Source organism: Haemorhous mexicanus, chromosome 11, assembly GCF_027477595.1.
Source record: "Haemorhous mexicanus isolate bHaeMex1 chromosome 11, bHaeMex1.pri, whole genome shotgun sequence".
Classification (NCBI taxonomy): Eukaryota; Metazoa; Chordata; class Aves; order Passeriformes; family Fringillidae; genus Haemorhous; species Haemorhous mexicanus.
This window is the reverse complement of record NC_082351.1, coordinates 17,529,579-17,816,061: the sequence shown is the minus strand read 5'-3', so window position 1 is coordinate 17,816,061 and position 286,483 is coordinate 17,529,579. Positions and strand designations below refer to the sequence as shown.

Sequence of the window (286,483 nt, the reverse complement as noted above, 5' to 3'; positions counted from 1 at the left end):
TTACAGTGCATCTATGTCAAGTGCTGGTATGGTCTCAGCATTTCTAATATTTTTAGGGAAATAAAGTAATAGAAAACCTAGGCAGTATGTGTATGAAAGGGGAAAAGGAAATGGGTTCATCAAAAGCATTTTACATTACAAGTCTGAAGGATGACTCCTTCAAAACAGTGGTTTCCTGAAGGCCATAAATCTTTCGGCTTTGGCAGCCTGTCTTAATTGTTCCTAGCTCTGAGCTGTTCTTTCAAAATGTGTGCTCTTAATGACATTCAGTTGTGATTGTTAGCTCCCAAAGAGAGAGGTGTGCACTTGTGTTAGCAGCCTGTGCTCAGCAGAGATGGCCACAGGTGTTACTTTGGTGGTAGCCACAATTCACAAACCCACAGTCCACCCAAGCAAGCTGTGCTTATGCACTGTGATACCAGAAGTTGGGTGTGTACTGGAGATAGTTCATGGGTCAGTTTCCAGAGGTGGTCTTCAAAAGAAATTAGATGATCTGGAAGTATGCCCTTCCCATCAGAACTGTGACTGTTGCAAAAATCCCAACAACTTGTGTAGAAGTTTCTGTGCTTTGCACAGGAAGAGCACTGCAGGGAGATTTTTTGATGGTTCAACTAGAGAGCAGCAAAACTTGTGCTACAAAAGGCCCTCGGGAGCAGGACTGCAGGGCAATGTTTGTACCACAACAGGCAGCATAGTTGTCCCAAAAATGTGTGAAAGTATTTCAGGAATTGCACAATTTCTCAGTTGTAAGGAAAAAGTTATTGCCCTGCCTGCTTGGGCTCTCCTCTCCTGCAATTATGGTGCCAATGGTGTGTGTGGAGGGGTAGCTCTTTCCTTCTCTTTTAAAGTGATTGTTTTGTCCTGTGGGTAGGGTAGCAGCTGAACATCTCACCAAGGCTGTGGACAGGAGGTTCCATCCCTTGGGTGATATTCTTCCCTGTGCTGTTCTTCTGCTCCTGCAGCTGTCTGCTCTGCCCAGGCAGAAGGCCTGGAAGTGCCACTTGGATCATGTCAACTTCCCCTTGTTCATGCACTTCCATCCTTTCAGGCTCTTTTGAGAGAGAGCAATCTGCTGTCCTATTTTTCAATGTGTGAGAAATGCTGAAATCAGGTATAGGTTCTGTAATGCACAATTCAAGTTTGTTATAGTGTAACAGTTAAAGCAACAGGCTTGGCAGGGAGTTAAAGGAAAATTAAAATGAACAGAACCAAATAAAGATATTTCACTATTCCAACTTTAGGCTGCAAACTACATATAGTTTACAAATACAACTATATGAGGTGAGAGAAGAATGCTCATCAGCACAGCTGGTGATTAATTATCAGTTAGGAGTGTTATAATTTCCACAGTAGTACCAGGGACAGTATTTCACTAGAGTGGAAATAAATCTCCTGGCAGAACAATGGTTTTGTTTCTTGTTTTCTGCAGTAGAAATGAAATTGAACAAATGGCTTAATACACACTGAACAAGCATATTTCAAGTTCAGACATTTGTACAGCTATCACATGTAATTATTGCTTATGGTATTGACTGTTTTGAAAGTCTTTTAGTGAGAGTTAACAGTCCTCTAGTACTGACCTACTTAAAATCTTTGGTTTAGATTCTGCTGCCATGCAGCAGCTGGTGTGCCATCTGAAATTCTACCTGTTTTCTTCACAGACCCTATAGACTAATGGCAGAAAGGTCCCTAATTCTCAATTACATTGGCACTGCTTCTCGTGGTTTAAAGAGAAAGGGGTGAGGAAGGCAGGGTATTTGGTGCTCTGAGCCTGTCTTCCTTTATCATTGAAAGCAGGGGAGCTTGAGTCCCCACCCCCTTGGGACTTCATTAATACTTCTCCCAGGTGAACTTAGCCCCACACAAAAGGGTTCTTTGTATTTTGTCTAACCAGCTCTTTGTTCAGGCAGATATCCAGGGCAGTAGGGGAAAAGTCAATATTCTCTATTGAATCAGTGGCTTTTCCCTGCTATGTTTCAAAAGAGCATTTCAGAGACAAATTGGTTATAATTGGCCATAGAAGTAAATTCACAGGTGTATGTGTGTGTGTATATGTCTGACAACAAGGAAAAAATACACTATTTACATTGAAAATTTTTCCTTGAAGAGGAAAACTAGACATTAGGGTCATTGTTTCATTTTAAAAAAATGAACAAAAAAAAAAACAAACTCCCAAAGCACACCACAAAAAGCCTGAAGGGCTCTGTTGAGATGGATATAGGCCTTGCACAGCTGAGCAGTTGCAATTTTTATTTACAGTACATGGTAAGATGAAAATAGCCAGAAGTTGGCCTCATGCCCCTTGACCTGACACCAGCATTTTTGCCATGTGCATGTAGCTATGGATGAAGGGAGAAGTGCAGGACTCTCCTAATCCAGGCTCATTTTCCAGAGGATAGACATTAATGGTGTGTTTGGGAGCATCTGTACCTGTGAGTGCTGCTGGCAGAATTCACTGCTTGTTCTGCAGGATGCCTGGGACTGCCCACAGCAGCTCTGTGTGCAGCAGGAGGTTTCCTGCTCCCCAGAACCACTGTGTGGAGGTTGTGTTTAAAGCCTCAAGTGGCTCAATTCTGTTCATCTTTCTTCTTGCTGATAATTAATGTCCTGAAGAGCCTTGCTTTGGTAATAACTTCTGGGGAGAGACTGAAAACAGGCAGCTTTAATATGAGCTTTTCTTAAGGCTTGGAGGCACAGGTACTCTACCACACAAAGCTGTCTGATGCCATTGTGTCTCCTGTCACCATGGGATCTGAGCATCTCTGGGTTCAGTAGAGTTGTTCTCCCAATACAGAAGGTAGAGATGGGGCCCCTGTCATCATTCTAAAAGTGTGGCATTCCAGCATGGGAGTTGCATCCAGTTTCACCAAAATATTTCAATGCCTATTCAAGGACAAAAAAATATGTTTTGGGCTGGAAAAGATCTTGAAGATTATCTTAAAGATTATTAAAGGGATCTAAGATTATCTTATCAGTCTCAACTTCCTTGCAGTGGACAGGGACATCTTCCACTGGAGCAGGTCTCTCAAAATCCTGCACAGCTTGGCCTTGGGCACTTCCAGGGATGGGATCCACAGCTTCTGGGGCAAGCTGTATGACAGGCTGTCGTTGTCTACAAGGCAATCTGTAGGACAGTGAATACAGCAGTTTAATTATGAGACTAGCATCCTAACTGCCAGACCAGATTTCTTTCTCTAAGCCAATTCATAAGTGGTTGTTTCACTATATGAATGTTACAGTGAGGTTCTTCTTCCTCAGTACAGAATCATTTCTAAGTAGATTTGTTTTCCCCTAGTAAACTTGTGTCATCTGAAGTCATGAAAGTAGAAGGAAGAAAAAACTGGAAATGCAAGGCTAATTTTAATTTCTGAGTTTGAATAGACTGAGCTCCTCCTGGGAAGCCCCTCTACACTTGAGGATGGGAAACTTTTAAAATATTTTTTCCTTCCCCCCACGGAGAGAACGTGCAACAACTTTCACAGACATCCATCACACTTTCCTGTGCTCATCCAGCACTGAACTGAGACTCATCAGTGGCATGTCCTTTTCTAAAGAAAGGAGGAAAAATAAATTTTAAAAAGACCCAAACAAATTGCTTTTACATCATCTCACCAGAATGTAAACTAAAGTGAATCTTTGATGTTACATGCACAGATGTTGTAGCTGACATGTCTCATGGCAGGCACCAAGCAAGAAGTGACAGAATGGCAGGAAGTTGAGGAGACCACAAACATCCAACGCTACAGGGATGGCCTGGAGCAGCAACCTACACAAACACAACAGTCTCACTTCATTGTTAATTGAAGCAGGGCTTTCCAGGGCACAACAGAAAGTTGGTGGTGTACTTGGGATTCTGATTTCAGCTATGGTTGTTGACACTAAAGAAAGATTTGGGAACAGAACTCAATGTGTGGGTACCTGCCAAAAGAGAGATGCATTTATTGTAGACTGTCTGCATGCAATAAGTTGTGATATCTGGATGCTTGTTAAAGAGTTAACATATGACAGCTGTGTGCCCATGGATTAAACCATATTTTATCAGCTAGACAGATACTCCTATTTCATACATTATTATGCTTCCATTCTTGGAGTATCAGAGAGCAGGGAGGATGTCTTCCTCTTGTCACACAAATAAGCTTTTGCAACAATTATTTTAAAGGATATTTAAACTTAGTCACACACTTCTGACTCCACATATTTTTGCTCAGTCTTAACATGGAGTTTAAATCAGTTTAGTTAGAAATAAGCATTCATATTTCAGGTCTGGGATTTAAAAGTGCAGTGTTATAGAATCAACTGTATTATAAAGGGGTCACAGTAGGAAACTACATAGAAATTTAAAGGGTAGTATTGCATGAGAAATAAAAGAAACTGTGAATGTCTGTGTGGAGTAAAATGCACCAAAAAGAGCTAACAAACCAACAATACCCAACACCATTCCTATATGGGCTAGTAAAGCTTGGATTTTCTCTTGCTACAAAATGACTGCATGTGTTTGCGCAGTCATCCCATGAAAATGTTTCACCTTCATGTTGTTCATTTAATTCCCCTTTTGAATTCTGAATGGCTTTGGGAGCAGCAATTTGTACCATGTTAGCAGCAGTGTTCCATCCTCTGAGTGGCTTCTGGGGGCAATGCTTGAGCTTACCAGCTTAAAATTCCCTTTTTGCACTCACTGATGCAGCAAACACCACTGGAAAAGCCTGGCTGGAGCAAATTCATTTCAAATCCAATAATAATGCTCACAGGTGATTTTTTTTTTTTTTTCTCCTGTTCTTCTCTCCATTGCCTCTTTGCTTCCCTGTGTGCTGCTGTGATGAGATGCATAAAGAAAATCCAGTTTTGGACACATGCAAGGAGAAGTTGTTCTATTTGATATAAGTAGTAGGGTTCTATTGAGAGCATCCATAACACTTCTGTCATTGTCCTGATTCTGCTCCTTTAGCTTTTGATGGGTTTGGTGTTGACAATGGATTGTTCTGATGTCTCTGGACATTTTATTTAAAGTTCAAGATGGTAGGAGAATGCCCAATGTATTTGGATCTAAATATTACGAAAATGTGTATAAAAAGATCTCTGCAATCTGTCACGAAATGTAGCACAATAGCTGTTAAATGTTACCAGTTTATCACCAATATTAGTATCCCTGTGTGAGAGAATATGTTTTATATCTGTACTGCTGGGAGTGTTCCCAGTGGGGAGTTGGAAGGGACGTGCTTGGGACAATGCACTGTTTCTAATCAGCTATGCAAGTGTTGGTGAATGGCAGCAGATTTATCATCTGAAATTATTCTCTTCAAGTAGTTTTTATTGTAATACCAGGAAACTCGTCTCTTTTTTAAAGTGATTTATTGAAATCATCTGGCTATACTCTACCTAATAAAACGTAGTCTACGGCTGCTGGACTTCCTGCAGGAAAGAAGAATTAATCAGATATGCACAGATGCTATAAAGAGGAATGGAAGTTCTATCAGTTGCTGTAGCATAATGGAAAATATGTAGGACCCAGGCTCAGTGGGTGTAAGAGGGTTAATCACAGGGCAGGTCACTGGAGCCATATCCATTTTCCCCAGATGAAGATGCTGCGTTAGTGTTGCAGTTGCTCCTGTGCTCAGGGAAAACCAAACAGGAGCACTGGTAAAAATATTTTAGGAGTTATTTTGCTTCCCTTTCAGTCAGCAAAAGCAATGTTTTGGAGCTGCTCTGGGTGGAAACCATTCCACGTGAGACTTGAACACGAACAGCCCATTGTCTGCTGTTTGCACAGGGCCTCCTGCAGAGAAACACTTGGTCATCAATGGGCTCATCAGCCATGTGCAGGTTGAGCCATCTGTGATGGTGGTGAGAGCTCTCTTTCTAGAGTCACTCAAATAATTTAGGTCTTTATTAGGAAAAAACCTTGCTTCTTGTTTGCTCTGCATATGCTGTTGCAGTTGTCTTGTACTGTAATATTTAACAGCTCACAAATCATGCACTAAGTGATGTGGCTGATACAGACCCTGTGTGCTTATCCAAGGGCAAATCTCTGCTCTTTTGGTTTTAGAGAGGGTTTTTTTTTCCTCTGAAATCTATTCCAGTGCCTCTTGCAGAAAAGAGATCTGGTTAAAAATGCTTTCATTTTCCCTAAGAGATCTTATTTTCAATTAATAAGTAGGAAAGTCAGTAAAATAAATTTGTAAATGTTTTTATGCAGATTATTTCTTTCTTTACCCCCTGAAGAGAGCTGGGGGAAAACTAATTGTTTTTCCAAGACCCAGCAAGTTAATTTTAAAAAATGTGGGTTTGATCTATCTGAACATTCTCCTCTCCCTGTTACCTGGAGGATCAAGTGAAAATTCTTGTAAGAAGGAAAGAAATCAACAAGACCAAGATGATGAAGACTGTGAGACCATGAGGAGACCAGGCTGCAAGGCAGACTGATAGGGGAAAATGTAGTGTCTGGCAGCAAGATAACAGGACTTGTGGTGTCTGTGGCTAGATTGGTTTTGATGAATGACCAGCTTAGTTTTCTTGCCTCTGTGACTCACTTCTTAGTTATCTGAGAAGCCTGAGGTCCCAGGTAAACTGAGCTTGCTATTTTACACTCAACAGTTTTCTCTCTCCCACTGTGAATTCATGGCTGGAAAGAGCTTCAATTGACCAGGCTAAAATTTTGGTTTGCAAGACTTGTTTCTTGTCAAAAATATATTTTTCTTGGTTGAAAGAAAATAATTTCCAGAAGTCTTTTGGAGAAAAAAGAAATGTTTCTCACCATGCACTGTTTGGAAAATGATTGATATTTTATGTCCTAATTCTGCACTAGAATCCTTATGTCAGTCCTTTTTTCATGGATTGGGAATACATGAATTCTGGAGACAACCTTGTAGGTTTCATGATGCAGTTGGCACTTGTAGCATGTAGGATTATGCAGGATTTGAGCTGCTAAGTGGCTGATCTGGGAAGTGGCATGGCAGAAGAGGAGAGCTGATCCCTCAGGCAGGAGAGATATCCTTTCATATCTCTATTTATTGAAGGTGGGTCTGATTTTAAACATGCAGAAATCTAGTGAGCCCTCAGGATGAGGATGTGAAATTACTTGTAGCTGAGCCTTTTCTTTCCCCAGTTTTTGTTCATGAGTTCCAGCTCCCACATTGTTTTTTGCCTGAAAAACTCCTGTTATACTACTGCAAAGCTCAGTGTGGGTGGCTTCAGAAAGCAATGGTCCCAAGTCAGACAGGGATGTGGGGAAGCAGTAGCAGTAAATCTCTGAGTTCCTAGATATAATTGCTATCCTTGCTGTTATTTTAAGGGTTGGTGAATAACAAAAATCCAATGAAAATGTGTCACACAACCAAGGAATATCCTGCAACATGCTTTCAACCATTGAATCCAATACTTGAAAACTGTTGGTGTTTTCACTGTTTCTCTTGGGAATTATAGATCAAAGTGTTCTCCACTGGAATACCTTGAATAAGCTGGTGAATAGAACTGCTCTGAGGAGGCAGCCACCATCCTTGGGGTGAGCTGCCCTGCAGAGTGGTGGAGCTGCTGCCTGGGGCACAATGACCAGAAGGTGCCTTCATGGGCTGGCCTCCATGCAGCTGGATCTGCTCCAGTCCCCTCCTCCCCTCCAAGGGAGAGGGCACTTTCAGGGGATGCCATGGATGTGGCAGGATCAGCTGGCAGTGAACAGATCCTGTCCCCCTGCTGCCCTGGGAACCTGTGTGACACAAAAGTGGTGAAGAATCACCTTTGCTTCCTTTGCTGAGTTTTGCACCACCCTGACCTTCACCTCTGCCCCAGCTTTACTCCATGAGCTTGTTTTGTTCTCTTTGACATTTTCCCAAGTATATTTTAATTGATTCTGCCACCTTGTCTTCTTCAGTCTCCTGGCTACTGTTCATCTATTCTTCATGTACAAACACAAATAAACAGTGGAAAAGTGGTACAACTCCAGGTCAGAGCTCAGTTAATGCCTTCACTTCATCTTCAAAGGCTTCAGCTGTCTGGACAAGGAGCTGCTAGTCATGCTTACCTTGAGAAGCCTTTGGCACCAAGGCAAGCTTTTTTGTCTTCTGGCCAGGATTCTAGGTTTTCACCCTTGGGTTCAAAGGCAGGGATGTTACCTCCAGAGCCACTCACCATTTGGAAATTATTTAAAGTGAATAATTTTCCCTCTGTGCAAGATCTTTGTTGCTAGAATGAAATAATCAACTTTGGGTTTCTTCTATCTTCCAAGAAGAGGGGAGCTGTCTGGGTGTCATATGCACATTTGGTGGGAGGCCATCCTCTTTGTTGTTTCAAAGGGGTAATTGCAATCATAGCTTATAAATCATTGGGGAGGTATAGGACTGTCCCCTCCTAATGCAGCTTTTTGCATATGAGTGATGATTATTTGCTGATGATGGTGTAGCTGTATCTGGTCTGAACTTCCCATTTGGATTTCATATTGCTCTGATCCTGGATTTCCCCCTCTGAGGCTGCCAGGGAAGCATGTGTGAGCTGACCCCTAGCAGAGGCCCTGCAATTGTTGCTTCTTACTCCTTAATCCCATTCCCAAACTGTGGTGTTGTTAAGGCAACGTTTACCACCTGAACTGCCTCAGCAGGACAGAGGACAGCTGTGCTGGAGTGAAATTTATCCTGGGGAAGGATATTTCAGTTGGTTTGTTTAAGTGACAGTGACATTGTGAGCGGAGTAGCGAGGTTGTAGCCAAAATACAGTGGCTTAAAAGGTGTATTAATAGACCCATAATTACTAATGATACTTTAAGAATTAGACACACTATCACTCAAGTTTGAACTTGAGATATGGGAGCAAGCTGGCAGAGATTGGTTCTTGTTGTGAAATATCTGCAATTGTTAGAGCACCATAAAAGAGGAGGACTGCAATGCTAAATGATGGTTGCTTACACAAAGGAGGTAGCACTAAGGGAAAAGCTGAAGTTTTGTTTGCAATACTTCCTCCCTTTACAAACAGAGGAAGCAGTGGCTTTGGAGTTAAAAAGCTCAGTGCAACAACAATGCTACCTACACTTTTGGCTGGGAAAATAATTTATTGCTCAATGTGAAATCTGCAGAGAATGCAACCTTGAGCCAGGTCTTGTTAAACTCACCAGCTCCAGGACTGGGGAAGTTCTCCCTCTGGCTCTGGGTTGCCACTGAGTAGTTCCCACCTCTGCCCATTAGGCTCACGCTCCCATCCCATGTTCCCAATCTGCTTGGCAATGAAGGTCTCTTTGGCTAAAATTGTTCTGAATTTCACTGCATAATTTTAAAAAGGATGAAAGAAATCCTGGAGGGTATTGGTTAGAATACCCACCTGGAAGTGGTGATACTGGGGTCCAGGCCAGTAGAAATTACATGGTATTGTTTAAAAGCAGAATAAATATGTAGTTTAGGCTGTAGGTTAGATCCCATTGTGATATCAAGGTAACCAAGTACTTTGGTACATTTATGTATCTAAATAATGTTTATCTATCTAAATCTGGTATGGTCCTAGTGAGATTCTTCCAAAGGATCCAGGACACTTGAAACACCAGCTGTATACGGGCATTTTTAGATATTTTTCCTTACCTTTTCACATCTGTATTTTTCTTAAAGTTATGTGTAATTCAGGAAGGAAACATTTCCATGGGGAGAGGTAGTACATTCAACCTTACCTATATTAAAAAAAAAAAAACAACAACAACAAAAAAAACCTGCTCCAGTGCAGAAAATTTTTGCATGTTTCTAGATGTCAGGAAGAGAGTAGGGGATATACAGCCTAAAAAACACCTTCATTTGTTAGGTGTATGTTACAGTGAGAATGCCATGTTCAAACAATTCTGGTAGTTTTGTTGCACATCCGGCTATCCTGGCTCTTCAGAAATTGTTGCAAATTGGAGTGAGCTGGTATTTATCCTCCAAGGATCCCTCAGAGCTCCAAGGAGCACTAGAACAGGCCCTGCTGGCTCATATACAGCCCGTGCCTCTCACCATGATGCCGTGAGCTTTGCTGTTGTTATGGTACATCTCAACAGTCAGTAAGTACTGCAAACAGAAGACAGATAAATCTTTCCTTAAAATACATACCAAGCATGAGAGAAATGGAGCTGGACAAGAAATTTGTAAGCTGTTATTGTAACTTTTCATATTCACCGAGTTAGAGGATAGGAAAAAAGGAAAGGTGTGTTGGGGTACATTAAGATCATGGTTATGGTGTAACCATAGCTCATCAACTAATTCTGATCTATCAAGTAATGTTGCTCTTCACAAAGTCACACTCTTTTTACTCTTTTTCTGTCTCCAGTTTTGTCACTTAACCAAGGGGGGATCCTTGCTTTTGTGCCCTGTACACCTCCTGCCAATGGCCCAGCTCTGCTACCACAGCCTTCTGGGTTGGGGTGAAGGTTTCTCTAAAGATGGGCTCCCACACAGTCAGACATGGGTACCTCATCTCCTACTCCCCTGGCTTGGGGTGGTATTCTTGTAGCTGGATTAGAAAATTCACCAGTGTACCTAATGATGCCTATAAGAGAGCTTTTGGGACACACTACATCTTTCAAAATTGGTTTATTTTCACCTGTAACTGAAAGGGAACCATGTTCCTCACAAAAAAGCAGAGCAAAACAAAATCCCACTTAACCTCCTAGGAAAGATTTAGCTCCTTGACTTTAGGCAGAAAAAAGGAAAGTTTTATATAAATACATCCTGAAGTTCACTCAAATTTGTTTACCATTAAAACTTATCTCTAAGCTTGCAATTGCAGAATTTGATGTTGTAAACATGGTAGAGCCACACAGCACATACTTAAAAGCAATTTACAGTACTGAGAATCTAATAAAGGTAGCTGACAAGATAATTGCCAAATTATAGGAATGCACTGCCACCACTCGCACACAAATGCTCTTTAATTATTTTTTGGCATCTGAGGAAAGAAAGAGGAATGCTGAGTTAACAGGCAACATGTAATCCATCTGTGTTTGTTCTGGTGCATCCTGGATTTGTGGAAGACACCAAAATGAGATGTTGTCTGGGGTACAATGACCTTTGTGTGCAGGAGAAAAATTGCCACTTGCTAGACCAACAGTGTAAAACAAGAGAGTTGCTTGTCTTTGGATTATGACCTGGTCACCTAAAGCATGTGGGAAAAATGTGTTCAGATAAAGGCTACAAAATTGTTAACACTTTGAATTACATTTAGATTACAGAGCTTTATACAGCTAGCAGTCTCTGTGTTATTGAAAACCTTATCAGCTGCCATTCAGTGAATGCACTCACTAATAAAGTGCTTCGTGGAATTTGTGCATGTGTTTGTGCCTGGTATTTGTCCAGCCACATCTTGGGGATTTCCTTCTCAGGCATGCATCTGATCCTAATCCCAGCCAACAATAGCTATTTTATTCCATTATAGTCTATCACACAGTAATTAAAGAAATTATTTCCACGCTATTGTTGCTATTGTCTGTGCATACATCACAGACGAAAATAGGAAAAATATTTATTGTTAAGACAGTCATCTGTGGCATTATTCAGCCACTTGTCTATGATTTCTTGATCCATTTAGCAAATGACATCAAATTACAATGATATGGAACTCTCTAATAGCATCATTGTCCGATTTCATTCTTTCAGTTTTCTTTTAATTAAGTCAGGAGTCTATTCTATGAGGGGTAAATGATCTTCATTTATACTACCCCGTTCAAAGCTTGCTGCTTCAGATAGTAGAAACAAAAGGCCTAATGAAAACTGACATAAACTAGAATAGGAAATCTTGGTCAGGCATTTCTTATGGATAAGACAGATAAACAGATCATTCTTCTTGTGAAATAAAGCTCACTGGCAGCACAGAATACCAGGATTATGTGAGCATACACCTCTTGCTGATTGTGTCCAGCATCCCCAAATTACTCTGTGGAAGCAAATGTGAAACCCTGATTTGGAGGTTTGGTTCTGCAGAAGCCCTGGATGGGCTGGGGGGCAGGATTCAGCATTGTCACTCTGGTGTGCTGGGGAAGGAAATGCAGCAACAGCAGTGGGAAGGCGTGGAGAGGAGCCTGGAGGAGAGGGAGTTAATGTTGTGACTGTGCCATGGCCTCACCCAGAGCACGTTTTCCTTATCTGTGAGGAAAGGCTGAGAGCCTGAGTACACGGGGCTGGAGATACCTGGCACAGCCTTGTTGGATATTTTCTCATACCAGACACAACCAAGTTCTCGGGGAGAATAAAAGAGGGAACCCTCTCCAATAGGTGCACAGAGCAGGGAAGTGATGACAGGAAAGAGATATCAGCTCACTGAGAGCTGGTTGAGAATCCTTTCCTTTCAGAATCCAAAAGTTTGGACTCTTTCATGGCCCAAATCTGTTAGTCTAGATTTCCGAATGGAATCTTCCAAGAAAAATAAAGGCTTGTCCTGAGGTGTCATTGGAAAGCCCTGATTTTGTCTTGTAGGGATGGAAATATGCTTGGAAAAAAATTTGGGTGGGGATTATTGCTCAATACCAGTCAAAAGGCTGCACCTCTTTTTTTTTTGATTCCCCACCTTCAGGGTTTCTTGTTTGTTTGTTTTTTTTTTTTCCCCTCTTTCAGAACTTCTTGTTTTTTCCAGCAGTGAAAAGAAATTGCTTCTTGAGTCACCAGGGTCATGCTCTTTAGACACATGAAGCATTTGAGATGGACAAAAAGAATGGTAGGATTTCATGTGGTTGCAATACCTGGAAGAAAACTAACACCTGATCAGAGGATTTGTGTTCAGCACCCCAGCAGCTGGTAACTCCTGGAGCCAGCATAGCCTTAAAACATGTCTGCTACTAACCTGCTTTCCCTGGGACCAGCTCCCAGCAGCAGCCCTCACTGGGCATGCAGATCCACTGCTTTTGGCTACCTGAGTGCAGATATTCCTACCCCACAGAAATTGTCTGACTTGGTGTGGGTACAACAGCACTGGAGTGAAAGAGCTGGATCAGCTTAGAGTGCTCAGGGGACAAGGCACCCTCAGCCTTGTCCCAGGTGAGGTTAGCACAACCAAGAGATGCCATACTAGGAAGCTCTCAATGACAATGTAATTGTTTTGGCTAGAAATATTTCTTTTTGAAGCTTTGGATCTTCCAAGCAGGTCTTGTATTTGTTGTCTGAGTCAGGGCTGTGGTTACAGCTGTGGACATCACATCTGTTCTCCTTGGTTACTCATGCTCAGCCGTGTCTCTGATCTGACCTCCCTGGTTCAAGCGCATGGTGCAGTTGCAAGCTAACTGGCTACCAAGGTGCTGCTCCTGGATAGGAATTTTGAGAGCAGCTTCCTACTCAGTTTTGCTGTTTCTTACTCAAATCCAATTTTCACAGCCAGTGTTGGCATAAATGGGAAATCTTCCTCCACGTGTTTGTCGAAATCAGAGCAAAGCCTACAGCTCTCAAAGCAGCATACATCTTTTGGGGGGATGGTGAAGGGATATTTTTAAAAATCTAAAAAAAAAATCTGATTTTCAAAACCCAAAAATCTCCAGCACATAATATCTCATCCTTACATTAACTTTTTGTGCTCAAAAATGCATGTCTGAGGTGTATAATACTGGTTTTCCAACAGTATTGACCCTTTAGGGTACTTAACCATGTGCCTTCCATGGGCACCAGTACATAATGAATAACACAACTGCAGAAGCTTTACCAGAACATGGGTGCTGAAGTGGTCTTGTCTTCTGTGATCAATCTGGCAGGTTCATCAGACTGACATGTATGTGGTTGATGAGGAAAGCTAAAAGCATGTTATCACCCTTATAAAGAACTCAATCCTATTCGTTTTCTTTATTTCTCTGTATTTTTAGTCAATCAAAAACTGGGGAAGACAAACATTCTCAGTGTGCAGAAATCTGAGGAGTGGGAACATAGAAAAAAAAATCTTCGTTTACTTTAAAGATCTTTTCTTTCTCCCCACACAGGATTTCTACTTTCAGAAATCCTCCAAGTCTATTTTCATTCATACTTTGAATAATCTATACTTGTACCCAAATTTTGTTTGATTTTTTTTCTCTCTTTTCAAATAAGAAATAGGGTAAAATCAACAGAGTATGTTGGCACACAGGAGTTTTGTCTGTCACTAGTTTTAAACAACTTTCCAATTATAAATTATTTCTCATTATATTTTTCTTATCTAATGGCATCTGTGAATTAGGATTCACCTGTGTGCAATTAAGAATGTAAAAACAGTTTAATAAGACCTAAATAGGTGCTTAAAACCAAGGGTGTAAGCAAAGGTTTCTCTCAGATGTAGACAACTGGAAGTTCATGCTGCTGCTGTTTTCTGAAGGGTCTTGTCTGAGTCACTTTATTCCAGCACTGCTGTGGTCCTGAGGTCTGTAGAGTCCCTTGTGCACGTAAAGTTAACCTTGGATAAGTGGTTGTGGCATCTGGGCTTGGGTTTTGAGAATACATTTTGTAAATGTAAATATTGTCTCTCATCAGTATGCGCCAATATTTGCTTACATTGTTGTTTGTGTGAATTTCCTAGCAGAGAGATTTGCTAACAAATTATAGCTGGAGAACAGCAAAACTGAAGCCAACTCGTCTCCAGGATAGGAAAATAAAAGTACACAAGGTACTACAGACAGCAGCCACTCAGCTTTCAGTGACAGCATTTGCATTTCAACACATTTGTGATTAAAAACCCATCACAGGGGCACAGTAAGAGCTGGGCAAGGGTCTCTCCTTGTCTTCAAGAAAAGAGCAAGGATGAAGATTCCCTTACTCTCAACATTTATTTTTCTACTTACCATTCATGATACTTTCAGTAGTTGCACTGCTAGCAGGCAGTGCAATAACTGATAAAAGCTGTTTCTTAACTATTTCTGTTTTGCTGTAACTAATTGACATAAATGTTTATGCTGTAGTTATCAGTAAAATATATTTTTCTGTAAGTACCAATAACAAACCAATCCTTTAATTATGATATAGAACAGCTGGTGGCATTCACAGAAACATTTCCTTTTTACAGATAACTCAGAGAACAGGGAACAGTGCTATTTTCACTTGGACCCTTTCAAAGAAACAGGAAAATAGGAAGGGAGTTTTAATATTGTATTCTACATGAACATTAACTCCCACATTGTTTTCTGTCCAAGATTATAAACAATGTTCATTTGAGAGGCTTTAGATTTATTCCTATTTTAAATACTGTAGGGAGTGATTAAAGATACTGAGCATTAATCTTGTGAGGATACATCAGAGGCACTTCCAGCTTGTGCCTTGCAAGCTAAACCCTGTGCAAGCACCAAAGTCTGTAACCTTTCTGCTGCTCTCAGATCATCTGGTAAAATTTTCATCAAATACTCAGTCCTTTTTGATGTCTGCCTATGTGATACTTGTCCAGAGCTGGAGAGACAGATTGGTGCTGGATAACTACTGTTTGGACCCAAAAGGCATTTAATATCTGTTACAATCCCTAGAAACTGCTCAGGGATTCTTTACCAGCAGTTAATGAATGTGCTTTAGTGATGAAAACAAAATAAAGTCATACTGAGCTCAGCTCTTCCTAATGGTTTGTAAATCCTAAATACAAGATGGATTCTGCTCTTAACTTTATCCAGCAGTTTATAAGTTGATATGAGAATGAGGATGATAGGAAGATATGGCTTAAGGTCAGCTGTTGTCTCATGGTTTTTGAGAACCAGCAGACTCAAATTCAAAGCATCTGTTGCAAAACTAAATGAATTCTAGTTGAAATTTATTTCTACAAAAGTTGTCCGTTGGGACATTCCTACAGTAAGTTGAATATTTATTTCTGCTGTGAGACATAATTGCATCTGCTGTGTGTTTTTGATTTCTGAACGTCTGGGGGCAAAATCTCAGTTGCTCTAAATGGGTAAAGCTGTTCTCCCTGCTTTTGTTATGGAAAATTCTGCTTGAGATACCAAGCTGTGGGAAAGTTGTTTTGTTTTGGATTTTTTTGTAAGGAGAGGACTTTGAATAGGTTCATTTTTTGGTGGGTTTTGGGTCTTCTTTCCTTGTGGAGATAGGGTCAAGCTACAAGTAGAGTACTTGCAGAAATGTTGTTCTCCTGTGCCTGGTAAAAAGCCTAATCTAAATAGTTTCCTAAATTAAAAAAAAAATTGCCTGTTCTAGTAAAAGTTATTGTTTTGCTCAAGTTTTTATTTCCTATGAGCACAATAACATACCATTAACAACCTAAATATTTTCATTCAAAATGGTGCCTAGTTGGGAGTATGGTTCTCATAGTTGGGAGTATGAAAAGTCATCCTTTCATCCTTCATTGTGGGCCAGGTTCCAAGGCTGAACTGACATCTACTATGGGGAGGAACATAAACTCTTCCTCTGGCTGGTTTCCAGTGACAGAGATTTGGGGCTTGGGAGGTCTTTTGAGGGCTTTTTGGAGTTTTGTGTTGTTGGATTTGTGGGTTTGTTGGTTGGTTGGTTTTTTTAGTGAGAAAATATTATATTTTTAACATCTCTAGCTTTGATGTGTTTTTAAACAAATTCCACAGCAAGGATTTTTTGCTCAGTAATCATTTTGCCCTTGTGAAAGTTTTATATATGATCTCCCAAAACATCTCCCCAGAGCTTCTCCAGAGTCATTTATTGCATGTTGAAGGTTTTTATGGAAAGAGGGGCATGCAGGCAGAGTAGGTACACATCCCTTTACATACCCCATTGCTGATGTCCCATGCTCTGTGGATCTCAATGTGAGACTCATGAGATACCTTTGTAATGTCATCATTTTAGTAGAGGGGTTTGGGAGTCTTTTTCAGGGTTTTCAGCTGTTGTTTCTTAGCTCTTTGTCTAGCTACTTTGTGCATGAAATAATTCATGTGGTTTGGAAATCTATTCAGGAGAAGGCTCTAAGTTCAATTTTTAAACTGTTTAGTTTGTGTATGAGAAATTTTTTCCCACTAGCTTTACTTTGGACTATTAGGCATAGCTGTATCTGGGCCAAGATTTTTCATGAAGCATCAAGAATTTACTGAGCACATATGTTCATTCTGTTTTTCCCCCTTGAGACTACCTTTCTCCTGCAATCCAGCCTGGAAAAGAAACTCACCACTGAAACAGCCTTGACACTTTGCAGGATACTTCCTATCCTTCATGTACTTCTCCTCTTGGGTTTTTCAGGAAACCACTGGGGCAGCACACAAAACTGCAAATAAAATGCAAGTTTACAGTTATACACTCATGGATAAAAATCACAATTTAAACAAATAAGTGTAAATATTGGACATGTGGCAGAAGACAGAATGGATTAGCACTTAAGTTGATATGCAGAATTTTTTCCTCATTTGTTAGAGGTGATATCATGTGATAGTCTGTGCTTTAGGAGCTTCAAAAGAAATTTCTAATCACAGAGGGTCAAAACTGGTAGCAGGGTGCTCAAACCTCTTGCTTTGAGCTGTTGACCTGATTCATGTTGATTTTTAATTTTTTTTTAACCAGACAAACTCAACAAGTTTCAACTTTCAGCAGAAAATGGGTGACCCAGGAAGAATAGTCCTCAGCTCCCTGATTTTTATGACTACATCCTCCAAAATCTTGTCCTTTCCTACTAAGTTTCCCAGGAAATGCAGCCCTGCAACAGACCCAGTTTTATTATTTACACTATTTAAGATTGCCCAGCTTGAAGCAGATTTTCCAGCGAGGGTGAAGGGCTCCAGCTGCTTGGGTCTTTTAAGCAGCCTTAAACTTGACAACCAAAAATCATGTAAGCAATTTACATATCACACCTGAAACTCTGGGCAGTTGTTTAGTTATATTCAATAACTAAAGATTCTCACCAGATTCTTGTTTCTGTTGAAGCTGTGCATGCCTACAGCAGAGGGACAGAAATTCTGCTAATAGTCCTGCATAACCATTCTTCTGGGTGCTCACACCGTGGGGTTTGCACAGCTCTTGGTTGTCATCTCCTTTCTCTTTCCTAAGTAAAAGCTGTGCAAGTTTTTCTGCCTGTTTTATGCTAGTGATAGCAGAAAGGAGGTTGCTGGAGAATGTGGACGTGAAGCAAAAGTTTTCATGGGTTTGAGTTTTATCTTAGTTGGCTAGAGTGAACTAGAGTTGGTAGAAGTGAACTTCACCTTTAAAATATCACTTTTTCTGTAGATGTTGTCTGTATTCTCTTTGCCCTTCATCTCCAGGGGTTCTGTGTTTTGGTTCCCAGTCACTGAGTGTGACTGGCCAAGGACTGAGAAGGACAGGTCAGACTCACCACAGCAGTTTTCCCTTCTCCTCTGACTGATTGCCAGGCAGGACACAGATGTTTTCAGGTTCTCCTACTTGTTGATATCAGGACATCAGTTTGTAGTTTATTGCCTGAGGCAAATTCTCCTCATGTGCATGATTGCAAATGCTACATAAACATTATGTATGATAGAATGTAAGAATGTGATAGATGAAGTAGAATAAGTAACTGCACTTTGCTGAGTTCATATTTGGTATTCAGCTTGCAGCAAGAATAAGAAATTGAATTGTTTAGCCCTCTATTTTTTGAGGACTATCACTAACAGTGATAAAAATGACAAGATGACAAGACCACATGTGCACTTAAGGCAGAAAAAATAAAAGCATGGGATAATTCAATCTGTAGATTTAATTTTCATGCTCTTGCAGTCTCTAAGGACATACATGACTGACAACTTTAATAACAAAAATCTGGATCTGAGGGTCTTCCTCCACTGACCCAGAAAACCTTTGCCAAGTCATGATGGCTGCCTGATGCACAGCTTGAGTGTCAGCTGAAGAAAGAGAAACACCTGGGATTCCCGAGCTGAAAAAGACATTCCAAAAGGAAATACAAGATGAAGTGGAAGAAGGTCACAGGCAAAGACTGGAGTAGCTAAAGCTAATGGTATGGACATTGCTGGGGATGAGACTGCTCCTGCTTCATGGATTATAGGGATGTCCAGCCTTGGTTGTTTCACTGGCAGCACTATGCTGCTGGGATATTACTAGTTTGAGAGTGGATCTTCTCTAAATGTCCATCATGGGGCAATGCCCTGGGCAATGGGCAGTTCTCTTCCTCTGAAAGAACCATCAGCTACACCTGGGTGTGAGAGAGCTGAAGGATGCACCAGGGAGCAGAGAGCTGCAAGGAGAGGCTCTGCTACCAACTGGGAATGCCACAGAGCTCATCTGCAGATGTGAGCTCCCATTTAATGTGATTTCCAGCAAATCTTTAATCGAGCTCATGACCAGCCTTCTTGTGTCACTTTTATCTGGATCTCTCTCGTCTCACCCCATAAAAAGTGGCTTTTATGAAGATGTGGAGTAGCCTACTGCACAAATGACACATCACCTCCTGAAATCTAATAGAGCTGTCATCCTCGTGCTGCTGTGGTATCTGTTAAAGCCATCAGCTGAACATCTGTCCCTCTCTATTTTATACATTACAAACCACTTTGCCAACTGCCTCCACCCAGCTAGGTTGCCGGAAACACTGCATTTTAAATGCTTTTAGAGTGGGAGGAAAGAGGGAGTGTTTTTTTCATTTTTCAGTCAGCTGCATCTGATAAAAGAACACTTTGTAGTGCTGGGTAACCCCAAACATTTAAAAGCTGGCTTGCAAGCCATGCTGCAGTATTATAAAAAGGACTGGAGCTCTTCAAAACTCATTCGATTGGAATCACACTGGACCCAAATTTGGCAAGAAAACCACCTAATTTCAGTGCTGAAATCTGTAACAAACTGGAAGTAATTCTCCATTAGCATGGAGTTCATATAAATCAAGGCTTCTGCTTCCAAAACTGAATTACCCACAACAGCACAAGCTATTGTTGCTTTTAGGAGCAGACATCCAAACCCAAGCATGTCCAGTTCCAGGTGTTCAGTGCTGTAATAGGGGCCAAGATTTTTTGAGATATTTGAATAAGTTAAACAACATGTTGAGCTTTCCTGAAAAAAATGGTCTCCTTTTGGACGGGATTTTAACCCTTAAAAAAAATCTGTTTTCTTCTGATTCTGAATATTTTTAGAAATATTCTAGATTTCTATAGAAATATTCTAATTTTCTGGCAGGATCTTTGTATTTAGCTTGATGATGCCCGCAGGAAAGAGCTGCAAAGAGCTCATGAGCCTGGACCAGAAGGCTGGAGAAAGCAGTGATGAAACAGAGGGTGCAGGAGCAGACTGCAGGGCATGGCCAGAGGAGCTTCCTTGGCAAGTCCCTCTTCCCACACACAGTTGGGCAACACAATTTCATCACATGCACCTCAAACAGAATTTGATCTCCTTGTAAAGAGTGAGGAGCTGAGCAGATTGCTATTAAAATCAAGCAGATTTCATAGAATTAACTGTAGGGTGGCAAACATGAAATAGCCAACTGCTATTTCTTTTTTACCCTTGTTTTAATGCTTTTTTTGCCTAAACAGCAGCAGGTGTTCTGGGCTGCCCTGTCAGCGTTTCCATATGGGTCAGAAACTAAATCAGCTACCAAATATGGTTGCAGAGTAATTAATTACTCCTGTAGTACTTCTCTCTCTTTGCTGATATTGCGTTTATTTTCATTTTGGGCTGTGTGGCAGTTCCCAAGGCAGTGTCTGACTTTGTTTGCAACTCGGTGTAGTGAAAAGAACATAATTTGCTATCCCTAATTCTAAATGTTGCTATTGTGTTGTGGGTTTTTTTTTTTTTACCTGACACTCTTTTGCTTAGACAATGCTGGGGAGTCAAACCTTATATAAAGATGCTGTAGGTTTAATGCATTGTGATTGGGATTGATATGGAACATAGTGTATTTGAGAGTTCATCTTGAGGGAAAAGTTACAGTACAGCCAATTTATTAGCTGTGATGCTTCTTAATATCTTGAGAAGCTCACCCTGTTGCACCTGCCAAGAAAGGCTGTCTCCTGGAACAGCTCAGGCAGTTTATCTCAATAGATACTTGGATACAGCATAAAGGACACTTGCTGGCTGTGTACCTGCATTTAAAATGGGTTAAGACTAAACTGTGTGTGTCTGCAGCCTGAGTATGTGCTACTGATAAACTCACAATCAAAGAAGTGAAACCCTTTTGAAGATCAAAGGAACTGTTATGTGTATCTGATTACAAGAAATGGTCTACAAGGTCTCGTAGCAGCAAATACAATCAGTGACACAAACAGGAGTGGTTGGGATGGAGACATGGGGATTTAGGACTCTCTTCTCTGGTCTTGGGCACTCTGACCCAGTGTTAGGAGCAAAACACACATTGTTGCTGCCACATACTTCCAGTTTCTCCTACAAGCTGAGTTTTCAGTCGACTGAAGAGACCTGGGAGGAGCAGTGAAACTGTCAGATGTATTTGGTCATGGAAAGATACCCTGACTTTTAGACACAAAGGAAAGCTGTACTTTCTCCCCTGCTTCTCCTTTTCCATATCAGACATGTCCAAGAATGAGGGGAAAAAAATTACACTTAACTATGACATGTCTCATCCCTACATTTTCCAGTGTTATGAATTCTTGTTGCATGGTTTAGCCTTCATTCTAGTCCTAACATACTTTCTAGTGTAGTAATAATATTATAACCATAACCTGCCTGTCTCCTGAGGTTTGAGGGATGGGGGGAATTTTTGTAGACTCAGGGCACACAGCTCAAGGAGTCCCTGAGACTAAAGTAGCCATGTGCCAAGATCAGTGCTGATGGGGTGTGGAGGAGTTTGATTAATATGCTGAAACTTAAGCTGTATCTGCCAGAGGCTGGTACTAAAATTAAAAAAAATAAATAAATTCTAGCAAGATAGATGTTTGAGAAATGCTGTAGATGCCTCACATTGTAAGGGGCACAGATATTATTTTGTTGGTAGATGTCAAGAAGCACATGAGAGAGGATAAATGGGATGTCTGCAGACAGGGATTTCCACCAAAGCCACCTCAGTGGCAGCCCCAGAGCAGGTTTTCCAGTCTGAAGCAGATCACGTGCACTGTCACTAATCCTTCCCTTCCATCTTCCATTCCAGGCAAAATCATCTGTGCCTGGCAGCACTTGCTGGAGTTGTGGTGTAAAGGGGTCTGTACAGGGATTCCCAGTACACTTTATACCCAGATCACTTTAGACCCAGTCTCATCTAGGGTATAAAGTGATCATGCTCTCTTCCTCTCACCTCCTCCCTCTTCCATACATCCCAGCAATGGATTTCCCAGAGCAATTCTGTCCCATAAATAAGGCATGGTGTCACTCTTGTTTGTCTGTCACTGTTGTTTCTGCCTGAAAATCTGAAGAGGAAGGAAAGAAATATTTCAGTGTAAGTGATTTCTAAATGAAGACTTTTAGAACAAGCGAGTCAAAAGTGTATGTTGAGAAGGAGGGAGGTTCAGTAAGGCACTATATGTTGGAAATTCCAGCTGCTGTTTGTAAGAAATGCTGCATAGAGTCATAGCACAGCCCAGGTTGAAAAGAATCTTGAAAGATCATCTGGTTCAACCTTGTCATGAAGAAAAAAAGGTGATGAAGAAAATGTCCTGGTCTTGCTATTTCCAGGCATGTTGAATTGTGCCTTGCTTTTGCCAAGGTCAGATGGTGTCACTCTGATAAAGCAGAGTGGGAAATGAGGCTGGTAGGCCACTTCTATTAGTTTTCACATGCTCTATGTAACCAAAAACTGAAGCACAATCTGTTGGCACAAGACTGTCTGTGTATCTTTAGTTCAGTCAAAGAACCTTTTTGAATACTTGACATTTTTGTCTCAACCATGGTTTACATCTGAAGTAATTTGAAGGTTTATTTTGATTAGAATCTGAATAGTCATTTTTGATTAGCAGTCTGCATAGATCAGAAATGATACTGCAAATCTGAAGCCCTGCTGATTGCCAAAGGTAACACATTCTCAGTGCTTACTCAGGTTTTTGGTGCTGAACTTTTTTGAAGTTGAGCTGAACCATGGAATATTTGTTTGCTTTGCAACTGTTGTCTAGCCATCTGCTTTAGGTTTTCCTTGATTTCAAAAATGGTTGGATTGTTTTGGCTTTTTGTTTTTTATTAAAGATGTTGGATGCATTAATCCTCTGAATAATCAAAACGCCCTCAAGATTAATTACAGATATGGGTCAGCTATTTGTTGCATTCTACCCATATGAAACAGGTGTTTGGGTTGGCAAGTCATCCAGGGGCAAAGGAAGGGCTTTGTAGAGTTGGGGTTTTTTTCCTTTGAGTTTATGGTGAAACTGAGCTTTACACATTCTCCAGGAGTTAATTACTTTAAATGTCATGTTTGCAAACAATCCTTTACTGGAACAGTTTCATAGAATCACAGAAACTGAGGTTGGAAAAAAAATGTGCAGGTCATTTAGACCAATCCCTACACAAAGCAAGACCGTCTGCCTTTGTCTTTATCATAGCCATCCATGAGGTAGCTGGAGAAAGCTATTAGATGCACCTATCCTCAGCTTGTTCCTTGGCTGAAAAAATGCCATTCTTGGTTTGTCCTGTGCTGCAGTCCTTGCCTGCTGGGTTACAGCATTTTTGTTCTTTCTTGACTGAGCTACTTCCTATGGGAATACAGAGCAATCTCTTCCCCTCACTGGTGTCTCCACACGTAGGCTGAAAGGTTGGACTGGGTTAGAGAAGAGTGCAGGCAAGGTCTGGGGAGATGAAATGGGCAGGCAGTAAATTCCCAGCTGAGACAGGCACCTGTGGCTGGCAGCTTTCAGTGGGAGGTGGTGAGCTCACGGTGCTTTCCTGGGGGGAATTCTCCAGTAGCATACTTTGGTATTGGAATCCAGGTTTGTTTTCCTTAGATCTATTTGGCAAACGAAAAGTGCTTCCAGCAGCCAACAGCACTTCAAATTTGATCCAGCAGGGAGCCCTCTCATCAGGTAGAAGGGATTCAAACTGCTGAGGTTAAGCTCAAATGCTGGAGTCCCAGCTCAGCACCCCACCCATTAGAGCTTGCTCGCCATATGCTGACAGATGACTGTCTTTTCCTCAACAACTAAACTCTTGTTTAGCTTTATTTCAAATGTTTACTTTTCTGCTGGGATTTCAATAAAAGCCCCTTGTCCTGCAGCAGCAGCAGCAAGTCATCCAGGACAAGAATGGGGTCTGTAAAACTGTCCTGGTTTTGTGCTTGTAAAGCTCTTTGAGAAAGACTACACTACCCATCCTGTGTTTTGCTTTTGGAAGGAAGTTAAACATACATTATTTAAGTTATTTGTGTTATTGTTAGATCATGGGGACAAAGGGGCTGATTGGTAACAAGCATAAAACAGTTGAAATTTATGCCCTTATGATTCTTTTTTCTAAAAAACTAAACAAAACAAACTCCCAAAACAGGAAAGGAAGAGGTGGGGGAAGTGAGGATCAGTTATGTTTTGAGTTGCTTTGGTTTATGCGTTGTATTCTTTGTTTTTGAGCTCCTGTTAGCCTACTGCATCTCAGGCTATCTCTGGTCCCCAGAAATAAGGCCACTTACTCAGTTTCTCTAACAGAAGAGTTGTCTTAGAAAATTAAATTCTGCAGCTAGACCACTGGTGTGTTTGTCCACTGAAGAGAAGTGCTTCCAGCACAATTCTGTGCACTTGCCTCTGTTTCCTGGTGGCTCTCCCCTCTGTTACTGCACAGTGATCAACGCCCTGTCACAGAACAAATGCTACAGCAGCACTGGACAGGAGCAGAAAATGTATTTTAAATGTCTCTTTGCCTTTTCTGTTTCCAGCTTTAAATGGTGCTGAGTAGTGGAAAAAATCAAGCCTTAAGGTTAGAGCAGGCACAGCTCTTGAGCCTGCAGTACCTTTGGGTGTGCTCAGTGTTGATTGTGCAGCTCCCACAGCCTGCAGCCCCAGTGCTGGATTCAGCCCTCCTCCCAACTTCTGGAGAGGAGGGAGCCAAACCTGCCAGTCCTTCTCCCCTACTGGTGCTGACTAAATCATGTGAGAGGGATTAAGGAGAGCAGTGAAGCATTTTAACCCTGCTCTCTCCACGAGAGCACTGGGGAACCAGAGTGTTCTCTAACAACTGGGCATGTGCATCAAAGGGGCTCGGACATGAGAGGGGGAGAGAGGTGGAGTTTGACAAAGAGCCCCTAATCCAGTTAGCTCTTGATGCTGCTGACAGGGCCACAACATGGAACTAAGGAGTGTTTGCTCCAGGATTTCCTCCCTCTGGACGCTGAGCACCAAGGATCTTTTGGGTTTCAGGAAGGCAGCAGTGCCATAGCAGATTTGTGTGATGCTTCCACAGGCGTTCCCACTCCTCCCTGGAGCTTTCTGAAATCACTCTGCCTTTTGATAGTGGCCCAGCTCCCCAGTTCAGTGCCTCCTCTTTGTGCAGGCCCCATGGAGTCCAGGCTGGAGGGAGATAATACTTCCTGAAGTGCTCATTTATCCCAGCGGGAGAGAGGCGGCTCGCAGCATCCACACGGGTTATTAAGCTGCCCTGAAAAGAAAGAGCAAACTGCAGAGTTGTATTAGTTTATGTATTATCAGCATTTGTAAGGTACCTGTTGCCCTAGTAACGAGGAACAATGTATATAGGTTCAACCAGGCAAAATCACCCTCTGGTCAGGGAAATAAAAAATTCATGGCCTTTCCTCTGGAGCCACTCCTCCAGGGCTTGGGGAGGAGGGCTTAGGAGACAGAAGAAACTGAGCTGGTTGTTATGATCATACAATCCCAGTTTCTGTTCATTCACTGCTCCTGGGAACCCTGCAGAGCTGCTAACAAGCTGTGTGTACATTGAGAGCACGTAGGGATATGCTTGGAGGCAGGGGGGACAGAGGGGTGGGCAGGTTCACATAATTTGAAGCCTGCACAGTGCCTGCCAGTGCAGGGGGCTTGGGGATATCTGGAGCTGTCCTTTCCATGTCCCTCCTGCTCTCATCTCCAAGGGACTGGCTGGGGAACTCGCCAGTGGGGCTTCTCCTGACCCCATTACCCTGGGACTAGGCTGTCTTGGCATGAGGGGCGTGACAGGCTCTGCTGTTTGTGAGAAAAGTGCATGTGCTGCCCTGTCCTCACTTCTCAAAGCTTAGTGTTTAATCATTAAATGGGAATCACAGCATTGCCAAACTTGAAAAGCTACCACAGGCCCCACAATAGCAGTTACTCTTCTAATGAGGGCTGGATGGGTGAATGAACATGGTGCAGTTGCTGTTTGTGTCATGGGATGGTCTGAAGACCATCATGCTGGGCACTGGGAGATCAACCTGGCACTGTGCCCCACTGATTGCCCCATCTCTGGAGCAGGGACCCTGGCTGAGTACATGGTCCTCTGGAGTTTCAGATGCTTAGCACTTGGTATTTTCCTTACACAAAAATAGATTGCTCTGTATAAACAGTATAACAAGATCAACATTGTGCTCAGTATGACAACCAAGAAAAATACTGCAAGGATACCTTAAAGGCTGAGATGGGTTCAGAAGACAATGCTGACTTTGTGTCAATGTCAGGGGGAGAGTCCTTGCTCAGGTCCTGGCAGTTGTAGGAGATAAAACAGCACTTTCCATTGCATGTGGGTCAGCTAGTATGGACTTGTTCCTAGCATTGATTCTGTATGCTGGCTAATGACAATACAGTTATTGTTCTTACACCTGTTTGCAAAGGGGAGTGAATTGATGACAGAATTTTAGTGCCTCTCCATGAGGCAAATGGGTCAGGTTTCTTTATTTTTGTCACTTAGTGCAGTACATCTAGTCTTTCAAATCTGAGCTGCAACCCAAGATGTATATAGGCAATTCAGACCCTTGTTTTATCATCTTCTAGAAGACAATAAAGTAAGTCATTAAAATCTCCACCTGAGTGAAATAAGAGGTGAGATTCTGATAGCTGTAAACTAGGCAGCCAGCTAAGGGGAATCCAATTATTTGTGGCACTGCAGGATTTTGCTGCATGATCACATCACAACTGGTAGCCAGCAGCACTTACTTCACTTTGGCTTGATTCTTGTCACAACTGCTACACAAACAGTAAAAATTCATCACCTGTTACTGTTCCGTGCTCCTATCAATCTCTCTTTGTTGCATCACAAGAGATTTGTCTTCATTCTCTATCAGCCACCACAGTGATTGCCTCACAGTGACTTTGACTATAATTTTAATTGTCTATAGATCCTGCACTGATCTTTCTGACACTGAAAGATTTAAGAGTGGAGTTAAGCTCCAGAATCGATGTTAACAAGTCTTTACTTGGGACCCTTATTTAATAAACTCTCATAGCCTCTAGGGGTGATTTACCAAACTGACCTTCACTGACTGTCTATAAAAGCAGAAAATCAGTAAATACATTTCTTCAGGAAGTAATGGATGCTTCCTTATTGGGAATCACCATGGCACCTGAGCCACGGCCACAGCTTTTCCTGCCCCAAAGCATTACTGCTCTCACTTTTGAGTAGATAATTTATTGCCCTGCAAAGGGTGGAATAAACCCAAACATCTTGTTCAATGTACATTAAGATGTTGTAGCAGAGGTAAAAGTAGCTGATTACTTGCAGTGCAGAGCCTTTTCCTGTGTCTAGCAGAACTGACAGTGTCATTTTAAATGGTCCAAGTTATAGGAGTTGTAAAGGATATGGTATGGAACAGCCAGGCTTTGATGAAGACATGGCTGGATAACCTAACAGGCATTCCTTGGCTTAACAACCCTGCAACAAAGTGCAATGAGTTGTGTGGCTTTGAGTTCAATATGAAGGTTTCTGCTTTAAAAATTCAAGGGGGACAAAAGCAATTGCATTGGGATTCTGTTCTGGCAGACAACGTGCGGCAGGGACCGTACCCCCAGTGAAAATGCCATGGAGACAATGTGTCTGCTCCTACCCATCACATTGCTTTCCATGCCAGTGCCTGGCTTCAGTCCATACACAAAACCCAGGCTGCTGGCTGCAGTGGTATTTGCAAAGGTGAAATCACGCAACTGTTACTGAAGCCTGCTCGTTCCTGATCGGAAAAGTCGATAAACATTTTACAGATGATGGGTTTGGGCAGCGGGTCTGAAGTGACTCTGCTCTGCCTCCTTTTGCCCTCTGGTTTGACTGCTTTAGATGCTGTGTGTACTTCACAGTAAATGGGTATTAAAGGTTTATTAAGCAATACAAGTCTGTTAAGAGGTGCTATCCACAAATCAGTATAAAATATTCCAGGCTATTGTAAGGCCCTATTACAAGAAAATGGAAGGATTTTGCATCAGTTGATTAACCAGTTAGGAAACTGTGCCTCTCATTAAACTTTCATATGACATATTAAATGTACAGTTGTAAATGAAAGGTGACTAGGCCATTTATTGCAAAACAAATGGATTGATATGATTAAAAGGGGGCTGTGCTTTTGTGTGGGGATACTGTCAAGAGGAATAGGAAGAGCACTCACAAAAATGAGAATGCCACGATGTGCTTTTACTTCAAAACAGAGTCCTGAATCTGCCCTGTTAGAAAAATCTATCACTGAGACTTGAGCGAAGTATTATCTAACCATCTGAGACACAGCCCTATAATTCATGGGTCATTGACACAGTAGAGAAGATCAGTTCTGGCTATTGTAGCAGCAGAGGGACTCTTAATCCATGGATTATTAACGTGGAAAATTGAAGGGGCTGTTACAGGCTTGTGGTTTATTAGACTATTGTGGATTTAGGGAGCTTTAATTTGAAGATTATGGACACAATGGAGTGCAACAGATCCCTTGACAATGTCAGTGGCAAGGCTTTTGTACAGGAGAAAGCTTCTGCCTGAATTCTGTCCTTCCCCATCCCACAGGATACTGCTTAGGAAAACACTTATGGGGCTGCAGTCACCTTTGAAGCTCATTTGATCAAAGTAACTCAGAAACACACTTCTCTGAAGATAATGTTCCCTCAGCTCTCCAATCTGGAAATTATTTTGTTCTAGCAAGGCTTTTATTGCCAGCACTTGATTTTCATCCCCTATTGCTGTTTTGTCTTGCAAAAATTTGATGCTACATTGTGTTTGTGTGACATCATTAGGTCCATGGGATGCTTGGCAGGACAAGTGAGCTGAATGTGTTACATTTTGGAGAAAGACTAAGGAATGAAACCTTGGAGCTTTACTAGCAACAGCTTTGTGAAATACCCTCCTGCCTCTGATCACCATCTCAAAAGCCTGGGTGAGCTTATCTCTGCTCCCCATCCACCTTGAAGGACTAATAGAGATGTGAGGAGTTTGTGGGTACAGAAAGGCACAATGAGGCTTGAACATAACCATAGTTCCAAAGACAACCAGCCTGCTCTGACAGCACACCAGGGAGAGTTTCTTCCCTGCCCAAGAATGTTGTATGTTTTCCTTTCACCCTTCTCTGTTCCAGAAGAAGGGAAGGAAAATGAAAATGGTTACAGAAAACACTGTGGGAAGGGTTGGGGTTGAGGGAGACTCAGAGCTGGCCCTGGGGTAAGCTCTGTAACTGCAGTGGTTCCACTGCACAGTGTGGAACTGGAAACCTTCCTTCTCCATGCTCTGATTTATGTTTGCAGTACAAGAGGAGGAGCTGTGAGCAGGCCAGCACAGACTGGCTGGTTGGATCAAGATTCTTGGCATGTCCTCTGTGCCCGTGCTCAGCTCGAGGTGTCTGAGCCTCACAGGTTGCTTTGCATCACTTCCATGGCTGTCTGCAGCTGGGGAGGGACTGGGGAGAGCAGGGAGGAAAGCCAGAACACCATCTGTGTGGGCATTGTTTGGTTTGTTGTGCTCTTGTCCAGGTAAAGCACAATTTGTTCATGGATCTTCTTGCTGCTGGAAGCTGAGGAAGCCAAAGCATGAATGGGATCAAAAGGAGCTGCACAAGCCCATGGTTGGTGGCTCATGAATGGCTTTTGAATGATGTCTTAGACACAACATGGACACCAAGATTTCTAGCAGTAGGGAGGACAACAGGAAGAACAGCCGTGCTTGCCCTCTTGTCCAGGTAATTTTCCAAAGTTGGATACTTCCTCCTTCTTCTATTAGATTTCATTGTAGGGCCAGACAAAACCTTAAAGGCTTTCCCAGCAGGGGAAGGAAGAAGGCAGCAGCACAAGATAAACTACAGTGTGTGTGAATTGGGGAATGGGAAGCAAAAAGGAGGCAGGGAGTTCTGTCAGGCCAAGACAGGTGAAATGAATGCTCCAGTTGGCCCTAAATCAGTAAGACAGAGTCACTGTCAGTATGTGACAGAGAATGCATGTGCAGGACTTCAGAAGGCAACTCAAGAACTTCTAGGAACAGCCCTGGGCACAGGGACAGTCCCCACCCTCTGATGCTCCAGTGTGTACCCAAAGGCTTGGTATACACACAAAATCTCTGCAGTCATGCAGAGACTTGATTAAATTGTAAAATTGGTTGAGTGATTATTTTAATTGAAAAATACATATTTACTTGAAATAAACTCCTGTTTTTCAACTATGCTTATGTTACACAGATAGTTTGGTTTATATTTGAATAGAAAATGTTTAATATTCAGCCTGGGAATAGTTATTTAGTACAAATAACTATTTCTTCAATATTAATTTCCACTTCAAGTATTTACATTTTCTTGCTTTCCCTCCTTGCCCTCTTCCATTCCTCTCCCTATCAAAATTTACTTATATTTCCCAAGGAATATATGTGGTTTAGAGTAATGCAAAACAAATGATGGATTGAGTGTATTTGCAATGCCCTTTGAAAACTCTCCCAGTGTTCAAATGCTGCTCAGTTTTATTCCTCTAAGTGTTCTGCAGCTTACTGCTGCAACATGTCATCTACACAGCCAGGAAGTTGTACAAGATACACAAGATTCAAGCCAACAGGATAAAATCCAAGTGATCTTTTAGCTAGCCTTTGAAATGAGTAGAATTTTGTGACCCAGAACTCCAGAAATTAATATTATCTGAGCAGTCAAACACAGATGGTCCACATGAAGTTTTCTGTATAACTTCTAATTTGACATGTGAAACATTTATTATAATTTTTTTAAAATATACTGTGATTTTGAGCCCTATGCTATTTAATAGAGCACATATTGTTGCAAAGGAAAAAAGACCTGAGAAGTCTTTGGTTCAGGAACATTACAGGTTTAAGCAGCTTTTAGAATTTGTGTAGCCAAAGATGCCTGATTTTTTACAAGCACTCCATGAAATGGGTGCACACCTTTCAATGCTGAAGTGCTGGACACCTGCAAGGAGCTCTGAAAATTCAGTTGCTCTGACACACTAAACTCTCAAATAGTGGGAAATTTTCCTCTGATTTCAGCAGATGTCTCCCACAAGTACACAAGAAAATGTTTGTCTTTATATTATCAGCAGTTTTTATGTTACAAAATAGCCAAAGGTCAGAATTTCATTTTCTCTCGGGCATGGCGCTGAATGAACAATAGCTGAGTAACTGTATTTGGATTCAGTCACTGATTGCACTCCCTCAAGATATTCTCACAATCACTTATTCTTCCATTTCTGCCCAGTAAAGTGGCTGGAGTTTGGTAAATAGCTGGAGTCAAAGGGGTGTGGGAGGTAAAAACACAGCTGAGGTAGGTGAGAGGTTCTGCTGGTGAGAATATGAAGGAAGGAAAGACACTGAGTTTCCAGAGCATCGGGCATCACCCTCCCTGTGAGAGCATTGGGAAACAATGCATATTTTGGTCTTTTGGTTGCTAATGTTCAGAGCAGAATTACATCCTAATTTCAAGTGTTTTGCTAGCAGATGAAGCTTTTCTGCAGCCTAGGAAACAGAATGGTCGTGTTTGACAGTCATGTTCAGAGGGGATACCTGGGGCTGCTGTGAAACACTCCATGCTGTATGTGGTGAATAGGAGCTCCCACTGCCATTTGGAACACTGTGACTTGCCCCCAAGGGTGCAGGGGAATAACACTGTCTGGGCAACAATGTGGAATTACTCCTACTCAGGTTACTGCTCTCTTCTGTCTGGTGGCCTTCCTGTACAGCAAGGTCATGTGGGGAGCCATGAGAAGGCTGCTGACACTGACTCAGAGCAAGCCTGGCCACTTCTCCTCCTCAGCTTTGCCAAGATAACCATCTCTGCTGGGAAGAGCCAAGGTGGGGATCTCTTTCTTTACTTGATCAAAGCAAACCAATTACCTCCTTTTAGAGCTTTATATATTAGCATCACATAACATCTCTTTTCACTTAACTAGTTCAGCCATTCATTATCCATTCAAATGGAACCTGGCAGAGCTTCCTGTCTTCAAGTTTTTTGGATCAGTAGTTATATCTGTCATTGGTCCAGAAAACATCAGCTTTCATCTGACCTCTCCCTCGCATGGAGCTTTTCCTTTCAAACCAAAATTTTTGTTTAAATATTTAAACATTTATTTATTTAAGTAGCAAACCCATGCATCCTCTACTCTTGTCAAATTTCACTAGACTGCATTTCTCTGGCTTTGCTTGTTGTCTTATGGCTCAACAGATAATGTATTAATGACCTGTACAAAGCCCCAGCAGGACATATCCTAGGGAGAAAATGGACAATGTCTGGATTTCTCAGTAGTCCTTCATTTGGAAATGTTACTCAGAAAGATGTTATGACTCTGATGAAACAAATTCAGCTGCTCCTTTGCAGATACTACATTCACAGGGAAGGATCTTCCACCTTCATTTGCCTTGATTCAAAAGTTGCTGGTGTTTCCTACACGAACACTAAGCTCTGTTTATTAGTCCAATAAATGGCTGTCACTGAATGCTCCAACCAATCCTCCCAGCAATTACCATCAGCAGGGTTCCCATGCTGTGCATCAGTGACGGTTCGTGAACTTGCTTCACTAACTTCCCATGAGTTAACACAGCTGAAGCAGACAAGTCAAACTACAATCACTTGGTTTTGTTGGGGGATTTGGAAGCCTGGTTTCCTAAAGAGATTTCCACCATTACACCGTAAGTCTCTACACCTGAATATGTTGTTAAGTTCCTTCCAAATTTGACAGACAGCTAGGTATGTCAGCAACAGCAAGATAAGCCACTGAGGAGAGATTAAATCCATGCCACTCAGTCAGGAACAAAAGTTGATCTGTAATCTCAAGTAAATCTCCAAATCCCTCAGACTACTCACAGAAAAAGTATTCCTGCTATAGGAGATGTTCTGACTTGGGGTTTGTGAATTACTACTCAGAGACTGGCCCAGCCCTGAACAAGGCAGCCAAAGGCAACAAGGCTTTGCAGCTTCTGTTGCTCACAGATTGGCTTCTTGTGAAACTCCTTCCTAATTTCACTGTCAGAGATGCGTGTCAACCTTTGGGCTTTTGTTTTAAATACACAAAGGTGGTTTTTTTTCCATTAAATATTGTGCAAGTGTGCTGAGAGCTGCATTTCCAGTACTTCAGTAATAATTCTTGATCATGGATGGGAAACTGACCCTGAGGGCAGGGAGCACAGAAAGCTTTATTGCATTAGAGAGGATGGCAACCTGAGAATATCTCTGTGTGGGACCACAGCTTGTAGAAAATAAAAATATAAATGTACCAGATGTATATAATGTGGTGCAATGACTCCACAATCCCAGAACTCTGCCTGGGACATTGACATTTGGACCAGAGTGGTCCTGTGATGAATGCTGACAGAACAGTGAGCTCCTGACAGGTCTCAGGTCTGTTGTGTGGTGGGGGCTGGTTTTCAGCTCTGTGTGTTTAGTAGACCCTCATGACCAACTGCACACCCTGTCACTGCTGAGGAAAGGTGTTGGAGCTGAGCCCTGCTCTCATGTGTGAAGCTTTCCTCTCCTCCAAATCTGCAGCAGCATTTCCTGCTCAGTGGAAAGGAAGGAGAGCAGTGATGCTGTCTAGGCTCTGGGTAGCATTGCCCATGTGAGGACAGTGGTTCTGATGATAAATATTTCATAGGTCATTCATGTCTGATCAAGGTGAGCAGCAATACCTTAAACTTTTCATATTCCTTCATCTATCTTCTTTTTCAATGACTTGTTTGCTGGAGTGCCTCACTCTCCTGATCCTTCCTGGTGAGGAAGGAAATCACTTCTTTTAACATTTTCTAAATAGGAAGAGGCAAGACACAGAAAACTTCATCTGTTGAAGCAAATTAGGTGAGAGAGAGGCACACAGAGCAATTCTTAAAATTCCCCATAGATGATCAGCTCCCCTGAGCATCAGGTATTAAGGAAATTCCTATAAGTTTTCTATTTACATCTCTGCTAACCTAAATCCCTCTGAATGTCTGGTACCAACTCATCTACTCATGGTTACAGAAGGAATTTGATGTATACAAGAAACTAATCCTTTCCCAATAACAAAACCAGTGTTTAGCTGCTGTCCCATCTCACATGCTGCATTCTGGAGAGCTTGCCAGCTTGAACTGGACCCTTTATTTATGGAGGGAAACTCTCAAACTGCTTTGCATCAGGAACAATTTATATCTAGAAGCGTATATGTATAAATATGCATAGTGTGTGTATGCATATGTGTGTGTACAAAATACATTTACAGTACTAAGAAAATAAGAAATGAGAGGTTCTGAGATTCCAAATTCTCATCCAAGGGAGAATTACACCTGTTGCCAGTGGCTTTTGAAAACTTTTGTGAAAAGTGTGAGTGCTACATTGCACTACATTCCTCACAAAACTCAAGGATGGTGAATGAACACTAGTAAATTCTGAGTAGCTTTTTTCTTTTTTAACTTAATTTTCCCAGTAAACTCCCTCTTACCAGAAGTTCAGCTGGGAATGCTTACTTAAATTTATTTTGCTTAAAACAGGAACTGAGATTTAAAAACATTATTAATAAACAGTTTATTTTTTACTGTGAGGCATCCAACATAAGTCATAAATTATTGTCCACTTAATTAAAGGCACTCACCTTTCCAGCTGTTGCTCTAATCAGCTCAATCTAAAGCAAATAAATTCAGTGCTTTGCCAGTTCTGTCAGGGACTTTGGTGCAGGCACAAAAAGTGTCAGGGTTCCTTTCCTCACCACTCCAGGTGTTACTGGGCCCTCTTGGAGCTGATTTTCAGAGGCCCTGAGACATCCTTGAACTTCTGGGAACTCTGACTCTTCATCAGCAGATTGTCTAAGATGTGGATTTACATGCCTGGCCAACAGAGTGAGCTCACCTCGTCTTTATTTTTTTTCTTATTTTCCTTGAATCCAAGAGTGGACCTGTGAGAAATTAAAGTAACTTTGTTTATGGCCACAGCTATCCTGGAAGAGCAAGTCTGCCATTGATGTAGCCAGCAACTTGCTCAATGACCCTTCAAGCTAACCCACATACAAGATCATTTTCTATGAAATGGAGAGGGATGCTTCAGGCAGCTGGTTGGAGAGAGGAGTATGTCTGTGACTGCTATCCACAGCAAAAAAAAATTTCGCATTTTCAGTCTTTTCTACAGCTGACTCTCTGTAAACTCCTGAGTTCAGGAGTAACCAGATGAGTCCACAGAAAACAATTCTACTGAGAGCTATGAAATACAAATAGAAAGATATCGCCCTGACCCCAGAAATCACCCATGAAGTTTGTTAGAGAGGCTTCAGGAGAAATGAGATGGGAAATAGAAGATACATACAGGTTGCTGGAAATGTCTGGGTCGGTAAACTCACCACACTTTTGGAGGAACCTGCAAAAGAGGGGACTGTGTGTTAACCTTTGTTTATAGAGGTGTCAAAGGTGTGCATTCCTCTTCCCTGCATCTCGCCCTTAATTGACTTCTGGTCCCAGTCCTGGTATGCTCCAATGGCCTCTGATGTGATTCACAGAGGGGTGAGAGAGAGCCTGGGATGCTTGCAAATAGGAGAAACCAAAACACGGCAATAATTACAGGTAGGTAGGTATTATTCTGAAATCACACAGAATTTCACCAGCCAACTCTCTCTGTCATCTACTCTGTCAGGCCCCAGAAAACTGCCTTGATCCTCAGTTGTTTGTGTGGGAGGGCAGACAGAAAAGAGATTAAATGCTCCTTTTGCAATGTCTTTTCAAGCATCAAAGCCATCTCTGCTGACCAAGTAACTGCACTTTAGTGACTATATCATCTGCCCAGTGACATTACCACTGGTTTGCTGTTAGATAACATTTCTCAGAAATTTAATCTATTTTTCTGAGTAACTGAAGCAAAACATACAAACAGGGAAATTTTGCAAGGCCAGAGTTTGTTTTTACTTATGACATCCTTTAAAACAAAGGTTAACCTTCTGTTCAGAGAATTCCTTGTAGGGCTAAGGTTCAAAATTGAAATAGAAGCCCAGCAGAAGTGTGTAGCAGAAGATGCGACTGGGAATTGTGTAGCAAGTTGGAGACTATGAAAAATCTGAATTCTTAAGAGAATATATGAGGGCTGGGGTGCTGCTATTTTGGGTTAGTATCTCACTTCATTAATTTTTATGTTACTTACTATTGCAGTTGAATGGTTTGCAGTTGATTTTTTTATTAAAAAAAAACTCAACTTTTTAGGTTGGAGAGAGATAGAAGAGAATTATGAATGCAGCCTGGGTTTGGGATTTTTTCCCCTTAGCAGCTCTGTCCAGAGTCTGTTCCCATGAAGCAGGACCATTAACTAAAGCCTGAGCATGTTGGAGCAGGGGCATTCTCTGCAGAATGGCCCCTTCATACACTGCAGCAAAACTGGAGCTGTTGCCACTTGAGTGCTTCAGGTCCTGTGTTTGTGGATTTAACTTCATTTTCTGCTACAGGCCTCCTGGTATGTAAGAGAGCAAATTCAAGCTTGTCGCTGTGTTCAGTGAGGCAGCAAACTTGTGGGGGGAAATTCCCCTCCTGTAGTTCATGGTGTTCTTCTAAACTATTTATAAATAGGTCTGCTGCAGCCAGTGTTTGCATTTGGAGAGCTTCACTGTTCTCATTTTCAAGGCTTCTCTCAGCTCTGAAAGTAAAGGTCAGGTTGACTCCCCTTATTTGAAATAGAGAGGAAGAAAGTTAACCCTGTAAGCAGGTGGCTCTAATGCAGTAATTCTCAGGAAAACGAGTACATCTTCCCCTCCTTTTGGCTCCATTTTAATTTCTCTGCCCTCTTCATTAGCTGATGATAGTTCTAACCTCCTGCATCCTTTTAAAGAGATCCCCCTGCAAATCATCATCTGGGATTCATGAAATGCAGAGATCTGGTAAGCAGCACAAATCACACACTTCTGGCCCACACTTGCCAGAAGCCCTGGATAAGTTTTCAGCTGAGTTTATGCTTCACCTCTCTCCACTCTACAGAACAATAACATATGGGCCCATTTTCCCCAAAAAAGCTTGCACCAAAACACAACAATCCACTTCATGGAGGATTATTTTTTGCTGATTGAGAGGTGTTTGGAGATGACGGGCATCTGATCTCATCTTAAATCTTAAATTGCTGTAAATCCTGTATTGGTTTACTTTTTACTTCAACCAAATAATATATTATTCTGCCTCAGAGTTAACACTTTCCAAGCTTGCCTCAGCTGAGTGTTGCACACCAAAGGCATTATTATCTGCCATCACTGCACAAGGCACTGCACAGAGCCACCAGTTCATGTGTGACACAGCTAAAACACCAAACAGGATTACGTGGCTCATAAGGTAGGAACTACATGCATGCAATAACCATTTTGCTTCTGTATGGGCCCCTGAAGGGCAGGTAAAATACTGAAACAGCCTGAGATGCTGTGTTGTGTGGATGGGCAAAGCATGTGGTCTCATCATCTTCCAGATGTTGCTATCCAAAGGCTGCAGTAAAAAGGGTGTCAGTGGATATTTGCTTCAGTGAGACCTCAGTGGAGGTCACAGCCTGTGTCTGAATGATGAAAACAAGAATGAGGGTGTGAAAAAATTTACTTCTGAAATGCAAAACACTTATTTTTATTTCTTTCATGTTAATATTCAAGAGCACCTTACCCTCCTTTATCTCAGGATCTGTCTTAGCAGTCTCCTTCAGGATAGATTATCTTTGACTCAAGTGGTACATTTATTTTGGGATGGATTGCTTATAAATAGAGTTTTCTAGGTGTTCTGACTGCAGGGAATGTAATTGGTAGGCAGGTACATTATGAACCTAACCAAAGAAGACTTACAAAACTAAATATTGTTTTATTGCCTATTTAAGACTTTGAAATGAAATGTTTGTATAAAAGAAGGTGCATTATCCCAAGACAGTGGTTTTATTTGTATTATTACTTACTAGAGTGTTACAAACACCCAAGAGGCCTCTGTAAACTTTCTGACTGAGCTGTGAATTGAGCCAAGGTGAATGTCATGGTTTGACACTGGCCAAACGCCAGGCACTCACGAGAGTCATTTGCTTACCTCCTTCTGCTACAGCTGGGCAGAGGAGAGGGGGGAAAAAAAAGAATTAATGAAGGGTTCATGAGATAAGGACTGGGAGAAAAAACACTCTAGGGGCAAAACAAGTTTAAATTGAAAGGTATAGAGTAAATTTATTATTAACAGAGTCAGAGGAGGATAATGAGAAGTAAAATAAGTCCATAAAACACCTTTTTCCCCCCAGCCGCTCCCTCCTTCGCAGCGACAGCACAGGAAGACAGGGCATGGGAGTTTTGGTCAGTTTGTCACTCAATATCTTTTTCTGTTCATTCAGGGAGAGGAGCCTTTTTTTCTGCTATGTTGTGAGTCCCTCCCACAGACAAACAGTCTTCCCAAAACTGCTCTGGTGTGGCTTACTCGTCCCCGGGGTGCAGTCCTTGAAGGATGGGCTGCTCTAGTTTGGAAGCAAGGACCCTCTCCCTATCTCTGGCAGCAGGGGTCCTCTCTCTATTCGGATCTCACACTGGATCACAGATTCCTCTGGCATCCACCCACTCTGATATGAGCAAATTGCCCACAGGCTGGGAGTGGATCTCTGCATCCCCCCTGGACTTTATGCATTCCAAGGTGCAGTTTGTTTAACCATGCTCCTCACCAGGGCAGCCAGGCAGGCAGAGCTCACCCTGAGCTGCACTGAGATGGCAGTGGCCTTGGCAGTGCATTGCGTGCACCGCCCCTGCAGCGGCGCTTCGCCTCTCCGGGGGAAAACTGCCCATGTCATGTTTTGATTTTCTTCTTAAATGTTATCACAGAGGTGCTACCAGCCTCTCTAACTGGGCCAGCAGCATGACCATCTTCAGAGCCATCAGAGATGGGCTCTGTTGGACATGGTGGAAGGTTCCAGCAGCTTCTCACAGAACCTACACCTGTGGTCCTCTCCCGCTACCAAAAAATCAGGCAGTGCCAAATCAACACAGTGAATTCCTCCCAGTGAGACCCAATCACCGGGTAAAGATGTTCCTCTCAAGGAGGTGTCCAAGTCAAAATGGCTAGAAGGTATTCTGATCAATAACAGAGCTACTCTTTATGCATTTTTATGGATGTGTGAGGTTTTCACCCACTAGTAACATGTACAGTATAATTTCTTTTAGCACAGAAGCACTAAATAATTAATTAATTACCACTATTCTCCTTGGGCATGTTCAGCTGCTGCTTGTTGTGAACATCCCATAGGCTCTGAGGGATGGTTTCTGGGCAGGCAGGGGCTGTTACCCTGGCAAGCAACTGTTCACCCACGGTTTAGAAATCTAACTTTCTTTGCTGGTATGTGAAAAATTGCATGGCATTCTTGTCACAAAATTCCTTTTCTAGTTTTCCCGTGCTTTGTGCTTTCACAATTCTCTTTGGCACAGCAATTATTATTGTACCAGCTGCAATGCTTGCAAAAAGTAATCGTAATGAAACCCTGGTAGGCATCTTGTGAAATGCCAATGCTGGTGAGTATGGGCCCTAGCAGAGCTTTTATTATAGATTTTGCTAATTCATTTGGGTTTGCATGTGAAGGCTTTGATGTCATTTATCTCACATGCTATATCTAAGTGAATTACCATAATTATTTGCCTATGAACCGTAATTTTTATCTAGAAAAGTGTAGTTTGTGGCCGGTGTTTTAAGATGAGCTTCTACTCAGTGTGTTCTTTGAATGACACAGTTGAATGACACAGGTTTTGGTTTTGTACATCACTGAAAAAAAACAAACTTATAAAACAGTGTTAATGAGAACTAGCTCTGCATTTCAACAACTGTTTTATTTATATCTTTATCTTTATAAATATATAATTATAATATAGGTTTACATATCTATTTATTCACAGAGACCTTAAAAATTGAATTTGCTTTTGTATTTCTTCCATTTATATTCATAAAATATCATACACTAATTCCTATACCCATTACATATGATTTGTCATCCTTACTTCCTCAGGCAATTTTCAACTTTAAGCCATTGCTAATCCATGACCTTAGTGCTTTTGTCTCCAGGTCTGAACTATCTAAGTATTATGGAACTAGGATTGAAATTAACTACTCTTGACTTTATTGTACAATAATAGTCAGCTGATTAGCTTTTCCATTTCCACTAACTTGAATAATAGAGCAAATTTAATTACTTTAATTTTTTAAAAAATATTAATTATTTAATTTTTTTTCCAATGTGGGAAGGCCATTTATGAAATATTTCTAAAGGGAAAGTGGAAATGAAAGAAAATAGCAATGGTCTGTGTTTCTGGGTGTCCAGAATTGCTGCCACTCACACAGAAAGACAACAGAAGCAGGAATGTACCCTGCATTCTGCAGTGCCCACTGCAATGGCAACTGAATAAAATCTGCTGTGACAAAAAAGAAAAAACAAAAAGCACTTTGGTCCCAGAGCTGAAATGGAAAAGCAGCAACTGTTAAAAGGAACTTTTGCAGTGTGTCTCCTCAAACTCTGTCTCCTTCCATGAGACTCAAAAGCAGAACACCTGTAGAATGTCAGGTTTCCTTTAGGATGCAGGAGAGCAGTATTGCATGGCATGGCCATGTCTCCAACAGGCTGGGCAGTTTGCTGCTGCTCCTGTTCCAGCCAAGCTGACTGATTCTCACTTGAAATGCTATCTCTAAGCTGTTTTTGTTCACTTGCTTACTTTCCTGAAAGGTTATAATCAAAAGGCCATACCTCAGGAATAATTTGGCTCCCTTGTATGATACTGGTTTCCAAGTGGTAAATAAGGGGTCACATTTTCCAAAGAGAGTGCTGCCCCACCATCAGTGCTGTGAGAAATCTGCTTCACAGCTCCATGGCTGAATTTAGGGGGAAGCATTGCTGACAAGCTGAGTCAGTGGCCCAAATTCTTCTCCCTTTATCCATATAACCACATGAAAATTGTTTCTCCTATCCACAGAATGTGCATGAATAATTTGCTTGGCATGGGACTGGAGCTAACTAGCACAATAAATGCTTTTGTAAGCTCCATATGTCTCTTGCCTTGGAGCTTTTCAGATGACACAAAACCCTGGTACTGTGACTAAAATGAGAAAAGCCTGGGCAATGACTTCAGAAGCAATTGGGAGTGACCTAAAGCTCATAAAGGACTCTTGGCTTCAATGATATTGACTCAGGTCCATCAGACTTGCAAGTTACATCCAGACCTTATTGAGATCCTGGAATGACCCCTGCAGTCTGCAAAGATGGGTTTTTAAACCCTGCAAGGGGGTCCAAATTTCCAAACTTCAGAAACACCAGACTCTTTAACTGTACTTTTTGAAATAAGTTCAAGAAACGAGTGCACACACATTGCCTATCCCTCTCCTTCTCTTTGCACTCGATATTTCTGGTGTAGAAGAGCTCAGTAGCGGAAGTGTAAACCTTCTGTTTACATCTATAAACAAGATAAGGTACAAATTGCTGCAATACAAACTTCCTTGCTCTGGCCCTCCGCTGACCTCAGCTATAAATGACAAGGACCCCTCTTTCTCACAGTTGCAGGAGTCTCCAGTCTCTAGGGCAAAGTTTAAACCAGCAAATGTGCTTACAAAATCTGTGTGAATTTTTCTGACTGCTGTGCTGGTCACATGCAGGGCCAGGGGCTCATGCCTGTGACATGAGGGACAGCTGCAGCTGGACCTACATTTGAAGGGTGCCCCAGACACCTCTAGCTGCAGGGTGAGCCTGGTGCATTTGCACCCATTTCCTGAAGCCAAGCAGCAAGCTACAAGCACTTTTGCTGAAGGACTTGGATAGAGAAGGCCATGCTTGTACCACATTTTAGACCTACAGGAAACATCCGTGTCACTGTATCTCATGCTTCAAATCTTCTCCTGGAAGCTGGGTCAAATAAATTGGTTGCAAAATATCAAAAATAATGCCAAGTAAACACAAGAATAATTAGATTTAAAAGCTACTCATGCATTGTCTTATTTTTATAGATTTCAATGGGTGCAGAAAGAAGAGCTGCCAATAACACAAAAGCTGCTTTAGGCACGGGAACCAAATTCCTTGGTGACCAGGACAGATGACACATGGCCTGAGGGAACAACACAAGAAGAGGGCTGGGGTGTGAGAAAAATCTTATGGAGTGGGGCAGAAAAGGGAACTTCTGCACCTGACAGCTATAACTATATCTCCTCACCCTGAAAGATGTCACAGCCACTGGCAGTCACACACACACACACACACACATCATTGAGACTACGGTGGGTATTCCTAGTTGCAATTGTTAATTTGGGATTTCCACAGCCATGTCTGTCTGGGTGGTGGAAGTGGAAACTAAACCATCATGTATGGTACAGACATCAGACTGCAGAGCAGTGCAAGGCTGAGCTTTTGAACACCAGCACTGCATTTCCACAAGGGAGAGAGTTACATCGATGTTTGTGTGTCCCCAGGCAGGACTTGTGTCCCTCTCCTCCTGGAGCAGCTCTGCAGAGGAGCACAAGAACATCACCTCTGGCATGGGTCACCCAACTTCAGATCTGTGGAAGATGGGCTGGTGCTCAGGCAAGGCCCTGCAAGCTTTCCTTGTTCCTGCCCTGTCACCACGGAATGCTCACCATTGATGTGCCCTGGAGAGAGTGTGAAATGGCTCGAAGAGGGTCAGGTCAGTAGCTCTTCTGTGTTTAAGCAATGCAGAAACTCCTCTTTTCCTTGTGCTGTGCAGTGGATTGCAGGAGAGTGACTTGGGGATATCTGCAAGAGAGAAGGGCCACGGGGATGGTTCTTGGTTACTGCTGTTAATGACACTGCAGAGAGGTGGTGACAGTGGATCCCTCACAATGCTTTCAGCAGAAGCATGTCAGCTTCTGAAAAGTGCCAGCTCCTGACCCAGAGCCCTATTTTCTATGCATAATGGTATCCAAAAAAAATTCATGCAATTAGATACTGCTGCCCTAAACCACATGGTTTTATATATGTATAACCAGGGCTACAAAGTTCCATTTTCACTGTTCAGAGGAGTTAACTGATGCACAGAATCAAACAGGTTAACATGTTTGTTTTAATGTGCCCAGTTCTACTCGTGGTTGGGGGAAGTTGCTCTTTTGGCTCTCCATGTGTTTCACAAGCTATGACGGGTCTAGGAGTCTCAGCCATGGGTGAGAATCTCCCCGTCCTGTTGTTGAAGGAACACAAACATCCAATTTGTTGTAGATGAAATAGCTCAGATTTGGACAATTCTCTGTTTTGACTATGGGCTTAGTGCTACAAAGAACCCTGTGCTGGAACCTCCTATGAAAACAGCAGAGAGAAAGAATGCTGCTGGTGTGTATGAGATTTCTCCTCCCTTCAACAAATGCTACTCTTAGCTGGCAGCCTGGTGTGGAGTAATGCATTAACTGAGTGTGATAAGGCAGGGGAATGCTGATACTGGCCCCATTTTCAGCCCTGTGTTTGCTCTGCCATTAGACAATGGGGTCTTGGTCCCCTAGGAGGCCATGACATGTCAAAACAACGTCAGTTAAGTCAACAAATATCCTTGTGTTACAGTCATTTCCAAATCGTGCTTTGTGCTTTTAAAAATTCTGAATGGAAAGGTTAGGGATATTTAAGAAGTAAGATGATAAAATGTAGGGAGACAACATGGAAACAACTGGCTTACAAACATGAGCCTGATTCCTATCACCAGCATTTGTTAATGTTATTTATGTTGTAATGCATGTGAGAAAGTTGAAAGATCTGAAAAACACCACAGGTATATCTCAGCCTCCATGTGTTGTAGGGTAGGAAATTACCCCCTAAGCAGAGCTGCCACACCTCCAGACATACAAGGTATGCTGCCCACATGCACATCTCCTCAGGTCTACCAGGCACCTGCAGGTGATGAGGAGCTCCAGCAGGGCCATAGTTCTCAGGAAGATCCAAATCCTTTAGATAATTTTGGGTAACACTTCTGGCTGAGGAAAGAAATGTCATGCCCTCGCACTGGGTATATGGGAGCTCAGTTCCTGGGGTCATTGAATTCAGATATTATGGGTAATAGTGCTATAATCCTTACTGCCAAATGATCACACCTGGATTTAGAAGCAAGTTGCATATATTGAGCAACACTGAGATTACTGACAGGCTGCTTATTCCTACTGGCATTCTTATGGCTCCTGTCCCAGCTTATCCCTCCTTGCATGAAAAAAACAAAGTAAGGCTCAGTTTAAAAGTCTTGGGAATTTTGAGGGCTGTTCTTGTGTGCTGAGAGTTGACAAAATTAGCTGCTTAATTCATTGGCTGAAAACAGATTAAAAGTAACACCTAATTGTGCTATGAATAATTAATCAGTGAAAGAAAGTGCTGCAGGATTGTATTTGGGATGAAAACTGCACAACAGTAGTCTCACAAGTCAATTTGCTACCTATAAAGGAAGAGATTTCTGTCGGCTGTCCTCTCTTCAGGAAAAAAAAAAACAACTCCTCTTAACACTGTCTGCATTTGGAAACAGCCTACATTTTAGGTAATTAAAACTGATGTTCCTGACAAACATTTGCCTCCAAAGAAATGGTCTATTGTAAACGTAAACTCTCAAGATCCTTCCAGGCACACCAGCAGACTGTCTCCTAAAAATTCTTCCCAAGCCATCTGGTGCCTTATCTTTGTAGCCAAGCCATACAATAACTTTAAAAGAGGATTGTTGCTTGCAGGGTTTAGTCTCAGGACTACAGATTCTCTTGGAAGTATCCCAGTTCGCTCTGAACCCATTAGACAGGCAGCTCTAGTTGTGTGAATTCTCCACTACTCTTAATCAAGACCCAAAATGTGCAGCTGTGGTTCTCTGGGGAGATCCTCTCTTCCTGTGGTTTGCAAAGGGAATGAAGGAGTTACAGGGAAAAGCTGGAGGTTTCCAAACAGGGATTTACACTCCATTAATTCTCTCTCCAGCATCCCAGCCAGAGTGGCATGACATGAATGTGGTTAAGAAGGCTGCAGCCAATTCACATCATTCTTGTAGCTCTCCTCGCACCTGTGAGGGGAAAGGATGGATTCCAGGTTTGCTCCTAGACAACCTTTGCCATCAAAAAAAGAAAAAAAGGTATTTTGTGAGTGAGAAGACATGAAGGCATAGAGCAGAGGTGGATGTTGGAAACAGCTGGGAAGAAAAAGACAATTTTATTTCAGCTTTGCAGATCACCCAAAATTTGCTCTCCCTGCATCCTGCTACTTTTGTGCCTGCTTTTTAACATCTCACCTAAACTCCATCTTCTAAGAAACTGAATTCTTAGTGTTAAGGTACCTGGCAGCAAAGCAGTAGTTCAGGCACAAACCAGAGTGAGGGATCCTGTGTTAGGTGTGCCCAGCTGCTCAGGCAGCGACAGCCATCGTGAGAAACAGTGCAGGGTGTGCGGCTGAAAATAGAATTTGCTCACCACTCCTTCATCCAGGGCAAACACAGCATAGTTGGGGAGAGACCAAATCCCTTTCTGGATTTTTGTCCTGTGTTTATATGCTGAATCTTCGCCACTAAGCATTTCTAGTCTGTTTCTTACCAATGCTGCTTTCAGAGGAACGGAGGAAACTGGGTGCAAGGGTATAGGAGCACCTGTAAGAAGAGAGCTGTTCCCTCAACATATCCTGCAAGTTGGGGACTGCTCACTTAAATCTGAAGCATTACATTTAGGCAGAATCTCTTAATCATTTAGCATGGGAGGAGGGGTCAATGGCTGTGGTCTGTTGCACATTCTGGCTGTGGTAATGATGTGGTACCAGCAGTGCTACAAAGTGATGGGCTGCCATTAGATTATCTTCTCCCTCCCAGTGCCCATCTGTTCTGGGAACCCTCGGCTACCTGAGAAGAATTTTAAAACACCCTAGTTTTGGTACTGCAACTTAGCAAGCACAGACAATTTTCTAAGTTAAAAAAGAAATGCTTTTTTCAAGCTGTTGCATCTTGGTAAAGAAATAGTGGATGTTATATATGCTTGTCAGGTGGATATTAATGAGCAAGATGTGATGCTGTAAAATAGCTCCTGGAAACAACAGAGATTCTGCACTTCTCCGAGTCAGTGGAAGTTTAGATGATGAGTTTTGACAGGCACTGGATTAGGCCTAAAACATTCCCAGCTTTTTGGCCATTGACAATTTTTTTGACAGTTTTATAACCGGTAGAGACTTCCTACCACAATACAAATATGACAACACTGTAAAGACTTCCCCCAGGGAGACGTCTTTGCTTTTAGCTGGGTACCTTGCTACACCCCAAGGGAAATCAAACAGTGTAGGGAAAAAGAACTTGATATCTGTAATGTTGCTTAACTTTTTCCCTGCTCTACTGGATATTTGTATTTTGTTATCTCTGGAGACAATCTACTATTTGGGAAAAGAATGAAAACAACCCTCCTAAAATAGAGTTTTACAGTTTAATGATCCCTGCACTGAAATATTACATTATACACTTAGACTGCATACAAGATGGAGAGGGAGGATAGAACTACCATGAGGTCAGAGCTCCATGACCCCATGTTCTTTGCCAAATCAATCATCTCAGTCATCTTTTCATAAGGTGATGGTGACAGCTCACAGAGCTGTTATGATAATTTGTTTATATAACAAAAGTTCATGGCTCGAGGGATAAAGCTTTTTGTACCTGTATAATTTCCAACATTTCCAGGTTGCCTTTTGGTGTGGGATTACAGAACATCTGCTCTATTTAGTCATCCTAGTATTACTGTTAATGTTTTGGCAAAGGCACCTGAAACATAGCATAGATGCATAAGTACATAATATCAAAAGTCATGAAGAGCGTATTCAGGTCCTGTTTCATTTATAGCATGTGACATTGCAAACACAAAAGATAAACTAATATAATGTTAAGCTTTATGTGGCTTAATTTGCACAAAAATGGGAAGATTCAGAATTAAGTGTTTCTTAGCTACTTTAGGACCTCTCCCAGGTTTACCTGTAGTAAAAAGGGAGATGGCATCTATAACTGCTTATTAGGCCAAAGGAATTGCCAGCCTGCAATGAGACACAGAAACTGGGCTACCCTGAGCACTTGGCAGATAAGAGGTGTTAGGAAAAGGAGCAGTGTGTGAACAGTCAGCAGCAATGCTGGGAGCAGGGGAGGGGCAAGCTGGAATCAGCAGTTTCAAGTGGAGAGCCTCAAGGGATCATTATGTCCATCCGTGCTGACCTGAAGATGAAAATCCCACACATTTGCAGTGTCTACGTGGGCTTTGCTGTTCCTCCCACCCAGTCCCTAGTTCCTGCTCATGTATCTGTTTTCCAGGGTCAAAGTTGTTTCTGAGGCAAGCTGAAGGCCAGTTTCCTTGCATGTGAGTGAAGCAGTAGAACAGACTTGTCTGCGTTCGCTCCTTCACCTTCTGTTCCCAAATGGTGATTCCCTACCAGGCAAAGAGCAGGGATGATATCTGCAAGGACAAGGCTACACTGCATTTCCACTGTGCCCCACCTTGAACCTGTGTGCAGAGCAATGGATGGCTCCCAGAGAACACAGCTCCTGCTGCAATGCACTGGCTGGGAAGATGTTTGAGTTGCACAGTTTGACTCAGGACCAAAATGAAGGATGTTTGGGCATTATTGCCCTGGGTAACCTTGAATTAGTCATCTCAATGTGCACATCTCAGTGTTCAGGGGAATGGGATGGCACTGATGGCTCTGCATCATCCTGGCACCTCATGTCGCATCTCCCTCAGCCAATGGCCCTAAAATGGGGACCAGGATATGGGCCCACAGAGGGCAAGTTGTGACAGCAGTGATAGCAGTGTTGTGCTGGTATTGCTGGGAATGGCAGGGAGCACTTCCCAGCCTCCTATGGGCTGGAGGAGCAAACTCCTAAACAACCCAGTGATTCAGACCTTGATGGCAGCAGCCCACTACACGGGGTAAGAAGAGAACCCCAGGGAGGAAACAGGAGCTTAAAGGACTACAGTAGATGAATGTATTTAAATCCTTTTAACGAGGACCAAAAAGAGTTGGCTTGGCACCGATAAGTTTGAATATTAAGTACACAACACGAACTTGCAAGCTTCGGTCCCTCTTAACTAATGTGAAAGGCTTGCAAAACTCAAAAATCCAGCTTTGACAAAACTGCTGAAAATGCTTTTAAAGAGAAGCCTCTATAAGAACTTCCAAAACAAAGAGAAAGGCAGCCCAGAGTGGTATCCTTGTTACCAGCATCAGCAGCTGAATGAGAGAGGCAGGAGAGGGTGGTTAGCAATTTGAAGGGAATGAAATCTTTCACTTTCTGACCACACAGATTAGACAGAAGAAGAGTTGGCTGTTTTCAGATATCGTGTAGCATTGAGGAGCAACCATCAAAGGGAAAGCTGTCTCCCTTGTGGGGTAATCACTGGGCAAGCAAGAGGATGCAGCAGATAAAGGAAGATGATGCTTACCCAGAGAGGCTGAGCCACAAAGAACAAAGATTAGTACAGCCTCACCTATAGTGAAAATGAAATGGTAACAAGGGGGAAAAGCAGTGCAAAAGCCTCAGGAAATCTGGGTTCCTCAAGTGTATTCTTGCAGCAGTGTGCACTGCCTTAAATTTCTTACTGAAATTTTGCTGCTGTGATCAAGTTTTGATTTTGTAATTTATAGAAGAGGCATTTGCAGCTCAAGTTCTGCAGTATTTACATAGGCAAAATTCCCAGTGTTTTAAGGGGATTTTTCCATGGGTAGGTATGGGCTCTTAAGTCTCACTTTTGACTGGGTGAGGACTTGGAATCCACATAATTACCATACCGTAAATATTAATAGATCCTTCCTAATAGGAAAGTTATTTGAATTTAAGATTGCAGCTTAGTTTCTCTAAGCTCCACATAATTTATTTACTTAAAGTACAGCTTTCATTCTGCACTTACTAATCGCCAGCTGTAAAGATTCAAAATGCCACACAACATACAACTTGTGCATATTGATGGAAATGGCTCTGGAAGTCATGCCATGCTGCATGGAATGCATAAATGTATGTTTAGAGACATTGCAAAGCCAGGATTTGGTCCTGGGAAGCTTCAGACTGCTCCCAACTCTGCCCCATAATGGAGTCCCATGAGTTGGATCCCCTCTTCTGAATGACAGAGTTGTGTTTCTTGCCTTCCTTCAGGTTGGTGGTTTCAGATCAGTGGGTGATCTGTGAGGATGCTCCACAAAACAACCTTGTTCCATTCAGCTCAGTGCCAAAAAGGAAAGGGTCCTACCCAACCAAGTCACAGGTATGTGCTGTCACTTCTCAGCCTCTACCAGATCCTGAGCTCCATCAAACCTCACCCCAGAGCCAAATTAGTTTTCTACTGGTCACCTCGCAAAAACTAAGGAGGAAAAAACTCCAAAGCTCTGATAGGTCTTCCTATGACTGTGAGCTGAACAGAAGCAAGGCAGCTCTCACTAGCACCTGACGTGGCATGGGGGATGCTGAGTCTGAGAGTGGTGGGATGAGAGATGTTTGTGAAATGGGGACATCCCAGGGCACTCTGCAGCCCAGATAAACCAGACCTGTTTCCCAACACTGTGCTGATCACAGGACTGAAGGCTGCACCCCTCTTTCCCAGACACTGACAGGACTAGCTCCACGTAAGCCTCCTCCCCTCCCCTCTGACTCAGCCCTAATGCTATGCTCAGCTTTTCACCTCCCCTTCCTCAGGCAACTCGGTTCACTTTTCCTCACTGCCCTTTGCTGATCAGCTGCTCAGTATTGCTCCACACACCCAAACGGCAGCACAGAATCCCCCTGGCACTCCTGGGAAATGTCTCCAGACCCACCTGAGTTTGGCATACAGCCTACCCTTCCTTCTCCTGCCATGATTTCTGGAGCATTATCCCAAGTTCAAGCAAGCTGTGTGTATCTCTCTCTGTGAAGAATGAAAGCTTTGGGGTACATATGGACATTGTAGGAAGTTGGTCAGGGCTCAGTGTGCTCTGCAAGCACTGCATCTCAGGGAGATATGGGTGAGTTATCTCTCAGTAAGTATCCGAGATTTTAATTAAACCTGGTTTATAAGCGTGGGCACAATGCCATGCAGGCAGGTTATGTTCCATTACACCCTGCCCTAAGGATGTGCTGACTTGGTCTCCACAATCCTGGAGATTCCTGCACTGTCGAGGCTCTGCTTCCCAGCCCTGCAACCCTGGCCAGCCAGTAGCAGGGTTGAAGATGCATGGCTTTGCAGGTGATGCTTTATTTACTCTGACTTTTACATTCATCGTACAAAATTAATAATTGACTCCTAATAGTTGAGGTTTGTAGCACTTCACCAGTTGTTTTGAAGAGTCAGGAGGTACCATTTTGCCCAGAAGTGGATTCTGAATTGATTTTTATTTTAAAACTTTCCCTTTCTGCTGCAAATACCAACATTTCTGTGCCTTGTCCCAAAGCTGAGCGAAGAATGCAAAGAACTTTGACATTTTCTATGGAAGTGCAAACTGAACTTCCAAACTTCTATTATGCCTTGCCTTACAGGTTTTAAAGGTTTAAAAACCTTTTAAACCAAGGCTGGGGGTTTTGATTTGAGGAAGGGGTAGAAGACAACGCTTAACTACATTTAGCTCTAAAGGATGTCTTAAATTTTTACAGAGACCTTTCAAACTGTAAAACAAAACAAAATAAACTCAGATTTGGATATAATCTTCCTTTTCCCTCAGGGTGCCTGAAAAGTGCACAACACAAATCTCATCCTGAACAAAAGTTGCTTGAATAGCCTCTTATCTGAGAAATGCATAAGAAAACAACTGCTATAAGAAGTGCCACACAAGGGATTCTTCAACTGCTGGTCCACTTCTTCAAGCTGCCTTGGGAAAAAAAAAAAGGGTAAAACGTTAATTACGTAAGAAAACGCAGCTCTCCTCCCAGTGAGTGACAAAGGGACCCATCCCCACCAGGTCCAGAGCTGCCAGTGCCGCTCTGCCTGGGCTACTTCGGGATTTTAAAGCCTTTTGGATGGAGCGGGCGGGGAGCGGGCGCCGATCCCGGGTGTACGAAGCCGCGGCTCGGACTCCCCCCGCCCGCTCCAGCGATGGTTTTCTTGACCAAAACCTGCGACTTCGGCTTTCATGTGTCATTGAAGGGGGGGAGTAGAGGAGGGCGGGCTTCATCTATGGAGCACGCCCCTTTTTAAACTGAGAGTCCCGGCAGCTCTCCTCCACCAGCCCGACGGGGGGAGAGGCGGAAAGCGAGGGAGAGCAGGCGGGCGGGCGGGCGGCTCCCCCGTCCCGGCCCGTCGGTCCCGACCCCGGCCCGTCCGCCCCCGCGCACCATGCGCGGCCCCCGGCGCCCCGCGCGCCGCCGGCCCGCCCGCCCCTAAAGCCGCCCGGCTCCTGCGCCTTCCCGCGGCAGCGCTCCGGGGGCCGGGAGGGGGGCCACAAGAAAGGAGAAGAGAAAAAAAGAATTAAAAGAGGGAAAGGGAGGAAAAAGGAGAAGAAGAAGCGGAGGCGGGGAAAGCTGCTCCTCCGAGGACAGCGCGCAGCACCATGCAGCTGGCGCCGCTGGCGCTGGCACTCACCACGCTCTTCATCGACGGCTTGAGGACGGCAGCGAGGAGGCAGAAGCTGCACCCCAGGCAAGGTAAGGGGATGCTCGGGGAGGGGCAAGGGGAGTGCTGGGCTGCCGCCCCCGGGGCCGCGGGGCTCGGCCACTCACTCAGCGTCTGTCCCCTCGCAGCCCAGCTGCTGGAGAAGCTCAGCGAGTACGAGATCGTGACTCCTACCCGAGTGAATGAGTTCGGTGAGCCCTTCCCCACCGATGTCCACTTCAGGCGGCGCCGGCGGAGCACCAGTGCTGCCCCCGACGCCTGGACGGCGGCCGCCGCCGACTCCCCGAAGGCACACTACAGGCTGTCCGCCTTCGGGCAGCAGTTCCTCTTCAACCTGACGGCCAGCTCGGCCTTCATCGCCCCGCTCTTTACCGTCAGCCTCCTGGGAGAGCCCGCCGCAGACCAACGGCGCCTCTACGCCGAGGCGGCCGACGCCGATGTGAAGCACTGCTTCTACCGGGGACACGTCAACGCCCGCCCTCGGCTCACCGCCGTTATCAGCCTCTGCTCCGGGATGGTGAGACCCCCGCCCCGCTGAGGGCCAAGGGCGGAAGCGCGGAGGAGGAGGAGGAGCGGGGCGAGGGAGGGTGGGCAGGCAGAGCGATGGCGCCCGCCCCTTCCCGTGACGGCGGCCGGCGGCTCCGGCCCACCGCGGCCGGGGGCTGCTTCCACGCCGCTCTTCATCGGTTGGGTTCCGGGGTGCGCCGCTCCTGCTCCGCGGATTTTGGGGAGAAAATGCCACCCACCGACACCCGGAGGGGTGGTCTGTGGGCCAGACCGGAACACGGACCCCGCCTGCCGCCGGGGTGCCGATGAGGGGTGGCTGCGGGCTTACCACCAGCGTTGGCCCCGGAGCCACCCAGCGCCCGGGACCAGGAGCATGTCCCGGTCCCTGTTACTCTAGCTGGGTGCCCTTCGTTGCACGGATGTTAGCACCGGGTTGCGCAGAAGCTCGTAAAAGGACCGACTCTTCTGTCTGTCCTGGTGCCTTTCAGTCCCACGGGGTCTGAAAGGCAATCCCGGGGGCTCCCCGGAGGTTTCTGCTGGCTTCATTCAGTCCCGGGGTTCCTCTGGGTGCCTGTGTTCACCTAGGCTTGGGCACATGTGTATGTGGCTTCCCTCCCAGGTACCGACCATGGATACCAGTATGGAATGGCTGCAGAATGTTTTGTCTTGGATTTTTTTTTTTTTATTTACCCACCAAATATGTGCATTCATAGTTGTATGCAGCTAGGAGCATTGATGTCTTCTCATAAGCAGGGATTTCACTAGCTTGACACCTGGTCCTTATATGTGGGTTTAAAGCCTGTCGCAGGGGAACATGCTGTGTGAAACCAGTACACGATGGGGTTGTACTGGGGCCTCCAGCACACCGCAGCACCATCACCCTTTTGGGCAGGACTGGCTTGGTGAATGTCACTGGCATAAGGACAGGGTCTGGCAGACATGCCTCTCTCATGCTCCCTGACCGGGGGGGTGGTAATTAGCCCTCTGTAAGCACCGGTGGGATGGCTGTACAGCCCAGGGTGGGTGCAAGCACTGTGACTGAAGCTGGAGCTCCAGCCACTGCCTTCACTAGGGTTTACCACAGAACTAGGCACACCTCCCTTGTTAACTGCTTGCTTTGTGGGGTAACGCTGCTAGGTGGTGCTTGTCATCGTGCACAGCTGACCTCTTGTTCCTCTCTCTGGACCCTCTCAGCTAGGCACATTCAAGTCTGACGATGGGGACTATTTTGTAGAGCCACTCCTATCGCTTGAGGAGCAGGAGTATGAAGAAGAGCACAATAAACCTCATCTTGTCTACCGACACCGGACACCTCCAACCAACTCTTCAGGGGACTGGCAGACTTGCAGTACTCCAGGTACTCATTTTCTTACTGCCTTGGATGACTTGATACTTGGAAGTGCAATTTGCAGTTAAAAGGCAGTAGGTTTGTGGGGGAAAAAAGGGATGTGGAGTTGAGGGACCCCTCTAGGATTGGTGCTGTGAGTGCTAGGACTGGGCTCATGGTGGTAACGCTGTCCTGGAGAGATGTGGTGCACCCAGAGGTGCTTTCTAGGAATTGGTTATAAGGAAGCTGTGGTCAGAAAAGTTTCCCTTTGACTCCTGCGGTAAGGCTGGCAAGAGAGATTTTGATCTGTCTTGCCTTAAGTATCCTGTGAGCCCTGAAACTTGTTTTCTTTTCTATCCTACATGTTATTCCCAACTATCCTAATCTGATATACTCTCTGTCTGATACTCTGTCCTTTAAATGACATCTTTCTGTCTTAGTCTTTCTGTGCTCCTGGTCTTCTTGCCCAAATCTGGCTGTGAGTTGCCACGTCTTACTTCTTTCTAGTGGAAATGAGGAGGTCCTAACACCAACTCTGACAGGTCTTCCTTTAGTAATCACTTTTCCATGGTTCATTTTCAAAGGCTTATTTTTTTCCTCATGGCCCTTCCTCCACCAGCACCATTCCCTGACCTCCTCACTCCCTCTTTCTAGTCCTTGCACATATGAAAGACCACAGACCTTTTTCTCCCCCCCTTCATGTTCCTTGATGAGCAATAGCCTTGCTCCTACTGTCCCTATTATTTACAGTGGCCTCCTGCTGGTCTCTGCTTTCCTGACTTCCTAATCTTCACAACTAATCCTCCCCTTTGGCAGCAAATACCTCAATTTTCTCTGAAGAAACTTATTCCTTCGGTCTCCTGTTTCACCTGCTGTTTTACCCTTGTCCTTTGGCCTGCAGCTAGATCTACAGAAACTTTAAAACCTTAACAGAGTAGACCTTGACTGAGTTCCCTTGTGGGCTGCAAGCTGCTCATATGCTGCAAAGTAGGTGAAGTTGCACAGGAAGTAAAGGTACCACTGGAGAAGTATGGTGCCCAAATTAACTGCAATTAGCACACATTACTTGTTTGGCACACATGACTGTGGATCGTGGCTGTGCTGTTGAGCTGTCAGTCTGTTCAGCTTGCACTGATCATGCTGAGTCCAAAGATGCTCTGATACTCTGTGACCAGCCAGAGCAACATGTGTTTCTTCTAGAAGACAAGTGAATTCACGTCCACATGCAAACGTATGTGCCAGGGGTACAGTGGCACCTCTCACAAGGCTGTCATTGTTTGTTCTTCCAAGGGTTGCTGCTGGAATATGCCATTCTGGTTTCTCTCTTCCAGCTGTTTCTGCTCCCTTCTTTGAGATCAGATGCAGGAGACTCAGAACAGTTGGAAAGAAACACGGAATCTGGCACATTGCATCAGTAACCCTTGGAGGAACGGAGCAGCAGATCACAAGACTCATTGAATCAAAGGTAGCTGGGAGGGCTCTGAATTTTGCTTGGGAACTTGACTCTGTGCTGCTGTAACAGACTGCTGTATTTCACCCCACTGTATCATAGTTCCCATTTAGAATATTACTCTTCTGTATTGTAATTCACAAGAATAATACTCCATCTGTGATTTTACCAATGCGCTGTATATTTATTCCTCCTTTGTTCCAATATGCTTTGCTTCTTACTTGTCTTTGTTTTCTTGCTCTTCTCAGTTGGTTCATGTAGTGGAGGGAGGAGTTCTCACCTCTCAAACATATGCTGAAGTGTTCCAGATAGGCATGAGAGTCTTGTCTTCCTGTCCTCTTTCCCTCCATCTCTCTCTCTTTACTGTCTCTTCTTCTTGTCGTCGTCCAAGCTTTTGAAAGGGAATGATGCTATGGCCATATGTGTATGGTCAACAAGTCTTGGTTATTTCATTTAAGGAGCAAGTTCAGAGCAGCTTGGGCAATGCTGAACGTTTGGCATCCTACCTGAGGTAACATCTGGTGAGAGAAGGTGTCTCACATGTCTTTGTAGCAGAGGTGAATGTGCAAAATCTAGCAGCACTCACTGTTTTAGACAAGGTGTATCTCTCACTCCTGCCAGAGAAGAATGGTTTTGTGAGAGTTTGGGAGTTAGTCATAATTGTAGGCTGTTGTGTGAATCCAGTCTTTTGTCAGAAGAATGTGTGAAACGGTGCATTTGCTTTGCAGGCTTCTGGCAGGGGTGGAAATTTTCTTGAAGAGGAAATTCATGGGAGGGAAATCTAAGGTACTCCCCCTGAGGTGAGAAAGGGACCCTATGTTGCCAGGCAGTGGTGCTATTAAGAATGACTTTCTGATAGTCATCTTCCTGGAAATGATTAATAGTCAACATACTGGTGTGCCCTTGCCATAATGATGTAATTTTAGACTTCTTGAGGTATTCAGGAAAGTTTCCCTTGTGAATTGACTAACAGATTGAGTAAAAGCTTTCATTTGCAGCAGTCTCCCTGGTTGTACTTTTAGTTTTCAGCATCCTGAGGTCAGCTTAGAAAACCAGGTATTTGCTTTTGTTAAGTTTTAATTAGCAGTTTCTGATAACAGTTTTAGGTGCTCTGACATAAAAGATGCTCTACAGGTGTTTTGGAAAAAGATCCTTTTCCTCTGAATGCTGGTGGATATCAAATGGAAGCTGTGCTCTGCAAATGAACTTTCATTGCACAGCACTGGGGTCTCTGGCAATGCATTTCAGCTGTCTGGCATACAGCTCAACTGCTGCAAGAAAAACTTTGGACAGAGTTTTCCTTGGGGTAACAGGTTAATGTAGTTTCAGTCATAGGAAATGGTGCATTTTCCTCTCCTTCTTTTCTTTAAGTTAGTGCCGTGAATCAGTTTGTCATCTGGCCGGGGATCTGGCAGAATAATTAGTTGTGTTTTACTGAATAGCCCTGACAGGATGAGGGCTTGGCCAGGCAGACAGAATGATGTCACTTAGGTGCAGCACCACTACCACCCATGGCTTCAGGATAGCAAGCTCTTCCAACCCAATTATTAAATATCCGCTTTTTTGAGGTGGAGGAGGAAGAGAAAAGAGATTGCGATCCTAAAAAAAGAAAAGGGGAAGTGGCTCATTGCAAGGCTGGAGAGCGCTGCTTTCCTGCACCCCATGGAGGAACGATTTGACTCCAGTGATAAAAGCACGGAACCGCATCCTGCAGCCGTGTGCCAGCTGCCTTCATGAGGCAGCACCTCCCCGAGCCCCCATCCAGTGGGACCTTCTGCCAGGAGCAGACCCGTGAGCCCTTTCCATGTGAAACCGTCAAGGTTTGGTCTTACAGAGAGATGTCCAGCTCCAGATGCCAGGACGACACTGCCTTTGGTCATCACTTAAATAAACCACTTCAGGCACCTCTTGCTCTGGGTCTTAAGTCCATTTCTGCTGCTTCTCCTTTCTATCATATTTCCCATGTTTTTTGTCAGTGATGTGTATATGTATGTATTTCTATGTATATTTTGGTTGTTGAGTTTTCTGGAGCTCTTCTCTTCCAGTTTTGTTGGGGTCTGTGATAGCTTTAGCCTTCTACTGAGCCTTAGCAATCATTCTGCCTTTTGGCCACCTCTTGTTCTGACACAGATGTGGCCTCCACCTGCCTGATTTCACTGAGCCACAATTCCCCTGTGTCCGTGAGTATAAAATTGCAAGTATTGTGCCCTTTCATCACCCCACTTCTGTTGCCTGCCCAGCTCTTGCTCCAAACTTAGCAAATTCTGTGCAGCTTTTGCTGTGACCCTGATGCAGAACTCCTGACTAAACTTTTTGGGGCAGCTCCTTCTTTGTACCCATGATGTCTTAAGTTTTAGCTTTCATAATTTTTAGATTCCATACTGCCTTAGTATGTGATTCTGAACTTCATATAAAGTGTTAGTAAGTTCTCTTCACAGGGTAGTTAGATAAAACAATCCTTTTCCAGCTTGAGAACCAAGGACAGCTATTATAGCCTCAGGCCCAAAAAGCATAAATAACAGCGAATTGAAGAGAGCAAACTGAGAGGATGGGACATCACAACCTGAAGCTGTAATTGGACAATTAACTCCAATATGGAAATGGACCAAAAAATTATAAAAGTGTGAAGACTCATGACCGGTTGTCCATCTTGGGTGTAGCCATGGCCTGGCTCTTATACTGCCCAAGGTGTATCCTTTAAAGGCCTTTTAATAAATACCCACTTTATTCCTTTAACATTGTCTAGTCTATGTTCCAGGTTAGCCTCTTTAGGCATCACCCACTGCCTTCATTTGGCTGATGAACCCTTCCAATTTCCATGCTAGCTTCATTAGTTAAATATCTCTCTATTCTTGCCTCATTCCTCATAATTCTTTTATATTCAAGACCTGTCTGGGGCTGAGATGAATAAACCAAGGCTTGAATGTATAGTGAGTGCGAGCTGCTCCCTCCCTTGCTGCTGTGCCCATCCTGAGGCTGCTGTTGGACCTGGGCTCTGGGGCTGTATGTGAGGATCTTGCACAAAGTCCTTGCTCCTTAATGAGAGCATTTACAGCAGGAATATCCACCACGGGCAAAACTCATCATGCAGAAGCAGCAATAACACTCTGATGGTGCCAAACTAGTAGGAAGATGATTAGAGCTGTTCCTGTTTCTGGAGGGGAGCCAAGGGGCTGTAGCCAGCAAAGAGGCCTTCCAGCAGTTCATGCTGAGGTGGTGAGGTTTTGGAAACAGCCTCAGATGAGTGCAGGACAGAGCAGGTCTTACCTGTGCAGTGCTGACTGTGCCCCCACCCGCTGCTGGCAGGGGTGGGAAAGCCCAGTGACTCACCTGCTGAGGCTGCTTTCCAAAATCCACCAAGTATTATCAGCACAGATGGCTATGGGACACAACCTGCAGGCTTAGCATATCCCAGCACCTGCCAGAAATGGATACAAAAGGGTTTCAAATTTGCTGGTATTTTGGGTGTTACAACAGTTTGACTACTGGAGAGTACATGTGTGGCCAGGGACAGCAGCTCCACAAAGGGAAGGCCCATGTGGTCCAGGTGAGGAGGAGAGAAGCTCTGCGTGTAAGCTGTGCTGAGAAGGGTCCTGTAAAAAGCAGAGGAGGAGCCAGCAGCATGAACCAAGTCTTGCTGCTGAGCTAGCGTGACACAGGCATACTCAGTAATGTGTCACTGATTTTTCAGTTGCATTAACGAGTCATTTGTAATGGATTACCCTTTCATAGTAACTGCAACAACCTTTCCCACTGAACTTGACACTGGGGAACCACCAGAGCAGAGGAATGCTGCCCTGTGTCTTGAGCAAGCAGATGCCTGTTGCTGCCAGCTCAATAATTGTGATCTTATTTCTGCATGATAATTAGTACCAGCCTGCTCTCCTAATGCCAGCCAGCTGCACGGGAAGTCACTGGTGAACCAATGGCACAAGCAGGAGATGGTTCTGTCACCATATTCCCATGTGCTTGGAAGGGGTGGTCAGGTTGGGGTTGCCAGAATGGGAGTTTGTTAGTGTGGTATCAGTGCCATGACCAGGGAGAAGACCTGGGGAAGGATGTGTTAGGTCTCTGGTACTGTGGCTAAAGCCTGACTTTGTAGTGTGGTCTTTTATTGGTGCAGGAAGGGGATGAGCTTTTGTTCCTGCTCCAGCTGTGGTTCAAGGTGTGTTTGCAGTGTTAAAATTGGCAATAGAGTGGAATGAGGCCAGTGATGGAAAATTTTCAGCTCCTTCTCCAGACCCTTTGTATGTGTTATGTTGTTACTTTATAGCAGTTCTGAGGCAGAAGCTTTGAATTCCTTTTCCGCAGAACTCAGTGTTTGTACTCTTGTGAGTGGTCTGTGGTGAAATCCCAGATCCTTTGCACTTGGATTGTTGGTCTAGAGCCCTTTAGTATTTTTGCTGTTTCTTTTGGACTCTGTCTTGCTTCCAACTGTGTCCCCTCTTTTTTGTTTTCAACTCATTCATCCAGCAGAATTCTGCATTCTAGGTGTCTGGTTTCCAGGCAGGTCTTCAGGCAAATTCTGTACTGCTGAGTGTCACGTAAACTCAGGGTTGCAGGAGATCTGCAGGGAGATTTTCTTAAGCCTTTACTTCCAGGTTGAGCAATCCTTGAGCTCTTTCAAGAGTCTGTTTAAGCTGTCAGCTTTGCTCTTGGCCTCAGGGTAAAACACTGACTTTGTTCTTTTCCTCAGAAAAGTTTCTTATCTTAAAGAAGTGGATTGTAATTTTTAGTCAGATAGTAATTAATACAGATTTCCTTCCCTCCCAGAATAAAGAAGAGAATTACATCACGACTCCCATATGCTAATGTAATTAATTCTATTTCTGCCTCCCTGTTGAGGTAACAGCACAGTAAGAGCCAGCTGGTATTTGGTCAGATGGGCCTGGGAGGTCAAGCACAAGCTTTTGCCATGCTGAGCTGGGGAAGGGCTCAGTCTGTAATATTTGAGGTATCGTGTGATGTTGACAAGTGACATAAGGTAATAGACTGACTTCAGTTAAAAAACATTGATCACAGTCAATGATACAGATCCCATAATTATTTTTGGCTTAAGATTCCTCAATGTGAGTTATAAGTAAAGTACATGCATTTTGTTGTTACTCTTAGCATTGAAAATGTATCGAGCATCCTTCTGGTGCCCTAAAGGTATAAGACTTAAGATTGTGACTAAACAAATTGTTGATTGGTTATTGTTCTGCAATTTAAACATGGTAAGTGGACAGAGTTAAGTTATTCTCCTGGAATCAAAATGGACATACTTTTACCTCATCTGTGGGGACATCCACTGAAGGAGGACAGGTGGGAGAAGCAGGAGTGAATCACTTGGGTGCTTTCTGTCTTTTCCCTATGGCATATATTACTGAAAATAAACAGGCTGACAATTCTGTGACTTCTTTTCCCATATGCCTGTAATGTCATTATCAACATCCCTGTGGCCAATTGCTGAACAATTTCTTTTTTTTTTTCTAATGGGATATTTTGTCTTATCTTTTACTGACTGTCAGTACAAAGTTGTGGTGGCCTCAGTGTTGTTCTTGTTGGCATGGTACCTCATAGGTGTCACTAGACACTAGTGTGGGACACAGGTTGATGTACTTGTGACTGTTGTGCATTGGAAGTTGCCTGAATAGCATGTGTGGGAGTTCTGTAAGATGATCTTCAATCATTTTCTGCCACATGTTCAGCTCATGTGTTAGTATCTCCTTTCTTAAAGAGGAAATTTATTGTTTTGTTCACTAATCTACTTTCTGTCTACTGTGCAAAATTGATAGCTTTCACGTACAACTTTTTACCTTAGGCATAAAAATAATCTTTTAGGCTGGAATGCATTCTGATATTCATCACCTGGAAAGAAAACATCTAGAGCATGTGTGGTCTTTAGTGTTAGCATGGTATAAACCAGACAATGTTTTATTACTAAGGGAAGCTGATTATTGCTCACTGCAAGTCCATGGTTCTCAGCATTCTGGTTCAAGCAGTGAGAAGAAAGGCAGAGTCACCCCGACAGACATCAGGGTTCAGCATCACCTTGAGCTTTGCACCTCCAAGTCTCTATAGTCACAGACACAGGATACAGTGAGTGAATTGGGGTGAAACAGTTGGTTTTTGCATCAGTGATGCTTCATGCCAGTCTGAACTGCTCATGGCTTTATAGCTTTGCTTTCTGGCCTTAATATTTTCACATATTGCAAACACAAATTCCAAGCTCTGGGCTTGACACATGGGGCTGATTTCAGTAGGAGGAGCTCCTGGACATGGACCTGGCTATTGCAGCAGCTCTGGTTCAGTTAAGGAGCTATCCAGAGGGAAGGCAGGATTAATCCTGCTCATAGGACTGATCATCTCAGTGTGGTACAGAGCAAGGCAGTGGCTGGTCCCCCATTATGTTTCAATCCCTGGCTGTTGTCCAAGCAGAGTGTGAAGCTGCTGGCAGAGAAGATGTTTTCAGCTCTGAGTTATGCTGACCACAACAGCACCCCACAGTAACAGAGGTGAGAATTTGGCCTCATGCAAATCCACCTGAGATACATTTGTAGGTGTATAGAAAGACAGAGATACAAAACATCTTGATAAAGAATTAGGACAGACCCAGGGCTAGAAAAGTTATTTGATTTGGCTTCTTACCTGTTTGTGTCCTAAAGAGGAGCCAGTTTCCATTCCATTTCTTGGCAAGAAGAGCCTAAAAATGTGGTTCAGTTTCAGCCAGTCTGATCTCTGCATGAAGGCAAATCCATTTTGCCTCTCTCTGTTTCCCAGGTGATGGCAGTCCCTGGGGTGGCTGCTGTTGTAGCAGCTACAGGCAGCAAATCCAGCCAGGCAGCTGGATCTGGGGCTTGTACTGGAGTTTTTGCCCAGGGTTTGCTGCTGTGGAGTTAAGGGAGACAGGTCACACACTGGCTGACTGTGTGAGGGAAGCTCAGCTGAATTTTGGTCTGTTTTATGGAGGTGTGCAATAATTTATTATCTGTGCAACTGGATCAGAGCAGGGCTAGAAGTGATGTGGGCCAACTGCTGCATGGCAAATTGTGTTAAAATCCTAGGTCACACATTCAGAAAGCTTGTGATAATTAGTCAGTTGGAAAGGATCATACTTTTTTTCTAGCAGGGAGATGTTGTTAGCTCAAGAAAGAGAATTTTTCTTGTTCCCTTCTCTTGCTCTCTCTCTGTGTTACATTTTTTTTTTTCGCTGCTATGTGCAGCTCTTATGAACTTGGAGCTGAACTGGAATTGCTTGAATTGTTACATGTCTTACTTAATTGTGCAAATTGCTTTCTATTCCAAGGACTAGTTAATGTAGAAATGGAAAGGATTAGGACTGTTGGAATAAGTGATCATTCCATCTTTTAATATTTGGTTTAGTATATCAATAGTTACTATGTCAAAAGCAGATCTTGACTCTGCCCTGCCATCCTTTCATGCAGGCAAAGTACTCACACAGGGCCTGAGTCTTCCCTGCCCTCTTTCTTGTGATAGATCCAAAGTACATTAACCAGCAGGAAACATCCATAAATCAGCTGAATGGGTTCTGGGCTGAGGCTTCTTGCCCAGGCAAAAATAAATGGCATTAGTGAAAAGATGCCATCAGGATTCTTTCACAGGATTTGGTCTCCTTTTAAGTCCCACATTACAAAGAAGAAACCAAACAGAAAAAAAAAAAATGAAGATAAACTGGCAGGTCTGTATAAAGACAGTGAAAACAGCACAGATTGTCTTAGTAAAATATGCAGTAAAATGGATGTTCTAGCCTTTACCTGCCTCTCAAATGAATATGAACTGTTGAGTGCATGGGCTCACCTGATACTTGAATTATTGAACTGTAGTTTGCATGGTTTTAAAGGGTTTGTCTGCTCACTGGAGTTTGGTTTTTCTACAAAGTAAAAGAAAAATGTTTTGTTTCTTAAACCCATCCAGTTACTACCATGTGTAAGTAGATGTGTTTCAGGTCATTGCAAAGATTCGGAGCTTGCCAATAAAGCCTTTTTTTTTTTTCTGATTTCTGTTACTATGTTAACACAATAGGGAAAAAAGAGGGAAAATAACATGGGGAAATATCACACCCTTTTCTGATGTTATGTGTGGCAGTAGGAAGCTGGTGCTGCAAAATCAGAGTTTTGTGTAATGTGAGAGAGTTTCCCTTCTGCCTGATGGAGCAGGAGCACGTTGCACCATTCAATGAGAGCACTGCTGTTGTGGCCATTGTAATGGAGCAGGATATCAACAGAATCAGGCACACAGAGTTCCTGGCAGTGCCTGTGTGCAGCTCCCATTAACATGGTCAGGATTTTACAGATGGGTTGAGAGCAGTGCACAGCCATTAGCATTTCATTTTTTACAGGTGAGTGCACACTATCTACATGCAAGAAAGATTGGTGAAGATAACAGTTCACTACTGCCAAAGTCCAGGAGTGGCTTTCCATGCAGTGCATCCCCATCACTGGTGCCTGGTTTTCCAGTAACCAGGCTGACAAACACCCAATATGTGACCTGTCCAAATAGCACACTGCAAGTGTTGGAGTGGCTTTGTGAGTGGAAATAATTCAGTTGTTTTGGAAGTGATGATGTGTCTGACTTAATTTGTGTGCTGAATGGGGAAAGACCACTGATACTGTATCAACACTTGGCAGCATTAGATTAATGATTGGATTTGATGATCTTAAGTATCTTTTCCAACCTAAATGATTCTGTGACTCTGTGCCAAATCTGTGCACAAAAAGGAAAGTTATTTTTCCTCTGTGCTGGGCATACCTGGCTTTCTTGGGCTCTGATTCCCCTGCATGATCAGGGGCAGGTCGGGGCTCTCAGAACAAGATGTGGAATTTTATGTTGTACTCTCTGGGTGGTTTGTGGGGTTTTTTTTTAGCGTGTGACACCAGCTGCAGGATTTCAGTGCAAGCCCAGTGAATATCAAGTTCTTTTTTACACCTGTGTGATACGTGTCTTTAAAGACAGGTGTCTTTGCAATTCCCTCTTTTTTTGCCATCTAACTTCCCTCTGACTGGATGGTTGGAGGAGAAGGTACCTGAGCCTCATGGTCCCACGTGGGGCCCTACAGAGCTCTGCCTTCACTCTGCAGCCTTGTCTTCAGCCTCGCTTGAGCCCTGTTGAGCATCTCCCCATCCTTAACACATTTTTCCTTGGGCACCTGCTCCTTTTGGAAGTTAGTTATTTAAAAGGAAAATTTGAGTGGCAGTCTGAGGGTGCGGAGAGGAGAGGAGAGGAACTGGCTGAAGGGCTGGGGATAGCACTTTCTCCTTAGTCTGGTCCTCTCCTCACCTTTAAGTTATTTGTATGCATAGTTGGCTCCCCAAGCTGATTGGCACTGAATGAGTCGGGATAATGTCATGGTTGCCCACGAAGCAGTGCCAGCATGAGAGCATAACCTTGCCAACACAAGGGCATTGATTAGAGCAGAGGAACTAGGGCAATCCAATTATAACCACAAATGCCATTGGCTTTCTCAAATTCTTACTCAAATAACTGCAGACTCTCTGCTGTATTAAGGTGGTCTGGACTATATCAAGAAAGGGGAATTTAGAGGACTTAGGTAGTACAGAATAGGCAGGATTTAATTCTTAACTGCTCTATTGCCTATTTACACATAGGGCAAAAGGATGGTATTTTTCAGATAGGTAGAAGCTGACTGATCCCCTTTGCCCACCTTGATACTCCAGAACATGTTTCCTTTTTTGGAAATTATTACAAATATTCCTAAAAGGAAACTATACAGGAAAAATAACTAAGAAGTTTCCTATCATTTCAATCTTGTTTTAGCATAGAACGTTCCTTTGTTCTGTAATATTATGCTTCCTCTAACCTTCTCAATGGGTCAGATAAGGAAATGTGATATTTTTCACCACCATGACGAAATTAAACTAAAGCTACAAAGAGCATGAGGGTTGTAGCCTGGAGTCGTAGATGAGTAGTTCAGATCTGGCTTTATATTAAATGCAGAAGTGAACAGTCTTTCGTGGATGAATCACATTCAATTAGCTGCTTCCTATGATGAACTGATTAAAAATTAAGTGGCATCAAATAAGCTTGATTTTGCTCTTACATTTAAATAATGCTATAATTACATACTAATCAGATGGTAAATCTTAATTGTACACGTTCCATATGTTTTATATGCCTGTTCTCCCTCTTCACTTTGTCGTCTTTGTATCAGCATGGAGTATATTTTCAGGCTGCTTTTATGTTTGGCCTAATTGAATATCAAAAGCAGTATATGTGAAACTTCCTGAATTCTATTCTTTCGCCAGTGGCAGCTGTGCTATTAGATGACCTTTACCATTCCTGTAGCACAGAATAATAAAGGGAGGGGGGGAGCTGAAGCCCAGCCGTGTTATTGTTAGAGACAGAAATAAATCATATATAATTGCTTTGCTGTGAAGGCCAAATCCTGCCGTCCTTCATGCCTGAGTTAGAAATACAGGATTTGGACCTTTGTTTCCTGTGGTTTCCTGGCCACCTTGGACGTGCCCAGAATCCTCACACTGCTGCTGCAGTGGCTAATTACCATTGCAGGGCTCCATTCCTCCTGCACAGACCAGGAGCTGGCTGTGCTGCAGGGAATGTCCACTTCTAAATGCTACTGGCTTCCCCAAGATGGCTTTAAAAATGAAGCCTTAGATGTTGGATTACATGGTGGGCTTCCACATAGTGCTTCTGTTTCAGTTCCCTGCTTGTTTGGAGCAAGCCCACACAACTTTGTTGAGGTAATAGGTATTTTGACTTAGCATACACGTGGTATTAATTTTATTCACTCCAGAATGTACTGTATGTTTTTTCTGCCTTTTAACCATAGATCATGACCACAGTCACAAAAAGAACAAACGGAAACACTGGAGAAGGCAATGGGCAGAGAGCAGCATATTGTCTGACGTGGAGATGTTGAAACACAGCCTGGAAGTGAATTCTTTTTCTGGGGACAGCAACAAGACGGGGACCATTGGTGAAAAGAAGAGTCACAAGCGAACGAAGCGGTTCTTGTCCTACCCACGTTTTGTGGAGGTGATGGTGGTGGCTGACAGCAGGATGGTCGCCTACCACGGAGCCAACCTACAGCACTATGTCTTAACCCTGATGTCAATAGTGAGTGTTCAACCAGGGCGAGTAGATTCACCCACAAATCGTTTTTTAGCCGTCACAGAGCCCCTCTCTGCTGCATTCATATGCAGCGCCATCGGTTTGCCTTCCCTAGGCCTGGAGATAATGCTGGGGTTACATCAAAAATAGTAAAACATGGCTGGAAAATGCTGGTTGGAGTCTGCTTTCCCAGATCCATTAGGCTTCCTGATCCTTCTCACACCTCTCTCTTCCAGCTTTCTTGAACATCAGACACCATGAGCAATATCACTAGTTGTTTAATCCACATGCTGTACTCTTCTTTTTATTTAAGCCCGTGTGAAATAACAGCTGAGTTAAAAAGGTACTTTGGGCACTGTGCCTTCCAGGGGACCGATGCTGGTAGGTTGTGCAGTTGCCTGACTTCCCTTGCTGTTGCAAGGAGAAGAAGCCTGTTGTTACTTTGATCCTTAGCATAGTTCTCAAGTTGACTTTCCAGGCTGAGAACAAGCACCTTAGGAGCTGCAGGATGCAGTAGTGCTGTTTCCAGACAGGCAGTTCTCTAGATGCAGAGTGACTGGCAGGGAGTATCCAACATACTTGTGTCTCTGGAGGGATATTCATCCTGTTTGAGAGTAGAAGTGCACTGAATATGTGGTCTGAAACTACCCATGTCAAAATCAGACACTTGGAAGAATAAGTTGATTTTGACAGTCTTGTTTGGTGGTCTATGTGTCTCAGAGCAGAATGATCCTTTAATTTGGTGAAATGTGTGCTAAAGCAAAAGGAAATGTTGGGTTTCTCTGATACCAGCTGGTTTTTCTCATTCTAAAATAGTGCTTCTGCCAGGAGGTCTCTCCAAGTAGCATCAGAGCACTGAGCAGAGCAGAAGACCAGCCCAGGAGAAAAACAGTTGCAAAATGGAAAATGTATGTGTTGTTTTAATTGTTTATTTCCCTGAATGTTAACAGTAATTCCAAATATTGTTTTTTGAAACAGGTGGCTTCTATCTACAAAGACCCAAGCATTGGAAATTTAATTAATATTGTTATTGTGAAATTGGTTGTGATACATAATGAGCAGGTAATGGAAATTATTTTCTTCACCTTCTGCTTGACAATGGCATTTGTAGTGAGCATTGTCATGAATAATTAAAATACCTTCTTTCTGTGTGTTGCTTACCAGGATGGCCCTGCAATATCTTACAATGCCCAGACAACATTAAAAAATTTCTGCCAATGGCAGCAGTCCCAAAACCACCCAGAAGGAAGTCACCTTCGGCATGATACAGCCGTGCTTGTTACCAGGTGTGGTGAATGTTCTCATGAAAACTGTAGCCACTTGTGTGTCGGGGCTGTGAGCATGTAATATATGGGAAATGTTCAGGTTCTGATGTGTGTGCAATGGTATTTGCAGTTGTGGGAGCATGTGTCCACTATAACAAGAGATGATTTTGAGAGGTTCAAGGCTGTCTAAGGTCTGCCCATGGGTTTAGCATAAGATGAAAAACTCTGACTGTGGTGGGGAGTTAGTTTGGACTCTGGGTGATGTGGCAAACCAGCATGAGAAGGTCCATTGAAGGACCAAGTGTTGTTTCTGCTGTTGTTACTTTGCTTGTACCTTAACTCACTGCTGCATTGAGAATTAATGTGTCAGGTCTGTTCTGCTTTCAGACAGGATATTTGTAGAGCGCACGACAAATGTGATACTCTGGGTAAGGAAAACCTTTTCTTTATCACTTTTTTTGTAGTGACAATATTAGTTGCCTGTTTTGAACTGTGAGTGACATTTCTTTTTCTATCATAAACCTCTGTGTTCTCTCCTAGGTCTGGCAGAGCTGGGCACAGTCTGTGACCCATACAGGAGCTGTTCAATTAGTGAAGATAATGGACTGAGCACTGCTTTCACAATAGCACATGAACTTGGCCATGTGTATGTTCTATGTAAATACATTTACATTTAAATAGCCCAATATTTATTCTAACTAGGGCTTGCCAGCCAGGCTGGGAACTGGTACTGCTGAGCCTAATTATTTGAGGGGAGATAATATACTTGGCTAGAAGATGCACCACTGAAATAGATGAAACTGTGGGGAGCTCCGGAGCCTACCTGAAAGCAGCCAAACCAGCAGGGCCGTGTTTTGGGGAGGATAAATGACAGAGTACCACAAGCAGCACCTAAGGAATGGCATCTTGACCAAGCTGTTGGAACTAGCCAGGGTTTTGGGCAGAGGTCCTTGGGGAGGACCAGGACAAAGGATGCTGGCACATTTGAACTGTCTTTTGGGACTGAAGTCTTCTCTGAGAGCAGATCCTCAGCCTGCCACAGCTTGTCCCACAACTCTGTGTGGTGCTGGTGAAGGCAGTGCAGCAGCTGTGTGTGAAGGAGGAACTTACTCAGGGCATCTGGGAGCTGATGAGGTGTATAAGTGAGCTTGACTCAGCTCTTGAACTGTTTCGTCATGGAAAATCTTGTGCTGCTAGACATCCCCAGAAGAGATGCTGCCATTCACCTCTTCCAGCAGAAATTTCTTTCAAACGATTTTTGCTTTTTCTCTCTACTGAGACTTTTTCTCACTAAGCAGTCATGAGAAAAATCACCTTAGATCACATAGTCCTTTACCCCTGGCTACAACATTTGGCAGCTGATTCAGTCCCAAACCATCACACGCCTGCTTTGCAGTGGAGGTCTGTAGGTGTGGGATGGATGAGTACTTGGGAACAGATCTCTCATTGTTCTAAACTCTTGTTTTTCTTCATGGAGAGCTGGCTGAGACAGTCTATTTTTAACCACAGTAGTATTTGTTTAAATAAGACTTCCTGTCAAAACGTCCCCAAAGTTTTGGTGTTCCCCACACCTAACCTGTGCCTAATTCCTTTGCTAATGCTGCCTCAGAGCTGCTGGGGGGGTTAGCAGTGTTCCCAAGCAGGCAATGCCTCTGTGCTCTTTTTTTCAGAGAGCAGAGTGAAAAGATGGTTTATTGGAGGTAATCTTAATGGAATACAAACTCCCCAGCCTTGGAACACAGGATCACACCAGGTCACTTCCCCTTCCCCACTTCAAACAGCGCAGCGCTTTAAGCCGCTCTGTCTCCATTAGTGAATTTACTACATTCTTCAAGGTGTCATGTGCTGCAAACTTCATGTTGGTTTCTGCTGATACCAATGCTTGCTGGCATTTTGTAAACCTGCCACATAAAGTATAGGAGCCAAGTCTACCCCTGGTGCAACCCTGCTTAGGCAGCAGTGTGGCCCAGAGTATTCAACTATTAGAAAATAGTTTGCATCCAACAGGGGTTTCCTGTGTGCATGAGGGTCTGCAGTCAGTGGGCTCATGTCAATCATCTCCTTCAGAATTCCCTGAGATCAACTCCTGGATCTGTGGTCATTTCCAGAGTATTTGCCATTTTTATGAAGGAAGGGTCAGACTCCAGCCTGTCTGCAGGATAGCAGCCGTCAGCTGAAAAGGAAACTGCAGCTGGGTTTACATCTTACTCCAGGCTCCCTGGAGGACTTGTCTGGCTAAATATATGCAGTCATGGAGTGGAGAGCTTAGCAGGGTGCTGCACAGCTTTTCCCAGATGAGTGCTAAAAACCCTGTTCGTTAACACTTCTAAATTTATTATGAATATGTGTGTATTAATACTTTTATTCTGTAATATCTGTCAGCAGCATGTTTAGGGAAATTTTTGGGTTTGCTTGCATTTAGTTCACACTGTTGCCCTTGCTATGCTAAAGACTTGATGTTTGCCTCTTAACTGACTCTACTTTTTGCTGCTCTTTTCCACTTAGATTTAACATGCCACATGATGACAATCACAAGTGCAAGGAAGATGGAGGTAAAAACCAGCAGCATGTCATGGCACCAACACTGAACTTCTACACCAATCCCTGGATGTGGTCAAAGTGCAGTAGGAAATACATCACTGAATTTCTGGAGTAAGGCCTTGCATATGCATGTATTGGGCTGTTTTCACATGTCCATGTGTCCCATGGAGTTCTTCAGTTAATTTGGAGCCCTAGTGTGCAGTGTTTGGAGGAAATCAGAGGGATTTGTGTGTGCACGCACCCTTTACCTAGAGCAGGAATGCACCCCTGGCATCCAGTCCCTGCCAGTTCAGCCTCATGATAAGCTGGCAAGGACCAGCCTCTCAATGGGGAAGAATAAGTCTTCCCCCATGGATATTGCTTTTAAGGAATGTGTGTTCTCCTCAAACCTGAAGAATGACTTTTCCAAGCTTTGTGGCCCAGATACGGAGCTGTGTTTTAGAAGGCAGATTGAATCTGCCTTTCTGCTCCACAGGTCAAGATAAAGCCCTGGCACTAATCCGTGTGGGAACACCGTTCCAGGAGCCCACGGGTCAGTTTGATGAACAGTGGTTTGCCCATTTTGCTGTCATGCCTTCCCGTGTGTTGTGGTGTGGAACAGAATGAGAGCCATGATGGTGTTCTGGCAAATCCAGGAGCTCAGTCCCTTGGGCAGTTCTGCTAATCAGTGATTTTTTTTTTTCTGAATTCTTTTAAAAATGCTCCAGTGCTTGCTCAGCAACTAAATGCACACTCAGAAATGCTTTTGCCATTGTAGCTGACTGTGGTGTGGTGGATGGTTGCTGTCACAGCACAAGGGTGATAGTGTATGGGTAACACACCCTCCTGTGCTTGAGTTTGAAATAGCTCTTGTAGTGCTTGTTAAATATGGCAAGCGTGGTGTGCAACTGCCCTAAGGCTAATTCAGGCAAACACAAGTGGTTTCTGGTCTCCCACCTCCTGTTTAACACCAGTATTCTGATTTGTGTTGTAGCACTGGTTATGGGGAATGTTTGCTTGATGAACCTTCATCAAGAACTTACACATTGCCTCAGCAGCTCCCAGGGCTGATTTATGACGTCAACAAACAATGTGAGTTAATTTTTGGACCCGGATCCCAAGTGTGCCCCTATATGGTAAGTGAAATTTCACACCTTATTTTTCCTGGTTTTGCCAGAGCAAAATAAGGTCTCCTGGGGTTGGATGAATGGAGACTCACAATCCATCAACTTACTGTCAAGCTTGTGAGTTAATGATAAATCCTGGGGGGATAATTTCATAAAGGATCATCTCTCTGGTAAGGCATGTGGTACATATTTAATGCTTTGATCTCTGCAATCACTTAAGCAGATGCAGTGTCGGCGACTTTGGTGTATCAACGTCGATGGTGCTCACAAGGGATGTCGAACCCAACACACACCTTGGGCTGATGGGACAGAATGTGAGCCTGGAAAGGTCTGTAATACCTGGTGGTTTGTGCCTCATGGCTCTATTTCCTTGGGCTGAGGATGAGCATATCAGTCAGAATCATCCTACCCTAATGCCAGTTGTGTGGGGCACTGCTCTGACTGCAGTGCTGGAAGCCCAAAGCAGCTCGATGAGGTTTCAGCATGGTGGTGCTTGGGACATCTCCAGCCCAGATACCATGATTAAAGTCAATTGCTTGGGATAACATTGTTTAAAGCAGGTATTCCTGGAGTGCTTATCTTTCTGAATTAATGCCCTTGAGTGAACTTTTGAGCAAAACTTTTGCAAAGCTTCCCTAAGCTTTTGTTAGAAATTGCCTGTGTGATGTGAGCAATTAGTAATTCTGTGTAACATAAACTTGTCAGCGGGCTTTTCATCTTGACAGCTTCAGAGTAAAATATAGAATTGGTTGACATTTTATGTATGGAACATTTTTGGCAGTAATTCATAGAAACTTCCCATTTCCATGTGCAATGTTAATTTCCAGCTAGCATTGTGGTTTCTAGGATAAGTGTTTAATTTTTAGTTATTCGTATTTGTAGAAAAATAGTTGAGAGCATTTTTCTTTTATTGTGATACTGAAGCTTTTGAATAAAAATGCTAACTGGTTCTTACTATTTGTGTCTGAACAAAAGTATTCTCCATCTGTGTCTAGTAAAAATAGTGTGATGTTATTTTACATGGTATAGCTTAAAAGTTTGCTTTTCTGGCTCTCAAGATCAACATTAATAATAATAATGTTTTCTTTAGAAAGAGTCGAAGTTTTAAATCACAGTCTCTCAAAGGTATTTTAATGAAAATTCTGGATGCTATTTTAAATATAGTTTTCCATACAGGCTGTGGAACTCTTTGGAAATTTATCTTTTGATGTATGTGTCTGAAAACTCAATTGTTCAATGACACTTGACTGATTTCCTTCAGGACAATGAGCATCATGTATCAATTTGCCTTCCTTTCTTAGGGAAAAGGGCAATTGCAGATTTGTTTTAATGGTTGAGAAAGTGCATTAGAGATGTAATTGGAATGTCTAATGTTTTTCTGTAAAATCCCCTTTTGAGCGTAAGTATCTGTGGAGTCCCTGTGACTTCAGACCTTGTGCCCTCAACTTCTCTGTTGGTGAGCTTGGGATCTGCTCAGTGCTGAAAGATCAGCAATAACTTTGAAATTTTCTTGAAATTCCAAAAATCTGGGCTGCAGCAAACCTGCACTTACCCTTGGATATGACCAGAGTGATGTGCAAACAGCAGCAGCTGAGCAGATCAGCACCCCCTCAGAGCCACCCCGTGTCATGCAGTGTCCAGCTGCATGGCTTTTAATAAAGACTGTGTGAACAAAAACATATCAGGCCACAAATTCAGACAACCTGACAAGTTTAGACCAACTGGATAAGTGTGATCTGAATGTCTCAGTTGAGAGCAGATGGGCTCTTAAGAAAAGTTAATGCAGCCCACTCGTGTTCGGGCATTTAAATGTGTTCTCACAAAAGGGCTTTATGGAGTAATTTTGCTGTCTGTGTATTCATCTGATTCAAGCTTAAAGTTTGGATCAACATAAACTCTGTCCTGCTTGGTATTTACTTGGATTTGTGAAGTGCTGAGGTGCGAGTCTGAAGTGCTTTTCCTTGGAATAAATTGCTATTTTGGTACTCTACTGTGGCCAGAAGCCCTGTCAAACTGCTACTTGCTGACTAATGCCTCAAGTCTGCATGTTTAAAGCCTGTGCTGTATGGGTTGGCAGATGGAGAAAATACCATACCATTTTTTATGGAGATATCTTTGGAAATAAAAGAGCCTGAATAGCTAAAAAAAGATCTAGCTAAAACTACTGGGATGTAGATTTAACTGGGCTCTAAATTTACTCTCAAATCAAGGACATTAAAAAACATGGGAGTATTAACTTACGCATATTTTGCATGTGAGGACACTGAATCTGATACTGCTAAATCAAGCCATAGGCCCAGCCCAGAGTCTGGCTTTGCTGGATGATGGTTTTACCATGTTCCACAGAACCAGCTCATTATTGGGTGGAGATAAATCTCTGAAAGAAGATAAAGGGGGTTGTAAATTTGGGCCACTCTCAGTTGTGGTTTTCAGGGCTGTTTAAAGAATGGTAACAGTGGAGCAGATGAACAGTAATGATTGGTGTCTGCTGCCCTGTGGCAGCAGGAAGTGTGTCTGTCATGCATGCATGGAGCTGCACAGCCTCTTCTGCCCCCTGCTACTCCATTCAGCCAGCCCAAGGATGGCAGCTGGATTTGGGGTATTATCTGGAACTCTAGTGGCAAGACAAAGGAAAGGAAAGTCTGCTGTAATGTCTTCCATTCCTGCCAGTGCTTTCCAGCTCCACTGTGTGTCTAAGATATTTTGAATTTGCTCCAGACAATCTGCCTTTTATTCTCTTCATTCTGTGAGCTGTAAGCTTATAGGAAAGAGAACCCTGGCAGGCTTTTTAGTCTTTCTGCTGTATCTCAACATAGAAATTATTTTTAAAATATGAAAGGCATAAAGGTTGCACAGCCAGACTGTTCACAGTGTGGTTCCAAGAAGCACCATTGTGTTTTCATAAGATAATCTTGCAGTTTATTTAAAACAGCTGCTCTTTTCCCCTGCTTTGCTTTACCATCAACTCCAACTCCCCCAAATTTTTAATAAAATCAATGGATGTAGATGACTTCCTGGTTAATACTCAACCATGAGATGGGAGACATATAGGTCATGTCACGGTCTGTAAGCTGTGTTCATTCACTAGTTAGCTATTCAGTCATCTTCCCTGGGTCAGTGGTGCCAGGCATGACTCTAGTTAGATATTTAGCTGTGAGCATCAACATTGCTGCAAGAAGTTCTCCGCTGGGACAGCACTGTTGGATTGGTGTCATGTATTTCTGTTGTTTAATGATGGCTGTCAGACCTCTTTGGACCTGTAAGGGACCCCAAGCTTCAGGTTTTCAACCTCTAAAATGCCAGGAAGAGTTGTGCATTGTAATTTGTCCTGCAGCAAAGAAACAGGCATTTCAGCTGATTTTATTGCTGTTCTTTACTGTAGCAGATGGGTTTTAGTCAGTTTTATCTGGGGAGTCAGATCTTCAGATAAAAGCAAATCTGGGGCATTTTGCAGCCTAGAGACCATGCTTGTCTCTGAGCAAACACCACGTGCAGGACTCAAATTAGTTCTGGTTCATGGTTTGCAGGACAGCTGAGTTCTTCAGCTGTCCTGCAAACCATGTCCATGGGCAAATGCACCTGAGATCAGCTTTCTTCATCAGCAAAGCTATGTAACAAGTCAGCCTTCATGGGCAAAAGGTGTCCCATGTGCTGCAGAGCTGGTGTCCCGTGGGATGCACAGCCCCATGACAGCTTGATCCTGTTCTGTTTTCCTAGATAGCTTTATCCAAGGTGGTTTAGAAGGGTGTCTAAAGGAGCAGGATGATCATGTTGTGCTATTAGTGGAATGGCTGGAAAAACACAGTGCATCAGCAAATTTAACCCTGTTCCTGTAAAGATCATCAGATCTGAACAGCACCTGGTGCACAGAAATCCTGCAAGGGAAAATTTTTGTGATGCTCTCTACCTGTATTCTATAGTCTGTAGCCTCTTCTAATCTGTGAGTGTTTGGGCTGCCCATAATTACAAAGATTTAGGCATCTGCATGTCTCTGGGTTTAAAGCAACTGTACCAAGCACTGTTCACTGAGAGGGGACATTTTTCCATCTATTCTGGTGAGGCCAGAAGGTGACTCTTCCCTCACTTCTGCAGAAGTCTGTGTAGTCCATGTAGTAAACATACCCCAATGGATACAATTTATACCATGAAAATAGGGATAGGGGCTTGCCAAGTTAACTTAATCCAGTTTTCCAAACAAAAGAAAACGAGTCATAGCTGGAAAACAGAAGTGTAGACCAAGTCTTGGCAAGTCCCATGTTATGTCTGAGTGTAAAAAAAAAAAAAAAAAAAACACTTGGGCTTGAGGAAATAATTTTTTTTTTTAATTTGCCTTTTGGATTTGGAAGTTTTCTGCTTTGGGTAACTGTTTGGAGGTTTGAGTTTTCCCTGGTGTTTCTCCTCATTGCCTGTCTCCTCCCCTGACAGGGCTCTCCATGCAGAGTTTCTGCAGCTCTGCAGGAAATCAGATAGAGCAGCTTTTTGAAAAGCCAGTGCTGCGAGCTTGCTGTGCTGCTTAGCACCAATAAACAGGGAATATTTAGTGGTTGCTGTTGTCTTTAGTCTTCATCCCATAAATCATTCCACGGACTCAGCACCTTGCTTTCACTTTGCCATTTAAGGGTATGGAGAAAGAAAAATATGGGGGTGACAGACAAAAGTAAAAGCAGTTCAGTTTTATTTGATTGCAAAATCATTGTGTGTGGCTGAGAAATAAGTGAGGCTGAGTCTTGTTGCCCAGGCTGGTCACTGTGGGTCGCTCATAATGCAAAGCAGCACAGTCCCACCTTTGCCATGTCTCTCCTTCACGTGCAGCACTGCAGGTTTGGGATGTGTGTGCCCAAGGAGCGGGAGGTGCCGGTGACAGACGGAGCCTGGGGCACCTGGAGCCCCTTCGGGACCTGCTCGAGGACCTGCGGCGGCGGCATAAAGACGGCGATTCGAGAGTGCAACAGGCCCGAGTGAGTGCACACAGGGGAGATGGGGAAAGGCAGTTTGGGCTGCCCAAATGGAATCAACTTTGGCTGTCCCCAGTCCTTGTGAGTGCTGTGGATGGGTGGCTCTGTCCTGGGGATGGGTGGCTTTGCCCAGCGTGGGTGAGGCAGGATCTGGTCATTGGTGTGTGGGTGAAGTGCTCTAAAAAGGGATCCATTCAACAATGAGGGATAAAGAGCTGATAGCTCCATGGGTTTATTGCCTTCTGTTTTCCTGTGGAGAGGCACAGCTGGGGTCCCACTTCCAGAGGTGTTTTTCTTTCTCCAAAGCTGTGATTCGGAAAGGAGGGAGAAAGGAAGGAGCCTTCCTTTTTCACCATTTTACCCCTGCTTCAGTTGCTTTTGCAGCTGTTCCTAGAGGCCTTTATAATAAAGTTTTCTACCGTTTTATTCCTGCTCTGTCTGGTTTTGCAGCTTTTGGCTGCTTTTGCAGCTAATCCTTTATACAGTTACATTTCAGCTGGTGCAGACTAGCCAAACCTCAGCAGAAATCTGTGCCCCATTAAAAAGTGGTACTCAAGAATGTTTGCTACCAGCCTGGAATGCAAAATCCTGCACCATTTGAAATGGCAGGGAATTTTGCTGTGGGCTTCAAGGACACAAATATGTAGCTGGTGCAATAGTAACAGCTTGAGCAGCTGGTATGAAAGCAGCCTGTTTACGTAAATAGTGAATTGTGCTGGTTTCTGTTTAAATGCCTTCTTACAGAAGAAGGGAGGCTTTCTGGGCTCTTATTTGGGACTGAGATACAGGGAGAAGAGGGTCTGTGGGGCTGGTTGCACTGAGGGGTCTTAAAAAGATTCCCGTTTCTCATCACTGGTGTTGGATGGTTTATTACCAAGGAAATTGCCACTAGAGATGTGCCAGTGATAGTTTCATCACTGCTAATGGGAGAAGGGAGAGATTGTGCCTATGACATTCGTGCTGTGGTAACAGGAGAGGCTGCCCAGCACAGCTGGGCAAGTGTCAGAAGTTGACGCTGAGAAAGTAGGACACCAGCATGTTAATTAAAACAATGCTAAGAAAAACACAAGTGCAGAGAGCTCTTCTCTGGCTGTGCTGAGTCAGCATACTCCATATGGTGTTCCATAGCCATGGAAAGCAAAAACAAAGCATCTTTGCTGCTCTGCTGCTGAAACTTTGGATGCTGTCAGTGAGATGTATTCCTGTCTTCTGAGAGGCATCTATTCAGACTGATAGTTTTTTGTGATAGAAAATCTCCTTTTATCTTAAAGGCTAGCCAAGGGATTTGAAATTCCATCTTCCCTGATTGCTTGTGGTTTGTATCCTGGTGCTTCAGCAGGTGTATTGATGTGGCTGGGATTTGCAAAATCACCTAAACACACTCGGCACCAAGCTGCCTGAGAAATCCTTATGGTTGATAGTGGTTATTTTCCAGGCCCCCTTTCCTGAGCCTTGTGCTGGCACTGGCCTCTCTTTTCCAGCCCCTCACAAGGTCTCTGGGAGGAGTAGCCTGTCCTGGCGCCATCCACAGAGCTTTCCGCTGATTGCTGGTCTGTGCCTGTAATTTGACACCATAGTGTGAGCTCCCACCACCTGTGGGAGCCCCTATTATCATGGGGCTGCTAATACGATGCAAATGGATGAGACCCTACTGGATACTCTCTTGCCTTTTCCCCTTCTCAAAGTACTTCCAAAACAGTCAGTTTCTCCTCTGTTGTAGAAGGCAGCAAACTCGACCAAGATAGCTCTAGTGAGGTCTGAAATAATTCTCAATACATTTTTTATATTCAAAGTTGGTTTAGCTTTTTCAAGTTTTTTCTGTGCATGAGAATCTGGAGTGGGATCTTTCATCCAGTAAAAAATTGTGTTAAATCTGAGGTGTTAAAAATTACATCCATTCCCTCCATGCTGCAGAAAGTAAAGCTGCAGCTCCTGCCTCTCTTGGTAGAGTACTCTGACACCTACATGATGGGAAGCCTGCAGGGATGCAGGGAGAGCTGTAAGCCTCTGGAATGGCAACAGACTGTTTTGACATACCCTGAAGGAATGTGTTTGCTAACCAGACCAGACCCTTCCCATTGAGATTGCCCACGTAGGAATTTGAGCCTGGCTGGTGGACAAAGCCCATGGCTGTGGTGCATCATCGGAGGGGCTGTGGTGCAAGCCCTGGTTTTCAAATAAAGTGTTGCAGAATTATGGGAAAGGGCATTACTTGATAACATGTCAGTACCAGAAGCCCTTTTTTCAGGAATGGCTTTTTGGATGGGGGAGTGTTATCTCTGGATGTGAGTCAGATCACATTTGCATTTTAGTCCATCACAGAGGTATCCACCTGTGCTTAACTGACATGACGTGTAAACAAATGTATAGATAACTGTGCTAGTCACCAAGTAATTCCCAGTCCTAGGACTTCATGGAATGTAGGAAAGGATATCTCAAACTGACCTGTGCACATTGGAGCTTCACAGATTTTTCTGCAGTCACACATGAGCACATCCTCAAAATGCTCAAGGTGATGGATTAAGCATCGTGTATTTCAGACCTGTTGGGGTGGGAATGGGGATGAGAGCCCATCATTCCCTGGGCCTGAGAGTTTCTGGGCTGCTGGGAGGAGTGCAGTGGGTCTGGGGTGTGTGCAGGAGCCTGTCTGGGGAATGGTACTGGATTGAAAGTGGGTCCATGCCAGCTGTTAATTGGTCAAATAGATGACTCCAAGAGAAGGGAAATGAAAGCAAAACAAGGTTTCTATGCATGTACTGCTTTCCTTTCTGTCTCTGTGGTACAGTGTTGATGATCCATAAAAATATTACACAGAACGAAGTATGGTGTATTTCTTCATTACACTGAAAGTTGATGTTATATGAGGGTGACTTTTTTTTCAGGGTCAAGTCTTTCTGTCCCTCAGACTCTATGAGAAGCAATGCTGGTTACAAACACTCTGAAACTGTCAGGGGAGTTTGGAGCTGGCTTTAAGCGTCAGAAGTGTGAGTGTGCTTCTGCCCCCAGCATTGTCTGCAAGGAGATTTCCTGCCAGGGTTACAAAGTTTGCAAGGAGATGGCAAGTTAGCATCTTTCAGTTTGTGGTGTGTCTGTGTGTCAGTGTTATCTCAATCTCAGGAGTCATGTCTAGGGAAGAGAAAACTAAATAGTAGCTTGAGATTTTGGATTTTATCAGACATACCTTTAAAAAAAAAAAGCTCCTGCATGTTCATGCTCTCCTTAACTAAATAGTTGAGAGTTTCATTTTAGTTAGATTGATTTATATTGGAAGCAATGTGGTTGCCATAAAAATGTTGTAATTGCAGTTTTTTTAAAAATAAATGTCCTCTTAAAGGTTTGTATAACTCAGAGGCTTTGTCAAACTGCAGCAGTCCTGCAGAGGTACAAATGCTTTTGAAGTGAAAATGGTGAATCCTGTTTAATTCCCCCATGAATGACTCTCACTCACCCAGGTCTGGAGTGTGCTGCTGCCATGATAAAGAAGTTTCCCTGTGTGCTGTGTAGTAAGGTGGTTGAGATGTCCCTTTGTAGCTAGAGGTGGCTTATGTGCCTGCATGGGAATAGTCCATGGGATGGGCTCTGGTTTTGGGAAACCCCCAGCAATTGCCATTGTGCCTGCAAGGCAAGGAGGAGTTTGGGCTGTATCTGCAGGAGCTGCTGTGCTGGGATAGCCCTGGAGCTGTCCCAGGTGTAATCAAGTAAGTTCTTTGAAGTTGTTTGTCACAAGGTGGACAACAGACTAAATCAGTAAAAACCAGGTTTAGACTTACCCCTCCACTAGGAACTGTAAAGGTGTAAAATCAGTCTGTAATCAGGAATCTGCAATGGCCACTGTGCAGTTGCTTGGACTTTTTATCCCTGGTACTTGCTTAATTGTAAACACCAGAAATCTTTGTAAGTGACAGGCATTTCACTTCCAGATGGCATCTGAGAACTGCCTTCAGAGCAGGTAGAGCTGGTGTTGTGAGCTATTGCTCAGAGCTGTGCCTGAGGAAAAATCATACCCTGTGGTATTTAGGGTAGGACTAGAGGGGTCTGCTCCATGGCAGTGAGGATCTCAGTGACTGGAGGATGCTGGCAGGAAAAATCCCATGTGTGCAACTGGTGGTGCTCAACATCTCCCCTGAAGCTGCTCAATGACACACCTCCTTCTGCCAAACCTGTGAGCATCCCTAGTGTGGTGCTGATGGGGTGGTGGGAAGTCTGCCTGCCTTTCCTGGTTTTTGCAAGCAATCTTTTGGCAAGGGTAAGCTGTTCTGTGCTTCTGTCTCTTATTTGTTTCACAGGAACTTTGCTACTTGCGTCACAAAGAATTTTCAAGTGTAAGAGTGAAGAATTATTACTTGTGGGAGAAATGGCACTCCTGGTCTTCCTGAGTGGTGGAGGTGCAGAGATGCTAAAAAATTCTGTTCAGCTGCAGGAACTTGTTGACTCACTGTGTGTAGAGACCATTGTGCAGGTGCAGGGGGGTGCTATCTCTTTTGTTAGAGGGGCTGGCTGCATGCAATGTAGAGATCTCGAGCACCTCTGTTCTGAGGACAGGGGTGGCTCCCATTTATCACTCATTCATCTGCATCTTGAGGGTTCTCCAAGTGTGCAAAGCTTGTGTGTGTTCCTTCCCAACTGAGCTCCAAGGGAAGGAGCATTCTGCCAGCATCCCTGGGGCATTGATGGGCACCTGGTCCCCAGGCAAGGCAGAGCTGATCCTGAAGAACAGCCTGGAAGACAGGAATTGTGAATGCACAGTTAGTTGTTGGAGCCTGGCAAAGTCACTCTTCTGATTGCACTTCTTGCTACTGCAGGCACTCATTTTTCAGGGGGTAGGTAGAAGATGTAGGTTTGGTGGTTATTTTGATGTGCAGGTCTTTCTTGCAGCGCTGCTGGCAGCAGATGGAATAGGAGAGACTCTTTCAGTCCCTGGAGTGATGTTCTCTGGCAAAGGTTTCATCTACATATGAGAAAAATAGTTTTATGACTACAGCCCTGAATCTGAGAGTCAGGGAAGTTTAAAATGAAAGCTTCTAGGCTTATCCACTGGGTTTTATGTGGCTTGGATGGGATTTCTCTTCCCTGTTTATACCAGTGTCATCCTGTATAAAATGGGGGTAAGTTATTTATTGGGTGTCTTTGGTGCTTTCTGGAATATATGGAGGTAAAGTTGTTTCGAAGTGCTCAGCATTACCATTTTTAACATTTGAGGCTAGAAATCCTGAAGGACTAAGTGCTGCCTGACCTTTCAGCCTCTGAAGGGAAGGAAGCCTTTTCTCCTGTAATGTTTAGTTATTTGCAACCCACTAGATCAGAGGCAAATTGTCAGCCACAAAATCCATAGGACTGATGGGCTTGTAAGGAGACATGGGCCTTAGTTGTATCCCTCAATGTGAAAATAAATCCTCAGGTGGGGAAGATGATGTTGCTCTTCCTTTCTGGTTTCTCTCACTACCCTGGCATCCATCAGAAAGCAAATACTCTCTTTTTCATCCCTTTTTATTGCATATGTGGGATTTTTTTTGTTAGACACCAGCATAACATTTCCTGCTTGTCAACCTGGGATATTAATTAAAGATTTGCAGAAAGACAGCCCACAAAATGCTGCTGCAAATCCTGACTGTACTCAACCAGTTGCAGAATTGCAATTCCACCTCATTTTCAGCCCGGTGTTGTCTCTGCAGACCCAAAAATGGTGGGAAATACTGCGTGGGTCGTCGCATGAAGTTCAAATCCTGCAACACGGAGCCGTGCTCGAAGCTGAAGAAGGATTTCCGGGATGAGCAGTGTGCCGACTTTGATGGGAAGCACTTCAACATCAACGGGCTGCCCACGAACGTGCGCTGGGTTCCCAAATACAGCGGCAGTAAGTGGCTGGGGGGATGCAGATCCTGCCTCCTGGATTGCTGCCTGGGGTGAGGGTGTTCAGATAACGTGCTCCTGGTGTCCCTCCTCCCCCGCAGTCCTGATGAAGGATCGGTGCAAGCTCTTCTGCCGGGTGGCGGGGAACACAGCCTACTACCAGCTGCGGGACCGCGTCATCGACGGGACGCCCTGCGGCCCCGACACCAACGACATCTGCGTGCAGGGCCTCTGCCGGGTAATCCTTGTCCCTCCCCTTCACCAAAGGGGGAGGGCAGTTTTCTAGGGCAGGCTGGTGCTTCTGCACCATGCTCCAGGCAGTTGGTGGCGTGTCCTCTTCACTCAGAGGATGCCAGCAGCATCTGCAGGCTCTGTCAGCCCCAGATGGTCTGAAACTTGTGCCAGCCTCCAGATTTGCCGAAGAGCCACACATGGAATCACAGGATCATTTAGGTTGGAAAAGACCTTTGAGTTCAAGTCCAGCCATTAACCCAGCAGTGCTAAGTCCACCACTAAACCACGTCCCCAAGTGCTATATCTACATGTCCTCTAATACTACCAGGGAGCGTGACTCCCACCACTGCCCTGAGCAGCCTGTTCCAGTGTTTGACAACCTTTTTGGTGAAGAATTATTTCCTAATATCAAATCTAAACCTTCCCCGTTGAACGTGAGGCTGTTTTCTCTTGTCCTGTTGCTTGTTACGTGTGAAAAGAGCCTGACCCCCACCTGGCTACAACTTCCTTTCAGGTAGTTGTAGAGAGTGAGAAAGTCCCTCCTGAACCTCTTTCTCTCCAGGCTGAGCTCCTCAGCCACTCCTCATCTTAGTCTAGACCATTTACCAGCTCTTCTTGGAACACACACAAGTGGAATGTGTTTGCACATCTGCCCTAAGTTACTGAGGGCTGTGGAATCTCAGCCTAAATCCCAGTGTTGCTTCCTTCTGTGTTTTGCCCCAGTTCCTCCTGATCAGGCCCCAGAGCCCTACATTTCCGCTCACAATTGTTATTCACACTTTTGTCTATGGGAACAATTGATGCAAGAATTTTTTTCCAGTGAAAGTATTACCTGGTGCAAATAGTTGTTCTGATTCTTGCTTTGTAAAAAAGCCTTTTGTTGTAAAACCTTGTAGGATGGCCACACTGTAAATCAGTGGAAAAATGTGGGGAAGCAGACCAGTTTATCTCGCAGCAGCCTTTTGCATACACAGCTTTTGTGTGCCTTAATTAGGAGATTTGTCAATGCTGTTCTAGTCTGTATTTGCTCAATCTGTTTTTTTCAATTTTTCTCTTAAAGCAAGCTGGATGTGATCATGTGCTGAATTCAAAAGCAAGAAGAGATAAATGTGGTGTTTGTGGTGGGGATAATTCTTCATGCAAAACTGTTGCAGGCACATTTAACACGGTGCATTATGGTAAGAATCTGTTGCTAAAAACTTTATAGTGAAAAAATGTGGGTCTATAAAAGCCATTATGACACTTGATCTACAAAAACACCGACGTAAAACACAAAATCCTTCTAGCTATAGTATATTCCATTTTATAACTATTTATGCTATCCCTAAATGAAAAGTATCAGCTTGTGTAATGTGAGGCAACTTAGCTCATTTCCCTTCCCCTGTAGAAAACAAATCAAATGCCTGTGTACTAGCCTTGACTTTCTGTTCAATTTTGCCTAGGTTATAACGTTGTGGTTCGCATCCCAGCCGGTGCCACTAATATTGATGTGCGTCAGCACAGTTACTCAGGGAAACCAGAGGATGACAACTACCTGGGTGAGTTGTACTCCTTATGTCACTCCAGAAATCTGCTTGGCTGTCTGGTTGTGCTGATGTATCTACTGGCAGGTCTCCACTAGGGAGGTTGAAGAATTAATTTAAGGGAGATGTTTTCATGGTGAGAATTTTTCTATGTCTGCCAAACAATCAGCCTTATCTTCTTCCTTTTTTTTTTTGTTCATGCCATCCTAGTTGCAAAGTTTGGAAGAATTATAAGAAATATTCCCTTAGGGTGTGTCTAGGGCTGTGAAGGACTGTTGAGCCTGGGTGGTAGCTGAGGGACAAAGCTGGGAACCAAACAAGATTCTGAGCTCTGCTGGAGTCTCCTCACTGCAACTTTATCTCTGCTGTCACCATGCTTTGGCTGGTGCCATGTCCTGAAAGATGTTTGTGTAAACACATACAAAGAGAAATCATTTTCTATTCTTCTGAGAGTAATAATTCTGATTTCATTTAGTGAGGCCCTCTTATCCCTGCCTGATAGTGATATGTAACTATAAAGAAATACCCTGCACCAAAGATACTGGTTTGATTTAAACCTAACAGTAACTTGGCCTTTGGCTGTTGGAAATTCATAATCACTGTTCTCTCTAATCTGTGGCTGTTTCTTTAGATGAAAATGCTTGTGGTGCTTTGTTAGATCACTATGCTACAATGCACATATATGCTGTTAGCATGGCCATGAGTGTCCTTTCCACCATGATCACTCACCCCATAGATAGTTCTGTTTGGCTTCAGTAGCAGAGATAATACAAATGAACATCATGATTGATGTTACACTTCCCAGATGAAGGCTGATTTTGCCATTAAGTCCTGTCAGAGTCTCTGGTCCTCCTCTTTTGCACACCCTGTGCCTTGCACCACCAGATGTGTTCCAGTAGCACAGGGTCCTGTAATTACATCTTTGAATAGGGCACTTAATCTTGTTCTCTCTCACCAAATTCCTGTAACTAGGTGTGTTAATAAGGGGAGTTGGCTGGTGGCCCCTAGCTCATCAAAGGTATAGAGACTCATTTGAGAAACAAGTGCCAGAGACTTCCATGCACCAAAGGGAGGCAATGACAGCCTTGGCTGTTGCTCTGAAATGCCATCCAGATGGCTGGACCCTTCATTGAGGCAAAAAGTTGAGGTGGTGCAGCATGAATGCACATCAGCACCAAAAAAAAAAACATTACTGAGGTCTCAGAGTTTTCTGTCTTGGAGGAGGGAGCCAAATTTTATTTTTCCTCTTTCCTGGGAAAAACAATCCTCCCTATGTTATGCCTATTCAAAATGGTTCACCCCAGAAGGAGCCCCAAACTTCTCAGCTCTTCTTGGAGGGCCTTTAATCTTCTTGGGAAACAATGAAGTCAAATCTTCTTTAATGTTGCTTTAATATTGCTGGGAAAGCATCTCTTCACATTAGGCCTGACTGGAAGCAAATGAGAAGTGTGCATGTGTCCACTTACTTTGCAGCTCACTGAGTGTGAAATCTTGGGCCCTCAGTTACTGTGAACCTTGTAGTTGCTTAACAATTTAGGAGGAATTTGATGTTGTCATCAAGTCCAAGATGTACCTACTGTTATAGGAGATATAGTAAAAGAGAAGTAATCCTTTAATGAGTTTTACTACTGCCTAATAACATTAAAACCTCCAAAGTGTGAAACTTGGTTGAGTGTAGCCTCTGCTTTGTGAGGTTTTCTCCATCTATGTCTTTTAGCTACTAAGCAGTGTTTTGCTTCATTATCTCTCCTCATTCGATAGAAAAACCTTCCCTTTGGTGTTTGGGTGTTTAGATTTTTCAGTACGGGGGCTTTTTAGTAACATAGCTGTGATGGGTGAAATGGTGGGGAAACTAACTTAGGAAATTAGCTACATAATCGCATTAGTGTGAAGTTGTGCAGCAGACTGCTGTTTTCAGGAAACTGTTCCTTTTATAAAGCATTTAGGCTTTAAGCCTCCAGTGCTCTCACATACCTTAAGATTTGGAATAATAAAAAGTATGGGGGGAGGAGGGAGAGGGAGACAAAGGGGGAGATACTGACCAAACTCCCTGTAATTATATACTAGAAAATTATGTTTAGGTAATTAGGGTGAATACATTTACCCTAAGAACCTGGAAGAGTTTGGACAGGATTATTTCTGTGGTATATGTGGGGATACAGCCTATGTGTGCTCCTTGCAGCAGCCAGCCCAGAATGCCCTTTGGATACCTCTGCATTGGGTTATGGATGAACCGTTTAGCAACAGCTTGAGGAGTTCAGCCTTCATTTTTAGGAGGCTTTCCAGTGGAAAAAGGAGAAGGCAGAATGTCTGCAAGAGCTCTGCTGCTCACTTTACATACTTTCTTTTGAGAGTGCCAGTGGGTTTTTCCCCCCCACCCCCCCAGAGAAAGGAGCACTGAGAGCACATGACCCACGTTGTTATGTATGTATGAGTTAATTCTGCCTCTTTAGTTATTGTTTTTTGCACCTATGCAGCCTTATCTAACAGTCAAGGAGACTTTATATTAAATGGAGACTTTGTCGTCAGTATGTTTAAAAGGGAAATCAAAGTTGGGAATGCTGTGATCGAATACAGTGGCTCCGATAATACTGTTGAAAGGATTAATTCTACAGATCGGATTGAGCAAGAAATAACACTTCAGGTGAAGTATATGTTGTGTGTATGGACAAGTCTGCCCAGCATTGTTGGACTGAAAACAGTGGGCAGTGATATCTGTTGGTTTACTCTGCTTCATTTTTCTTCCTCTCAGGTTTTATCAGTGGGCAATTTGTACAATCCTGACGTTCGTTACACATTCAATATCCCTATTGAGGACAAACCTCAGCAGTTTTACTGGAATGAGCACGGCCCATGGCAGCCCTGCAGTAAGCTCTGCCAAGGTGGGTGCATGGGAAGGGTAGTTTTGTCCTGGATTCCTTTGGGGTCTGGGCAGTACATCAAACAGATCCCTCTCTGTTTGATTTCTTTGAGATTCTCACCCTGTGGGTACGATTGTTTCCCTGGTTTGCAGTGGAGGATAACATCCTACAAGGTGCCTCTGGGTTTCAGAGCAGGGCACCTTACAGCCCCTCCCAGCCAGGTGAGCCTCACAACCTGGTTTGCAGGTGAGGAAGCTGAAGCACAGGAAAGGTCATGAGGCATTTCCTAAGGCTGCAGAATGCACCAGTGTCTGGTTTTGGGTCTGAAATCCCATCATTGCCAGTGCCCACCCTGCTAAAAAGTCACTCAGAGCCCATGCTTATGGGGGTGCTGCAGCTCTCTGCCTGTGTCCATCCCATCTGCGGTAAACCCCTTCTGCTGCACTTAGTCTTAAACCCCCTCCCTGTTCCTGACAGAGGTAGAAGAGCACACCTAAACATCTCCTAAATATTGCTATAAAAGGTGTAAGAAAAATAACTGAATTGATCACTTTGCTGCATGACTCAAACCAAGTGCTGGTTTTCTCTGCAGGAGAACGAAAAAGGAAGCCTGTGTGTAAGAGAGAGTCAGATCAGCTCACGGTGTCAGACCAGCGATGCGATCGAATTCCCCAGCCTGACCCCAGCACTGAGCCTTGTAACACAGAATGTGAATTAAGGTGCACTGTGCTCAGCCAAGTATATAAATAACATTGTGTACTTATTATTTACTCCTCTTTCCTTTTGCTTCTCACCCTAATTCCCTTTCTCACCAGCCTGTATTAGATTTTGAAAAAGAAAAGAATTGGTAGGTGCCTCTTTGTCAACCAAGAGGGATTGTCATCCACCAATGGTGTTTTGAAAGGCACTTTTCAATGTTTTCACATTTCTCTTGCTGGATTCAATTAGGGCTAACTATAACAAAAATTCTCTAATGTTGAAAAATCTCCCTGTGCAGTACAGGTTCTGAAATTTGCATCTGCCTGGATCAGAAATGCTCAGTGCCATTCTACATACAGCCTGCAGAGAGGGGAAAATATACACTTAAAGCAAAAACGTAGCTAAGACTTGGATTTATCACTGTTTATTTAAAGCAAAGAATAGGCTTAAGTGTAGAATGGGTTCAGGGCTGTCCCCAGACAATTCTTGGCAAGCTGGAATTGATGGAGCACAGTCTAAATCATCACAACCCATTTTCCTTTAGAAAGCAATCTGTTTTCCTTCCTGGGGCTTAAATGTGGTGGCATTAAGCGTCTGCTGGTGAAGCAATTCAGAAGGCCAAGCTTCCCGAGGGGTTTCTCCAGCCCCGTTAAACCGGGGCTGTGCAGGGGCTGTGCGGGGCCGGGTTGTCGCGGTAACAGCTGTTGCCATTGCAACAGGTTGGAAACTTGAGAAGGGCAAAGCAGGAGTCTGAAAAGCATGCAGGGATGTGAGGCTCCCACCAGTCAGGAGCTATTGATTCCAAATCCCCTTGATCTTATTCTTCTCTGGGCTGTGATAGAGTTTGCTCTCTTGGCTTGGGAGCGGGGCTCTGTGCTCCCCGTAGAGGCACAGGCAGCAGCCCGAGGGTCTCCGGGACCCCTAGAGGATGTCACTGCCTCCTCCCCAAGAAGCCATCCCCTGCCAGGTGTGAGGGGCAGTGGGTTTCTGTTGGCTTCAGGGTCTCCAGCACCTCCCTGGATCGGGCCTCACATCCAGCATCTCTTTCCAGAGCTTGGTTCATGTGAAGGAGGGATGTATCTCCAGGTGGGTCCCTGGGGGCCTCCAGCACCATCCTTGTTGTCCATCTCACAGAGGAGGCAGCAGGGTGGAGATCTGTCAAGAGAGAACACCTCTAATCCCTGCTGACACAGCTAGGGCTTGAGTATCTTGTAGCAAGTCATTTGCTTGTCCTTTGGAGAGCTGAAACTGCTTTGTGGGTGTCCTGTATTGTGGAACACCTCTCCAGCCTGTGCAGATCATTTTCTGATGCTGTATTTTCCAGTTTTTAGATGCCAAGGTGGCAAGTGCAGAGGAACATGGGGTGGAAAGCTTTCATAAGCTTTCAGAGCACTGTTCCCTGCTTGGCCATGAACTCCCCTTGCCACCTTGGCTGGTTCCACAGGATTACAGTGTGGCTTTGCTGTCTTTCTTTTGCTTAAGAAAGACCTTCTGACAGTTCCTTCCCTTCAAGCAGCAATGCCAGGCTAATTGTAAGTCCCAAAGCACTGGGAAGTGTTACACAGGGCCAAAATTTCCTGTTCAAGAGCATATATTCCTTATTTCTGTCCCCCACCCTTGAGCACGTTCCCTGCAGAGCCCGGGGCTGACGTTTGCTGTCCCCGGCGCAGGTGGCACATCGCGAGGAAGAGCGAGTGCACGGCGCAGTGCGGGCTGGGCTACCGCACCCTGGAGATCTACTGCTCCAAGTACAGCCGGCTGGAGGGCAAGATAGAGAAGGTGGACGACCGCTTCTGCAACAGCCAGGCCAAGCCCAGCACGAGGGAGAAGTGCACTGGAGACTGTAACGTGGGAGGATGGCGCTACTCGGCCTGGACTGAGGTGAGGGATGCTCTGTGGCACAGCAAATCTGCTCCTTGCACAGGAATACGTTGGGCTGTTTAGGTTGCTAACAGAATATATGTAAAATATGGCCACAGTGGTTCTGTTTTCATTGCTTCCTCTGGAGGACTGAATCAGCCTGGTACTCCTTACCTTCCACTGCAATTAATCTTTTAATCTTCATTACATGAAGCTCTGCTAGCTGCCATCAAAGTTATTACCACTGCCAGGAGCTGGGGAGGACATGATGCCATCATCAGAGGACTTCTGAAATTTGTTTCCTTTACACATCTTAGCTTTTGCATTAACAAGAATATTCCTGAATGCAGGCGCCAAGAGATTGACGAGCCTTGGGTTTTCCAGAGAGGGTGCAGTGAAGGGGGCCTGGTCAGAGGGAGTTAATCTCTCTTAAAATGAGAACAAGCAGCAGCTATTTAGGAGAACTGAAAGGCAACACTTGTAAAAGTAATAATGGGGTTATATTCTGAAATGAATTTGAGAAGCACATTGCCACGACATTTTATTAAGCTTAGCAAGATTAGCTTTTTAAAGGAATACATAAAGTAAAAACCTGTTACTTAAAGTATAAATTGCTGCTCTGGAGGTTTCCTGCAGTCACTCCACAATGGCTGCAAAGAGGGAGGAGGCAATAGCAGTAGAGTGACAGGAAATGTTGACTGAGCATGTATCCCTCACAGTGCTCCAAGAGCTGTGGCGGAGGCACGCGGCGGCGGCGAGCCATGTGTGTGAACACCTACAACGACGTGCTGGACGACAGCAAGTGCAGCCAGCAGGAGAAGCTGACGGTGCAGCGGTGCAGTGACTTCTCGTGCCCACAGTGGAAAACCGGCGACTGGTCCGAGGTGGGTGCTGGTCGCCAGGCTGGACCCACCCTGCTGGTTCTCCACCCTGAGGGGCTGGTGTCTGCAAAGAGGTGTCTCCATCTCTGCTTGTCTGTCATGATTTGTTTGTGCCTCCTGCAGAAGGTGGCAAGCCTGTGCACAGGGAGGCTTCAGACAGGCAGAAAAGTCATTGGCCTTGTTACCACTGGTCAAGTGGCCACTTTCCTCCCTGCAAAGCCACCAGGGGTTAATGTCTCTGCAATCCTGCTGTAATTTCTCCCTGGTTTTTCTGTAGTTCTGCTCAGCATTTGGGAAGAAAAATACCTTCTGCCCTCATTTTCCCTTGAGATTGTCCTCAAGAGCCCTGGCAGCTCTGGCTGTCACTGGAGGGCAGGATTGCACCCTGCTGATGTTTTGCTCAGCCTCTCTCTGCTGTTTATTACTGCTTCCACTGCTGCTGGTGTTTTTTGCAATGCAACAAAATGATCTTGATAGGTTTGTCTCTGCAGCAGGGCTGGGGGTCCTGGAGAGCCATCTTCAAAGGGTGCTCATCATCATTATGGCCAAATTTCTCCTGTTTCTGTGAGTCATGTTCTTTTAGGGCATAATGAAAGCAATTAAATGGGAACAGGGATTGTTTTCTACCAAACGTGTCTTCTGATTCAAGCTGGTGGCAGTCCAAGCCACGCCAGGGCAGTGGAAGAAGTGCTCACACCCTGCAGAAGCCAAGACCCTTAAAATGCACACTCAGAAAGAACAAGTATTTTAGAAACACCCTGTTGTGCACAGCTAAAACCCCACAGGGCAGTGCTGTACCTTTGCCCTGTCTCTCACAGCTGCTGGAATTCAAGAGCCTTTGTGGTCTCACTTTGCCCATGCTGAAGGATTCTAGCCCAGCTGTGCTCTCCATGATCCAGCCCCTGCTCTAGACCAGCTCCTGAGAGCAATCTTCTTGTTGACAAGACACTCCCCTGTCTTCTAGGGCATGTTGATGTTAGCTAAAGAGCTGCACTTCAACACCAGGATTTTTTTAAGCAGTGGTTGCAGTAGATCTCCAGTTTATTTTCTGGTGCCAGGGCAGGTGCTGAGCTAGCAGTGCATCCCCAGCACCACCTGAGCTTGCACGTTTCTCCTCACAGTGCTTGGTCACCTGTGGAAAAGGGCACAAGCACCGCCAGACGTGGTGCCAGTTTGGAGAAGATCGGTTGAACGACAGGTTTTGTGACCCCAAGACGAAGCCGGAGTCGGTGCAGATGTGCCAGCAGCAGGAGTGTGCCTCGTGGCAAGTGGGGCCATGGGGACAGGTACCACACAGCCCCACAGGGCTCTTGGCTGGGGGGACCTTGATAAGGGTGGCTCTGGGGCTGGGCGCTGCCCTTTCATCCAGATTCAGCAGCATAACTGTGTTAATTGATTTGCACACCAAAGCAGCCCTCTGTTTGCTTGGGTTCAGCGGATAGGCAGCAATAACAGTACCTGCTCTTTGTGCTAAATTTAATCTCTGTCATACTGAATTGGCCATGATTTTCAAAAAAAGGGGTTTCCAAGGTTACGCTCCTAAATCCATATTTAGGCACATAAATACATGCCCTAATTTTCACAGAAAAGCTGCTCACGTTGAATAACTTTTGTTGCTTTTAATGTTTTCAGTTTCTGAGTTAGAGAGGGTTTTTTTTCTGTTAAAATACAAGTTACTCATTCCTCCCAGAGTGTTCTGGCATCTGCTTTTTCACAAAGCTGTTAGCTCTTGTCTTAAAAAACAGCAACAAACCCAGACCACTTGTCCCAGTCAGACATATTTCCCATCAGTAAAATTATTCATTAGCTGCTCGTGCTACCATGGGGCTGAACCACCAGTTTTAAAGAAGGATATCATACAGGTTCTACCAGACTCTGATTCTAATGTGTGCAGCAAAGTAAATCATTTCAGTATTCCACCTTCTTTCCCAAAGAAGCAAGTGAAGCGTGCAAGGCACTGGTGGCTGCAGCAAGTTAAAACTTTGACCTAATTTAATGCTGAAATGCATGAAGTGGAGAGAAACCAAAGGGAAACTCTTTCATTTTTGCTGCTCTTGCTACGTGCCTAAACAAAGACTGGGCTAATTAATACTTTCTAACCAAAGCACCTACTCAGATCCAGTGCTCTCTTCTCCCATCTGTCCTCTCCCAGTGCACTGTGACTTGTGGCCAAGGCTACCAGATGAGAGCAGTGAAGTGTGTTGTGGGCACCTACGTGTCAGTGGTGGATGATAATGAGTGTAATGCTGCAACCAGGCCTACAGATACCCAGGTAAATCCTGCTCTCTTGTCTCCATCTCTTCCCATTGTGTGTATAGAGGCTTCCAGGCTACAGGTTCAGGGGACATCTTGCTGCAGCAAAGCTTTGCCCTGAATGCCAGCCCTGTGGAGCAGTACCTTGGGCTGCTCAGGGTTGTTGGAAAGATGCAGCACAGCACCCTGCTTTAGTTGAAATGGGTAGATAAACTGTTCAGGGAGTTCCCATCCAGATCCTCTCCGTGTGGTTCACCTTGTTGAAGCACCAGATTGCCAGAAGGGCAACAGACAACCTATGAGGGTATCAGGACTTTATGGGTGAGGATTAATTACCTTTGCTTATGGTTTATATCCATGGAGCTCTAGTCATGCAATGGGATGTGAGGGTGTTTCAGATGCAGCACTCAAGTTGGACTCTTAAGAGCTCACAAGCTAAAGAAGCTGCAGTGGGTGAATCTGGAATAACAACAAGAGACCTCAAGGTTGAGATGGTATTTACTGGCCTCAGAGGTTCAGGTGTTAACACAGCAGACATCTCCTTTGGCTTGCATGGAGTCAAGGATGCCTGGCTGCAGTCTGGGCTCATGTGGGACTGTTGCTGTTGCCCCTCACCACAAATGATGGTGAGAGGCCATAGTTTCTTGTCTGCTGCATGTGACAATGTAATATTTGTGACTGCTGTAGTTCCAGACATGTCCTCCCTGGCCAGATAAATTGAGAAATGTTGCACACCCTTTGCAAATTTGCTGAAGAGGCTTTCCTTACTGTGTACTTGAAAGCAAGCATGTAAATTCCCATTTCAAACAGAGGACATGTCCAAGGTGTCTGGAGGAGCTGAATAAAACAGAACATTATGTTCTGTCTGTCATCTAGGAGAATTGTAGTGCTCATGCCCTGTGCAGCTTCAGTCTTGCATGAACTCAGAGTTTAACCCAGGCCACAACATTTGGGAAAGAGCTGTTTTTCTCATGTATGGAGACCAGTTGCACTGTACTAAAGGGGTAACAAACCCACCTGTCATCAGCCGTCATTTGGCATGCATGCCTCCAGCATAAGTGAAATCACAGCAAAGCAGAAATCGGGTTTGCCATTTGTCAGAAGCTCCTCTCCCCCTCACCGGGACAATCACTCCTAATTTCCTTTTTGGCAAGGACTACTCAATGGAGTAAAGTCATGGATGTTCATAGTTTCTGGCACCAGACCTCCTGGGAGGTCCAGACAGGACCAGAGCCCTCCTGTGAGGCATTGTACAAAGACTGAGCAGAATGACACATCTGTCCCCAAAACCTCTCATTGCTTGGTGTGTGGTGGAGATCAGCACATGGATATAGGTGGTCTGGTGGGCTGCAGGGAATCAAAGGGCTGCAATCAGCAGCATAACCTTTATTGTGTGAGCTGCAGGTCTCACACTGAAGGAAGGGAGCTTTGAAGGGAGATAAAGTTGCTGTTTTGCAGATGTGTGTTCATGCCAGAATGTTTAATGAACTTTCATCTTTTGCCTCAAAAACATCTGCTTTTAATGCATGGAGATGGCACATGGTTCTGGGGATCCCTATTGTAGAGTTCCTAATAAGTCAAAAGTCCATATAGAGTACTCCATGTGAAGGCCCCAGGAAATGATGCTGAGTTTTGCTGATTCACCAAGGGGGTTCAGGGAGGAAGCTGCCTGCACAACGCCTGCAGGTCACAGAGATTCAATATGTTCCGTGTTCATAATTACATTGAAAAAGAGGTGGTTTAATCAAAACATCTGCAAATTCCTTATATCCTGCTTTTCCCCCATGTATTTCCTGTACAGGACTGTGAAATAGCTGTATGTCCTTCCCATCCAAATAGTCCTGAAGCCAAGAGAGTCATATCAGGCATTCACAGGACACAGTGGAGATTTGGATCCTGGACACCAGTAAGCACACATCACAATATTTTCAGGATTATTTTACAGTAGACAGTGTGATATTTTTAAGTGCATATGCCCAGCTTTTCATTACAAAGTCCTTGCAATGTATGCCAGGCAACATCCTAGTGGAGTGCTCTTTGCTCTTCCCTAGTGCTCCGCAACATGTGGGAAGGGAACCCGGATGAGATACGTCAGCTGCAGGGATGACCAGGGCTCCGTGGCGGATGAGTCAGCTTGTTTCCATCTTCCAAAGCCATCAGCCACAGAAATGTGCACCGTGACACCGTGTGGGCAGTGGAAGGCCTTGGAGTGGAGCTCTGTAAGCATCACGCTGTCTCTTGCAAGAGACCTTATTGCTGGAAATGTGCTTCGTTAATCTGTCACACTTGCCCTTTTATAAGTGAGGTTATTTGGGTTTTCTGCTGTTATTAGCAAGAGCTGGTTCTCAAGACTGGAAATGTGACTGTGTCTTCTTTTCCCACTGTAACGCAGTGCTCGGTGACTTGTGGTCAAGGTAAGGCAACGCGACAAGTGATCTGCGTCAATTACAGTGACCAGCTGGTGGATAGGAGCGAGTGTGACCCAGACGACATCCCTGCCACAGACCAAGAGTGCTCCATGTCTCCTTGTCATCCAAACAGCCATGACTATGGCAGGCCCATCCCCCCTTTCCTTTATCCGGATCATCGCCTCAAGCCACACCCTGGGGGCAGCCCAAACCGAAACCGTGCACATATACCAGGAGGCAACCAGTGGAGGATTGGCCCCTGGGGTGCTGTAAGTGCCATGATTCTCTTATTCCTGGGTTTTGTTGGTTTTGTTTCTTTCCCAAGCTAATCCGTATTTTCTTAAAGTCAGCACAAAGGGGAAAGAGGGAGGGACCTTTCTCCCCACTGTCTGCTCTCTGCTCACACAAGCATTGCAGAAGGGCTCAGGCATCACTTGTCAGCCTCTCATACCTCGTATCTGCAAGGCAGTCTAGGCAGAAAGCTGACAGCATCATTTTCCATGAGGCAAAGGCTGGCCTCTGCTTCTTGGCTGTCTCCTGGGGCATTTACAGCTGTGCAGGGTTGTTGCCAAAGCACAGCAGAGCCTCGATGCCAGTTCCTCTCACAGCAAACAGTATGCAACGCTTTATCATGGAAGTCTCTAAAGGGAATTAAGCACAAATGGGATGTCAGACACTGCAGCAGGGATTACTCACCTGCTTAAAACTAGGCTGGCGTTTACTTTTCTTTGCTTAGTCAGCACCGAAGTTATTGCACTACTATTAGCAATAGCTGGGTTTTGAAGTTTAATAATGCCTGCTAGATGTATTAAACTTCTAGCAGTGCATTCCCACGCTGCAAGGCACTGGGGAGCTGGGAATGCAAGCCTATTCCTGGACTCAATGAAGCTCTGGGCAATTGTGTTTTCCAGTGCTCTAGCACATGTGCAGGGGGGTTCCAGCGGCGAGTCGTGGTGTGCCAGGATGAAAATGGATACACTGCAAATAACTGCGATGAGAAAAGCAAACCCATGGAGCAGAGATCGTGCGAATCTGGCCCCTGCCCTCAGTGGGCCTATGGCAACTGGGGAGAGGTGAGTGCACCATCCATCTGGGCTCCCAGCCCAGAGCAAGACTTTCATTAGCAGGTGGCTGAAAAATGGGAGAAGAGAGGGGTATTGTGGTGACATTTATTAGAAGGATTGGAACTTGAAGGGCAGCCTCTGATAAATGAGTGAAACCAAGCAATTGTTGGGTGGTGTTTTCATTTCCATTTGTCATGGGAAAACTTTCTTTCCAAGCAAAAGTAAGTTTTACAAAAATGAAGATTTTTTTTTTTTTTGTAAGAGAAGCCTAGTTTAACTGAAGGCCTTTTTTGTAATAAAAGCACTGCTTCCTTTTGAAAATTAATCTGAGATGAGCAATTGGAGATGTGAACCTCCACTATCACATTGAGTCAGGCAATATCATGATGGAGCAGCATGAACAGCTTTTGGGGGAGAGAAGCTGAGGCAGCTGAGGCTCACCAGAGGGATTTGGCTGGAGTGGGTTAGTTTGGAACAGAAACTACCATTGGTTTTTTGAGGTGCTAGTGCTTTGGGCAGCAGGTGAGCAGTATTTTTGCTGTCCTGACGGTGATTGCTCTGTCCTCTGCTGACTTGCAGTGCACAAAGCCATGTGGAGCAGGGACAAGGACACGGCTGGTGGTGTGCCAGCGCCCTAATGGAGAAAGGTTTACGGATCTGAGCTGTGAAATCCTTGACAAGCCACCAGACAGAGAGCAGTGCAATGTGCAGGACTGTCCGAGAGATGCTGCCTGGAGTGCTGGTCCTTGGAGCTCGGTACGACCATAAACTCTTTCTCTTTATGAACTATTTTGTAGATATCCCCTAACAACATTTAATTTGCTTCAAACCAAGGTGCTAATGCTTCATGTCTTAAAACTGCACTTACAGAGAATTATTTACAATATATTCAGAATAACACCTGTTCAGGAAGGGCTTACATTAGGGGAGCTCTGGTCCTTTATTTAAAAGGCACTTTCTGCTAAGTAGCAACCTTTGTCCATTTTATTACACTGTGCAAGTGCTGTGCATTATGAATCTTGGTTCTGGCTAAGTTTTTGCATATGGATTTAAACCTGGAATTTAAGCAGTACATTTCCATTGAAGTTAAATTGTTCTGCTCTTTAATGGTAATACTGCACTGGGCACCTACTGGTTTAGCAGTGGTGTGTTCTTTGCCAAAGGCAAGAGAAGTGGGGAGAATGTGCTAAATGGCATCAATTCCCAAGCATGTATAAGTGTGTATAGATGTGTGTGCATGTGGGCACATGCCCACACACAGACCTACATAGAAACATGTGCATTCACACTTGTGCTCTATTTCTGTTCCTGTGTATATAATAAGACTGTGATGTACAGTGCAAAGGCACCTGTAAGCTATTCTCATGCATCTCTCTGGTTCTGGAGAGTGATTGTCTAGCTTGATCTCCAGCTGCTGCTCTATCACTAAGCCAGCAAATGATCAGCCAGGTGTTGGAAGGCTTAAAACCCTGGCAGTTTCCCAATAGCAAAATGGTATTTGGAGCAGAGGTGTCTTACTTTGCTCCTTTGCTGCTGGAGGAGTCTGCTACAGAGATGCTCTTGTGAGGGCAGAGCTGCCCTGAACCACGGGGTTGGGGTGCTATTTTGGGTGCCACACCTTTGCAATTCTCCCTGCCCAGAGCAGCAACCTTTTCTGTGAACCTGCACCAAAGCAAGTGCCACCTGAGGTTCTTCTGGAGCCCTGGAACACCACAGACCTGTCCATTTTGGAGTGGCCTTCAAACAGATGTAAACCTTTATTGTGTATTTTGTTATAAAAGCATTTGAAGACAAATTTTTTTAAAAATCTGATTCAAAAGCACTTTATAGGAAAAGAAAAAAGAGGCCTGTTTTTTAATGTACCGGACTTCCTCAATTGTCATAGTTTGGAAAGTCATCTTGCCAAAACCTGCTCTCCTTCTGTGGGTGCTTTCAGTAACACGGATGCCTTCAGTAACACTCTTCAATATTTTTATCATACCTCAGTGAGTTCTGCAATAGCCATAAAACTGCTGAACTGGTGTCTATCCGGTGCTTCACCAGTACAAGAGACAGTGCTATGAAAAGTTTCATTTGAGGTGCTAATGTACCCCTTGTCCATCAACCTGCCTGGTGCTAAGGAAGAGCAAGGTGAGGTAAGCAGAGGTAGCGATGTGTGTGCTGGCTGCCCTGCAGGATTTGCCAACTGGGAGGTGCCTCCAACTTTGTTTTACCTGTGCTGGACCATTTTCAAGAGCCAAAGATGTGGACAGAGTTGTGTTTCATTCTTTGTGGCTATTGAGGAACAGGCTCCAGGGCTGCACCTTCTTCTCAGTGTTGGAAACACAGGGTGCAGTCCTCTAGTCTGGTGGTTTTCTTTTCACCCAGGAGAAGTTCCCTTGGCTCCACTCTGTTGTATTAGTCTCAGTGGGTTGTCCTTGCTCTCCTGGGAGCAGGTGGGACATCTGGCAGACAGGTGGAGGGCAGGGACACCCTGTCCTGCCTGCAGTGTCTCCTCCCAGCTGGTGCAGGGTCACAGCCCTGGGGAAGGGGCTGCAGGGCTGAGCCCCCATCATTGCCATGAACTGATTTGGTTTTTCAGTCTCGTTTGCCGAGGTGTCCTTGGGCTCTGACATAGGTGACCCAGAGCTGTTTGAAGACTGAGAAGTATCTATGGGGTCCCCAGGGCTTCGTGTCCCTCCAGCAGAACACTCCACGTGTATGTCTACCTCGTGCTACTACTGTAGGTAGTAATGGCCAAATTCTTCTCTTTTAGTGTGGTATCACCTGGATTTGCTTTAGCTCTGTCCTCGGTTGCAAACATCATTCTGTAGCTGTACATACTTCATCTGTTGGGATGGAGTGTCACTACCATATTTTTTTGGTCACTTTTGAAACAAGAGTATAGTATTAGCTGAAACTTTTCAGCAGTATGGATTTATGTATTTATGTAAAAGTGTATTTATTTTTCCAATACTGTTATTTAATTTTATATAAATATTGCATACATTTACAATGTTTAATGTTAATGTTGAACAGTGAAAATTAAAGACAAGTAGAATGTAATCATAAATGGATTTGTATAATGATTTCTTGAGTCTTTTGCTAAATTCAGATCATTTACTTAGTTTTGGTAAATTTTCTGAAACGGTTCTGCAATCTTCCATCTTTTATCCGGCTTTTCTTTTATGTGCTTTGTTCTCCAACAGAAATTGTCATTCTCAATGATTAAGCAAACACAGTTAAAGGTGTATGAATTACAAAGTTTGGATAACTAATTTCTTGCAATCATCTGACTGGCTTAGCATTACTCAAGTTTCAGTGAAATTAGTAGTATAAAATACGTACAAATTAAAGCAGAGAGAGTCTGAAGCACCCAACCCGCAGTCCTCGGGCAAAATTCCACTGGGAGTTTATACAGTAAACAAGTGATCTTTATCTGGCTGGTTAAATCCAGGTTTGGAAGAGCTAATTAAATGGATAAACAGATTGTATGTGTAAATTATAATTTTACAACAAGAGACTGGTGAGATGTCTTGTCATTTTAATGTATGTTCAAAGAGGACTAAGAGGAGGTGACACTTTTATTCCCTTGCTTATTTAAGAACATGTATTTACCCATTGCAGAATTGTACACCCTGTGATAGACCTGACCTTCTTATTAAAACCATGCTTTAGAAAACGTGCACTGACTGTCACCAGAATACAGAGAGTGTTTTTTCTCCTCTGAATGCTTTATGGTATGAATGCAGATCTCCATACACACTCTCGAATCCCGAGAGGAAATCTTGCCATGTTCTCCAGAATGAGGGAGATGTTCACAACGAGAATTATCCATTGCTTCACTTAAAACCCAAGGTTTGGTTTTAATAAATATACCCATATTTATACCACATATATAAAATATATGCATAACCTCCCTTAAAGCCCCTGTCTTGGAGCAGATTTGCTCTGTGCAATAATCTCTGATATTTTGAGTTTGCCTTAATATCCAACTGTATCCTGATGCAATTTAGGAATAATGCTGAATTAACTTGTTGTGGGCCTCTCATTCTTTCCAAGTTAAGAAATGGTCACAGATAAGGTAAAAACAATTCTATCCTACAGCACCCTGCTGGGTGAGTCATTTGGGCTTCACTGCACAGGGCAGTGATCATTCAACTTTAAACTCTGGAAAATGGGTGGGGAGGTTTAGATTTATTTGGGCTTTGTTTGGTTTCTTTTTCCAAAAAAGTATTATAATTTTAAAAGTAATCTGCCTTGTCAGGTACTTGTCAGTCTTGGGTATCTGAAGTTCAAGCTGCTGGTGCAGTGGTTGTGCAGCTCTCATTGCTTCCCAGCTCTGTATCCTGTAGGCAGAGGTGCTGCTATCAGAGTCTTTGAAGGCCTTTTGCTCTAATAAAGAATCAGAAGCTTGCTGTCAAGTAATTAGAACATTACCAGCTAAGTTCCAAACTCTCTTATTGTGGAAGTGAGTTCAGGTTTGGGCTAGGACAGCATTGGTTTCCCTTGGCAGGAAGCTGGTGGCATAGATGGCTTTGCAGGGCTCTTTGGCTGCACACAGGGATATAGCAGCAAAGGAGCTCTGAACTAGGGGGGAAGTGGAAGAATTGCCTGGCCAACATCTGTGTGAGTCAGCTGGCACTCTGGAATTTTAATCTTAAAGTTGGTGTCAGTGGAAACTTTGGGTTATGTGTATTTAATTCTGTCAAAGCCCCAACATGTTGTTTGCAAAATGCCTTCCCCGTGCAGCTGGCTGAAAATAGGCTGCTCAACAGCAATATTCTCTGTGTCATTGTTCTGATAATGTTCATAGCAGGCAGGATGTCAGGTCTTGCTAAGGCAGAAGTGATAGCCAGGGACAGATTTGGTTTCAAGTGTATATAACTCTGCTGTTCCCTTCTTCTCCTCTGCAGAAAATGAATTTGCTGTGACAGCAGCATTGCTGAACTGCTCTTGGGGTTTTGTTTGAAGAGTCTCAGCCTGTTGCTCCTCTGAGGCAGTGGTGATGGATGCTCATGCATCTCTCTCCTCACCTCAGTGCTCACAGCTGGTGGCTCCAAGGCAATCACAGGTGGGCAAAGCCAGTGGTACCCAGCTGCCCAGTAGAGTCACATCATTTTTTTCAACTCTTTTTACCCTAAAATCTCCGATTTTTGTTTTCCTTTCCATTCTTATTTTTTGCCTATTATCACCATCTTTCATTGCTCCTTCTGATTCTACTTAAAAAAGGAGAACTGTACAGGTATACTTTTATAATCAGTTCTCTGTCTCCTCTTTGCTGGTGTTGATGCTCCATTAGCAGGAAAACAACCATGGAAGCCCATCAGCTGCACCCTGCAGGTGAGGGACTACCCTGGGGCACTGTGTGCTTAACACTGAGCCAGCACCTTAGTGATTCCTGGATCAACTCCTCACAGAACTGATTTCCTGCAACTTAAAGCTCAGCTGTTACAATGCACCCTCCCACTTGCAGGCACTCATTGGTCTTTACACCCCCCAGGACCTTTTAGTGTGATGGATAAGTAAAAGGACTGGTCAGCAATGTCCCTTCTGACCTCCCTAATGCAGTGACTAAATGCAGGGGAAGGACCAAGGAAAGGAGCTGCAGAGGGTCTCATCTGCTGTCCTTTAACAACCTCTCCTGTTGCCACTGCCAGCACAGACAGGAGCTGGACCAGTGGTTAGACTCACAAAGGTTATTTTCAGCTATCTTTAAAATCTTCTCCTGCCTTTGCCCCCTTTACAGTGCACCTTCTCCCCAAGTTCCTCAGAGCACTTTCCCACTCAGAGCAGTCTATTTCCTCCCATAGTGCAGTGGCTGTTTGGCTGCATTTGGCATGCCTCTGTGGTTGCCTTTTTACACCTTCCCCCTTACACATTTTCTCAATGAAATAGTCATTGTCTAGGCCTAAACTCAACCAAGAAGTGGTGAGGCTGCTGGCTTCAGACCTTGTGTTATGGGTGGCCCATCCCTGGCTGCAGATCTCCTGCACATCTGCACGGGCCCACACAGGAGAAATAAAGCAATAACTAAAAGGGCAATTGCTGGGAATATGTCTGCCAAAGCACTGGCTCTGAGTACAGGAATGCATTAGACTGCAAGGGACACATTGAAACAGTCACACACTTCCAGGGATGAGCTGTGAAATGCAGCATCTTCAGGCAGATCCCTGAGCTGGAGTTTGGGAGTGTGCCTGCAGTTTTGCCCATTTTCTAGAGTCACACTCTATACTCCACACTGCAATCATTGCTGTTGCTCAGATCCTAGGGATTTAGAAACAAGGATGTATAACAAAGAGGGACATTAGGCACAAAGAGATTTACTGAGCTTCTAACTTTCCCAGTGACTGATTTGGGCAGTTATTAAGAAAAAAATTGTGTAGTCAGTCCTGTTCCAAAGACACTTAAACCTCTGTTCATATTTTAATTTTACTAGCTCACAGGGGAGGTGAGTGAGCCAGCAGCATGGATGAAAATCTGTCTGATGCCCAAGACCATGTACAATATTTATCCCTAGTGTATTAAGCCAAGATTATTCTTTATAAAATGGGGGAGCAAGCAGCAGCCTAGTGCTCCTACAACCCCCCAGTGTGATGCACACCTGTGAAACAGGGCTGACATTTCTTGGAGAGCTCTTTACTTTGTCTTTTACTCCATCCAACACAGAGAAATCCTATTCTGGAACAGAATATCTAAATGGCATTGTAGTACCACTGTTCACTGGAAATATGAAGTGTCAGTTAGCTGAGGCACCTTGCTGCTTCAATTGGTACTCTCCTAGAAGTGCCACAGCATGGAAAATAGGTTTCATCAGCACCTTCCACCTCCCACTGTATTGGTGTCCTTAGGCAGCTCACATATCTCCTAATTTGGGGAAATGCCATCTACTGCCTCCCTCCCTGGAGAGACCTGCAGTGGCTCTGTGGGGCTTTTGTTTGTTGTTCAAGGTAAATAGTGTGGAGCAGGACAGGGACACAGCTTTTAGGAGAGCTTTGTGTGCCCACAGCCCTGCTCATTTCTGTGCCTGGTCAAGTCTTTTGTGGTGTAACAGGGCAGGGAAAAGAGGGGGAGAAGGTGCTGCTTACTGGGTGGATGCTGCAGAAGAGGAGATGCATGGCTTCTGCTGCTGCAGTTACCTCTTTCTTGTCATATATCTTGTGAGGTTTCCCAGCTTGGGGAAATTATTGTATTGACTTTGGCACTCAGGCCTTAAATCTTGCAGGAGTTACAGAGCCCAAGAGCATCCTTTCCTCTGGGCAATTTGTGCTGGAGCAGTGGGCTCCAGACACACCAGCTCTTTCTTCCCCTGCAGCAACAGGGGGAAGACATTAAATTGGACCCTTTTCTCTGATAAATTTTCCTCTTTTTTTTTTTTCCCCTGTTTTTTTTTTTTTTTTTTAATGTGTTATAAGACATCATCTGAGGCCACTCACCAGTCCCTGCAGCTGAGTTTGGTGGTGGGAAGGTGAAGATTTAGTGATTTTTTTAGAAGATTTCTCCCTTTTGCAATAATGACTCTGCTCCAAGCCAAGACCAGAGCCTCTGGAGGATGGAGACCTTGTGGGCACTGCAGAGACAAGGCAGGCCAGCATGGAAGTTCCCACTTGCCCATGCCCAGGGCAATGAGGGCTCCTTGGGAAGACTGGGGCAAAACCTGCTCCTGTTCAGACTTGGGCCTGGGCTACAGCTAGAAGAGGGCTCCTCAGAACACTTCCACAGGGGCTCTGCACAATGCTGACAAACACATTCAGATTATACATTCCAAAATCCCTAATGCTTGTGCCTTTTTTTTTCAATCACCCCATTTCTCTGAGAAGTCCATTTGGATGAAACATTTCTAAAGCCTCTTTCAAAACTGCAGTGCAGTGCTTTGGTGTGTTTTGTTCAGGTCTCTGGTCCATTTGCCCTCCCTTGAATGTAGAGATCCCTCTTCCTTTTAAATGTACAAGAATCACATGTATTTTTTGGCCATGCACCAGCTAAAATCACCATGACCATACACACTCAGCACCCATGTGTCTTAAGTCATGGCTCCTTAGTTTGTGAGGAAAGGAAGGCCAAGCTGGGTGACTCCTGCCCTGCATGTATCCCCACCCAATTTTAGGGATTTCTCACCTTGCCAATGCAGATAGGCACAAGACCCTGATAAAACGCCTTGGTGGGAGAAACAGGGCTTCAGAGCAGCAATAAACATTTCCTAAACATCTCCTGAAGTGCTGCAGCCTTGCTTTCAGCCTGTCCCACTGAAGGCAAGGGAATGACCTGCTGAAATACCTTGCTGTTGTGAAGCTGGTTTGGTTTGGAAGCCACAGAGCCCCTGCTGCTGAACAGCACACAAAGGTTCCAGCATTTTAAGATTCCTGGTAAAAGTTCAGCTGGTGAGGAAGGATCCAGGCTTTCCTTGGTGATGTGTCTGTTGATGTCCTTTGTGCTCAGGGACTTTAGAGGTACAGAAGTCACCGGGATATGGTTTCAGTATCTGACAGCAGCAGTGTTAGTGAGAGTAAGAGGTGATACAGACTAATAGGCTGCTGAAAGGTAGCTATGAGGGTACATTTTGGGGTTTGCTTGTAGTTGGAGCAGTTTGCTGGCATCCAGGAACACAGCCCTCTTGGAAAATGGGTGTAAAGCATGGAGGGCTCTGTTGCTTTTCTGCTTTATTTCATCCAACACGTTTTGTCTCAGATTGTTGGAAAGGGTGGACCAGGGCTTACTTACAGCTGCTGACTTTCCATAAAATCCTTAATGTGGGGCAGTCTAAATCTACAAGGATTGATTTTAATTTCCTCCAAAAAGTTGCTCCTGGCAGAATCTGATAAAGCCATTTCAGTCTAATCCTTCCCAGCCCTGCCCTTTCTGAGCTATCATTCCTATCTTTGGGAATTCATTGGGTGATCACCACAGCTTGCATTCATTGTCTTAAATACCTCCCAAATCGTTGTCGGCTGATGCACGGTGGGTCTGAAAAGTGGTCTGACTGCATTTTCTGCAACTTTTCACTTCTGGGGGAGAGTGTTCCCAGGTTCTTGCTTGGGAGGTGCCCTTCTGCCCTTTGTGGAGCTGCCCCTTCAGTGCACAAAGTTTACAAGGAGCAGTCATTCCATTTCTCCTTGACTGCTCTGTGGTGCCTTTTTCTTGCTGAGATCTGTTCATTTGTGCCCAGGGCTCTTCAGTCCTCTTGGTGCTGGACTGACCTCACTCCCAGAAATTCACCAGAAATTTTGCACAGATTTTGAAGAGATTTTGAACATGTTCTGTGTTTTTTTCTGCTGCCAGCCCTATGCATCAAGTAGCAGCCTTTCTGTTTTAGGGAGGTCTTAATGAACAAGATGTACCCTCATCTCCCAAATGATGAGATCAGGAAATGCAGAAAGGGTTATTTTAAAGCAATTTGCACACACTTGGTAAAACAGAATGATCATCTTGTAAACTCTGAAACAGAAAACAAATTTTTTGTGGAAACAAAAACACAAGCAGAGCAAGGCATTGCAGATGTTTAGCATCGTGTTCTGACCTTTATGGAAACAGTTGATATGGAAATATTTCTGCTGTATTTATTTAAACCTTTTTCCTTGAATTTATTTAAACAAGGCAATATATTTATTTTAAAATATCAGCAGCATGCCAATCTCCAGTTCTTGGCAGGTTAACACTAATCATGCAATAAACATAAAGCCCTTAAATCTGTGCTAAGTGCTTTGATCCTAATGCTCTTAGGAAAGTTCTTTTGTTATTGTTCTCAGTGTAAAGTGCCAGGTGCAACTCTGGTGGGTTTAGGAGATAATAAAGATAATAACAAGGGGAAGGTTTACTAGAGTTTTAGAGTGATGGCTATAGCTGATTTTTCAAAATACTGTTTCTCTATTATTTTATGCACCGCAAAATTTCTGGTGGTTTTTTTACAGGAGCACAACAATTTGTTGTTTTCCCACCCTCCTCCATGCATGGCTGTCCTCCCAGGTTGATCCAGGGGTGCTGTTTGCTGTTGTGCCTCAATCACAGGCTGTAAACAGCCTTTCAGGGCAGCGTTTTCCCACACTTAAGTGGAGGCAGAGGCAAGCTGACCACAGGCGTGCCCAAGTGCATGTGATCCTCCACTCTAGGAAGCTGATTAGTGAAAAAATTCCATACAGTACCTGGCTACACCTTCAGGGCTGGCCCAGAGGTGCTTAAAACCGGTAGAGGCTTTTCTGTTGACTCAGAAAACCTTGGATAAGGTGAGGCTGTTATTCCAGAGAGCCACCATCTGCCCTCAGTACTTGGAAGAATTTTCTAAGGGGGGGGTGTGGGAAAAAAGTTCAAGAAAAAGAGGAATGTGAAGGCAGTGATTTTGCCAAATGTTTTGAGGAAGGCAAGGTCAAAGCTTACCTCATTGTGGTGCTGTTATTGGTAGGTACTATAAGCAAGCAGCATTTGCAGCCATGAAGAATCCTGTTAATGAAATGCAAAGCTTATCCAGGGTCCAAAATAAATGATGAGGCTGATGGTGGTAGTTGGGTGTAGAACTTCCCAGACTCACATGGTGTTGAGATGCAGCCCACTATTAAATTATGCTTTGCATGTGGCTCACATATGCTTAAAATCTCTGTGCCAGATAAAAGTTGAATACCTGAGATGAATTAGATGGCAGTTATTAAGTAGACTCTTTGCAAAGGAATTTTCAGTCTCTGATACTTGGTTAAATTAGATTATTCAACCTTTCTTTTCTGTCAGTGCAAATGAGATCATAACTCAAATGTGCATGAAAGCAAACGGGTGGTTTAGATCTGAAAATGCACAGCTGCCTAAATTTGATTTATATTAAAGGCAGACATAGAAATGATTCATTCCAGCATCTTGGGAATTACATTTAAGTATTAAAAAAATTAAGCAAATTATGCCTCAACCTCTGAGTGCACCGAGGTTTGCACGCAGACTTGTTTGATCATGGGATCACGAGATAAATGTCAGAATCAGGCTCCACGCCAAAGTTAAGCATTTTGTAAGGGAGTAATAACTTTGGAAATAACTAGGACCAAATTGTTTGTGAGATCAAGTATTTATCAACCAGCTTCAGGTCCCCAGAAAGGTGCTTGCATTGTTGCACAATGTGGTTAGTCTTACTTTAGGATAAGTAGTAGCATCCCATGTGCTTTTAAAATTAAGGATGCTCTGGGCTGTATCTGCTCAGGATGTGGGACATGAGAGAGTCCTGATCTAAGCTGTAAATTTACTCTTTAACTTTGGCTGTCACAGTAAAGTGGCATAACCTGCATGAAGACTGTTTACCAAGGAACACTTCAATTTTTGTTTAAGCATCAGTGTTGGTGTTTAGTCCAAAGACAGTAAGTGGATGAAACTAGTAGAGGTTTAGAACTGGGTTTCGTAGGATGTGACATTTCTGTCTTGCTCCTGACTTTCGTTGCCTGGGGAGAGAAGTAGAGAGAATGAAAAAATTAACTTCTGATGAAATCTGAAGGCTTATAAAAATAGGGTGACATTAGCTTGATCTTTCTTCTGTTGATGCTAAAGAAAAGAAGTGAAGTTTAGGGATCTGGGTAACTCATGGAAGTTTTATTTTATTGCAAGGGACAACATTTCTTCTGTTTTTCAGTGCAAAGTCGGATGTTGCTTGTTGGGATTTTTGGCCTATCTTGATCTGGGCTCAGGAAAACTGAGGCAGCTATCCCTGCTCAGCCTCTCAGAGGAACATCATTTATGGCTCTTAAAGCTGTTGATCAACAGGACCTCAGTGATCTTTTGTCAATCTGTAACACTCTTGCAGCAGGAAAACAGCCTTTTTCAGAACATTGTATAAACAAGCTTTTAAGCATCAATATCTGGTTTTTAGAGCTGCATCCATTTCTCTCCACATTGGTCTGAACTTTTCCTTTTAGAAACTGCTCTCTGGCTGATTCTTTGTGGGCTGAATGAGCTGTAAGTAGGGCTGTAATATAAAATATTCACAGGTGTCAATGTATATGCCAATTTCTATTCTAGTGGATCTTCCAGAGCTGCTATATATATAAATTTTTTAGGTTTCAAATGTATTTATAGGCTGGGAAGAGCTTAAGCTGTAATATATTTCTTGGGAAATGTACTGATGGAGTGATTCCAAAATGAAGGTTGAAGCCTCATTTCTGCATGTTTTCTCCATTCTGAAAAGAAAGCAGAACATTTTATATGGAGAGATGGTTAGAACAGTGTGTTTGCCCTCAAGGATTGAACCAGTATGCTTATGGTGTAGCATGTAATGAAGAAATGGAAGCTGAGTCTCTGGATGCATCATGCTGAGTAAGAGGCTTGTTCTACATGAAACTGTCATATTAAATTCGTGTCGTGATTCCAGACCCCTTTGATTCCTAAATCTTTGGAGGAGACTAATCTGAAATCAAAGTGAAGTTGCTTGGGGTTTGCATGCCAGAAGTGGTCACATTTGAAAAAGTTCAGTGAACCTGCAGAGGGAGGTTGAAATTAGTTGCTTCACTACAAAGCTTGCAGCTAACATACCTGCTGGTTTGCTTTTTGCTTTGATTCTCCAGGCTCTGCCTTCTTGCCACCTTCTGAGTTGTTTTCAAAATGCATAAATCCTAAGGATGAACATGTCCTGGTTTCAGTCTGTTTAGTGCAGGAAAAAAGAAAAGTCAGACTACACTGATAAAACAAACACGAGCTTTTGTACCAAGGACAAGAAAATGCCGCACTTTTCTGCCTTGTCCTTTGTGCAGTTATTTCCCTCTGTGAAGGTGCAGAGCACACTTTACCCTCCTGATTTACCAATATTTGACATCCCTTTGCACCAAGGTAAATGGAAATGGTTCCTTTCAAGTTCTTCTAAGTAGATACTGAGGGCTCCTGCCTTGATCCCTGTAAGATGACTCTGCTCCTTTGAAAGGACTGGAGCAATGCCAGGAATCCAGGCTGTTATCCCTGCTGAATGTCAGCTGTTTTCTCTATTTTGATACTGGCTTTTTTTGGGGCTTTGACCAAGAATATCACACGATATTAAGTGCCTGCACTCCCCTCAAGTTTTCTGTAGCCTGCTGGGGACCTGGGGAGGTGCTTTTTGGTCCAGCTAAAAGAAAATGCCCTGGGTAGCCATGGCCCCTGTATGAGTGTGCAAGCTGATCTGTTATTACTTTATATTTACAGTGTTCTGTCTCCTGTGGAAGGGGCCAAAAGCACCGCAGTGTGTTCTGTTTGTCAAAGGAAGGGAGGCATGTAGAAGAAGAGAATTGTAAACACCTTGCTAAGCCCAACGTGCAAAAGAAATGCAGAGGGGGCAGATGTCCGAAGTGGAAAGCAGGAGATTGGGGCCAGGTGAGACATCTTGTGTACCCTTTTGCACCTTTTGGTATTCTTCCTCCATCAAATTGGTTAGAGCCTGGTTTTCCAATCACTTCTGTCCTTATGAATTATTCAGGGTAAAGGTTTGGGCCAGATCCTGGTGTAAAACAGTGCAGCTTCATGGACAGCAGTGGAGCAGCACAGATTTGTACCAGCTGAAAACTAGGCAGCTTGCTTTTGGTGTCTATCTAAAAGCAAATTCATTGTTTTCAAATTCCAAAATTTTAGGGTTTTGCTAGAAACATTATTAGTATATAATATTAAAGAGAATCTACTATTTATTCATGTTTTTAATATAATTTAAATATCATAACTCAAGTAAAATCATCATTAGTTTTGAGAAATAAACTCATTGCTTGATTTTCCCTTGTTAAAAAGTCAGATAGTGATGCATAGAGCAGAGGCTGCTGGAAATGAAAAAGTCTTTTGAGTTATTAAACTTCTTGCTTGCTGAAAGCATACCTTGAATCCTTGCTTTCCTGAGAATAATGTCTTTGTCATCACCTTGAATCTGCTGCATCACATTTTTAACTCTGAACTTTGCTTGTCCCTCTACCTCATTAGCATGCTAATCAGAGGAATTATTGAAAATCCCAGACTAAATGAACTGTTAACTTGTAAAACATCATGTTCCCTTGCATTCTGTCTTCCAAATTTAGGTACAAAACACCCATTCTTGGGGCATTCCAGTTCCCTGGAACCATTCACAGTGCTACAGGCACACATGCAAATGTTAGGACTAGGACAGCATGCTGTTGATTAATGACTACTAATAAAAGGACAATAAACACATTAATAATCTATAATTGTTTTCAGACTTGTATTAGGTTTTTTTTCTCAATCCTTACCTTTGGATTCACAGGATAGGAGTGTTTGCCATTATGTGGGTGAGGGACTTAAGTGCTTGTTCACCATGGAGATTCAGTTACCCAGGTCTGGGCTCCTTACCTGAGGATAGGAGCATCCAGCCTGTGAAATCCACAGCACTGCTCCCATACTGGAAATTAGGTCAATATAATTAGCTTTATTACCTTCAGGACTGAAACCTCAGTTTTATACAGGAGCCAAACTAAAATGAAATGCAAGGCCATTAGACAGACTTGTGGTATCCAATTTGCACCTTATTTAAGTGACTAGTCCTGAAAGCAGTTTTTACTAATAACTGTAAACATAATAATGTAATGGTCTGTCAATTGCATTAAAATACACTAATACTAACTGGTAAAAGTAAGTGGTTCAAAATTCTCAGCTTTCCACTGCATCATGGATATTAATTTTATGCAACTAGAGAAAGAAACCCAAGTTAATAGGAGGATGAGGTGATTTATGTTCTAAGGTAATCTCTCATGACCAGGCAATTAAGGAATATTTGTGTGCTAATGATAAGGCTAAAAACAGGTTTTTCCAGGAGTAGCTTCTCAGCCCACGTTCATGATGCAGGATGTGCTCAGCCAGCCAGCATCTTGCTTGGGGAGAAAGTAAAGGGGTAGAAACACTTATGCTACAATGTCAAATTGGGCTTTTTAAAGCCCTGTCAGATGCTGTGACATGGAGCTCTGAGCCTCACTGGTGCTGGCAGCATTTTTTTTTTTTTTGCCTGTGACAGATGAAGCGTTGGGGCTGTCACAGGTTGGGAGTGCTGGTTCTGGGTCCCTTGTAAGGGGTGTTCAGGGCTTTGCCAGAGGTTTCATGCCTTGGAGCCAAGCTGGATTTAGGTGCTGATCTTCTCCTTAAGAGCATGAAACAGACACAAGTTTGGTGCTCTGAATACACAGTAAATCAGGGTATAAACTGGGCATGAAAACTCCATGTGACTTTCCCTATTACCAGTGCCACTGTTGCAAATAGGAACCATGATCAGTTTCCACTTTGATATTATCCATAAAAACCCCTAACTTTCTGAAGGTGTAATTGTCTCAGAATGTTAATCCCAAAGCTGAGCTGCTGTGTTTTTTCTCCTGAATAAACCAGCAAAAATCTACATGAGAAATGAGGCAAGGTTCTCCCATAAAAGTGCATCCTTGTGTCACTATTTAAGCACAGAACCCGTTGCACATACCTTTAGGTAGGTGTTGGGGGTTTTTGCCTTCTGGAAAAGGAATTACTGAGGAAATGAAGATCAAAAAATACAGGAATGGTTAAAAATCAATCTCAGTTGGACACTGGCTGTGCTGGTGCTCCAGTCCTAGGTTTTTTCCTCTTTGGATGTTTTGTATTCAGAACATGGTTAGTTCTTTTCTAGATTGTTAAGAACCCACTTCCCTGGAGCAAAGCATTTTTGATATATCTCTAAAAAGGCTTTTTCTCCAAGTTTTAAGTGTGTTTATGTCTGCACTGAAATATCAGATTTAATGTGTTTGTTTCTCCTAAGTGGTGTCAATTATGGCCATTTACCTTTCATTTAACAAAAATACCAATATTTATTCTGCTGTCTGGTATTTGCATACTTCAGCTACAGGCTGAAATCCAGCCCTGTTATAAAAACACAGGCAGAGCATCAGGTGGAGTTTCTGGCACAGTCCAGGGACCATCCTCTCCCCAAACCTGGGTGTCACACACAGTGCAGCCCCCCATGAAAAAGCCACGGTGTCACTTGTGCTCTTTTATCCATACCTGGGCTTTTTATGTTGTTGATAAATGCAGCTCAAAAGATATCCTAGAGCATGGTAGGCATCCTGGTGTGTATGTTTCTCCAAGTTTGTTCCTTTATTCAGTTTAAGAGTCCCCTATGGAATGTGTAGGACAAAGAGCACTGTTAATCCCAGGGAAGCAGCAGCACATGGGAAGCATTTGCATCACTAGTGACAGAAATCCCACTGCTGCTTTCAAAAGCTACACAAAAATACTCCCACCCTCCTCCGAATATCTGAAGCCAGACAAATAGTCACAGTCAGCTTTTCTCTGGTTTTCTTGGCTTTATGGGGCATTTGGATAGTAAAGCAAAGAGCATTATGGAGGAATACAGAAGAGGGAATTGCTTCCCCATTAGGAACCACTCAATTCCCTGCCTTAAGAAAGCTCATTTTAGTGGACCTTGCAATAACAGGCTGTGAACTTATTTTCTTAGTTCCTGATACATTAATAAGTAATATTAATTGTTACAAATAACTAATGTTAGTTGGTAATTCAGCTGTGGTTTTAATTCGTACCTTTATTTTTTATGCACTTTCTTCTACAAATGCAAATTCTCTTTACTCCAAATCTGTATAGTATACTTCAAGGTCTAGCCAGGAGGAATCTGTTCCAGGGGAATATTAAGTACTGCTAAAGATGTTAGTGTGCAGTCACAACACTAAGAAATGTTGCGTGAAAGAAAAAATAAGCTGTTAATAATATTGCAATATAGATAATAATTTAAAGATGTCTGAGAAACAGAAAAATTCAGGCATTTGTTGCTGTGCCTTGAAGTTGGGAGAAATGTGCCCACAGTGTAATGAAGGAAATGTGAAATGCAGTTAATTTCAAAAAGACATTTGTTCTCAAAAACTAACTGTATTCCCTGCCTTGGTGCACGTGCATGTTTAGATGCATGCTGAAAGAAATCCCAGCTGTATCACACCTTTCCCTCTCTACAGCCACACACTTTCTTCTACAGAATCCAAGTTTGCTTTTCATTAAAGCCCACTCTGTTTGTGGCATGTGATATATTTTGAACTATTACTTTTTTGAACCAGTGCCTGAGAAACAATACTCAGAGCAAATCTCAGAGCCTGGCCGCCTCCGGCATGTCGGGGTGGTTTAGCAGAGATGCTGTTTTGCAATAAAAACAGATTTTTCATTAAAAATCCTGTCCAGGAAGTCCTGACCCCACTGAAGCCAACGACAAATATTCACACTGGCTTCAGATTCCCAGTTTTCCCCTGCACAATGAAAAGCCTCACTTGGAAGTTTGACAGAGCATCGCTACCTTGTTTTCAAATCCCAAAATTTTAGGTTTTTGCTAGAAACATCCTTAGTATATATTACTAAAGAGAATCTTATAACTAAAGAGAATCTCTAATCATCGCTACCGATGCTGCGGAGCCCAGAGCAGAGACCGAACCCCCTGAACTCAGCACGGTGGCTGTGATGGGGAGCTCCACTCACCTTGTGTCCCTCCCTGCAGTGCTCCGTGTCCTGCGGCCGGGGCGTCCAGCGCCGCTCCGTGCAGTGCCACAGCAGCAGCCCAAAGGAGGCCGAGTGTGACCCGGCCAGCCGGCCGCCTCCGCAGCGGGACTGTCACCTCCCCCCGTGCCCCACGCACCGCTGGGCGGCCGGGGAATGGCAGGCGGTAAGAATGGCAGGGACCCCCCTTCCTTCCTTCCTTCCTTCCTTCCTTCCTTCCTTCCTTCCTTCCTTCCTTCCTTCCTTCCTTCCTTCCTTCCTTCCTTCCTTCCTTGCTCCCGGCTCTGTGCTCTCAGGCGTGCCGTGATGCTGGATGCCAAGACCAGGGAGCGCTGCCGGAGGCTGGGGGTGTTTGGGTTGCAACCTGGGGTTGCAAAACAAAAAAAAAAAACAAAAAGAGGTAGAGGGAAGGTTCATGGTTCTTGCATGCTGGCTGAAAGGGGGAGAAGAGAAATGCCTCTGTAGGGTTAATTTATTGCTTCTGCTGCCTGTGTTTGGCTGGATCCTATGCAAATACTGAGCAGGTCTTGGGTAGGGCGGATTTGGGTCTCTTCCAGGAGACAGAGCCCTGCTGTGCTGCTCCAGCCTGAGCCCAGTGCCTGGAGGAGTTAGGGAGCAGTGGTAATTCCCTCTTCCCCGCCCCATTACCCCAGCTCCATCTGACATCCCTACCCTTTCACTGAGCTCCCAGTCTTTGCTCTTTTATCAAGTGCATGAGATCAAGTCTTCTGTAGGAGATGATGCTTTTTTGTGTGACCAGGATCAGTTCCCATCAAAAACAGCTCCCAAGACTGAAACTGGGGATAAAGCTGCTGCTCCAGTGGTTTAGGGAGTGACTCCAACTCTCCTGCAGTGTGGGCATGAGTGGCCTCAAGGCCGGTGGGTGGTAGGAGGATGAGGTGATTCTGAGCAGGAGGAGCCCTCCCATGCACTGCCAAGAGGGTGCTGTGTCAGCCTTCAAATGCACAGAAGTTTTTGGCAGAGGCAGTTCAGACACAAAAATTATTCTTTTTATTCTGTTTTTTTCCATTTTTAGCCCCTGCATGTGTTACCTCAGCCTGACGGGAACAGGACACACAAGTTTATCTTCATTTCCCCAGTCTCAGCAGTGCTGGGAAGTTGGGTTTATAATCCTGTGTAACCCAGCCACGAGTGCAGGAGGCCAGAGGGGGCTGAGCCCTCTCCCAGCTGCTTCCCAGTACACAGGGAAATGTGATGGGAAGCAGCAGGAGGCAAAGCCAGGCTGGTCACACAGTGGTACCACATGGAAACATCTGAAAAGGAAATGTAGGAACAGCTGAGGGGGCTCCAGCAGCTTCATTGCAGTTTTAGTTTTACAGAGCCCATTAACTTCTTCAGCTAATAAATTTAAAGGCAGCAAAGAGGTCACTAAACAGCATGTTGTGCCAGTCCTTACCTGGTGCTGTAATCAGCCCTGGAAAGAAAGAGCTCCTGCCCCATCCTTTCATAGAATCTTAGAATGAGTAAGTTGGAAAAGACCTCCAAAATCATCAAGTCCAACTTTTAATCAAGTGTTGCCCTCTCTCCTTTATTTTTGCAACGTCTCAAAACAGTTTGGAGAGGCACCTGCCCCCACCCTTCTGAGCCCTTGATAGGATACAAACACTGATGTTTTCTGAAGTTTTCCAGGACTCCCCATTGCACTGGGCAAATTTTGAACATATTGTGGAGATTTGTTTTTCCTCAAGGGAGCTTTACTAAGAGGATGGACTGGAGGTTTCCTCACCCTCATAGTATTCATAAGTAACCATGAACAGGAAAATGCAGGAGCAATGTGAACTTGCCCCTTTGGCTGATTCCAAGCATTTCTTCCAAGCAATTCTTATTTTGTTCTGGTGCACACAGTGAAAAAAAAAGAATAGAACCTCCCCCCCAGCCATAGGCAGTGTCCATGAGGAGGCACAGATTGCACTGATATTCTCTGAGCAGGGAGCAGCAATGAGCCCTAATTGACATGGAAGGCAAGATATAAATAACATCTCAGTGCTGTCTTGTTCTTGATTTCTTATCTTTAAAGGGAATCTCTCAAGAGGGTTTGGGGTTTTTTAATTGTTCCTTTTTGTTGTTGTGCTTGTGTTGTTTAGAAGAAAAAGTGTTGTCTTGACAATGAGAAGGAATATGAAACTTACTGGAAACCATTTACTGCTCTGTTGGTGTATCACCATTAATCACCTGTTCTCAGTGCCCTCACCAGGGAGAAGAAAGTCAATAGAAAGAGCCTTGCTAATGTCAAAATAGAACTCAGACTAGAGTCACAAAGAAAAAGGGAAAATTGGGAGAAAGAAAGTTTTTTTTTCTTTAATATGAGCCTCTGTGGAAGGACAATGCATGGCTCTGGAAGCTGCCATGCAACTCCTGAATCTTTGACATTTGTCTTTTTGGAGGAAATTGAGCCATCCTTGCCTGATTTGAATTGCAGAGTTACCCAAGGCATGTTTCAAGCATTCATGGCATGGGGGGTAAATTTCATCTCAGTGTTAGATTGTTATTTAAAAAAAAAAAAAGGAGAAAAAAAATCAATGCTTCTGCAAAGCAATGCCTTTGAGGTTGTTTTAATTATTATTATTGCTCTTCTAAAACAGTTTTAGAAGTGCTTGAAATGATCCTTAATTTGATCTGCCAGGAAAATAGTTCAGAATTTGGGAAATGAGGCAAAAGAGACAAATATTGTCAAATGCCTGACTGTTTTCAGATTTTGCTATCAATAGCTGTTATAGCCTGGCCCCACTGTTTTGTGTGAGATTTAAATCAGTTTTGAACACGAGAATTCATGCAAAATCTGTCACTGCATTAAAAGGAAAAATAGCCTTTCCATGCTAGCTGAACTGTCTGCTTTCTACATGAATAATGTCTTAGAACTTTGGGGTGGCTGATTGGAATCTCTGCAGTGTTTCTTTTTGACTTAATTTATGATGGTCTCACTGTCTTTGAGCCTCATTTAATATTTCAGTGGGGTTATTTTAATTGCCAGTTACCCTTAAAAATACAAATAACCAAACTTTCAATTTCTGATGATGGCAAAATGCACAGAGCTGGCTCAGGTTTATTTGGCCACACAACTGTTATTTGCAGACAAGCACAAATCAGGCTGGCCTGTGCTTGGGAGTGTCAGTCTTTCATCAGCAAGTAATGATTTAAACAAGGATGGACTTTTGATGGGCTCTTCACTGCCACTGTTAGAAGATGTCTTGATGGCATAGACATGGTTCACCCTCTTAAAGTGAAGCATGAGCCAATGTACTTTGCAAATTTAGTCTGAAATATAAATTAAGGAGATGAAACAAAATCAGGCTTGGTTCTTCCCACTCCTTTCAAGGTGCCTCCTTTGGCTGTGAGGGACCATGGAACGATTCACTCTTTATTGTTGACCCCTTGCTGGGCTGGAAAATGCCAAAGCAGAGAGGAGGGAAGCTTTGAGCATCCTGTGACCCCACTCCCACTGAGCAGGATGGTCAGGGTTCAGGCTGCCCCAAAAGGTGCCTGGAGAGCTGTCAGGGAAGCTCCCTGATGATGGAGCTGTGGTGGTGCCATATTCACACACAATGACCCCCTTTCAGTTTTTACTTATGTAATAGGGAGATAATCAGAGATGGGCAAATATAGCTCACTTTGTTTGCTTTCTGGGGAACTCACACTCCAGCAAATTCCTCCAACCCCTGTAGGATTGCCGTGTTTCAGCACAGACCTAGAAGGAGCTTCCACTCCAAGGACTCAAAGCAAGAGAGTAAATAAGGTTGAAAGCACACAAAGCCCTTGGGGTCTTCTGGCAGACTGCAGATTTTGCAATGTTGACTGTTGCCTAAGAGCTCCTAAGTTATTCCTTTGGAATAAATGCTGTTTTGTGGAGCTGCCTCTCCTTCCCCATCCCTTTCCACTTTGCCCCAGTTTTAAATATTTACACCCAACATGATGTTGTGCTCACTGCTGCTCTCCTGGTTTGCTGCTGCTGCCACAGACTGATCTGATTTTTCAATATTCTCAAATAATTTACAACCCTGGTTCTGACAGCCAATTACAGTAACAGGGCCATGAGAGTGCCTGCATTTTGCAATTAGCTGAACCCACTAATATCTTCCTAATTGTTGGCGAGCCAGGAGAACAGGAGTTGCTTCAGGGAGGCTGGAAATGATGTTTGGAGGGTAAGACTCTAACTAGATTAAACTGGCACAGTGTTCCAAGCCTAGGTAGCTTCAAGTGGTGTTTCTGTACAGATAGGGATGGTCTGATTGGATGTTTTATCCTTTTCCTTAAGGGGAAGACATTTCCTACATGTTCTATAGAATGATTATTTTCATGCATTTTTCTCCTCATTAATCCAGTTAGTTGAAAGTGTTAGAAGTCCATTACAGGCAATCACTAAAAGAAAGTATGGTTTTATCTAGGCAGCTGCTCTTACACTGATTTATTTTGTTTTATGTGTTTTTCTAAGATATTCTCCAAGGACAGCCTCACTCCCAGAAACACAGCCTCATAGTCAGGCTCGTTTTTCCGTGACAAGGAGAGAAAGAACTGAGTCCTTGAAATCTCCAGAAGGACCTGGGGAGCAGTTGTACTTTTCTGGCATGGGTTGCTCTTAATATCAGGAAGGAGCAGTGTTTAAAAGAGAATAAACCTGCAGGGTTGCCTCCACTGTAGTGTTTGTAGAGTTGTGTTTGAGGCCAGGCTGGGTGAAGCTCTGAGCAACCTGCTGTAGTGGAAGGTGTCCCTGCCCATGACAAGGGGTTGGAATGAGATGATCTCTAAGGTCTAAGTCACCAAAACGACTCTATGATGATTCTGTGATTATGTGTCCCCCATGCCAAAGCAGAGAGCTGGGGAAGGAGCTCCCCCCAACACCAACAACAGCCAGAGGTGCAGCAGTGTGAATTTTGCAAGGAGTATGGTTGTGTCATTCTCCAAACAGCTGTATTCACTAGGGGCTGAAATAACGGGGGTTGGCCCTGTCTCCTGGCCCAGCATGCCCAACCCTGCATATTTTTTGATCCTACCACAGCTGGACCATCCCAATACCTGCTACCGTGGTTTCTCCTCTCTCCTGGGGATGTGGGTCAGTACCTCCAGAGGTCAGGAGCAGTTTGTCACAGGCAGCAGCATGTGGCACAGCGGGGTCCTGGTGAAAAATTTTCCCCCAGGTGATAGCAGTGCCAGCTTACAGGGGTTGCTGGGAGGAGGGCTCACTCTGGGTGTGGGTTCATTCCCTGGAGTCCCTCAGGGTTGCCTGAGCTGTTGTTTGTTGCACGCAGTGCACGAAGACGTGCGGGGAGGCGTCGCGGTTCCGCGAGGTGTTCTGTGTGGATGAGAAGGAGCAGCTGCAGAGCAGCGGCCACTGCGAGGCCAGCAAGCGCCCGCCCGAGGTGCAGAGCTGCGCGCTGCCCCCCTGCGAGTACATCTGGATCACGGGAGAGTGGTCAGAGGTGAGGCCTCATCCCCATCCTTGCATCCCTCTCCTCCTCTCAACACTGCCCCTGCTGAGGTATTGCAACCCAAATCAGTCAGCAGTGGCAAGGCAGCGCTCTGGGTTTTAATTCTTATTTTCTGGTTTATTTCGGTGTGCAGTCTCCCTGTTGGATAGAAAGGAGCTGTGCTGTGGGAGACAACCAGGATATTAAAGACTAAAAGCAGCGTGCTCAGGGTTCTAGCTAATATTATCTGGAGGCAATTTTCTTCCAAAGCACAGTGCATTCAGCAGGCACCCTCTTTGGTTTTCTGCTGGTTTATTTCATTTATTTAATTAATTGGTTTTATTCCCATCCACTCCCTGGGGGCTCTGCGGCCCCGTGAGTTGTATGAGGGTCCAGATGTGCATCATGGGGGAGAGGCAAGCCTGGAGGTGACCAGAGGGGCACATCCTTCCTCAGTGCTGTCTTTGCAGGGGCAAGGACCCAGAGTGAGGGAAGGCAGGACATTCACCCTCGCAGCTGGGAGGCAGGGAAAATAGATGAGTTTTCCTTGCAGCGGGCGCCGCGTGCGGGAGGACACAGGCTAATCTCAGCCTGTTTCCTTCTGCAGCCAGTGAAGGATTACTTTCCAGTTGGAGAAACAGCAGAGGGAAATGACAAGGCAGCTGCTGACACAGCACTGATTAAAGAGAAAGAACAAGAAAAGGGAAAAAAGAAAACATGGCAGGACTGAGGGGAAGGAGAGCCAAGCCACCTGAAATAGTGCAAGGAGGGAGAAATGTGGAGACATGAGAATATCTCAGAGCAGCCTGGTCTCCTGAGTGGTTTCTTAAGAGAAATATTGAGGTGCCTGTCAGGCTGGAGCTCTGGCTGCTCCTTGCCCAGGCACCCTCTACCCACCCCCCAATGCGTGGGAGACCACCTGGGAGCACTCAGGCCCATGAAGACAGAGAGGTGAAGAGAGCCTACAGAGCCAGAGTTTGACTCTCCCAGGTCCTACTCAGCCCTTTGATGAGAAAGGCAGAAGTGCTGTTTATCCTCTAATTACAATGAAGAATTTCTCATTCTTCTGGTTGCTGGTTCTTCTGGTTCTCTGCATTCTTCTTGTTCTTCTGGTTCTCTTCTTCTAGTTGCTGACAAGTACCTGCAATTCAGGGTCAACCTTGACCACTTTCTATCTCTCTGTATCCCATGGCAAAAAAAAAATCACCAAGCCAAAACAACTAATAGAGGCATTTCTGAATTCCCATGGATCTTCTGCTCCTTTCTTTGTGCTTGGGAAGAAATAACATGTGGCCGGGAGCCAGCCTGGAGCAGGGAGTCCTGGACTTGTAGCAGCCACTTAAAATATTCATGACTGGCTTAAATAGATACCAGTGATCCCTTGAATCAGTTTCCTGTGCTAAAAGCTGTCAGGCCTGGTTTCCTCCCCTCCCATTTTGGGCAGCCCTCCTGAAGCACGTGGTGCTCACCGGTCCTTGCTGTGCCCGCAGTGCTCCGTCACGTGCGGGAAGGGATACAGGCAGCGCCTGGTGTCCTGCAGTGAGATCTACACTGGGAAGGACCACTACGAGTACGGCTACCAGAACATGGTCAACTGTCCTGGCACACAGCCCCCCAACATCCAGCCCTGCTACCTCGGAGAGTGCCCCATCTCGGCCTCCTGGCGCGTCGGCAACTGGGGAAGCGTAAGTCGGGCAAGCTTCTTTTTTGGCCAAAAAGGCTGGAACAACCTGGGGTTTTATTTTTAGACATAGACTGAAGGTTTGGCAGGGGAATGTTTTAGAGATGCTTAAATTAATGCATGGAACACTCTGGTGCAGCAGCAGGCATGGTGTGTGTGTAGGGCTCCATACTTTAGACTGAACCCCTTTGTATGGGGCAGTCCCAGCAGCTACAAGTAGAGTCATTCATGAAAATTGGGATGTAGCCAACATTTGTGGCCGTGTTGATGGCCATGCTGAGTGCTTAGTCAGAGAGTGGGGTCATTGCAGAAAACAAGGGTTTGAAAGCCAACTGCTAGAAGGATTGGTGGGTCACTGGCAACTGCAGTTGATCCCACTTGGCGACATGTATGAGAAAGACTTGGGAGCCAGCATTAGGCTGAAACACTGGTCATTTGAGCTTTAAAACGATTTTTTTTCTTGTTTTTTTCCTTCCCCTCCTTCTCACAAATGCTGGGACAGGTCAGGGGAAAGAACCTGGCCTTTCTGCTAAAGTTATTTGTGTCGAGCCTCTTCTGGGACCTGAACTACAAGATCAAATTTTAGTTAAGGTGATAACATTTCACTTCTTAGGGCTTCTGACATTCTTTGAAATGTGATGTTTCTCCCATAAACTTGATTTATTAACCCGGCTCAGGCATTTGTAGGAATTTGTCAAACGTTTACAAGGCGATGAGTGTCAGGCCAAGTAAAACGTAGTAGAAGTTGTCACAGTAACTGGCAAAGCCATATGAAACCTAAGTTCCTCCTGCCCCATAGGAAGCTTCAGATCCTCCCTGTGAGTCAGCACAGAGGAGTTATAGCAAAGAGCTCAGCCTCAATTAATTGATATTTTCCCTCAGAATTTAAGTGCAAAATACCCAACTCATTAATCCAACTTCACAGCAAAGAGCACTCATTTCAGAGAGCAAGACCTTTCTCCTCACTTTGGGCTGCTGAATGTCCCAGTGACCACCAAGTGCCATGACCCTTGTCAGCTGTGATTTTGAAAGGGATTTAATGTAAAATGCCATCACCTTTGATGGACAGGGAGAGTCCTACTCAGCGCTTCAGCTAAATTTTATGGAACTGGACTTGATAAAGAGTAAATGCCCAAGCTGTGAATACCATGAGCCATTGAAGACTGTCTTCTTCATGGTATATTCCTTTAGAATAATAATTTCTAAATGGATGAGCAACTTCACTTTCTTTACAGCCTAGCCTGGTAGCTGTAGAAAGAGCTGATTTTCATTTCTAAAGTACTTGAAAGAACAAGTTGTGGATGGAGGAGCAAGGTGCTCCCACCTCCCACAGCCCACAGTAGCTGGATGCTCTGCTGCTTGGTACCTCCAGCAATTTGTGTAATTTCAGCCTTAGGATTGCCCTTAGACTGGATGATTTGAGGATGACCCAGTGTTTGCACAGATGTAGACATTTTCCCAGCCGGTGAGGGGAGAGAAGATTTTGAGGGTCCATTTTTTTGGTGCAATTTGCATGGGAAACAGCAGTCTTCCTAATATGGAAGATAACCAATTTCACTTGAGCACATGGTTCTCTTTAACCAACTGCCTCATCCAGCAAAGTGTGAAAACACCGAGCAAAGTATGGTAGTCTTGAAGTAATCAATGATAATAAGGAAGGGATTAATTATCGAAGGGACTACTCATTTGATTAAAATCGAGCCTGTGTTTGAACACTTGACAGGATTGAAGTCTTTGCTGCTGTCTCTTGATACAAGGGAAACCATCTGTCTCTATTCTTTCTTCTGGAGCCCATAGACCCTTGAGATAAAGCAGGAATCTCTGTCTTGTGTCCCACAGTGCTCTGTCACCTGTGGAGCTGGGGTCATGCACCGCTCAGTGCAGTGTTTGACCAACAACGACCAGGTCAGCAGCTTGTGCCATGTGGACCTGAAACCTGAAGAGAGGAGAACATGCCACAATGTCCATGACTGTAAGTCTGCAGATTTACACCTTCTTTTGCCTTTCTCATGGCTTCAGCATCTTTTCCCATCAAACTCCTAGAGATCTGCAGTATTTCCAAGCATTGGGAGCCATCCAAGTAAACATTAAGACACTTCAGGGAAAGCTGTTAAAAAAGATGTTTTGATGCTTTGGAAGCCTCAGAGTGTTCAAAATAAATTTTGACGTAAGTTGTTCAGTGACTACAAGTATTTCTGTTTTGTTTCAGGTGACCTACCAAGGAGTTGCAAAGATGTTAAAAATCTTGAAGGTGTCACTGAAGATGGTGAATATTTCCTGCAAGTCAAAGGAAAGACATTAAAGGTGCATTTCAGCAACAGAATGATACTTCATGGTTTTTCTGAAGGTTCAAGAGGACCCTGTCTGTGGTCTTCACTTCCACTCTTGGATTTTCTGCCTTTGGTTGTCTCAGTGATGCCTTTGCACATGACACAATGCTGGCTTCTCTCTCTCAGGTGTATTGCTCTGGGATGCAGACTGACAGCCCAAAGGAGTATGTGACCCTTGTAAATGGAGATGCAGAGAATTTTTCAGAGGTGTATGGATACAGGTAAGAAATCCTGTAATCATGAACCTCACAGTGTTTTTGTTTTCCATGGCAATATTTCCTGGTCATGAGTAGAAAGGGTTTTCTTTTGATTTAGATTGCATAACCCGACCGAGTGTCCGTATAACGGGAGCAGACGAGAAGACTGCCAGTGCAGGAAAGATTACACAGCAGCTGGGTTTTCCACCTTCAGCAAAGTAAGGCTGGACCTGAACACTATGCAAATAATAAGTGAGTAAAAACAGGGCCTTGCCATAAAAAAAAATGTTTATTTTACACAAATATAGCTGTAACTACAAGCAAGCAGTAGTACTCTAGTGAGCAATATTCTTGAGCAATATTCTTGAGCAATATTCCTGTTAAAAACTGCTTTTAGGCTTGGTCACCTGTTTGCTGCTTTACACTGGGAGACTGAGTACATCAGAGATGCTCATGTTATTTCTCTGTAAAACAGGAAAATACTAAGGCAATTCCTGTTGTATCTGCTCTGCAGAATGAGTATTTGCATACTCCCAGCAGGCCGGTGCATTTTGTGAAGGATTTTATTTTATTTCATTTGGTTCCTATTTTCAGAATGGACTCAGACACAAAGCCTGACCAAGGAGGAGCTACCCCACTCCCCCACCCCCCTCCACTTTACTCGGAGAGGTGTCAGGAGATCCCAGGGCAGGGGTCTCCACTGGGGTGGGGATGCTATTCCCAGTGGCCAGGGCAGAGAAGTCTCTCAGCAGAGCCAGACCACAGGGAAATAACCTGTGTTGAGGGCTGGGGACATGGATTTGCAACGGAGAAAGAGAATATAGCTGTGCAATAAGAGTAACACACTGTCTCTTTTGTCATTCCTGTGAGCTGGGAGCCCATCCCACCACCAGAGACCCTGTAGCATTCCATGGGGTTATGGTTTCAGTCCCCTGACTCCACTGCTATCAGTTTTCAGCAAGTGTTTTAAAAATACAACACATTGTTGGGAGTTCATTCAGTAAATAGCTAAGTGGTTTTTTAACAAATCAAAATCCTTCCCTGTAAAACAACTCCTTATCTGATAAGTGGGTTTTATCACTTAATTTTCAAGACCTCCCAGTCTATCAATCTGTAAAAAGCAACTAATAATCTGTAAAAGCTTCTAGGTAAAGATCTCAAAGGAACCACCCTCTGGGAATTTGATACCAGCTCCCTTTGAATTTCAAAAGGAGCTGGGCACCTACCTCTGTCAGGCAGGAGCTATCTCACATCCCCATCTAAATGAGTCTCAGTTACTTCAGATCCCTCCAGAGCAAAATACTCCAATTCCCTTTGAAAACCCGACCCCTGGGCTGGGGCAGCCAGGAGAGCAGAGATGTTGTTTGCTTTTGTTTAAAAGAGAGACTCAGAAGGTGCTGCAGCCTCTTTGAAAGTGGGGAATTTTTTGATAGTGAAATAAACTCCAAGTTAAGGGTTTGAGTTTTGTTGTTATTTATACCTTGTTCCTAAATCACCAACAGATTTAAACTGAGCTGTTAATACTGAGTGTAAGTGTCCTGCTGAATTCAGTGCTCATGTGCTGGGAATCACATGTGGGATGAATCAGGATATTTAATATTAAAAAATACAGTAATCATGATATCATAAAAATATAGAAGTCTTGACTTCCTACATTAATGTAGGAAGCCAGCTTTGGTGAATTTAAACATTAGCAAAGAGTATGTTTACATTTATTTTGTCTCTCTCCCTGCATCTTCCTTTCTATGTTATTCATCAACTCTTCTCCACAGCAACTGATTTACAGTTTGCACAGACACATGATGGACGACCTGTTCCTTATGCCACTGCTGGGGACTGCTACAGTGCTGCCAAATGCCCGCAGGTATTTGACAAGAGCATTTAACAGGAATTGGTGCCATTTGTTATGTTCAGGTCCTCTATTAATTACTGCTGATCGCAGCAGCCCAACTTCAGTGAGTGGCACATTCTTCTCTCAGCGATCTGAAACTTTTCCCTTTGTGAAGAGGGAGAAAGTGATGGAGAAAGTTCCCTTTGTGAATGGGAAGAAAGTAGTTTCCATTTTCTGTGTTATCAGGCCAGTGGCTGCCTAAGAGACATTCCCTAAGGCCCCAGTAAAGGAGAAAAGGAAGAAGAAAGAGGCTGTGGGGGAGAACTAGGTTGAAGACAGGGGGATCAGTCCATGACAGGACTTGGTGAAAATGCTGGGCAGGGAGAGCAGCAGACAGTAGATGTTTTTCAGAAGTCTGTAGGAGACAAATAACACTGTGTTAGGGATGGCTTGCTGCATGTTCCCAGCACATCTATTTTTTGTAGGGCTGGGGATGGTAAGTGATCTGTTTGAACAGTCCAAGGTATTGGCTGGGCATTACTGGCAAAGGGCATTAACAGGGAGTCACAACAGCAGGCAGCAGAGGGCAAGCCTCTCCATCTCCTTCCCTCCCTGCTTTCAGAGCTGACACTTTCCTGCACAGCTCAGCAGTTTAGGGATTGACTCCTTACCTTAGGAGTGCTCATAAATGTTAATATCCATCCACCTGACCCAGACAGTTTGCTCCTCACAGAAAATCAGCATTCCCAAGGCAGCAAGGGCAAGGAGTAAAGCTAACAGCCATCTGGTACTGCACGGCCGTGCTGGGCTGTGGGTCAGCCTGGGGATGTGTCCAAAGGATCCCTCCATGGGTCCAGAAATTGGCTGGACTGGAGTCTGCCACAGGGGTGAGGGGAGCTGAGTGTTGGATGCTGGCATAGTCCTTAATTTTCCATCCATCTTTTTCATTTTGAGAAAGGGTGGAATTAAGTGTTTTAAAGAAATGGATGAGTTTTTCCCCTAGTCTGGGGGAAAAAAAAAAAAAAAACAGTGGAAAAAAAAGGAAAACAAGGACAAGTGTGCCCTCTCCAGTTGAGGAGGGAGCAGTGAGAGCAGCTGCAGCACATCCCTGAAATTCCTTCCTATCGGCTGCTGGAGCAGTCAGGCTCTGCAGTTAGCCATGGGAAAGCCAACAATGCCCTCAGCCGGCAGAGAAGAAGCAGTGCAAAACCGGGGTTAAGCAGTGAAAACCTGGGGGGAAAAGGCAGTTCAAAAGCAGTCTGAAAGCCCTCCTCTGCAGCCACCAAGGAGAAGAAATTCCTGTTATGAGCCATGCTGTGATTTGTACAATGATCATGGTCAGAGCAATGGAAAACAAGGAAAACGCTGCTGTCAGGATGCTGTTAGAAAAGTGACACCGTGGCATGCTGGGAGTCTAGAGCATGGCATTTTGGGATAACCAGGTTCTTGTTGTTTTTTAGGGTCGATTCAGCATAGACCTGTACGGGACAGGTCTGTCCCTGATGGGAACAGCCAAGTGGCTCTCACAAGGGAATTACGCCGTGTCGGAAATTCAGAAATCCCCAGTAAGTTGTAACTTTAATTATGGCTATACCTGCTCATCAGAAGTTTCTAATCACCACATTGTCTCTATTGGAAGATATGCCATGAATGACAAACAAAAAACGAACATCTGACATTAAAGTGTTGTATGTAATTGTAGTGGGGCGAGGTCCTCGCGGGTTTAGCTTGATCTGAGTTATTGCAATTAATTAGTGAGCCTGATTAACTGTGAAGCTGAAAGTGCTGAGTGCTGTGGGGCAGACAGATCCTTAATCAGTTGGCTGAGATGTCCACCATGGAGTGTGCATCAGAAGGCAGGGCAGCAGGACAGGGTCAGGGCTGCAGAGCAGAGTTGGACCTGCAGGCAGGGTCTGGTGCTAGGCAAGTGCCCTGAGTAGGAATTGTTCCCAACACATGGCTGAGAAAGCATGGAGGATGTAGACCTTCCTGCTGGTCTGGTCTGGGTTTATCTCCTTGGGAAAGTCTCAAGTCACCAGAGTGCTGCAGAGGCACCATCCCCTGTCACTGCCTGGGGCTCTGCTGGCTGGAGCCTCAGAGTAAGCCAGGCAGCCCTTCACAATCACTCACAGCCAAATTTGTACTTGTACTGCTTAATTTGCCTGTCTGTTAACACCTCCTGCAGTCACTGTGTGCCTTCACTCTGTTGCTTCTGTGTCATATTCTGAAATGGTAGAAACCCAGGATTGCTTTTTTGGCTGTTATTTCATGTGAGTCATCCCAATTGCCCCTGTTAAAACTCTCCAAAGGAGGTCACCATCATTTAACAAACAGCAATTGGCAAAATATCCTCTCCTGCACTGCTTTCAGTCTTCCCCCCTGGCTCTGGGGAGCATGAGTCTCCTCTGTGCTGATGCTCTTAGAGACAATTAATGCTACAGATCTGACCACACTACAGGTGGAAGAGGACCAGCCCTGTATGTCAGTTCAGACAGGTACTTTTCTATCCTCCCCTTCTAAAAGGAGAGAAGTCAACTTTGGGGTTGCAGAAAACATCATGGCTGGCAAAATTAAAACAGTTTTAAGGAACAGGGGTGCTCAAAAATCCTCCATCACCTGGTGGCATCTGTCAAGTGCTGTTCCAAGGGTGTAATTGCCTGCAGGAGCAGAAGAAAGAACGTTGTAGTGAGAAGAGATGATAGCAGCCTGCTGCAGTCACAGATCAATAATGTCAAGGGCAGGGTGGAGCTCGTTTAAAAATAAGTGCTTTGTGCAAGCTTGTTGTGTGCTTAAGTCCAATTTTCTGGTAATTGAGGGTTGAATTCCCCTCAAGGACTGTCTGTCCATTCTAATGACCAAGAGGAGAAAGACTCTGCAGAGGTGAGATAAGGAAGGCCAGATGGAGGTATTAATCTCCTGACTCAAGCCCAGAGTCCAGAGTTGCACCCTGCTTGCTGGGCTCACCTGGAGACCAGGTCAACCTCAGGACCACTCCATATTTACCCCTACTGGCTGTGGGAAGGGGAGGAGTGTTGGCACCTCAGCTAGTGACATCACCTCACCCTATCACTTTCCCTCCTCTCTTGTCTCTGGAGCCACTCCAGGACTTTGCCTTCCAAGTGGATGTTTCCTGGTATTGCCTGCAAATACCCTTTCCATGCCCTTCCCATGCTCAGGCAGAGCTGAGCAGTTGTTACTGACCCAGAGTGGTTTTTTGTTGCATGAGCCAAGTTTTCTACTCTTTTCTGTTATTCACTGTGGGGCAAACTGGAGGAAGCAGATATCCTTGAGATATCCTCCAAATGGCCTTCTCCTTGGGCAGCTTTCAATTTAATAAATCAAAACTGCCCTCTCCTATTTGTGTCCACCATCTGACCTGCTAGCACTACAGAGAATTACATTTGTGTATATTTGAATACAGCAGTGATTTCATAGATTGATTTTGGCATTTGTTTTCTTATACACCCTAAAACCCGTGGCTTGAGTAACCCAGATCTGGCCCTTCTACAGCATGGAATTCCTGAGCTCTTACTGAGCTGTTATTTCTGATTTTGCCTGCAGGATGGTACCAAAGTAGTAGGAAGATGTGGTGGTTACTGTGGGAAGTGCACTCCATCATCTGGAACAGGCCTTGACATTCAGGTGTTATAGCAGTGGTGAGTTCTCAGCTGCTTCTGCATGAAGGAGAATCTCCCCCAAAATGCCCTGAAGGAGCAGATCAGGCCATGCTTGCAAAAAGACATGGAGTGCATTGGTGACAGCCACCCACCCCACACAGCATCGTGGTGGGATCGCCTGCTCCCCCAGTAACCCTTGTGGATACAGCACTGTCACCTGGAAACACCTCCCCACCCTACTGGCATCCACCTTTGCTCTGCTCTTGTGCCAGTTTCTCTAGTGACATGTTCCAGAGGCCGGGGTGACTCTAAATGTGCACCTTGTTTGTGTTTTCCAGGTTCTCTGGGAGCAGCCAATGGAGATGAGAGATGGATGAAGGATAGTGATGCAATACCTCTGCCTTCCACTTTTATATCTGTGTATATGTGTATATAGATTGCATATTCCTAATGTACAGTATAATATTTATGTTTGGGATTATTTATTTTGATTTAATATTTTTGTACGTAAAATCATTATATTAAGGCTGCTTTTACTATTTTTATTTTTTATTGTTAAATCCTGCAGTCAAACCACTGCATTTTGCATACTCTACATTATATGTAGCATTATGACAAGTGATACTTAATTGTCACTGTATTCAGTTGTTTACTTTCAGTCAGTAATTTTCCTTCAGTTATGGGCTGCTTTGGCCCTCCACGGTGCTACACAATCTGCATAGGGGTATTTTTGGCATTTCAATCTGTCTTTATGCAAGGAAATTAGACAAGATGTGCTTAAATTTTTATTTTTAGGGATTAGGCTGACAGCACTCAAGGAAAACATGACAATGAATACTGTGCTAGTTGCATTAGCAATCTTTATCTTTTAGGTATGTTTTGAGTTTCACATGACCTCTGTGGCCAGTGCTGAAAGCACTGGTCTGGTGCTAACATGATATTTATTAATGCTCTGTAGTTTTAAGTTAATCCAGTGCCTTTATCATTGAAGAAGGGGATAAAGCAGAAAAATTGTCAGGCAATTCAAATCAATCAAGATCTACCCCAGGTTTAGGAAAATTCCTGCAGATGGATCTTCAGCTCAACCCCCTTTTTTTTCGGGTTCTGAAGTGAACTCACTTTGAAAAAAAAAATGTATCTTTGTCTCCTAATTGCATGTGCCACTGTGCTTCCTGACTCCATCTGGAAGCAGGGTATTAACTCATCCCAGACAGGCTGATCAGGCCATATGTTTCCCTGGGCTGTGTTCTCAGAAGCGATGTAGTTTCTCACAGACTTTGTTACAAAATCCTAGCATGAAGACAAAAGCATCCCTGTGGTGTTCCCTCCCCATGGGGCTGGTGAGGACTGTGGGGACAGCACGCCCAGGGATGGGGACAGCACGCCCAGCCAAGCCACCCCTTCTCTTGGCCAGGGTACTCCCCTGCAGGCACTTGCAGCATTTCCCCAGCTTCCTACTCACTCCCAGACCATCTGCAAAGGGAGGCTTCGCTGCCTCCTTTCAGCAAGATCACTCTGTACCTACAGATGATTCTGCCCCCCCTTCAAAAGCAAGCTGCTTTACGCCTACTCCTGCGTTGCTTCGGATCTTCCTGGTAAGGCATCTGTGCTCCTTGCCTCTCCTCATTCCCATGTACAGCCAGACATTTGCTGTTGGCTTTTTTTTAATCAAACTGAGGAGCCATGTCCCTTAGGTGTGGTGGCTCCTGCCTGTACATAGCCCTCAGCCTGTGGCACGCCACGCTTTCACAGAGCTTCGTAGCACACTGAACGGGGGCGATGTGACCAGGTTACTGTTGTAGTCTATGACTATGTCCCTTATCTCTTTCTCCACAACTTAGTGATAGGAAGGTGCTGCCCTTTCACCTTTTATGTCAAGGCAGCCAGGAGCACAAAGTACAAGGAAAGGAAGCTTTTCAGCACAAAATTACCAGCAGCTTGGAAAACCAAAGAGGCTTATCTGCTACTCCAGATAACTCTTTTCATTTTGGATGCAAGCAGTTACCAAACACAACCTTGGGATCTTGTGTGAGTCTTTTACAGAGCTCCCCAAAGGATATGTAATCAGTATGTTACAAAAGAGTTGGATCAATGGTGATAAATGATCTGATCCCTGGATTCATAACCTGTGTGTGCCAGGCTGTGTTCAGCCTTTGGAGTGAAACCTGTCAGCCTGACAATCAGGGACTGACACATTCCTGTCAGCTGGGAGACACCTCACAGGCGAGCAGGGCTGTGGTACAGCCCATCAGCTGGAGAACTGGTGAAGGAAAGAAGAAAAAGGGAAAGAGAAAGAGAAAAAAGGGAAAGGGGAAAAGGAGTAATAATGGAATAGTGATTTTCTAATGATAATTGCTTATGTATAAATTCTGTAGGGGAAAAGGGAAAATTGCAGTATGAACTTCAGAAAGAATTTGTGGTGCTTTGCCACTGTAAGTGAAGTGAAATGAAGTGAATGGCTATTTATAAAAAGAAAAACTATTTTGACCTGTACAAATTCATTTCTACCATATAGTTTCAGGGCAGCTATTAACAGAGCTAGCAGAACCTAAAAAAATACAAAATAAACTGTAAGGGAAAAAAATGACAGAGCACCGATCCTGACATTCCTTAATGGTCATCATTAAATAGAGCAGATTTTGAGGATCAGAGACAATAAGACATTTCTTGTTCAGGAAAGAACTCTGGGTTTTGTATATCACTGCCATTATTTTTCTACAAACTGAGGTATTTTTTTGCAAGCACTTTCCTGTACAATGTTTCCTTTCTTTCTGCTTATACTTAAAAGGAAATGAGAATACCTGTATGACATGTCTGTATGGTCTTGCTGCATTTGCCATCATATTTCAATGCCAGTGTCCTACAATAGAGGCAAAATACTTTGTACACAAGGGAATAATACATTTAATGGTAAACATTTTTTTCTGTGCTGGTGTTTATTTCCAAGGTGTGGGTTTGATTGTCCTATGCAAAAGGAATGAGGGATGTGAAGAATGTTGTTTTTATGGAGTCCTGCCCCAAACCTATGTTGAAGTCTGTGGACCAGGGATCACTTTAGAGGATGCCATGACCACCCACTCATGTCCTGCTGGTTGCAGAGGCTGATGCTCCGAAATTTCTGTCCAGAGAGGACTGCTCCAAGGTGCATAATATATACAAGAACATCTCAGAGATGTCCCATGCATTGTTCAGACATGTCTGGTGACTGGCTGGTGCTGCCTTCAATGGACCAGGGACATCCTTTGACATGGCATATAGGGGAGACAAGCATTTTGCAAATGTTTTTGAAGGATGAGCTGGGATAATGGGCCTGGTCCACACCACTTCTAGTTATGGCAAGAAATGTGCAAAAAACAAAAATCAACTTTTCTAAATTGGAAAAGATAGTATCAAATATACAAGAAAATTCAGGCAGGAGAAATTTGGTTTAAAAGGAAGCAAATGTAGGGACTGCCTCCCAGGATGACAATCAAGTGTTGAAGTGCAACCAGTGTTACATCACCACTGCCCCAGATACTGCAGGTAAGAGTGAAGTTGCAATTTCTGTCTTCCCTTATATGTTCCTCATGCTTTGTCTCAGAAAATGCTGCAGATCTCTTAGTGCTGGCAGATCCAGCCTTTTCCAGCTTCTATTTTTTCAAAGGAGAGAGGATTCCTCCCTTGAGCTGTCTGAAACACTGTCAGAAGCAGAAAACAGAACAGGCAGTATTTCAAAAGCCCAATTCTTATTTTAAATGACCAATCTCGTAAAAATGTCTTTCTATCATTTATCCTTAATAAATTATTACAAAGATTTTAAATGTGAGCTGCTGTGGAATTAATACACAGACCCTGAATCATATTTAACCTTCCAGCCCTGTATAATGAAAGGTCATTTCAACACTTTCAGTGCTTAGGTTCTGTGTGCTTAGTGCTGAGGTTCTATGACAATTGCAGCACTCTTCTTCAGTCTCTTTGTGCAGCTTCAGAGACAGAGGTGATTGCTTGGTTACTTTGGCCTTCTTCCCCAATGATGGGCATTTTTCTTCTACAGAAAAATAAAACACATTTTGTTGAAGGCTGCTGGAAAGGCATGTCTCAAGGAATTAGTCCTAAATCAGGACATTTTATTCCTTTCCTTCCTTTCCTCATAGCCACGCTTTGAAAATTGAAGAGTGCAGGAGAAGCCTATTCTGTTGAGTCTTTCCAACACAACTCCTCAAACAGATGATTGAGGGCTGACTCAGAAGAAAGCATTCTGCCAGGGGAAGAGCACTGAGGTGAGACACCTCCCATTACCAGGCAAAGGCACAGGAAATTCAACCCAACCCAGGCATCATTAACAGCTGAAGTGGCTCAGCCCATGCCTTAAGTTCTCCCATCACTTGAACTCTTCAAATGGAGAGCTCTTTCAACCAGGTCGTCGTAAGAGAGTGTTTCAGTTCATCCAGCAGTCACAGCCCTTTGTAGTGTTGGTCAAGTTGTGGGAGGGGATGAGTCCCTCTGCAGAACAGATTCCTGGAGGCAGCTCCTGCTTGCATTGAGCAGGAGGAGGAAGCTGATGACCGAAAGTGGTGCCTGTCAGTCTCACTCCAACATTTTCCAAGTATTTTCGCCTGTGAAGTGATCCAGGCAATTGGAATTGTAGCTTCCCAGAAGCAGATTTAGCTGACAAGTTTCTGACCTCTCTTTGCAATAGCGAGATGAAGAATGCTAAGAAGTTATTTTCAGCCTTCACAGAAGAGTCTGAGTTTCCACTTCAAAGTTGGCTTAATTTTCCAGCTATTTAACATTTGCAAATACAAGGCACAGATTTCAGAAGAAAAAAAAAAAAAGCATAGTATTTTGACCTAACCCAAATGTCTTTTATACTATATTTCCTGGGAGGTTTCTTTTGTTTGTTTGTTCCAATTGAAAAAAAAAATAAAACAAAACAACTGTGAAATTGAAATTTTCCATAAAATTACTTCTGCCCCTCTCTAGTTATAAGTATTGGGTCTGAAGTGTTTGGAGATGTGATCTGTTGACTGTAAGTACAAGAAGATCTGATGTAGGTACTGTTTTAAGCAAAGGGAGGTAGAAATGCATTTCTCCTTTGTGACAGTGATCCAGGTCCTTCAAGGCAGGATATGAAATGCAGAGGCTGAGGCCATGCCCATCAATCTATTTCCACCAGGAAAACCTCAGTTCTGCTGGGAGCAGAATGGTTTCCACATTACATCTCCTCACAGGTTTTGGCACATGCCTGGCTCTAATGATCAGTCTGAGCCGCCAGCAACAAGATCAAGCTGCAGCTAATTAAACATGTGTTGGTAGTCAGTGTCTCCATTTCTGAAGAGACAGTATGAGGAGAAGAGCCAGAAGTCTGGAGTAATCTCTGAATACAAAATCCTTTGTATGTGGGGCAGAGGGTGCAGGGGGAGGCAGGGCTCTGATATTCTCTCTTAAAATCATTACTTGGCTCCATTCATATGCTTATAATTTCTTCATCCTTCTTTAGTCTGCGCCTACATTTCAGACGAGCAATTAAATTAATCAGGTCTTTTCTGCATTGTCCTTTTCTAATCCATCCTCTGACCTTCCTCTTTGAAGCTATTCACAGCTCGCTGCCTGCCTTCCTCAGCTCCACACAGAAAGGAGCACTGACTGTGAAACGCTCTCATTGCCCCTGCTGCCAGCAGCAGGGAAGTGGGAATAGCTCCCTGCAAACTCGCTGGCAAGAACAGACACGTCCAGGTTAGTTGCTGTTACTGGCAATTACAAGTAGCAGTAAATACAGGTGGTGCCTCCAAGCCCCCCCACCAGGTGGGAGCAAGGGCACCGGCAGCAGAGGATGCAAGCAGGTACCAGACGCTGCCAGAGGCTGGAGCTGTGGCCTCATGCATGGCTTGGACTTCCCAGATGAAGTTTCTCAGCTTGGTCCCAGGTGTGAGTAGCCCTTTGGAGCAGGATGCACGTGTGTAGTGGTGGCAGCATGCAGCTCTGCACTTCCCACTGAGGCTGATGCCTTGCCAGAGCTTAGAACAAGCAGGTACAGACTGGTGGCAGCCTTTCCCTGCTTCAGAAAATGCAGCACAGCTGAACTGGCAAACAACTAAGACCTAGAATTTCAAACCACGAGCTGCTGAAAGGAGATGTAGGGCAGCAGTGGCTATGGAGGTTTGTTTCTTGGCAGCATGGAGCAGCACAGCGAGTCTGAGCCTTGTCTGTAGGGGCAGGAGGCAATGGCCTTTCTTACCTGTGCTGGGGCTCAGCTGCTGAAACAGTTTGCTGTCTGTCTCTCCTTCACTGTTCTCCTCCCAGAGTATGCCTAAGCATGCCATGTCTCCTCAAATCCACATGTCTCAGGGGGCCAGTAAACCCAGAACAGTGGTACAGGTGATCTAAGGAAACACCAGCAGATCACTCTGCTGACTCTCACCTGAGCTGCTGCTCCATTCAGGTAGGGCAAATGGAAAGGTGATACCCTTCAGATCCACTTTTTAGAGATATTTCTAAATTCTGCTGACTGAATCGCTTGAAGTGGGGTGTCCTCAAGACATTTCAACAGCTCTTGTCAACACCGACTGCTTCATCCTGCTCTGTGTGGAAAAATGCAGTGGGTGTGCCCTGTGCTGGGGCACAGCTCACCTGGAATAACCCCTGAGAGCTGCCTGCCTGCCCCAGAGAGGCTGTTGCCCAAGATAACCTGAGTGTGTCTTCCTCTTCAGCTTTCCTCCACATTGTGCAAGTGGCATGTGAAGCTTTCCAGGTACGACTGGCATTCAGATTTCACTAATAGCATTTTCCCATCTGATCATTCCCAATGGCTTGGGGCTTTCAAGAACTCAAATGTATGGCAGCATTTAACCTGGGAGAACCAGAAGATTTTGACACCAGGTTTGTCCTGGGCCGTTTGCCTTGGCTAAAGAACTGGTGGCTCCAGCAGGCAAAAACAGCACCAATATAAAACCTGATAACATTGGTGTCTAGAACAGAAACAATTTCTGGCCTCTCAGGGCCACAGACAGTTTTCTGATTTTTCCCTTTGACCAGCTACCTAATTTCTCATGATCTGAGCTACCACCAGCAGCCCGGTTTTGCTAGACATTTCTCTACCCTATTTATAAGCAGGCTTAACCCTGTAAAATGGTAAGTAAAAAGACACTTTTCTTTTTCTCCCAATCAAAAGAGACAATAAAACAGCTTTAAAAACATGAGTCAAAGGACCTTTCCACCTGAAGGGTGGCAAATGAATGATTAATGTGAGGGATTGCAGGACATCTGTGACACTTCCAGTGCTGCAGCAAGGGAAGGGCAGGATGGCTTCACTCCTGCCAGCTCACCTCCTGCCGTGCCTCCTGACACCTGCCTCTCTGCCAGTTACCCTAAATTGGTTTGTTTTCCCTTATCTTCATAAATGGTCCTGAAAAGTCAAAGTAGCATGGCAGAAGTGTGAATTTACAGCATAAAACAAATAATTCTGCTGCACCAAAGAGAGCTCCAGGGAGTGAGGGGGGATAGTAGAAAGTTACTTGTTGCTATAGCACTAGGATGTTGTGTGCAAATTGGCAGAGTCCCACCTGATTGCTTTGTTTAATCTCAAATTGAAAGGCATTAAGCAACCATGTGGACTGGGGCCATCTCCCACCCCTTTGTCAGAGAGGTTGGGGGAGCTGTGCTGAGGGGTTCCTGAGCCTTACAGCAGAGAAATACAGACCTGGGAAAAGCTGAAGCACTGCCATTTCATTTTGGAGAGCAACAGCCTGAAGGATGAGGAGAGGGGCTGGAAAGGAGCAGGAGGGAGGGAAGGGGGCCTGTGAGACTCTGCCATGCTGGCATCAGAGGCCAAGGTCCCTCCAGCACCTCAGCAATGCCCAGCCTGACAGGGGCAGGTCCTTTTTTGAGAGGGTAAGTTTTATGTATCCACTTGGCTCTGCATTTCATAGCAGGTGCTCCTCTCCACAGAGTGGGACTGGGCTCCAAGTTTTTATTGGTGTGGACTCCAACTCCCAAATGCTATTTACAGGGAAATTGAAGACCGCCTTCAAAATTAACAATAGATGGCTATAAATCTTACTCAGTTACTTAGCAACTAACACAATAAAATCCTAAGGTTAAAAGGAGAAGGGTTATTTGGAGATACCTTGGGGAGCACATAATGGCCATTTGCATTCCTGGGTGGGAGGACACAAAAAAAATTCCTGGGATATTTACAAATGAGTGTACTGATGAAAGAAAAAAGGTGCAATTACTCAGTACCCTTTTAATCAAAATACCTCAGAACAGAGAAATCTAACAAAAAAAGTAGTAGTCAAATGGCTGTGATAAAGAGCACTGAGAAAATGTATGATCTGCAGAACTTGTAGAAGGGTTTGTTAACTTGCTAAGCCCACTTTGTTGCCACTTGTGACATTTGAAGTGTGTGTACTGCAAAGTATCCTTGTAAAAAACGTTCAGAGTGAATCTGACCATTACATGCCTGATGGAATATGCCCCAGAAAATCCTACGCAGCGCAAAAAAAATTTAAAACTGAAGTAACACAGCATGATTCATCCCGGCCTGGGTTCCTGTTATGCACAGCACAGATTGAAATTCCATCTCCCCACCTCAAACTGGGGTTTGTGCACAGCCTTTTCTGCCTGCAGTAATTGCAAATCTTGGAGCTGGAATGAGTGAAAACACTGAGAACTCCTAAAAGACCCTCATGGGGGCACATTTACCCAGGAAGAAGGAAGCTTGGTGGAGGAAAGACGCAGCAAATTAGAAGTGTAGTCCCCATCACACTCCTTCAGCAGCCGTGGCACTTAGAGGTATTTTTAAGCCCTCCTTTTGCTGTTTGAAAGGCTTCAGACAATAACTTCCTAATAACAGTCAGACATTTATTACCTTCAGGGTACTGGATGGAGACAGGGTTCATGTTGAGCTGTAATTCACCTGCACAGACTGCTGGCAGGAGGAACCACGAGGGGACAGACTCGGTATGTAACAGCCAAATTCACCTTGACATCAGAGAGGGGAGAAATGGATGGGTCCAGCATAAAAATGAGAGCTGCTTTCTGCCTCACTCCACTGCTTTCTGTTGGTGCTACCCCTGCCTTGGTGCTGATGGTCAGGGCTGGACTGTAAGAGGCACAGGGGTGTCAGAGCTGATGGAGGGATGCTAAGAGCTTCCTGCATGTGAGTATTTTGGAGGTGATTTCCCAACATGAGGCACAGTTTGCAGGATAGAAAAGCCAGGGGCACTTTCCTGGAAAGACTAGCAAATTTTCCTGGCTTCACACACAAAACTGTTTTGTCTGCCAGCTAACTCCCATCCAGAATTGCTGGACCAGAGCTGGAGGCAGACTTTCCATGGTCTTTGGTGGCACAAGTTGTCCCCATATTTCCCATCCCCTGGTTTCAGCTACTGCTGTGGACCTGCAGCTCCTCTTCCCAGGTGGTAAGGACTGCCCACTGGGCTGGGACACAATCACTGCAGCTATTGCACATGCTGGTGTCCCACATGGGATGGAGCCTACCAGGAGAACAGATCCCTAATGACAGCTCTGCCCTGCATCCCGAGCTGCTCTTCTGCACAGATCTATCCCCGCCAGTCCCTGTTCCACCTACCTTGTGACCAAAAGCTAACACAGGAGCTGCATTATACTCTTCCCTGAGCTCTTTGATTTTCATCATAATTATTTCTGTAGTATCAGGTACAACAGAGAGCAGGAAGCAAAGAGCATCCCTGTCATTTCCCTCTCCTTGGCCATCCACAACTTCAAAAGGGAAATGGGTCCAACACACAGCGCATGAATGGAGCAAACTGGGTTTTAAACTGGTTTAGTCATTAGAAGGGCTGGAAGGAGAGTCATCCTTAGGCAGGTTTGATTGAAACAGAAACGGGAGGGGAAGATCACGTATGGAACAATTTAAGTGACAGCAGAAACAATAATTTGTCAGCCAAACTGTCTAGCATGTATTATACATGTGTGTCTGTTTCTGAGCCTATTTGACAGCAGTATCTGACACCCCCCACCTCCAAGCTGAGTCTGCCTCCACTCAAGAGGAAGATCTCCATGTCTATAAAAATAATAATGCAAAATACCCTTTTGAAAGTAGCTCTCGTGGCAGCACAGGTAGGGCTGGAGCTGTGTTGCTGTCCCCTGCCTACCCAGCCATGCCAGGATGGTGCATCATCCCCTTTGCACATGGTGAGAACAAGGGAGTGGGAGTTTATTTCCTGAGAGATCTTTACTCTTGGCAGCTTTTCTGGGGGAGGAAAGAGAAGAGGAGCATTCAGGCCAATGAGATAATGTATCCCCTCCCTTTCCCAAATGCATCCCAGAGATGATGTTCTGGCCTGGCTGTTTCCTTATAGAGAGGGAGCATCTGAGCATCCCTAAAAGAGGATGGGGTCTTCCTGAATAGCCCTTCATTTACCCTGGATGTCTCAGACCAGAGAGAAATTGCTGTTCCCATGAGATATACAGGCGTGCAGGAGTCCCTAAGGACCTGACTTCACTGGGGTCTGTGCTACCTGAACATTTTCATGGCTCTGCGTGGATATGATTTCCCCAGATCCCTCTGCAGGCACAGCAGAGCGGAAGCAGTGAGCACCCCTCACCCTTCTTGTCTGCATCTTCTGCACTCCCAGGCTGAGCCCTCATCTTCCCTCTTCTGAACACACTGATGCAAGCCCTGATGCTCAGAGCCTCCCGTGCCTTTTCCTTGTGTCATCCCCTGTGCCTGCAGTATCTGCTGGCATGAGCCTGGAGGACACAAGCGTGCAGGGTGACAGGGAAGTCTGGTAGCTCCGTGGACAGCTTGGGAGGGGACCAGGCAGCCTTGTTTTAGGTAGCAATTTAGGACTTGCATCTTCATAAGAAGACTGGAGCTGTGATTCAGTACAGCCACACCTCCAAGGAATTTATCCTCCAACTTTGACTTACATTTGCTGTTTTAAACTCATAGCAGATGTCCTCGCCAGCCCTGTTATTGAGGGCGCCCAGCATCTCTTGCAACAGCAGAGCAATTAAAGAGGATTTGCAGGTCACCTTTAAAGCATTTCCCACAGCACGTTGAATCTTGTATAAGTCCTATATCCAATACTGCTTTTATTTCAGCAGTTTTAATTGGAGTTTTAAATATTCTGAACCTTATGCAAGACTCCCAAATTGCTGGAGATTTTTAGGCCCTCTCTTGCATGACACCCACTCCTTGAAATCCCATTGTCCTTCTGCAGAGTTAACAGTAACTCTGATAATGTATTAGACACTGGATACAGGCTGGAGGCTGAGATGTTTCAATATGAGGTCAAACCCCAGTCTGCAACCAGTTGCCCACTGTGTGATGAAATGTATACTTGGAGAGATCACCTCTTCCCTTGAGAATTCATAATATATTCATGCACCACTGTATGAGTTGGAAACTGGGAGAGAAACCAAGAAGGAAAATGACGAGGAAATTTAGCAGAAGGGAGCAATAGAGGGAAGCTTGGAGAGTTTTGGAAAGGTAAAAATAGCAACCACAGAAAAACAGAGCAGGGAGCATTCAATATTTTCTCAGTGCCATGAAGAAAGCCTATGGAAAAGGAAATTTTCTCCATGATAAAAGTCACCATTTGGAGGTTTGTTTTTTTCTTAGGCTAGGTTTCTTTGTTTTGTTTGGGGTTTTGTTTGTTTGGGGTTTTTTTTTATTGTTTTTTGGTTTTTTGGGTTTTTTTAAGGAAGCATAGTATTTATGGCAGGAAAGAGTGAAAATCTCCCCAAAACTTTTTGTCTGAGACTCTTCAAAAGGCCACCTCAGCTACACAGCTCCCAGCCTCATTTCAGCCTCCCAGGGAAGAAGATACAAGAGAAGAATTGACAAAAATGAGAACTGATTAAAGGGAAAAAAGAAATTATCAAAGGGTTACCATTTTAACCAGCTGTGAGGCAGCAAGGCAAGGGAACAAAGAGGCAGGGAAGGAGGGGAAGGAGCTGACAGGATCTGCAAACAACCACAACCCTGGGTGAAGCTGTGAAATGCTAATGACGAAGCCGCTCCAGCCCCACTGGGGAAGATTTTCTGAGGAGCCCTGTGCTCCGCAAAGCGTTTGCTGCTCCTCCTCTCCCCATGGTTCATTTTGCTCTGCCTTGTGCCAGATGTGCTGTTTGCAAACCCCAGGGGCACGGGGTGGGCATTGCTTTTAGTGCACTGTATGTATGACAAGAGTGGGCTGATGCATAGGGAACCCTACGGCTCCCAGCCCCATGGATCCCAAGATCACAGCTCACAGTCCTACGGATCCCAGGCTCACAGCCCTCCTGGCCCCACACGCAGCTCTGGGGGCACCGTGAGCTCCGAGGCGGTAACAGGTGTTTTGTGTCCCACTCCAGCATCTCAGGCTGCAAACATATTTCCTGTGACAGGGCTTTTCCTGCACCCTGCTCGTGTCTGTGGGCTAAACGTGTCGTCCTTGAGGAGAGGATCAGACGCCCGGCAGGAACCCGGGATGATCGCTCCGAGCCTGGACCAGTAAAATGGCCTGCACATCGCAGGTAGTGCGCCCTGCAGAACCCCAGCTCTGCCCTTGGGGACCTCAGCTTCTTTATCGCCACCCAGCTCTGGAGCCCAACGAGGACATCGCGCTGCCCACTGCACACCCGGCCGAGCACGGTGCTCCCGAGGACGGCCAGGGCAGCGAAGGGCCCGGGGAGAGCGGTTAACCCTGAGGGGAGCCACGGCAGCGGGGCGGGGGAGCCGGTCCGTGCCGGGGCGGTGCCTGCCGGGCTGAGGGGCGGGTGAGGGGCGGGAGCGCGGCCGAGGGGCGGCCACCGGGGGGGCGGGACGGGCCCGGACGGGGCGGCCGCTGCTGCCGCGCACTCGGGCTGGGCTGCGCCGGGCTCCGCGCCGGGAGCGCTGCCATGTTCGGCCGCGGCTCCCGCAAGCGGCTCTCCAGCCGCTCGGTGAGTGCCGGGGGGTCCCTCGCCCCTCGTCCCCCCCTCCGCTCCGCTCCCACCTGTGGCTCTGTCCCGCCACCCGCTCCGGCTGCTCCCCGGCGCCCGGCGGGTCCCCGCCGCCCCCATGTGCCGCTTGCTCGGGGTGCGTCCCCGCTCTAGCCCTTCCCCTGCCCTCTCCCAGCCGTGTGGGTGCCTTTCCCCCGGGCGTGCCCCTTTCCTATCCCCCGGGTGCCTGTTCCCGTCGCCCTCGTCCCGCAGCCAGCGCTCACTCTGCTGTTCCTTGCAGCTGACGGCGTCGGGGGAGCCGGAGCGGGGCCAGCCCTGCAACACCTGCGGGGACCAGTGCCCGGGCTTCGCCCTGCACAAGTGGAGGTAAGGCCGGGCGAGAGCCCCGCTTTTCCCCCGGCCCATCGCCGCCGTCCCCCCCACGCTGGGTCCCATCGCGGCTCTCCCTTCGCGGGGCTTTGCGGCGCCCTCCCAGTTCCGTGCGCATCCGGGGTGCAGGTGTGGCTATTTTGGGAGGGCTCGTGTTAGTCCAAAGTGTGTTGCCCACCCACGGTGGGGGTTCTGGGGACACGGGTGGTCCACCCCCACGCAGGTATGCCCGTGGCTGCCGCCGGTGCGGGGCGCAGCAGGATCCAGATGCGGGACTGGGGTAACTGGTTTGGCAATTACCAACTCGCAGCTTCCCCAGTGCGGTCAGGAGCTCGTCCTGCTGCTCCGGGTCATGCCGGGGGCTGAAGCCGCCCTCACCTGTCAGGGACAGCCTGGGTGGGGTGGGGTGGGAAGGGAAAAATGGGGCTGAAGGGGTTCTTGCGGTCTGCACCAAACCGCTGCCTGAAACTCCGGCAAAAACAGTATTTTTGGTTTCTTCTGTTGTCTTTACAAAGATGGTATTTCTGTCTCTTTACAAACTGACAGTGGCGGTGCCTGCTAAGCGCAGCAAGCCCTGGCCTTCTCCTGGGTCAGCCCCTTCTCCCCTCCCCATGTTCTGCTGCCTCAAAATGAGTTCCTGCTGATGTGCGATCTGGGACTTGGTGATATTAAATCTGGGCTGTGGGCCCTGGGAGCTCTACACAGTCTTAGTAGGCCAGGGAGCCCTTGGCGACCTTTTAACCTTATTTTTCAGGGTATACCCTTTTCTCCAGCATCTGCTGTGCTTGGCGTTCCTCCCAGCCTCTGCCCTACTTCTCAGAGCTGTGTCTCACCAGATTAAAGCTTGGATTCAGAGCAAGGATGGGGATTGATGTATTCCTGTTGAGTTGTATCTTAATGTTTAGTCTTGCAAATCATTGTTCCCTTTGGCATTTGCCCCAGGGTGTGGTGGGACGGGTTCCATAGGCTGAGGTCTGCCCTGAGGGATGCACAGCAGCAGGTGGGGCTCACCATGGTCCTCAGGCTGTCCTGGATGTCCTCGTGTCCCTGCAGAGTCTCTTTGTAATACTTAAAAGTGCCAAGGAGAACTTTCAAATGCAGGATAAGAACAAAAGCCATGGTCACTACAGTATTTCTCCCCTGCTCCAAGAACTTTTGAGGTGCTGTGCTTCACATTTCGTTATGTCAGAGAGTACAACTGTACAGTAGCTTTTGAAGAATGAAGTGAATTTTGATAGGATCCCACCAGAGGCCAAATGGCCCAGCAGAAGGGGCACACAGCTGCCTGCGGAGTGTCAGATGAGAGGGATGTTGCAGCTCTTTTCAGATTGTGCCCTCTGCATTGGCACACAGTGCCTCTAGGCCAGATCCTGTCAAACCTCGTGTGCAGGAGCCTCCAGCCTGCCAGGACTACCCATAACCATCTCCTTTGCTGAGGATCCCCAGACATGGGAGAGGATTTTTGCTAAAACTGTGTGGATTTTTCTAGCAGCTTTCTTTTAGGAAAGAAGTGCTTATGTCCCCCAGAGCAGGAGAAGGATAGAGACCCTTTGGGTATGGGTGGGGTCAGCCCTCAGAGGCATTGCAGCCTTTGTGCTCCAGGGTTGCATCCCACTGAGCAGGTTAGACGTTACACCAAGTTTCCTTACACGAGGACTCGATTAGCTGAGAGCCCTCCTGCAGACATTCCCATTTAATTGCCTTGATGTAAGAGTAATTACGCAATTAAACCAAATAAAGCAGTCTATTTGCCAGAACACAATAGGGAGGAAATTCGTTCATTTTTCACTAGCCAGTGGTCTATTAATGCCAGGAATAGGTGAGCAGATAAATTATTCCCAGTAGTTTGTAGGTTGAAAACATGCTGAGGAGCCTGTGCACTCTTTGCAGGAGATGTTGCAGTCACTGATTGGTGGGGCTGCTCACCTGAACATGCAGAATGAGACTGAAAGAAAACAAGGGTTTGCAAGGAGATCCTTACATTAGGGGTATAAATCCAGATCAATTGACCTGTAGAGATTTGTAAGGCTTTTTATAATCCTTTGACCGCAGAGTTTTGCTGATAAATGTAAATGGAGTGTTTTTGCTTCAAAGATGCAGAGTGGTGATAGTGCTTTAGGGAGACAGAATTTATAAACTTGCAGATACTGAAGCCATTGCTGAGGCAGGCATTGTCTATACCCAATTATGCTGGACTGTGTATTTTCAATTTACCTGTGATTTTAGGTGTGAGCTGTGCAGGCACTCCCTCAAGCAAGCAGATTGCTTTGTTGGAGGATAAAGATTCCTGTGTTCCTATGTTGTCTTAACAGCTACTTTTCTCAGAGATGGCTCTGAGCATTTGCTGAATTTATCATTCCTGGAAGCACAGGCATGCTTCCTAAGACAGGGAAACCTCTTGAAAATAAATTATATTCTGCAGAACTGTTTTCAGAATAAGCCTGGTCTCTCTACTGCAGGTGATGTGCAAAAAGAAGATGAAAGGGAATTGTTAAATAATTAAATAACGTTCCTGGTTTTTGAAGTTGGTTTTAGAATCTTCGTAATTTTGCTCTGAAATTATAATCCCACATTCAAGGTAGTGGGTGAATTATCCTGTAGCAGTGTCAGTATATTTAATGCTAATGTGGTGGAAGCAAGGAATTGAAAACACCTCGTTGCAACTGGAGCCTACATCTTGCTCCATCAAAGAGCTCTCTTCTGCATGCCACAGATCTCTGCCTCTCATTGTGAGGCAGAAATTCAATTTATAGTTTTAAATCATTTAGCCTCAAAGAGGAAAAAGTAAGTGGTTTTTCTGAGAAGGTTTGGGGGCAAAGTCTATGAAGACACAGCTATCAAACTATAACCAGTAAAACCCTGAATTTCTCATGGTCTGAGCAGAAAAACGACTTCTTCCTCTTGTCTCATCACTTTCTGCTGTGGTGGGTTGTCAGCAAAGTGCCAAAGGACTGAGTTCATCTGTGTGGGCTCCAGTTTAGAAAATGGAAATGGCGTGTAGGTAACCAAATCCTCATTAATAAAGGTGGCTTTGTGTGGAAAAAGGGAAATCAAATTCAATAAAAATTGAACTCCTTAGGAGCCCGGTTGCTGTTTTCTAATCAGATCTGCATTACATTAAACTGTGTGCCATTCAGCTTGTTAACAAGCTTTGGCATTAAATAAAGCTGTCACTGGAGTTTGGTGAATGAATAGCCATTAGCAGTGTCTTTTGCATAATGTCTTGCAGAGAAAAGCCTTCGAGGGAGGTGGTCCAGGAGCAGGGAAGGGAATTTATAACCTAGTCCCGGTGCAATTAGTGTGAATATGCAAACCTTAAAGGTGACAAATGGTTCGCTTTTGCTGCTGTTAAGCTTACTGTGAAGAACTAATTTCAGATTTACTCTGGGTGAAGTAAAATTACAGCCTTAGTGCCTCAGTTAAAATAGGGATCCTTCGTGTTGGAAGATTGGCGTGTGTTTAGCACATGGAGCCATGGTTTGTTTGCTCCTAGAGAAAGCCAAAATACTCTTGCAGTTCAGCAGACCTTGCTGTTCCCTGCTCCCTACCTTCTCCAAACCCACCAACTAAAAAGATAGAAGCAGGACACCCAGGTCTCAGGATGGTGTTGGAGCTTTGGTGTGAGGAAGGGGGGATGTGCCACCTGGTTTGCAAAGCCTGCAGAGGCAGTGGCATACGGCTGGTTTCTGAGGGAAGGAATTTGGATGCTATGACAGAGAAGACAATTTTAAAAATAGAGTCTGAAAACCTTTGGAGAAGTCTTTGTTGCCATAGTTATTCTTCTGGTTTGCAGAAGAATTTGAAAAGCAGTAATAAACATGACATGAAGACAAAGACTGGTTTGCCAGGGTTTTAGTTTCAGTGTGAGATTATGTCTTACATCTTTTCTTGGAGCATCTTTTTCCTTGCATACGTCACACAATCTTTGTCCCTTGGAATCACATTTTGCTGAGGAAGAGATCTGCTTCTCTTCATGCATTGCTGTCACGCACTGTGCTCTTAATATCAGTGCTGTGTGTTTGTACAGCACACAGTGCCTGGCCCTTGCCTTTCAGGGCAAATTTAAGTGATCTGATGTAGTATTCAGTAATATTCCATATTAACAAATTTTGCTGCATACAGTTGTTTCAAGCATTTGTTTATTTATTTCCATAACTCAGCATCTTGCTGTAATCTACTGCAGTCTGTCCTGCTGAAGTTTGATCTCATCTGGCCTTGTTGGATCAGGGAGCATCTGCAAAGACAATCTTCTCATCTTCTCAGGAGAGAGCTGCCTGGAGATCCCAGGTGATCAGCCCAAAGGGTTGTGATTGACCACTGGATAACTGAAACCTGTGGGCAAGGAAAAGAGACGTGTGTCATGAGACAGTGACCCAAAATGAGGTGGTGGACCAGAAGCCCTGTGCTGTTTGATGTTGTTGGGTAATGATGCACAAGTTGCTTTGCAGCTCCCTTCTCCGCCTTGTTGACTGTAGGCAGGGAGTTGCTCGTCGAAGTGGATATTTGTTTTGTTTTGTTGGTGTGTTTGTTTAGTGCCCAGTGCTCTGGAGATTGCTGTGCATGAGCAGTGAGAAATTCTGTGTGTTTGCAGCCTTTGTCTGCATTCCTAGGGCTCTGATCCTGCCCATGGGAGGTACACCCAGCAGACTCCTGTATATACATCCCTGGGTGCCTTTGGGTCTCCAGTTTGCTGCCTAGTTCCTCATCCAGAGAGCAGAAACAATAATATTTGTAACACAGCACATGAACGAAGAACACTGAATTCTGAAGCATTTGTTTCTACTTCCAAAAAAAAAAAAAAAAGTACAGATTATTGCTTCCATATGTTTTCAGCATTTCTCATAGGTTATGTCTCTTGCACACATACACTCCCAGCTTTTCCCTGGCATGAATAACAGGCTTTGTGCCTCTCTGCTTAAGGATTCAGATATTCTGCACTTCCTTGCATGTTTATTGGAAAGGATTTGGAGATATGAGAATAGCAATGCCTTATCTTGAATAGTCTGATGTTCTTATCACTGCCATGGTGAATTGTGCTAGCCTGGAAGTTTTAGAAAATTCATAATTTTGCAGTTGGGAGCCTACTGAAATGGGCACAATTTCAGCCAGTGAAATTGTGCAGATTCATCCAGTGCAGATCCATCACAACACTCCTGAGGTGAGTCGCCAAGGGACTGCAGAGGGCTAAGGGCTGCTGCTGTCCCTAGGGGACCTGTTCCTGTCCCTAGGGGTGGGCAGGAGTCACATGCTTCCCAAAGATACTGTCACCCTGGCAGAAGGGGTGCAAAAAAAAAAATGAAAGGCTGGTTTTGTTTCCTGATTTTAAAGCCTTTCACAAAGCAGTTGGTATCATTAGCTTGTTTTTAATTTATTTTTTGTGTGCTTATTTGGTCACAGGTTCAGAAAGGAGAAGCCATTCCCTGCCAGGTTCTTCAGTGACAGTCAGTGCCCTTCAGCCCCTGTGCCCAGGGCGGTTTGGTGTGGGTGGCTGTGTGCACTGGAGCTCAGCTCAGGGGATGCTGCACTGTGCTCTTGGCTTGGCATCAGTGACTTCAGCTGTCCTATTTTCTTACACCTGTGAGATTAAACACTTGTGTAAGTGTTTGGAAAATCACGTCTACTTTTTGGGGGGGGGGCTTTTCACCCCCATGGTAGTAGGGAGAGCAGGGGTGATGAGTGATGGCTTGTGCTGCTCCCACTCTTCCAACAGTAGCTCTACTGGGGGCATCCAGGCCATTGGCATGGGGGTTTGTGTGGATTGTGGTGTAGGGATCAGCTTTGCCCTGCCTTGGGGCAATTCTTTTCCTAAATGTTGAGTTCACAGTTACATTTAAGGAACTCCCAACAATTTTTCTGACTTGTGGGCTCCATTTCTTTGTGCCCTGCTGCTGAAACAGCACTTGAAACAGCACTTAAGACAGCCAAGACTGATAAGGTATCCTGTTTGTGTTGGCTGGGAGACACAGTATCCACATTACCAGAGCATTACAGTGTCAGAGGCAGTGTTGTCCCTGGCAAAAAGCCTAAAATAAATTCTTTAATTTTTTGTATGCAATGTACAAAAGAGCAGGTGAGGTATGTATTTGTTTCCGGGCAAGCCCAGGGAGCCTGTTTGATGTCCTTTACAAGCCACTCAGGATTGTATTGCAAGAACTGAAAAGGAGTTTGGACACTTGTTGATTGAATTTCAGCTGAGCACAGAGCCCTGCTCTGCAGCTGCTCTAACTGGAGCTGCTCTGCCTGGCTCCATTGCCACTGAGCTGCTGGCAAAAGCCAGAAAAGCAGAATTTCTCCTAGGGAACAGGCAGTGTGGGTAGATTTTCTGTCTGTTTTGAAGTGGCCATGTGCAATTCTATTTTTATGAATGGTGTGAAAAAACACTTATAAGCTGTTGCGGGATTTGGGCTGATTTTGTGGGGTTTATTCTGTATCTGGTGTGATTGTGAATTACACTGATGATGGATAGCTGTCTGTAGAGCAGACACACTGAATTCTGAGTTTGTGTGATATTTTACTTCTAAACAATTAATTTTAAAATTTGGTCGGGATTTGGTTTATTTTTTTTTTCTTGGCACTATTTCTTTTTTTTTGGAAAATGACTACAACTGCTTCTTGGTATGCAAAGAGTAGAAGTTTACCTGCCTCTGGTATGAGCCAGTGGGGTTTGCCATCCCAAAAGCAGAATTTGGCTGGTGAGTACTTTGCTGGTGCCTCAGCCACGGGGCTGTGCTGCCGGACACTGGCAAAGCACAGCTCCCTCGTGGAGCCTTTCGAGGTGGATTTGCCCAGGTGAGACCCACAAAACCTGGAAGCAGGATGGATGGCTTGCACTGGGATGTCCTAGAAGCAGACAGCTGTTGGTGCTGGAGACTGCGGTCATGGATTTGGGAGCAGTGTAGGCTGTGATTTAGAGGGACGTGGTGAGTGATTTTACCGCCCAGTGCTGCTGGCTGGATGTGTAAGGTCCTGAGCTCCCTGTGCATCCACCCAAGCCTAGGGAAATGGGTTAAATCGCTTGTTGAAGCCTCTGCTGAGCTGGTGAAAGGGACGAGGTGGGAGATGAAGAGTTGCACTGGTCCTATGACATGCAAAGCTGAGCTGTCACCCCCGCTGTCGCCACCCTTATCCCGTTCCCGAGCTGTCCTGCCGGTGCTCCTGGCCGGCCGCTCAGACCCGCGCTGCCCCGGGGATGCGTCCCGCTGGAGCCCGGCGGTGCTGTGCTGCGTGTGGCCTGTGTTGGGCCGGCAGGAAAACTCTTACTGCTTTATTAGAGGGTTTGCAACAGGCCTTTGTCACCAGCGTGGTGTGGCGTGAAAGAAAAAGCTGCCAGCTAGCGCTGTGGTGGGATAAAGGCTGGAAGCCGGCGTCCCCGCTGGAGGGGCCGGGCGCAGCTATTTGGCTGACGCCCACGGAGCACTGCCCTCCTCTTTGTTGCTCTCGGCTGTAGAGAGTCTGTTCAGTGTTTTCAAGAGTTTTTCTTTGGTTTTGTTCTTTTTCTGTTTGCCTTTAAAAAGTCAATCTTCAGTCTTTTAGACTTTTTCAAAGACATTCTCCCCCCCCATCCCCCCCGCCTAGTAATCCATCCTTATTGCACCAGTGAGTCACTCTTCAAATAATGAATTGCGTTTTCATTGTCTGGCTCGTAAGTCTATCACGGAGTTTAAGGATGGCCGATAGCATCAGTTGAGACCTTCGGCAGCTGGCTTTGCAATTTGTGGTGCTCATTTGGCTATTTGCTTTTTTCTCCAATGAATAATCTCCCAGCCATGGTGGTGGAAAGCCGGACCCTTCCTGTGCTTGTAGCATCTCTGCGGTCACTATCTAATGTTGAAGGAATTTGTAATATTAGCAGAATTGTCTGATGTGAGGAAAACTAATTTCAGGGTAAACCTCATGAGCATGGCTGTAAAGAACATTTTTCTCATGCTTGCAGACCCCAGACATGCATCAGTGCAGTCCCACTGGCCAGAACCTTTTTCAGTTCCCCGGTGCTTGGGTCAAGAGGTGTACAGAAAACTCAGGGTGCTCCTGTCTGCTGCTGGAGAGGCTGTTTCTTCCCACATGTGGCTCCTCTCTTCACAGGACCCTGATACCAGGGCTTATCACTTGGAGAGCTCAGTGTGACAATTATTATTCTCACTGTGGAACGAGACACTTTGTACTCAGCCATTGCAGCAAACATTTCATCCCCTATCCATTGCCCTAGTGTGGATGCTGCCGCTGCGGTGATAAAAAACATAATGGCTGCTCTTGCTGATAAGGGGAGTGTGTAAGTGTAATTATTGAAATCCCTATGCAGAGCTCTGTGGATGGATGGAGAGTCCCTCTCCCTCGGAGGGGTTTCTGTTGCTCTGGAGCCTGTTGGGGAGAGCACAAGCCTGCAGCTCCTGGCAGCTGAAGTGGGAGCTGCTCGGACACAGCTGTGAGCAATTAGAAAAGGATGTCTTTTCCCCTCCCTCCACTTTCTTTCCTCCTCTTCTCTTTTAAACCAAGTCACAGGCTTCAGGGAGTCCAGAGGAGAGCTCAAGCAGATCAGGTTTGAGATGCTCCTGGACCAGCTCAAAGGTGGCCACGGCTCAGTGCGTTGGCATTCCAGCGGCAAGGTGCAGGTCTAGGGATCCAGCCCAGCCTTGCAGGAAGCATACTGCAGCCAAGGAGCCAGAGATTATTTAGATCAAGCCAACAAAAAAACATATTTCCATGGCAGCAGTAACCATAGGAAACCTCCTCAGCATGTCTTGGGTGGTTCCTGTTTCCCTGCCTTCATCTGTTTGCTTTGCAAGCGGAGCAGTGGTTGCAAGTGCCCCTGGTGTCACCAGGAGTGGCCGGTGAGCCCTGCTGTCCCCAGGGACTTGGCAGCCACACTAGGGGTTGTGTCACTGCTCCTTGATTTTTCTTTTGCTCTAGTTGGTAAAAAGATGCTTTGAGAGGGTTCTTTAGATGCCATAAAGTCTCAAAGCCACCTCTTTACCTGGTGTCAGCTCACAAATGTGCATTTGATCCTTAAATACCCAAGGCATAAAAGCGAATTGTCTCCCAGGGTCCAATTCTTCTTCTTTTCTATAGCGTCTTAGAAAGATACTTTTATATTCCCTCTGGCTCAGCTAGTGATGCTTGGCCTTCAACCAAGACAGGGAATCTAGGACAAGAATCCCTGAATGCTCTTAGAAGAGCAAGATGAGAAGTTATAAAAAACCACAGCATTTTGTTGGCAGAAAAAAAAGCTGGTAAAATATTTTGTTTAAAAAAATAATCTGGAATATTTTTGATCAGCTTCATGCGGACACATTTACAGGAGGGCGTAAGAGGAGGCTTGTTTTCCTGGGTAGTGCCTCCTCTAGGAAATCCAAGCTGTGAAGTGAATACAAATCCTGGAAATTGAGAGGTTTTGCAGTGAGTCACTGGAAGGGATGAGGAACCAGTTGTTCTGGTGTGATTGTGCTGATGACAACCAGCTCTTTGACCTGCCAGGGACAGGCTGGCTGTGTGGAAGCACCTAGGGGCTTGGGCATCTCAAGCCAGCACCCAAGGGTGCTTGGACCCCCCTGTCCTCCTCCCACCCTCCAAGGGCAGTGTGGAGGTGGCCTCACGGAGCTCTGCAGAGCAGATGGGCCCTGCTTGTGGTGCCAAGGTATTGCACAGAGACAGGTTAAAAAAAGATGTCTCCTTCTGTGGGAGCGTTACACAGAGAGGGAGAAAATACCTTGTGGTGCCAGTAACTGGGATTTTGGTGCTCATGTAGCAGACAGTGCTGCTCTGACCTCTCCAGGCTGTCAGGTGCTTGTCATGGCAGGGTTTGCTCTGTGGAGAAGGACCTGGCTGCTCTTTGACCCATCTGCCTTGGGTGGAGGTGGAGCCCTGCACAGAGATGCTGCTGGGCTCTGTGTCCCCAGTCTTGTCCTGACTCTTTGCAGATAATTTAATCCCTGTTTTTGCAAAACCCCAACTCTATCAAAGTCAGACTTTTGCTTCAAATTACACATTTGAAGAAGTCCCAGCAGGAGGGGGACAAGGCTGATTCCCTTTCTGTTCTCACCTGTCAAATAGTGGGAGCACTCATCACATTGCTGTGGCTGGGTATTTGGTGCTGTAAAGGCCACATGTCTCAAGTGCAGCCCCTATTACCTGCATTTGGGGCCATAAAGGCCACATGTCTAAAGTGCAGCCCCTTTAAATGTCAGATATGAGAAGAACTGGGATGTGAGAAGACAATAAAAGTTAATATTCTAAAGTCAGGTTTGTGCAGATTAGCTTGGATTTTTAATATCAAGTGCATAATTTATTACAAGGTGTAGCAGTTTGAAATACATATATTTGAATATGTTTTAATATTATCTTTCCTTCCAGTAGCAGGAACAATGCTGCTTTACAATAGAAAAATGATTTCACATTGCCACGTGACAGTTTCAGCTTGTACCTCTAATAGATGTGTGATCTGCTGAAGTGTGAAGGCTATCTGATAAATGCCTGAATAATAAGGCTATATTGTTTGTTCTGATCTCCCTTTGTCATTTTCAGGTGTATAAATAAAACATTTTCACATTGGACCCTGTGCAGTTCCAGCCCAGACTTATTTACTTTCTGCTGAGGTAACTTGGAAGAGACATGAATCTTTTAGTCTGACAGGAGAAATCAGGTGGCATCATTATTGCATGTTGTGCTCAAAATGTTCAAATGCAATGTTAATAAATATTTTCCTAAGAAAAGTTATAAGTATTTAAAGAATATTTTTAAACAAAGGAGCATTTGTCTCATGTACAGCAGAGGGCACTCGGCATCGCTGCTGCACTACTCGGTTGCTGCTCCAGCTGCCCGAAGGGGAAAAAAATCCTTGTGCTTAAATTATAGTTTGCAGAAATGAAATACTCTGTGTGTGTTTGCTTATACAGGGGTGTGAGTGTGTATATAAAAAGACACAGGGTGGCGTATATATAAAAATAATCCCAGCACATAATGTGAAACTTAAATATTCGTAGTGGTTGCTGAAGTTAGGTGAAGCACATGTTGTGTTGATTAATGCTCTGCCTGCTGTTATGCTGAGCTTCAGAGGGGACTGAAGTGTGCTGAGAGGAGAAAACGAAGAGGCCCTGCCTAGTGAAGGGTTGCAGTCTTCATCTTCTTGAAGGCACAGAGTCTGGTGACAGCCTAGGATGCTGGGAACTGCCCAGGCAAAGGAAAGACCTTGAAAGATGGATAATATTGGAGGGTGCAGAATTAAGAGCCCTTCTGTCTATAAAAGCAGCAGATCTGGGGGCTTGGGGTTTCTGTGCTGGGATTTGCAGTGCTGAGGTTTCATTCCCAGCAGCACCATATCTTGTGGAGTTGCAAGGCTCTTGTGAAAGTCCCTGAGACTGTTTTCATCCATACTGTAGGAGTCATCTGTGTAAGGAAATTTAAAATACTGAGGTTTGTGCCTGAAGCAGGAAGCAGCCCTAGCCCCAAGGATGTCGTGGAAGGGCTGGATGCTGGCTGGGGTGTTGTTAATTGGAAGATGAAGCACCTGTTTGCTTTGGAGGGACCCCATCCTGGAGGTACAGAGGTGTGTGTTTCATGGTCCAGAGATGATCACAGAGATTGGTGCCATCTCATCTTCTATAATAAGATTTTTTTTCCAACAAAAATTGACTTTTTTCATTTTTGTTCCTTTTAGTTAATTCCTCAGACACTGCCAAGGTACTGCCAAGGTGTGTTAGTAATTTAACTCTTGGTGTACCTTGTGTTTTTCTCCTAAGAGGGAATAAAGAACTCCAAAGCCAAGTCCTTGATCAGCTTTTGGCTGCATTGTAATGCTGTTGAAGTATTCTGGGTGGCTGGATTTTGTGCCATGCTTTGGGTGATGTGTTTCATAGTAAAACCATACGATGCCATGCTGAATTTTCAGATTTTAGTAATTAATTCAAGAGGAATTCAGATTTCCTCCTGTCTCCCCCAATGAGCTGCTTGCATTGGGCTTAATCTAAATCTCTCAAAGCAGGGCTCCTGCAAGAGTCTGGAAGTGTCAGCACTGTTGTATAAAATATGGGCCTGGTAATAAGAATGAGAGGGCATGTGGTTCAAGATAACCAGTTTATGCAAAATACACAGCTGGGTGGATTTTGCTATAGAGAATCTGTGGAGTATAATGATCAGAGAAATATGGAAATGCCAGAGGGGCTTTATTATAATGGGTGCTAATTATGATGAAATGGATTTGGGTGGTAGGGAGTAATCCAAGATTACAATAGTAAGGGTTTTTTTAAAGTAGCTCCTGCTATTTGGGAGGGCAGCAGAGCTCCTTGTTACATGGCTTAAAACAGCCTCTCAGTGGGATTGTCACGAGCAGCGTTCGCCCGTGGCTGGTTATTTCACAAGGGCTTGGTACAGCTCAGACATGACATATGTGAGTAATTTCAAGGATACAAGCTGGCCCACGTGCTGCAAAGCACCTCACTAGGATAAAGATGCTGTTATATCATTGTGCCTGGATAATTACTTTTCTGGAGGTGTCACTGGAGCTGGGCTCTGGGATGGGGTGTTTGATCCCATTATGGTGGTTCCTGGATTGGTTCCTGGTGGTTTTGGGGCTGTGAGAGCAGTGTGGTGCTGCCACCACACCACCTGCCTCTGCTGGTGGGCTGGGAAGTACTGGGAGAACGCTGCTGGGAATGAATTGTTGCAGCTCTGGGACTGGGACCAAAAGCAAGTTGTAACACCATAGCCTGGAGCACAGGATCCTGGTTCTGCCCTTCTGGCTACAGGTTTTTGGGCAGGAGCACATGTGTAGGGCCAGGCACGTATCTGCTTCTGCTGCTTGGCTTTTCCTTTCTTGTAAGGGTTTGCTGGTCTTTTTTCAGTGCTGACCATGCCACAAAGCACTGGACTTAAAACACAGAGTGCATCATGTACTTGTCTCCTTGGGAAGCAGTGGTTGTGAAATGTTTTGCTGTTATTAACAGAGATGTGGCAATGCAGAGCTTGAAAAGCTGCACTCGTGAGTTGTCCAGCCTTGTGCTGGCAAACAGCAAGCCTAATGACTCACCTTAGCCAGTGTCAATAGAAATGAAACTATTTAAATACACAATTAAAATATGTTGTTATGTTAGCATGTGGACCTCCATGCAAGCTTGCTCTCCAACTAGATCAATTAAAGGACCCCCATGGAAGAGATGTAGGAGGCTGGTCAAGAAAAAAATCCCAGTCTTAACTGCTTGTTTGCTGCCAAGTAGATTTTGGTCTGAAGTGAAAGGCATAAAGGCACCTGGGTTTGGGGGATTTATCTCTACTTTGGGACTCCAAAATCTTGTAGGCAGTGAGAAGAAATGGGTTAAAAAGATGCTGCTTGCTTCCTTTCAGGGGATGAAATCCAGCTGTCCTATGTGCTGGCACACAGTGCCCAAGCCCTGGTAGCAGAGAGGGCTGTTAGCCATGGCTACCACATCGTTGTGGTTCAGCTCCACCATCTCCCTCGCCTTTTCCAGATGATCCAGGAGCTTGAGTAGTTCATAAAAGGAGTGAGTAGCCAAATGGACCAATAAAAGGAGTTTGTGGAAAGGCTCAATATATTTTATGAAGAAAGAAATGGATCCTCTAATGCGAGGGTTGTGTCTTGTAAAATTTTGCAGGGCTGCAAGTGCTGTTAAACACTGGCTCCCTGCTCCAGCCGCTCCTTGGAGCACACACAGCAACTGCTGGAACTTTCCTTTTGACCTGAACTCTTCCAAGTTTGGAGTGAAATTCTGACCTTGGGGAAGTCATGTCATGAATTTCCCAGGGACCAAGAAAATGGTCATCAGTGTGAAACCTGTGATAACAGTCTTCGAATAAAATTTATCTGGCCTTTGTGGGATTTTTTTAGGTAAAGTGAAACAGAGCTTTACATCTTCTTAATGCTCTTTGATGGCAACAACAGCAGCTGGAAGGGCAAAATTTGGCCTGACCATGGTTATTGCTGGGAAATGCCTTTGTGTGATCCAGGAAAAGTGAAGCTGTTTGGAAGTGAGCAATGAGTGAGTTTGCAGAGTGGGACGCTCCATGCACACGTGGTGCTTCAGTGATGGTAACCTAAGGAGTGAAATTTCAGCCCAGCACAGGGGGCACACAAAAGGGTGATCAATGATTTAAATCCCATCTCCCCCAAGCTGTTTAAAGGGTTTGAAACTGGCTGTGGCACAGGGAGCTGGGGTGCCCTGCCAGCTCAGGTGGCACCATCTGTAGCTGCAGAGATCTCATCTCACCATGCAACCCTGAATGCTGTAGGATGGGGAGGCAGCAAGTGAGGCACAGCATCACTGGATGTGGCATTGAAAAGATGGGTAGAGAGCTGCAGGAAAGCAGAGAAAAGGATCCTGCTACTGATTTATTGTTTTCTGTGTCTGCAACTTCGATCTTGATGCTAGCCAACCTGTGAGATTTTCAACTAAACCTTTTTAGTATTCTCCTTATGTAGTTTGAATTTATTCCAATGGACTGCAGTGATGTGATGGTGTTCAAGCCAGGCTTGAGTTTCTTAACTGATAAAAATTTGATAACATGTCTTCTGTCTTGGCCCTAAAGAGCAAAGCTTTAGAGCTCAACCAGTCTTACAAGATTCTCTGTCTTTTTGATCTGACAGCTTCTGAGAATGGTTTCTGCTGCGCCCAGACTTCAAAATAGGACAAATTCCGAATTTCCAACCTGTAATTAAAGTTTGGCTTCAAAACCAATGTCTTTGTTTCAAAATGCTGAGCAGAGACAAGTTTTGGGTTGTGTCCCTCTGCAAAATGACCACAGAGATGATGCATGCAGGTGTGTGGCCTTTCACCGAGCCAGAGATGGAGTAACCCCATCTGCAACCTAAGAGAAGAGTCCAGATTTTAAGGAAATAGCATTACATTTCCTAGTCACTGGAAGTCTTTACAGTCAAGGGAGGATTACCTTTGGAGTTGATTTGGTCATTCCCGGTTCTGGAGAACTGGCTTTGCTGAGATTTCCTCGCTGGGAATGCTCAGCTCCCCTTCAGCTTTATGGGAACACAACAGTGTCTCCTCTTGTGGAGAGATGCTCAAGAAAAGGGGCAGTGGGAGTGAATGAAGTTGCCATGCTTTTGGCTCCCAGGCCCCTTCCTGTGAGCCTTCCCAAAGGCAAAGGTTGGGTTTTACTGCTGGAGCTTGGCTGCTGCTCTCACTTTCCCCACAGCCACCTCTTGAGGGGATCGATGGTTGGTTTTGGCAGGAGCTGTTTTATTTTGTGCTTGGAAACACAGTGATCTCAGCTGTGTGCAGGTCTGCGTGAGGCTGGGTATTAGAGCTGCTTTGATGTCTGCACTGATACATCTTAAGGCAGCTCAGGATGATTGTATGCAGTAGCCCTAAGGTGCTTGCACAGAAAAAGGTGCTTTAGAAATGTAAATTCTGTTTGAGGACAGATTTTTCTCTGCTGTTCTCTCTCAATTCAGGATGAGGCGGTAAAAATGTAGCGTTTAATTAAAGTTTGTAAAGGTTTGGAAATGAATTGCCATAAACATAAAAGATGTAATCAAATGTCTGCCTAATCCCCACCTTAAGGGCACATTAAATGCAGATCGAGTATAATATGTTAGAGACCAGGATTGAAAAGCGATGAGGATTTGGGAGTAGATCTTTTTTACCTGAAGCTTATAAATTATTTTACTTCAGGCTTAGGGATTTAGACATCTACGTACAATAGAAAGCCACATAGCAGCCCAATTCTCAGTCAGCACAGCTGGCATCATTCTACTGAGTCATTTCAGCTACAAATCCATCCGGCACAGCCCTGTGACGTGCGTTACAGCACGGTGTCCTGACGGAGTGTGGCATGGGAATCATTCCTCAGTTCATCACTGAGTAGGGGGCTGCTTCTCTGAAGTCAATAGGTAATTAGATAAAAGCACCTAACAGGTTTTCATTGTTGGAAGAGAACAGGATGAAGAAGGGGATGTGGTGTTGCAGTGTCACCTGGGGAGCTGGGCTTGCTTGGCTGCAGAGGTGTCTTCTGCCATCTGTAGCTTCAGTCTGAAATTAAAAAAAAAAAAAAAAATCAACCAGTTTTTATCCTGAAAAACTCAGCAGGAACCAAAGGCTGTTATCTCTCTGAGATACTTTTTTACCTGTGACATATTTTATTTCTCTCTAGAGAAATAAAATCAGGACATGTTGCAACTATCTGGCTCCAATTGCCATTCCCTCTGTATCCGTGGGAGCTAGGTATCCCAAAGATCTGCTCTTTCCCACGGAACTGCTGGACCCTGAGGCTACCCTTGGGCAGTGCCCTATCAGCAGGACCATGCCGTGGTTTTGGTTTGCAGTTAGTGATATTTGGCATTGTTTGGTTTTGGGTAGAAGCCAGGCTGTGTTCTGTGTCCAGCTGTGATTCCTGTTGTGATTTGTATGGAAATCAGGAATATTTCTCTTGATGGAGAAAGACCATGGAGGTGTAACCAAAACCCCATCTATACCCATGTCTTGTGACACTTTGCTGGTGGCAGTAGAGCTTTGCATTCTTTGGGACCAAGGCTAGAGGGTGTGGAATGGAAAGGGCTGCAGGGACTTGGCTGTCATGGATTGTGGTGGCAGTGGTGATGACAACCCTTGGAGGGTTGGTGGTGGTAGGGGATTGCCCTTGATAGTAGGTAGCAGCAAGGAACCAGCAAAGGATTAACTCATCCTCTAAATGACCATGAAGAAGAGAGCCTGGACTAAAGGGAAGGGGCCAAAATACTGGTGGCAGAGCTGAAAGTAGCCTGGTTCAAGGTAAAATCAGTCCCATGTCTTATACTGCAGGGCCCCATGGAAACGGGGAGGGCTTTCTCTTTCTGTTGAATTGGGCTCTATGCCAGGTGAAAGAAAACATTTTCCCAACACCAAATGGAAAAATGCAAGGCAGACATCTTAAATGAACTGTTAAAGGAATAGAGCCGTGAAAAGAATACGTTTGCTGTGCACTGAGGTTATGGATTTAACAGATCTTTTTACTATATGCGACCTTTGCAGTTTGTAAAAAGTGGAATCTGCTGCAGAAACTCAAATTGTACTTAAGGCTGAAGGCAAACCTCAGGTTTCATCACTGTTCCTGGCCTCGTCTTTGCTCAGGAGGAATGGACAGTGTATCTCTGTCCTCCTCAAATCTTGCTGTGATTTTCCTTTCCCCTTTAGCCCTCTCCTTGCTCTTTCTACAGATCATTGGCAGTTTTGCTCATTCTTCAAAATAACCCAGGCTAAAAAGTGTGATCTGCATTTCAGCGATTTTTGATTACACCCACGTCCTATATTTATTGCCGTTTAAATCATCTATGTTAGTTTGAGATGTGTTTCTTTTGAGCAAGGCAAAAAAAACATGACTCTGTTGCTAACTGTTGCTAAGGCAAAGAAGATATTTATTCATCAGGGCACTTCTTCAGTACTGCAAGGATGGTAGCCATGGAGGAGTGGAAAGAAAAGAACGGTTATGTATTTAAGCCCTTTCTGTTATTGTTGTTGGCCTCTTGCCATATCTGCTGATGGTCAGCAGATGTCTTTTTTCTCCCCTCCCAGCATTGTGCATCTTGGATTAGAGGTGCAGTTTGAGTTATGGTGCAGGGCAGCTGGTCTGAGGAGCCTGGTGTGAAACCCAGAAGGTCCCTGGAGTAACCCGCAGGGCTTTGTAGAGTCCATGGTCCCACAGGCATTATGAGGCTCCCATGTTTTGTAGCTCTTTCCCCTCAGTCTCCCCAAAGACACTTTCTACTTCCTGGCTTCAGAATGTCCTTTTAAAAAATCTCATCAAATCAAAGCCACCAAGAGCCAAAAATGATGCACATGGCTGTGTTCCCTCCCTGGGCTGCTGCTGGGGGATGTGCGGCAGTGCTGTTAGCTGGCTCTTGCCAAGGGAAGAGGTTTTCCTTTCAGCTGTCATAGCAACAAGAAAATATTGTTTTGATGGGGATCAAATTAAAAATTAGATTTGTCTTTTTCCTAGTAAGCAAATTGCTCACTCATGAAAAATATAAATCACTTTGATCGGGGTAGATGTCTTTTTAAGCACCTCTGTGGATTTCCAAAGTGAATTCTGCAAACGCCTCATGCCACATTAGGTCTCTGCTGGGTTTGTGTAGAGTGTCCCGTGAATCTGAGCTTTATTTAACATTAGACTTTGGTTGAAAACCTCCTTGGTAAAACCTTCTTGGTGCTTATAACTGGCCAAACCATGTAGGGGAGAAGTGGGGAAACAGGTCTGAAAAGTGTCTGGAAGCAAAAATGAGTGACTCATCAAATGTAACATTTCTATGTTTTCAACTAAAAAACCAGACAAGCAGACATTAGTTTGTTGGTTTACAAGATGCTCTGGCTCTTGGAATGCAGAGGTGAACACAACCTGAGAGTGGAGAGGAGAGTGTGAGTCAGGTAATTGGGAATGTCTGGGACAGTGCTGGGCAGAGAGCAGTGTGATGGTGTTTTGCACATGTTCCCACACCAAAAGTATTTGCAGTTTGAGGACTTTCTAAGCCATGGTGATTTCCAGGTATTAGGTGTCCCTGGATGTCTTTCTGTTCCATAAGTAACCTTATTCCTTTGAGCCCACATGGACTTGTGGCACCACAGCATCACTCACTATGGCTCAGTGCCTCTATGTGGGGGACCACTTGCTGAGGTTGCTCTGAACCCAGGTAACTTCCTTCAGTAAGGTCACACCATCCAGGTGGGGAAGCAGAGGAGGGGGAGGGAAAAACCTTCCCAGGCTGCCCACAGGTCCTTGCCAGCACCAGAGCTGCACTGATGGCCACGTGTCTTCTCAAAGCAGTATGTGGAAGCTCAAGCAAATTATATATTTTCCCCTGTTGGCTCATAGTATAGCAGCAGTTGCAAATTTACTCAGCCTATCTCATTTTCTCATCAGTTTATCTGTAATAAAGATTCCTAATAGATAAGGAAGAAGCTTTGTGGTTGGATGTAAAGCAAAAAAAGGAAAAGGGTTTTCTTGGAAAGCGTTTAAACATCACAGGCATTCTTCTGCAGAAGTGAACAACCCCCTGTCCAATGTTGTGCAAATAATTGGGTTTGTTTTGTTCAAAAGACATCCTGGTAGCTCAGATGCTTAGTGAATGTAACCAGGTTTTTTGACTGCATGAATGACTCTGACCTGACATCTGCAGTAGAATACAATATATTGAGGGCTGCAGAATTCCATGGTGCTTGATTGAAAATGATCTCCCAAACTTTGGTGACAGAGGGAGGCCATGAACTTCCTACACATTACATGGGGTGTACAAAGGCCAGCTGTCTGTGAGAGAGGCTGTCCCTTTGGCCGTGTCCCTTCAGCTGTGCTCGAGACAGGCTCTTGCTCTGGGTTGCCAGAAGCAGGGGAAGAGGGAGAAACCATCCAGAAAATAACCATTTTATACAAGTGACTGGTGGGCTCTGGGACATCTGAGCTCTCCAGGTGCCCAGGCCTTGGTGCAAAAGTGCTGGCTTTGTGTAATGACTGTGCCACACTCTCACACACTCTTGCACACACAGTTACTCACTAACACACAGACACGCTCACACGCATTTTCCTCCTGTATATTTGAAGAAGCAATACTAAATTACATACATAAATGGCAACATCTGTTACGGAAGCCTGGTCCAGGCAAATTACTGCTTTAGAAAGTCGGTGCAGTCCTCATGTGATTCACTTCTGTGCTTGCCAGTCACATCGTACCCACAGCGCTTTTTCCAGCTATGATAGGTGTGTCTTTTTTCTTTTACACCCACATCAAATTCCTAAAATAAGAGGAGTGTAAAAGGGAAAAGTAACTGGAGTTTATTTTCCTCTGGAGTCCATGGGGCTCTGGAAGTTATTATTAGAGGTGAAGTCATCACAGAGGAGGCTGTAGCCCTTGGGGAGGGGTGTGGGCGATGCTGTTCTTGCAGAAAGAGGGGTGGTGGCAGCAGTGGAGTCCTGGGCCAAAGGGACACAGGCACCAGTGGCAAGACTTGAGAAATCCCTGTCTACACTTTGTCCATGTCCATGATTTTGGCTGGATTGGAGACACTGTTCTGCTGTGTGTCCCTCTTCCAGTGTGGTGGCACTGTCAGCAGAGCAGAACTGCCCTGGGTGCTCCAAGCTCTACCACGTCTGCAGCACCATCCAGTCACTGGCATAAAGTGCCCACACCACTACGGTAGCTGGATGGAGCTATTCTTTATTTTTACTTCACATAAAAGAGTCGGATCCTTGTTACCTAGGAAACCAGCAGTCCTAATTATAAGGAGTTTGATTCACTGGATGTAAAATGCTATATTATTCTCCTTTTTCTCTTTAAAAAATAGGAGTTAAAAATGCGTTTCATAAAATGATAACCCCGTACCTAATGTAAGGTTAATCTTGAATGTTTTCTGTATGAGTGGTGTCCTAGAAATATAGAAAATGACAGTTCTGCTGTGTCTGTAGTGGTGAGCCAGGCTGTGATCAGCAATACCATCCTTTGCTGCCCACTGCTTGTGCTGAACCATGGTTGCCTTCAGGCCAGCGCTGAAAACAAATCAAAGTCATTGCATTCTCTGTGATTTTCTTGAGGGAGGCAAGGTTGGGTTTGGTTTGATTTGATTTTGGGGGATTTTTCGTTTGGTTTTGTTTGGTTGGTTTGGGCTGTTTGGTTTTTTGGCTGTTGCATCATGTGCAGCACAGAGAGGAGATAAAGCCAGAGGGCAGAAGTGAAAATATCTCCTGCCGGGAACTCCAGATTGCAGCCAGGCAAAGAGCTCAGCACCGCTTGGTGCAGAAAGGATTAAAGTCTGTGCAGGGCTTATGAATAGCCCCATTGAGCAACTGCTGGACTGGAAGCTAAGCAGTGGCTAAAGTGTTTTGCCAGATCTGCTGGAATTTGCATTTTTCAGACAGCAGTGAAGTAATATTATGGTTTACAGCAAAACAGGATGCGAGTCAATATGTAAATGCTGAATAAAGAATGCTGCGTGTGTGCAGAGTGGCCTTTGCAAGTGGTCTCAGAGTTCATGCTCCCCAACCCTCTGTCCTTTGAGGGTAATAGCTGAAAACTGCAAAAATTAGGGAGCGTTTTCTGCCTTGGCTTTCTGGCTTCCTTTACTTGAAGCATACAGCAAGGGGACCATCCCATGCCGGTCAGAGCATTGGCTGTATTTGGGTCAGGAAGGTTACCAGGAGGGCAGAGATTTGCACATGGACTTTATTATTTTATTCCATTTTTAGAATGTGCTTACTGTGGTTTAAGGCTAGAATTCGTCTTGTAGCACAGATATTTAAATTCTGGCCTGGAACCGTGGCTAAGAGGAGAGCATTTAATACTTGCTAAATCCCTATTTCAAATAAACATGTGAGAGAGCAGCTTTCTGGTTTATTGGTGAAGAAACAAAGCTGATATTTTAGAATGTATCCAATTAAATTCTGCAGAGTGGGCTGTCATGTGAGGATAAATACATTTACAGCCATGTCCCTTCAAGCATGAGAAGTAGGGGCTGATGAAGAGGTGTTTAGCTGTAACTTCATCCATGGTTTTGACAAGGGCTTTTTCCAGCCCTGGATGTGGTCACTGATGAGTTGGGAGCCTGTCTTTCCACCAGGGAATGGCTGGGGCATGTTCTGGTTATATGGCATCATGGAAGGAGTAAGAAGGCTCATTGTGTTCAATTTATGCTTGGAGTTGATGATCTTGAGGGTCTTCTCCAACCTAAATTATTCTGTGCTTCTGTGATTGCCACCCTTGGTTTGGTCTGCATCATATGGATGAGAAACCAATGTGGGAATGGGTTGGTGGGTTACAGCAGCTCAGGGGCTTTGCTGGGGAAGCCTGGACTGCCCTGTGGTCTCTCTCCATGGGCTGCACCCTCTGAGGCTCCTGCATCCCTCTGGCTGGGTGGCACGTCCCGGTCCCTCATTGGGATGCTCCTCCATGGGAGAGAGTGACTGAACAACCTGAGGAGAGGGAGTGCTTTCTACCCAGGGCAGCCCAAGGGTGGTTTGATGTGCTACTGCACTTCACTTTTGTGGGGATGATGAGCACTGCCAGACACTCTTTTAAGACCTAGAGGCATAATTTGGGAGTGGGGAGGCAAGCAGCATTCCCTCTTTGCAGGAGTGGGATGGGTGCCTGCACCATACCTGTGTGCAAATGGGATGAGGGAGCTGGAAAGCCCAAGGATGCTCATTCTGCCAATGATTTTCAGTTAATGGGGTCCTGATATCCATGATTATGTGGCAAATTGTGTGCTTAAAGTTGTATGCATGAATGGTTTATCAAAGGCAGCAGAACTGACTCCCTGTACTCAGTATTAGGTGTGTGTTTCAGTGCCTTGTTGAATTGTAGAGGAAGCAGCTGACCCCAGCCAGGACTTCAGCTGGGCTTTTCTGGACTGAAAGAATTTTTCAGCCTTTTAAATACATCAGGATTTCCACAAGACATCCATCTCTGGTTTTAAAAACCCATCACCATGGTATAGCCTATCAATTTCTGACAGCTGTGACCAGGTAAGAATTACCATGTCTTGAAGTGAATTTATGAAGCCACAAATTACCTTTTACCTACTGAAAATTAATGCAATGCTAGTGATTTTGGACTAACACAAAGGAACCACAGTACTTTTTTCATTTAACAGTCAACTTGTGACTGATATAATTTTTTAATGTACACCTCCCCAAATGTTTGGAATGTATAAATATATATTGCACTTTAAAAAAATTATAAAAACTATTAGGCAAGAATAGCACATTAAAATGTGTTTTACATGTTTTTCTTAGGCTCAGTTGGCCATATGTTAAAATAAACTTCAGCAATGGCAACAATTCTTGTTTGAGATTATGTCTTAATAAAATAGTATGTGGGTGGTAAATACAAGCAGATACATTTCTGCACAGGAACTGGAATTCAGCTATTTTATATGATGCTTATCTAAACTATCCCCACTGAGTAGCTTCCACCTGCATCATCTAGGTTAAGAAATGGTCCTCTTCCCACTGGAACCAGCAGGACCTCTCCAGTGGTATTGGTAGAATGTGCTATTGCAAGGGTGCCCATGGGGTAGATGGAGCTGGGCATCCCCAGGGGCCTGGTGCAGAGCTGCTCCTCTGAGAGCTTCTTAGAGCTCCTGCACCTACTGAAGTCCTTGGTAGATACAGTACTGGGACAGCAGGCAGAAGCTGCAGGGCTTGGTGCCCCAGAGAGGCTGTCACGTGCAGGGGCTGGATGCAGGCACTGGGAGCATACTGTTCTCCAGTATGACATGGAATGGTTGGAATGGGGGCAGGCTGGATAATAATTGCATTTTCACCTGACACTGTAGTAGTGAGGTGCCATGCAGCAGAAAATGAACACTTAAGTCTGCATTAAAGAAAGTGAGCGGTGTCCTGGTGTCACTGTCAGGAATCTAAGGGTCAGGATGGGGACTGGCTCTACCTGGGGTTAGTTTGGAGTCCATGCCATCACCTTCTGTGGTGTACCAGCCCCTCTGGCTCCCACCTCAATGCCAGACCCATCCCTGTGCTGTTTATCTTCACTGCTGATCATTTACTTAACTTTGCATTTATTCAGGATATAACTCTGCAGCCTGTTTTAATTGGTGGGGCTGCAGCATTGTTGTGCTAAACTCAAGACAGATGGTGCTTGATGAGGGACCACACACAGAGACCACAGAAATGGTGCTGGCCAGTCCAGCCAAGCAGGGTCCTCTGTGGATACCGGTGGGTGGGAGCCAGCCCCAAGTCAGGGATGCTTTGCTGAGCTGCCTTAAACACCACATGGGGAGAGGCAAAGGGAAGGGGCCATGCTGGATACAAGGGATACATCACCTCCCCTGCTCACCCACCTCTGTTTGCCCCATGGAATGGAGTTTTTTGTGGAAGAGCAGGAGAGAGTCTGCCAGCTCCATCACCTCGATGGGGAGCTGTCATTTTTGCTGGAAGTGCAATGGCTGAAGTGCTCTCTTCCCCAAGCAGGGAGAGAGGGCAATGCCAAGCAGAGACTTTCTAATGAGGTGATGTAACTGTGGCCAGAGCATTAGCTCAGTGCACCAGTTGCCATGGCATCTGGCACATGTTGGCACAAGGGTTGGGATAGCACTCTGCCCAAATGCTCAGACAGTTTGTCTCATTGCTCGGAGCCCAGGAAGGGGCACAGGGATGATTCTCTGCCAGGAGATCAAAAAACTTGTGCTCTTCTGCAACACCTGCCCCAGGACCCCTCAGGGCATCACACATCAATCCAACCTATGTGGCTATAGTGGTGCTCAGGCAGTCACTGTGTCAGTGTCTCTCTGCACACCCGACAGCTCTTCCTGCTGTTGTTGAGCTGAGGGTGAGGAATGTGTAATCCTGGCTTCGACAAGGTGAGGCTCCTCACAGTGCTCACAGGACTCTCAGAAATTGCTGAGGGAGGAACACTCCTAAGGGCTTATGAGGAGTGGTGAGTGGGCTGAGGGGGCTCAGCCTGGAGAAAAGGTGTCTCAGAGAGGCTCACTCTCTACAATTCCCTGAAAGGATGTAGACAAATGAGGATCAGCCTCTTCTCCCAGGCAGCAATCAAGAGGAAATGGGCCTCAAGCTGCACCAGGAGAGGTTTAGATTGGATATTAGGAAATAATTGTTCACTGAAAGGATTGTCAAGCATTGAACAGGCTGCCCAGGGAAGTGGTTGAGTCATCATCTCTGAAGGTATTTAAAAGCAGAGTAGAAGAGGTACTCAGGGACATGGTTTAGTGGTGGGCTTGGCAGTGCTGGGTTAATGGCTGGACTTGATGATCTTGAAAGTCTTTTCTGACCTAAACAATTCTGCAGTTCTATAAACTTGTTTTCTCCTTGAGATAATGACAAGCACGGTGGGCACATGTTTGTATGGTGCCTGCTTTGCAGCTGGGCTTTTTCCCCAAGGTGTGTGGGTGCCCTTCCTCCTGCCCATGCACCAGCTGTTGGAGATGTAGGGCACAGTGTCCTGAAGAGATGGTCTTGCAGCTGAGAACACATGTTGATGATCTCAGGCTGTGAGAGGCTGTGATTCACCAGAGCCCTCTGATGAGATCAGAGATTTAACCACTTGAATTTCTTGAGACCTCTGAAGCAGGAAGAAGCCACTGGTAAACAGACTCGTCCTCTCTTGTCCAGTCCTGCAGGCAGGCAGTGAAGCTGGTGGACAGTGGTTTTGTGAGCTGCCAGGAGAGCCAATAGAATGTGCTGACCATGTCAAAGTGCAGGGTGGTGCAAAGGCTTTCTCATCTTCCTTATGGAAATTGGTTTGCAAGTAGAAACAGTTCTGCAATTAGAAGTTCATCTCTCTGTGACTTGGTTGTATAAAACACCTTCACACCTTCCTTGGACTAAATGCAAGGTAACAAATGCTGGGATCCTGACAGCTGGATTAAGGGTGATTATCACAGGATTTCAGGAGAATTAACATGACAGTAAAATCAGAAGAAACCCTGGGAAGCAGTAAGAAGTACAACTGGAGAAGACCCATCCTGTCAGTCTGCCAAATGGCTGAGTGCTTGGTGTGGTCCAGTCAAAGCCTGGGAAGGGGGAGTAGATCCAGGGCTGTGGCCCTTGGATCCATCACTGGATGGGAAAGGCAGAATCAGATATCTGTCTTGGGGTGTAACTCCCCCAGTATGAAATAAAATGCAGTCCTGGATTGTTGGTTGTGCTGCAGCCAGGGTGCTGTTATGTGCATTTTTATGAGGCATTTTATCTCAAAGTGCTTTTTCTCTCGAGGACCCTTTAAATTGATTTTCCACACCAACTTATTTTTATAATTGCATCGTGTTTACTGATTCTGGCTCATGAACTTATAACATCTGAATGCTGTAATTGCAAGGCAGCCAGCCTTTCTGGGGGGGCTGCCTTGAATAAATACAGTACAGAGGAACAGATAAAGTCAATTAATTAGCTTGCACCCAGTCTCAGTAACGAAGTGGCTTACAGGGTGTTTATCCAGGGAGTTGCACCTTGCCCTGGGCTCTGCCCAGGGACAAGCAGAGGAGAGGTTACCTTATTTCAGTCAGCTGCAAGCCTGCTGGTGCAAGATGAAAAGCAGCAGAGTGGAGCCAATGTTCAAAGCTGAAGTCTGAAATCTCTAAATAGAAAATTGAAGTAAACAGAATAAGAAAAATAAGCTTTATTGAAATTCTGATAAACAGCTGAAGTAATGAAGATGAAAAGTGAGAGATTTTGTTGTCATTAGTGAAGCAAACTAGGGTTATACAGGATTTTAAATTATTTGACCTGTAGATTTTAATTCTTTTTTTTTTTTTTTATTAAACTCATTTGAGTTGCCTGGTCAGTCATTCAGGGAATACCATTTTACTGGGGGATATTGGTTTTCATCACATCAGCTGCTGATCTGTGGTGCAAATCTCTTCCCATAATATTGTAACTACCATTTCACTCGATTCCTCTGGCAGGGTTCCCTCCAGCTGTGGGGTAAAATCATGACAACAAAGCAAAAAGCTGTCCTGACCTTGCCACAGTGGACATTACACCTCAGAAAAATGTGCCTTTCTAGAACCTCTTGGACTTGCAGAAAATGGGTTTGCACTTAGGGCTGGCTCACGATGCATCAGGAGCCTTCCCTGGCATGGCAAGGTGCTCAGAGCTCCAACAGCTCCCTGGTAGCAAGCTGGGGTTCCCTCTGATTTAGACCCCATCAAACCTTCCCACATTTCTCAGATTTTCTGCCAAAGTGTGGGTGCAGAGTTTCACAGGCCTTGGTTCAGGTGTTGCACTCTGCATCTGTCATTAATAAACAGGATTTACATAAGTAAGAGGGTGGAATATTGCTCACAGCCCTCATCTGGTGTAGAGTAGCTCTCCACTGATAAAATGTTTATGTCAAAGAGGAAAATAATGTTTAAATGAAATGGATAAGCAAATAGCTGGATTTGGCAAACAGATATGAGAAGTGGAGTAGAAATCAAACTGTGTAACAATAGGTAAAATATTGTCAGGATTCAGTGTCCCGGGCAGGCAGGAGGAGCAGGCACGTGGTGACCTGCCCCACAGCAACCCGAGCAGCTTCAGGTGGGAATTTCAACCTATACTGAACATTTCTTTAAAATCACTCAGAAGCAGGAAATTTTTCAACAGCTTTGAGAACAACATGTTGATGGCAACAAAGCAAGGTTTTAATAATGATGAGTGGAGAACAGTGTTATACTCCCAAGATCTGTTGCCCTAACACACAAGTTTGTACTGGCATGCTTTCCTAACAAGATTTATTACCAGCCTTGTTATTATATGGCCTTTCTAAATGATATTTTATTAATTCCAAGTGTTTGTTTGGTGCCTTTGAAATAGAAAAGAGACAAATCTGACAGTTCTGGCAGTTTGACGTATTTATTTAGATCTCTGTACTCTGGTTATCTCTCCCTCCAGCTCCACAATGAGTTTCTTTCCCCTGAATAGGGGTTTATGTACTGCACATGGAAGTATTATAAAAATTAAAACAACTTTACCTTTGTTTTTCTTGCTGTCTGAATTCCAGCCTCATAGTCCATCCCAGCCATCCACAGCTGGGAGAATTTGGGGCGGGGAGGACAAAAGCAAGGTGTGGCCATTCTCATTCAAATTCTTTTCTAAAGGAGAAGGCCCCATTTTGCATCAATAAAATACTTAATGCTTAAAAGATAAATCTTGTTACAAAAGAGGCACAAATTTTAGGAGAGTTGTCATAAAGGCTCCTTGGAAAAATGTAAGCAAGATATATGTGTGCTGTAGATACCCTGTATGTGTAGATTCTTTTTATTCTGTTTTATTTTAAAAGGGAGGTTTTTTTCAATCTCTCTCTGCCAGTGGTGTGGTCCCATCTGGAAACCATTCTTTCAGACCTGCATCCCTCCGCAACAGATCACTATTTTGTTGTTTAATATGAGCCCAGTTCCCCCGGGCATTCAGTATATCCAGGCACTGGATGTATTTCTTATCATCTATATTGCCTCATTAATGCTCCACAAACTGACCCTGTGGCTATGGAGCTGCTTTTGTGTGCCTGGTGTCACCTCCTGCAGCCAAATGAGGGCACGTGCCAGGGAGCCCAGGTCACAAATCTGGGCATGCAGTGTAAAAATACAGATTTACAGGGCTGTTAACCACCACAGCCTAATTAAAGTTGGACTTCCATTTTCTAAACCTCTGACCCAGCACATTGCTGGGTTTTTGGTTTTTTTTTTGTTTTGCTGTGTTTTTTTCTTAAAAAAAAGTAATCAAAATAAGCCTTGGATGAGAAGTCTGAAGGAAGGGTACTTCTGTGATGGCTGCAGGGTCACTGGGTGCTAGCCATGTAGATGTATCTTCGAGGCAACTGGATGGGGATCATGTGCTTAATCTGGGATGCTCACCTGGGGCTCTTTTTTTGGCATCCATGGCATTATGGAGAATTAAATGAACCCCAAACAATTCTCCTTAAGGTGGGAATGACTTTTTTCCAGATGTAATAAAAGTGAGAACTTTTTCTGCTGATGGATAGGAGACCATGGAAAGTTCCCAGTGCAGCTCAATGTGTAAGGGAACCCCACTCCTCCAAAAAGGATTAAAGAGAAGTCAAGTCCATATGGAAGGCCCTGTTGGAACCAGGAGGAGAGGAGAGGAGAGGTGTGCATGGGCTTGACCTTGCTGAAATCCAGCAGGATTTGTTATCTCAGTGAAGCAGCTTTTGAGCCTCTCTCTGTGTTTGCCTGGGAGGAGTGATGTGCACCCAAAGAACCATAGAAACAACAAATAATAACAGCAGCACTAAATGGCTTGCTCTAATCAAAAGCAGACTGTTGTGGTTATATTTGAGCACTGTCATTACAAGAAACTCTGTAATGAGGGTTTTTTTTCATTTTTCATTTGCATCAGATTCCCTGTATTAGCATTAACATCCTTCTGTGGAGCCCAGGGTATTTACAAATTCGATGGTGCTGCTTCAGTCTTGTGGGAAGATTTTCAGTTCTTATTTAAATCACCCAAGACAGTTACACTAGGCAGACTGGAAGCATGAACCATGTGGATAATAGCACATATAAACTTTGCTGTTGATGAGTGGTCTGTAGTTTGGACACCCAAAGTACTGATACATAACATATGTAATATATTTAATATGTCTATTGACTCACTGTGTTGTGGTTGTGATGCCAAATGCCCAGAGCATCTGGGAAGGTAAAGAGGGACCATCCTTCTGCTAACAGCAAGTGAGGCTTTGTTTTCCTCATTGGATTGAACCCCTCTTGTAGGAAACTTTGTATTTTGATGGTTGATAGTTGGGTTTTTCCTAAGATAGTACTCTTATTAATTGAAATGTGAGTTGCCAGAAGTACTATGGTTAATCTTCTCTTTGTAGGGGGAGAAAACTTATCTCAGACTTGTGTTGATGTTCTGTAAGCAGATTCTGCTGTGGCATTAGTTTTGTTTGCAAACAAGAAGCATGTTTATGGTGAAAGGAGTCTATCCCTAATTGCTTGGCATAAAAGTGTGGCTGATGATTCTTAGGGGGTTACACATCCTCACCTCACAGTAACCACAGTGCCTCTGCTTTCTGATGACTTCACCTCCATCTCTGACAGCTACTTGAAAGCAAACAGTCCACCAGCCTCAGCCTCTCACCTCACCAAGGGGTGAGCAGAGTTCATATCTGCTCCTGAGTCAGTTATACCACAGATAACCCCACCTTGCTGGTGCATTGCAGGGATTTGCAAGCCCTAGTACTGCAGAGGTGGTGGCTGAGGGTTTGATGTTAGGTCAGTCAGCACCTAAACTCTGCCCACATCCTCTGAAAAAAGCTGTAAAAAATAAAAAAAGTGTAAAAAATCCCTGGGCTGGCCACTGTCTGCCGAGGGGTTTCCCAGGGGGTTTAGCTGGGGAGAAGGTAGTGGCCTGGAGGAAAGCCTCCTTATTTCTAGGGACAGGTAAAATGAGGTGATCCATATTGATGTGCTGTGGGTTAAAGCCTAGAAGAACCAGGATTACTTTCTTTGGTAGAGATCACAGGACACAGAGGGCATGTGGTGTCCTCCAGTAAAGCACAGCAGTGAATGTTTAAAGGAACATTACAAGTATTTTAAGCACTTCTTACAAGTGTATTTGTCCATTTCCTGATCCTAGTTATATCTGATGGACCTTTGGAAGCAAGGAGACTCAGTGAAACTACACAAGCAGCATGGGGCTGCCTAACAGGAAAGGACAGAGCTGCTCTGAGGTTTCCAGAAACAAAATTGCAGAGCCAGTCCAAGATTCTTTAGTTCCAGTCAAAATTTTGCATCCCAGCCAGTTGAGCACTGTCATTTCCCTGAGAACAGGGCCCCAGTGTGGGGTGTGATGAACAGGGACTTGAGGTATCTCTCAGGGAATGATTCTCCAGCAAACCCCCTTGTGGGAGCAAGGTATGGCCATCTGCATCCTTCTCATGTTTTGGTGGTGCATGACAGCTCTTTTGTATTGCTTTTTCTCCCCTCCCTGTTTTTTAGTCACCAGTCTCCCTTAATTTAATGGGATCATTTCCAGGGATCTGTTTTTGGGCCAGTCCTGATTAATATCTTCATTGATGCTCTGGACGAGGAGATTCAGTCCACCATCAGTAAATTTCCAGATGCCACCAAGCTGGGAGCCTGTGTCAATCTGTTGGAGGGTAGGAGAGCTCTGCAAAGGGACCTGGACAGGCTGGAAGGGGAAGTTTAGGTTAGATGTCAGCACTGAAAGAGTGATTGGGCAATGGAATTGTCTGCCCAAGGAGGTGGTGGAGTCACCATCCCTGGATGTGTTTAAAAAAAGACTGGATGGTTGAGTTGATGAGGGGGTGTTAGGTTAGGTCATAGGTTGGACTTGGTGATCTCAAAGGTCTTTTCCAACCTAGTTAATTTTGTGATTCTGTGACTCCACTTGATAATTTCCAGAAAACAGCTCTTAAAGCAAAATCTCTTCTTGTTTCTGCATTACTGTGTGATCATTCCATCTTGCAAGGTCATCCCTCATCATCTGAGACACGGGGTCAACACCCACAACCAACGTGTCTGTACAATTCAGCACAAGCTTAAACTGGGAATGGAAAGTCTCCTTTTCAGGTCAAGATATTTCTTTAGTTTTCAAGTATCCAGAGAGTTTGCAGCGTTTTGGAATACTTGGATCTTGTGTCAGGTTTCATTCTCTTTGGCATCCAGATGTTAATTATAGATGAACCAAGGAGTGTTGCTGATGAGCCCATTCCCACACATAAATGCATATGAAGAATAAATGAGTATCTTGGCTGGAGCAAGCACACGTTCCTGCTCTGCTTATATGACTCCACATACCTTTGAAATAGATTCAAATCCACGTGTCACCATGTCACCATATGTTCTCAATATAGTGAGCATGTGTGTCTTGGGAGATGGAAATAATAGAATCAAAGTGTAATTCAGAGCCAGTTGTTGTTGGTCCAACTTCATTTATCATCATCATCATCCTTATCAGTTGTGATTCTGACTGTGGGCTGCTGTTGGGCAGATATTGGCTCTTTTGTGGATGGTGTGGTTGGTGTGTTTGGTTGCAGTGCAGCTATTTTGGCACGATAACATGAACTGTGAAATTCCTTTTTCATAATATTGTTTTTCTGCTGTTCCATGTGTATGGCGTCTTGGAAGTAGAATGTAATTTTGCACATGATATTTTACATTGTGGAGAAGTAGTCCAAGAGTATTTGGTATTAACAAGATGTTTTTTAATGGGAAACATCTCTGTAGACACAGACTCAAGTTTTCATAGCTGTCTGTTCAGTAACTATCAGTTGTGTGCTCATTTAAGCAGATGTGTCTCCACCCATTCCCTTCAGTTTGTGTTTATTAGGATGATTTGTTTGCTTGCAAAGCTTGGAGAATTTCAGTCAACCAATTTGCAATAGGAAATAAGCGAATAATAAACTTTGCAGAAGTTGGTGCCTGATCTGTTTCAGGTACAGGGATTGCTAACTGTTTTTTCAGACATGAGCACAGCCGAGGCTGTTACACACAACAATATCCTGCTGCACTTGATTTCTTCCGCTGCCTCTTCCTGCGTGCACAGACGTAGCCAAGGTCCAAGACGCACACGATTACTCACACAATCAATTCCTCTACCCCTGGGGGCAGGTGGTTGGACTGAGGGACCTTGCATGAACCCTTCTTTTCTCATTATTATTTGGTTGAAACATTGACTTTGTATCTTGTGCGCACATAGTTTTGCAGCAGGCTACCAGTTCGATACCATTCCCTGCTCTTTGAAAGATTTGCAAGGTGTTAACCATTCATCAGACATTTACTATTGAATTCTCGGGTTGTTCAAAGATCCCAGCAGCTGTTGGCTTTGAATCTCCCAGATACACATTGCAGAAACCACTCTTTTCCACAGAAATCATTATAGCAGGGAAAATCTTGGCCCCAGCTGCTTTCCAATGCTGTCACTGCCTGGTTTGTGCTTTGGCGCACGTGCATTTCGCCGCCTGCTGATATCTCAAATACTGTTTTGCACACAGGTGGACAGAGGCCTTTTAGAAATGACTCTAGCACTGTTGTATTCATCACAAGACATGAAAATTCAGCCTTTTCCTGTATTGTCCATCATAGTCTTCTGTTGGGTTTTTGAAAGCCAACTCTGCAGTGCACAGTTGGGCTATCAATAAACATGCTTGACACTTTCCTTCAGTGGCTAGAGAATTGTGTTGAATGTCTCTGTAGATTTCACGTGGTTTGATAAACATGCTTAGTCTATCATCCCTCCCTCTCTGTTTCCTGCAGTGATAATTGATTGTAGAAAACTTAATAAATAAATTCAGGCGAATCCATCAAATAACCAGCTTGAAAAACATTGTGCCTTTCTCTCACTTGGCAAACAGATGCCAGATATTAGGGCTGCGAGTCACAAACCTGAGTGAATTTAATGGGGAGGTTCTCGTCATTCCCAGGGCCTTTGCCGAGAGTTGTAAAATAAATTATCCTCATTAATTTTAATATTTCATGAAATCTCACAAAGTGATGGCATTCTGGGCAGATTAATACAAAAGCTATAAAATTCACATGTGCCATATGTTATATGAGCACCAAATGGGATGCCTAGGCATCAATATCCTTTTAAATTTGGCTTCAGCAGTGATTCATGACATTGTCCCTGATGAGAGCTTTGATATTGCAAGTGACATTATTTCAGTGTGCATTTGCTCTGTGCAACTGGTTATTGGACTGGATTTATGAAATCCCACCACGCATGGTGTTTGCTGGCTGTTTCAGCTGCCTTGGTCTGCATGGTGGCACGGTAGGACCAGTGAAGTCTCCTTCACTCTGGGTTAAATAGCTGGGCTCAGTTGGCCAGGTGGGTGTTTTGGTGCAGACCTGTGCTCTTTGACAGCTGCTTCCACACTAATGAGCCAGCTCGGGTTTCTGCATCAAATCCACCCTTACTTTTTGTTTTCCTGCTTGCAGCCTCCCCAGGCTCCTCACATTTAGACAGCCCTGGTTAAAAGCAGGTTGGAGTGTGTCCTCTCTTGGTCCTCCTGACTGTAAAGTTTATTTGGGAAGAAGTAGAATGAGTAGAATGCTCTATTCAGTCAGCATTATCAGGTGCCTTTTGTAAACTTACAATATTAAACACAACTATAGTTTGACTATTGCTCCAGTGTCTGTGCAAATGTCTGTAAAAGCGGTCTGTCAGCTGAGTTTAGGGGGTTTCATAACTATTATTTTTTTATTTCTTCCTTGGAAACCCTGGTAGCATTGAGGCTGGACTGTGCCAGCATAGTCACGGGCAGTGCTTGCTACCTGGCTCTGCATTTTGCCCTGCCTCTCCTCGGATGCTGCATCTGTTCACTTACCTCAGAGCTGTCCATCATTTCTTAGGTCCTAGCCTGTCTCACCCAGACTACTTTTTGGAAGGGGTGGGCTCCATTTTGGCATGCTGGGCTCCCTTGGCATGCCAGGCTCCCCCACAGTGCCTGCATCCTGCAGCAGCAGATCCTGGGTCCCTGTGCCAGTGCCAGCCCCAGAGAGGTGGCCAGTATAACTTACTCCAGCCACTAGCAGCAAAACAATGGTGTGGTTTGGTTGTGTTCACTTGCTGAGAAGTTAAACCTGTCCCTCAACAGAGATTTGAGATCCACCCTTGACAGAGATTTTTTTGATTATAATTGTCTTAATGCACTTTTAACCTGGAGGTTATTCTGCAGCTCACAGAATGGTTTTAAAAATCCTGTCCCATGGGCTTTCCTCTGTGCTGGGGATTAGTGCCATTAACAAGAAGCACAAAACCATGTGGTTTGTTCTTCCTCTGTTTGCTAATATTTAACATAATGGTCTAACGTGCTAAAAATAGCCCATGTTCTTCCTAAGGCACCAATACCATTTATTTCTTAAATAGTCAGTTTTCAGTTTTTCAGGCTGCTGCATTTTCTCTGAAGAAACAAGTTTTCAGAGAAAGAGCTGCAAAATAAAAACCAGATATAGTTACTATGTAGGAAATAGGGGATTAGTTGGCAACATACTTAGGTTTTTGTAGAAATGAGCCATGAGGTGTTAGTCCTTAGCTCGGTGGAAGTGTAGTTGCTGCTAGGCAGTATTTTTGACCCTTTGCATGCTGATTTCATAGCACTGTAGATGCCCAGGGATGGTGTGAGCAGACCCAAGCCCTGGCTGCTGTGTATGTACAAGAGAAAACAGAGCCCAGCACTCTGGGTTGGCACTGTGAGTTTATGCCTGTCTCTTGGATACCTCTTGAGAGAAAAGTCAAAGGTCCCCAAAAGCATCTAATCGAGGCAATCCAGGAGCAATTAAAAACCTGCAGGTGTCTGTGCTGCAGAGTGGGTGTGGGCATTGATGAGGAAAGCATTGAGAAGCAACTGGGAGAAAGGCACCAGGACTGAGGTTCAAAATAGAAAAGATGTTAATGTGGATGAGAGCATTGCCTCCTGCTGAAAACATGCCTGAATCCCAGTGCAGCCCCTTGCTGCCTCCTGGCTCTAGGGGGAGAGGGGATAAGCTTGTGCTGGGAAATGAGTGGGAGCCCCACTGTACTCATTAGCCATCAGAGGGGAATTAGCTGTGTCTGGGATCTCACATCCCTTGGGCATCCTCATTCCCTGAGCATCCTGCTACCCTGGTGTCTTTACTAGGCAGTGGCTACCCTGCGGTGGTTCTCTCCTCTCCAGGCCATCTTTGTCCCTCCCCTTCTTGGTCCAAGACTGGCAGGACAAAGGCAGGGTTAGGCTTTGTGATAGTGCTGCCATATCATTCATTGGTGCTGGGCAGGCAGCTTGCTCACAGGCAGCTCTCTGGAGGGAATAGAGTCATCTGGAAAGCTGAGGCACACATTTTTCCTGTGCTGCATGACAGTGGGGTATCACTTTAAATAGGTTTTCTTGATGTGATTTCCACTGTTCACTATCCCCTTGGGATTTTGGCATGTGTGAGGCAGGCGGGGGAGGTTTCCTAGGAGAGAGACGGTGCAACACTGTGCCTGCTCACCCCTCTGTGCTCTGTGTCCCCAGGGCCATGTCACTGCTGTCTCACTCCTGGCACAGCACTGTGACATCCCTCCCTGGCGTAATCTGCCTGCAGTGCTGGAAACCCCGTGGAGCTGGGAGAGTGTGGAGAGAATAAAAAGATGCAGTTCTAAAAGGGTTATAGGGGTGTCACCGTGCCAAACCCACCAGGACTGAGCAGGAGTTCAGCCCAGACCCCAGCACAGATCCCTGCTGTGGCATGAAGATGTGTTGTGGGGGTGTTGAGAGGAAACTCTCCAGCAAACAATGTGGTTTCAAGAAGAAGGGGAGAAGCCATCCATGGGTCAGGCAGCCCTGGCCACCCCCAGAGCTGCTGGGATTTTTCTTCCTTCCCCCTGTCCAGGGACGCTTGTTTGGGTTTTCTGGTGGTATCGCTGAGCTGGGTCATTCCTAGCTATCAGGACTCTCAGGGGTTAATCTTAGCATTTCTCCACTCTTTCAGCAGAAGGACAGCAAGTCCTTGCTGTGTTTTGTTTTTAATCAGTTGGCCAATTCAAGTAAAGCAATGTCAGAAAAAGCATCTTCCAGTGACAATATGATTAATTCCTTCTTAAGGAAAAATAACAAAAAGAGTTGGGTATTTTCCCCCCATTTTTATTTGCCATTACCTGGAGATGGTCTGACAGTAAAGAACCTATGATTAATTGCACCAAATGAATTATAATAGACACCATTTTTGGCACCGTCTGTATTTCGTATGATTTTGCTGTTATCTCGTTGGCTCCACGCAGAAAAATTATCTCCAAAACCACTGTAAGGAATGTTAACTTCCTTTCCTTATTACAGATTGATCTTTGATATCTGCTTTTCTTCAGGAGCTCTTTTATTCCCACAAGTGATACAAACCTTTTGCTGTTTTCCATATATTACACTTAAGTAGTTCAATACCTTTGGAAGCCCTTATGGGAACATTCAATAAAGACTCAATGATTACTGTATTTTGAAGGTTATATGATATGAGAAATCATATATTGTTTAATAGCTGAATATATCTGTGCTGTTGATTTCATATAAACTAATATTTTTTAATAAGACAGAGAAATAATACCTTCTTTTTGTTGTTTATATCCCCTAGAGTGTGAATATTTTCCCATCTGTGGTTTCCAGTTAAATGGATTTTCAATCTCTCTGAAATTTCTGCCCAAGTCTCAGCAATATTTGCTTAAGAGTAATGAGAGTATTATCCAAATCTCTGTTCAAAGCAACAGTGACCTTACCAGTGGTAAGCAATAATTGGATTATTTTCAGAGCTGTAGTGAAGATTCACTGTAATAACAAGAGAAGAAGCACCAAATGATAACACCACTTGTCTTCAGCACTGTAAGCCACAGCACTTTCCATAGAATAGTTTTAATATCTTAGCATATTATGGATACTGAGTGAGAAAGGCAGATCTGGGGAATAGATGCTGCCTTGCAGTTTGGGGTGATGCATGTGCTTATGGCAGGGGAATTCTTTTATTGTAAAATCCATAAGGTTGGAAAAGACCTCTAAGATCACGAGTCAAACAGTTAACTCAGCACTAAACCTTATCCCAAACAACATCCACATGCCTTTTTGTTTATTATTATTATTATTATTAGTATTGTTATTATTGAAGTACTTTTGTCGGGGTGTGATGCTCTGTATGTGTACCCAGGGCAGTGCTCGCCTGCCTGCAAGGTGAGTTTCAGCAGGTGCTGCCTCACTCTGGTGGTGCATACACAGGCACAGCCCAAAACATCCTCCCTTGGTGGCTGGGACACCTCCATGTCCCGTGTCCCTGCTCACACAGCCTGGCCCTGGGGTGCCGGAGAAGCATTCCCAAGCAAATCCCAGTGGGGTTTCCTAGAAGACAAATTGGAAACCATTTGGGAGAGCAAATCCATCCCCACCCAGTGTGGGGTGAGCCTGATTGCCTCCCTCTCTGCTTTTAATTGTAATGAATTATCTGGCTCAGCACAGCGGGGTGCTGAGACTCTTGGCTGAAACTTGTGTAATTCACGTAAGTGTTTACATAAAAGCCAAGTAAATGTTAAGCTTCCTACAGATTCCAATATACATGAAGCCTTGTTTGTATTCAGTTTGGGAGGCTGGGGAAGCAAAGCAGCCCATATGGCTGTGCACTGGAGCAGGGAATGTGTGTGTCTGTGCATACACATGCACAGGTCTCTTGTGGCACTTCAGAACGGGGTTCAGTGGTGGATGTGGTAGTACTAGTTAATGGGTGACCTTGATGATCTTAGAGGTCTTTTCCAACCTAAATGATTCTGTGAATTGCACATGTTAAAATAAAAATGTTGACCTTTTATTTTCCCCTGGAGTGGGTTTTGTAGTGACTTGTCTGGTTACCCCGCCAAAAAAAAGAATTCTGTATAATTTTGGTTTTTTAAGAGAAGCTCAAGGGCACAGGGGAGTTTTTGCCTCTTGACCACTAAAAAAAGAGACCTGTGCCATCGAAGCTACCAGTGTCCTTTGATGTCCTCCCATGTGCCCCTATCATTCTTCTAATTACTACAAATGAGCCTCCTGCAGCCCAGGCTGCTGTGTAATTCTAACCAAGTCTGCTTGCCAGATGGGATCCTTTCTGGGCAAGACCTTGGCAGTGTCTGTCCCCACACTGTGACAGGAAGCATGTCACACAAGCAGGATGAGATGTTGGTCCTGACCTGTGATGGCACCTGGTTGTGGAGCAGAGCTCCCTCAGCCTGGCTGTGCCCTGATGGGCTGAGAGGGGACCCCTGGCTCTGACACAGGCTCTGCCCTGCAGAGCTTTGACTCTCTTGGCTTCCCCTTGACCTGAGAGGAGCCAAAATTTGTGATGCTGCGTATCAGCCAAGCCCTTGTTATTGTCCTGATGAGGCCAGGTTTGCTTTAAAATAACCAAACCAAACCAGGCTGTTAGAGATTTAGCATTAAGATAATTCCCTGGGCACAGTGCAGCCAGGAGATCTCAATACCTGGATGTAATTTATTTTTAGAAGGCATGTTTAGGTGCATAATGACCTCATTACCGTGCCAGTTGCAGCCCTTCGTGCTTAGGAGTATTTAATTGTTTTCATTCCCTGTGCACAGTCCTTTGAGTGGATAGAGTAGGAGCAGGAGAGAAAGGGAGGTTGTGTGATGGAAAATAACAAAGAATGCTGAGGCAGAAAGTCAAGTGCTTGTCTTGAAGCATCCCTGTAAGATTCCTTCCCTAAAGCATCCCAATATTCAGGGAACTTGCAGTGTTTTGGAGCCCTTTCCTCCAAAGAGGAGAGACAGCTCCTTCCATTCCCTTCTGAGGAGCCACAATTTTTTCCTCTCTTAGGTTTTTCTGCTGAGAAAAAAATGTTTGAAAGGCAACCTGAGCTCCCCTTCATCAAATGCCTGGAAGCTGGGGATTGAGGAGGGAGACTGAGACAGTGTGCACACTGCCCCTTCCTAGCTGCTCCCCAGGGATTTCTGTCATGTCTGCTTGCCAAAATCTCGAGGTATCTCTGCCTTTCCCCTGAGAACCCCCCCAGCAAAAAAGAGTAGCCAGCTGCACCCTTGCTCCCTTCCCCCTCCCAACCACATCTTTTTTCTCTTAAGTTACTAGTCATTATCATCTCTTAGGCAACAAATGGGACAAAATTCCCTGAGAGAAAGAAAAAAAAAAAAGGAAAAATCCTAACCTCCAACACCTTTTCACTGGTCCTGTGCAAGAAAGAATGTATAAAAGCAGGTAAAAGAGAGAGGAAAGGAAGAGGAAAAAATACTTATGTTTCTCTGGCAGCGGTTTCCTAAGGAGCCTTGATTATTCAGCAGCAGTGGAAAAAAAAATACAGAAGATGTAAATAATCTTCAGGATTATGCTAAAGCCAAGCTTCAGTCATTTTCCTGGAAAAAAAAATGCATGAAGTCTGTGCATTTAATAACGATCAACCAGAATTTCTCTAGGGCTTCTTATATTTTCATTAAAAGGATCAGTTGTCTTGAAGAGAAATGGTAATTCTGGTATCTACAAATACCCTTTGGTTGGGAAGCATGTGGTTCAGGTTGGTGAGCTTCTGTGATTGGACTTTTTCTTCCCCTTTTCTTTTCGTGATACTAATGTACATTCACATCCATGGTTGCACACTGATGTGATCAAAAGCAAAGGGTTGGTTTATCATGAAATGGCAAACCAGGGCTGTACTTTGCGGTGCAGGATGTATCAAGATAAAAACAACATGATTTTTAGCTTTCCCTGTGTTTATGTTTGCTGCCAGAGGTACTCAAGTGATTTTTCAATGTGTATACATTACAGTCAGGTTTTCAAAAAAAAAATGATAGTATCTGTTGAAATCTATACAGGATCTTACCCTGCTGGGCTTAATTTTAGACTATTGAGTTTATCGTTCAAGTAGGAAAAAAATGGGTTTGTTGTGTGTATTTAATCAAGTGCAGCAAAAAAGTTTCACAGGCATCGTTCATCTTCACAAGCCAATTTTGATTTCTATTTTGTAGAAAAACCCTACCCCAGTAAAATGAACTCATTTATTGTGCAGATCTGATGGCACCAAGATTACAGCTGCTGGCAGGTATCGGCTGGTTTATGGGGACACTCCCCGTATGGATTTTTGTTTTTATGGGGTTTCAATGTTGAGAACTGTGCATTTAATCACTGCAGAAATGCCGGGAGCCAAGGATTTAGGGAAGCTTGGAAAAAAAGGGAAAGTGCATGGTGTTCCCATTGCAGCTTCCAAAACACGAGATGTGCTGCAGACGCCTGAGGCTGCTGGATTACCAGCAACTGGCTGGGTTTAGGGTGCTTATGCATCCTTAGGCAGCTTTTATCCTTCACATCCCTTTGTCCTCCTGGGAAGCCCCATCTATGGAAGAGGCACTCGTCCCTTTTGTGGTGCAGCCAGGTGTGGTAGAGCAGTTGGCATGGGGTGTGAAGGAGGTCTGTGGTCCTTCTCTCAGCTCCTGAGAGCAGGAGCTCAGCTCCTCTCCGTTCCTCAGGCTCTGGCTGTTTCCATGCAGTGCAATGCACCCAGGTGATGAGGGTAAGGGAGGAATTGTCCTTCATAACTCATGGCAAGGAACCACTTGGGCCAGCAGTGAGTGCATCTTTTCTGAGTGGGGCACAGCCAAGGTTATGCTTCCCAGCAGACAAGGCTGTAGCTGAAGCTTCCTCTGGGGGAACCCTATTGGGTGCACTACAGAACATTTTAGTATTTAATAAAGACTTGAAAAAATGTCATGATTTGTCAGTTTGGTGGCACATGGGTAGTTGAGAAGGTACTTTGGCTGTGGTAGTGGTCACACTTGAAAGCAGCTAGTGAGGTGCCTGGGTGGCATAGCCTGAGCAACGGGCATCCTCATGTGGGCAAATTTTGGGCAGGCATGTATGAAAATCCATGTCCCAGGAGTGGGGTTAGTAAAATACTTGGCTTTGTATCAGATAGCCCTTTGTGTGTAGGAGATGCTCTAATTTATTAGTGCAAGGGCTTGTCAAGGTGGGGCAGTGGGGCTCACATTGCTCAGAAACAAATCCCAGCCATCACTACTCAAACACCTCTCTGGGGTTTGTTTCCAGCAGCCCTTAACTCAAGAAGCAGTTCCTGTCCCTCCAGGTTAAGACATAGGCAAAGAATGGTGGGGAGAGAAAGAAGTTATATGTCCTAAGCTGCAGGAAGGGAGCACTGGTATTTTTCATAATTTGAAGTGCTAAAACCATAATCTTCCCTGAACACCCTGGCTGTCTCATATATCTGTGAGCTGCTACAGCAATATATTCTTCAGGTCCAGATGTGCCAGGGGTGATGGTTTGTGAGCTGTTGTGGCAATAAAAAAAAAAAAAAAAAAACAAAAAAAAACACCCAAACCTAACAAAGCTAACAAACAAATCAAAACAAAAAAAAATCCTGGGAAGGGGGCAGGGAGGGTATGTGATGCCAAGTGGAACAGCTCTGTCTCACCAGTCTCGAAGAGCAATGATGGAACACTGAAGGAGACAGGCTCCATAGCACAGATTAATGTGCAATGTTTGAAAGCAGCCAAGAACATTTTATACACACACGGCAGGGCTGGAAGGAGCTGGGTGGCTCATCTCTGCAGAAACCATTCCTTTCCCTAAGAGAGCATTTAAAAAAAAAATATAAAGGAGAGTACAAAGGTCTCCAGGAGAGCTCAGCTGCTCAGGCAGTTTAATTGGCTGAAAGTAGAGCTTTACAGTTGGGATTATATGAATATTTCTTAATAATGTGTGGTGACACATTGTCAGGAGTTCCAGGGTCAGGACTGCAAAGCTGCACAGTGGTTGCAATGAAAATTCTTGCCTTTTCCTTATGGTTTTTATTACTACAGTCACTCCCAATAGTGTGTATTGAAAGGAAGATGTTGTTAAGTTGGTTTCTTCATTTATTCCTGTGCAACTAGTGAAAAAAGTGGAAAGATGAGAGGAAGAACAACCTGCAGAGCCTGGTAGTGATGCCAGGCTCTGCAGGTAGTGATGCTAACCCATTGTGGGTTAGCTGGTGGATCCACACAGATTTTGACCTGCACACAGGATGTGCAGTGCATCAGTATAAACCTAAGCAAAATGCACCAGAAAGCAAGTAAAAGTGATTTAGCAGTGCTTGAGGTGGCTCAGAAGGACCTGAGACCATTAGTGTTTTTACAAGCATTTTTCAGCTGGCCTTACTGCCTTTTATCTCTGTGGGTCTCCCCTGAGTGACTACCAGCAGGGGTTGGCTGCAGGGAGGAGGTGACTCTCCTGTCCCTGCTCCCAGACATCCAGGGGATGTCTGTGGCCGTTGTTAAGGGTTATTTTGCTTCTTCTGTTTTTTTTCCTTTTTTCCTTCTTTCTCTCACCTTCCCTTCCCTCCCGGTAATTTCAGAGCCCGGTAATTTCAGTTCTGGGATGCCCGCCTCCTTGATCAGCATGTGTAATTGCCACCAACCCTAATGGGATGCACTCAGAAGAACGTTTCTGTAATTTCCCTGCACTCCCACCTGCCCTTGCCCCTCTCCAGGAGTGATTGCCTCCACAGCTTTATAATCAACATCAAAACCACAGAAGAGAGGTTCCTGTGCCTGGAGCCACTGCAGAGCAGTGAGGCTGAAGCCTTCCCCACTCTCTCTAAAGCCTGTGCCTCTCTAAATTAGTGGCACAACAGCGAGCAGCAAGCACACAGCTGATAAAAGTCTCAGCGAGGCGTTTGTGCCTGTAATGATTGTCTTTTATGCATAGATAATTTTGACAGAGTTAGACTTCTGAAGCCCACTGTCATCAGGGTGGAGTGAGCTGACCTGTTAATCATAAGGGGAATTAATGGGAATTACAGCTGCTGGAGCTCCCCTCTCTGCCGGGCTTGGTTCAGGGGTAGCACTGGAGGGGAATTCAGAAACGAAGCAGCGTGTGTTGTCCTTAGAGCTGCACATAAAGTGGCAGCAAGGCCATTCCCTGGGGAGAAGGGAGGTGTGGAGGAGATAAACTCCAGGAGCACAAACACCAGATTAGCAGCCTAATTCTCAGGAGCATGAGCACACATGCATTTTCATTGCATCCACTTGGTAACTAACAGAGACTTTTAATTTAGCCAAGAGGGAGACCAGAGCTGCCGGGATTTGCAACCTTTCTGGTGTCTGTATCCAAAAGACACCCAGGTGGGATGATCCTGCATTATACCTCTCTTGATGGGACTTCTGTTGTGTAAGTTGATTTAGCACCGTTGATGTGAAGTGAGCTGAAATTCAAAGGGTTCCTGCTGATGCTTTACCCCATCTGTGGTCCTGACTATCTGCAGATATTGCCAAACAGTTACTAGATAAACTTCACCAAGCATTTTCTCCAAGTTTTCTTTTTAGGATAACCTGCTTTTAAAATGCCATATATCCATGCAGCCTGCAGAGATTAAAAAAAATGTTTATTTCATCCATGCAGAAGACTCATAAAGTCATTAAATATGCTTTATATTGGTGTTTCTCAAAGGAAGGGCTGATTATCTGGTCTCAAATATCCAAAATGTGGTTGTTGTGTGCCTGAGTGTGTGTACACAAGTGCTCTCTGATGGGTAGTCAGACAGGCTGCTCAGACAGACCACACTTAGGAATTTGTGAAGAATAACACAGCAAGTTGCATTGAAATGCTGTTGTCATTGGGCATTCCAAGTGCATGTGCCAGGGCGTGGAAGAGAGGACAGCAATTAGTCAGTCCTGTTAATAATGAGTATGGTGCTGGGAAAGGAAAAATGATGATAGAATGAGTTGTTCCTTTTGTAACAGTAAAAGGAAGGTAAATGGCATTTGCTCACTTCCATGTGTGTACTTCAGGAGTTTTTAAAGTCTGCTTATCAGTTTGGGTACTAATTGATAGGGAGGAGTGGCAGGTTTTATGCAGAACTAGCAGTAGGCTTGTACTTTGGGAAGTGTGATGAAGTAGTCCTCTTCCAGGGCAGCTGGAAAGAGATGATACCCTGAATGAAGGTGGTGTCCCTGCCCAGCACAGGCACTGGTGGGACCATGGGCACCCCTATGCTGTGCCAGCCAAGGAGGAGTTTCTCTCTGTGGACACAGCCTTTACCTAAAGTTTTACTGTGTGGTAGCCTGTGAAGCTGTGAAAGTCCCCATGCAGAATACATGCTCAGGAAAGGGTGAGCACCTTTCCAAAATACTAAATTATGGGATCTTCAGGATGTCATTCAAGGATTTAAGACCAGGGGGAAAAGTACATTACACTGATCTCTGATGATGCTGTCTCTGGCTCAGCTGAGGCTGGCACCAGGTGGCACAAGGGTGGCTTTAACTCTGTGTTTGTTATGGGGAAGATCAGAAGGTCCCTGTTTGCTGTCCCATGTCTAGTGCTGAGCTGCTCACCTACCACACAACCCAGGTTAAATGACACAGTGGGGAAAACTCAGACTTGCAGGGGAGGGTAGGGAGAATATATTTTGGGTAGTCTGTCAGTCAGCTTGACACTAATTGGTTGCAGTAAGTAATCGTTCTCCATGTAAATTAGGCTCCAATTTCCTCTGTAGTCTGTCTGTTTGCTGTGTGGGCTTCGGTCTCTAATTAGGCTCTCACGTGGCAAACCTGGTTTGTAAGCTGCTTTTGTTCCTGGAGAGCCAGGCTCAGCCCTCCCCGAGGCTGCCAGTGCTCTTCCAGCCCTGCTCCCCAGTGGAATGTTTCTTAGATTAACACTGCCAAGTTCTAAGTTCTTCTTTTAACGTACATTTTGATTACTTCTATATTTAAAGCTTGCAGTGGTGGTGGGGTTAGAATGCAAAGAGGCTTAGTGGACTTGCAATGGGAATACCTCTCCGAAATGCTTCCTCTGTGTTCCTGGAAGCCCTGCTCACTCCTCCATGAATAGACCTCATTGAATCCCCAGCCTGTGCTAGGGCTAGGGCAACTTGCCCACATCTGGATTCTGCTGCCTGTCTGCCGGGACACCTGGAGTGCAGACCACTGGCTCCCCCTTCGCTTGGAGGAGCTGTGTGAGCACATTCAGAGGTCACCCAGATGCCAGCCCACACTCTGGAGCTGCTCCAGGGTTGCACATCTGTAAGTGAGTGCAGCAATGTGCAGTTGCACGAGAGGCTTTTATCCCTGCCTGTTGGTTGGTTGTAAATGAATGCAGGTTTCCAGGTCGCTGCCTGTAGCCCTGTGCTTTCTGACGCCAGAAACACAGAACCAGTGCAGCCAGAGTGTCAATCAGGGTCAAGCCTCTAGCTGTGTGTATAGCAGAGAAAGTCGTGTCTCTACAGTCAATGTCTGCACCAGGCTGAAAAATAAAAGGCAAACTGTATGTTTTGGCTGGCCAGGCTGTTTGCCAGCAGCACTTTATGATTCAGTTACCTTTGTGAAATTCAGTATAACTTCAGGACCCATGTGCTGATGGTTTCTGCAAACCTTGTCCTGCCCCAGATGTGGCTGGAGCGCTGGTAGGCTTTCTTACAAACAGTGCTTTTATTGGCATCCTGATGTTTACCACACTGATTTTTGATCTGGTGATACAGGCTGAGAGTTGCCAGCTTTCTTCAATGCTCTCACACGGCTGTTAGTAAGTAAATAAGAAACTTTTTTTGTGAGTAAGAGGTGAAATAAATTTGAGTGTGGGGGTGGTTTTTTATTGCTTCTCTTTGTTTGACTTATGCATTGGCAAGGTAACTTTGCTTTCATACCGCTAGTCGAAACTGCGAAGGATGTTGTCTCTGCAGAGAGCTACATTTGGGTGAAGGGACAGGATTGGATCAGGGTTTAGGATTTTCACCAATAAGCTAAAGCTGCGGTGGGCGTCGCTCCGGCAGCCGGGGCAGCGCCAGGGCCCTGCCCTCCCCAGATGACCACAGCGGCTGGCAGGGCACAGGCAGGGCTGCCGAGGATGCTCCGGGCTCTGTCCTGCCGCTCCTTGCCTCTGCCCTCACCCGTTCCATGGCGCTGTTCCAGCCTGTGAATGCCTCTTTAGCCGGGGTAAGTAATCGCGCCCGTTTACAGCATCTGAAAGTATAAGAGGCTTTAATGCTCTACCAGTGTTTGCATTAGGACATGGTTTTCTCTTTCAGCTCTGATTCCTGCCTGCCTTTGCGAGCATCGGTTCCCTTTGCAGGCAGAGCCCAGGGGCTGTCGGGGGCCAGGCACAGGAGTAGGGCTGTGCTCTATCCTCTGCTAATATTTGGCTGAATATCTGGACACAGTAAAACTTTTCCTTGATGCAAGACGTGACTTCTGTCGCCAGTCCCTGAGCTGCTCCTGCGTTTTCACTCTCTTTAAAACCCATGAAGAGTAAAACCCCGCGGGAGGCTGCAGCTTATCTTCAGCTCTGAGTTTCCAGACCTGCTGTGTGTCTTCTCAGCTGTTGCAAGGATATGTGTGGAATGACAGAATGCAGATTTTGGGTCTTTGGCAGCTGTGTTTAATGCAGGATAAAGGGGTTTTTTAACTTTGGGATGTTAGATTTCTTATGCGTTTGTTAATACGAATTCAGGAGAAAAACTCCAGTTTTCTTTCAGGCAAAACAAAAGCTTCTTTTGAAGGAAATAAAGTGTTTTAAGTACTTAATCAACTTGCTGAATTCAGTTGCTTTAGGATAATTTAGGAATTAAACAGAAGGAGGCTGTGTTAGTAACAAACTGCGGTTTTGGTTGGAAACAAGGATTCATTCCTGCTGGAGAAGGCAGAGGAAGCCGCAGCCTGTGGGCAGAGCTCCTGGGTCTGTTTGCTAGGCGGGGGGGTGGGGGTTTAACAGCATCCTCTATTTGCCTTTGTTTAGGCAGTGCAAATTATTTGTGTACTTTAGGATTCCTTCTCTCCTTCAGCAGATGTTTTGTCTGTGCAACTGGTGAAATAATTAGTGAGAGATGTGGCACTGGTGTGCAAACACCCTTTGGGGATGGGTAGAGAAATCCCAGAGTCCATCCTGGGAGCAGCTGGCTGAGGAGCACAGTCAGCACAAGATGCCAGAAGCAAAATTCATATGGCCCAACGTATTTGAATTTATTTCTGCAGAGGGTTTGTTCTCCCCGCTGCCAAAACCAGGCAGGGGCTGCTTCTTAGGGCAGAAGACCCTGCTGCTGCTGCTTATTGCAAATTTCTCTCAACATGTGAATCATTCACTTGGGATTTTTATGGTGGTGGCTGGGGATGATTAAATGTTCAGACTGTAGGAAATTACCAGGAGATTTGAGTGTTTTCCTCTGTGGCTTTGGCCCCAGTGGTGGGGTGTCATGGGAAGCTCTCCCTGTGTGGATCAGGCTGACTGTAGATTTTGAAGTCTCAGGTTGAGTGAGCATGTTTTAGCTCAGCTGCCATTTAAGTAATGGCAGCAACATGCTGCTTCCTCTAATGATCTTGATTTAAGTTATCGGTTATTTCCTTAATTAGCTACTTCATCTACTTACACCTTAAATTACTCTATTTGCTCACCCAGAGAAGGGGGGAAACGTTCTTTTTTTTTCTCTTTTAAAGGGTGGCAGTGGAAATGTGCAGACATGTGCAGTTCTGACTCCAGGAGATGTTGGTGCTTCTTGTGGGCTGACTCTCCTGGCAGCACGAATTTGAAATGAGATGTAGATGTACATTTATTCCTGGCATGTCATGCAGACAAACAAAATGAGTTGAAGAGGTCCTTTGAAAGCCCTGTTTGTGTGTATTTGCTGACTGAGGCTGGGGTTGTGTCTCAGGACCAGTTCTGAAGGGGATAAAGCACCTTTTAATCGCCAGTGGTCTTTACATTTCCCATGCATTAGCACATGGCACTGTGTTGGCTGCCCACTGTCTCCACACAGCACTTCAAAAGCAACCTCTCCAGCTGGCACCAGTTCCTCACCAGTATTCCCCACACACCATCCTCTGCTGCGCTTTTTCCTGCATCTCAAAGAGACTCAAATGGAGTCTCTTTCTCTTTGGAGACTCCTTGTGATACATGTGGCAGCAGCCCGTGCTTCAGACCAGACTATTTGTTCCTGCTTTAGTACTGTTCAGTACTGTAATGATATTCCCTTCATTAGCCTTAGCTTCACACTCTCCCTGGTGCAGAACTCGCTGAAACACATATTGTGTAATGAGCCTGCTTCCATATTTAAATCAGAGGGACAAGAGCTGGGACTCTCCCGGCGGAAAAGGAACTAAATGCTTGCCCTTCAGTTACATTGAAGGAAGCATCTGTGCCAAAAAATTATGTACTTAGGAGGAATTACCAAAAGTTCTGACGTACACAAGCTTTAGTTCTTTGAGTCTTCTACATTTTTAGCCGTTTGGCATGAATTTGGACTGTAAGACTTTCCTCTGTCAGAGGAAATGTTTCCCATGGCCTGTGTGAAAGGCAGAGCATTGCCCTGCAAAGCAAAACCACAGAGAGCAGCACAGACGTGTCTCCAGCACCAGCACTCACTCCAGCTGGGACCTGCTTGGATGGCAGTGCTGGAAATCCCACGTGTCACGTCTGGCAGCACACACAAACCCCCAAACCCAGTGCTGCCAACCCCAGCTGACTCTGGGCTCTCAGCATTACTCTTGTGGTCTTGGATATCCCAGGGGAATTGCAACTTTTGGGTTGGTTTGTGAAATAGCTAAGGGTTGGTGGGAAGGACTCAAATAACGGAATTCTAATGGTGCAGGAAACAATATCCTAATATTTCTATGTCACGATTCCTAAATGACTGTCATGGTGTTGTGCAAGCAGGCGTGGTGGATCTTGTGGTCAGCTGTACTTTGGACAGCATGGTCACTGATAAAGCAATGCCTCTGGGTGATCCATGTTCCCTTACATGTCTGTCCTGGATTGCTTGTGTAACCTTGGACAAATCATGGACGCCCTCCAAGCCGCAGATGAGGGAGAACAGGAGAGTTCCTGTTGCAGCTGTTCAGGAGTTGGTGTCAGAGCAGAGCCAACCCCAAAGTGTACCCGGGGATTCATGTATCCACAGGATATCTGCAGTGGACCCCCCACTGTCACAAGGACCTCCAATACAATGGAAAAAGACAGTAAAGCCAAATAAGCTAGACTCAAGAATAAAATATATTGCAGGCTTGTCCCCTCTGCTTTTCTTCCTCTGCTGATCCTGGGAGGAGGTAGCTGAGAGGAAATATTTGCTCTTAACGGGGTTCGATTCTTTGCATTCCTTGGAAATCTGTGTTTGGATTTTGCCCTGTTGGTGTTGGTTTATGCAGTAATGTTTCCAGCAGCTTGATTGTGTGGGTATAGTTCCAACTCTTGGTATTTAGTGCAAAGATAAAAAAGAAAGAAAGATGGTACTGAGTAATGAGGTGGCTATTTAATCACAGCAGGACTCGCAGGAAAATGTGCATTAAGTATTTATGGGACAGTATTCATTAACATTTTCACTCTGTTGGCACTGGGCAGTTCAAGAAAGCTGCCGAGAGAATTGGAGTCTGTGTTGCACAGCCACAGACCTGGAAAGGGCTGCAGCAGAGGAAAGGCATGAACGCTGCCTTTGTTACCAGATGTGTCCCTCGTAGCTGGCATTGCACTTGGAGCTGCAGCAGTGAGCAGGATTTTGGTAGTTTCACTTCCCATTCTCAAAATGCTTGCGGTGAATATTTTAGGTCAGATTTTTCTGGCTGCCGTGTCTTATGAGAGTGCAAGTGGCTGACACTGAACCCCTGGTTTGCAGGCAGGCAATTAGAGAGATAAGCCTAAGTGACTTCATGTGTCTCCTTTTTAGATTGCTCTGAGTTGATGTAAAGGTCTGGGATTAGCAGAGATTGAGTTCTCAGAGTGCTGGAAACCAGCTGTGGCCAGGGGCCTCATCCAGCACGAGCTGTAGGTACCGAGTTACAGAGTGAGTTTTCTGTGGGCATGAAATGATGCCAGGAAGATTAGAACTGATGATAAAGTGCTATTAATGCTTGCTTCACTAACAGCATAGAAGGTATTAAATTACTCTGGTGCTATAAATTAAAAGTGTTTTTTATATTTGTTAAGTGAAGCTATTTAAATGGTTGAAACACATTCACTTGCTGGCCATTGCATCCTCAGATACAGGATCACAGCAAGGTATCTTAGATTTCCCACAGTGTTAATGGATGTATGAAACAGTAGCAGCCTGATGGTTTAAATTTTCCTTTGTGATGACACAGGGTCTTGTGTTAGATTTTAGGATGCCTTGTTCTGGACCTGTACTGTGGCCTCAGGCTTGTGTCAAAAGCTGCAGTGGTTGCAGTGGTCTGCCAGATTTGGGATTAGGGGTTGAAGGTCCATGATGCTGGCCCTGTCCAGCCACTGCAAGTGACATGCCCAGATCAGGCTATGCCCACAGGCACCTCCCCTGGTGGAGAGAAAGTTCCTTTTAGGATTCCTGTCATCAAGAGACAGCTTTGTCCTACATTTAACGATTGTAAAAGGGACATACAGAGAGAGAATTACCTCCTTTACCTGAATGCCTGTTGGATAAAATAAATGTTAATCTTGACTAATTAGCAAACGGATTCAATGTCGATGTCTCTGTGATCCATTTTTGTACTTGAAACCCCCATTGATTTCCACTGGAACTATTCAGCAGAGCAGCAAATGAAAGGTGTGACTGTAGCCATGCTTTTGGCTTCCTGATACCTTTCCCCTGTCCTTTGTATGAGAAGGGAGATCCTGGTGGTTGTCAGGTTTGTCCTGTTTCTCACAGGATGCCTTGTGTGGCGTCCCATGTAGATGGTTTTGATTAATTTGCCTGTGACTTTTCACTGCCTCCTGGTCATTCAGGGAACATTCAAAGCTCCTGGTTACAGTTATTCCTGAACTCTCCCACGCAGCCTTGGCTTCTTCCTTTCGTGAGGGGTTAAATTTACTCAACATAAACATTTTCTGCTCTCCCAGCTTGTCCTTACTTGTTGTTTTCATACTCTCATTTTCTTAAGCACTGCAGGAAACAGTCCCTTGCTTGAAGAGCTTAGAGCTCATACCTCCAAATATCTTCACAGCAGATACTTTCCGTGTGTCTTAGCACTCACTAAAAATCATTGGTAACTGAATCTTTAACTACTGCCAAAATATGCAGATACCCTGAGGATCTGACTTCTTCCCCCGACCACCTCCATTAGACCAAGGGATAGCAGAGAGGAAGTGAGAAGAGCATTCCCTCCTGGAGCTTGAGCACCAGAAATTACTCAGAATAGTCTGGGTCTAAGCCACAGCATATTTTTGCAATTTAGGTCCTGTAGCTTGTCACATCAGCAGATTTGCAAGCCTTGTGCTGACTGTAGATGATGATCCAGCTCCTAAAACTGGTGGAAGAGCATAGTTTTTTCTGTGCTATATGCTTACTGCCAACTTTGTTGTGCTTCAAGAGAATTTAGCTTAAAGATGTGTCAGGGAAGGACATCAGACAAATATCCATCAGTGGAGAATGGTTGTTTATGCCCACCTAAAATTGTTTTTGTCATGTTTTGCCATTTTGTGTAGAACAGCTTGTCTCTGGGGCTTCGGGCGCTTCAGAAAGTTGAGTATGGCAGGTTTGCCTCAACACAGAGGAAACAACATTTTGGTCAAAGTCACAGGCAAAATCATAGTTGACATAAAAACTAAACCAAATTTCATGTCACTTCTGTAAGCACACGGTGCTGCTCACTCAGGTGGAGGTGAAGAGGCTGGAAAAGCATGTACATGCTCTGCTCTGTGTCTTGTGTAGAATGCAAACTATCAAAGTCAGAACTTTTTTCACAGCAGAGACGTTCAGAGTGCAGCAAGTGTCAAAATCCTTGGCCATGGTTTGGTGCTGGTGCGTGCTGCAGACGCTCGGGGAGGGTAAGGCAGCTGTTGGGCTGCAATTGCTGCTTATTACACTAATTACAATCGTCTCGCTGGTATCTGAGCTCTCCTCCTTCCCCCATCTGTCAGGTTGGCCATCCATGGTTGCTCATCCCTTTGAGATAGGTTTGAAGTGCTCATTACCCCAGAGAGCCTGACGGTGTTCCTGCTCCGCTTCTCTGTACTGACACAAGGGAATGCTCGCAGTTTGTACAGAGAAGGGGTTTGGGGGTTGAGCTGTTTGCCTTGAGTTAAGGCCATGGAAAGGGGAGGTGTTGCCCTTACTCTGCAACTCCACATTTCTAAAACTCACAGCCAGGTGAGCCACCCTCGTCTGGAGCATGCCAGCTTGTTTGGGATAGAGGGAAGAGAACTTTCTTCTGACTTTTTTTTTTCTTTTTGCCCTGTACCAGTGCAACCAGGCCAACTACTGGTCATAGCAGTCCCCTCCTGTCAGGGCATGCTACAGGAAGGTTCCCAGCTTTAAACCATCCATGATTTTCCAGAAATAGTTCCAACTCCCTGCTGCAGGAGCCTGGCTAACCCTGCCTTCAGTCAGCTGCTGAGCTGATCCCAAACTGCTGTTGTTTTGTTGCAAGGAGACACTGTAAGTTAAACACTCAGCAGAAAGAAATCCCCACTCCTTGGATGCCCACCTGTTTTTTATTTCCCTGGGGAGGGGTTATGCCTTGTCACAAGGTGCTGGCTTTGCAGAACAGCCCAAAGAAGCTCTGCTTCCAAAGAAGCTGGCTGAGCCACAAAACAGCGGGGATCACTAAGTGTCCAGCAGCAATAGCTGCTTCTAAAAGGCTGATGTACTTAGTCTGCTCGTGTTTAGCAAACATCTTCACTTTGCCCTTTGAAGGTAATGCTGGATGTTTGACAGAGTTTGGTAGGAGAAAAAAGAGGAAGAAATGCCCTGTTGTTTCATCATGTTTAAGGAGCAGTGGCTGGTGGGAGCCATAGCATTCAATAATGCTGGTATCCCCTGTTAATTGCCAGCAATTGGGTTTCTCCACCCCTCCTGGTGCTTGAGCTGTGGGCAGGATGCCCTTGTGGGCTCACATAAGCCCCGCAGCTGAGGCTCAGGCTGCTGGAAGGCCAGCAGCAGCCTGGCAGGGTAATGTGGTCTCTCTGCAAGCCATGTCTCAGTGTGGCTATGATGGAAACAGCAGCATCTTACAGGATGGCTTTGAGCCTTCCCTAGGACTGTTTCCAGGTGTGTGGCTCTGGTCAGGCACAGTGAGAAGGGATGCTCTTGTGACACTGCCTGCATTGGACCCATCCAGGGGAGTGGGGACACTGTGGGACCCCGTGGAGGAGGGAGCCAGTGTAGGAATCAGTGGCCACGTTTCTGGCCAGCCCTCTCCTGATACAGCCTTAATCTAACCTCCCTGCAGGTGCTGACTCCCACTGATCCCCCTGTTCCCAGAGCAGACTATATAGTTGGATTTCCCTATAGATGATGATAAGATAAAAGCCTGGCCATGTTGTACAAGAAGAGAAGAAGGTTTAGGGAATGACAGGCTGCTGCAGGAGGAAGGGATGCAGGTTTCCAGCTGCTGCTGAGGCTGCCTTTGATGAGGGCTGTGATTGATGCTGTGTTTGGAGCAGGCAGTGACGCGCTGACCTTTCCCTGACGGGCTGAGCAGCTCTAATGATCTTGATGGAGCTGGCGATTTGTGTATTGGGTTTGATGTACAAGGCTTGACACGGCTTGGAGAGATGGGACTGGAGTATGACTGACAGCCCATTCCCATTAAGGATGGTGAGGCTGTTCTCTAGTGATTCCTTTCAGTGAGAATGCTTTGACGAATTATATTGTAGCAGAGAAGTTTTGCTGTTAAATACTGTCCTTTTAATAGCTTCAAAGCAGTTAAAAACAAATGAGAATGAAGTAACTTGCAGGCCTGAAGGCTTATCACTAAAAAGGCTGTCCAAATTACACACTTAATTAATATTTAGTGAATTATTTTTATTCTGACTTTAATGTTGAGTCCTGAGGCAGATAAAACAATGCAGTGGCTTGCATCTGGGATTCTGTTTTTCTGTAATTCAGCTGTATAAAATTTCAAACCCTGGACTTCTTGCAGGCAACATTAAAACCTTTTAATTTCCATGAGTTGAGCTGTGTATAAATCACACCCTGGTTGGCACATCTTGTGGGTGCTTGTGGCAAGAGTAATGAATTTCATGGTTTGTTATGAGCTACTAAAACCAACAGAAACACAGAAAGCCTGTTGTAATCTCAGCATATCATTCAAGGAAGCAATTTATTCCTAAGTATGAACAAATGTCAAGCCACGATAACAAGTTGTTATTACTAATTAAAACAAAGGGAAGAATAGCAAACATCTCCTGTCATGTGTGTGCAGTTGCCAGGCTGTCTGGAGGATACTGGAGCTCTATCTAGCTTCAACCAGTGGGACAGCCAGGCTGGGAACCTTGCCATTGCCTAAGACAGGACAACCCTCTCTGTGCATTCCAGGAAGGGCACTGGGCCATGATGCTAAGAGGGCTGGGGCTGAGAAACCACCCAAGCTTAAATAGAGATGCCACTTTCCAGAATTTTATTATTTTCTGTGTTTTGGAGGGTTATTTTTAAATCAAGGTTGGCTTGATTGTAGTAGTCTTGTGGAATTTGGGGTGCACTGAAACAGCACATGCTAGTCCAACTCCTGGCACTAGCTGGTTTTCTATCATCCAGGGCAATTTCTTGTTCTCAGGTGTGAAATAAAAACCCATTTAGGCACCTTTCTTCTCACTGCTCTGTTGGGACATGAAGAGCCAGGCGCATTCCTGACCATGTCTGATCTCCCTCTACTTGCAGATACACTGGGAAATTTAAGTCTTGAAGACATTGCAAAAGCCCCTTCTTGTTCATGACCCAGCGTGCGTGATTCCCCCCCTGACGACATATGAGAGAATTGACTGGATCCAAAAACGTGCTGGATTTGCCACCTCCCTGTGCATTTAACACAGTTTGGGTGCAAACAGCAAACTCTGTGTCTCCTGGGTGGGAATAGCAGCATGGCCATCTCAGACCTTTGCTGGTGTCCGGGTACAGAGGTTTATGCAGCCCTGGAGGACCTGACTGGGAGCAGGGGCTCATGTGGTGCCAGCCAAAGGGAGGGAAGCACCAAAATCCTGCTGGCAGCCAGGGGAGATGTGTACAATGTGGTTTAAGGAGGTAAAAACCAGGCTTGTGTCACTTGTCCAGGACTGGGCTGGCTCAAGACTGGCCTCTGAGCATGGAGATGGTGAATTCCCCTGGTCCTGGAGAATGCACAGCTTTGGTGGTGGGGCCAGGCAGTGCATGACTAGTGCAGAGGAGAGCTCAGTGACTTAAGGCAAGAAATCCTCAGCACATAACCACTGACCCGAAACACCCTGTTAGACAGGTTTGAAGCCAAAAAATAAAATAAAAATCATCTGATGTGACAGCGACCCTGACAGTGTCAGGCAGTGAGAAGGGCGGCAGCGAGGGAGTCCTGAGCTGCTGCCAAGGCACACGTCAGTGCAGGCTTGCAGGGTTAGTTGGTTATCCTGAAAATACATCTTATATTTTGTGTAAATGCAAAATTAATTTGTTGCTGATCAAAGGTTTAGATCTTTGGACAACATACCACCAAATAAGCTGAAGATTTATGCATTTCCTTTGTAACGTATTTTCAGTGAACATTTTATTGTCTGTGGAAAGGCCCCAAGAAAAAGATATGATTACAAAAATAGCTGTGTTGAGTTTATTTAGTTTGAATTACGATAGACTGCTTTAATGAGGCTTTTGTAGACATCGTTAAAGGACACAATTAAAGTCTTCAGATGAGAAGCCTATCAGGCTAGCAAAGTGGAGAAAACCACGGGAGCATCTGGATTGTTCACATTCAGTTACAAATTTGATTTCAACATATAAAAGTAAAAAACATATTAGTGCCGAGTGGAAGCTGGAGGCTATGAAAGCCTTATTGTGTTAAGCTCTCTAAAGCTTCTTACATTAAGGTGATTAAAAAAAAAAGAGAGAGAGGAAGAGATAGTGATTGATGAAACGCTGTTGTTGGTGTGCTCTGTGTGTCACACCAGGTCGTGCAGTGCTGGGGTAGGGATAGTCAGTAGGTGAGGATCCTTTTGGGGTGCCCTGCCGTTGGGGGGATTGGGGTACCAGGCAGTGATGCTCAGGAGCATCAGCACGGTGTGCTGATCATCCCTGCATTTGCGTGGTTAAGTGCTGCCAGAGGACATGGGCAGCACAGCGTGAGCTCATGGCCACACCTCACTGTCCAGCTCTGGCTGTGCACCAGAGGGTGCCAGCCAGGGTCAGGCCTGTCTCTCTGGGTGAGTGAGTAGGAAACACAGAAAATTGTCTCCAGAATCAGCTGCAGTGTGTATAGGCTGTACCTCCCCTTCTGCGTTAGCTACTGCTGGGCTCGATGGGGTTTTAAAAATGAAATTCCTTCTTGCAGACTGACAGCACAGATCCTTACCCATGGCTCTGCCAAAAATGAGTGGAAGGCAGCAGTGGTGACAGCCGGAGGACTTGGTCTGTTGTAGTTGGTCTCAGGCAGCAGCCACAGGAAGGTACAAATGGCAACCCTGAGGAAAAGTGGAGGAGGCCAAGTTTGGGGATTAATGATCTGTGTCTGATGTTGGTCTCTCTGCCTCTCTGTCTATCCCATTTTTATTTGAGATAAGGCATCCCTGATTCTAGCATTGAGAGCCATGAAGAAGCATTTGCTGCCTTGCTCAAAAAGAATAAAGAAAATACAAAGCTCATCTGCATTTGAAGTCCTGACCTGTATTTCATGACTCAGATTCTCCAAGGAGTTTTCCCCATGGGCACATGCTTGTGTGTCTCCTGAAGAGCCAGAGGTTTGGCTGGGCAGAGTGGGGCTGTACCCTGCCACAGAGGGTCATTTCCCTTCCCTGTCCCTAACAGCTTTTTGCAGTCAACTTGCCTTTCCCATCCAGTGTTTTCAAAGCTGTGCCCTCTCCAGCCTGTTGTTCAGCTGCTTATCACTGCCTTGTGCCCAGGGACCACACTGGGCTCATCCTGTGCTGGCACTGGGCTGGGAGCACTGGCTCTGCCAGTGGGAATTGCTCTGCAAATTACAGGCTGAGTGTGGGAACAGCGCAGGAAAAAAACACTGTAGTGTCCAACCCTGCATTTCTGTGGTCAGAAAGAGCGATGGGAAAGTAATCTATTACTGCGCCTGTGGCTGGGAGCCTGGATGGGCTCAGTGTTGGTCGTGGTGGGGACCTGCAAGCCCCCTGGTCCAGGACAGGCTGGTGGTGTGTGACGTACAGTGGACAGTCTGTGTCCCTGTGGGCAGTATTTTGGGGTGGCAGAGTCTGAAGCCTCTTGCGGCATCCCAAGTTGTTGCGCACAGTGTGGTGCAGTGCCCTGGTATGCTGCAGCAGAGGATGCTCACTAAATAATTCAGAAAGGCCACTTGATCTGACATTCATCAGGTTAGTAGCTCAGTGACCTTGAGGGCACCGGTCTGCTGTTGCTGTGTGTGGCTCTGCCGTGCAGCCCATTGTCATCAGGAGAGTCAACATTGTCACGTGGAACTCTATTGAGTGACAGACAATCAATACATCAAGGTGATAAAACACAGCATTTATGAAACATGGGCTCTGCAATGATTTGTTAAATTAGCCATGGGTCTGAGTTTGTGCAAATGGCAGAAAGTTTAGAGTTGATTGGGTTTGGCTCCTTGTCATTAAAGCAACAAAGGGAAGAAAGATGGTGCTACATTTACAGGCAGAGCTGTCTGTTTCACACCTCTGCATTGAAGCAGGGGCTTCCTGCTCTTGATCTTTCTTTATTTTAGTAGCTTTTTACTTCTGGTCGTTTGCTTCATTGCTGGCAGTTGTCAGCATCCATCCTTGTAATGGTGCAAGTCCTTCACCTAACCTTTGATAATGTGCCCCACCAGCACAGTATTCTCCTTGCTGCCTAATGAAACACCCATTTCACCTGCATAATGTGCAGAATCCGTCAAGAAATCTTGTGTGCCTTCTGGAGTTATTCCAACACATGACCTTTTCACAAGCCTCACAGTAGGAAACGGTAATATGGAGCAATTGCCAGCAAACCGGCGGCTTTCAAAGCAGGAAGGCTCATTTCCATTTCCCTGAGACAGTTGTGTGTCCAAACCTTACACAGCTTCTGATCTGATTTCTTGTCTCAGAAGAGGCTGTTCGTTGGATTTTGTGGATATTTAGATTTGCAAGTATTGGAACAAGAGGTCTGTCAGGAGTGATGACAATCAGAGACGCTGCTTGTAGACACAAAGCTCTTCTGCTCACAGCTAGCCCTGCAGCTCAGGTGTTACAGACAGTGGTCTTTTACTGATCTATTACTTCAGTTTGTGATTCTCACACCCATTTTATCTTTGTGGATGAACTTAGACTGAAAAGTTTGCAGTTCCTGGTATGATCCCTTTGTGCAGATGATCAGTTGGCCAAGAAAGCCAAGCAGAACTCATCTTTAGGGTGGTTGGTTGTGTAGGGAGAGGACACTGCCACATGCCCAGGGGTGGGATCGTGTCAGGCTGGTGCAGGGTGATTGAAGCTGCTGTAGATGGTGGCACAGAGGGTGTTGTACAAGAAGTGTGCAGTTGGACACTCGTGCTATGCCAGCATTTCCTGAGGGTGAGGCCGGCTGATGGAGACCCTTGGAGTACGCATAGAGATTTTGCTCCAAAGTGTTTGCAGCTAAAGGGCCTTTCCTCCTGGAAAGTTAATGCTGATAAAGTCAGACATTCTTACTTGTTTTGTGTGAAAATGAGTGTCCACAGGACATGTCCTATGGAACAGGACATGTTCCTTGGGCTGTTTGTAGCCTCGAGTCACTGCTGCCTGCTTTGAGGGATATGTTTCCAAGGAGCACATGTAATTTCTGCTCTACAGCATTTCTGTTCAACATTCTCATTTTAGAAGCAGGCTTCTTTGTTTGCTTCTTCCCAATTCAGTTTTGTCTCATTCCCTTTGTGTTGTAATTAACATGTTCTGAGTGTAAGAGGAAAAGTAAATCATCTTGGGGCCATGGCACAATAACCACAGAGAGGCAAGATTGACAGCGCTGATTCAGGCTGGAATGGGTAAAATGAGCCAGTTTAGGTAGCTGAAGGATCAGGGAAGATTTTTCCTACAAGATCTATTGCTTTTTGTTGTTGGAGGAATTGAAGGAGACCCTCCTCAGCACTTCAGCCATCTCTAGCAGAAGCCCCTGCTCCGTGAAAGGAAGGTCTGATCTGGCTGGATGCACTTAAAGTCAGTGCTCTACTCTTGAACTTGCTGCTCATACTTAATATAAATGAAAGGGGAAAAAAAAAAAGAAGTGCGTTCAGATCACTGCACATTCTTGGTTTGTCCCACTTGGCTGAGTAAGTTGGGGAGGCTCTTAGAGCTGGGCTGGTTTGTCCCAGCTGCAGATCTCATCCTTGAGATTTTGAGTGTAATTCCATGCAATTAAACCTAATTTATGAGCTTTAATAATAACAATTTAAGGCATTTGAGGCTGCAGAAAGACTCACAGCTGTAGTTTCTGCATCCTTCTGTGTTCTGTAAACATAGCTAATATTGCCAAAATCAAGGGCTCTGAAATCTGGAGTCAGGCATCAAAAGTCAGGAGCATGAAACAGAATGTTGAGGAAACTTCCCAGTCTGACCATTCACGAAACTGTCTGGCAGTCACACTCCCAAGGCCAGAGACTTTGACTTCTGGGACTGAAGTCCCTTCATGGCAGCAGCTCCAGTGAGCCTAGAGCCCCTCTTGGCTTCCCCACTCACAGCCAGACCAGGTTTCCTCACCAGTTCAGCCCCAGGTTTCCCATAGCAGTCTCAGGTGTCCTCTTCCATAAAACCATTTATTCCCGGAGCAGCAACACAGACCTAGCCAAAGCTGGTGCCTCTGAGAACCCTCCAAGAAAGGAACTCCTGGGCTTTTATCTTCTCCCAGTCTAGCCCTTCCCCCCAGTCATTTTCCGGCTCCTGCTCTCCTTTTCCTGTCCATCCACCTCACTAGCATCACTGGTCTTCATCTCCTTTTTTATCCAAAAGGTCGGCAATTCCCAGTTCCTGCAGTGTCTCTCAGTGTTCATTCACCTGGCTGGCTTCCCCCATCTTCATGTCCTTTGTTATCCCAAAGGTTGGCAGTTCATGGCCTGTTGTCTCGGGGTCCCACCCACAGTTTAAAGTGCATTTCAATCTCCATCTCAATCTGCAGTTTGCGAGCCCAGCTACCTGGACCAGGTGTATTGCTCAACAAGAAGTGCGATGTGTTGGGAAAGTTTTATTTGCTTTCTGTGGGGGTTTTTTGAGTCCACAGAAATGAGTTTTTTGAATTTCACGCACTTTTTTGCAAATGCTAAAAACTGAGAAGTATGCTGTCCTCCAGATGACTCGAATTATTCGTGACCACCCAATTCTCAAACAACGGAATTAAAGAGCAGCAGAAGAGATTTGGCAGCATAGCTCCTTCTCTGCATTTCCTATTCCAAGGGGAAGGAAGCACAGGGGGAAGAGGCTTAGCATCCCCGTTGAGGTGCTGTGTTCCCGGGGCTCGCAGTACTCACCTGAGACACACATAAAAAGGTGTGAATCGTTCATCTGTCCTGGCCGTGTGGGAGAAGATGTATTAAAATATGCAGTGACTGAAATGCCACGCTAAGAACTTGTATTCCCCAGAATATTTAGCCCTGCTGGTCACAAACACGCTGCGTCTAAAAGCCAGTAGGGAGTCAAACTAGTGTAGAAGATAATTGAGAGGGCATTGAAAGCCAGGAGAAAAACGATGCGTTGCTCGGAGGCAGCGGATCATTGCGTTAATAGCCCGCGTACCTAAGCAGCGGTACCTGAAGTTTGACAGCAAGTTGAGGTTCGGTCAGCATCAAATAAGAAGGGAAGGATAATTAATGTCTTCACACTGTTCAATTTAGGCTGCTGGTGCGCAGCCAACTCTTAGAAACACGCAAGCGATGGAGGAGGATTTTTTTTCCCCTCTCCCATTGCCCAAGCAGCCTGCAGGATGTATTGATTTGGGAGAGCGGGCTGATTTCCATGTAAATAAAGGGTCGGGTGGCCGGGCCGTGGCGGCGGTCCGGGTGGGATGCGGTGACTTTGGCTTGCTGACATCATTGCTCATTAACATGCAGGAGAGGAGAGCAATGCAACAGCAGAGCCCCGCGCCGCTCCCGCGCCGCCAATTATTCTCCACGGGCTGCATCGCTCCTCGTTAATGCCTGGCGCTCGGCGAGCAAATTGGACATCCTCTCGCCACCTCCGAGGGTCACTCAGTGAAAGGCAGGCTGGAGGGGGGAGCTGCTGGATCCCTTCGGATTGGGAGCAGAGAGGGAGGGACCCTCCGGAGCCGGATTTCAAAGCGAGGCAATTGAGGCGAAAGCTGCAGACGCGGGGCAGGAAAGGCAGGATTTTCCAGGGCAGGTTTCCTTCGGGAACGCGCAGCGCTCGGTGCGTGCCTGCTCGGAAAAGCTTCCACAGAGCCCCAGAGCCGGAGCGAGGGATGCTTTATGGCACTGCGGGGCTCCGGCTGGTCCTGCGAGCAGCCCGCAGGCTCCGGGCACAGCTAGGACAGCTGGGCAGCTGGTAGATCCTTCCCTCCTGCGCTCTCATCGCCAGCGGGAACAGGTAAGGAGCCGCCTTTGGCCAACGACTTCAGATTTGTCGTGGGTTTTTAGAAGGGATAGAAAGTAGAAGGGAAGAAGAGGAGGAGGAATGAGGAGCATTCCATGGATGCACGCAGTGCTAACTTTGCTCAGTGTGCTGCTGGTGGTGAGCTGCGAGGGGCTGCGCTGTTTTTCCAGCCTTTGCTGTTCTGTGCTTATGGATGTATAAGGTTAATTGTTAAATTGTATTTCTGCAGCTGCAGGACGTCTGGGAGAAATGCTGATGCTATTGTAATGGAGTTCTCGTTTTAAAAATAATCAGGAGGGCTCAGCTGGCTCTAAGAGGAGTTTAAAAATCTTCATTTCTCGGTGTTAATTGTATTGCTCTGGTGAATGCAGCCCCTAGAAGCCTGGATTCTCGGCACATTTTCTGGGCAGATTGCGTGGAGGCTGGGGCTGTGAATGAGGATGTTGCCGTTCAGTTGTTTATTTTGGTGGTTTTGCCTTCCTGAGAATAGGAAGTTTTAAAGTAATAATATTTCGAAGCCCTTGTTGTTCATGCCAGAATGGCAAACTATAAACCAACCTAGAACTGCAACCTGGGGGTTATGTTTTTCAGTGCAATCTTTTCAAGTCCAATTTCCTTTTTTGTCTTGCCCCTTGAAGGAACGTTTTAAGCAGATGTGACACAGACGTGACCTGTGACCGTGGAAAGATTTTAATCCAGTTATTCTTTGTTTTCTAGTCCTGATTCCTTGGCGGTGCTAAACAGTGATTGAATCTTTTTGAGCAGTTGAGGATTAGAGCCGGACAGAATAATGCCAAAATAATTATTTGCACCAGATGCAGTGTCATCCTTTCAGTTTTAGCTCTCTTATCTTGTAACTTATCTGACTTATTTTCATTCGGCGATTATTTCGCCTGCTGTGGGAGCACTTACATGTCTCGCATCACTGCATTGTGTTTATAAGGGTGCCGGCTTGAGCCTGTGATAAAGATTTGTAAAGTAAAACTGTCTGCAGCTAACAAGATTATATTTTGCTTCGCATTTTAATCTTCTCCCGTTGTGTGTTTTCTGCCAGCCAGACTCGGCTTAACAGAATGACCCAGCCTTGTGCATTTGCTGCTGGCAGCCTGGCTGGGCTCAGCCAGCACAGGCTCGGATCAGGCTGGCAGTGTTTGCTTTCACATGCGGGTCAGTATTGCCTGCCTCGGGGGACACCGTCTGAGCCTTAACTTCTGAAATAATGACAATTTTCAGCCTAGCTCATCCTGCTTCTGAGTGCTTCGCCCATCAGCCAGGTTTTTTTTCTTTAGGATGTATGGCCTGCGAGATGCTTGGATTGCAGTGTGTTTACTGCTTCCTGTGGTTTCTGCTTGTCATGCTGCAAATACAAGTGAAGGCCCTTAAAATAGCGTGTACAGCCCTGGGGCAGGTCGCTGGGAACTCACTTAGCTTAGCTAGTCTGGAGTGATGGGCTTGGAGCCTGGAATGGGATGGGGGAAAGAGAGGGGCAGGAAGATAAATACTGCCTGTGGAGAGCCCAGAGTTATTAAAACTTGAGAAAACAGTGAAGATTGCATGCTCAATCAATGGACAGCTGAGTGGACAGCTGGGTTTGGATCCAGGGTGCTAGAACCCCAGGCTTGGAATTTTCATCTTCAGTTAAGAACAAAGCAGAAAGGACGTCCTGTGATACAGCTGTGCATCCTGTTAGGCTGAAAAGCCACCCAATGCTATCATTAAAATCTGACAAGATAACCCTCAGGGTAGAGCAGGGCTTTGTCACACAGACCCACATTGGCTCTTGGACGGGGAGCCCAGAGGGAGAGTTCCTCAGGGCCCTGCTGTGCCTGCTCCTCCACTGTGTCCCCTCTCCCATCCCCATCAGGTCCCGTTGGTCTCTGGGATCCATGGGGTTGGGGTTGTCCTGCCATGAGGAACACCAAACCTTCTTGGGTGTCCACAGCCCCTGCATCTGCCCATCCTGTACCTTCTGCCTTTTGTAGTCACGAGCTTGGCTTCAGCATTGTTTGCCCACCAGCTTCAGGGTTATTACTGCTGCTGCAGAGCCTGTTCTTCTCTTCAACTTGTAAACTAGTGGTTTGCATTTCTTCTCCATGACTGGGGCAAAATATGTGGTTATTACTGTTTCTGTATGCTAAGAGCTGGACCTTTAAGGGGAAAAAAAACCAACCCTAATATAAATATGCTGAGAGTAGCGGTAAGCCTGTGAGCTGGCAGACTGCCTCCATCGTCTTGGATGTGAGGGAGCAGCCTGTTGGATGCCTTTTCTCTTGGTAGCATGGCTGGGCAACAGGCTGGGGCTCACTGCAGCTTCTTTTGTCTCTTCTCTCTCTCCCCTTTGCTTGATCTGCAGCTCACATGGGTGTAGCACTTTGCCCACTTCTGTCTAACATCTATTATGAAAAAAAAAATTATTGAGTCTTTTGCAAAATATCCTGAGAGATCCAAGTTGAGGGTTCTTCTGAGAGCTGCTGAGTTATTAATATCCTTTAATTTAACCATCTCATCTTTATGCGTCAGAATTTTCACAGTTTGTGTCAGGGGTTGTGGCTCATGGGAGCAGCCTGGCACTGTGGCTCAGGTCAAGAGGGTGTTTCAACACCCTGCTGCTCTTACCCAGCTCATAAGGAAAAACTGGAGCCCAAGCAGGGACCTGTGTTCACTGCAGAGCACTGGGGTGCACCTGGGCTCTCCCAAATGGCCTGTGATGCACCCCAGATCCCCCGCTGTGGTTTAGCCACAGGCTGGAAAGATTGATTGTGTTTTCATTTTCATCCTGGGGTGTTGCTGAAAAGTCTGGCCACAGCTTTGGTCTGTGGTTCTGTGACTCCTTGTTTGCCTAAGAGGGCATTAGACAGATCAGATGAGGAATTTGGGGGGGCTGTGCCTTGTGTTGTGTTTTGTTCTAATTTCCTGGTCTGCCTCTGGTGTGCTGAGGGTTGTTCTCTGCCATGTGGTGCCTCAGACAACAGCAGGATTGGGAGCAGCCTGGAGGCTGCCCCAGGCTGTGCCTCAGGGAAGCAGTGGTTTGGGGACAGGGCAGTGGAACCCACGGGCAGATGTTCTACCTGCTCGGGAAAGGGATGGTCCTGATTCATGATGGAAGCAGAACAAATGGAAAATCCTCAAAGGCTGCTTTTGCTCATATTTGGCTGCAACTGGCAGTACTGGGGATAGTTCTTTTTTTATTCTTATTTTTCTTAATTAAGCAAGAATAGCTTTTGCGTTGGTAAAGGATGAGTTTTAAAATTAAAATTAGTCTCCAGCCTGAGGCCAAACATGGACAAATCAACTAGAGAGGAGAATTTTTCCAGGAATGGAAATGGGCTTTGTCATAAAAGCTTCAATGCCATCCTGGATACCTTCACAACTGCTGTTGTGGGCACTGCAAGGGTCAAGGGGGAGCTACAAATAAAACAATACTGTAAAGAAAGTTGACTTGCCTTGAGCATATTGAGGGGGGGAGACAAGAACGTGGATGGGGAAGATGGAGAAGAGTCTGATTTGCAGCTCCTCTATCCTCTTAGTGTTTCCTCACCTAATGTGACCTTCATGGAGATGGATGGCTACACGTGCTTTTCCTATGGCCTTTGGGATCTGGGGGACTTGCATCTGTAGGATGCAACCAGTTTGGTTGCTGGATTATTTCTCTCTTCCTTGGTTTCCTGGCATTACTGTTCTGCCAGCTCTGTTGCTACCACCTGATGTTGATCTATCAAGCCAGCTGTTCCCACAACATGTGGTGTCAAGTGAATGTTGGCATCCCTTGACTGTCCTTGCAGGCCACCAAGGGCACCTTGTCCTCAGACTTTGAATTCCTGCTGTTTTAGGTACCCATGTCAAATTCACCTCCTCCTGCACCACAGTGGGCAGCTAAAAGCTTTTGCTAAGCTTCCTTTTCAACCCAGGTAACACAGAGTCTTTGCAGTTCATTCCCACTGATAGGTTGGGGTTTTTTTCAGCTGCAGTGACTGGAAGAGCTGGGTAGTTGAAGAAATGTTTTATCTGGGGAGATGCCCCTTAGTCAATGAGACCCATGGGCCCTGAGGCCATGGGCAGCAGCTGGATGGGGGCTGCTGGAACACAGTATTTGGTTCAAAATACTGTGTTAGAGAAGTTGGAGAAAGGGGCAGAACTTCAGCCTGAACTCTCTGTTTTGAGCACAAAAGCTTGGGGCTCCTGTGATGTTTAGGAAGTTCATGGGGAAGCCACAGCTGGATGCTGTTTGTGGTTGCTCCATGCCTCAGTTTCCCCGTGGAGAAGCACTGCTGGGCTCTCCCTATGGCAGTGAAGGACTGTTGATTTTTCCATTTAGGTAAATATTTGCCCTGCCTGTGGGGTCTGGAGAAACGTGTCTGTATAGCTGGAGCTCACTTGGGATGGGAAGATGCCTCATTAACTCTCAATTGAGTGGAGGAGATAACAGGGATATTAAGACACCCTCGTTAAGAGACTCAGGGGTCATAGGAGCTGCCCCAAATCCTGAGCCTCCTCTCCCTTTTCCAAGAGGTCTTGGGGTTTTGTGATTTACTGACTGATGACCCAGAAGCCTTATTGCAGTCAGAATGATGGCAGGATGCTGGAAAGAGATCAGGCTGCCACACGTGTCTTAAGCCAAGAGAGAAGGGAATTGTCCGTCTACATTTGCACACCCCATCTGAGCGGAGCAGACAATTGCTTTTTGAGGGATTCCAAATCTTGCATGCTAATGTGTGCACAAATGCATGCAAATCCTGTATTAGGGAGCACAGCAGAGGCGTCCATGGCTGTGCAGGGCCATGGCATTCTGGCTGCTCGCTTTGTCTGGGGAGGGAGCTGCTCCTTGATACAACCCATTTATTTCCATCCCAGAAGAAACAAGTGAGAAGCAGAGATAAGCACCCGCTGGTGGGTGATAAGGGCTGTTTACCGAGTTCCTTCTTTGTCCGAGAGGTATTTTAACATTTCTGCCACAATTTTAAACTCTGCCTTCGTTCCTGCTGTTGCTGGGAGGTGTTGGGCTCTGTCCTTTCTCAGAATATTTGTGGATCTCAGCCTGGGCAGGCTTTGCCTTGGTGCCCTTTGCTGTGTTGTGTTCTGCATGCTCACCCACTGAACAGGAAGAGAAGAGCCCTGTGGCCAGGAGCTTTTCCTGCAGGCAGGGGTGTGCTGCCTTCAGCATCCTAAGGAGTCCCATCCCAAAAGCCAGACACACAGGCTGTTCCCTGGGATAGGCCAGTTTACCTGGCTCCTTTGCTGGAGCTCCACACTATTGGCAAGGACCCCCTTTGCCTTGGTGACAGGCTGCCTTCCCTGACTTTTCAGCTCTGCTCATGCTTTCCCAAATTGGAGTCTGCTGGTTTTTCACAGCAGGGAGACCTCATCTCTCTTCAGAAAGCTGGGGTCATGCTCACAGCTCTCTCCAGAGCCTTTTGCACAGCAGTAGTGTTTTCAGCATGGTTTAGCTTTTTATTGGTGCCATTGCTGAGATGAAAGGGCTGCAGGAGGCTCCAGAGATGGCAGAGGCTGTGCTTTGCTAACAGGGTTGTACAACATGGGACTGCCTCGTCCCAGAGACCTCACATGTCAGTTGGCTTTGTGTCAAGATCCACGTAGGTAGACCAAAGCTGGGAGTGTACTTCAGCATCCCAAGCGAGAGGTACTTTGAAGCCATGTTCTCTGCTTGGTGTGTTGGGTTCCTGTTTCCTTAAGATTCCCCTTGTGTGCCTGTTTTCATCTATAGAGAGAAAAGGGCTGGTGTGGGGCGGTGCATCTATTTGCACCTTCCTCCTGCACCAGTGTGTGGGTAGGAATGTGACTGGAAGTGGGCTTAGAGCCTCCTCTGAGGAGAGGACTTGCCCACTGTGCCAGGAGCACCATGTAAAAGCAGCCAGTGCAAAATAAAACACATCCATCTTGTAACTTCGCTGGCCTTGAGGAGAAGAAATTTTTCAGTCTGTTTCTGAGACGTTGCTGCTTTGTACCATGTGAAGTCAATTCAAGGCAGGCTCCTTTCCAGCTAAATCTGACACCAGGAAATGTTCTTTTTCTCCCCATTTGCTTCCCGCCGTCCTGGCCCCAGCACAGGACAGCTCTGTGTGCAGCTCTGTGCAGAGCAGCCCTGCCGATGCTCCCCAGCCCGTGCCTCCTGCTGCAGCCTGCCTGCCGCTGGCTCCCGCTTGCCTTTCCTCCCTGTCCACAAGCTACAGCTGCTTAAAAGCTCCTTTATTCACCCTCTGTGCTCAAAGCCAGTCATGCTGTCAGCCGTCCTTGCTTCGTTGTTTCCTCCCCAGTGCTGGTGATATCTCTGATTCTTCCCTGAGACAAGCTTGCAGACCTGGGATAGGAGCAAGATGGAAAGGCTCATGAATGAAGACGGGATTTCCAGTGATTGGTGTTAATTTATTCTTGCTAAATAAAACCTGGCTGCCTGCACTCTTCTCAAGTTGTGCAAGGCTGCACAGGCAGCAGAGGTTGTTGTTGCTGAGGCTTTGGTGGTGGTGAGGCATGGCCAGAGCCAAGCTAATGGGTTTCCCTTTAGAGGAGGTGCCCCCCCAAGGCTGCAGCTCCTTGTCCAGGGTAAGGTGTGTGACACACAGATGTGCTGAGCATCTGCAGGCTGTGCTGCACTTCTGCAGGAGGGACTAAGGAGCTGCTGCTGGCAGGAGCAGCCAGGCAGGCTGCCAGCCATGGCCCTGCTCCTCTCCAACACCCACCAGCTCACCTCTGTGGCACCCACATTGTCACTGTGGTCACTGCAGGCACAGGCAAGCGCTGGCACATGCATTGTCTTGCTTTGTGCTGCTCTGCTCTGAGTGCAGCAGGGGAAAATGCTTTTTTCAATTTCATCTCACATTTGAAATGTACATTCTGATATTAAATTTTTGCTATGGGGAATTATTTTTAATTATAGTGAGCTGGAAGATGATAAAATAAAGTTGAGTAAGTGAGACCTATGTGAAGAAGTCATGGAAACCTGATCATAGACATGGAAAGACACTCCTAGGACACTGGGTATTGTTCCCATGAAACAACATATCCTAATGTAAAGAAAATTGTAATTAAACCTGTTAATCATCTGCTTTTAATGAAGGGGAAAAGGCAGAATATCTCAGAGACAAGATCATGAATTTTGTACAGTTTGCCCAGGGAGGTGGCAGAAACCCCATGCCTGGAGATGGTCAAGTTTTAATGGTGCAAAGTTGTCCTGGCTTGGGGACATCACTTCTGAGTAGATAGGCTACCTCTGCTGTTTTCACCCTTTGCTTTTCTGACTAGAGAAGCCACTCACTGCCAGTGCTTACTTGCATGGGATGGGGCAGGAGGAAGGGTAGGGTAAACCAGCTTCCTAACCCAGTCCTCAGGCTCCTGGCTGTGTGTGGTGTGAGCTGGGGGGTGGGAGTGATCTCTGGCATATAACTGATCATACATCTCACCTATTCAGTCTTTGACACTGTTATTACAAGTCTTGATTTATTTAATTTATTAAAAGCCAAGATGTCTGATGCTCTCCTGCCATGTTCCATCTCCTGCAGGGGATGTATCTTGAGTGGGAAGGAGGAGGAAGCCTGTGCACTGGCTTTTCCCCCCATCATAATGCTCATGCTCCCACTGGACTGTTGGGTTTGTCCCCTTTTGAAGTGCATGATCAATATCCCAAAAGTCAAAATTTGGTGAAGTCCTGAATTGCCTTATAATAACTTAACTCTAGGGCCAAATCTAGGGCTCTATGAATTATTCTTAAAAATCTTGTTTCCTATTAAGTTGCTTTTAATCATATCATGAAATGATATGGAAACAGCAATGAAAGCAGCAGCTCTGATGAGGCAGAGTATCCCTTCCACACCCTTCCACGGTAGCTGATTAATTAAAATATTCACATGAAATGGTACCTTGGTTATTTTTTAAGGAAACAGCCAGGGGTGATGCCGAGACTCCCCGACTGGACGCAAACCAGACGCTGGAGTGTGTGGGGGTTGCTGTGTGGTTAAGATCTGATGAAAGGCAGGAAATGGGAAAATCTGGCAAATCTCCCTGGCTTGACTTGACGGAGCCTCTTGACTTTTGCTAGAGTGCGTTTTTTGTGCTGTAATGGCCAAATGGAAATTTAGACTTGAAGCTGGATCCGAGCACTGCTGTGCTTAGCTGGCTTATACACAGCAGTGAAAGAGAAGGAAAGGTGTTTAAAAATTCCAGCCCCTGGGTTTAACTATGGCTTCCCTCTGAATTTCTTTGCTTTACTGCAGAGCAGAGAAACCTGCAATATCAACTGCACATTTTCCCTTGATTTTGTGTGGTGCCTTCTTATTTCTGAGTTGTCTCCCTTCTGCTACTCAAGTGAAACCTTATCTCATTCCTCAGAAGTCAGTGGTGCTTCATTAGTGCAAATTAATTCAGAATCGTGTGTGGTTGCTCTAAAATAGATACCATTGACCCAGCCTGTGGAAAAGCATTGAGTTTTCAGAAATAGAAGCCAGTTTATCAGCATTCCCTTTAACCTCTTTTTCTTTGTCAGGAGACATTTTCAGCCAGGTTTGTCCTTCGCTGTTACCGTGGTGAAGGGGGTGTGATGATTAGAGGGATGAAACACCTGTCCTGTGAGGAAAGGCTGAGATGGTTGGGATGTTCAGCCTGGAGAAGAGAAGGCTCTGTGGTGATTTTATCAGCCTTTCAGTACCTGGAGGAGCCTACAGGATTGCTGGAGAAGGACTTTTTACAAGGGCATATGTGTTAGGACGAGGGGGAATGGATTTAAACTGAGACAGAGTAAGTTTAGATTGGATATTAGGAAGGCATTCCTTTCTGTGAGAGGGGTGAGGCCCTAGCACAGATTGCCTGGAGAACCAGAAGATGTCCCATCCCTTGAAGTGCTCAAGACCAGGCTGGATGGAGCCCTGAGCAACCTGGTCTAGTGGAACATGTCCCTGCCCATGGCAGGGGATGTTGGAACTGAATGACCTTTAAGATTCCTTTCAATCCAAACCATTCTATGAGTCTGTATTGTCCTGGCAGCCCTGCAGATAAAAGTTCAGGTTCAAGCATGTGAAGAAAATCTGTCACAGGCCACAAGCTGCAGGAGCAGCCCCTTTAAAGAAATGTTAGCAGCAGATGCTTGCAGTGAATTAATCTAATGGCTGTTGAATTGCAACCTCTGTGGGCTGTTCTTTCAGTTCTTGTGCTTTCCTCCCAGTGCTGCTGAGCTGTGGCATGTGCCACAGAGCCAGGTGGTTAAGATTCCATTGCAGTGTGACTGTGGGTTTTGTAGCCTCCCTTAATTTAATTTAGCTTTATATGTTCAGACTATAATCAATTTTTATGCTACTTTAATAAGCAAATTTATGCTATCAGCATGCTAAAGAGACTTGTCATTCACAGCTTCCCAGTCAATCCACCATTTCCCATTTTAGCAAAGTGCTCAGTTGTCCTAAATTCAGTAATGACTCTGCAGTTCTGGCTGGCAAGTTGACCCCCACCAGGCATGGCCTGTGCCCCTGCTGGCCCCTGGAAATATTCTGTGTGGTGCAGTAAAGGGACAAGCAATTGCATATCCCCAAACATTGTGCAGTCTGACTCAGATGGATTGCCAAGTGTTTTTACAGTAAATATGGACTTTTATTTTCTCCTCACAAGAGAGACAAATCCTATGTTAGAAAATGCCTGAGGATAAGAAAGGGTTGAGTTTAGTCTCGACTGGCAGGAATCACTTTCTCATTTAAAGCACTGCTCACCGGGGCATCTCTTTTTCTCTCTCCTCACCTTACAGGAAGATTTGCCTTCACTGTAAGTGCTCCCAGGAAGAGCACATTGTAACAGTTATGCCTCTGGAGATGGAGAAGACAGTCACGAAGCTCATGTTTGACTTCCAGAGGAATTCAACTTCTGACGACGACTCAGGCTGTGCTTTGGAGGAGTATGCCTGGGTGCCCCCTGGCCTGAAGCCTGAGCAGGTAATGATGACACCAGCCAGCTACCAGAAAATAATTGGTTTTGCATGTTCTTTTGAAATAGTTTACCTGATTTTTCTTCTAGGGGTGCAAGCACTTGTTGTGTGTGGGTGTTTCTGGGTGCACTAGAGAGACTTTGCAGGGTCTGAATGCTCAAATGGAACAAAAAGGACATGTGATCCTTGCAGGACCTGTGGTTTTCTGCGTCTGTGGATGTAATTGGTAATTGAGAAGGGGGAAACAAAATACCTCCAGGATGGGATTTCTTGTGGTTGTGCAAGGGAAAAGACGTATCTAGTGTTTCACTGGGAAAGAAGCTATGGGACTCAAGTGTTTCCCAGGGGCTCAGTGCTTGTGTTCTGCCCTCCTGGACTGCTCTTCTCTGTGGTAAGTCCAGGGCAGACAGTCAAAGCTGGGAGATAACTGAAAAATGGGCCAAAAGCTTTGTGGTTTGGGTTTTCCATGCATGATGTTTATGCCTTGCTGGAAGGAATAGCTTAAATAAAGCTCAAGTCTCTTGGTGCAGGATTGAGTGGGAAGGATTAGACCTCAGTGTGCTCTGTGGAGCTTGCATTGATTCTGCTCCTTCCAGTTTACATGATTCCTTTGATTTTTACACTGGTCCTTTATGTGTTCAAGTCAGAACTTCATTTGCGGTGGAGATGGCAAAATGAGCTTAGCCTTGGTAATTGCAGCATGATATGATATGGCAATGATTTTAAACTGTAAGGAGGCTGGAAGGGGGTGGAAAGCTTTCATTCTTACTGCCATAGTTGCTGTCCTTAAGTACTGCGTTTTCCTGTCCTTTTATTCAGACAGGCTTAGGAATTTCCTGAAATATTTTGGCACCACCCGTAGGCTGTAAATATTATCTGTCTGATTAGAGAAAAACCAGTTGTTTGGTGGCTTGTTTCTTTTTTTTTCTTTCCTTGTCTTTATAAGCCTTGCTCAGTGCTCACTTGAAACTCCACAGCACCATGTGTTTCATTTGGTGCCATCCAGCCATGCAAATCAGGCAGCAGCCTTACTTTCTGTCACCTTCCTTATGTCAGAAGCTCTCTTTTTGCCTCACAGGAGGTACAAGACGTGGTGTGTGGAGAAATGCAGATGGTTCTGAAGTGGCTCTGCTGGTCCTTCATGCTGTGGCAACATGAACTGATGGGTTTGAGGGGTCCTGTTAGAGGACCATACCCAAGCTAGTGCCACCTGCTCTCGTTGCTGATTTCTGATGAGGCATGTCAGCAGCTTCTGGAGCTCAAGCTGGCCCATGTTCCTGTAGCTTTGGGTGGAATTTTAGTGACAGGTGGCACCTGACCAGGCAGACATGGTCTCTAGTGAGTAGATCATGGCATGGGCAGTGATTGAAACCCACTTTCAGCATGGAGGTGACATATTCCAGGAGACCTGTGTGCTTCTTTGATCCCTTAGGCGCTTTTTAAATGTGGCATCAGGGAGTTGGGGATGCTCAGGAGGAAAGAGAAGTCCTTTAGCTCTACCAGTTGCTACTGACATCTCATGCATTACTCAGGTTAATGTAATTTTAGGTACGTCCAGCATCTGTTTCTTGCAGAGGTCATGGTGCTCCTCAGTCCAAACACTTGTTTTCTCAGTACACTCCTCAATCTGCATTGCCGGGCTGTTCAGCAAATTTGTCACTTCAGACCTATCTCTAATCACCATGGAGATAGAGAGCAGTCATAAGCAGAGCCAGAGACAGGCCCTGAAATCCATCCAGCAGAGCTCATCTGCCAGCCCTCTCATGACTTTTCACGTGTTAGATGAGCCACTGAGGTGACAAAAACGAGGTGTGACTTCCCTGGGCTCTGCAGGAGCCACACTGCAGACCTGGCCTTTGTCCCTGGTGAAGAGCAGCACCCTGAATTTCATGGAATCACAGAATGGATGTCCCATGGCTGGGGTTGCCCCATAGTGCAGGAGGGGCCATTTACCTCCCATGGGGGTAGGAGGTGCCTCTGCAGCAGCTCACTGGGGACGTGTCAGTCTGCAGGCAGATGTGTGGCTTTTTGGTCCATGACTCAGGTGTGTGCACGTGATGGGGAGCCTCTGCAAGGCTGGTGCCTGCCATAGAGCAGCTGGTGGGCTCTGCCCTGGCTGAGGGTACTGCTGCTGTCAGGCTGGGCTGAAAATACACATTTACAGGCAGGGAATTTTTCTCTGCCTCCTGCTGTTTCACTGTTCTGTTTTTCTGGATGTGAAACAGATTAAATGAAACAACTTTTTCCGCAATATTCTACTTTATTAAAATCTCAGTGCAGTGTATGAAGTGGGGAGGTAAGTGTTCCCCTGAAAGACTAATGCAGTTTTCTTATTTTACTTGGACGACAGCCTCCCTGCCTCACTATTCTTGGGAGACAGCGCTCATGCCTCACTCAACACAGCAATTTACAGGATTTCAGTGGGGAGGAGTTGGCCTGCAAACATGACATTGTTTTCTGGCAGTGTCCAAAGGTCATTTCAGTATTTGAAGAGTCCCTTCAATCCAAAGCTTAAATTACTGTCATCTAGAGGGGAATTGACTCAAAGCTATAAGGTCCCACTGTACTCTTGGACACTAACTCAGGCCTCAGCTGGTCTGTGGTACATGTCATAGTGAAAATCATGTTGGTTACTCAATGCCCAGTAATGGAGGCAAAAAAAGCATTGGTCCAGTGTTCACAGATACTGATCCAAACATTGTAATGAGGAGTGGAGCTGGAAGTTATCCCTTATATTATGGCTCATCAGTGTGTAAGACTAAAAAGTCTTACAGTGTGTAAGGCTAAAAAGGGCTTTACTCAAAAGCCATAAATGCAATACATTTCTCAATACATTTATAACTGTTAGGATAGTAATTTAAAAATTGATAGCACCCCTGCATAAGGTATGATAAAAATTTTTCTGGTAAACCAGCTAAAATGTATGACATGTCTGCTCAAGAAAGAGGGGTATAAACTGGAAGGACCCTGGAAATGTTATTTCATTGAGGAGCCTACAAGAGTTTAGTTTGTTCAGCCTAGCAAACTGTTCATTAGGATTGTTCTTTGCCCTGTTCATTAGAGGGGTGAGAGCAGTTGTCCAAGCTCCAACTTTAGCCCAAGAACCTAGACATAAACTGTCTCCAGATGCATTCAGGCAGGAAATTGGAAGAGGTTTGAGACCATCAGAGGTGTAAGGCTCAGCAACAACCGGCCAACCAGGAGAGTGACAGGTAAAAACCCAGGATTGAACTCCATAAATCACAATGTGATAAGGAAACAGAGTTTCTTGTAGTAGCAATCAGCTACACAGGATGGCCAGGAGGCTTCTGTGGGGTCTAATCCCACTTGGATTGGATTCAGTGAGAAGTTGGCTTACAGCAGAAGAGGGACTTCATTCTGGAAGATAGGGATGCATATGGGAATGGCAGAGATGGCTGTACAGAAGCAGGGACATGGGCTTTGTGAAAAGCTCTTTTTTTTCTGCCTGTAGTTCAATGGTTGGATAAAGAAATAAATGTCAAAGTCTTGAAGTGGGCAAACACCTTTAGAAGTGTGTCCTCAGCAAAGCAAAATCCCAGGCTGAGCCTGGCTGCAGAGACAGAGGAAGACATCACTGGGAGCCAGTTTGTCTGCTGGGGCTGGCAGTGTGACAGCTGATCCTCCTTGCACTGACATAACTTTGAGGACAGATGCTTAAAAATAAGTCCTTCTGTGATGTGTTTTTCACATTTTTAGGCAAGGCATGTGTAAATACATGTGAATGTGCAGCCTTGACTTCCTTGGGCCCGTGGTTTGGAGAAATCCAGAGGGGTTATAACATGCCACTTTGAATTTTTGAATTCAAGGGATTTCTTAGGATTTCTGTCTTTATTGTGTCTCAGTATTGGGAGCAGCTGGTTATGGGCAGAAATTTCCAATTAAACAAAAGATGGGGCTCTACTTCAGCCTTGCTGTGGCTTTTTTGTATGGCTCTGGCATGCCAACATCTGAGAACCTTGCCTGTGCTGTAAGAACTTAATTCCCTCTTGTTGTCAATACAGTTGCTCTGGTTGAGTCCCTTAAATAGTTATGAAAATCTCATTGAGCTAAAATTAGCAGCATGAAGGTTCAGGGGACCATTTTTCTCTAAGGCAGCCGCCAGAGCTTGGACCTTGAGAGCTTTGCAGTGGTGTGAAACTTGTAGCTGTCACAGGGAATTTATCCAGGGGCTAGAATACGTGTTAATCCTTCTTCTGGATATTTTGAAAGACCTGTTGCAAGGGCTTGAGTTATAAAACCTCCAAGTTTCATCAGTTGCTGTTCAGGTCACAAAGTGAGGAAAGGAGAACGGAGATGAACCTACACTGAACATGCATTTACACCTTACATAAAGATTTTCACCATTCTGGTGAGGCAGAAAGTACATTATCTGGGCCAGGCATCCCTGAGGGACGTGTGTCTCACTTGTGCCTGTGTGTCACGGTCATTGTACCATCTTGTTCTTTCTTGAGCCTTCTGAGTTCAGCAAACTGTTTCACTCCTCAAGAGTCTGAAGGCTTGCATGGGGCAAGGAAGGAGTAAAACAGACCAAAGTGACCCTGTGCCCCAGACCTTTGTAGAAGTGGGAAGCAGACTAGCTCATTTACAGCCTGGTAGACAAAGGACAAAAGGCCCATGAAGAGCTCTTCCTTGCTGGTAGATCCTGAGAGCAGAGCAGGGTGGATGGAAAGTGAGGGCCCTGAGGAGAAGATGTTCCTGGTGTACCCTGCTCCCAGGAGCTGCAGCTGCCTCTCATTCTGCCCGCTTACACATGTGTACGCTGGAGTATTTTACCCAAAAGCTGCCTTTCAGCACGTTTTGAAAAGCTCTCCAGTTTCACTTTGAGGTAGGGTAAGTCCATCACCTCCCCGGTGAACTCTCTCAGTATCTAAATAGCCCGGCAGTTAGCGGCTCTTATTTCAAGGCTGGAGCTGTCTAAATCCAGCCTCCAGGCATCGGACTGTGCCGAATGCTTCCCAGCTGCTGGATGGAGCAGCAGTCCTGCACATGGAATGCTTTTTCTGTGTCTGATGCCAGTGCTGCATGACTTGTGGGCAGCTGGAGTGGGGTAGGAGGTCCTGGAGCTGTTTCCCTGCCCTGGAACAGAGTGTATGAAGTGTGAGGACATCCCGTGCTGCAAAAGAGCCCGTGGCAAAACCATGTGTCTGGACATTTGCTCCATTTCTGTATGCCGGGGTGTTGCCCTGATGGTGGTGAGCCAATGGAAACTGTCATAATTACTTAATCCTTGAACAATCTTATTACCAGGGAAGGAATCAGCTACTTTTGGTGGGTCACAGAAACGAAACCACTTGCCTGACATGGTTTACTCAATTCTGAAATTTGAAGAATATGTGTGGAGGTCAGCAGAGGTCAGAGGCAGGGGAAGAGTAGAGAGTGGAAAAGGAAACTGAAGACCCTGGACTACCCAATAGAAACTTCTCCTGGAGCTTTGTTCCGGTGTGCAGTTACAGCTTTTCTGAGTTGCAGTGTTACACAAGTGTGCTACTCCATGCCTTAGAAATCCAAGAGCATGTTATGTGGAATACCCAGGGGAATGATCAGTGATGATCCATGCAGCAGATGATCTTTATCATTCCCGGTGCTCCAGGGGACCCTGAGCCCTGCATGGACCTCGCAGCATAGACCGCTCTCAACGCTGTTGAAAGCACTGATCTGGCTCTTTTTAATCCAAATTCAATTTCTGCTTAAAAAAAATAGGAAAACCATGTCACAGGCTTTCACAAGTTTAAAACATGCGGACGTAGGGCCTTCATTCAAATGTTCCTCTTTGATGGCAGCAGGAAGCGGCGCTTCCGCGGGATCTCTTACAGAGAGAGCTGCTCCAGAGGCTTGGCAGGGATGGATGTCGTTCTGACTGGGGAGCAGCAGCGCTCCGACGCCTCAGCTGCCGTGGGAGAGGAGCGTGCGGAAAGCCGCAGAGCGTGCCAGAACAAATAGCACTTAGAAAAATGATTTTTCCTTTGTTCCCTGCCTTTGTCCCTCTGCCTTAGGAGCGGGTTTCCAAGAGCAAGCGCAGCGTTGTGGGATGCCGGACTGCCCGGCACCAGGGGTGCATTTGCCCCCACTGCTGTGTGATGGGCACTCACAGTCTGGGGGTGACACAGGCTTGCTCTCAGCTGGGGCTCTGGGCTCTCAGGGGACACTCTGGATCCCTCCAAGAAGCCTGACTGCCTGCCTGCATCCCCATGCTTGGCAGAACCAGCCAGCAGTTCCCATTCTTCATTTCAGAGCATCTGGCCCTGCTGTAAGGATTGTTTTGCTTCAAAAAAATAAATCAGTGCTTTGTATCCTAATGGCCTAGGAAAAGGAGGACGTGCCAGACTAGGGCCAAAGCACACTGAACCCGTTTTCCAGGCTCACACATGCTGTCATCTGTGGAGCTCGTGTGTGAGTCAACGTGTACAAACACTTGCAATGTTTCACAGACATATTGGGAAGGTTATTTGCATGTGGTTTATTTGGATTTTTTTCCCCCTTGCTTTTCCAAGGGAGGCCAGCAGGAATGAGAGACACACAAAAGCATCAGGTTTGTTTCTCTGTCAATTTTAAGCACTCAGTGTAAAGGATCATTAAAGTCTGACGTGTGCTGTTCAGAAGCTGGCACTGGGGAGGAGCAGGCAAGCCACAGGAGCAGCCCTGCTCGCCCAGGCCAGCACAGGCTTGTCAGAGCCATTGGCTGCCTTCTTCCCTCAGCAGCCAAATCCCGTGGGAGTTTGCACGCAGCAGTGAGCCAGGAGAAGGGGCCACAATTGAGCACACACACATCAATGTGCCACCAGCTCCCTGTGCTGCCACGGGACATTCCTGGCTGTCATGGAATGGGCTGCCAGGGCTGTGGTGCCCTGGCACATTCCCAGGGGGAAATGCTGCAGTCCTGGGCATGGAGGGGGGACACTGGTGTGCCTGTATTTTGAACAGACTGCACTGTGTGTGACGCTTCACTGCACTGTGCCTGAGTGCTGGCTGACTCACCAAGGTCCCCTTTTTGGGGACATCAGTGTTCAGGCACCCTACTGCGCACAGGCCAGCACATCCTGCCCTCACAGGGTTTTTTGCAAAAGCCTTGCAGTTGGTTTTGCAGCTGGTCTGGTTTCAGGAGAGCCAGGCAGGATTGCCCAGCTGGCTGTGCTGGAGCTGTGAGGGCTGAGCAAGTCAGCACCCGTGCCAGGACACCGTGTGCTCCTTTGTAGTCCATCCCAGCCATAGAGTCATCCCAAACAGCCCGGTTTGGTGGGTGCTTTAGGAAGGGGGGTTGTGCTCAGGGCAAGTACAACCAAATGCTACTTCCCAACAACAATTTGTGGCGTAAGAAATGTGATATTTCCCCTCCACCTCCTTTAATTCATTGATCAAAGAGATCCTTCACCAATAGCTTGAATTTACAGGATGTTTGCAAACTTTTCCTTCTAGGAGGTGTAAGGCTTTGCTCACAGATATGCTCATGTGGGTTTTGTCTTTGGTCACCCTGGGACCATCAGGACAAGCTGTAGTCCTGCCTTTATTTAGCAGGGCCAGGGTAGGTTTGTAAACTGTCAAAGTTAAACTGGAAACATACTCCAAACCTACGACCACAGAGCACAAAGGCATTTGTAAACTAATGTAATTACTCTCTTCAGTGCCTTTGAATAAAGTTGGCTCCAGTATAAAGGCTTTTTCCTACCCTGTTTTTACATTATGTTCTTTCCTTTCTCCTGGTTTGTTACTTTTTAAATTTCTACCTTCCCCTCCTCCCTTTTAGCACCAAGCAGCTGTTAATTTCCAAAATGTGTATTGGTTTTTGCTAGCAAAATGTTTGGACATTTTCCTCATAAAGGTGAGAATAACACCTTGGGAATCTGTTGTGCCAGGTTCTGGTAGCATGGAGCCTGTCTGAGTGGGACCTTCCTGGGGCAGGATGGAGTTTGCCCAGGCCACCAGTATCCCATGGCACCCACAGCTGTCCCCATGCCCAGTGCACTGGCCAGACCATGCCCATGGCACCTGCGACCTTGAGATGTTTTGTCAAGCTTTATTTTAACTCAGTGTGATGTTTTCCAGTCTCTTTTGGGATTTCTCTCATGCAGATGTGAGCAGAAGTCAGAGTGAAGTGAGACAAGTGGGAAAACTGAGGATAAAACCTAGTCCAGCCCCACAAGGGGCTCCTGTGTGTTAATTATGTTTGTTGGGATAACCATGGGCAGAGCAGATCTGTTGTGAGGATGGAGGATGCAGAGCTGCTGGGTTGCACAGCAGAAGTATTTAATAATAAAACAGTTACTGATACTGCATGGTTTAGAGAGGAAATGTTCTCTCTCCAGGGTCATTGCCCACACTGTTATCCTTATCTGGGTGCAACTCCCGTTGCAGAGCCTATAAGGGCAGTGAGGAGCCATCAGCAGGCATGTGGGGGGTCTGGCCCTGGCTCTGCAAGGCTCACCAGCTATAAGGCTTGTGCATGCTGCAACACAGAGCTGGATGGAGGAGGAGCTACTTTAGCATAAAACAGTGACCTTTTGTACAAAAGCAAAGTGCAGACTGAGCAGTTTTAGTTTCCCAGCAAGTTAACACTTTCTGCAGGCTTTTTCCCTGAAAAGCCAGGTTGATCTAAGAATCCCCTTTTCCTTCTTTATTTTTGAGCATCACAGAGGCCTGTGCCAGCCCAGCTTGCCAGCTGCTCCCACGCCAGGTCAGAAATGCTGTTGGCAGCCAGCTGGGCACAGAGGCAGGAATGCTGGCAGCCTGTGAACCCTGTTCCTCCCAGTCCTGGGTCTCCAATCCAAGGAGCTGGGTTCATGCCATGGGAACAGGTGATGGATGAGAGAGTGTTATATGGCCTAATGTCAGCCTGGGCAAGGGGTGTCCTTCTGCTCTTCATCTGCCCTCTGGATGGATCTCTTGAGATAGAAGTCATGCCCTGGGTGAAAGGATCTGTGCATCCCTCTCGTTCAAGGTTTTCCCCAGAAGGAGCTGGTGCTGCAGGAGGGAATGGTGGCTCCAGAAGGGGATGGTGGCTGCAGGAAGCTGTTGGCAGATGTAAGGATTTTCTCCCCATGAGATGTTCCACAGGTACTGGGCAAGGATTGGCAGCTGCCTCTGCTCCATCCCTCTCCATGAGCACTCCTCTAGAAGGTCCCTGTGGCTGATGCAGATCCAAAGCAAACCCTTTCAGGTTATTTCAGGCAACAGAACACAGGTTGGAGCCTGTTGTATTTATTTTGTTTTGCTTCTCAAACCAAATTGCCCATCCCTGCCAAGCTATGTTGCTGGTGTGATGGGAACCAGTTCCTGCAGTCCTGCTGGGAGTAAATGGAAAACTTCCCAGCGGAAGCAGGAGCGAAGCTGGGCACGTACATCCTGCTGGATTGTGCTCCAGGAATGCAGCACCCAGGCAGCTGAAGGAAGAGCTCCCATCCTTGGTTCTTGCCCAGGGTGAGCGTCTTGGGGCTCGTTGCTGTAATAATTTGGCAGCTCTTAAAAAAAAAAAAGTAATTTATGGTCTCCACCAACTTCAAGGACTGGGTGGGCAGAAAAATTTCATTGCAAGAAATCAAAACACAAGCTAACCAATGTGAGCACAGGGCACAGTGAAAGCCTCTCTGCACGTGGGGGATTTGGCAGCAGAAGCCACGGGAGTGTGTGCTGGCTGGGCACACACAGCGTGCCCAGGAAAGGGTCTGGTGTGGCAGCTGGGGCATTGCTGGAGGATTTTTAACTGCAAACTCTGTTGCAGACTTGCTGCATGAACTTAGGGAGCTCATTTAACATCATGATGCTGCAATTAGTCCTTTGCAATGTGTATATTTGCTACCTTGTGTAGCATGTCATAAGAATTTTAGTGTTTTTAATGTGCTTTGATGTTCCTGGATGAAGGATGCTCTATAAATGCAAAGTAAGTATTCTAATTTATGTAGTTTGTTTTCTTTTTAACATAACAAAATACTTCACAGCCATTCTTTCTTTGACAGTTTCCATAGCTGGTGGGTCTGTTTCTGCTGTGCCTTAGCAAAATAAATTTAGGGTTTTGCAGTGGCATATGCTCAGCATGCTCCTCAGCTTTGTGACACGAGCAGTTCCCTTGTCATCAGCACTGCAGACCTGCGTGTGGAAATCTGCTAAAATCTCCCGTTCTGGAAAACCTGATAATGGGGAAGGGTGGATGGTGACATCGGTTTGGGAGGAACCATAAATTGAGAAAACCACTGGAGCAGCTCTTGCTCTCAGGTAGTTCTGAATGAGAGCTGGGAGTGAGATGAATGCAGAGTAATTATTCCTGAATAAAGCTACGTTTGGATAGTTATTCTGGAATAAAAGGATATTTCTTTCTGTAGAAGATAACTGCATGGGAGCCACCCCCATCAGCCTGTGAGCCCATGGGTGAGCTCCCCTGCCAGCCAGCCCTGAGTGACCAGCCTGTGTCCCCATTCCTCCCAGTGACCCACAGCACCCTGTCATTTGCAGATGCTGTGGGGCTGTGCAGGCAGAAGGGGCTTCTCTGGAGAGAGCTGGCCCAGGTGGTGCCTTCTTGGCCAAAGTCCAAAGCATACAGTGAGGGAAAAAGCTGATCAGAAACCACTGCAAAGGAAGTGTTATTTGGGAAAAGCCCTGTGAGAGCTGCGGGCAGTGCAGCCACTCCAAAATGAATTGCTGATAGCTGAGGGAGCATCTCGGGGCTAATCCCACCATGGCAAAGGCAGAAAGCTGTGTGCACTGGGAGAACAGCCTGCATCTCTCCAGCCAGGAGCAGATTTAAGGGAGCCAGCCAGCCCTCTGCTTCTGCCCAAGCATCGAGAGACATCTGGGGCTGCAGCAAATCCCAGTCCCAGCTGAGCTTACCTTTACCTTCTCCTGGTTCTTCCCAAGCTGTTCATCATCACCGTGGCCATTTTGGAGCGGATCCTCAGCCAGCGAGTCCCCTCCCGGTGCTGGCCCGGCCCTTGAGTGCACATCCCAGGTGTGGCAGTCGGAGCAGAGATGCTGGGGTTCAGGGTGTGCTTCCTCTCCGGGCTGCACTGCGCTCCCAGCGTCGGGCACGCCGTTCCTCAGCCTTTTTAATAGCTGATTTTAATTACACGCTCTGAGACGAAAGAGAAAAACTAAGCCTTCCAACAGATTTTATCTGCTGTTTATTTCCACAAATTGCTGCAGAAAAAAGCCCGGAGGGGTTTGATGGAGGTGGAGGCTGAGATAGCCGGCAACACGGAGACTGCTGGGGCGCAGCCTTCTTAACCTCCCTGCTGAGGCAGGTGCCGACACATCCCCGCAGCCGGCGCAATGCTCACGCTATGGAGGCTGACAGAGCAAACGGTAACGTGCCCACCTCGCCGGGGCTGCCACCCCTCTGCCTCGGAGGACAAAAGAAAACAAACCCAAAGCAGCTCCTGGCAGCGTTTCCCTGCTCAGACTCTTGGGGAAGACCCAGCGCTTGCTGCCTCCGGGGGTGGCTGCTGGCCGGGCACAGGGGCATGGGCTTGGCCAGGGAACCCTACTGACAGGAGTCCCCTCTTTTGTTCCCTAGGTGCACCAGTACTACAGCTGCCTGCCCGAGGACAAGGTTCCCTATGTCAACAGCCCGGGAGAAAAATCTCGCATAAAGCAACTTCTTCACCAGCTGCCACCACATGACAATGAGGTCAGTATCCAGAAAATGTGCTTGGACATCAGCAGGGCTGCGGGTGGGGAGTGGACGCTCCTCCTGGGGTTGCTTGTGGGAAGCGTGGCTGTCCTTTCTCAACTCCTTTTGCTTTTCAGGGGGATATACTTGAATTTCAGTCGTGTTGCTGTTTAAGTTGCTGTATTTGCTTCCTGCTTTGATTGTTGGAGGTGGGGAGTTGTTTGTTTCTAAAATTTAAATTTTTTAAAGTCATCTTTCTTCAGTTGTTTGAAAGAAAAGCATTTCCTCAGCCCATGGAGGCCAAGGCTCCGTTAAAAGTGTCTTGGAATGCTGTTGAGATTATCTAGAGACAGATCCAAAGTTGCAAAAGCCTTTTCCCAGGTGCTGCTTCCGACTCACCTTGGAGTGGGAGTGAGTGTGCTAAGGAGGGGCTTTCTGGGCTGAGCCTCATGAGCTGGGAGAGCCTGCAAGGCCAGAGGTTGAGTCAAAACCAGTCAGAGCAAAAAAAACCTTTTTGCGTCTCGCAGGAATGATGTGAGGCAGCAAAAAGGGTCTGGTCTTTGACGTCCTGATCTCACCAGTGAGAACACTGGCTTCTGGTAACCCACAAAATTTCCCTGTGTAAACAAAAAAAATTATTTTCATGCTACTTTCTGAAGAAGCCGCTCTGGGAAATACATGCAGGTAACTTGTTTGATCTCAGTCAGATTTTAACAACTTTGCCTGCGTGTGGCTGGGTGCCATGGGCACAGCACTGTCAGCATGGGGGGAGCTCCAGGCACAAAGAAGGGACTTCTTCCTGTACACCCTTGGGTCCCGACCTGCCTGCCTGCTTCCCTGCTGGCAGCTGCTGGAAACCCACAGCCTCTGACAGCCAAAAAACCTAAGAATAAATACACACAAATGCTGCTACTGCAGCCTGTTTTCCTGCAAGTTAGGCTTGTAGGTCTGTGTGTATTTTCTGCAAACTGGCAGATTTTGCATCCAGTTTCCCTTAATGCTCAGTTTTGCTCCTTTTAACATTGTGTTGCTGGTTGCTCATGTGAATAACCCTGCTCAGCTCCATGAGCCTGCCTCCCAAATAACGGAGGGTGGATTGCGCACTGGTGCTACATTTGACCTCCCTGGCTCTTCAGTTGTATTCCCCATTGAAATGCAACCAGCCAAGAGCTAAGCCTGCAGGATGGAAATAGCCAGGAAAACCTCTGAGTTTTATAAGCTTCAGGGAAATTGCATCATTCATTGTTTGTATCCTTTTATTTTACTTATTTCCTTATTACCTTGCAATGCAGAGGATTTGCAAATGAGCAGGCTTGATCCTGTGCTGGAAAAATAGTCAAGTCACTGAAACTCTGTCTTTTGTGCAGAGAAAAGGGTCTGTGCTTCAGAAATGCCAGTGGAATATTATGAAGACCTCTGCCACAGGAGACTGATGGAGAAAGCAGGAAAACCCATCAGTCCAGTTGCTGGTCTGGGTGGGTCTCTGAGAACCCAGCTTTTAAGACTTTTCTACAAATTGAGTGCCCAAAGAGCAACAATCCTCCTGCCCTTTTTTCTCATCTCAACCTCTTGAAATTCTGACCAAACCCCAGATATCTGAAGCCCATTGTTTCTCCAGCCTCCCCACAGCCACGAGCAGAGGTTTGCAAGGCCCATGGAGTGGTGCCTTACTGGGTGGGGCAGGGACACCCCAGGCACTGAGCATCACTTGTGTTTTTTAGGTTCGCTATTGCAACTCATTGGATGAGGAGGAGAAGAGGGAGCTCAAACTCTTCAGCAACCAGAGGAAGAGGGAAAATTTAGGGAGAGGCAATGTTCGGCCATTCCCTGTAACCATGACAGGAGCCATCTGTGAGCAGGTGAGTAGTGGCTGATAAACTGGTACCTGCATCACCAAGTGAAACACATCTCCTCTGAAGACAGGCTGAGAGAACTGGGGCTGTTCACCCTGGAGAAGAAAAGGTTCTGGGGTGCTTTAAAAACCTTTCTAGTACCTAAAGGGACTACATGAGAGCTGAGCAGGGACTTTTCGCAAGAGCATCTATTGATAGAGGGAATGGCTTTAAACTGACAGAGGGCATGTTTAGATTAGATATTAGAAAGAAATCCTTTCCTGTGAGGGTGTTGAGGCACTGGCACAGGTTGCCTAGGGACATTGTGATTACTCCATCCCTGGAAGTGTTCAGGCCAGATTGGATGAGGCTTTGAGGAGCCTGGTGTGGTGGAAGGTGTTGGGGATTGGAACTGGTTGATCTTCAGGTTCCTTCCAAGTCACACCATTCCATGATTTAGTGATGCTCATGAAACAAGCATCTGCCTGTGGCCCTGCCAGGTGTGACTGCTGGGGTGTCAGGGCACCTTTCAGGATATCTGACATGGAGTTCTCAGTTCATCTCCTGGCATTATGCAGGGCAGTGATTGTGAGAGCATCTGTTGGTGATGGGTGGCAGTGGGGTCACCCACACTCCTCCATTAATCCCTGCCTTTTCTGACAGTGCGGCGGCCAGATCAATGGAGGGGACATGGCGGTCTTCGCCTCACGAGCGGGACACGGTGTCTGCTGGCACCCTCCCTGCTTCATCTGCAGTGTCTGCAACGAGCTGCTGGTCGACCTGATCTACTTCTACCAGGATGGGAAGATCTACTGTGGCAGGCACCACGCCGAGTGCCTCAAGCCCCGCTGCGCCGCATGCGATGAGGTAAGCGACAGCGCCTGCCATGAGCGCTGCTGCCCACTGGCGTGGCACGGGAGGGTTGGGTGGCATTTCCCCTCCATCCCTGACTTTTTCATGGAGGCATACACACCAGACTGATGTCTTGGTTTTGCCAAGGGTCCGATCCGAGCAAGCTTTTCCTGAGGTTTCAAATATCCTTAGTTGCAGTCTGCCTAGGACTGTTATGAGTTAGGGCCTCATCTACACACAGGAAGCTGGGGGGTTTCCATGAGTGTTTCCAGTAGAAACACAGCCCCCTCTCTTTGTGATTTTAGCCCAGCTGGGTGTGGTGATCTTCCCTTCTCCATTTCCCCAGAAGAAGCCCCTGGTGGGATGAATGCTGTATTTCTTACAAGTCAGTCATGTCTGAGTACACGCCGAGCTGAAATAGGCTTTGAGAGAGGCGATTAACAGGCTATAGGAAGCTGAACAAATAGAATACAAAACTGAGATAGAAAACCATACAGAGTCGCCTCTGAGCACTTCTCAAGTGTCAGTCTCTGTTTAAAAGGCTGGTGAAGGAAATTGCTCTGGTTTTTAAAGTTTCGAAAACCATAGTGTGGAAAACCGTATGTACTATAAAATACCACGTCCCATCCTTGTAAGCATGTAATAGTAAATATCCAAGGCTATATGCACTTCAGATATAAAGAGCATTGATGTATGTGTCCAATTAAATTTGTAATGTTACCAGTGAAAGCCAACCCTAACCATTCAACTGGCTCTATTTCTTTGTAGCTTAGGCTGGGTAATTTCTTTTTCATGTATTTTTTATCCCTGCAAATTCTCATTTAATTCTTTCATTCAGCTCATTTTTCAGCATGCTTTTCTTCCCCTAAAACATCAAGTACTAATTGTGAGAAACAGTAATTCAGGAGTAGGAGGATCTGCAAGGGAAAAGCTTTTGGTATACCCTGTGCCAGCGTAGAGAACCAGGGAGCAGATCTGGGGCTGCTGGCTCCCTTGGCTTTGGGAGTTGAGATGGGGTGGGGATAAGAAGAAGAAACAGCAAGAAAGCATCTGCTGAAGACATTTTAGATGGCTGCTTCTCCAGCTCATCCTTAATAGCGCTCTGTGCCTCAGTTTCCCCACGGGTATAATGACTGCACTCACTTTTATAGACACCCAGGCTGGGGTAGCAGCAAGATGAGGAGCCAAGGTACCTCCATCTTTTCTCCTCTAGGGAGCTGCCACTTTTTCTTGTGCTTCTGCTCATCCTTTGTGGTCAGGTCTCTGTTTCAGAGATGAGTAAATGTGTTCCAGTAAGCAGCTGCTCTGTTCTTCAGAAGTCCACCAGATCGATAGGTTGTATATAAGTGTGTTTATTACCCTGATCGACCTCTCTGTTTGATGGGTGAGCTCACGAGCACATTACTGCAGCTCTGCCTTAACACTTTGTAGTCTGGGCACTAACATGCTTCTGAGGAATTTGCATCTTAATAGATTTTCCAAAGAAATGATGGGTGCCCCTGCCACAAACCAAACTATGGGAGTTTCCCATGCAGGACTGGAGGAGTAAGCTATAACATTTGGAGGATGCATCAAGAAAGGGGCCCAGCTGCCGTGCAGGGCAGGAGACACAAAGGTTGGTGTCTGCATCCCGGGTCCCTTTTCTGACCAACTCCTCTCCACACTTGCGTTTCCTCCTGCAGATCATTTTTGCCGACGAGTGCACCGAGGCCGAGGGGCGGCACTGGCACATGAAGCATTTCTGCTGCTTCGAGTGCGAGACGGTTCTGGGGGGGCAGCGCTACATCATGAAGGACGGGCGGCCCTACTGCTGCAGCTGCTTCGAGTCCCTGTACGCCGAGTACTGCGACACCTGCGCCCAGCACATCGGTACGTGCGGGAGGGCTCGGCCCGCGCAGCTCGCTGCTGGCAGGAGCTCTTGCATGAAGTCCTTGACAGCACCGTGGGGCTGCGGGCGGGGCTGTGTCACTCTTGCACAGAATAACACAGGATAACACAGAATAGCACAGGAACAGGCAGGAGGCAGTATTGTAGAAAGTGCAAAGAAGGCTTTATTCAAGAGAACCACGCGGTTTTTATAGAGTGATACGATAGATTCTATTTGATTGGCTAACAAAAACATCTTCCTCATACACCATCCTTGAGAAGAACAGAAAGATGAAGTAGAAAAACACCACCTGCAGATTGTTTATTCTTAACAAGTTATCGCATCCTTACAACTCCCTAGAAATTCTCACAAGCTGCCATGAAAAACGCTTGCTGTTTCTCTCTCTCTGTCCCATGGCATCCACAGGACTGTGCATGGCTGGGGAAACCAAATGTGGTTATGCCTCTCTCTCATCCCACCAAGGAGGTGACGTGGTGATTTATTTGGTTAAACCACTGTTTGTCCCTTTTTGTAGTCAGAGAGGTGAGGGTTATCAGAGGGCAACTTCAGGAGCAATGGCCGCTAGTGAAAGCTTTCTCTGGCATAATAAAATTTCCCTGGCACATTTTTCCCCCTTTAAATCTCATTTTCCTGTAAACAGCCTGGCTCTTTGACTCAGGTTTTTCCCATCCAAGCTTGGCAAAGGATCATATGATTTGATGAGCTACTGTCAGAAAAGATGCTTGTTCATTAGGCATCATTATTGTTTCTGGGCCTTTTTCAATCAACTTGCAGATAGATGTTCTCAGAGAGAAAGAAATAATGCATCAGGGTCAATTTGTGTTTCTAGAACAGTGATTTGAAATGCACTTCAGTCAAGGGGCTAGATGTCCCCAAGCTGGGTGGGCTGGGAAGCCCCTTGCTGCGCTCCCCAGCTCCCTTTGCCACTTGGCTGAGCACAGTGAGCAACCAGACACTCCTTCCTTTGTCCATGGAGGTGAGCTGTTCAAATGCTGCAGATGAAAAGAAACCAAACATTTTCCTGCTGTGCAGCAGCCAGATGGCACAGGGAGGAGAAACACAGGGTTTTCAGTGAAGCACTTGGAGGATGCATCTACTGTGACCTGCAGCACATCCTTCCCAAAATCTCAGCTGCAGAAAGGTGAAGAAGCAGCTGATAATGTTTCTTGCATGGTCCCTTCTCTTGTGCTTCCCCCATCTGCTGTCCTTGACTCCAGCTGGCCTGCTGAAGCCTGCTGACTCTCACGTTTTCAGGGTAAAATGTCTGGTTTGGTGCATATTTGCACATTTCTAGCAGAGGAGGGACGGCAACCATTTTGCTGCAAGTCTCTCACAGTAGTGAGCTGAGCACTGTGCTGACAAGCTACATAAATTGGAGGTAACCATGTGATGAAGCTTTGTAAAGCTTGGGTTGGGTAGGTGAGGATGGAGTATGGAGGCTGCACTCTTTCCTGTGCAAGATGGCTTTGGGCAATGGAAAAGGAGCTGATAAAATCCCACTCACCATCTTGTCTCTCTTTTGCCCACAAGTGTAGCACTTCCAACTATATAAAAGCGTTTTGCTCCCTATAAGAGGAGGAAAAAAACGATTATACTAAACCTAATTTAGCTTGGAATAAACCAGACCATTAACATAGTGTTCATTTATAAGTTACCTGGCAGCACTTGGCCCCACAGCGGGTGTGCAGGCACGTGCTGTGCACATGTGTAGGACCTGCTGTGCCAGCCAGCCCACACTGTGCGTGGCAGTTCCTCAGGGAACAGGGGCAGCAGGGGCTTTGGCCAGGAGCAGCAGCTTAAACAAGTGGGCAGATGTTGTCACTGAAACCTCTGGAGCTTTGCTCACGGCTCTGACTGAGAGCACTGTGCAGATGTTGCTCCCTGGGGTTTGGCTGGAGGGAGACAGACTGTCTGTGTCAATTCCTTTACTGAACCCATGGGGGGCCTGGTGAAGCAACCCAGGAAATGTGGCTGGGTGCAAGGCAAGGGTGTGTGCTCAACCCCTGGGGCCAGCTCTTTTGAAGCCAAAATAAAGTTAGGATGGGACCACAGTAACAGCAAGGGACACGGGTGTCATCTGCTCTGTTACATACTTAACCAAGGCAGAACAAATTCCTCATTATGGTTTAGCTGGAGGCTTTTTTTTTTTTCTTTTTAATAAGCAGCATATTGCTTTTACTTCAAGGACTTTATGGAGAACTTCTTGCATTCCTTTGCTTTATGATCGGAAATATCCCCATTTAATAGAAAATAGCTTGAGGCATGGTTCTGCTGCCTTTCCCAACACTGAGTAACTCCCAAGCAAAGGCCTGGAATTAGAATTGGGAAGAATTAAAAATGGGATTAACTTAATGCATCAGAGAAACCCTGAAAAAGGGTTTTCAAGAGGGAGGCTGAGTGCATGTCACTCATAGGGGATCATAGAGTCATAGGGTAATTTGGGTTGGAAGGGACCTTAAAGGTCATCTCATTCCAACCACTCACTATCAGCAGGGACACTTTGCACTAGACCAGATTTCTCAGAAGCCCATCCAGCCTGGCTTGATGCAGATGTTGAGTGCAGTGCTAGATGAACCTGACACTGTGATCTTCTCCCAAGGTATTGACCAGGGCCAGATGACGTACGACGGCCAGCACTGGCACGCCACCGAGACCTGCTTCTGCTGTGCCCAGTGCAAGAAGTCGCTGCTGGGCCGGCCCTTCCTGCCCAAGCAGGGGCAGATCTTCTGCTCCAGGGCCTGCAGCATCGGGGATGACCCCAACGGCTCCGACTCCTCCGACTCGGCTTTCCAGAGCGCGCGAGCCAAGGAATCGCGGCGCAGCGCCAAGATCGGCAAGAACAAGGGGAAGGGCGAGGAGGGGGCACGCAGCCCCTGCAACCAGCTGCAGGTCACCTCCAACCGCCTCTCCACTGACGTGGACCCGCTGTCCCTGCAGATGGATCTGCTGAGCCTGGCCAGCCAGACACCCAGCCTCAACAGGGACCACTTGTGGAGGAGCCGGGATGAGCTCTATCACTACGGGGGCAAAATGGAGCAAAGCCAGTCTCAAACCCCCTTGCAGCTTCTCAGCCAGTGCAACATAAGAACCTCCTATAACCCCACCCAGGTCCCAGGCTCGCAGTCGGATTTATGGGCAAAACACTTCAGCAACCAAAAGAGGAGCTCCTCGTTGGCCATGAAGAGCCACGGTGGCAGCTTCATCCAGGACTGCAGAGAGGACTACTACTCAGGGAGGCTCCGCTCACAGGAGAGCTACAGTGACATGTCCAACCAGAGCTTCCCAGAGACCAGAGGAAGTGTCAAAGTCCCCAAGTATGAAGAGGAAGAGGAGGGTGGGATGCCAGCATCACAGTGCCGCACCCGTCACCCCATCAATGCCCTCAAGTTCACAGAGGACCTGACGCCCACCGAGCAGACTCCCCGGGGCTCCATGGAGTCCCTGGCACTCTCCAATGCTACAGGTATGTCACCCCAGTGCTACAGGTATGTCACCCCTGCTCCTGCCACCCTGAAACCACCCCAGCACACCCTCCATGCAATTGAATCCCTTGTGTTCTGGTGTCTTCCCAGTATGAGGGTAACCAAGCCTGGGGACCACTGCTCAGTGACAGGCTTGTCTGCCAGGTCCCAACAAGCCTGACAGTTCCTCTCCATTTGCTTGCTTGTTTACCAAATGCAGAGCTGTCTAGATGGCTGGCCTTTCTGTGCGGCTCAAAACAAATGCTTTGAAACTCTTTAATCCTCCCTTTTGTGAAGAGAGGGGGAAAATCAAGGCCAACTGCTAATGCAGAGGCAGATTCCAGCTTTCAGCACTTGAAGGACTGCTGTCAGCTGCCCTTGCAGGCTAAAAATATTTTTGAATGCCTTGAAATAGGCCCAGTTAACCCCTTTTGAATGTTATGCAGTCCTCAAGCACGTGACTAGTTAAAAGAAATTCCTCCCCCTCTATGCACAGCTCTTTAATTCCTCTTCCCCAACCCCTTGGTAGAAACTGCAGGGAAAAGCCAGGCAAGATGTTTGTCCCATCAGGCTGAACTTGTTTCTCATGAGCACATCCCAGGGTCATATTTCTCAGTCCTCTCACCTTAAACATGTTTGGGTTTCACTCGTGGCTGCAGGGATGGGTGTGTGTGTGCACAGGCTCTGGTCTGCACTTGGCACTGGGCAGGCTCTGTCCTCCTGCAGCCTGCTCTGCTTCGCTCGCCCACCACAGCTCCCACATCCCTCAGCACAGAACTACTCAGAAAAGTGAATACTGAGCCTGGCTTGCTCACCAGAGAAGCTGCCTTGCTTTTTCTTTGCATCTCCCCTGGCTTTTCTTTGTTCCAACCAATCATTGCTTGGATTTGGGCAGGTCCTGCATCTGAACCCCTGCAAAATGGAGCCCTTCTGCCTTGTTGCTGGCAGGGAGTGGCCTGTGGGGTGTTTGTGCCTGGTCCTGAGGATCCCCCACAGTTGCTGGCAATGGGTGGTGAGGACTGCCAAGCCCACAGAGCCCTGAGCCCCCCTGAATCCCAGTTCTGGGCTCTGCCCTGCCTGGATGGACAGGTTTGCTCTGCTATGCCCGTGCCTCCTCATCTGGGGTTTGGTGTGTTTGTTTATGGAAGCTGCCAGCCCCATGCCAAGATGTGAAATGATCTCCGTTTCAGCCTGGATCTCCCTATCCAGCAAGTGGAAAAACAGGGGGAAAGAGGAGAAGCTAATGAGCTGGGAAGGGTTTTGCTTAAACAGTCTCAGATATACACTGAGGAAAAATAGATGTGAAATGGCGAGGGAATTGGGAATTGCTTTCCAAAACAGGGTTTTCCTAAGCAAAGCTCCTCATTTCCAAAGCCTTTTGTGTTCCTGAAAACTTGTGTTGTGTAAACCCCATCAGTACAAAGAGTCTTGAGCAACACCAAGCTTGGATGAGCAATCCCTGAGCAGTGGAGAGGTTGTTGCATGCTTTGGAGCTGAAGTGTAACATATTATTGGGGATATAGGTCAAGACACAGAAAATATGGCAAGGCCTCCATATCAAAGTGAAAATCATTCTGCCTTTCATTTTAGAAACCCCTTTTTAAAATGCTGTGAGGGAGACCTCCCAAAGGCATCTATCTACCATACAGAGCCAGAGTCTGAGTTTCCTCAGGGGCAGACTGCCTTAATGGCTTGCTGTGTTCCAGCTTTCTGGAGCAGATGCTCAGCGTGATGGGGCTTGCAGTGGGTGTTCATAGTTTCTCTGCAGAGTGAGGTGATAATATTTTTATTAATGTGTAAGGTTCTAATAATTTTCCTTGCTCTGGGAGCTGGCTCAGCTGAGCTAGGGGCACTGCAGCAGCAACAGGCAACTCCCCCACGGCCATGTCTGCAATTATGGAGGACACACTTATCATCCCATTTAATTGGCAGTGTTTTGAGGACAGGGAGATTTGGTGACCTGGATGAGGCCTGTGAGAGAGCAGGTCTTTGGTCAGGTGATGTCAGGGCACAGCACCCCGTGCCTGGCTTTTCCCATCCCTGCACTGTCTGCTGTGGCTGATCGAGCTCCCCACAGAGCTCCCCCCAACCACAGCCTGGGGGGTCTGGCTCACCCCATGTCCTCCACCCTGCAGAACCTCCCAGGCATCCACATACAAAGTCCCTTTGAGCTACCAGTGCTGCAGGGTTGCTCCACCGTTCACTTTGAAATAATTAACGCCGCATCCATCTAAGGTTTTATGGCATCGCTGAAAACAGTCTGTTTTTTATAGGGAGCTGAAGGGCAAACAGTCCCTGACCTGGAGAGCACATGTGAAAAGCTGGTACCTCCCTGGCAGCGGATTTTGCTGTGATGTTTCTACTACGACTTAACTGCTAATTAGCTGGAGACAGTCAGCAATGCAGATAACTCAGGGCTGTGCAGCACTAATCCCTGTCCTTTGGCCGGAAGGCTGCCTGCCGTGAGCAGATGTTGCTCCCTGTAATATTTCAGGGTCAGCCATTGTGTGGGTCAAGATCTACGTGACCCCAATCTCCTGCAAGACCCCAGGTTTCTACCTTACCAAAAGGCTCTATTTAATCACTTTAAAGCCAATTCCCCATGGGTTAGTAAAGAGGTGAGACACCGTGTTAATCCTGGGCACGTGCCCTTACAGTGCTGCATTACAGTGCTCTGCTGTCACCATGGGCAGTGCTGCAACAGCAGACATGTGAGTGGCAGAGGTGGCTGTGACCCTGCTTGTGCTCTGTGTTGGGGTTGGAATTAGGTGGGAGTGTCTCTGCTGTCCTCTGGTTTGTGCTTGTGTAATTGCCACAAATGCTGATGGGATTTAAGCACATCCAGTGGCAAAGGGCAGTGTCTCCCGCTGGTGGAGGGCATCTCTCCCCCCCTTCCATGTTTCTATTTGAAAATCTCTATTCTGCCATCAGCTGAAGGCTACAACAGACTCCAATCTGCTACAGCTTCTTAGAGACTGTATCCTGCACTACATGGCCATTTGATGGAGAAGCAAAAAGGAAACAGTATTTCTCAGCCTGTTTTCTAAGAGAGAGCTCATTTTTGCTGATTTTCTTTTATATTATCTTTTATATTGTGCTTCCTTTGTCTACTTTTGGGGGTTTTGGGTTGTTGGGGTTTTTTAATGGCAGGAACAAGAACAAAAACCAGTGGATCCTGTAGCAATGTTTGGCTTGTAGCTTCCTGCATTAAGCAGTTGGGACAATGCTGAGATGGAATTTGTCCAGCAAGGTTTGCTCATGATGAGAAGCCTGATCCTACCAGAGGTTAATCACTTCCCAAAAGATACTTGGCCCATCAGCCCTACTCCCTGTGTTTGTGTTTCCCTCCAGGAAGGTTTTGCAGTTGCTGCATGTGCCTGGCAGTGGAATTAGAAATCAGGAGCTGAACTCTGCTAATTCCAAGCAGTTATTTCCACAAAACAGCAGCTGGTCAAATAGCCCATTCAAGAAAGTACCTGCAGGCTAAATGTTGTTCTCTGGGAACAGTCCCTTTGTGTGCTGCTTACAGAGAGCAGGAACCTTTTGGAAGTAGAAGTCATGCTGAATGGTGACATTGCTGCATGTAAAAGGAGAAACAGATTTTAAGGATGCTTTGAGAAAATGAGTTTGGGTGAGGGGAACATCTGTCACAGGCATAAATCCAGTTTAAAAATATGTTAAACTGGTGCTATTACAGGGTGGAATGTGATTTCATTTGTATGGCACACACTGTGCTTGTCATCATGTGTTGTGTGATGCCCAAAGGCCCCAAATAGTTTGTTTTTCCAGGACTAGACAACTGTGATATAACCAGAAAGCAGAGAGAACAGGGCTGATCCCTGCCTGTCTGAGCTGCAGAGAGACAGAACAGCATCAGCTGCCTCCAGTCCCTTTTCTTCCTCTGCCTGCAGAGGAGCTAAAAGCTGCAGGGCAGGTGAGGGTAAGAACAAGCCCTGACTAAGGGCCAGGGTTGTATTTTCTTGAGAGACATGAATTAACCCAGCCTGTCATGCACTGGGGGCTTGGGGGCAGCTCCTGAACACCCTCAGGGATGGCAGTGAGGGGTCTGGATGCTGGTCTCCCTCCCCATGTGCTCCTCTCTCCCCTGGGCTGCAGAGGGCGGCTACCCCAAGTGCCCCAGCTGAGTTATGCAATGCAGAAAGTGACACATTGGCTGTCCCTGAGTTTTTCTATGAAAAAAGGAGGCTCCCAGCTCTCCACCATGTTCTTATCACTCTCCTTCTCCCAGACACAGCCAGCACAAAACTGCTTCCAAGTTGGAAGATCAGATCCCTGGGGGGAATTCCTGCAATTTTGAGGCACAGGTATAACATTTCCTAATCCAAAACAGATAATTTCAAAACTGATGTGAAGATAAAGGTTTTCCACCCCAAAGTTCCAATGCTAAATGACTGTAAAACTGTCAGGAACATTTCTTTTCCCCCTCACTTGCCTTTTGCCACTCAACAGTGGGAGGTGTGGTGTGCCTGCTGTGGGGGCCAACCTCTTGCATGTCTTCACCCCTTCAGTGTCACACATGGACAGTGCAGAGCAGGTGGGGTAATGCAAACCAGAGGGACAACCAGAGTGGACTCTGGAGGATGTTACTGGGGGAAGCATCATCCCCAACATGGCTTGTTGGCCATCAGCTGGGGAGGATGCAGGAGATGGGAGTGCTGGTAAAGGAGCTATAGGGGAGCTTCTAGGTTAAAATCCAACTTTTTTCCAAGCAGCAAGGGACTTCTTCCACCAAGCTGGAAAGGACTGGTTGGGTGGGAAATACCCAATGACATCCATGGGTCACACATGGGGACATACCATGGGAGGCTGGTAGGACTGTGATCCACTTGGTAGGGGCTGTGTCTTCCCCCAAATTGTTTATTTTCTATGATTTCCAGTTACATGAAAGTTCTGCTTTATTTCTGCATGGCCTGAGGTTGTTCAGAAGTGAGATGGAGCTGATCTATAAACAAAGCTCTGTGCAGGCTGTTTTCTTCTTAAATTTCTTTTTAGTTCTACAGATTGACCTTGAAATAAACCCTGTTTGAGGGGTGGTGAGGATGCCTGATGCTGTGTGAGAGAGAAGGCTCTGGAATAGGGGGCTGGACACAAGAGGCACTGTGCAGTATCCTCCTGTGCATCTATAACTGCATTTAAACACTGGCTGCTGGGGCTGGGTGCTGGGTTTTGGTGCTGGCAGGCACCTCTGTGGGGCTCTGTGGTGAGAGCTGTGATGCACAGATGTGTGTGTCTGCTGTGATAAATGTTAAGGCAAGAAGCAAGCGTCAGCAAAGCCCTAGTTGTTTGCAACATCCTATGTCAGGATATTTTGCATTCCCTGGCTGGTGCCCTCCTGCAGTGGGATGCTGGCTCACCCTGTGTTAGCACAGCTTCACGGGGAGTTTGATTTAATGGGGGCTGGGAGCTGCTTCCCCTCATGGGGGGCTCCATTCCCAGCCTCACACCCAGCCCACGCACTCTCTAGGGCCTCTCTGCTGTCATCTGCTGACTGCTTTAATAATTCATAATGCAACTTGCAGCCCCCATTTAGCAAAGCACACAGTGGGACTGAAGCACTCCGAGTGCTTTGTTGTGGCAAGGCTGTAGAGGTGATGTCCTCCAGGGGTTTCTTTGTGCTGTGGCTTTGCTTATTGGGGTGTTGATTCCCTTGGCAGTGTTTAAGGGATAAACATGGTTCTCAGGAGGGGTGGGGCCTGACTTCAGAGGGGATGGTACAGGGTGTTCTTAGTGAGCCTGAATGTTACCCAGAAACCTGCTTGGTTTTCTTGGTGCTGCAGCCTAGCTCCACTTCTATATTGAGCACCCACAGCCGAGCTGCAGCTTTCCCTTGTGCTCATTGGAAAAGCACATGTTTCCATGGCTCCAGGGTGAAATATTGAGCCTGGCAGCCCCATGCAGTGGAGAGCAGCAGCAGAAAAACCTGCTGTGTCTGTGTGTGCTGTGGTGCTGGCACCAGTCTGGCTCCAGGACGGCCACTGGCCGAAGCACCGTGCTGGAGGCAGCAGTGGCATCTCTTCCAGTGCATGAGCCTTTGGGGCAGCCAGCAGTGGATGTACTCAGAGTCTCAGAGCATCATACAGAAGTAGATTTTGGTGGTGTCAGCATGTTATACCTGGGTTTGCACCCTTGGAATGGTCTTGGTGATGTGGTAACGACCATCCCACACCACGGGCCAGTGCAGAGCTCCTGCTCCCTTGGATGACCTTGGGAAACAAAATCTCACATTTCTTCATTGGGAGAAAGTCAGGGCTGCCCGGTGGGGTCTCATCTCATGTGCTCTTCCAGACTACAGCTCTCTTGGGTTATTAGCTGTGTTCCCAGATTAAACACTTCATTAGGCAGGAGCTGCAACAGCTGCACATCAATACTGGCAACTCGAGAAGATGGGGCCTCATGGTTGGGTGTAGCTCTGGAATGGCAAATGACCTCAGGACACAAGGGTTGGTGCTACATTCGCCCCATCCAGGGCAGTGTGGGACCAGCAATCTGGAAACACCCTGCATGTGCCTGGTCACTCACTGCCTTTGGGTGCCAGGGAAACCCTCCAGTGCCAGAGCCTGCCCCAGTCACCTTCTGCTGGGGTTACTCAGCAAGAGTTTTCTTCTTCTCCAATCTAAAACTTCCATTGCAGGAGTCAGCAGACCTGGAGAATAATGTGTTCCCTCCTCTTTGCAAGCATTTTTTTCTGCCTTTGAAGGTTGTTACTCTATCCCCTTCAGCTTTCTCTCCTCTAGACTAAACAACCTCTGCTCTTTAAAACTTTATTCCCAGGTCATGTTTTCTAGATGAAATTTTTTTTGACAAATGGTTATTGCTATCCCCTGATCTCACTGCGGTCAGACTGGAGCACTTTTGGCTTGTTCCCACTATGCCTCCTGAGGTCTTGTGGCTCCACAGAGAGCCATAGAGAGGAACATTTTGAGACCTTAGAAAGACTAATCTGGGCCTAGCCCTGCTCATGATGCCTTGGTATAAATGTAAAATTCAGCCTGGAGACACCTTTGTGTTCTGCAAGGATTGCATTCTGGACCTGGGCACTATAAGAGCCATGCAGAGCTCTCAGTGCCTTCAGCTGGAAAAGCACAGCTTTGCTCCTGAGCAAGTGGAATAAATCCTTCTCTGTCACTATGAGCAGATAAAATAATTTCCCTCTCCCAGTGGCATGGCTTGCTGGGTCACTTCCAAGCGTGGCTCCCATAAAAAAGACTTGTGCACGTGCAGCCTGCCCAGTCTACCTGGGAAGACACATCTTGCCCTCAGCATAGAGCCTTTTCCACTCTGTCATCTGGAGAGATGAAGCCATTGGATGTTGGACTGGCTTTGCATCAGAGCCTCCTGAGCATGGGCTCCATCACACCCCAAGTTTTGTGTGCTGGAACGGTGATGGACATGTTCAGTGCTGGATTCCTCTTACAATCAGCAGTTTCCCAGCAAATCAAGATCTCAGAATGTTTGTGCTTAATTATAATCAAGCTGTCTGAATGATCAGCCAGAAACATCCCCATGACTGATTAAACCTTGCACTCTGAGCATGAGCCATTCACGTGGTCACAGGATCCCTGTCTGAACAAACTCCCTCGTGCTGCCTTCTGAGGGGAAGAGACTAAAGCACTCATGGCTGTCTGCTGGAGGTGTGTGAGGGGCTGCAGACCCCTGTCCTGCACAAACTTAACCAGTGGAGCTCTGGCTCTGCCCTTCCCAAGCCCGAGCACCTCGATTATCACAGCTTGCTTTACTCTACACAAAAGGAAACAGGTTTCCCTCCTGGTTGTCCTGCTTGATCTTGGCCACATCATTCCTGTCTGTGATGTGAAGGATGCAGATATGTCTTGTTTAATTCGAAAGTACTGTTTCACTCTTGCCATGTCTCCAGAGCCTGTGCCCAGACACTTGTTCTGTTCTTGCTGGATCAGGACCACAGGAGGGAGATGGCTGTGAGGGGCACCTGAGACTCACAGCTACTATCTGATATGGCTGGTGCTGGGAGCAAAGCACCAGCTCCTGCCACACCCCTGTGAGTGAGGCAAGGTCAGCCCCTTTTTAATGATGCTGCCAAAATCAATGTGTTGATGCCACAGAAGCATCCTGTGGTGTTGGAGCTGTATTTCTGCACAGCAGTGCTGTTGCTCGTTTTACTGCGGAGCTGCACCGGCTCCCTTAATGAAGTGCTGCATAAATGTCACCGAGGGCTCATTTTCCTTGGTGTCAGCTATTGTGTGACAGATGTGATTAAGGCCACATTGGGCTGTCAACAGCCATGATTCTCATTGTGATCAGCTGTGCCGGCAGTCCCGCTGTTGCTCTGGCTTTTCAGGAAGTCTTTGCACATGTTCCCAAGTTGCTTTTCCCTCCCCAGGGGCTGCTGGGCTCCTCCACAGTGGCACAGGAGGGGACATGGGGAGCAGTGCCTGATGTGACAGATGGGTCACATCTTCACTGGGTTCACAGGCAGAAAATCGCAGCTCCAGCGAGGAGGAGAAACATAACGGGAGTGTGGAGTGTGGGTGGACAGGTCTTCGAGGGGGGCAGGAAGCCCATCCACTGGGGTTTTTCCAGAGGGCACTGAGTGGGGTTGGGCTTGCTCACTCAAAGTCAGTGTGACTTAGGGAGGAAAAAAGAAAGCATTAAGTTGACTTGAAAAGTGTGTCCTTTTAAAAAAAAACATGGCTTTCCCTTGTTTTTAACCCAGCCTATCCCTCTTCCTCTGGCGTTCAGGGATCCTTCACTTTACCTTCCTCTGTAATCATAAACTCCAAAAACATCCTCATTAACAGCAGAAAAGCAAAGAAGCTGGAACTCAGGGAGCAAAACCAAACCATGTGAGGGCCACTAATGGCTAAAGCTCTCCGTGATGCCACCATAAGCAGGATTTGGAAAACTCTGCCCAGCTTTACAAGATCTGTTGATCTTTTCAAGGCTGAGCCCAAGGAACCCCTAAAGCAGCTCATGAGTGGGGGTAGTGACATCAACCCTTGTTCTTGTTCAGGTTTAGCAGCAGCAGCTAATGTGAAAGGAGCCAAGCTTTTGATGAAATGCAAACAGCTTTTGTTAAGGAAAAAAAGGCTTTATTCTTGAATTGTGGGCTGGGTTGTTATTTTTTATAATTAATTTACAAAGTCATAAATTGTTAGTGATTGCATAAAGGCTGTGCCTCATGTTGGAAATTCTGCTGACAGTGCACAGTGTTTGGTCTGCACCGGGACGCTGTGGGAGAAGGGATGGGGAGAAGGGTGCCAAAGCAAACATTCCGCGTTTGATTTGGGATGGAACGGATTTTCTTTGAAATAACTTGCGAAACATCTTGTCCTGAGCTTGCAATGCATCCAGTGACTGCTGCCAGTTGTCAAGCCAACAGGGAGATAGTCAGAAAATAGTCAGGAAACACCCATGAAACCGGCCAAGGACTAGGGCACTGTGGGGTGCATTGAGTTTCTTGTTGACAGGCAGGTGCTGAGCAGACACCCCACTTCTTCCCTTCTGCCAGGTGAAGGCTTCCTGGGCTGAAGGAAAGCATCTTGCAGAAGCTCAGGGCTCGTTGGCACATTGGAGAGATCTAATGGGTCACCTTCCCAAGCAGGTCAGCCCATCAAGGTGGAGCTCATGTTTCTGGCTCCTGCCCACTCCCTGGATATCTGCAGGGATCGTCTGACCTTCCCTCTGTCCTGCTGCTCACAGGGAGCTTCAGCAGACCCTCTGGTGCTTGGGCATTTCCTTGCTTCCTGGGAAACCTACCGCAGCTTTGATCTCTCCACGGGTGTCATTCAAGGGACCTGTGAGGTGTAGCATAGTGACAGCCCTGAATTAAGTCAGTGGCCACGTTTTCATCTGCCACTGACATTGTTTAGTCCTCCAAAATGTGTTGTCATTGCAGAAGGTGTGAGTGCTGGATCATGGCACTAGTTAGCTTGGCGTGCAGGAGGCCTCAGGCTACCTCTGACGCATGATTTCTCCCTGGCATCGTTGCTTACTCCTATCAAGTCACAGACAGTGCAGACATATGGGAAAGGAAGTAGTGAAAAGCAGCTTGGAGTCCAACTCAAAACACCTTAAATTGGTGTGATTTCCCCAAAGGAGGAACTGCCTGCTCTTTAAAAAAAAAAGTGAAGTCCTTCTCTTAAAAAGGGCTCTTCAGGACAGGATCACTACCACTGAGTTACTTTTTAAAGCAGAAGTCTTGGGCCAAAACCAGCTTCCACCCTGCATCTCCACTGACAGAAAATTACAGAAAATTCTCTTTCTTAACTCCTTTTTTTTTTTCCCCTTTACCCTTTTCCTACAAAGGCCTCTCAGCAGATGGTGGAGCCAAGCGCCAGGAGCACCTCTCCAGGTTCTCCATGCCTGACCTGAGCAAAGACTCAGGCATGAACGTCTCGGAGAAGATGAGCAACATGGGCACCCTGAACTCCTCCATGCAGTTCCGCAGCGCCGAGTCCGTGCGCAGCCTGCTGTCGGTGCAGCAGTACCAGGACATGGAGCCCACCCTGCACGACCTCGCCAGCCCCCTCGGCTACCAAGAGCGGCCGTCGCACGGGCGGATGCACCAGAGCTTCGACTACGGCAGCGGGGTGCCCGGGGGCAAGCTGGGCCCGCAGGAGATCCCGAGGCACACGCCCATGAGCGAGCGCACGCGCCGCAGAACCGTGCTCCGCGACGACGAGCGGCACTACCGCCCGCACCGGCCCCGGCGCTCCCGGCGCTCCCGCTCCGACAACGCCCTGCACCTGGCCAGCGAGCAGTGCTACCGCCTCAAGGAGAGACCCTCGCTCCGAGCCAGGGACGACTACGACCCCTTCATGCACCAGAGGAGCTGCAGGGAGACCATGGAGCAGGGTCCCTGCAGGGATGTCTACGGCCACTGTCCCCGGACGGTGTCGGATCTTGCCTTGCAGAACCACTTGGGCGAGAGATGGGGGCCCTACTTTGCCGAGTACGACTGGTGCTCCACCTGCTCCTCCTCTTCGGAGTCCGACAACGAGGGCTATTTCCTCGGGGAGCCCATCCCGCAGCCTGCCCGCCTCCGGTACGTGACCAGCGAGGAGCTGCTGCACAAGTACGGCTCGTACAGCATGCCCAAGTCTTCCACGGTGGGGGCCAGGGGACAGTTGCACAGCCGGAAAAGACAGAAGAGCAAGAACTGTATCATATCCTAATGGCATCCTTGCCAGGCACCTTGGGAGAATGTAAATTAACTCACGATCTTGCACTGTTTTAGATCATGTAAGTGCTTTTATTGTAACAAAAAAAAAAGGCCCGAAGAGTAGGGATTTGTTAAGAAGGTTGTAGACCGGCTTCTATAAATAGTCATAATCCTGGGCACAGTGAATATATTTTGCACATCTTACTTTGGAGATAAAAATTTTAGAAGTTCACTTTAGCCTGTAATATTTATCCAGTAGTTTCTCTTCCTTCTCCCAGATACTGCCACCCCTGTGAGCTCTGTTTGTCCGTACGTTTTGGTTGCCACTGTTGACTCTCAGCATCAGTTTGCTGGTAGGTTTTGCTTTCCACCACATTTTTGTTTTCCATTAGCCATGTTGGTAGGTGATTTGTCTCTTGGACAGTGTGGGAGCCTAAGTTATTTCCATGATTGTTGTAAATGCGATGTAAATGAGAGTTTGGAGAAAATATTTTTGTATTTTGTAATATCAGAGGAATTTCTATATCTTAGGAGTCACTGGGAAAATGCATGCACATTCAGAATTGTTTTCAGTCAGAGCTAACCAAACAATACTTTGGACCCCGCTTTCCATTTCATCATCACTAAAGTTTATCAGTGAGAGTCTGAGTTTTCATTGGTTTTCAGGTTGGTTTTTTTTGTTTGTTTTAACCCTCTTTTTCTGTTTATTTGTTTTGATCCTGGTCAATAAACAGAATGTTTTTTGATTCATTACATCTTGACAAGCCTCAGTGGCATTTTGAAGTCTATGATTTGCAGGTACACTCCATCAGTCAGATACAGGAACCCCTGACAGCTGCAAAAGGGCCTTTTTTTTAATTATTACTATTATTAAATAGGAAAGACCAGAACTACCAAATGTCTGCAACATTGTAAATTACCAAAGCTGGAGAAGGAATTTCACACCTCTGTAGAGAACGCTGAAGTTACTAAACATTGAACTATTATTTGGAGTAAATAAAGTGTAAATGGTGCAATTGTGTGATGTCAGCATGACGTTGTTTTGAATATAGACTTGTCTTATGGTGCTCTAGTCTCCTGAGTTAACTGCTGTTCATTACCAAGTGGAAGTCTCAGTATTGCCTCCTGCCTACGACATATGAGAACACCTGCAAACTGCTCCCCATGGGTCCCTCCTGCCTGGCAAGATGCCCTCGCCCCTCTGGGGCTGTTTGTGGCCAGGGCTTGTCCCCTGGGGGGCTCAGCCCAGCCCCTCGCCACGGCAGAGGGCCCCTGCATAGGGCTCAGCTGTGTTGTATTCTGGTGGATGTGAGTTTGTTCTCTGTGTGCTTTAATCCATTGGGGTTCTGCCATCCCAGCTGCAAGCCAAGGCCAGGTTGTCCCAGTGCTTCCCATAAAGGAGCAAGTTTGCAAAAGGGGCTCTTGGCACCAGAGCACCTGTGGGGGTTTAGATAAGGCCGGGCTTTGAGCCACAGGAGGGCTGAGAGCTTAACCAGCTGCATTGCCCTCCCCCACGTGCTGCTGGCACCTCAGGGTGTCCCTGCACCTTGAGGCCAGCCCCTCCCTGCACCCTGGGAATGTGGATCCCACTGCAGAGATGGCACTGGCAGCCCTGGGCACACACAGGGACACCCCCATGCCTACTCAAAGCAGCAGATGCAGAAAAATCTAGAAGATGGATGTCTCCATACCACAGACTATTGCTAGGAATTTTTTGTTGTTTGTAAAGGACAATGTGATAATTATTATTCCTTTAAAAAGAAAAAAAAAGAAATGATACTTAAATATATTTAAAAAATGTTTTTTCCAGTTGGAATAAATGGAAATATTCATCCAAAGGGAAGAGTCTTGTGTACATTTTTTGCTCTTAAGGAGTGTTAGTTAATCATGAGTAGAAAACTTGATTTTTACTGATCTTGTCTTGAAATAAAAGCACAAAAACCAGCTCAGCTCCATCGTTGGCATGGTTTTGGTGGGCAGGGAAAGCTGGTGGAGGAGCTTCTCCTGCACACCACACACCTTCCCCAGGGTTGGTGACCTGGTGGTGTAACACCTGGACCCATTATATGTTGTTAAAAAAGCCACATAATAGATTCATTAAGGTTGGGAAAAAACTCTAAAATGGTTGAGCAAGAACAACCCAACACCACCATGTTCATCACTCAATGATATTCCCAAGAGCCATATCCACACAGCTTTTGAAATCTCCACCTGGTAAAAGCCAGCACAGCTCAGCTGAAACCCCTGCTGGGCCTCTGGCATACTGGGGGAGACTGTCAACCTGAAATGTATAAATAACAGCCTTTTCTTAGAAGTTCACAGATCTTTTCATGTTTTCCAAAACAGGCCTGTTAAGCCGGATAGGGGTATTGCTTAAGCAACAAATACGACGCTGTAACTACAGATTATTCTGTAATTGGAATTTAATATGTATTGTTTAGTTGATTGGCAGTGATTAAAAGCACAACAAATGTCTGTCAGCTCTGGTACAGCTGAGCTGCTCTTGTGCAGCAGGAGCTTGGATTGCTCAGCAAATGGTAAAAAACTAATCCCAGCCTTTCCCCTTTCTCTGCTTGCTGCCTCTCCCCAGACAAGTTTACTACAAAACAAGTTTAGAGAGTCCTTGCAGCAGAATTGCAGCACTCTGCAGATGCAGTTTTTCTTCTAAAATCCCAGGCACAGTGCCTCTGTTCACACAATGATTTTGCTGCTGGAAGCAGCTCTTCAAAATTTGGTTCTCACTGCAGAGCATCTCTGCATCCCTGCCATGCACCCCAGTTTTAATGCAGTGCTGGAAGTGGAACAGATGGGCAACAAACAGGGGAGAAAAGAGTCTCTCAGGTGATGCTCCCCTCTGATGGACCCTTCACCAGCACCACAGAAAAGTGGCAGATCACATTTTCTAGGAAAGTCAGAGTTGGTACAAATTTCAGCAATACATGCAAATGCAGCTTCCAAACCCTTTTGATTTTTCATATGGGCTCCAGAAGTCCAGTACACTTTGAGGCATGTGATTGAAAAAGAAAAAAGAAGTTGGGTTTTTTTTCTGCTTAGCCCAGTTGGAGTATGATTAACCATTTCTGACAAACCCACTGAGCTTGAGGGATGGAGCTACAAGTCTGTAAAATCTTGCTTCATTGCCATCTGGCCCTGCTGATTCCCCTCTCTGTGCCTGCTGCCCATGGAAGTGGGGCCCATGTGCTGACGTTTGCTTTTGCGTCTCGAGAACTGATGAAGGTGACACCACCTAAAGCTCGTGGGAGTGTCAGAGGCTCCCAGTTCCCCTGGGGTCACCTGCAGTGTCCCTGCTTTGGCCAAGCAGGAAGCTTTTTGCTGGGCTCCTCCAGACAGCTGTGCTGCCAGAGCCATCCTGGCAACCTGTCATTGTTGCTTACAAAAATAATTAAATCTAGATTGCTACGGTCTATTGCTACCACAAGTTTCTTTTGTAAAATATCTCTTTTTTTCCCCTTTTTTTCTCCAGAAAGTCCTTGGCAAAACCCACCCAGTGTTACCATGGGCTGGTGTTAACCTCCATTGCAAAGCCAAGGTTTGCATCACATACTTGGCCATGACTTGTGTGATGGTGGGAGCACAGCATCCTTCACTTCCCTGTTCCCCAGCAGACATGGGGGCTCCCTAGGGTCCCTGCAACACCTGAAACACCCCAGCAAGACAACATGTTGGCCCAAAAGTCACTAGAGCTGTGCAGGGAAGCTTCTAGCACACCTAAGGCTTGCTTTTCAGGAAGTGAAAAGCCACACAGCTTTGAACCTGGCAGACACATCATAATGAGATGAGCAAAGCCTCTGCAGAAAGATCAAAAGTGTAAATTTAGAAATATTCAGCAGCACCTTGTCTGGAAATTATCATTCACAGGTAATCCCACGTTTGCTAGAGGCCCAAGTGACTCTGGCATAGCCCAAAATACTCTGGCTTTGAAAACCTAGTTGCTTATGAAGGAAGGGACAGCATTGCTGAGTGGAGGGTTAATAAATTACCTCAGTTTGGCAAAGACCAACTGCTCCTGAGAAACAGACACACGTTTGCCCTCACAATTTAATACCCCAAAAATCCATGCCTATGCAATAGGGGGCTGGCAGCACACAACTGGCACTGCTGCTGTGCCCCCTGCCCAGCTCTCAGCTAGTCTGGGCTCCTGGGCTTTGAACTGCCCTGGTATCTGACGAACTTTGCTCTTTCAGGCTAAAAAAAAAAACTCCCAGTTCCTTGCATTTACATACAATTGTGCTATTCTTGAAATCTAGGCTGGCCTCATTCTCCTGAAGATTATCTGCCACCTATTAGATGACCATCCTCCATGTTCAGAAAAGCTCATTAAATTAGGGCAATTCCAGAGGATTTTATTTTAAAGATTACCCTTTTTTTTTTTTTTTTTTTTTAATGCAATACACTTTTAACCTAGATCCTTAAAACTATTTAAGAATTCAGATCCAGTTTGAGTACAAAGGAGAGTCACTGGAGAGCTGAGGCCCCTTTCCAAAAGCATCCACAAGTTTGTCTGAATGTCAGGAGGGAAGAAAAATTTAAAAGTTCAAATGATTTGAATTTGCTGCCTCTGCCCATCAACAATGGACTCCAGTGTTGTGCTGTATGTTAAAGCATCAGCTTCATCTGCAGCCAGGCTTCATCCTCAGCAGGGAGGAGCAGAGGAAGCCAGGTCACAGGCTTTACCCACCTATGGGACACTGGCCCTTGGGTCAGGGACCAAAGGCAGCTCCACCTCTCTGCTTCTTCACTTCTTATTAAGCACTCAGCAAATTACCAGTTTCCTTGTTCTGGGCAAACCCAGTCAGTTGCTAAAGCATTCTCAGGAGAGTTTCCCCTTGTAAAAGCAAATATTTATATCTGCTGTGCTCTTAGAGGCTCTGGATATGATCAACTCTTAAGGCAAGATTTAGTTGAAAGAGATGATTTATTAAAATGGATAAACAAAGCCCTGTGAAGCAAGTTAATTCAGTCTAAATAAAGCATTAAACTCTGAAGAACACACATCAGATCACAGTATATATCTACATGTATATATATCCCGAGTAATTCCTGCAGTCAAAAGCACAGCCCTCTGGACTGGGATCCCATATCAACACCCAGAAGAAAGCCAGCCCTGAGCCAGGCTGGCTGTGCATCAGGCAATGAACACATCAGCACTTGCCCTGCTCTCTAACAAACCCAGCCAGGCAATCCACTCCCACCCCAAACACAGGGATCCCTTCAGCTGCCAGCCCTGTGTGTGCCCCGTGCCTCAGTTTCCCCATCTCCAAACCTCCACCACAATCATGCTTTGAACAACAGAGAACTTAAAATCTGGGGTGAAGGAGGCTGGCAAAGGAGTTCTGATTTAAACCAGTGGCTTAGGGTTTGAGCCAGCTTTGTCGGCACTGCATGCCAGCAATTTCTATCAGAGTTGTTTCCTCCCTTAGATCTTTGCTGCTATAGAGCTTTAGCTCTATAAAACTTGGGGTTTTTTCTTCTTTTCTGTAAGTTGGGCCTTAATTGTCAATTATCTGCTCATGAGAATGCTTTCGTGGCTGATGCTGGAGCAGACTCAAGCAGTTTTTATTTTGCTACTTGGATTAATTAGCTTTATTGGAAGAGGGAGGCAGGGCAGGGATTCATTCTCGCTGCTCATCACATATTCATTATTTACATTTTTCAGTATCCCAAGTAACTTGGCATGGAAAACAAATAAATGAACACTGAAACATACACAAAACATCTGGAGCTGCTGCAATTCTGTAATTATCACTGCTCATTCACAATGCACAGAGTGCCTGTTGGAAAGGCCATTCATATATTGGCCCAATGGAGATCTTTCCTGTCAGATGCTTCCAATGAGCCTCCCCCCCATCCTCCTGCCCCATCTGCCTGACTTAGGTCTGACCTTGACTCCCCACCAAAAGCCAAAGCAGCAAAATTGCTCATTGTTGGGAGCAGCAGCCTCTGGAGCTCCTGGCCCAGGACAGTAAACACAGCTGGGCACATTAGGGCTGCTGAATAATTTATGTGATGACTCTTCAAAATAGTAAATCCTGCTCCCTCAATCCACTCCATCCCTCATCATGTGCCTGCTGAGCAGTTTGTGAATATTTAGGAAGTTTTACTAAATTCATAAACTCCTGTAAGAAACAGTTTTAAAATGTTGAGTGAAACACTTGCATCTCACACTGCTCTCTGTTCATGTGACCACAGGGGAGCAAAGGGGAGCCAGGGAGAGTCACTGCAAAATCCTCGTGGCTTAGATGAAAATTTTCAAGATTTTGGTCCAACAGATGCGATGCTGCCCTGTGACCCCCTACAGCTCTACACTCCTCTGCTCACCCACCACTGAGGAGTTAAATTAAAACTTCATCCTTGGGTAACACATGGATGAAATGGCAATTTTTTTATATGGCAGGAAGGCCAGGCCTCGGCACAGCAGCATTTGAGTGTGGGGAACTCAATGAGACCCTCCAAAAGAGCTGATGTGGCCCCAACCAGGGGTGGAGATGGCTCAGCTGGCAGCACTGCTGGGGTCTGCCAGCCTGAAGGGAAAGGAAAAAGGAAAGGGAAAGGGAAAGGCAAAAGGGAAAAATAAATGGGAAAGAGGAAAGCAGAAAGGCAAAGGAGAAGAGGAAGTGGAAAGGAAAGGGAAGAAGCTTTCTCCTCGCTGGGCACACAGCAAGGCAGCCCCTGGGCAGGAGCACTAGAGCAGCCTCCTCTCCCAACACTTGGCCTTCCAGCAGTTCATTTTAGAATTCACAGTGCTGGGAATAAGTGTGCCTGGCTTCACAGCCTGGCCCAGTTGTGACAGTAGAGGGTTTTGCTCAGAGGAGGAAAATCTTTGCATATTTATGAACATAATTGTTTACGGCAAAAGATACAAAGAGGAGAAGTTGATTTGGGATGCAGAGAGAACTGGAGCAAACAAGCCTGGCTCCCCACAGGGCTTCACTGCAGCCCCAGAGATCCCTGCTTTTAATGCTTCTGGATTGTTAACAGCTGGGAGAGGATGGGGAGAGCTTTTCTAGGGGGGAAAAAGGCAAAAATCTTCCAGTTTCACTTTCATAATTTGGAGTTTCAAACCAATGTTTATGACAATGTCATTATTGCTGAGCATCCGCTGGGCTCAGGGAATAAAATTCCTTTTATTCATCTCCAATGTCAGGAGTTGCAAGTGCAAGAGATTTTCAAGAGCTTGTCTCAGTCCCTGTTTGTATGCAAATCATGTTGTAACATTTCTTAGACTAAAAGACCTGATTTTTGCTGTCATCAGTCAAAGCATCTGTCAGCCTTGTCAGAAAAGAAAGACTTTGATTCATTCTTTCAGGTCAAAACAACCCAAAATTATTGCTAGAATATTGAGATTGGTTTAAGACATGAAGATTACAATGAAAATTGCTCACTCCTCATTTTTCCTTTCAATGAAATTTAAATTTTGATTTTATTTCTAGGTGTAATGCAATTTTTTTTTTCCCACAGGGGATAGTTTTAAGATCAGAGTTCAGTGCAATATTCCAGACCTCCATAATTGGGCAGGGAGCAGTATTGGATTCAATCACATGTACAGGAGAAAACTGGAATGAGGAATGAAACAAGCTAAAGAATGGGCAAAAGTTATAGAAAATTGAGTAGGAGTTTGTGCCAAGCAAACTTGAAGGCAGCAAGTGAGGCTCCAAGATCAAACACTTCCAGAGATGCTGTAAGAACCAAGTGCTTGGGAATAGGGTCCTTTCCAGGAGGTAAATCCTCTGTCCAGAGAGGGAAATTTGCATTGTCCCTGCACATGTAGACCCCAGAAGTCTGAGGGTTTGTTCATTATGAAAACCAGAAAGGGCTGGTGCCTACAGGAACACTTTCCCCTTTGTGTGGCCTGGGCCTATCTTTTGGCAAGACAATCAGAGCACCCTCCATGTGACATGGGTTGGATGGAAGTGGGAAACACTGGCTAGCAAGTGACACAGCCTTTCTAAGAGCAGGATTTCTGCTTTCTCATGAAATGATTTTTAAACAACCTGCTAGATGGAGAGCTCCCAGTGTTCCTCTGGGTCTCTGTGAGGGGCTCACTCTGCTCTTGGCAGAGAAGGTGCCATCTCCCAATAAATCCCCAATCACCCACTCACTGGTCATTGGGGAAATTGCTAAAGCCTGAAAGACTTCAGTGCAGCTGCCAACATAAAAGGCACCTCCAGCTCCACACCTGGGTAGAAACTGGGAGGACTGGGATGTGGATCTCCTCCAGCACCATCAGCAGGTTCCCTGCCTGTTGGCATCAAAGTGGAGTTCAAATCCTGGGGTTTGCTGGGAATAAAGAAACTGGTTTGAGGGTCTCTCCTGGGGCCAGTGTTTCTCCGCAAGCCAGTGGGAGGAGGCTGCCCAAGGTCCTGTTCTGGGGACTGGAACAGTGGTGTAACCACCCCAGCATGGCCCTGGTTTGTTTCCATCTGGATTCTCTCCCCACAGAACCAGCAACAAGCTCTGCTGCAGAAACAGGGACCCTCCCAGGTACCCCGAGCTGCTGCTTTGGGCAGCTTTAGGATCTGGGAGGTTGTCAGAGGAGCCACATCTCTGTCCTCAAACAGGTACAGCAAGTTTCTCCCTCCTGGTGCCTGCAGCTTTACACCTTCAACTGACCACTGTGACCACCTGAGCAAGCAGCCTCTGCCTGGCACTGAGCATCCACCTCCAGCAGAGAAAACAGACAGATTTTCATTTACAGAGGCACAAGGCTCTCTCTTTTCTGCACATACACACACAGACATCACAGACTCCACCATTTATATGAGGAACTGCGAAGAAATAACTTGTTATAATAACAGCATGGATATATCCCTCAAGCTCTGAATGATAAGGCAGTAATCATTTCACCAAAGTGAAGAAAGATTTCCCAGTACTCTTTCCTAAAGATAAGCATGTTCTGGGACCAGCATGATACCCTCTCCCCACCAGCATGCACGTTTTCCCAGAGAAGTGATGTTCCCAAAAGCCACTACATTAACCTATAGGCAGAACAGCCAGTTCCAAATCAGCTCCAGATGTACTTCCATCTAACAGCCCTGATAAACACCTTGCCTGTATTCTCATACTACATTATGTATTCATAGAACCTTGGGAAATGAGGAGCCTCGGGAGCAGTGGGAGGACACTACATACCCACAAAGTAATATTTCCCTCTCACTGATGCATTACCATCACTTTCCCAGCACAGGAGACTGTGCAAATGGATTGCCCACCAGCATCTTCCCAGGCCTCTGCCCACCTGCAGAGCAAACACTTCTTATTCTTCTCACAGCACAGCACAAGGGGCATTTTCTCAGCTTAACCTGATTGCTAATTTCCTCCTTCAGTCTGCGTGTCTCTGTATTTCAGAAGCCTGAATTTCTGAGGTTTGTGGCTGGCTGACCCATCTATCCTTTCTATGTATCTATAGCTATCTATCTATCTATAGCTAGCTATCTATCTATCTATCTATCTATCTATCTATCTATCTATCTATCTCTCTCTCTCTCTCTCTCTCTCTCTCTCTCTCTCTCTCTCTCTCTGTGTATCCTATAAAATGCCACTTGCACCAGCAAGTTTGAACCTTTGGATGGGCAAGCACTTGAGCATGAATGTGAATGGTCACCACTGGGTGTGCAAACATGACTCTGCAAACACAGAATCTTAGAATGGTTTGGGCTGTAAAAGACCTCAAAGATCATCCAGTTCCACTTCCCCTGCCAGGGAACACCTCCCACCAGAGGCCCACATGGCCCATCCCACCCACACACAGCAAGGATGAACTGACAGCTGCAATCATGGTATAATATTTTGGTGCCACAGAATTTTGCCCTTCTAAATTAAGCTCACATGAAGTGAGTAGCTGGTATAAAGTACAGTTGGATGTGTGGTGGTGGTGGTGATTATAAACTCCAATTTAAAATGGGAGGAAAAAAGCCCAGTGGCTTTCCTTGACTTCCCCCACATTTCTAAGGTCAGTCACCTAGTCCTGAATACCAGGCAGGAAATGTGAACACCTTTCCAACTGTTTTTGGAAAACTGAAACATTTAATGCCAAGGCCATTTGGTCCTTGTCTCCAACTTCGAGCTAAAAATATACTGATTTCTAAAAGGCTCGGGTGAGAAAAGAAAAGAGCATTTAAAGTTCTTTGGGGGGGGGGAAAAAAAAGAAAAGGAAATACAAATCCCTGTGAGATTTTTACCTATTTCATGCCACAGCTTCAATCCCATAATTAGGTCTCCTGTCACTTCACTTGATGCTCTGTCCCATTTATCTGCAACTTTTTGACCTTGTTTTCATATCTAGCAATATTTTTTTTCCATTACCATTCTCAAAAGAAGAAAAAAAAAAGGATTCTTGACCTTCATTCTGATGACTGAAATACATAAGAGCTGTTTTAACTTTCAAAGGAGGTGATCATTGTGTCAGAGCAGGATATTTATAAAGTAGGAGATATATAAATATATATATGCAGATATATAGAGATAGATGATAGATAGATAGACAGGAGAGGGCAGTACTGGGTGCGAGTCTGATTTTTTTGGGAAACCACAAATGCAGGCAGTGGCTGCAGTGAAAAGCTGGGGCACAGAGGGCACCTGCTTATCTTGCAATTAAATTTCAGTCAGAATTTATTAACAGTGAAGGACCTTCCTGCCTGTGAAATGGTACAAGCTTCCAGGCAAATCCAAGCAGTGAAACCATGTTCCCAAATGCCAGATCTCAGAATAGATGAGCCTGATGTCAACTGCATCACCCTTTTATCTGTTTATTAAGTGAAGACAGAATATCTGTTGCATAAAAGCAAGCCAAGCCACCTGCTGCCAAAGAGCCACCTTCCCTCTGCCACAGACAAATGTCTTCACAGCTAATTTATGCTCAGACTGTACTTCAAGTTACACTGTGCCTGCCAGATTTTGAAAGACCGGATTTCTCACTGCCACAACACAACCCCAAAAGGAGTTACCTCCTCCTCTGGGTATAAACACCCAGTGACAGCCACAGCTCCCTTGGAGCAACCCCTGGCCAGGTCAGTGAGACCAGCCAGAGAGAACCTGAAAAAGGCTGGATGCAGGATATTTGGGACAGAGATCTGGTGTAGCAAACCCCTCCTCTGGCCAATCTCCATTTGCAAATGAACATCTCAAACATGTCTGTAATGCCCCCAACAGCTTCACCTCTCTGGTGACGGGTCCTGCTCCAGCCACCAGCACCTGTCTTTGATCCCTCCCTGCAGCACAAGTGCCCAGGCTGAGGCTGCTGTTCCTCCCACCCCAGTGTCAGGCTGTGTGGCCATGTCCCCCAGGAGGGATGAGCCAGCAGCAGCAGGAGCACTTCACCTGGTTTACAATCAGTCTTGGCATCTCCATGGCAACTCCATCAGATGCTGTATCCCTAATGGCTCCCAAGGAACCGCTGCACTCTCACAAGCAGCAGTTGCAATCAACTTCTGTCTTGGTCATCTCCAAGGGAGCAAGAGGATAATGCAGAAGAAATTATTAAGAGGCCCTGAAAGCACTTTGAACAGTGTAATTGCCTCAACAATTCCTCTGGATTACAATTAGTCTGTTCCTTAAAATGCACAATATTTCTTGTGTCTCTCAGCTTTTGTTCTGCTGCTACTGCTCACTGCTGCCCTACGCATATCCATGGAGGAGGCAGGAGGGGACTGTCTCAGTTTTGAGACAAATTTCAGGAGGAAATGCCCTGGAATGAGCATTTCCTCTAAGGAGAAAGGGCTTCAAAATCTCTCTTTTCTTCCGACAATGAGAGAAATGGATAACAGGGGGTGAAAGTGAAGAAAACCAATTGTTTATTAATAACAAGAAAGTGAATAAATGCTAGCTACTGAGACTGCAGGACCTTGACCCCTGCCCAGCCCCAGCCCCAGCCCGGCCGCGGTGCTTCCCGGTGGTGCCATTCCAGGCGCGGCCAGCGGGGGCGCTGCTGGCTCCCGGCCGGGCACGGGTGCGGGGATTCCCCCGCGCCTGCAGGGGGCGCTGTGGCGCGGGCTCGGCCGCCTCCCTCGCACGGTAATGGCGGGCGGGCCGGCGGAGAGGGATGGAGAAAGGGCTGCCTTCACAACTCACAGGGACAGCTGGTCCTGGTGCCCCTCTGGATGACAAAAGGGGCTGTAGCAGGAACCTTAGAGCAGCAAGCTGGAATGGCATAATGGGCTTCCCCAAGGCAACAAGCAAGAGGTAGCAGAAAGTCTGCAGCTGTACCCAGGCTGAGGGACCTCCTGGCAGGCAGAGGGTGAAACAGCTCCAGTGTAGCAAAAAAACCCACAGCAGCAGTAGAGGCACTGCAGGGACTGGGCAGCAGCAGCCCAGCTCCCAAACATGGCAGAGAGAGAGACTCCTTGGGATTTCTCACCAGCTGATCCCTGGGCCCAGGCTGTGCAGAGGGTGGGGGCAGCTCCCGGTGGGAAAACAAGGATGTTCCAGAGTCCTGGCAGGGCACGCACTGGCTCTGGGCTTCCCAACAGCGCAGCAGCAAAAGCAGCCAAGCTGGCAAGCTCAGTCACAGTGCCGAAGCTAAAAAAGAAAACAAAAAACCACCAAAAATAAGCAGGCAAAGCCCACAGAAACAGCAGGATCCCTGGTCAGAGGTACCGGCCGCGTGTGTCCAGTGGATCAGAATGCACTCAAAGGAAGGGCTGCTTCTCACCCTGCACCCAACTCCCTCCAGAAACCCCAGCTCGGCTCCCATTTATTGCAACAGCCCCAGATCAGGCAGGATGGGGGCTGGGACAGGGACAGCAGCCACCCTGGGCACAAATAAAACAAAATAGATCAAAAACCCCCAAAATGGTACGGGATAATAAACCATCCCCAAGACAGGGACTCAGTGGGATGTGCCATGCTCAAATGGGGTTACTCTACCAGGATGAGGTTTCACCATCAGAACATGACAGATCCCAAATGCAAGCATGGAAAATCCAAAATCGTTACCCTAGTGTGCCTTTCAGCTTCAACGTGTCAAGGGGAGAAGTGTCTGAAAACCTGCTGGAGAGTTTTCGCAGTAAAAACACTAAAATCAGTTTTATTGTAAGACATAAAAGAGTCCTGACTTAAAGTCTGCATCAAAGGCTCAGTTCTGCCCACAAGAGCACCTCAAATCCCCAACCAACCTGCATCTTTCCTGAAATCTTTCACAGGTGGATGATCATACTGCAGCAAGACCTGAGGGATTTTATCTTTTCAGCTAAGTGAAAAGTGTATGTTTTTCTCATGCAAAGCTGGGCAGCTCTCCCCATGGGCCACAATGACACTGGAGTTTGCACCCAATATTGGGACAGGAATACACCTGACACCACCCAGGCACCCCCAAGTGATGTCCCCCCTCACTGCTGGGGTGCACCCCTGAGGATCACTGGGCAGGATCTGGCTATCCATCACTACTCAGGAGCCAAAAGGCATTTCTGTCTCATGGCCCACATCTTGCTCACCCCCAGGCTCTGTGGTGGGAATTCTCTCTGCCAGCTCCTCCAGCTCCGCACACCAAGATTTCAGAAAAAGAAAATTACACTGGTTTTAGGGTTAACATGTTTGCATTCATATTCCAAGACTTGCTTTCACATCTATAACTCATTTTCCAGCATCTTCAAGCAAATTTCACACTGTTGGAAAAATGTCAAGGGTTTAATCTGATATGTGTGATACTTACTGATGCCACTAGGGAGGGAGATGATCGTATCTTCCACTTCCCATCATGTTTCTTGCAGGAGTGAAAACATGTCAGGAGAATTCACTGGGTTTCACTATACTTGGTACATGCAAATGAACACAAATCAAACTCTCTGAGGAGCACAGACAAATAACTTTGCATATAAAGAGATCCAAGCTTATGTGACTGAAAGCTTATCTGTTTTTTCCAGTTGCATGAGATACTCTGAGGAAATATGGCTTTGCCAATGAGCCTTGCCATGGCTGTGACCTGCATCAGAGAGCAGGACCTGAAGCTAGGACCAGCCTCCTGCAAGCCTCATGCTTGGCTTCAACTGGATTAAGAGAGGAATAAATATAGCAAGAAAAAGATGAAAACTCTAATGAATATATCAATACTGGGATTTTTTCTCAGATTAGTGTATTACCTGCAATATCAGCAGGAAAATATTCCTTCAAATCTGCAAGAATTCCAGAGAGGGCTTCCACACCCAGCAGAGAAGTCAGTGGCAATCTTGTGCCACAAAACAAAACAAACAGAAAAAGCAAGGAGGAATAAATATTCTTTCTGTTCTGGATTGGTTTGAAACCCAGAGTTTAAAACAAAGTAGCTGCAGACTGGAAGTTAATGGTTTGCAGAGCAGTGGTGGGGCTGGGACTCCCATGGGGTCTCAGAGAGGGGGTGGCAGGGCTGATTTGGGCACAGTTGTCTTGTGTTCTGGGCATGGTTACCAGATGAGCAGCCAGCCCACAGAGCCATGCAGGAGAGTTTGTGCCATGAGGGCATTGTGCCATGAAAACAGCTGAAGGATCTCGGACATGCCGCAGGCTGCAGCCCCAGCTGCTCACACTGTGCTCAGGAAGCCAGACTTGTACCACTTCACATCCCAGCAGAATGAAATGGCTCCAGTTAAGCCCTTTGCTGTGGGAAGTCCATTTCTCTACTGAGAAAATAAATGTTCTATTTTAAACCTTGGGATTTTGCAAACAGAGGGAAAAAAATATTAATATTTGAGTTTTGGTCCTAGCCTGACCACCTGCAAACCCAGGGCACAGCAGGAGGCAGGGACAGGCACCAGTACCAAATGGTGGGGAGGACACCCATCGCTGGATGGAGGGGACCAGGCATGTCAAATGTCACCCAGCCTGTCCAATCCAATCCCCACATGCTGCTGGCAGCCCTCGTGGGCCTGTGGATTAAATTCAGCTATCACTAATGCATGGCATTACACTGATACCCAAATATCAATCAATATTATTGACTTCAGTAAATTCTCCTCTGAGCTTATAACTGTAATTTAATTTTGTCCAGACCAAATTAGAAAAAGCAGGCTGCATGAAAGCAATATTCCTACGACTTCATTTCGGAAAGACATTTGGATCTCAGAAATAGGACTTGAAGTGTTTGTAGCAAGGAATATGCTTAATTAGATTCATGTCTGAGAAGTCCCCAGCTGTTCTGCAGACAAACAGAAATATCTGAAATTTCTTCCAGCTCTATGGAGACACAGAGATTGGCTCCTCTCCCTGTTGCCCCAGTCTGAGAGATTTGCACTTACGATTATTATCTGGTGCTGTTTCAGACAATACAAGATGCCACACAATCTCTGAGCACAGAGCAAATATTCCAGCATTTGTTTCATGATTACTTCCACCCTGTTCACTTCAGCATCTGAAATATTCTTTGCTATCTTTTTTTTTTTTATGTGAAAGGCTTTCTGGAAGTTGGACGTAACATACATTCATTATGAAATGAAAATACCTCATGTGTTCAGGATGGAAAAAAAATCCCTAGCTTTCAAGAAAGCTTTGTGAGCTTATTAAAAACAAGAGTGCTTGCTATGCATGTTATTCTGCCAAATGAAAAATTCCATCCTTGCTTCTCAGGCTTGTAAGCTGCTTTGTGTGCTCAAGACATCTCTTTCCAGTGTCCAGCACATTTTCATCATTAGTCCAACTTGGAATAAAATATTAGCTGCCTTGTACCAACAGAAGGGACTGCAGGGCAGCCACACTTTGGCTCCATCTTCTTTGGAAAGGGATTCTGGAAAAGTCACCTGTGACAATGCCCATGCAGCCCTCAGACTTTGGGAGCAGACCTCCATGCTACAGGGAACCTTCATACCCAAGCCATGCATCTGGGGAGAAGCTGAAACAAGAACTGTGTGCCAAAACCACAGCAGGCCATAAACACCACAGCTCAAGAAGAGGCATGACTGCCTCCAAAATCCACATCCCTGGGGCACTCGGCAAGTCCAACCACACAGGGAAAGATGCAGTCTGGGAGCTTCAGTTCCAGATGGAATTTCCAGGCCCACCTCACCAGCCTGGCTACCTTCCCCTTCTCTTCCTTGTCTCCCCATTACTCACCCTAGCCCTTTTTTAGGGGTCTCAGCCCCACTCCTGGCTAATGCTTTGAGACAAATCTGTGGGGCATGGTAGGGGCTGGTCAATGTACAGGTTGGTCCTCCACTCCTTCTTTCCTCTAATTTCTTCTACTACCGCTTGTACTTCCCCATAGCCCATGAAACAACCTGGGCTGAGCCGGGAAGAGATGTGGATAGACACTGTCAAATCAGGCAATCAGGCACTCACTGCCCATGGAGGAGTCCAGCTGGGCATCCTGGCACAACCAGCTGCCAGGCTGCTGGGTACAGCCTTGAGCATGGGGCATTCTGGAAATGGAGCTCTTACCAAGGTTGTACCAAGGAGCTGGGGCTGGATACACAGCAGAGCATGGGGACAGGAGAACATCAAACACCAGTGATGCTCAGGAAAGGGAAGTTAAGCCCTTACTGCCAAAGGTACTCACAAGGGGGTGTCTCTGGTGAGGCACATCAGACAAGGAATATTGCCTCAAACCCTACTGCAGCTGAGCTGGATCTCACAGTGAGCAATACACAGAGCAAGGATCAGACTGACAAAGTGCATCTATGCAGATCACCTCCAGCAGCCAGTGGAACAAGTCAAGGACCTTAGCCAGCAATTTACCCCACATGACTGCAAAACCCTACATTTCATCTGACTAGGGATGAGATGAGTAACAGCAAATGCAAGGATGAACAAACATTTCAGGAGCTTTGAAGAGCTGCTCTCAGTAAGCAGCAGCCAGATTCATTATCCCATAGGCAACTGAAATGGGAGCTCTGAGTCTCCCTTGCCACACTAACAGCCAAGTCAGTCCATTGGTCAGTGGTGCCATTTGGGTGGGTGGGTTGGTTATTTGGGGCTATTCAGTACTGAATCACTCACAGCTCATGTGCTGTGGAAGATCACACTCTCTCTGCAAGAGCTCTCTTTCCCCTAGTTCTTCATTCCCATTTATCTTACAAACAATTAAGACTCTTTAAGAAGAATATCAGCTTGGACTTTGAAGCTTTTTTCTCTGATCTGTGTTTTTTTCTTAAAATATAACTTCAAATATTGTGGCATTCTGGAAGTTTTCTGTTTCAGTAAAAATCTGCTAATTGTAATTAATTTTATCATGTGGAAATTCAAAAATCTGCTCTGAATGCATTTCTTTGAATTTAGTTAAAAGGTACTTTTTGAGCTGACAATCACTTTGACTGTAGCTTGTGAGAAAGAATCAAATTTTAAACTTACAGGAAAAGCTCATTTTACTGCAGGGCTGAGAATCCACTGTCCCAGAGCTCACTGGCATTGAGAGGTGCTAGTGAGAGCCAGAGCAAATATTTCTCTGGGCTTCCACTTTCAAGCAGTATGTTTTAGATTACACTTAAGTGGATTCAGGAGAGGAAACTGGGGGTGGTGAGTGGAAAGGATGCAAGTAGGTAAGAATGAAAAGAGGGAGCACATGGAAAATTGGAAGGAAACAGTCAACTAAAGAAAAAAAAAGATGCACAGAAAGGGTGAGGAGGTACTGGCAGGATTGAGAGTAGATCATACAGAAAGCTCAGTTACACGTACCAGACTGAATAGATAAGGATAATAAAGAAATGTATAAGGCTAATATATCAAAGGATTGCTGCTGGGCACTTCAAAAATTGCTGTGAGTCACTAGAGGTGGGATGGAGAAAACAGGAAAAGAAGAATAAGCAAGAGAAAAACACCAAAATATAATAACATTAAAAGATATTGAAATATATATTGAACAGTATACAGTTCAAAATATTAAAAGTACATTATTTTCATGTTTGAACAACTGTGCAGGAAAAAAGTGGCATTCTGTGCCCAGGAGGGAGGATGTGGCCAAACAGAGGCTGTGCCCAGTGGGGAGCTGGTGTTGGGGGATGGGGGGCAGGAGCCAGCCAGGGCTCAGGTTCTGCACAAACCCACTGTGCCCACCCTCCTCTTCCATCCTTACCAGGAACCAACCTGGCTCCACTGCACTGTGGGGCAGTGGGTTACCTTGCACCAGGTGAAGCTAATCCTTTGTGTGAGTCCTTCTGTGGACATTGTGTCCTCTTCCACCAGCCAGAATATGCTTCTCCTTTTGAGGATGGGATGTCTCTGCCCTCCACATCATTACCACAGCAAATAAGCAGGATGCAATATATATTACAGCAACCTGCAGAACCCAAGTAGTGCTAGTGGGATATAGAGAAGCTATGAAAATAAAAACTTGTATTAAACATGAACTTCTGCACTCAGAGTCCCAAGTGGGAAAGAGCAATGGCTGCTTTGCAAAACAGCAACGGAGGGCAAGGCTGCCTCTAACTCTGGGGATAATTGTCATGGAAACTACAAGTAAAGTAGCACAAAACACGAGTAGGTATGAAAAAGGTAGCTGAAAATAGCTGCACTGAAATATTTCTTTGCAAAGGTTCTAGACATTAAAAGGCAACTGAATAAACAGCTTAGTAATTTTAGATGTTCTTGGAAAATGGATTTTAAAGGGAAAAATGGGGCAAACCACAGAACCGTGGCTCAGGGAACACTCCAGGAAAAAAAAATCTCTAAGAGAAAAATGAGTGCAAGTATGACTCCTACAAGATTTACAATACACATACATACAGATGTATAGACAGACAGATAAACTAATGCATGTGTGTGTGATTACATAGAGCACAGAGCATATTTTTAAGTACATAGAGTGTGCATATATATATATATACACTATGGGAAAAAAAAATACTGAAAAGCAAAGACGGCACAAATGAAATCTTTACTGCATCCAACTGAAGATGAGAGGGTTTCTCAGAGGTTAACTTGACTGAAGTCCAAGGCCTTGAGCAGGAAAGCAAGTTGTCTGATGAGTTGGACCAGTGTCTAAATGGCATCTGCCCAAGGATGGCTGTGACCAGAAAACACACAGAGAGAGTGAGATCCAGCATCCGACAGCAGAATGGATTTGTGCCAGAGAGCCTCCAGCCGATGGGAGGCAGGCAGCAATTCCCAGCAAGCAGAGATGGCCACAAACCAGACACCTTCATCTCTGCTCAAGAAAGCAGCAAACTGCATTTCACAAAGTGCCTTTTCCTTGCTCCAAGGAACACCTCCCTGTGCCAGACGGATGGTGGCACATCCAGGGATATTCTTCCAGCCAAAATTGCCAGTACAAGGAGCTGCAAGCACAGGGGAAGGAGCAGGGGTGCCAGTCCAGAAAGTGAAGCAGCAGGTACAGCCTCATGTAATGATGCTGGGAATGACAGAGCAGGATTCAGCATGAACACAGAGGAAAGCAAGTGAGATGTGGAGGTACTGTCATGCAGGCCACACTAGAAAAACATTTAAAAGTGGTTTATGCACCTGGAGAGGAATGAATTGTGTTGTAATAGAGAAAAGTGTTAGCTGAAAGAAGCTAAGAGAAGCAGCAGAATATATGTTACATCACTCAGCAGTACTTGCTGCTGGCTGGGACCAGGAAAATCCCACCCCAGTTCTTGTGCCACACTGGAATAAACAGTGAATTAACCAGGAATAACCCTGCAACAGCAAATTGTATATATGCTCTACTAAGTGCCAAGCAGTGTGTTTCAACAGGCAGGACAAAAAGAGTTCAAGGTGAGTACCAGAGGTGTTCTCGGGCTCTATTTGGGGCTGCTGGTGCTGTTGTCTCTTTGTTTGCCTTGTTATACACCTGCACACCAGTAAAGGACTGTTATTCCTTTTCCTATATCTTTGCCTGAAAGTCCCTTAATTTCAAAGTTATAGTAATTTGGAGGGAAGAGGGTCATATTTTCCATTTCAAGGGAGGTTTCCACCTTCCTTGGCAAACATCTGTCTTTCAAACCAAGACAGTTTGTCATATCCCCACCATGTAAAATATAATGATCAGTAACTCAAATGACACCCCAAAAGGAGGCAACAGCAGAACTATTTCATTCACCAGAGGTGATTGGTACTCCCAAGTGCAAGGAAATGGGGGGAAAAAAAAAATCGAGAGAGCAAAATATAAGGACAGGAAGGTCAAGGGAGAGGAGAAAGAAGAATGGAAATGGAGAGAAAAGTAATCCTAGCTAAGAGGCAATTCTAATCAGTTACAGGGAGAGAGAATTCAACACAGTCCCAGCTGCAGAGCAGTGTGCCGTGGGGACAAGAGGAAAACTGCACAGCAGCAGAGGCTGGATGCTGCAGCCAGTCAGGACTTTACAGGGCACAAACCAGGTATTTATGAAATACCATGAGGCCCAGGTTTCTTTACCTCTGAGAGGTTGCAACATAGAAAGATACCAAAAGGAATTAATTACAGCGGATTTTTTACTCAGTAATGTCAAGTCGCAGCTCAGGAAGATTAAATATGCAACCAGAAGTCACCTACATTGACGTAATGCCACTAATAACAGTAGCATTTATAGAGGGCTAAATCACACTTCCCTTGCTTAAGGCCTTTTTCTCTGACCTTTGAAGGTTTCATCTCAAGACATGATGTAAATCATCTGGGGAGTTTTCTTCACCTCTACTGGGTGAAGGATATTCTTACCCAGTGAAAGCACAGTTAGTCTTGCAAATGAAAGAAAAAAATACACTGGAGGTATTTATCTTTCAGGGCACCTGAGTTCTCTGCTTCCCAAAGTCACTCTATGCAATGGCAGTCCTCTTTCCATCAGTTGAGGAGGATCCTCTGGCACTGCACAGAGATAGACTCTCAATTCCAGATGGTTTGAATTTTCTGCTCACTTATTAAAACCAACATTAAATCCCCTAAAGTAACAATCCAGCTATTTTCACCAAAACTGAAGTTTCTCAGGCTAGCAACTTGCCCATTAGTAAAAGCAAAACATTTAGGGAGATTGGTGCCTGGGCACGAGAGCACAGCATTGTGTGTACCCTGAAATCCCACTCACTCTGGGACTCAAAGGTGCACTCAGGAGAAGGAAACAAGAACACCTTCCACAGTTAAATTGGTGTTCAAGCCAATGAGCATTTTGCAGGTACTTTCCAGGTATTCCAACAGTCTCCAGAAACAGCCAGAGCTAAATTCCCGCATGTTTTAGAGAAATGCCTTGTCCTGTGAACTTACCAGGATGTTCAGTCTCTGGTCACTTCAACACTGGGTTTATTTTAGAAGACAACACAATATTAAATCATCACACTATTGTTTGTGTCAAACACCCTTTGCCTTAATTAATAGATGTGTGCTTGGTTTGCTGTGAGATCTCAATAGAAATTGCACAACACTTCTCAGCAAAGTGCTTTTCCTTGCATGATGTGAAAATCACTTGTGTTATAAAGAGTGAAAAAAAAAAACCCTAACAAAAAACCCCAGGCTGTGTGTTTGAAAAGAAGCTGTGGAAAATACATCAATATTTGCAATTACAGTGGCAACCGCTGCTATGTGAGCAGTCAGGGATGAAGGCTGCTTTTCCATGGATCCCATACCCCTTCTTCTCACTCTGCCCCATCCCCACTACAGTGACACTCCCAGCTCTTCCTTCCTCTGCTCCTCACTCCTATGTATTTCCCATCCCTCCATGCATCCTGCAACAGCCACACAGCAATCTTCCGTGCTGGTCACATTCCCTAAACACCAGCTGAGCAAAAGGCACAGGAATCCCCTCACTGCAGGATGAGGGCAGGATGGTGTGGGTTAGCAGAATGGCTAATCCTCCCAGTTTGGATCTGCCCTCCCTGGTCTCACGTAACTTCGAGGAATTGGACGTTACTAAGAGCTCATGACATTGATCAGATTTGGTTCAAGCTGACCAAGGGGTTCAAAGGCATTAGAGCACAGAAACACAGGCTGATGGCAGAGGGTGTAATCGCATGAGATAATTGCTTGAGAAAAAGAGGCTTAAAAAAATCATCACAGGACAAAAGTCACTGTGGAACTGCAGGGAAGGCTGAGAGGACTGAGCTAAGGAGGAAGAAAATGGAGTAGCTTCCCAAGTGACTGAAAGTTTTCAAAATTCCTTTCTCTTCATTTCAAATTATGTCAGTAAACTGATAACTATCACATCAACTCGCCAACAACCTGAAGATTTAAACAAGCTTTTTGCCACCAGCACATATAAACCCCAGTGTATTCCAAACAGATGGTTTATTTAAAGATCATATTATATGTACTACAATCAATATCCAGATTATGCCAGGGCTGCTGAAAGGAAAAAGATATCATTTTAGGCATGTAAAACCCCTCCAGTTTGGACAGAGACTGGGCAAGAGTAATCAGCTTCTTAAAAATATAATGAAAAAGCTGAAGTGTGTGCAATTACCAGTGAGAGGCATTGTAGCAGAGCAGATAAAGTTAATTATACAGTAGAGGAGCGTTTTCAGTTGATGTGGTAGTAATCATAGTCAACAGAGAAGTGCCCAACAGAAGGATCCATATATAATAGAAGTAACCATGGGGTGAAAGTGTATTGCACAAATTACCTAAAAAACAAAGGCAGACACTGACACATAGCTGGAGCCACCAAATTAATGCAGATTTGTGGATTTCTATGCATAATAGGATACCTTAAACAGCAGCACACCTTACCCTGTGCGTGGTACCCCCCTAAAACTGTCACATCAGTCTGGAGGAGGTATCAGTATTTGTGCTCCATGTGGGCCCGATCCAGCATCAGCCTGTGATAATATTGACACCATTTATCATGGGAAATACTAGGTGCTATTGCTTTGTGTATGAAACAAATACATCAGTGGGTTGGTCTAGAGTATCTGTTTTCTGCAATTAAATTGATACTTAGGAGACAAGACCCAACAAACAGACCTCACTTTGAATCAGGCTTGCAGGCTACCATGTCCCATGGACCCTCCTTTCTGCATTGTAACAGGCGAGCTGGACCACAGGATCTGAAACAAAAGGCTCAAGCATAAAACATTTGTGTGTGTGTATATTTACACATCTCCATAAATGTCATTTCAGTGTCTCTTGGTTTGATGATGGGACAGACACTGAGCAGGATTTCACTTCCCTGTGCCAGCAGCACTCTCTCCCACTCCCCATTATAGCCATTTCACCCAGGAGCTGTCACTTGCTGCATGTCTTCATGGCACCAAATCCACTGGGTTCTCACCTGTTCAGAAAGAGCCTCTCCCCTGAGATTTCCTGAGGCAATGGTGTTAAATATATCCAGCCTCAGGCAGCAGTATGCCATCACCCTTCCCTGCACCCAGGGCTGCCAGAGGTGTGGAGCGAAGGAGGAGGCTCCTCCACTGCCCCTACCTGTCAGTTTGATTTCTCATGGCCATTACACATTAATAGCTTTTCAGATCTCTAAGTAACAATGCAGGAGCCCTCTCTTCCCAGGGTAATAAACTCCCCCACATGTCTGTTTGTTGGAACACCCTGACTCTAATGCTGCAAAAGACTAATTCGGACACTATGTAAAATGTTGCCCTTCAAAACAATTTACTGATTGAAAATGTGCAAGGGAAGAAAAGACACTAATTGCTGTGAAACAAATAGTTGGCTGATCAGATGCAATTGGTAACATGGAAATGATAATGAAAGAATATCAGAGAGGTTCAAGAGACGCAGAAATCCCTCTCCAAGGCATTTTTCTAGCTGTTCTTATGCTGGTGCCAGGGCTTGTTTAACACCAGCCAGCCTGCAGAGCTGTACTAGCAGAGAGCTCGACCCTGTGCTTTTCACTCCCTGCTGACACAGGCTGTAGTTTCTGAGAGCCAGACTTCCTGAGACAACAGCCATACCTATGCCAACAATAATTACCTAGCTAGGAAAACAGGCAACTTCTAGGAGCCTATTCAGAAGAAATCAATGCCTAACACTTGTATGCTTATACAGTGCCACTGTGAGTATTGCTGTCAACACTTCCACTACTGAAGGGCGAAGAATGAAGCCAGATGTGATTCAAGTGCCATCTTTTCCCAAGTTCAGTTAAACCAGCCCTGCAAATGAAACAAATGCACTGGCCTTGAAGATGCCTGAGGATGACAGCAAGGTATGAAAGCATAATTGGTATTGCTGAGGTGAGCCTGCAGCTCACAGCGTGGTGGCTGTGCACAAAGAGCTTTTTGTTACAGCATGGACAGGTCCAACAGCTCCCAGGGCCCTTCATGTCTTCTGCAATGGGAATTAAAGGCACTCGGCAGCACTTGGGTCCAATCCTGGCTCCTGCTGCAGATCCTGATCTGCTGGCAGAGGATGCTCTCAGTGCCAGGGTGGTCCCTGTCTCTGAAGCCAGGGAGAGCCAAGTAGTACTGCAGGACCTCCTTGGAGAGGAAAGGGGAGCACTCTGTGACTTGCTGCTGGAAAGTGCCAAACACCCTGAGTGATGGAAAGTGCCACATACCCTGCGTGATGGCAGTTTTCCCTTTATGGGCTGGGAGAGAGGAGCCCCTGCACTCAGCAGGGCTGGACAAGCAGAGGGATCGGTGACAGACAATTCCCTGGCTCCTTTGATGACATTAGCAAGCAAAATACTGAGCTCCTGACGCTGTCATAATAGGTATGTTAAACACCCCTGCCAGCAGCAAAGTGGTGCCTGGTTTGCAAACCAGGCAGTGGCTGGGGAGGGGACACAGCGGGTTTTGGGTGGTCTGTGGCCCTGCAGAAAGCTGGCAGTCCCCAAAGATTTCAGTCAACATTAAGCAATAGCAGGGCTTCACTTGGCACCCCGAGGGAGGAAAACAGCCCAGCAAAGCACTCAGAAGGCAGAGACACCGTGCAGTTCCTGCTCTGAAACACTGGCACCTTGTGGCAGCTCAGCCCTAAACAGACACGCTGTGTCTGACTGTCCTGCTGGACATCGGGGTGGCCTCGGCACGGCTCCAAGAGCCAGGACACAAGAAGGAGCAACATCACACAGATGCATAAAAAGCCATCTTGCTGTGGGTAGCATTTAGTAACTAACAGGTAGGGAAGGAGGAGATCTGGAAATCTGTAGTTGCACTTCCAGCCCTGTTTGTGGCCTCCCACAGCTACAAAAATGATAACCAGGAGGGTGGCATTACTTGGGATGCCCATGATCACTGTCTGGGGCTCTGACCACACAAGATGTGTCCAACCCAGGAAACTGCAAGGAGTGTACAAAGCTCTTGATGTGAGCATCACCAGGGCAGCGCGGGGTCTGGACCCCACCTGCAGCACATCCACACTGTCACTCTTCAAGAAAGAGGTACCAGGGGCCATCACAGGGCTCCTCACTGCCTGCTGCATGTTGTAAGGAAAGAAACAATCATTTGAGATCCCTTTTTGGAAAAAAAAATATTTGGATCCTTTTGAATGCTGTAAGACCACCTGAAATTATGGTCACCACAAGGCCTTATTTCATCATTTAAATATTTGAGATATAAGTATTCTCCCTGAATTTTTTTTTTCACATTTAGTAGTGAATGTCACATGTGTGTACCCAGCTCTTTTTCTCTCTGTTACTGCTGAATTACACATAAATATCAAAATATAGGCAAATATTTACAGGCAATAAATGCTGTGTGGGGTAATTTACTAGTGTTTCATATGGTTACAAACTAAAACATGACATTTCAGTAACAACTAAACCCAGGAAAATTAAAACTCAGTTCCCCTACTCTTCTCACACCTAGCAGCTTATTTTTTAGCTAATTAAAAAGTGGCAAATCCAGAAATGGGAGAAGGAAGAAATTCTTCTCCCACAGTACATAATGAATCTGTGGCTTTTACTGCCACAATGAGCTGAGGATTCCAAATCCAGCGAGGCTGACAGGGTGTGGGTGTTTCTGTGGACAGTGAGAATGGCCAGAGCTATAATGGTTACGAATGATGTGAATTTTGGAAGAGGGCAGACCTCCAGCTGTGGCTGCAAACCAATCTTTATTAGGGATTAGGAAAAGAGCTATGGTGACAGCCAGGTTATCTGCTTACAAGGGAGCTGCACATACTTTCCACCTTCCACCCGTTGCTGGAGGGACTGTCTGCAATAACTGTATGTTGGAGCTGGTTCAATTTTTTCCGTCTTCAATTTTTGTGAGCTAATCCCAGCTCACAAGCCACATTCACCCGTGTGTGCAATGCCTGAGCACTTGGAACATCAGCCTTACTTAGCAGAAAAAACCCCAACCATCCTTTTCTTCCCAAACAAGGCATGCAAAGAATAAACAGCATTCCTTAGCTCCAGAGCACGCTGCCTAAGGAATAGAGCTGGGGACAAGATGCAGGAAAAAAAAAACAACCATGCAAGATGTCTAAAAGTGCCTGTCATAAATAAAACTAATTAATAGGCCTCTGAGCAAATGCAAAGGCCAAGAGGCAAATAACATAAACACTGCTGCAAGAGATCAGCATGCTGTTCCCTGCAAAGCATCACAGCCACTGCTCCTTGCGCAATCGATACAAAAGTGATTGCAGCTCCAAAAGAGAAACAGAAGACAAAGGAAAAACTGACTGCTCCTAAAGAAACAAAGGGACTGCCCAACTTAAACCACAGTTTTTCCTTTGTTTATTCTAAAATACTATAACTACAAGCCAATAAATGAAAGGGGGGGAAGGGGGGAAGGCAGAATCAATGTAAAAAATACTAGCACTTATCAAAAACACAGCAGGCAGTAGTTTCTTCCAGCCATCTCCTCAATAATTCATGCCCAATATACAGAAGCCAATCTTGGGAATACACAGTGCCAAAACAGCCAAGGGAAGTGTTTCTCCCATCACCCAGATGCAAAGTACAACTCCAAAATAGAGGCACTGGCCTAAAGCATTGTACTTAAACCCCAATTCCAACAAATAACACCAAAATGTGTCTGGAGGAGCTCAGCTGTACAGCAAGCATGGTCCAGGAGGTTGGATGGGATCCTGCATCCCACAGGACAGCCCTGGGCACCCAAAAATGCCCTTTGCAGGAGCTAAGCACCCTGTGCCTGCCCAACCACCCAGCTGTGTTCCACTCCAAAAGCACAAACTATGTTTTTATCTCATTGCCAGCTTCCAAGGGAATACCGTGGGTGATATAGATAGAGTTGCAAGGATAAAAAAAGGGTTTGACTTCAGGGATCAATTGGGGATGAACCTCAAGGGCTCCACACAGGGCCATGAAGGCACAGGTGATGCCCCATCTGTATGTAACATGTGGCACAGACAATTTGTGGGCAGCCCTGGTGAGGAGAGAGAGCAGGGCAGGACCAAGGCCAGTGGGGATATGTGGGGACCACCCAGCCCTTCTGCCACCTTCTCCTCCAAGGGAGGGAACATGCTCCAGCACTGGTAGTGTTTGCTGTGTGAGGTCAGGAAAGATAAAATCAAAGATATTTAATTAACAGATGGAGAAACGTCAAGAAAAGCAAAATGAGAAGAAGATGAACAAAGGCCAGAATCAGATATGACTTCCCCACCATCCTGCATGAAATACACCTGAAAGCAGGGATGTTTAGAGCCCCCATTATTTAGTTGTTTTGAGCCACAAGCTCTGGTGTAACACATTTGAGCTCCTTTCTGAAACTACAAAGGCTACAAACCCACTCTTTCCTGTGACCCCTTCCAGGACCCCTTGTCCTTCCCCTGTGCTCAAACACCAGACAGACCTGTTCAGCCTTGTGGAGAGACAACTGAGAGGGCACCTCATCAATGTCTGTCAGTGTCTACAGGGAGGGTGCCAAGGTGATGAACCAGGCTCTGCTCAGTGGTGCCAAGCAACAGGAGAAGTGACAATGGGCACAAAGTGATGCACAGGAGGTTTCACCTGAAAATGAGGAAAAACTTTCCTGTGCAGTGCCTGCACACAGGAACAGATTGTCCAGAGGGGCTGTGGAGTCTCCCTCACTAGAAACTTTCCATAATTACCTGACCACAGCCCTGCACCATGTGCTCTGGGATCACAGGATCACAGAATGATTCTATGGTTTCGGCTGGAAGGGCATTTTGAAGATCACCCTGTTCCAACCCCTGGCATGGGAAGGAACACTTTCCACTAGACCAGGAGCCCTTCCAGCCTGGCTTTGGACACTTCCAGGGATGGGGACGCCACTTTCCCTGGGTGACCTGTGACCGTGACTGCGATTTAGCGGCTGTTTCTGTGTTTGTGTCCCCATGTCGCCGTGCCAGGGCCAGGCCCGTCCCCGCCGCCCTCCGCCAGGGGCCGCCCCGCTCCGCCCGCCGCCAAGGACCTCCGCTCCGCCAGGGGGCGCCGCTCGGCGGAAGCGCGCGGCCGCTTCCGCCGGTCGCGGCTGAGTCACTGCGCCGCGCCGCCTCCCGCTGCCCAGAGCCGCCCGTTCTGCCGAGCCCCGGCCCCGCGGCCCCCGTCCCGCCGCCGCCATGCCGCTGGAGAACCTGGAGGAGGAGGGGCTGCCCAAGAACCCCGACCTCCGCATCGCCCAGCTCCGCTTCCTGCTCAGCATGCGGCCCCGCGCGCCCGACCCCGCCGCGCGCGACGAGCTGATGGCGGCGGTGCGGCTGCACAGTGAGTGGGGCCCGGGGGAGGCTCTCTGTGTGTGTGGGGGGGGCTGTCTGTCTGTCTGCCGGCCCCGGCTCCCACCGTGTGTCTGTGGAGCAGCTGTGTGACCGTCCGTGCTCATCGATCCCCGGGCACGGGGTTGTGTACACGTCCCGCCGCAGTTCGGCATCGCTCTGCCCGGGGACTGACTCCCCCGGGGCAGGCCGAGGGCCCTGTCCCCAGCTCCGAGCGCTCTTACATCTTGCTGGGACTGCCAGAGCTGTGAGCTGAGCACCGAGGGCTGCTGTGCTCACAGGGGGATAAAGAGAATCACAGAACATCCTGAGCTGGAAGGGACCCACTTGGATCATCAAAGTCCAACTCTTGGTCCTGCTCAGGATCCTCCATTCTGCCTGAGAGCACTGTCCAAGTGCTCCATGAGCTGTGACCTGGGGAGCCTGTTCAGTGCCCAGCCAGCCTGTGGTAGAAGAACCTTCTCCTCATATCCAACTGAAACCTCCCCTGACACAGCTCCATGCTGCTTACTCAGGTCCTATCACTGGTTTCCAGAGAGCAGAGATCAGCACCTGACCCCCTCCCACTTTGTCTCATAAGGAAGTTTTAGACAGCTTTGAGATCTCCCCTCAGTCTCCTCTTCTCTAGGCTGAGCATACCACATGACCTCAGCTGCTCCTTATACATCCCTACCCTTCAACATCTTCATGTCCCTCCTTTGGATGGCTTTTAACAGTTTCATGTCCTTCTGGTATTGTGGTACCCAAAACTGCCCCCAGAATTCAAGGTGAGGCCAAGGTAGAGAAAGTGCAAATGAGGTCAGTGAAAGGAAGCATGAGGGGCAAGGCCTGCAGAAGCAGGGGCTGTGCTGTGTCTGGATTCAGCAGGTACCTGGTCTCAGAAGGGATATCTCTGGCGTTGACAGTCCTGTTGTCCTTTTAGGAACAAACACACTCTCGTTGCAGCAATGAACAGCAGAACCCTTCCTGCTTCTTTTTCAGACATGGCTCCATACTATGAAGCCCTGTGCAAATCTCTTGAGTGGCAGATGGACACGGATCTGCTGAACAAAATGAAGAAAGCCAATGAGGAGGAGCTGAAACGTCTTGACAACGAATTAGAAGATGCAGAAAAGATCTTGGGGGAGAGCGAAATCCGGGATGCAATGATGGCCAAGGCTGAGTACCTGTGCAGGATTGGGGACAAGGTTGGTGACAGCAGAGGCTTTATGGACTCATAGAAAACACTGCATGGGAACCCTGTTCGCTGGGCAGGTCCCACTGAGCACTGGGGAGCTTGCAGAGCATTTTCTCTATGGCACAGCTCTCACATGGCTGGCAGATAGGGCAGGGTCTTACTGAAATATAAATTATCGAGATACAAAACAGTCCTTGAAAGAATTTTTTTTGACAATGAGAAAAGTTTGCAGACACCATTATTTACTTTCCTTACACCTTTAGACTTTTCCAAGCTATTTAGATCATGCAGCTGAATTTCAAGTTAGAGAGTAGATTTTCATAGTTTTTAGCTTTAAAAGATATGTGAGGAACAGCTTTTCTAACTTGATTTAAACTTGGATACATTAAGATTATTCAGAATGCATAATGTCAAAGTCACAACTACCAGCGGGAGACAACACATGTTCTTACAACAGGTATTTTGTGAATGTTCTGGGTGCTTTTAACATTCTTACAGTAGCAAATTCTGTTTTGCCAGGAGGGAGCTCTGACTGCATTCCGCAAGACTTACGACAAAACTGTGGCCTTGGGACATCGCCTGGATATCGTGTTCTATCTGCTCAGGATTGGCTTGTTTTATATGGACAATGACCTCATCACAAGGAACATTGAAAAGGCAAAAAGGTACTGCTGGGGTTGTCTGAGTGCACTAAAGCATTTTGGGAACAAGCTGTAAAAAAAGAAATGGAAGATAAATACTTTTCTGTGCAGAAATGACTGGGACTGGTTGTGAGGGAGAATCAGAGTGATGGGGGGAGTGATTTGTTTCAGAGCACTTCCTGCTCCTGGATTTTTTATGGGGGAGAAGAGAAAGGTTAAGATTTTGTGGCTCAATTTGTATTTGTAGCCCAGCTCCCACTCCCTCTTGGGGTGTGACTGCTCCCAGTGGCACCAAGCTGGCTGTGTAAAGAAGGAGCTTTTCCTCTAGAAGCAAGAGTGGCATGGTGTGTTTTGGTGCCATTGGTAGCTTCAGTGTCTTTCTGCTCCCAATGTTTTGAACCTCAGCAGTTCCTGTAGAAAGCTGTGGTTCCAGTCTCTCTGCTGCTGCCATGAGACACCAAGGCAGAGGAGGTTCCCACTTCCCTTGTTCTTTGGCAGGGATATTTTGTGTTGCCTTCTCAGCAGTTTTGTCTCATCCCTGCCCTTCTTACAGCCACACCAGTTTTGTGCACATCCTTAAAAAGTGGCAACCTGAATCTTTTTTTCTATGCTGCAGCTTTGATTTTAGCAGCAAAGGCAGTGGAAATCTGTTGCCAGGCTGACAGTAATGTTTACCTACACATCCACAGAGACTGTTGTCACAGCTGAAGAGGCTGTAAACTTTTCATCTGAAACTTGCACTGTGTAAAAGCCTCTGGCCTCTCCTGTCCCAAGGAAGCCACTTTCCTACGCCAACAGGTGTACAAAGCCTGGGCTGTTTCAGCAAGCTCTAACATAAACCAAGTTATTATCTCTCTAATCTCAAGGTATCAGTTGATTTGTACCTGCTTCATATAACTTATTACACGACACATTTACATAAGTAAATATTCTTTGTTCTATTTTAAGCCTAATAGAAGAAGGAGGAGACTGGGACAGAAGAAACCGTCTTAAGGTGTACCAGGGCCTTTACTGTGTAGCCATTAGGGACTTCAAACAAGCAGCAGAGCTGTTCCTTGATACAGTTTCCACGTTTACGTCCTATGAACTGATGGATTACAAAACCTTTGTAACATACACTGTCTATGTCAGCATGATTGCCCTGGACAGGCCTGACCTGAGGGAGAAGGTAAGGAGAGCACGTGGAAGCACTGGTGCAAACTGGCAAAGCCTTAACCTGTTCATCTTGAGGCTGAAGGGGATGGTGGTTAAAGATGTGTTTTTGTTTCAGGTGATTAAAGGAGCAGAGATCCTGGAAGCCTTGCACAGTTTGCCAGCTGTACGGCAGTATCTCTTCTCTCTGTACGAATGTCGTTATGCAGCCTTTTTCCAGTCACTAGGTAAGGCTGGGTTGTGTCCCTCAACACTGTTTCAGGTGTTTCAGTTGTTTCAGATCATTCACAACTTTTGTGGAGTAGCTACAGTCTAAAACTAGAGCTACGGGCAAAAAAAACAAACTATAGAGATTTTTTTAACAGTGACCTAAAACTTTCTGCTTTGATTTTTCAAATAAAGGAAGACAAATTTCTCATCCAGTGAGCCTTGTGAAAGATCACATCTGATTAGGTGAAAAAACACTTTGAAAATAGCTATGAAACACCATCTTACTTGAAGAGCCATATCAGGAAAGATTTGAAAGCTTGCTGTGTAAAAGGGTGACACCAAAGAAAAGATCTTCAGAAAACCCTCATTCTTGCCAGTTCTCAGACTGCTTGTTTTTCTTCTGTGTGAGAATACAAAAAAATGAGACATTTAGAAAAATCAAGGAAGAACCCTTGATTTTGTGGAAGACTAGGCCTGATGAGACTGAGTTAAAGGGCAGCATCTTCCTATTGCTGGTCTCATCCCAAGCCAAGAACTGATGCTGTCTGCTGTCAGGGGAAAAAAAAAAATCACTTCAGTGCCTGGAAGTACTTGTAACTAATTTAAGAGCTAGTAGCAGAAATTAATTTTATGTCCTTATACAGGTGTGAGTAACAATGTTTCTTCAAGGAGTTACATACCGAGTCTGCTTGTTACCCAGCTCTGTGGGCAGCAGGTCCAGTTCTTGCCTTCAGCAAGGTGGTCCCTTCTCCCCCCTGAAAGAAAGATGCTGTGCATTTTTACAGGCTTCCATTAACTCTGCAACAGTATTGTTTGCATGTTCTTACATTCCTGGTTGCAGAACTGATACAGATTACATTAATTTACTTCTGTTAGTGCAGAGTCCCTTTCATATCTTGAGGCGTGCAAGAATACAACATAGTTATGGTCACCCTTAATAACCGGTGCAGTGTGTTTTATTTACATAACTGATATATGACATTTCTTAAAAGTTACTGGCTTCTTTTATTTATTTTGCTTTTTTCTTTTCCTTTTCAGCTATTGTAGAGCAAGAGATGAAGAAAGACTGGCTGTTTGCACCTCACTACCGGTACTACGTACGGGAAATGCGGATCCACGCCTACAGCCAGCTCCTCGAGTCCTACCGGTCCCTGACGTTAGGGTACATGGCAGAAGCCTTTGGAGTCAGTGTAGAATTCATAGATCAGTAAGTTCTTTGCCTTTTCCAGTTCATAGAGATCTCCCTTTTTACCTTTTAAATATTTATGGTGATCTCATTGCGAGTAAAAATCTTTGTTCACTTGTATTCTAAATATGCCAAGTTACGTTTCTATGGAACAGTGTGAGAAGCTGGTATTTTATGAATTATTTTGTTGTTCTTTATATGGCTGTATTTATTGACCTCCACATGCTATGGAACTTTAGATTTTAGACAGCTTAGTTCACAGCTTTGCAAAAACTGAGCTGATCCAACTTTGGGGATCTGCACATTTTTTGTACTCTGCCAGTCTCGCTCTCTCATTTTTCTTGGTTTCTGTTATGTGGACAGGATCTGATGTTTTTCACTTAAATCAAACAACTGCTGTCCCAATTTGAAATTATTTTCTAGAATAAAAACAACAGATTTAGATCATGATAAGAACAAGCGGTGAGTGAAGTGAGAAATGGACTTTCACTGTGTACATGAAACACGTTATTTTCGAATGCCTTCACAAGAGTTATTCTTGTTTCAGAGAGCTTTCAGATTTTCTAACATAGAAAACTTACAGAAATATGGAAGTGCTTGAAATATTCAGAAATTAGTAAGTGTTTCAAGAGAAACCAAATACCATTTAATTCAAAAGTAATTTTTTAAAGTCATACTATTGCTTATGTTTTCCTGTAATTTATTTTGAGTTGTAACTTACCTTACTGTTGAGCACAGGAATATTTTCTTCTACCATCAGTGCTGTAGACCACCAGTTGATTAAACAAAACAATAATAATAAAATTTTTAAAAGCATTTAAAAAATTAAATATTATTGAGATACTTTTCTAATTAATTGACTGACATGAAGATATTTACCTGAGAATAAATTCCAAATAGCCACTCTGCACTACTGCTGCCTTTGGATTTGAAGAGTAGTTGATACAAAGCTCAGTGATAAGTTTCACTAACTCAAGTGCAACACTTTGGCCTGAGGAGAAAGAACTAAGAGGTTTTGTGTTCAGGTCACTAAAAAGATTCATTTTGGTTGCACTGCCCAAGCCTTAGTAAGATGAGGATGCATAAGATACTTGATGAGGTTCCTTAGGCTGTTGCTTCAGAAATAAAGCGTGTGTAACAGCAGTTTCAGTGCTCTTAGGTCTACAAGTCCCTGGTGAAACAGGATTTAACTAACTTTTTTTCTTTATTTAGGGAGCTTTCAAGATTTATTGCAGCTGGGCGATTGCACTGCAAAATAGACAAAGTAAACGAGATTGTAGAAACAAACAGGTATGTAACAATTCCTGGAGGTTGTTTTTAACAGACCAGTTGAATTCTATATCTTCTGATGACATTTACTACAGAAATGTTTAATGCTTTGGTATAAGTCATATTCTCAGTTCTAACCCCCTGTTTTTTCCCCCCATGATTCCTAGGCCTGATAGCAAGAATTGGCAGTACCAAGAAACCATCAAGAAAGGAGATTTGCTGCTAAACAGAATTCAGAAACTTTCCCGAGTAATTAATATGTAATTTTTTTAATGCAAGGGAATGCAAAATTTAGATGTTTAAAACATTTTGGAAGTAACCTATAAATATATTGCATAACTTGGGATACTGTAGGGAAAAAAATAACTAGCAAGAAAGGTAGTGTTTTTACTTTCCACTTCATTATGTACACACTGTTCTATTCTGGTGTATGGAACCCAGTTCATTTATTAAATGTATGATACCGTTGGCGATCTCTTGTAATAGGCTTTGTTCCTTTCCTTGCCTGTATATCCAGTGTTCCATGTTGAACAGCAAAGCAGGCTCACGACCTGTGAACACAGAGAGCTCATGGCCACTTCATGCTTGCTGTTTTAAGACTTTCATATTGGAATCAGAGGTGAAAACAATCAGTTGCATAACAGTAAAGTGGTCAAAAGTTTTAGTGAAGAGTGCACACTGTCCAGAGAGGAGGGAGTCTTGCAATGAAGGGATTACAGCTTAAGGGAGAAGGAATAAGGAAGCAAGTTATTGGGCTGAAGCAATGATACAACCACAGAAACTACAGGACTAAAACTTTGGGAACAACTGGAACAAAAGTAGCCTTTCTCTTTAAACTATTTTTTTGCAAACTGTTGAAAAGGAAGTCAGCAGGTGAGCAAAGCATTACATTTGGAATTACTGCTTGAGTTAGATCTGCAGATGTCAGTGATGGTGGGAGTGTGGAAGGGACTACTGCAGTCTGACAGAGCTGATCAGGTACTGCAGGGGTTACAGTTCCTTTCTTCCCAGCTGCTGAGGGATGAATGTCTCACTAGGCTGCTGCCATGCTGATGCCACATGGTTCCTGTCGTGGCAGAGCCTCCAGCTGCAGCTGCTTACCCTGCTGGCCTGCCTTGAGGGGTTTTTCCCTCCTCCCAAAGGCCTGTGAGTGAGTTCTGTGAGCTTTTGATGCCACTGCATTTGGAGCATTTACTGCCTGTATGCATTGCAGCTTCAGGGCTGGAAGGAACCCCAGCAGGTAGGTGTACCCAAAGAGCAATCCTAGCATTTGGGAGCTGCTGTGCCACAGAAGGGACAGCTTGGAATTTCCCCTGCCCAGCCCTCCAACTGTAAGGTCATAGAGAGTCTTCTGTCCTGGAGTTGTTGCTGCCTGCCTGAGGTTGGACCCCTTGGTGCTGAGAGGCCCTTTCTATTCTCTGATGAACTGTTCTGAAACCCAGAGTACAACCTCACAATTTTGGGGGTTTTTTACTACTTAATGAAAGCTGTTTTGGTTGTTTCCCCCTCCAAGAAGCAGCTGTTTAGCCAGAGGTTAAAGATTGACATTTCACATAGTACTAATTAGAAGAAAATTCTGATCTTTCTTCAGAGTAATAAACAAGAACTCTAGTTTACCATGTGTTCAGCTCTGAGTCTCTGTTTTGTGTGTTCACACAGATACCATTTCCTATTAAGTTTTAATTGATAAAACCCAATATTCAGACTTTTCAGACCTGCAATAACCTCTTTTGTTTTTTTCCATCTGTTCCATGCCAGATAAGTAGAGCTAGCTAGGAAGGCTTTAATCAACTCTGACTTTTGGGAATATCTCCACCTTCCACAGGTGCAGGTGTGAAGCCAATCAGAAAAGCATACTGTCTTCATGTTTTCACTGACTTGAGGAATTTCTATTTGGTGCATAAATAAATTTTCCTTTCCATATTTATACATGACGTGGCCTTAATTAACTAAATCAAAGTTTCCATTCACAGCATATGTATTGCCATGCATTTCTTTAACTGTAAAGTAAAGAGAATAGAAACCTACTCAAGAAAAATCAAGCTAAGAGAAGCTTCATGCATTCCAGAGAAATCTTGCTGCTCTCTTAGTGTAGATAAGAGCAGCAGAAAGAAAAATAGAAATCCCTACTCTGTGTGGAAAATAAAAGTTTTGCTAAACAGTTTTAGTGCTCCAAGATACTTGCAGAGCTATCAACCATTTTATCCTAACCATGGTCATCATGCTGTGGAAGACAAGCACTTCAGAATCTGGTGTTCTCTGCTCAGGTGGGTGAAAAATAATGTTCCAAACAGAAGTACACAATCCTACTACAGCAAAGACCCCCCCTTTAAAGAAGATCCCAACTTGCCTTCACATTTCCTGATGCCAGCCTACATCCTGTAAAAGAGGATCCAGGGAGAGCCTGGAGATCTTCTGGACAAAGACCTTTGTGCCACAGATTTTTTTCCTGGCAGGAAAGAGTCACAGGCTGAACCTTTTAAGGCTTTGTGCAGCAGTTCAGGTCTCAGCCATGCCAAATAGTGGTGGGATAAAATTCTGGGAAAGGTGAAAGGCAGCACCTCCTGAAGCCCACAGCTGGAGGCACACGGTTTAGCCAGCGTGGCGTTTCACATTGTTCTGAAAAAAAAAAAAAATAAAAGCAATCTGATACACAGGTTTTCCAAAGAGTAGGAATGCTGAGGGGTCCAGGGTGGTCAGACCTTGAGCTGATCAAGGGCATAATTTTGTCTATTCTGTTGTTTTAAAATGCCTTCTTCCATCTCTATGTCAAATCAGAAGCATTAGAATTTCTACTTCCTGAAGTAATTTCAAGTTGATTTTAATGTCCCGTGATCATGTCAAGTTTATAATCTGTTTATCTGATCTCATCATTTCCCTTTATTTAACTCTGATTGTGAGCAGCACTCCAGACACAGGCCTTCATGCCTTGCTTTTGACACCTTTCCATGGATTTATAGTCCACATGCCAAAGTTGTACATTCTCTCTTGTAATTTAAGCTTGGGCAGTTCCTTGAGCTAATGCCATTCTCCAATTTCGCTTTGCAAGGCTGACTTGACCCTCTCTACAAGGTAGCCAGAATCAGACAGAGATTTCAAGCCACAGCTTGAGCTTCTCTCTGCAATTCATTCCCTGCATTAATGGTGGGAAAGGAGGTGGGAAGGGCAGGAGATGGGCTGGTTTAGGATTTGTTAGTAGAGCTCTGATACAAAGCAGTTGAAATGTCGTTTCAGTGCAGTTTCTGGCTCACCTGCCAACACCTCTGGTGCTTCTCTCGCTGAACACTGGGCTCCAGAGCTCAAGGTCCAGCCTTGCAGGCAAGGGACAAGGCACTGGCTTTAGGAAAAGTCACCAGTCATGGACAGGAAAGGACTCAGATGAAGGGACCTAAACTGCAAAATGGAGGAAAAAAATCTTCCAGCATTGTCAGAGACCACCAAGCCCAAGCAGCAACACAGTCCCTGCTGATGCTGAACACAACTTTTTTGTATCAATTTGGCCACAAATATCAACACCAGCTATTTCTCATAGGCTTGGACAAAGCTTTTTAACTGCATTTCTCAGGCTGTTTTTCCTCCTTGGCAATAAAGTTTCAATCCACATTAGTTTGAGCAAGTTCCTTAAAGGTTTTTGAAGTTTGTTGGGTCAGAAAACCCCCAAGCATATGCCACTTTTCCATGACAAAGCTCCCATGCTGCTTGTTAGGAACGAATCCAGCAGCTAACACAGCTCTGAGCCAACACACTGAAAAAAGCATCCAGTCAAAATAAAAAGTCCCATGGTGGATCCTACAAGCCACATGCGTTTGATTATTTGTTGCAGCAGAACGTGGTAATAATGCACCATCAGGAATTTGCATTTAAAAAAAGCCAGGGCAAGCCCTCCTTTGGGTTGCTTTGGTAGTCGGTGTAAAAAAGACGCCCACGGAGCGGCGCTCCGGCCTTCGGAGAGCCCGAGGGCAGCCGGCCAACCCCGCACCCCGCATCCCGAGCGGCACAGCACGGCACGGCACAGCACAGCACAGCATAGCATAGCATAGCATAGCATAGCACAGCACAGCACAGCACAGCACAGCCTTGGAGTCCAACACTGCCCTGCCACGGGAGAGCCAAACAACTTCGGGCTCCCAGGACACATCTCCCCAGCTTTGATACTAAATGCAAAGGGCACTGACAAGATGCACAGATACACAAACCCTACACCCAGGGAACGTCTGACCCTGGGGTTTCATTGCATGCATTGGCAGTTTCCTACATCACCAAGTAATTGTCCCCAATATAAACTGGAGTATTTTCCTATGAGGCAGTCACTGATGGAGGGAAACTTTAACACCCGGTTCAGGGACATCTGTGCTTACTGGGTTCCACTTCAGCACCTGGTTGGAACCATTTTTCATCACTAACTCCTTTAGTGAGTGGAGTCACCAGAAGAGAGAACCCAAGGAGCAGCTCTGCTCTGCCCCAGGGCTCCCTGGCACTGCACTGCACCAAATGCAGCAAAGGAAGGGGAGAAGGAGAACACTCCAATTCCACAGAGCTCCGAGAGCTCAGGGTTACACAGGGTGAATGCACCTTTTTTCCTTTTCTTAACCTTGCCAGTTTTAGAGGACACTGAACTCTGTATTAAATGCAGTAAAATGCAGAGTTATTCCTTCAGTGTTGAAGCAGTCAGAGTCACGAACCTGCCTGAGCATGATACCAAGCACAGAGCTCTGCACTCCCACGCGCTCCGGGCTGTGGTCACTCACAGCTCTGCAGAATGCAGCGGCAGCAGCTCGTGCAGGATGGCACAGGTGGTAAAAACTGATACTGGGAAGGAAAAGGATTTGCAAGAAAGCAAGACAAAAAAAATAAATTAAAATACTCAGTAGCACAAAAAGTAAATGTAGAACTACTAGAGGTACTTATTATAAAAAGACAAAGCAGAACTTGCCTGTTGTCTGAACCCCGTTTGTACATTGCAGCATTTATTCTAAAAATTAAGAAAAACTTGTTTTAAGAGGGGGAAAAAAAACAAAATCAAAGCAAAATGGAGACAGAATAAAGGAAACTTTGCCACAGATGTCACTCTGAAGTCCTGTCTCACTAACAGGAGCTTTACTGATTTTACAAACTGCTCTGAAATCGCCCACGACACACGAGTCTTGAGTCATGTGCAGAGAAAAGCTCTGCAGGAGTGTTTAACCTGCTGAATCCACACACCAGAACTTCAAACTGTGAAAATGAACATAGAAGACACTTTTTTAGGAGGAAAAAAAAATCCAGGATACACGACAACTCAACATAACCACATCTGGGGCTGTAAAGGCTGTTGCTCATTATTCTGATTAGAAAATAATACAAAGTGTGAACCTTAAGTAACAGAAGGTCCTTTGCACAGGAAAATGCTGCAGAGGTGACACAGGCACTGCTCAAAACCAGGTACCAGCCCCCTGCAGGATGGGAAGCTCCAAACCTACTGGGCTGACTCACGATGCTGAGGGACAGTGACAGAACTTGACCACATCCAATTCTCTGAAATTAGTTCACATAGGCACCAATACAGATAATGTTTTCCTTTAATAGCGAAGGATTTTATAATGAAGCAGAAACATATAATATATTCCATGCAACCAACCTCATTTATTGAAAAGTCCTAATTTTATTGCCTTGTTTAGTAACATGTTTGTTCAACAAACTAATCTTTTTCATGAAGCAAAGCACAACTTTTTCTTATAAATAGTATAAATTATTTTATTTACAGAAACTTGTTACAAAACAAATAGACTATATATTTATTTTTCTTTTAAATATCCAAAGTAATTTTTCTATCCCATGACATTTGTTCATGTACTATACAGCAGCCAACACAGAGTTCAGCTGATCAGATGCTCTTGATTATGTATACAAATTATCAAACTATTCACACATTTTACACAGGAGATTGCTTTTAGAACCAGGCTCAACACCGAGCAAGATGCTTCCAAGGCCTACATTCACATTGACATTATGTAGTGCTCATTTCAAAATTATCTTTAAAACATAAAATATCTCGCACAAAAGGTAAAAATGATTATTTTCTGCTGAACAGTGAAACATTTAAAAATCTTTCTAAGCCCAATTCCCTCCTCCAGGACAGAATGAGTAAAAGACAAGAGATTCCTTGGCAAGAGAACTCTTACAGGAAGACAACTGCCTTAGAAATGTCATTTGGAAATACATCTTTACTTTTTTCATGGTTTTAAGAGGTACTTACTAGGGTTTTTTCCTTTGTTTTGGAATGCCAACAATTTGGAACATTTTCTAAATTATTTGACTAATGAATAGTGCTCCCCCCCTTCCCAAAATGAGACTGCTGGTTAAAACCATATTTCAAACCCTTGGCATCATACTAAATATGAGTTATCAATGGGATTGTTCCAACATAAGGTATTCAAATTAAAAGATTTTACAAAAGCTACCAGCATAATTTGCTTTCTTTCGTCAACCCATCTCATTAATTTCAGATATACAGATATATGCATGTGTGTGTACATACACACACACACATATATATATTATATATAGGTGGAAAAAGCAAGCTCCAAAATTTCAACTGAACATTCAAGTCTTTTAAGGAGAAGCTGTCTAAACAGTCCAAGCTTAAAACTAGTTATATCAGGCACTTTCAGTTTTTCCGTTAGTTTAAACCACATGAGACCCACACGGATGCGCACGCACACACACGCACACGAACACTAAAAAAAGAGAAGCAGTGTGTCACTTAACTAATGGATCTGCTGGGAGTCAGGCAACTGAGAAGCAATGCCACATCAACCACGAGGGCTCCGGGCTCGGCCATCCTCGGCGTGGATCCACCCACTCCCAGGACAGGGAAAAGGGACACAGCTTTCACAAAACGGAGGCATCCCTTACATTGCAAAGTAGGCATGTTAACTATTGGCTTGGCAGTGAACCACTTCAAATTATAAAAAGGTATTTGCTTTTTTTTTTTTAATTAATTAATAAATAAATACTAGATGATCTCAATTGTACCAAAACTGGATATAAGAAAAAAAGACCTGTGCAAAAATACATATTTAAATATGTACAATCAATTAACAAAATATGTCTTCTGAAATAGGGATACTTCAATATTTATAATAGAACAAGAAATTCCAAAATAAAGATACAAAAGTATGTTTTTTTTTCTTGTATAATTCTTTGTTCATCATTGCAGCAATTTTTTAGGTTAAGAAAACTGCAGGAGTCATAACGAGAAGTTGGAAAGACTATAAAAACTGTATCTCTTAAATTAATACCAAAATCTGTCTAGAAACAACCCAGCCACTGCAAATTCAATTTTGCAAGGAAAATTAATTTTAAGCTTCCTTAATTATTTACAGTAAGAACTATGTGACAATAAAAGCTTCAGGAACAATGTTCTGCTTATAACCAAGATCTAAAACATAATATTTAGAGCAGGTCTAGGGCAGGCAGAATTTATGCTCGGACTCTTTGCTCCAGTGGCTCAAGCCCACATGGTGCAGGTGGCTGCACCCACTGGCTCTGGAGGAACAGCCATCAGGAATTCACTTGGTACACATCTGCATGCTACTGAAGGAGCACAAATTTGCCATTTTGCTTTCAGATCAACAGAACCTAAAAACTAGAGGACAGTTCAATCACAAACTCGCCAGCGCCCAATCTTGCCAAATTTCTGCTTCCTTTACCTTTGTTTCTACCAAGAGTCAAATTGCACTTGTGACTGATGCTATCCTGAAGTGGAAGCTCTGCCCCAGGGACTTTCATCATAGCATAGATTTCTCTCCAAACGTGCAGGATTTAATACACTTGGATTTCTTTTTGTAGCATTTCACTTTGGTTCCTCTTACATTAAACCAATTGCAGTTCTGACAATCCTTTCAACAGGGCATCCTATTAAATACGAATCCTTTTGTTCCTGAAAAGTTGTCTACTGTTTTTTATTTTTTTTAAAGTTTGCATAATAAGAGTCTCTAGTACATTGCTTTCTCAGTGTGATCTTTTGTATCAATTCAAAGCTAAAGTGTCTGCATAGAGGCTTCTTGTTGTTTTGCTGTATAACAATAATTTCCTAGGAAGTTCAGGAGAAACTGAAAGCATTGTTAGGTAAACAACTAAGCAACTGCTACTCAGAGTGGCTTTGGATTCCCTGATGTACTTACTACTTGCCACCAGAATGGGGAGAAGGCTGGGCTACGTGAACAGCTGGACAGGCTCAGATTGTCTCTTCTCAGCAATAGCTGATGCCCCTTTAAGGCAGAAAATAAAAATCTTCTTTGTTAGGATTTCATCTTCCTTTACTTTGCCCCCTTAATAAAAGTTTAGTCAGTTTTGAGCCTTTACCTGATGTTTAAAAACTTAATAAAAACATCCAGATGAGTCAAACCATAATACAATGAGCCCTTTGGCGGAATTAATTTTTGAGGTGTTTTGAAGCAAGACAAAATACTTCACAAAAATTGGCTGGATTATACAAAACTGTAAAGCCCCCCATGCTCATAAAGCCTGGGTGGGCCTGGGATGACTGTGATGCACAAACCAGTGCTTCACAGTGAACTCTGCATAAATTAGCATTTATTCCAGAATTTTGACTTAAAAAAAAAAAAAAAAAAAAATCTTACTGAGTGGTAGAAGACGTCACACATCAACAATTTTGTTACACAAACAAGGCAGAAACAAACTGACTTTTATGGTTGCTAGAAAATATTTAAATATTTTAAAAACTCATTTTTAAAAGGGCTAATTTTATCTGCTGGAAGAGGAAGACAAATCCAGCCTAATTTCATCAATACAGTTCTTTTAAAAAAAACAAAGGCCTGTGGTATACAGTATAGGTCAATAAATATGTTCTTTGGGCATAGGGTTTTAAAGGTTATTTGCCTTTGTCTGTTTGATATTTTTGGAATTTTTAAAGAACAAAATTAACTTTTCTTCCACAATAAAATCTCATTCAAAGAATAGAAAATAGGTTTAGTATCACACAAATACGGCATTTTTATACTTGTTTTCTGAGCAGTGGCCTCAAACAAGTTTTTCTGGTTTTGTTGGGTTTGTTTTGTTTTAAACTCCTGATAGCTTCTTATCCCAAATTACCTGCAAAAGGCTGGGCAAAACAGACTATTTTTTGAATTGTGCTATTTTTTATATTCCATTAAAGGAACATTGCTATAAAAACACTAAAGCCATATTCCCTTCTTGAGGGCTTCTTTCCATTGTGCCTCACACATTTTTCCCCTTGTCACGGGGTCCTCTCCATTGAGGGTGTCTGTCTGGTTAGCTATCACCTACAAAA

General features: G+C 45.4%; 3 protein-coding genes and 1 long non-coding RNA gene across 9 annotated transcripts; 3 read left to right on the top strand and 1 right to left on the bottom strand.

The window, feature by feature from the left end:
* Positions 1–50,289: 50,289 nt before the first annotated feature.
* On the bottom strand, positions 50,290–51,654 carry LOC132332426 (uncharacterized). Its single transcript, XR_009487898.1, has 2 exons — positions 51,492–51,654; positions 50,290–50,781 (listed from the first exon to the last, which is right to left on the bottom strand). It is a non-coding gene; the product is annotated as an uncharacterized LOC132332426 (long non-coding RNA).
* ADAMTS9 (ADAM metallopeptidase with thrombospondin type 1 motif 9) lies at positions 51,260–130,804 on the top strand. Of its 5 annotated transcripts, none has more exons than XM_059856732.1 (40): positions 51,261–51,553; positions 51,650–52,038; positions 53,223–53,385; positions 65,616–65,902; positions 66,875–66,958; positions 67,061–67,182; positions 67,549–67,589; positions 67,702–67,807; positions 69,667–69,813; positions 70,676–70,817; positions 71,032–71,136; positions 75,621–75,766; positions 81,436–81,617; positions 81,715–81,851; positions 82,908–83,025; positions 83,290–83,385; positions 85,848–86,014; positions 86,123–86,252; positions 86,824–86,950; positions 88,601–88,811; positions 89,510–89,674; positions 90,793–90,957; positions 91,824–91,943; positions 93,726–93,830; positions 93,976–94,143; positions 94,317–94,601; positions 95,244–95,405; positions 95,976–96,152; positions 108,510–108,677; positions 112,810–112,974; positions 118,073–118,243; positions 119,722–119,916; positions 121,752–121,884; positions 122,122–122,216; positions 122,369–122,463; positions 122,558–122,691; positions 124,212–124,303; positions 125,731–125,835; positions 127,832–127,926; positions 128,226–130,804. In XM_059856732.1, exons 1-39 carry the CDS (start codon positions 51,460–51,462, stop codon positions 127,919–127,921), a joined length of 5,784 nt encoding a protein of 1,927 aa, XP_059712715.1. In that variant the 5' UTR covers positions 51,261–51,459; the 3' UTR covers positions 127,922–127,926; positions 128,226–130,804. The 5 variants fall into 5 exon arrangements, 4 of the variants coding, with proteins under 4 accessions (XP_059712716.1, XP_059712715.1, XP_059712714.1 ...); XM_059856731.1 differs by having other exon boundaries at positions 71,029–71,136; XR_009487897.1 differs by lacking the exon at positions 128,226–130,804 and having other exon boundaries at positions 51,260–51,553; positions 71,029–71,136; positions 122,558–122,657.
* Positions 130,805–140,664: 9,860 nt separating this feature from the next.
* Positions 140,665–244,158, top strand: PRICKLE2 (prickle planar cell polarity protein 2). Of its 2 annotated transcripts, XM_059856729.1 has the most exons (9): positions 140,665–140,778; positions 141,059–141,144; positions 212,161–212,344; positions 223,856–223,969; positions 225,673–225,810; positions 226,447–226,650; positions 228,318–228,504; positions 231,123–231,986; positions 242,287–244,158. In XM_059856729.1, the coding sequence occupies exons 1-9, from the start codon at positions 140,737–140,739 to the stop codon at positions 243,153–243,155; spliced, it is 2,688 nt and encodes an 895-aa protein (XP_059712712.1). In that variant the 5' UTR covers positions 140,665–140,736; the 3' UTR covers positions 243,156–244,158. The 2 variants fall into 2 exon arrangements, with proteins under 2 accessions (XP_059712712.1, XP_059712713.1); XM_059856730.1 differs by lacking the exons at positions 140,665–140,778; positions 141,059–141,144 and adding an exon at positions 186,841–186,973.
* A 27,153-nt stretch (positions 244,159–271,311) lies between these two features.
* Positions 271,312–277,659, top strand: PSMD6 (proteasome 26S subunit, non-ATPase 6). Its single transcript, XM_059856724.1, has 8 exons — positions 271,312–271,545; positions 272,535–272,740; positions 273,250–273,395; positions 274,320–274,539; positions 274,642–274,750; positions 275,772–275,940; positions 277,132–277,209; positions 277,356–277,659. Exons 1-8 carry the CDS (start codon positions 271,401–271,403, stop codon positions 277,450–277,452), a joined length of 1,170 nt encoding a protein of 389 aa, XP_059712707.1. The 5' UTR covers positions 271,312–271,400; the 3' UTR covers positions 277,453–277,659.
* The last annotated feature ends 8,824 nt before the right edge of the window (positions 277,660–286,483 follow it).

Excerpts from the sequence above, each read along its gene's own strand:
- ADAMTS9 (XM_059856731.1), top strand. The coding sequence starts at position 51,460 with ATGCAGCTGGCGCCGCTGGCGCTGGCACTCACCACGCTCTTCATCGAC. Across the intron at positions 112,975-118,072 it reads CGGCCGGGGAATGGCAGGCG|TGCACGAAGACGTGCGGGGA; the intron begins GTAAGAATGGCA and ends TGTTGCACGCAG. Across the intron at positions 122,692-124,211 it reads GAACACTATGCAAATAATAA|CAACTGATTTACAGTTTGCA; the intron begins GTGAGTAAAAAC and ends TCTTCTCCACAG.
- PRICKLE2 (XM_059856729.1), top strand. The coding sequence starts at position 140,737 with ATGTTCGGCCGCGGCTCCCGCAAGCGGCTCTCCAGCCGCTCG. Across the intron at positions 140,779-141,058 it reads AGCGGCTCTCCAGCCGCTCG|CTGACGGCGTCGGGGGAGCC; the intron begins GTGAGTGCCGGG and ends TGTTCCTTGCAG. Across the intron at positions 223,970-225,672 it reads TGCCACCACATGACAATGAG|GTTCGCTATTGCAACTCATT; the intron begins GTCAGTATCCAG and ends TGTGTTTTTTAG.
- PSMD6 (XM_059856724.1), top strand. The coding sequence starts at position 271,401 with ATGCCGCTGGAGAACCTGGAGGAGGAGGGGCTGCCCAAGAACCCCGAC. Across the intron at positions 272,741-273,249 it reads TGTGCAGGATTGGGGACAAG|GAGGGAGCTCTGACTGCATT; the intron begins GTTGGTGACAGC and ends CTGTTTTGCCAG. Across the intron at positions 275,941-277,131 it reads AGTGTAGAATTCATAGATCA|GGAGCTTTCAAGATTTATTG; the intron begins GTAAGTTCTTTG and ends TTCTTTATTTAG.